The sequence below is a fragment of the Lynx canadensis genome, chromosome C1, assembly GCF_007474595.2.
Source record: "Lynx canadensis isolate LIC74 chromosome C1, mLynCan4.pri.v2, whole genome shotgun sequence".
Taxonomy (NCBI): domain Eukaryota; kingdom Metazoa; phylum Chordata; class Mammalia; order Carnivora; family Felidae; genus Lynx; species Lynx canadensis.
The window spans coordinates 68,453,603-68,741,960 of NC_044310.1; the positions used below are offsets into that span (position 1 = coordinate 68,453,603).

Consider the following 288,358-nt stretch of genomic DNA (forward strand, 5'->3'; position numbering starts at 1 on the left):
AACATTTCTGCGTTTAACCTCCATGCCCATGGTGTCTGTGGGCCAGTCTCGTACCGTAGACTCTGCTGGTTCATTCGGTGCTGTCACTGTGACTGATGCAGACTGCAGGGCTGCAGGCAAACTTTGACCATTAGGAGCCTGGGGCCATTGCTGTTAGAGAGAGTCTTAGTGCCAAAAGAACAAAAACTCAAGATAATGAATATTAAAGGAAAAAGTAAAAGGCTGCTATTGCTGGTAATCTAATTTGTTGAACCCTTGCTCTGACTAAGTTGCTGAGAAGCTTAGAAATTCTTCATCATGTTACAATAAATCATTTTACTTTCTTTTATATATCAGCTACTCTTAGGCCAGATAGCCTGAGCAGACAGACATGATGTGAGTTGTCCAAAGTGAGTCATTCCACCTGCTGTCTATCGTGTTGTTGGATGGTGCTTGTGGGCCCCTGGTCCAGTCAGTATGAGAGATGGCTGTGGCTGTCTTTGTTAACATGAATTCTTTGTACCTGTCCCATTTTTTTCATTCTTTTTTTTACTTCATCTCCAGAAAAAGGAAATGTTAGAATGTTGTTTAAAAAGTTGCTTGCCAGTTATGTGGGTTGATGTTGTACATTTGCCTTCGGTTTTTGTATGTGACTTATTCCTTTTTAATTTAGTGTTGTTTAGGACAAATTCTGTTAATTTTATTTTTACAAACCATAGTCTCGTACTTTAAAATGTAAATGTCACTAATGAATTGCTTTGCATTAACTATGCAAGGTCATGGAGTGAAGTCTTCTTTGTGAGAGTGTCAGAGAGATTTGACCAAAAAATCAATTAATACTTACTGTCTCCCCCAAATTGATAAGTAATATTCCTATGCCGTCTTCCCTCCCTGGAAAAATAGTAGTATTCTTTCACACTTTCTCCTGTTATCTAAGGGGTTGCAACTGTCTACAGTTGGGAACGCGGGAAAGCCTGGCACTTTTCGAGGGTTAGCTTTCAAATACAACTTTGTCCTGAACGACATTAAAAAGTTTTGTGCAAAAGAAGTAAAGGCTCTCTGGGAAGGAACAGAGGCAATAACGGAAACCCCCTCCCTTTTCCGTTTCAGGACATTCACTGAACAATGCCAGGGATACAAGTGCCATGGATACTCTACCGCTAAATGGTAATTTTAACAACAGCTACTCACTGCGCAAGGGGGACTATAACGACAGCGTGCAAGTCGTGGACTGTGGACTAAGTCTGAATGATACTGCTTTTGAGAAGATGATCATTTCAGAATTAGTGCACAACAACCTTCGGGGCGGCGGCAAGACTCACAACCTCGAGCTCGCGCTACCAGTCAAGCCCGTGATTGGAGGCAGCAGCAGCGAAGATGACGCCATCGTGGCCGACGCTTCGTCTTTCATGCACAGCGACAACCCGGGGCTGGAGCTCCATCACAAAGAGCTCGAGGCGCCGCTCATTCCTCAGCGGACTCACTCCCTTCTGTACCAGCCCCAGAAGAAGGTGAAGCCCCAGGGGACTGACAGCTACGTCTCCCAGCTGACGGCCGAGGCGGAGGACCACCTGCAGTCCCCCAACAGAGACTCTCTCTACACAAGCATGCCCAATCTTAGAGACTCTCCCTATCAAGAGAGCAGCCCCGACGTGGAAGAAGACCTCTCTCCCTCCAGGAGGAGTGAGAACGAGGACATTTACTACAAAAGCATGCCAAATCTTGGAGCTGGCCATCAGCTTCAGATGTGTTATCAGATCAGCAGGGGCAACAGCGATGGTTACATCATCCCCATTAACAAGGAAGGGTGTATCCCTGAAGGAGACGTGAGAGAAGGACAAATGCAGCTGGTGACAAGTCTTTAACAGTGCAGCTGCGGAATCCCAGGGGCCACGCGCAAGTATTCGTGAAGACTCCGCTGGCCCAGCGCAGCTCCCTCGGCCTCCGCCTGAAGAGATGGCCCTGTTGACCTGTGGTTCTCCAGTGTAAAAAGAGGACTGAACCTTGAAGTTCTGTGAATTTTATAAAACGTACAAAACTTTGTATATACACAGAGTATACTAAAATGATTATTTGTTACAAAGAAAAGAGATGCCAACCAGGTATTTTAAGATTCTGCTGCTGTTTAGAGAAATTGTGAAGCAAGCAAAGCAAAACTTTCCAGCCATTTTACTGCAGCAGTCTGTGAACTAAATTTGTAAATACAGCTGCACCATTTTGTAGGGCCTGCATTGTATTATATACAAGACGTAGGCTTTAAAATCCTGTGGGACAAATTTACTGTACCTTACTGTTCTGACAAGACTTGGAAAAGCAGGAGAGAGATTCTGCGTCCGTTTGCGGTTCACTGCAAATCTTTTACATTAAGGCAAAGATTGAAAACATGTTTAACACTAGCAATCAAGCCACAGGCCTTATTTCATATGCTTTCCTCAACTGTACAATGAACTATTCTCATGAAAAATGGCTAAAGAAATTATATTTTGTTCTATTGCTAGGGTAAAATAAATACATTTGTGTCCAACTGAAATATAATTGTCATTAAATAATTTTAAAGAGTTTGAAGAAAATATTGTGGAAAGCTCTTGGTTGCACATATGTTATGAAATGTTTTTTCTTACACTTTGTCATGGTAAGTTCTACCCATTTTCACTTATTTTCCACTGTACACAGTGTTCTGCTTTGACAAGTTCGTCTTTATTCTTACATTTAAATTTCTTATTGCCAAAAGAGCGTGTTCTGTGGGGGGAAAAAACTCTTTGAAGCCAGTTACGCCATGCCTTGCACAAATGTGGTGAAATCTAGAAAAGAGTGTGTGTTCCCCCTCTGTTTATTCTTGAACAGAGGGCAATGAGGGCACTGGGCACTTCTCACAAACTTCCTAGTGAACAAAAGGTGCCTATTCTTTTTTAAAAAAGAAAATAAAACCTAAATATTACTCTTCCATATTCCTTCTGCCTATATTTAGTAATTAATTTATTTTATGATAAAGTTCTAATGAAATGTAAATTGTTTCAGCAAAATTCTGCTTTTCTTTTCATCCCTTTGTGTAAACCTGTTAATAATGAGCCCATCACTAATATCCAGTGTAAAGTTTAACACGGTTTGACAGTAAATAAATGTGAATTTTTTTCAAGTAGTTAACGTGCACTTTTATGTATGATACGTGATTGGCTTTAACACACTGGTCCTTTCTTACCCCCCCCCACCCCCACTGCCCCATGGCATACATAGGTCCTCTCATAATAATAACCCATGGGTATGAGAAAGAATACAGTTAAGTTGCCTGATGGTTCTAGGTGCTGTAAAGAATATATTTGTATTCTAATTGCCCATTACCCATGCACAGAATCTGGCAGATGAGTTTCAGAAGACAAACACACGGAACGTACTTTTGCTTGTTGCATTGCATCAGACCTAAAACAAAAATAAAAAAAGAAGGGTTGGAAATTCTACAGTAGAATTTGGGCATCATAAAAAACATTGATTTTTCAGCAGAATTGAGAAGAAATTCTGTAAACATACTTTTACGATTTGAGGATTATAGCTCTCCCTACAGGCAGCTGCGAATGACGATATTTGTTATCATGAAAATGTTCAAAAATCATATAATTGAATCTCAACAAATAGATTTTTCCTGTCTACATCATAAGCATTTATACCAAATTCTTCTAAAGGGTAGTGGTTCTCAAGTGCTTCCACGAAGTTAAAAGTAACTTTTTTTTTTTATGTGGACACACTTTGTCATGCCTATTGAATTTAAAAAGAATAATGAGAAGGAAAAAGTGTATGTTTACAGATCTAAATGCAGGTATAGTAAGGCAGACACTAATAAAGTATTCTTTTAATAATAGGGTAACCACAGAGGAGTATATCCACATTTGGCTAATATTTGAGTTGGAAATTGATTATAAGAAATTATGTTATATTCAAACAGATTTGACAATCCTCTGAGAAGGGTATTTTTATCTCTTTGGCTAAACTTCTTCAGGAGTTTACAAAACTTTATTTAGAAGCATTATCAAATAATCAAAAGTTTTAATTTTCTATTTTGATACACTTTTTCCTATCAAACTATACAGTGTTGCAGGATATATACTTCCCAGTGTACAAGCCAAGAAGGGTCAGGCTGGTTCAGTAATGAATTACCCACCCACCCCCCCCCCCCCAAAAAAAAGTTGCATTCATTATTCAGTTAGTGCTATTTCTTTCTCTTCAAGCAGTTCTTAAAACTGGTATGATGTGAACGAGTACATAAGGACATAGTACCTAAATGGTTACTGTTCTCTTCAGAAAACGTAATCTATTATGGATTGCCTCTATTAGAGAATACAATTTGGGAGCCATCTTTCATCTTTGTCACCAAAAGAAGAATCAACTTTAAAACAGATTTCTTTTTTAAAGTATATAAATGTTACCTTAAATTCCATTCAGGGGGCTCCTGAGTGGTTCAGTTGGTTGAGTGTCTGACTCTTGATTTCAGCTTAGGTCATGAGTTCACGGTCATGGGCTTGAACCCTGCACTGGGCTCCACTCTGAGCATGGAGCCTGCTTAAGATTCTCTCTGTGTCTCTCTTTGTCTCTCTTTGTCTCTCTCTCTCTCTCCCTCTGCCCCTCTCCCCTGCTTGCACACGCACTCTCTCAAAGGAAATTTTTAAAACTTTCAGGAGTTCCCCTGGTACGAATTAACTTTCATGTTTAAAATTATTAATCTATTGACTGACACATTATTTTATTTATTAGCACAATGATTTTTTGGAGACTTCTCGGACTTCATTGGGTATAGAATTTCCACATCCTTGATTGTTTCTTTTTGTGATAGTCACGACTGTGAACTTTTATTCACATTGTTGTACCTATTCCCAGGGACAGACATAACTGGTCTACTAATAATAAGGAGATTTTTTTCCATTTATTACAGTTGCAGCTTGATACAGTCCAGATTGACCTCTTTTATTATTTTAAAATATAGGCTTGGTTTTGTTCTTACATATATATACACACACACACATATACAGACACACATGGATGGCCGATTCCTCTTACAGGCTTTTAAAATCATTTATGTATAAGGAAGAAGATCCATACAAATCTATAAAGTGCTTAAATAGTTGTCAGTTCAAACTCCTACACATTCGAGGGTAGTTACATACGATATTTTAACCAGTAAAACAACAGCTACAGATATTTGACAAAATCACCAACACCATCCTCTCTCCACGAAGAAGCATTACACACAAATTCATTAACAAACCTCAAAAGACAAATTCATATGCACTTGTTAAAGGGATGCCTGCTTTATGTATTTCAGTGAGAAAAAAAAAGAAAATGTATGTTTCCATCAATTCAACTTTGAACTTCAGGTTTAAAATTGACCTTCAAGATGTTCTCATGAGATAGAGTGTTTTGTAAAGACTTTTAACTCATAAAATTTTTATTGCAGTTATAACCTTGTAAGTAGAAACACTTGACTGAATGCATGCAAGTTGAATTTCTGAAATGAAAATAGCTCTTCATATTTGATACTGAAATTTTCTTTAAAGACTGTAATCCCTGCAGTATTTTACGAGTAAAACTTAGTAGCAAGTGTTCACACAATCCTGTGTTCCAAATATTTCTCTTACCATAAAATTGTTGCATTTAATCTCACACATCAGTATGAAGAGTTACTGTCATGTTGAATATAGATGAGGATTGCTTCACAGGGCAATAAAATGCGTATGCTTTTTGGTGAACATGCTATATCACCACTTCCTGCTCGTGAGCATCAAGTTGATTTTGAGTAGTCCTTAAATAGTATGTATTGGCAGACTAGAAGCATTAGCGAGTGAATAGTTGGGGGTTTGCAGATTATTTCCTGACCGTCTTATCATTTGAATGGTGTAGAATGAGGATTTTCTGTTATGTCACTTTGAGTCTTTCTCCAAAGGATCATAGAAACACATGAGCTAAAGGCACCAAACAAAACCTTGAATGTTTAGAAGATCACACGCTTAACCCACATATACTCTGTGCATCTTACTGGCACTTCGTTCCAAAATGTATGGGACTAATGGAAACTCCTGTACATTATCCAGGTTCATTTCAAGGCACTGTGGTCACCGAGTTGTCAAGACCAGGGTAACGTATCTGTCAGAAGGCATTAATAATAAGCTGTAGGTGCACCATATAATAAGGCTTATTAAGTCTACTGTAAATATTTTTCAAATATTGGCAGTGGATCACCCCTCACCTCTTAATAAGGTTTCTCTGGATTCTTCATCCTTTTCCTGACAGCTTTATTGTTTACTGAATGTGCAGTAAACTTTCTTTCTGAGAAAGAAGTCTTCAGATGTCAGTTTGATTTTTAAAGCCTATTGTTGTAACTGGTAACATTTTTTTCTGAATACATGGTAAATTGCTGTTAGGTATGCTAGCATTTAACATTAGAGGTCACTGTACGAAATAAGAAACAAAGCAAATAACCCAATACAACTGAGCTGACCAAAATCCTCACCTGCTTTGGGAAAAAAAATACTGCTCTGTGAATCTTCCACACATTTCTCCTATTGTTTGCTTATTGAAACTCTAAGACAAAAATCCCTTAGAAATGTTTAAAAGGCAAAGTTAGTCTTAAGCAAACCAATGTTGTCTGAGCAAAAGAGACCAGTGATGAATGATGGAGATTGGAGTAGTTTTTGGAATGTTTTTCATAAGATTTTTAAATCATATGTCAGAACTAAGCTTTTTAAAAAGCGTTTTGGCAGTCACAGCAACATGGCTTTTGCTGTTTGATTTTATTAGGCATAAAATGACCGATCTTTTGGTATTCTCTTAGGCTGACAGCTACTGTATAGAACCCCCAGGAATAATAATGATAGGTATCAGAGATATTGATTAGATGAAAGATTCACTTATGTTTTTCTGCTGAAATATCAATCCTGATAGATGGCTTTTAAACCAAAACATTGCATTAGCACACAGTAAATTCTTTCGGCGGTAGAACAAAGGAGCTACAAAACAAGAATTGCTGTGTAATTTTTAAAAGAGATCTCAGACTGAATGATGTCGCGTTTACTAATTTCACATATCGCAACGAAAGTGCTGGCACCTCCTATTTAGTAGATGCTTCATAGGTGCCAGGCTCTGTGCTTTATCGCATTTAATCCTCTCCATAAGCCTCTGAGAACAGTACTCATTATCTACTTTTACAAAAGAAGATAAGTGATTTGCTTAAGGTCTCACAGCTGGTGAGTGGCTAGACCTGCCCTAACATGATGTTTGTTTGACTACAGAGTTTGGGCATTTAAGCCAACATATGTCACCTCTGATTTTACTCGAAGTTCCAAGAATATTCTTTATCCTTCATGCACTCTTCTCTGATTGTAGTCGGAGAGAACAGGTTGATTGGTTTTGAGTTTTTAGAGCTGTAAAGGAAAGTGAAGTAAAAAAGTCAGTTAATTAAGTCAAAGTGTTTCAGAGAAAGATACCCCTGGTAAAAGACCATCTACCTCAAATTTTAGCAGAAGTGGGCCCATTAGATAGATGAGTTGTAGTTGAATGTAAAGTGTGTTGGTTACTAATTTACTATTTCCCTTGGGAAATAAAAGATCATCATGAGGGAATTGTTGGTAGGAATCAAAAACAAAAACAGATTTTGATTCAGGATGTCAAATTTCTAGTCCTCACCTGACCACTAAAATAATATTGGCTTACTCAGTCAACAATCACAAAAAATGATAAACAGTTTATTCGAGTACATGCTTTTTATTTTCCTTCACAGTCAAGTCATAATAACAATGGAAAAGCCATGCAAACAATCAAAATAGTTGAGTTCCCTTAACTCTTTTAAGAGTTAGCATTGTTTTAAATTTAAATGGTGGGTAAGGTGAGGGGTGTGTGCGTGTGTATGTGTGTGTATTTCAGTGTTTAGGGCTTTTCAAGTTTGTAATCTAGCATTGTCTTTAACATTTGGCCAGAGACCTATTCTTTTCCTTTGAAAAATGAAGAGTTTGTTGGAAATGTACTCCACTAAGGCAGGTATTACACTGAGCTTTCTGATTTATTGCATTAATTCCCACAACTGTTGAATGCAAGTATTCTTACAAGGGAGGACACTGAGAACCTAAGCGTCAACTTAGCCAACTACAAAGCAGTGTGCGGGAATTGGAACTCGGCCTCATGCTTGAGCCCAGGCCCTTAAGCACTGTTTAATTCTGCCCCTAGGGACAGTCAGTCTGCCTACAGCCCCCCCGCCCCCCACCCATCTCCATCCTAGCAGTCAGGCAGTTCCAAAAGCCATGTGCACTGACTTTTCTGCTCATTAAGTAGCTGGTCTTGGGGGCAATGGAGGTAAGGGAAGAATACATAAGGGATCTGAGACTTTATACGTGGGCTCCCGTCAAATTGGACACTGTCCCTTCTCCCAGCCACTGCACCTGCGGGTTGTCTGAATGGCCTTGGTGCTACTCACTCCTGTGGCTGGCTCCTGCTTGCCCCCCATCGTTCCTTACTCTCTCTCCATTTTCTCTTCAAGCTTTTTGGTTTTTGGTGGTGGTGGTATTTATTTTATTAAGAAAAACCATTTTAGTTCTTAATCGTATCTACTTTCGTGTATCATCTTTTCACTTCACAGATTTGAGCCTTTATTCTTGCTAGAGTATATATTTTAGTGTGCAGATTTCCTCTTTAATCTCATTGTCTTCTAGCTTCGTAAGCATCTTTAAAAATCTCATCTATTTTATATTATTTTTTAGTATTAACCTTTCATCTTTATTGGGATATAAATTGCTTATTTTAAATTTCTTTTTAATTTTACTTCCTAATTTCCTGATTTTCTTTTTGCCCTTCACGTTCTTTAACAAAACAAAAAAGTTCCTTCTGTTTCTTTTTATTTTTTTTTCTTAACTTTTCTTTTTCAATAGTCAGCCAGAGTTACAGCCGCAAAAAAACGGCAGCCTTGAAAAACAGTCTCCAGCATTTCAATCCTACTTGCAATTCTTATATATTTATCCCAGTTTTAGTGTTTATTGTATATGATAAGGTATTCATATAAATAATTTAATGAAGTAGAGGTATAATGGTTATGGAATCTTCAGACTCACATAGACATAGGTTTAAGTTGGCTCTCTCTTGGGCAAATTGCTTCACCTCTCTCAAATTGTTTCCTCCTCCGTAAAATTGGAATCAGCCTACCTTGCCAAGGGTTGCCGTGCAGATTAGAAGTAATGTATGTAAAGTGCCTTAGCGCAGCATCTGGCACGTGATAGGCACTCAAGAGATAGTAGCTTTTTTCTTCAGGAAGATATTGTGAGTAGCATAAACATCTCCCGACTTTAAGTTTTATGAAAATAATCAGTCATCAGGACTTCAGCTGGATTGTCATTATCTGCCTCAAGCTGTGTGGCCAGGATGGATCGGTAACACTTTAGGAACAATGCACCCACAGCCCGCTGGCTCCCGCCGCCAGAGGTGGGTCACTCTAGGGGATGCTCGGCTGTCTGCGGTGATCTGGGTTAACGAGAGCAAAGGGGAGCAGGCCTCTGAGTCTCCTTCTGGAATATTAACTTAGCTGATTAAAACAACATTTATCTTATGCAGAGAAGTGTGCCCCTCAGTTTTCTACTTCCCTACCTTCTCTTTTCCTTCCTTTTGCTTCTTGTTCTTGCCTACAAAGCAGCAGACAAGTCTCTTGCTGTATTTATTTCCTTTTTCTTTAATCATCTTCTATGTGCTCTATGTATGAAAGTAGGTGGTGGAACACAGAAATGAAGGATGTCTCTGCTCCTGAATTAATAGTGGTAATAACTAACATTGATCACCTATTGTTTGCTAAGTGCTGTATTTAAACCCTTCCTGAATATTATTTCATTTAAAAATGCTAATTTTTGTAACAGTCCTAGGGCATAGATACTATTACCACCTGCATTTTTATAAGTGAGGAAACCAAAGCTTAGCAAGGTGAAGTAACTCGCTGAAGATTAAAAATCTAAGTCACTGGAGAACCTGAGAACCTAAGTTCCTAGGGACCTTGTTATGATACAACAACTGACCTGGCTTGGAACCAAAACATATTTAAGAGAATAATTACAATATGATAAGCTAAAGGCTTAACTATTGTGAGAGCACAAAGGAGAGAGGGGTTGACTGAAAGGAAGAAAGGCTTTATTGAGGAGATCGTGTTGGGCTAGGTTTTGAAGGATAAGTAGGAGTTTGCTAGGTGAACAAAATAGAGAAGGAACGTTCTAGGTAGACGGAAAATTGTGTGAAAAGCCAACACACGTGAAAAGACATGAGATGATTTGAGGGAGATATTCTTTGTGGCTGGAAGAATATAATGTGTCTGATGAGTGTGGTGACCAAAAGTCTGGGGACGTAGTAAGGCCAGAATGAAAGGGTCTTGAAGGCCCCTTGGGTGCTGGAGCTGATGTCTGCTGTTTTCTGCCCACGTTAGAAGATGGGAAGGGAATTAGTGTTTAGTGAGATCTCTATGTGCCTTATTTACATTATTTCATTTAATTTTCACAACCATACAAGGAAGTAGGCAATTATTATTATTATTATTATTATTATTATCAAAGTATACAAATTATAAGAGAAGCTCTCACTAAGTTCTCACAAAATCAGCATGCTAATGTAGCACCCAGAAAGGGAAACAGAATACGGGACTCCCAAAGCCACCGTGTGTCCTCTCCCAGAATTATACCCCCAAGGATAACAGTACCCGGCTTTTAACACCATGGTTTAACCTTGCCTATTTTGAGCTATGTAAAGTGGAATATGGCAATATATCATATGCTGTGGATGCCTTCTTTTCTTCAACATTATACTTGTGGGATCTGTTAATGCAGGCATACACAGCTGTAGTTCATTCCTTTTCATTGCCGCATAATGTTCCATTGATGACTACATCATGAATTATTTCGCTAGCCTCAGAGTAGCTATTATGATCTCTCCTTCACAAATGATAAAACTTGGGTAGGTTATAAATAACTAGCTTTAAATCACAGAGCTAAAAAGCGGCAGAACTAAGACTGATCCAATACTATCCCATTCGAATGCCTGGAGGGCAGTATCAGATGGGGCTTGAATCATTGAATCTCTAATCAACAATACTATATCGAGAGCATTGCACCATGATTTATTGTGTGCCAGGTACCGTTCTCGCTGCCGAGGGCACAGCAAGGAATAAAACAGATTCCCTCCCAATAACATTTAGATGAGAAGATAGCATCAGCCACCATATAGAGCATCATATATGGTACCATCGGCTGCTGTATACAGCAAGGAATTTGTAGCAGGCCCTGTTCTAAGTGCTTTGCCTGTATTACTTTATGTATTTTGAAAACAAATCCCAGGAGATAGGTACAGTAGCTCTTCCCATGATCCCCATGTTACAGATGATGATGTGAAACGTGGAGAGTGCAAGTCCCCCACCTTATGTCCCACAGTTAGCACACAGAAGAACCAGGGTTCGAATCCAGACAGTTTGGCTCCAGAGTCTGTGCACAAAGCCACAGAGCCTTGAGGGGTAAAATGATAAAGAATACCGTGGTAAGAAAGTTGGTCTGGCTGGGATGTGAGAAAGGCCTCCCAAGGAAGGCATGTCTCAGTTGGACACCTGAATAGTGACGAAGAGGTGCTTGTTTGAAGATCTGGAAAGAAAACCTTCCAGGCTCAATGAACATCACGTAAAACGGCTCTGAGTCAGGGATGAGTTTGGCGTGTTTAAGGTCAGAAAGAAAGAGGACAATGGAGAGAAATGAGGTCTTAGCCACAGACAGGTTGGAGCTAGAGAGACATGGGGTGAAATACCACCTTCAACACATACTAGGAGCTATTTTTCTTTCTACATTGTTCTACCTTGTTGGTTTCATAACCAACTTCATTGGTCTCTTCTGTGGTATAACATGTTCTGTAGAAAGGCTTAGAACAATTTCTTTATCCATTCATCCGTTGATGGACATTTAGGCTCTTTCCATAATTTGGCTATTGTTGAGAGTGCTGCTATAAACACTGGGGTACAAGTGCCCCTATGCATCAGCACTCCTGTATCGCTTGGATGAATTCCTAGCAGTGCTATTGCTGGGTCATAGGGTTTATATACACAACGGAATACTACATGGCAATGAGAAAGAATGAAATATGGCCTTTTGTAGCAATGTGGGTGGAACTGGAGAGTGTTATGCTAAGTGAAATAAGTCATAGAGAGAAAGACAGATACCCTATGTTTTCACTCTTATGTGGATCCTGAGAAACTTAACAGAAGACCATGGGGGAGGGGAGGGAAAAAAAAAGAGGTTACAGAGGGAGGAAGCCAAAACATAAGAGACTCTTAAAAACTGAGAACAGAAGGTTGATGGGGGATGGGAGGGAGGGGAGGGTGGGTGATGGGTATTGAGGAGGGCACCTGTTGGGATGAGCACTGGGTGTTGTATGGAAACCAATTTGACAATATGTTTCATATTTAAAATAAAAAAAAAAAGAAAGACTTAGAACACTGATGAGGCAAGTAATCAGCGTTCAAAATTTTGTTTCTCCTTCTTCCTGTTCCCATGCTATCCCTCCCCAAGGGCACTGGTGCAACCAGGAACTGCGAGAGGTCGTCAGTAGCTTGTGAAAGAAGGTGACTATTTTCTCAACGTCTCCCGTCTGCTCTTTTTCATTACTGGTTGTAAATCACCAAGTGGGGTTTGGAGCTGTCATGAAGGGCATCTCAGGTCAGAATCCTTTCCCCATTCACGTAGCAGATGTGGCAAGGGTCGGAGTGAAAAGAGAAGGACGCCCAAAGAGCTGGGGGCTCAGTGAAACTTTACCAGGACACCTCTGAAGTCCAGAACTGCATTTCTCGATGTCTGTCAGGGTGCATTTCAAACGAGAAAACCGCCTCTGTTTGGGATTAGCACTGTTTCAAGGTGAGACAATGTTATGCGCTGCTCGTCGGATGAGTCGGTTCTAATTATATGCCTCCTTGATTATTGTTCTGCAGATTGATTAGAACCATATTCAAGACATTTGTAGATCATAGTTCCTGGACACTTCTATATGTTAGCAAATCAAGTATAATTTATCCCTGGAATTATTGGTTAGGGACGGCTTCTTTTTTTCAATGCATGTTCTCTCTAGCTTATAATTTTAATTAGTGCTTGCTCCCAGTTCACACCGAGAATAGGGATGATTGTCACTTCGGCACTGATGCACAGCCTTAGCTTGTAATGCAACTTTGACTTTTGCATTCAGATTCCTCAATCAGTGCTGGATGTAGGATAAGGGAAACAGCTGAATTAAAGTTACAGTGCCGTAGGAAATTGAATAGCCCTTCAATTTAGGAAGTGAATTTGAATTAGATTACTCGTAGGCGAGACTAGGTCTGCCAATCCAGGTATCCTTATCTACCATGACCAATTTTGAGCAACGATCACCCTTTTCCTGCACCCAGATCCAAATGCAAGTGACTAGACCCACAGGCTGGAGAGGGCTCCGTGTAAGAGGGGAGACCTTGCTGCCTGGCACTCTGTTGCTCATAGCTTCTTGAGGAAGGGAATCGCAGGTATTATTGCGATGCGATTGCAGAAGCTTTCGGTGATTAGATTGCCTCATCGTCTATCCTTCTGCCATAAAGCGACACCAAATTTTCTTCCCCTTTTTCTGTTGCATTGAAGGAGGTAAACAAAGGCTTCCCTGGTGCTTTTTGCTGTAGCAAATGCCTATGTAGGAGGGAAGGACAGTTAACTTCCTGAAAATGCAAAATAGCTGTAAGAAAAAAACCTGCTTTGAATTTCTGATTACCTTCTTTCTACCCAAGATAATATTGTATTGTTTCTTGCAAGATCTAGTATCTTGAACAAGATAATTATATTCCTCCCGAAACTCAAGCAGAATTTTCCCTCTGTGAAATACAAGAAAGCTACCTATTTCAGAAAGATGTAAGGTTAAATTTAATCACTTCTTCTCTGATCTTCAAGTGAAATTTAATTATCAATGTCTTGACATACATTGACTAATGTACAAACAGCGCCAATGAGTGCAGAAGAGTGGGAATGTGTGCAAAAAATAATAATAATAATAATAATAATAATAATAAAGAGTTGAGAGGAGTTTGACAGAAGTTTGGAAGTGTCGGCAATGCAATCTGATTCAGCAAGTTCAAGCTCTTTCCTTCCTAAAAATGCAGCTGGTATTAAAATGCAATATTGCTTGGCAGTGCAAATATGAATATTTAACAGTAACAAGCTGATGCAGTTTAAATGTTCATAGGCCCTGGTTTAACAGAGTTTTGTGAGGGAAGATTTACTTTCCTGAAGTGAAAGGAGGTGTTTGAAATTAAGTAGAATATCCTTGAGGATTTTTATCACCCACTAAAGTTTAAGGAAGGCTGTTTCATTGTAGAGTTGAGTTTGATCATCAGAAAGCCAGTGTAAACTTTGCCCTTAATGAACAGTCTGAGTAAGGAAAGAATGTTCCCAAATAAAATTAAAGCTTGATATTTGTTGTGTTAGTCAAGGTGCTCCAGAGAAACAGAACCAGTAGGATGTGTATATGTATAAAGAAAGGGATTCATTTCAAGGAACTGGTTCACACTGCGAGGGAGGCTGGCAAGTCCAAAATCTGCGGGTGGAGCAGGAAACTGGGGGAGCTGATGCTACAGTTAAGTCCCAAGGCCTGCAGGCTGAAGAATTCCCTCTTGTTCAGGGGAGGTCAACCTTTTGCTCTATTCAGGCTTTCAACTGGTTGACAGAATCTCATCCACAATCTGCTTTGGTCAAAGTCCACTGATTTATTGATTTCTTTATTATTGAAGCATAGTTGACACCCAATATTACATTAGTTTCATGCACTTTTTTGTGGCCAGAGTCAGGAAGAGCTATGGCATTGCTATATCCTAGAGACAGTAGCTTTTCATGATCCCTGTCAAACTGAAACAACACTCTTGGTATCATCTGGTCTTGTGTCAGTCTAGGAGAGCCCCTTACCAAGAATACATAGTCACTGGGATTTGGGTTAGATATTATTTATATCAACCTGCTTACAAGCTAAGGATCTCAAGAGATTGCCCCCAGGAAGGCAAATGACTGGGGCCAATGTCAGTAACACACCCTATTGGGTAAATGAGAAAACCAAAATGGCACCATGATAAAATATTATAGCAGAAGGGGAAAGGAATATCAGCCTTCTTTCAAAAAAAAAAAATTTAATGTTTCTACTTATTTCTGAGACAGACAGAGACAGAGCATGAGTGGGGAGGGGCAGAGAGAGAGGGAGACACAAAATCCGAAGCAGGATCCAGGCTCTGAGCTGTCAGCACAGAGGCCTACACGGGGCTTGAACTCCAAACCATGAGATCATGACCTGAGCTGAAGTCGGTCACTCAACCAACTGAGCCACCCAGGCGCCCCATCAGCCTTCTCTCTTAATGAAAAGTCATCTCAGGGGTGGCACCTGGGTGGCTCAGTTCGTTGAGTGACTGACTCGATTTCAGCTCAGGTCATGATCCCAAGGTCATGGAATTGATCATCAGGCTCTACACTGAGTGTGGAACCTGCTTCAGATTCTCTCTCTCTCTCTCTCTCTCTCCCTCCCTCTTCCTCTACCCCTATTCCCAGCTCATGCACTCTCTCTCTCTCTCAAATAAAATTTAAAAAATAATTTTTAAATAAAATGCTTAAAAAATTTAGTAGTTTTGGTAGTTCAAACAAGTTCTGGAGATGGATGGTGGAGATGGTTGCATAACAATGTGAATCTACTTAATGACACTGAACTGTATACTTAAAAATGGTTAAAATGGTAAATTTTATGTATATTTTATCATAATTTAAAAACTTATCTGGACTATTTTCCCATGTTTAATCTCCTGTTTATTATAAAATATCAATTATTTAGTTAAATATTTATTTAACCTATCTGCAACTGGTATAAAATAGACCCAGAGACTAATTGAAAAGAGTCTATATGTGACCTTAATGTACTAAAAAGGAACATTTCACTGCAGGAAATATTTTTACTTTTGGAGAAAAAAATTTTACTTTTGGAGAAAAAAAAATCGATAATCTTACCTGAGGTGACATGTAAAAACAAACAAACAAAGAAAACCATGAATATTACAGAGTTAAATATAGCAGTTGGAATTTTTAAAGTTAAAAAAATGTAGATAGAGATGTTTAGATATAGAAAGACTTTATAATCAAAAAAAAGAAAGATTTTATAATCATAAGACCAATGAAGGAAAAATTATAAAAATATGAGTAGATCACATGCAACATAAAAGTCTCCATAGAAATAATGAAAACAAATACAAAAATCAATATTTAATAAAAACATTAAAATGTATTCAAGCTTACTAGGATCAAACATATAAATTTTTACAGGGGAGAACGCATCAGTTAGTAATATAAGCAGTTCCAACATCATAACAAAGTGTCTCACTGAAGAACCTGAGTTACTATTTTTACTAAATTTATCAGCAGTGAAACCACAGTTGTTTGCACTGTTTTGGCCTTTACAGATTTATGTAGGAATTTCTGAGCAAACTCAATGAAGAAAGCACAGAGATAATTAGATTGTTAAGACATCTACACAGCAAACTCAAAGAAACTGGTATTTATTAAATCTAAGGAAAAGCATTGTGTAAAACAGTAAAAGTAGAAATATTATGTTATCAAAAGGCACTAATCAGTTTTGTTTCTACAGAAGAAAGAAAAACAAGAAGTGGTTCTTGCAGGATAATTTATATTACAGTCAAGCATTTTGGATATTCCAAGGCACCAATTTTGCAGTAGGTTATGAAAGATGGTTCGAAAAATCTTTCCAGATGATATTTTAAAACAGAGAGAGATTTTATTCTAGCTCAGGTGCTTTTGTTTTAGGTTAGAAGCTCTACGAAAAACCCTCTCAAGTTTTGATTCCAAATCCAGACTTGATGCAAGATAGCTTTATAAATGCATGTTTTAAATAGATCTCAATGCTCAATAAAACCAGCTTTCATGCTCCAGGCTGAAATAGTCCCCTACCTTCACAGAGTCCACTTACACATGGCACTTGGTCTGTTACAATATCAAGCAAACAGAGCAAGTTATCCTCTCAGCCAAAGGAATTCTGGGTTTGTGAAAATTAGGTATTCTCTCAGACTCCATGTAAAGTAGATTAAACGAGGTAACAGTGTGAACAACGTGAAAATGCCTGTCCCAGAACTGGGAGCCACCCCAGCAAATAAGACTTGCACACTAGCAGAACATATAGTTGAGAATTAGAAAAAAAAAAAAAAAAAAAAAATATATATATATATATATATGTACAGGCACATACACACATACATATTCATATATTCAAGGCTGGTTTTACATTAGTGTTATAAATAATTATAATATTAATATGGAGAATGTTTACTATGTGCCAGACACTCACTCCTTCAATAACTCTGTGAAGGAGGTAGTATTATTATCCCTTCCTAAGATGAAGAAGCTAAGGCACAGAATGGTTACAAGAAATGTGGAGATGTGAAAGGACATGGGGGGCAATCGGGTTGGAAAAAGAGCCTGAGGATAAATTGTGGGAGATGTACGATACTGTGATACAAGTTTATACTTTATTCTAGGCAGGCTTTTGTGAATTTCTGAGGACAGAAATGACTATCCATGGTATACTTACAGCATTGGTCACTGTTCTTATGACACTGGTGAATATGTGCCAGGGTAAGAACTGTAGTCTTGAGATATTGAAAGGGCTTAGATATTAGGTAAGGGAGAAAAGAATGGGGATGGGAGGGAGGTCCTAGGTTGAGACATTATGGAGAGAGGATATACAGAAACTTGATTGCTAATTGTATGTCATGAGAGGGAAAGGAAAGTTGAGGATGTTTTCTTTTTATTAATTTCATAAAGAGGGTAGGATTGCATTTCGTGAATAGTATCTGCACGCAGTTGACCATAATTTCCGAAATGCGTTAATTATCCAGGTCATTAACTTTCATAAGTTTCTAATTTGCTTATTCAAAATTTAAATATCCATCCAAAACCCAGGTCTCTTAATACATGAAAAAGTAAGCCAAGGCTATTTTTGAATTTGTGACTAAATAACAAAGAGATTCAAATCAACTCAGGCAGTTAAGGGAATAGATGATGTCAGTAAATGTTTCTCGAATGAATGGGTCAAGCAGGTAAGCTGACCTTTTCTCCCATTACGGTAAATTGTTCTAAAGTTGAAGACCTTTTGGCAATTCTTTTGAGTCTCATCAAGTTCAAACAATGAACCACTAGTGACAGGATTTAGTTGCTCATAACTCCCAAGACAATAGAGGGAGAGAAGAGATTTGAGAACCTGGACCTCCAGTTGTACATGCAAGGAAAGAGGACCATGTATATTGGTAGTATGAGCAGGCAGTGAGACTCCCTCATCCCTTCTTCTGCTCATTCTAGTCATTCTTGGCATCTCTTACCCATTCTTCTCTCTCCTCCCATACTAGTCTCCTTACCACTCAATTCGATTTTCCACCCTTCATTCAGTTTCTGCTCTCCTTCGTTCTGGAGACACCTCAATTTTCTTCTCGTTGCAGACCTTTATGCTTTCCAGTCTCTGTGTCTACAGTGTTTCCCCTGCTTGGGTTTGCCAAAAGCCTTCCCTTACAGTCTTCAAAGATCTCTTTCATTTCCCTTCCCCCCTGCAGCCCATCACGACCGAGAGTGTGATATCGAATCTCTCCTTTATTCTAAGGTGCTGCTTGTTCACTCCTCGAAAACCATCACTGCTGAACGCAAAACATAATGTAATACTTATTTAGAATAGGCCTGCTTTTGCACTAATATCACCCAGGTTGGATAATTCTATTTGACTACATTAATATCGTGTGGCTGAAGTGTAGGCATGTAGACAGCAGGTGATTTTATTTAGCTCTCTTAGAAAAGCACAATGAGACTCACTGCACTATTAATAAGTACTGCAGCGGGTACCATTTTGTAACACTACTCTGAGGAATCAGACTAAGGCTGTGCGCAGAATGGCCAGATTCTGGCTGTGTGTATTTGTGCTTCATGCTGCAAGGTTTGAACCTTGAGGTCAGAGACCTGAGAAAAGGAAAAGGAAAAAGAAGGTGAAAACCACACGTGTCTTTGGGAATCTCCACCTAACAAGCCTGCCCTCTCTTCCCGTTGGGAATGTGTTCATCCTCCCTGCATCCTGGTTTAGGCTGGCTGTTATTATTTCTTCTCGTACACTCTCCCCTCTGCTTCATTAGCTAATCATAGAGCAGGAGCCGTTCTACCAGCATGCACTGTTTCTTCGAACTCTGCAAGTAAAGCTAACACTCACTGCTTAATCACTTTTCTCTCAACAGGTAAGGATAATAAAACAGTGGGGAAAATGACAAAATTTAGTGCACCATTTTCTGTGTTAGGAGTCATGAACTAACTTTTTCTCTGACGTTCAATCACTTATTGTAGCACAGCAAGGAACTCAAGCAGGTGCGACCTCAGCATCTTCATTCCTGAGATCGGAATGAGCGGTCTCCTCCAGTTCAAATCCCGGGCGGATGGTGCCTGCAGGACTGACTGCGAGATGGCAGCAGAGGATCGAGCAAAAAGGCCTTGGGCTGTCTTTGTGTAGGGTATCTGCAGGGCCCGGTGCACCTGAGATAAAACTTATAAAGTGAAGTTCCAGAAGGGACAGTTATAGATGTCATCTACTCCAATGTCCGACTTGTAGATTAAGAAACCAAAGCCCATGAGGCTGAGGTGACTTTCCCAGGTGACTCTGGGTATTGAGTAATAATGGGCATTGAATAACCTGACTCCTATGACAGATTACTGAATTAAGTAGCTTCAGTGAACTCTGATAAATATTTCAGATTTTGATTTATTATATTTTTATTTACTATGGCCTTGGTAAACACGTTTCTTTTCCTCCTTCCAAAGCAAGTTCGTTATTGTCCAACCCGACAATGTCCAATTGTCGCTAAACAATTGTTTAATGAGGCCTAGCACTGTACTAGGTACACTGTCCTAAGCATAAATACAAAGTATAATACACAGTCCCTGCCAATTTGAGGCGTACAACCTAAATATCTCTCAGGAATTACTCCATGCTTAAAAATCGAATCTGGACTTGGATGCCAGTATTGCAATGAACATTCTTTAAAGTCAACAATTTAAAGCAAAACATCACACCCCACATTTATCGTGGCTTTCAGTTTATTCCTAGTAGTATTAACTTCATGATTTCTTCCTAGTAGAATCAACTTCATTATTCCACGGGGAATGGATCATTTTGGGGGACGGTTTGTTACTATGACATAAGTATATCCCATTCTAACTAATAGAGAGATATTGGTGTTCTTCTGAGCTTGTTTGCTGTTATTCTTACTCTTTAGCATTGTGTTGTAGATAGGGTATATTATTATTTATGTCAGATAAACAGTGATCTGAAGGAAATTTTTCTTGATACATGGTTTATCTTTTTGTGTTGCTCTACCAAATAGATTTTTTGCCTATGATTCTGTGATTCTCCATCAGGTCTCTTAGTGATGGCTTTCTCTCTTAGGATGGGTTTTCTATAAGACAAAATTTGAAGTGAGAGCTTAAGTGCCACTAGTTTATGGAAGTAGAAACCCAGGGAAGTAGAAGTGAAGTAAAAGGAGAGCAAGGCCAGGAAAGAACAAATATTAAGGGGGGTAAATCACAGAGCTGACCGTAACTTGTGATAAACTGTTTTGTTTCTCAAAATGTCTTCAGCAAAGCTGAATGAAGTTAATGTGCCTCCAAGCAGCGGGGAGGATAGATGGGAAGAGCTCACATGGATCAACATCTGCCCCATGGGATTTGAGCTCCCAGACATTTCTGACGGGCATATGCATGGATGTGGCAGAATCTCAAGCCTCAGTGGTGACAGGGAAGTCCAGGAGCAAGCAAGAGCTGAGGCTGCTGTGCTGTGAGAGACATGGGCATGCTGGGAACACCTGCCACAGCAGACAGCAGAGACTAGCTCCACGATGGGGGAGTAGCGCTCCGCCTTCCCTTCAGTCCCTCTGACCAGACAGCATAGCAAACGAGCAGACCTTGGGGGATGCATAAACTGAATTGGTTAGAGTTGTATAACTCCAAAAAGACAGTAATACTATAGTTTATTTAAGGATTAAAAGATATGACGTATACGAAGTACTTAGCACAGAGCCTGTCACAAACTAACTGGTAACCGGAGGCCATCAAAAAACAATCTGGTAATAATTTAGCTGGTTAAGTATACGTGTTTTGCATATTTATTATTTATTGTCCTCTTATCATATCCCTGAACAGTAGGAGGGCAGTTCTCATTCCTATTTTACTTAGGGGAGGGAGCCCAGTGAAGAATAAAGGCAACAGAGGCATTGAATTACTTCCCAAGGCCGGTCAAGCCTGGAAGATCTAAGAACAGAAGGCCAACTTATCAACACAATATGTCCAGTTCTCTTTCTTTTAGACTACTTTGATTCTTAAGTCACCATAATGTTTCTAGTAATTTAATTGAGAACCAAAAGAGCCAGACAAGCAACAAAAAACCAAACGTAACTTTTATGCTACCATTTCACCTTGTACTTGATACCTGGATTTTTGGTAGCCATGAAGACCTCAATGTTCCTAACTAGAAAGAGGAATATTCTTTTTATAACTTGAGAAAAGTTGAGCTGTCAATTCTCATCTGATATATAAGGCGGAAATATTGTGGAAAGGTAAAATTCAGATTTATTTTCTAATCATTTCTTCATGAATATGTAAAGAAAATCTTTTCAAAAGTATGTAAAGAAATCAATAACTATTGTTTTGAACAAGTAAATGGAAATCTTGGGTATCTGGCAAAAATGGATGATGAGCCATTTCTCTGTGGACTGTGGACATTTCTAATTTTTTCATAAAATATAATTTTTGGCACTGTAGACATTTCTAAATCATTCTTTCATAAATGTAATTTTTTGCTTATAAGACATAAGTTATTATACAAGAAAATAAGCAGAGATAAGCAAGAAGAAAAGAAATTGGTATATAGGGGCGCCTGGGTGGCGCAGTCGGTTAAGTGTCCGACTTCAGCCAGGTCACGATCTCGCGGTCCGTGAGTTCGAGCCCCGCGTCAGGCTCTGGGCTGCTGGCTCGGAGCCTGGAGCCTGTTTCCGATTCTGTGTCTCCCTCTCTCTCTGCCCCTCCCCTGTTCATGCTCTGTCTCTCTCTGTCCCAAAAATAAAAAAAAAAAAAATAAACGTTGAAGAAAAAAAAAAAAAAAAAAAAAGAAATTGGTATATAGTCTCAATAGCCAGAATTAACCTTATTAAACATCTTTTTTCCTTCTCAGTCTCCCTTCCTTTCTCCCTCTGTTCCTTTCCATCCTCTTCTTCTTTCTCTCCCTCGTTCCTATTTCTTTCTCTTTTTCTTTTTTTCATAAAGCTACTGTTTTAGCTGGATTTTTATATTCAACATTATAGACTCTAATAATATTTTGAATTCAAAAAGAAATTTCTACACGTTTGTACTGCCTTAGCAATTTTATCTAGTAATTCTCAGAAAATTTCTAACTAGAGGCTCCACTTGACAGTTGTATAACCTACATTCAGAGCTTGTTTTGCTGAAGGTCACGTAGACTGATATCCTAAGAACTTGGTTGTATTGGCTCAGACAGTGAGAATCATCAGTTTAATTGACTCCCCTCATCTGCACTGGGGAGTGAATGACACAGAGGTATTGGACCTAGTCACTCACCATTAGGAACCACCCTAGCAATTTATATTCTTCATCATGAAATATTGAATTGCCCAATCACAGAATTATAAAATTGCAGGTGTATTATTGTCAGAATTTCAGAGATCTTGAGGATACTAAAATTGATTGAGTATGCTAATAAAAACATCACACCCTAGGCAATTTGGTGAGTAAGAGTCAACAGCCCTGCAGAATGGAAATCATTCAGGGAAAATACCCAAATTACAAAAAAAAAATTCCTAAAATAAATTTGGAATAACACATTGTCTTCACTATTTTTGTAGCCTGTGCCATTCTGTCTGTGGTCTGTGCAGACAAGGAGCATCAGGAGAGAACAGCTCTTGCATTGAAAAGGTGCAGAAGTATAATTTATGACACCTTGCAAACACACTGGGGACTGGGACATCATTTCACTTTCAGCTACTGGCGTGCAGGAAAAGCAAAGGAAAAGTATTAATGTGATACATCATTGCCTTTGGAAATTGGGAGAATAATTAAGTTCCTTCCTGACTCCTATTAACACAGTTTGCCATTTGCTATAACCATCCAGCCCCTACATACACCTTGGAGTGATACTTTATGAAAGAAACAATGAGAAATCCCAAAACTTGAGGCAAACATTCTATAAAATGCAACTTGGGAATGCCATGAGTAGCCCATCAACATTTTTGGGGGCCCCCACTGCATATCACTTAATGGGTGCAAACTGCAAATGTGAATTGCAATGGGATTTTGTGGAGTCAGTTCAGTATATCAATCACCCATACTGTTGAAAAAAAGTGATTTAATTAAACAAGGTCAATTTAGTCAAAGTGATCAAACTAGTTGTAAATATAACCACAATCATGGTCATGTTTCCTAAGGTTCTTGCACACTGTGTGTTTCTTGGAGCAAGTGAAGACCAGTTCCAGAAGCATTTATCAAATGCCTGCTATGTGTTCGGGCTACGTATAGGCATACCTCAGAGATACCGTGGGTATCTCTGACCACCACGATAAAGCAGGCATCGCAAGAAAGCAAATCAAGTATTGGTTTTGGTTTTCCAGTGCATATAAAATTAGTTTACACTAACTGTAGTTTATTAAATGTGCAATAATATCATGTATAAAAATATACATATTTTAAATAAAAAATACTTTATTGCTAAAAAATGCTATCACCCGAGCTTTCAGCCACTTGTAATCACTGATGACCATAACAAATATAGTAATAACTAAAAAGTTTGAAATGCTGGGAGAATCAGCAAAATGAGACACAGAGACATGAAATAAGCAAATGCTGTTGGAAAAATGGTGCTGATAGACTTGCTCAAATGCAAGGTTGTCGCAAACCTTCAATTTGTAAAAAACTCAGTATTTGTGAAAGTACAACAAAGTGAAGTGCACTAAGGTGAATTACATCCATACAAATTGTCCTTGAGGGACTTTCAACTGATACTTAACAGAGGTAAAAGGGGGATGAAAAACACGGTGCACGATGTAAGTCCCAGATAGCGGGAATGTTGGAGGAATTTAGAAGTGGGTGAGAACTAGTACTGTGAAGTGGTCAGAGAAACCTAGCAAATGGGTGTGGCTTGGGTAGTAGTTGGGCTGGTCCTTAAATGATGACTGTAGGTCAGAGGTGGAAAATAACAGCGAGAGTGCAAGACAGAACAAAAGTCACACAAAAAAAAACAAGAAGGAACCAGGCGTTTGTTCGTTTCCCCAGTTAATTTAGCAAATATTTATGGAGTGAGGTTTATGGGCCCCACATCCTGCCAGGTGCTGGAGAGACAGACTAACAGGGCAGACATTGTTTCTTTTCTTATGGAGATTTCAGGTAACCTGGCAGAAGTGATGCTGGCTGCACAGTAGCATGACATGAAGTTGGAAGAGTACAGTAAGTACGAGTCACGGAGAGATCCATCCCCTCACGTCATATTTCTTTTCCCATCCACAACCAGATAATGCATGCTGCAATGGGTTAAAAAGCAAAGCAACATTGGGGCTCTGGTTGGCTCAGTTGGTTAAGCATTTGACTTCTGATTTTGGCTCTGGTCGTGATCTTATGGTTCATGAGATTGAGCCCTGCGTTGGGCTCTGAGTTGACAGCACGGAGCCTGCTTGGGATTCTCTCTCTCCTCTCCCTCTGCCCCTCCCCCGCTCATACTGGTGCACTCTCTCTCTCTCTCTCTAAATAAATAAATACATAAACTTTAAAGAAAAAAAAAAGCAGGCTAAAAGAAAAGCAAATCAACATTGACATTGGGAATAGACCCACCTTGCCAACGCTCAGTGATGTGTGTATGTAGAAGATATGGCTTAAGATGGGCACGTAGTGTCATAATCTCACATGAATTGGTTCCCTTAAGAGCAGGTATGCCCCACTTCAGGTCTGCAATGGTTGGTGAAGGTGAAGGAAAGAAGGGGATATTTTTGACCTACTACGTGCAAGACACTGCACTGGATCTCTCATCTTCACAGCAATTTAATTAACATGATTACAACAAAACTACTATTGCCATTATAAAGATGAAGAAACTGAACTTTAGAGAGATTTAGTGGCTTCTCTGAGAACAGACAACTAGTTAAATGGGGGAGCCAAACTTATAACTCAGATACAATTAATTCCTCTGCTCGTTGTCTTATCCGCAATTACTATTTTGCTATACAGCTATTGAGAAAAATGAGGGTGTTAGGATCAGAAGCCATTTTAAGAAGGACTATAATGAACTCTAGCAATAGAATTTAGAATCCTATTCTCCATTTTCAGATATAAACTTCTGGTATAAGGGATCTGGGTTAACAGTAATAGGTATGTAAGAGGAAATAAAAAGAAAAGTAAAGACAACCCTAAGGGTAGTAATAATTAAATTTTAACAAGAAAAGCCTATGTAGACAGAAACCAATTACATTTAGCAAAATATACTTGTGCCTTTTGAAATGATTTCAAAGTATGGTTTTGGCTTTGAACAAAAACCTAGGGAAGGCTCCTCCTTTTGAGTCTTCTCCCATTGGCAAAAGCCATAGATAGGGTAGGCAGACTAATGGCTCCCAAAACATGTCCCTGACCTAATCCCCAAAACCTGTAAATATGTTAACTTATATGCAAAAGACACTTTGCAGATATGATTAAAGTAAGAATCTTGAGTTGGGAGGTTCTCCTGGATTAAGCGGATAGGTCAAGCACAATTATAGGGATCCTTACAATAGGGAGGCGGAAAGATTAAAGTCAGAGAAGGTGATGTGACAATAGAAGCAGAGTGTTGGAGGAGGTCGTGGGGAGGATGTGACTACCAGTTGACCTGTGAGCTGGACCTGGGCACTCACCCCTTCTTCTGTTCTTGGAATGTGCATTCTGTTTTCCTTCCCTGCATGAGAAGCCACAGCAAGGACACAGCTTTAGGTGGTGGTGTTTTGTTGAGACCGTCTAGACCATATTCATGGCTGAACACAGTTAAGGCCTCTATATAAATTTTCCAGATTATGGTGGGTGGGTGCAGACACCTACTAGTCTTGTGACCACCCAAGACAGGCCTCGTTAAGTTCTCTTGTTTATTAAACCTGCCATCTACCAATCTGGACTGGTGTGCCTCTTTTTTCTATCTCTCTTTGCCTTCCTTCCTCTTGCAAGTGGGCCAGTTTGCAAACCAACATAGAGATGGTGAAGGAGATGCGATGACGTTATGCGGTGTCCTGAGCCAAGGAATGCAGGCCTCCTCTAGATGCTGGAAGAGACAAGAAAACAGATTTAACACTAGAGCCTCCAGAAGGAATGAAGCACTTGACAACTCATTTCAGACTTCCAAGTGCTAAAACTGTTTACAAAATCACTGTATTGTTTTTAGCCATTTAGTTTATGATTGTGACGGCAGCAATAGAAAACTAATACACTGTATGAACCACCTGGTCAGCAGTGAATTTGAGGCTGCAATGATTTTTGACACCAACTCCCTGGACTTGGATCAAACTTCATAGCACAAGGGCATGGTCCTCTCTAAGACTGCCCTCACTTTAGTCATAAGCTTGGGGTCCACAGGCCACTCTCACTTCTGACCAACTAACTCCACATGCAGGGTTTCACACTAACCCCTCAGTTTTGATCATTTTCTCGAACAACTTATAAGGAACTCAAGGAAGCATTATACTTATGATGACACTTTTATTATAGCAAGAAGATATAAATTAGAATCAGCTAAAGGGAAAGATGCTCAGGATGACGTCTAGAAGGATTCCAAATGTGAAGCTTCTGCTGTCTTCTCCCCATAGAACAAGGATGCATTATTATCCCTCCACCACATGGATATGTGACAACAGCAGAGTATTGATAATCAAGGAAGCTCACCCAAGCTTCAGTGTCCAGAGTTTCTGTTGGAACCTCATTATATCGGCAACTGATTGAATTTCTGGCTATGTAGCCCCAGTAGCCTTCCTATCCCCAGAAGTTGGACATAGCTCAGTGGCCCAATGTTCTAATCATGTGGGTGGTCTTTCTAATATGACCAGCCCCCATTCTGAGTCATCTTGTTAGCACAAACTAAGGCCTACAATGAATCGTTTCATTCGCATAAACTCAGGTTTGGTGAGGCCCACCATGAATAATATTCCCACAACTCAGAAAATTCCAAAATTTAGGGGTTACCTCTCAGGAACCAGGAACTAAGTCCAGTCACATTCTTTATTATGCAGGAAGCTCTGTATAAAATGTTTTCTGAAACGAAGCCTATGTTGGTCTGGTGATGAGATAGGTGCTATACCATAAAGTTTGGAACCATGTGGCATGTAAGTGATATGGTACCTATCTCAGGCATACTGAAGATTGGCTTTTAGCAGCAAGATTAATTCTTGAGTTGGGGAACTCACAGTACACTTTGGCTAGGATTGGCCTAAGGACTCACTAGGAAAGAGATGAAAAATAAAATCTTTGGTAGCTATGATGTGGGCAGATAGGACTATCTTACCTGCTCTCCATCTTACATATCAGTCCCTGAAGATGAATGCCTTCTTGAAGGTGTCCTGAGATTTAAAATAAAATGCAGTAAAATCATTCAGTGGTAAACCACACAAGTGAAAAATGTTGAATACTCTTTATTTTTTCCTGTTTTGGGCTCATGAAAAATCTTTCAGTTTGAACAAATGCTACACATTTTTCCCAACATGAGTTCTTTATTTGAAGAAGAAACGGTAGCCCTTCTAAAGGACTTGTCAACATGGGGAAAATGTCCCAGAAGAGTGGGGCTTTCTTATATCTGACTGAAGCCCAGACTTATGAAACAAAAAAATTAATAAAAAGAGAAAGAAAAATCTCTGAAACCTACCTAACAGCAAAAAGTTGTTTTCAAGACAGATGGGAGGAACAAGAGAGAGGGGACATGATTTCAATAGGTTCTCCAGTAGGATCCCATAACAAGAGACACATGTGCTTGGTAAACTGCTAGGTTAAATTTGTGCCAAAAAAATAAGCCAGTAGTAATTGATGCCCCTTGACATCAGCAATCTGATGCTGGTTTTCTTCAACAAGACTGTCACAAACATAAAGCAAAGGTTGTACTTCTCAGAGCTCTTTCTTTCCAGTCACATGGTCAGTGATTCAGTAGCTACTATCCCTCCAGTAACAGTATAAAATAAACATTTAGTGAGGATGAATGTATGAATGAATGAATGAATGACAGGTGACTGTAGCAGGTTGAGTGGTGGACCCCCAAAAGATAAGCCTATGTTCTAACTCCTGGAAACTGTGAGTGTAATCTTATTTGGAAAAGGGTTCTTTGCAGATGTAATTAAGTTAAAGATCTCAAAATGAGGCTATCCAGAATTATCTTTCGGGGTGGCAAATCCAATGACAAGCATCTTTATAAGAGACACACAAAGGAGAGATGCACAGAGATGAAGGCCATGTGAAGACAGGGACAAAAATTGAAGTGATCCAACTATAAGCCAAGGAATGACTGGAGGCACCAAAAGCTGAAAGAGGCAAGGAAGGATTCTCTTCTAGAGATTTTCAAGGGAGCATGGCCCTGGTGATGCCTTGATGTCAGACTCCTGCGCTTTGGAACTGTGAAAAAATAAATTTCTATTGTTTTAAGCCACTAAGTGTGTGCTAATTTGTTATGGCAGCCCTAGAATTAAACCCAACAAATACAGCAACCGTATACATACATGAATGCAATAGATTTTAATATATATTTTTTAACTTTTATTTATTATTATTGAGAGACAGAGAGAGAGACAGAGCATGAGCATGGGAGGGGCAGAGAGAGGAGGAGGAGACACCAAATCTGAAGCAGGTTCCAGGTTCTGAGCTATTAGTACAGACGCGGGGCTTGAACTCATGAACTGCGAGATCATAACCTGAGCTGAAGTTGGGTGCTTAACCAAATGAGCCACCCAGGCACCCCAAATGCAATAGATTTTTAAAAATATATTCCTCTTGTGGTGCCTGGGGGGCTCAGTGGGTTAAGCGTCCAACTCTTGGTTTCTGCTCATGTCATGATCTCACGATTCAAGAGTTTGAGCCCTGGGTCGGGCTCTGTGCTAACAGCGCTGACTGCTTGGGATTCTCTCTCTCTTCCTCTGTCTCTCTGCCCCTCCCCCACCTCTCTCTCTCTCTTTCTCTCTCTCTCTCTTTCCCTAAAAAAACCACTTAAAGAATATATTCCTCTTATACTATAAAATGTATTAATGAGTTTGCTTTCACAGATTTCTGGTGGCAGTTACCCTTTCAGCTCTAGCAACTCTTTAGATTATAGTCATTACAAACAGCACAAAGAACACAATGTGCTATCAAAAATGAAAAGCTAAAACAGTAAGACAAGAAGAATAAACCTATTGTTTAGTTAGCACTGCACAAGATTGTACCTTTATAATATTTTAAAGGAACTAAAAGAGAATCTTCAGTGGCTTTGAATTTCCTTCTTAAACATGTTGTTTAAGTGTGGTATAAAGGACCAAGGTTTATTTACATATTAATAATGTATTTACTTTTCAACATTGGAACTGGAAGTAATATTTAAAGCTTGTTAAAAATGAAGCTTTAAAATTCACAATTAATATCAACCATAAATATATGAATCAGAATAAGTATGATTTTGACAATTATTCAACAAACTCAAAGTGAAACATGAATCTGAATAATTAATGCTGCCCGGAATATTTGGGTTATTTTGGTAGCCCAAATTATTCAGATTCATTATCTACTTGAGCTATGCTTCTTTTCTGGCTTCTAATTTCATATGGCAATTAATTATTTTTTCCATTTTAACAGAAGCAGTCATTTCCTTCCATCTTGTAAATCTTTGTTAAATGTCACAGATAAGAGTTTACCAGTTTTCTTCTAGGGCAGCCTCAGAACATTGCCGTGTTCTAAAATGTGTTGTCAATTTCAGGTCATTCCATGCTATGTGGGTGACTAAATCAAATCCTATACGCAGAAGAGGAGAAGGGGATTAAATTAGTGAATAATCTTCATTTTCACTTAGTATGAAAAAAAAAACCCTCATTCCTTAGTTTAATATTATATTTAAAATTTAGAATTTGGAAAAGCTTATTATAAGTTTTGGATCATGGGTGTATCTTTGAACAGAGGCTCAAATTTTAGGAATATGGACACTTTGACAATTTTGACATTGATATTCCACGTTGCTTTGGGTAACTCATCAAACCTTTTTGTATTGTAAAATGACAATAATAATACCATCTTCCTGGCTCCCATGACTTTGTTTTAAGGCTCTAAGGGTAGAATGAATGTGACAACGATATTGAATATTAGAGATTATTATCATTTGATAGTTAATCTGATTGTGTAATTATTTTTTACTTAAAATTTTTTATTGTTTTTATTTTGTTTTTGAGAGAGAGACAGAGACAGAGAGAGATGAAGACACACACAGAATCCCAAGCAGGCTCCAGGGTCTGAGCTGTCAGTGCAGAGCCTGACATGGGGCTCAAAATCACCAGCCATGAGATCCTGACCTGAGCCAAAGTCAGATGCTTAACTGACTGAGCCACCCTGGCGCCCCTGATTATGTAATTAAAATGTAGTGTATTTATCTTCAGAACACTCTCCGTTCAGTAGATTTATTTCATTCTCAGGTTTGATGATCTTTTGTATGTAACAAGTCATTTGTAGTTCATTTAAAAACTAACCATAAACACCAAGTTCATTTTCCTTTAAGCTATTGTTGATGTCAATACTGTTGATGAGTGACCAAAATTCTAATAGGGCAAATTAGACCTTGGATGAAAAGGTTTTTTTGTACAAAATGTGTGGCATTTCTGGTTCCTCAGTGCCTTTCATAGTCACTCTCAAGTTAGAGTCAGTGGGTTTTTCAGAGAAAATCTTGGCTCCCAGAAAAAGTCTGGGCCTTCTCAGTGTCCTAGTCCTGCTCAGATATATGAACCAGAGGAGGCCAACCCAACTGTCCTTGCAATTGCCTTTTACAATCACAGTCATAGGAAGGGATTTACTATGTGATTTGCGTGTCTTCTTCATGGGGTACTATTTCCCCCCTCTTCATCTTTTGAATTGTCAGTCCGTCACGGCTCAGCTGTGACACCACATTCCTTGGCCAGATTTTGCTTATGGAATTAGGCACTCTTGCCTCTTAGTTCACATCTCTTCCTCTGGTACCCTGGTAGATCACTTATCCACTCAGATGGAAATTACAGTTCACCCTCGAACAACACATAAACTGCATGGGTCCACTTAAACATGGATTTTTTTCAATACATACAATACAGTACTATAAATATGGTTTCTGTTATGATTTTCTTAGTAACATTTTCTTTAGCTTACTTTATTGAAAAAATACAGCACACAATACATATAGGTGTTAATCGACTGTTTACACTGTCGAAAGGCTCTGGTCAACAGTAGGCCATCAGTAGTTAAATTTGGGGGCAGTCAAAAGTTACATGAAGATTTTCCACTGTGTGGGGGTTGGCACCCCTCACCCCCCTGTTGTTGAAGGGTCAGCTGCATTTGTTCCCGTGCTGCTTCTCCCTTTATTCTTGAGCTCAGGGGTTGTGTCCTTGGTTGATGTTTCCCCAATAATGACTCTCCAGGGATGAGCACAGTCAAAAACTCAGTGCTGAATGCATGAATGAATTTTTTATAGTAGCAATGTGTTAGGGTGAATTTTTGACTTAGGTTTTGTTCAAATTTGTTTATTAAATAGCTAAATGAAAACAGTTTGCTGATTTATGGTATTTTTTAATTAAACTATAACAATGGAGGTAATTTTCCTAAAAATCGATGTAGTATAATGCCCCAAAGTAACAGCTTTGATTTTCTGATATTTTAGATTATAGCTGCAGAAACAGCTAATGCAACTCCTTAATTTCTTCAGCCAGGAAGGAAGGTAATTTTTATCCCTGATAAAATAAAAAAAGACACACAAACAAAAAAATACCATCTTATGCTCCCTCAAAGCAAGATAGACTTTTATTCCAGGAATGGAAAAATTGTTTGGAAGCTGAGAGTTTTGGAAGTTTTCAGAGCATGTACAGAGTGGAATAATCCTTTTAAACCTGTTGGCAGCTTTGCCACTGACTTGAGATCCTGGTAGGCCCCTCTCTGTCTCCCTCTCCCAGTGGTCCTGCCATGCCCTGTGGTTGCCACTGCTGTTCTGGGATCTGGAAGGTTTCTTTTCTTTCCTCCTTCGTCAGTCATATCCTGGGTCCCTGTCACCATCCATCTATCTTCTCCATTATTCACTCTACCCTATCCTTTCCAGCACCTACATTCAGGTGCTGGTGCATAGACACAGAGCTCTCAGCTTTAGGATTGTACTACCTGGAGGGACTTACATCAAGTCCCCGCTACACTAAGCAGGAGGCTCTGGATGAATCAATAGATTGACCCGGGAGCCAGGGTTCTAAATGAGCTGCCTGTTTGCTCTTTGAAATACAAAACCCCAATCCACAGAAGGTACGAATGTCCTAAAAATTTAAGAAATTTCTCAAAACAGTGGGCACATTTTCCTAAATTTCTGCTGAGCTTACTGGAAATGTATATAAGCCTTAAACCACTTGGAACATGCCATTCTTGTCTCCTAATAGGTTTTTAACTCAATTTTCACATTAGAATGTATAATATTCTATAGGAAAAAGGCAGCCTTACCAATATAATTTCAAGGTGACTGCATCTTTTATGTAACATATGTCTAATGCCCTGGGTATAATAACTACCACTGTGTAACATCCCTTAAATTTCCATGGGTAATTAATTGATAACTGTTCTGTGGATGTTATATAAACCCTTTATTAAAACACATAATTCAATAAAGAGAGATGTAAGTCCAAAGCAAGTGAAGGACAGCCTTTGGTTTTCTTTGCTTCCATGTGCAGCTAAACTGGGGCTGCCAGGTGGAGACCATTGCCCTCTTCAAGGATGGGGTGATCATTCTTGGGGAAAGAGAGAAACAACCAGCCACCAGCCCTTTCATGCAACAACCTCAAATTAAAATGTGAAAAGCACAACCAATCTGGAGGCCTCTCCTCTGGCTGGGGTTAGCCTCTGTGGTCGGCACTCGGAACTTCCTGTAATGAAAGACAAATTAGCACACCGCACTTATAAACAGGGGAATCAATGAAACCAAAAGAAACGGCCACAGGAAAATAAAAATTAAACGGGAGATAAAGAATGATGTCCTCAAATATTGGAAATACTCCTCACCCAACAAAGGTTCCTTTGTATTGTTTTGCTAAAGCTGACTGTAATTTCGATGTTTCATAAAAATTTAAGTGGAGATTTTCTTTCCGTGGTAGACATAAATCTCCTGGAGGAAAGATTTTATATGTAATTCCAATTTTGTGGTGCTAAGAAAACAAAGAACAGGTGAAGATTTTACTGCAGGTAATTTTGTAAATTATTAAAGAAAAAAACCTCCCAGAGCCATGCCATAAACACACTCTCTATCAAAAACTAAAATAGCAAATCAACAATACCTTTTTTTAGGTACGATACTCAAACCCTAAACTAGAAATAAAACTGCCTATAAATATTTACTGGTGAGATGACTCTGTGATAATAAATAGCTCTTTCAAACCAATGCAGAAAATATCAAAATACTGAAATACACCTGTGACTAAATATGTAAAAGAAGCGCAATCTAATATATGCAGCTCATATCAATGTGCATGCTAAGGCTTTGTTGAAAATTGCATCTTTGAGATTTTAAATTATTTAAGGGGCATAAAATAATTCATTACAAATCTGCTTTTAAGAAGTACAGAATTAGACGTATAATGGGTTCATTCATAAAGTTTAGGAGGCAAGTTTAGGAACATCTTTATTAATTTTTTTAATATGGCATATGCACAGCTCAGGGAAGTTCTTTTCCATGTGTGGGAAACAATATCTACACTTGGCAGTTTGCTGGCTTCCACCAAAGAAAGAACACTTGGCAAAAAGAAATATGGCTTGAAAGAAATGGAAAGGCTCTGTGACTGGTTGATCAACATTTTTATCTTTTGACACAAAAATTTATTGCAGTAGATTGTTTATTCCCTCAAGTCTTAGAGAACCATAAAAGGAAATTATACTTGAGCTTCATTTTATTGCTAGGAATAGTTTAATGCTGAGAGTATGTGTCCTACTTTGGTCAAGAACCTACTGGCACTTTTCTATCAAATGGAACTGTTATTCCAATGACCTAAACCTAAAACATCTTATAGGACTGTGGCAGAATTCTGGAGAAATTGGACATCCACTGAGTGTGAGAAAGAGAGTCAAAGGAAGGCAGTGTAACAGAAAAGACAAACACAGAGAGGCAGAGAGGGAGACCGGGAGCGGAGGCAGAGAAGGGCAAGGGGGAAGAGATAGAGACAGAGAGACACAGGGGTAGAAAAATCTTCCTCGTGAGCTACCAAGGGTCTAATTGTTGCTTTCAAAGTTAATTTAACAATCTTTGCCAAGGTAGCATGAATTTAATGTGATTGGTGGCCTGATTCCCATTTTTGGTTATCATACGATTATGAATATAAGTTTAGGAATTATGTCAGTCTCTTGCTCACCATTTTTATCTTTGGATTTCTCTGCACAGCAGAAGAGCTTAAAAGACAATGGAAATTTCAAAAGAAGCTCACTCTGCACCTCCCTGCTATCCCTCCCCAGAATGAAGCACGTTACTCAGTGGTTTACCTAAAAACCCGGCGGCCAAACCTTATTAATGTGAAATCAATCTAGTGCCTGGCTCACTCATGCCTCTGGGAATCTCATCAGATGTTGGCAGTCATGGTATTTGAAGAGAGTACTACAGCTGCTCTGGTAAGGATCCCACGCAGCCTGGTGCCAACGTGAGTTAATCTGTCTGTGGTTTCCTCCAATCTAGGGTTACCTTTAGAGCATCCTAATTGGGGTACTTCACCTCATTCTTCCTTCCTATTACCTGCCAATGCATAGGTTAGCCAAAAGACCAAGGGGAAGTCCCACACGCTACTCCAGACAATCTATGTGAAGCTGGCTCTCGTGCACGTCACAGAGTAGCTAGTGTTACACTGAAATGGAATTGCTCTTTGCGTGCTTTAGAGGAAGTGGTTTAGAGTCTAGAAATAGGAACTGCTACACTCTATACTGTCCTTACGGATATTCCCTGGTTCCAGTAATATGTTCATAAATTCCAAGTGACACCCCTAAAACCAACTTGGTCCTGCTAAAATCTCAGGGTACACTGATGCTATGAGTAGGGTACAAACAATAAGCACAGTGAGGAGATTCATTTTCACTATGAGAAGGTCAATCCTGTTCCATGCTTTTCATATAGACAATGCCTTTTAACTTTATTCTCTGACCAGTTGTATTGGAGGATTGACTTTCTTTGGTTTTGCTTTTTCTCACACAGATTTCACTGGTTTATGAAGTCTCCTTTATGTGGGAAAGGTATTGGGAAATTTTCTCATGTTCCCATTTAAAAAATGGCACCCAAATTCCACACTCGTCTTTGAAACTTATATTCTAGAAATTTCTCCTGTAGTTAAAATTTCAGGCTAATCTGTCTTTGCCCACACTGCTCTGTCTACAAATCCTTCTTTTCTTGGCATGTCTGGCCACACCTACTCATGTTTGTAGACTTGGTTTTGGTTTCACCTTTTCCTAACATCTGTTCTGACTAGCCTCCTCTCTCTACTTCTTACCTGCTAGCATAGATACTTCTACCTCCTATACATTTCCCAGGATGGAGCTCTTTTTTTTTTTTTTTTAATTTTATTACTTTCTAAATTTACCTCCCAATTAGTTAGCATATAGTGCAACAATGATCTCAGGAGTAGATTCCTTAATGCCCCTTACCCATTTAGCCCATCCCCTCTCCCACACCCCCTCCAGCCACCCTCTGTTTGTTCTCCATATTTATGAGTCTCTTATGCTTTGTCCCCCTCCCTGTTTTTATATTATTTTTGCTTCCCTTCCCTTATGTTCATCTGTTCTATGTCTTAAAGTCCTCATACGAGTGAAGTCATATGATATTTGTGTTTCTCTGACTAATTTCACTTAGCATAATACCCTCTAGTTCATCCATGTAGTTGCAAATGGCAAGATTTCATTCTTTTTGAAAGCCGAGTAATACTCCATTGTGTGTATATATATATATATATACACTGTATATATATATATATATATATATACAGTGTATATATATATATATATACACAATATATATATACACATATATATATATACACCACATCTTCTTTGTGTGTATATATATATATACACTATATATATATGTATATATATATATATATACACACAATATATATATACACACACACACACACACACATATATATATATACATATATATATATATATACCACATCTTCTTTATCTGTTCATCCATTGATGGACATTGGGCTCTTCCATACTTTGGCTATTGTTGATGGTGCTGCTATAAACACTGGGGTGCGTGTGTCCCTTCAAAACAGCAAGCTGTATCCCTTGGATAAATACCTAGTAGTGCAATTGCTGGGTCATAGGGTAGTTCTATTTTTAATTTTTTGAGGAACCTCCATACTGTTTTCCATAGTGGCTACACCAGCTTGCATTCCCATGGAGCTCTTGATTCCTCAAGGCACAGGCTGTTATCTTATAAGTATTTGCATTTCCATTATATGACCAGGAACATAATAGGTGTTCAACAAAATGAATGGATGAATGAAAAAATGGAAAGAGTTTAGGCTTGGTGTCAATCAGATCAGTGTGTGAAAACCTAACTTTTTCTCTTATTAGCTATGTGACTTTGGGCAAATTACTGTATGTTTCTTAGTTTCACTCAAAGCATTTTTGAAATGGGATTAATAATAATACCTGCTTCCTAGAGTTCTTCTAAAGATTAAATAAGATAAATATATCAAGCTTCTAGCACCTAACAAGCACAAAAATAAAGTCCTTCTTCTCCTGTGAATACATAAATGTGTGAATTTGTGTTTGTGGGACAGATATTGAAATAACCACGGTCAGTGGAAGGAAGCATCTATAAACCTGGCATTTTGGTCTTTTTAGGAAATCTCTGCTCCTATCTTCCTCTCACTGTGGGGGTCCTTTTCTCACGATTATGTGCAATGTCTGTGTAGTTGAATAAACTTTTGGATTTAGTGACTTATCATTAATGCTTGAAAGGGCTCTGATTGGCTTTCCCATTCCTAAAATGGTGAGTTAAAAATTAATGTACTTAACTGTCTTTAGTCATTTATTGCAAAGATGGTATTTGACTATTATGTTTTTAATTTCACAAATGTCACGATCAATTTTCTTGTCATCTCCAAAACTTATTCTTTCATGGGTGACTTCTGGAAATGTTTATTATTTGACTGACGGTATTTGGAAGGTAATAATAATAAGAAATAATCAGTAATACTCAAAATGAAGCTAGAGAGGGAATGTTTTAAAAGTAAAAATAAAAAAAAATAATGTGAATTTTAAAAATGTTTTATTCAACAATGAAGGCATCCAAACTATCTGCGAGATTTAATGGCTCATCTTATAGCTACTGAGAAGAAAGAAATAATCTATTCAAATGTGGCCCTGAATACAGAATAGGAAAGATACAAAGCTTTATAATATTTCAAGCATCTTTAGTTTGTGTTCTGGAAAGCAGAGATGGGGCTTTAAATTGTTTGTTGAAAATGGGTTTTTTTCTTTTTCTTTTGTATTAAAAGAATTTTATTTAATTTATTTGAATTAAAAAATCCCAATTCACTTCCTACCAACCTCTACTCCTATCCCTGCCTCTTGCAACCACCAGTCTGTTTTCTGTATCTAAGAGCTTACATGTTTTGTTGTTGTTGTTTTAGATTCCATGTATAAGAGAGATAAAACAGTATCTGTCTTTCTCTGTGTGAGTTATTTCACTTAACATAATGCTCTTGACGCTCTTGACGTTCATGCATGTTGTTGCAAATGGTAAGATGTTATTCTTTTTTATGGTTGAATAATATTCCTGTGTGTGTGTGTGTGTGTGTGTGTGCGTGCATGTGACTGTAAGATACATATATCTCACAGTTTCTTTATCCATCCATCCTTGGATGGACACTTAGGCTGTTTCTATACTGTATTGTTTGCTCTGTGACTTTTATTTTTAAGTTTATTTATTTTGAGAGAGAGAGAGAGAGTGAAAATGGGGAAGAGTCAGAGAGAGAGAGAGGGAGAGAGAGAATCCCAAGCAGGATCCACACCACCAGTGCAGAGCCAGATGTGGGGCATGAACCTAGGAACCTGGAGATCACGACCTGAGCCAAAGTTCAGTGCTTAACCAACTGAGCCACCCAGGCGCCTCTGCTCTGTGACTTCTATTTGGTACTTTCTTATATTCCCCACCTCTGCTGAAGTTCTCACTGCCTTTATACATTGTTCTCCCCCGTTCAGTGAGCACCAATCAGGGCTCCGGACCAGGGTGTAGAAGCTCCTTTCCGGGACATACCGGTGAGCTGCAGCAGAGCAGACTGCCAAGATGGCATCCACAGCCTACATCCCTTTATAGCAGCTCCAAATGCCACTAGACGTGTGCCATACCTGAAGCATTCTTCTTAGTCGGATGCTCCAGGACAAATCAAGTGGCCTCTTTCACAGAAAGACTGGAGTGTGCCTCAGTCCGCTGTCTGTGCAGTGAGTGCCCTGCCGATGGCAGCCTGCCGAAGACCAGTCCTCTGATTGCCACAGTCCGGTGGCACCCAGGAATGCAAGCCCCTTCAGCCGCCAGAGCCAGGAGATCCAAGGTGCCCCCTGGGGCTCAACCTTTGGGGAAAGCTGCCCTCCAGGAGAGGCTGTCATTGTGGCAGGGCAGAGGGTGAGCGGAAGATAGTGCTTGCCCTTTGAGCACTCTGGAACGGATTACAGTCAGCCTGGAGATGTTTAATAAGAAGCCTACCCCTCCGGCCACCGCCAGGGTAATTAGTTCACAGGTCTCCTTCACAGAAAGACCCACCTCCTGGGTCTGTTGCCTCTTGCTGTGCCTCACTGAGACCATCTGTTAAATCTCTCTCTCTCTGTTGGGTACAATCTTATGAGACCCAGGAGTCTAAAAATCTTGCTGGCCGCTAGAGCCAGGCAACGGAGAAGTGTCCTCTGGCAGCAGTCACAAGAAATGGGCACAACACCCAGGGGTATGGGTTCCTTTCCCAGTGGCACCGATTATTCCAGGATTGTTACCAGGAACGCAAGCTCCCCGGGCCTCCAGGAGATTAAAAAAAAAGAAAAGCGACCCCTAGCGGGCAGGCGCTGTAAAGCCTCCTTCCGCGGGAGGCGCGAGTTCTGGCGCAGGCTCGGGAGCGCGAGCGAAGATGGCGCCTGCTAGCGTCCGCGTGGAGAGTGTTCAGTCCAGCCGCCGCCCGGAAGTGGAAGTATGTGTTGAATTACAGGCCTGCGCCCTCGGACCATGGATTTCATAGAAGCAGGTGAGGCTCCTTCGCTTTAAGTCTGGGTGTGAAATCGATCAGCTGCCTCTGAGTTGGGCCCTGCGGTGGGTGCGTTCCAGCATGGGATGTGGAAACCCTTTAAGAGCCCTTACTCAGATTGCTACGCTTCTGTGGGACTTGGGGCAGGAGACAAAGGCCTTCACAGTTAGATGTTTTGGGGAACTTATCTCTCAAGTGCATGTCTTAAATTTTGGGGCACTCCATGTGGTGTTCAAACCCTTTGCTCCTCAGGGAGGAGCTTGGGGTTTTGAGTTTCCACCGGGTGGGGGTCACTGCTCCAGGGGTGGTGTTTATGGTGAGATTTTGTTCCAGCCTCTCCTACCTCCTCTGAAGTAGTTTTCTTCTCATGTGTTCCATGCGTATTCATCATTCAGCCAGAATTTAGGTTTTTAAATTTAATTTTTTTTTTTTTTTTTTTGAGAGAGGATGAGCGGGAGAAAGAATCCCAAGCAGGAAGGCGGGGGGGGGGGGGGGTGGAGAGAGAGAGAAAGAGAATCCCAAGCAGGCTCCAGGGTCTGAGCTGTGGGTACAGAGCCTGACACGGGGCTCGAACTGACGGACCAGGATCATGGCCTGCGCGGATGTTGGGTGCTCAACCGACCGAGCCACCCAGGCGCCCGTGGCGTTTAGGTTTTAAAGAGGACATTGTTCCATTTGTAGCTGTAGACTCAGCACATCTGTGGGGGAAGTGAGTTGAGGATCTTCCTACATCGCTTCTTGAACTTTGCATCTACAGTGGAAAATATTGGAAAACAAGTCTGAATAATAAGAACTAATAATAAATTCTTGCAATTACAGAGCATCTTTCATCCCAACATCTTAAGGAGTTTAGTATTTTTCCCAAAGGCACTGTTTAATGCTCCTTTCATGCAGTTGACTTACAGCACACTGACGTGGTGAATCAGAGGCAAAATAGCACCTAACATTGAAAAGATTGAGCCACTGTCTCAGGCGCCTGGGTGGCTTAGTGGGTTAAGGGTTTGTGGGTTGGAGTCAGGCATGGGGCCCTGTGCTGACAGCTTAGAGCCTGGAACCTGCTTCAGATTGTGTCTTTCTTCTCTCTCTGCCCCTCCCTTTCTCGCTCTCTGTCCCTCAAAAATAAATAAAGGTTAAAAAAATTAAAAAGAAAAAAAAAATGAGCCACTTTAGCAAGACCAAACAAAGCTCATTCTAGTAAACTCTGCTTTTTTTTTTTTTTCTTTAGGAAATACTGTTTTTTAAGAAGCTAATAAAGCCAGCCAAAACCTTTAGCCTCTTCCTACAGTCAATGCTTTGCAACTTGGACTAGTACTTTTTGTTCCCATGTTAAGTCAGATTCTTCATTTTTATGCACAATCATGGCCCTTCTCTTTGGTGGCCCACTGGGACATATATTAATCATTTTTTAATAGCCCATTAGGTGTAGTCATATCCTGTGGCAACCAGGTCTCTATTAATTTCAAAGTCTTTAGCTTTATGCAGCATATCTAATACATCTGCTTAGGTAAAGAATGAGCTTGGAAATAAAGGTGAAAACAGTGTTTTTTAAGTTTTCACTAGATCATACGACTTTTCGGGAGTGAAAGGCAACACCTTAAACTGTGTGTTAAATATATAGACTATAATAGGATCATTATTACAAGTAAATGCCAGGAGACTATTGAAATCATAGTGGCTAGTTTACCATCTATGTAATAGATACAAAGTATGAATAAATATACATACATTATGGTTCCTATTTAGACCTCAGTAAACCTGTTTCTAATAAATAACAGTTTTGCTACATCAAGATGGCTCCCTTTTTTCTGAAACCTGATTCCTAGACTGCATAATGCTTAATATTTATAAATGGGATATGGTATATATTAAATTTGGGCATGGTAGTAACAATTGGGTTCTAAAGAGAATTGGCATTTATTGGACATCGCCGTGCCTGGCACATCATTTCAGATAATTGTCACAATGAGACATTGGAATTATTTTCAAGATTTGAGATAAGGAACTTGAGTTTCAGAGCAGCAAATGATCTAATTGACTGTATGATGTGTCCAAGATTATTCAGTTACTACATTAAGACTAGCTGAAATTTTTCTTTGTGATCAAGGAATTTTCTAAATGTAATACAATCTAAAAGAAATAAAATTTAAACTGTTTAAAGTAATCAAAATTTAAATTACTTTAGCATTTTGCTCTACAACTAGTCTGGAAACTTAAAGTGGCAAGGACTATGTCTGCCTTATTTATCATTGAATCCAAATGCCTACCCAGTACCTGGCACAGATTAGGTGAATAAATATATGTAGAATAAATTAATGCCATCATTTATGGTCATGCCTGTCACCTTATAAATGACCACACATGCAGATATTTGCTAAGTTGAGTTATGCCTTGATTTTATCCTCTAGGGAGAAATAAAGCTCGTATATTATGTTAGAAATATCAGAACAAATCAATCTTCATAAATTAAATGAAACATTGTTGCTCCTTTTGAGAAGGCTCACCATGTTTCTGATGGATTGCACACTAGTACAATTTCAATTTCATGAAATCAGCAGATACTGCTTTGTTGCTATGCCGGATGGTAGTTACATAAAGATGAATAAAATAGTGGTCCTATCCACAGTAACTGGCATGACATAAAGGAAAACAATTGGATACAGGGATCAGAGAAAAAAAAAAAGGTACTATGAACCTGTGACCTAGGACATATTATTTAGCTTATTCCAGACTTAATTTTCTTATTTTTCTTATTAACTGTTTACTTTCATTATGTTAGAAGTGTCTCTTATAAGTTGCATATCTCAGAATTTTGTTTTAATCTGTATGGTATTTTAATTTTATTTGGAGAGCTTAGGCAGTTTACTTTGGTATAGTTGAATTGTTTCTGTTTTTTATTTTGTGCTTTCCATTTGTCCTTTTTTTCTGTTACTTTTTTTATTATGACTTTTTTTAGAGAAAAAATTCAAGGAAAGCACATTTTTTTAGAGAAAAATTCAAGGAAAGATGCAAAGATTTTTTTTAGAGAAAAAATTCAAGGAAAGCACATTTTTTAGAGAAAAATTCAAGGAAAGATGCAAAGATTTCCCATATACCTCTTGTCTCCACACGGACATAGCTTCCTCTGTTATCACCATCCTCCACCAGAGTGGTACATTTGTTATAATTGGTGAACTTAAGTTGACACATCATAATTACCCAAAGTCCATAGTTTACATTATGATTCATTCTTTCTGTTGTGAATTCTATGAGTTTGGATAAATGGACAGTGACATGTATCCCTCTCTTACTTTTTTCTTGCTCCTTTTTTGCCTTAATTAATTTATTTTTTGTACTGGATGAGTTTCCATCTGACGCTGCCCTCCCTCTTCAACACCAGTCTCTCTCCCCAAATCTTTCTTTCTTCCTTCGTTAGAAATTGTACAGTTTATATTTATTCCCTTAGTGGTTTCATAACTATTTTAAAATGCATACTTAACTGACTCTAAAGTTATTTAATATTTTACCCGTTGCTCAAGCAATAAAAAGATTTTAGAAGGCATTAACTCTTATCAGCTCCTTCCCAACTTAACATGCCTTTGTTTGAAGTATTTTCCACTTAGCTTGATTCTTGATGCCTCCACATTCAGCAAATTAGTCATTATCATTTTTTTTAATATAGTATTTTATTAGCCTGGGTTCCCCAGGAAACAGAGCCTAAGACAAAAGTTTACAAGCAAGTAGTTTATCTGAGATGGTGGAGTGAAATAAGGAAGGAAGGAGGGACAGTATAAATACAGGTTATTGAATTAACCACTCTTAGAGGCGAGTGGGTGTGCAATCTCTTAGTACCATAGGATGAACCTCACTGAATGAGTGTCAGATTGTCCATTTTGGGGAACAAGTGGGGGAAATTATTCATGGGTTACTAGTCCCCATTGGTCAGAAGTTCTGTTTATCCTTTGAGGCATTAATTACTTGCTAGCCCTGGGTTAAGCATGGGTAAGAATTCCCAGGGCAGGAAGTGAAACGTGCAGTGTTGTCAGGCTACAGCTGTGTGAAGTTGATTAAAATCTGCATACATTTGGCTGGTGCAGCTCTGGCTGGAATAAAAGGTTTGCCCGAGAACATTTGAAGAGGCACACAAGAAATGTCCAACTCAACATTTCTTCTTCCTTCTTGATCATTTCCTTCTGTTTGAAGAAGATCCTTTGCAGTTTCCCTTAGTGAAGGTCTTTTTGTGGTAAAAATATCAGGTTTTATTTTTCTAAGAATGTCTATTTCTTCTCCCCTTCCCAGTTCTTGAAAGATTGCTTCCATATTTCTTTTTTTTTCAACGTTTTTTTTTTATTTTTATTTTTGGGACAGAGAGAGACAGAGCATGAACGGGGGAGGGGCAGAGAGAGAGGGAGACACAGAATCGGAAACAGGCTCCAGGCTCCAAGCCATCAGCCCAGAGCCTGACGCGGGGCTCGAACTCACGGACCGCGAGATCGTGACCTGGCTGAAGTCAGACGCCTAACCCACTGCGCCACACAGGCGCCCCGATTGCTTCCATATTTCAACATAGATAAAACTCTATGCTGAAAGTTAGTTTCTCCCCAAACTTCGAAGATACTATTTTACCGTCTCTAGATTCTATTGGTAATATAGAAAAGTCAGCCATCAGTTTAATTGCCTTGTTTGTTTGTAGTTGAGCTGCCATTTTTCTCTGGTTGCATTTAGATCCTCTTATTCATTTTGTACCCTACAGTTTCATTCTGATTTATCTAGGTGTGATGTCCTTATAATTTCGTGTATGGGGTTTTCCTGCATCTGACTGCTAATATTGTTTTTTTTTTTTTTTAATTTTTTTTTTAAGGTTTATGTATTTTTGAGAGACAGAGAGACAGAGCACAAGTGGGGGAGGGGCAGAGAGAGGGAGACACAGAATCTGAAGCACAGATTCTGTCAGCACAGAGCCCGATGTGGGACTTGAACTCAGGAACAGCGAGATCATGACTTCAGCCGAAGTCGGATGCTCAACCAGCTGAGCCACCCAGGTGCCCCATGACTGCTAATATTGTTTCATCAATTCTGAAAATTCCTCTGCCATTATGTCTTTGAATATTGTCTGTTTCCATTTTTTTCCATTAATTCTATCTGGAACTTTGATTAGATTGTCTCATTTTTATTTTTGTGAATCTGTTTCCATATTTTCTATTTCTTTGTTTCTCTAGAGCGTGTTCTGGATACTTTATAAAAAAACGATCTCCAGTTCACTAATTCTCCCTGCAGTGCTATCTATTCTTCTGTTTAATGCATCCATTAGTTCCTTTAACTTAAGTAATATATTTTTAATTTATAGAAGTTCTATTTTGATTCTTTTTCAAATATGTTTGGTCATTCTTTTTAATCACTCATTTCACTGATCAATTTTCATGATTTTCTTCCTTTTTAAAAAAAAAATTAGGGGCACGACTTCAGCTCAGGTCTGATCTCACTGTGAGTTCAACCCCCACATCGGGCTCTGTGCTAACAGCTCAGAGCCTGGAGTCCACTTCAGATTCTGTGTCTCCCTCTCTCTCTGACCACCCCCCACTCACACTCTGTCTCTGTCTCTCTCTCTCAAAAATAAATAAACATTAAAAAAAATTTAAACAGCAGTGTTATTCACTTTCTATGTTGTATATAATTGTCAATTCCTGAAGTCCTTATGGGCCTATATCTTATTTCTGCTATTTCTCCTGATTCTTGTTAATGGTGTCTTCTCTTCAGGTATGTTTTGTGATTTCATTTTTTAATTTTTACTGTGTGTAGTCTATTTTCCTTATATATTCAGTGCTATTTTCCAAACACCTGGTTGACATCTTTTAGAGAGGAGATATATTTGCTTCTGGCAGTTATTTGTTGGCACTAGCAACTCTGGATCATTTTATATTAAATTACCCACTTTTGATATGTTATGATCATATAGGTAAACAAAAAGTTGGATCACCAGCCTGTATGTGGGACAGTTGCATTTACAAATGGATAGGAGAAATCTATTTCCTCCACCCAGAGACAAGTTGATGGCAAGAAAGTCTCTTTGCTAACTACCACCATACAGCATATTCATTGCAAGTTTACTCTTGCGTTGAGGATAGAGACCTTTGGGATTCCATTCAATGCAGGCATCTTCTACTAGATCATTTGCCTTGAACCACCCCCAATTTTACTTCCTATCTGCATCTATGAAAGATGAAGCCCAAGATTTCCAAGGCTTGGCAAAAACTCTTGGGGCAAAAGTGAACTTTGGGATCTACTTTACTCCAGGGTTCTTTTACTTTGTTTTTATGGATTTCTTATGGATTTTTTTTAATATTATGCCTGCTTAATAATACGTTAAAACAATAGGATTTTATATTTTCTCTAACATCTTAGTTGTTTCAATCAGGAAAATTTAGAGATAGGAATATATTCTTTTTTTTTTTTAATTTTTTTTTTTTTAACGTTTATTTATTTTTGAGACAGAGAGAGACAGAGCATGAACGGGGGAGGGGCAGAGAGAGGGAGACACAGAATCGGAAGCAGGCTCCAGACTCTGAGCCATCAGCCCAGAGCCTGACGCGGGGCTCGAACCCACGGACCATGAGATCGTGACCTGAGCTGAAGTTGGACGCTTAGCCAACTGAGCCACCCAGGCGCCCCAGGAATATATTCTTTATATTGTTATAAATAATTGCTGCCTTCCATTTTTCCCCCTAAATGTACATTTTAATCATTGAAACTCAATTTAATCACCCCCATTCTCTTCTTTCTGGTACACTTTCTTCTCCAGGTTGTTCTTCCTTTCTTTCCCTTATTCTGTTTCCCTGCTTTAACTATCCTTTCTGTTTCCTAGTAAAATAAAAATTGGAAAGAATCTAGTATCAACGATTTACACTTGGTGATAGATTGATTTATTACATTTTAATGTAGTTTTAATCTTTCAGTCACTTACCTTTTACATATCCCTTTCTGTTATATAAAAAGAGGACTTTCTCTTGTTTGCTGACATTTAAAATTCTCTTAATAGGGGACAAATTGCTTTTGGACATGAATACTACTGAATCTCATTTTCCACAAGTCTGTGCTGATGGTAAATGTAATTTAATATTTTTTTACTATAATAATAACTCCCTTTTGTTGAACCCTTGGTATTTGCTGGATACCATGCTACATGCTTTACCTACCTAATCTCAGATTTTTCAAACCACCTGGTAAATTAAATACTATTGCCTTTATTTTTTTGACGAGGAAGACTAAGGCTCCAGTGGGTGAGGTCATTTAGCTAAGTTTTTTTTTTTTTTTTTTTTTGCCAGGCTTACACAGTTAGTGAGATCCCCCCTCTGGCTAGTCTGGTCCCCAAACCTGTTTTCTCTTTTCACTGTCCCCCACTGTGTCTGTTGAGTAGCTGTACTTATAAAAACTGTCTCATGATCTCTCTCCCCTTGGATGACTGCTAATGTTTATGGGAAAAATGAGAGGGCTTAGTTTTAGTTGTTTCTGGGTGACTTACTTCTAGGTTCTGAGTAGAGCCTAGAAGTTTTGAGATGAGGATATTGGGCCATATATATCTTGGCTATACATGTTTCTTCCAATGACTGGAAGCCTGTGTGATAAGTTTTCTGCTTTTAGACTCCCTCAAACCCAAATTTTATCCTCCTTTTGCCATAAGATCTTTGAATCATAATTTTTTTTCTAGAACATGTAATATTATTTCGGTTAGTGTTGTTGATATGATCAGACCATAATTGGCTCCTTTACTGGCATACCAGAATATATCCCTAATGTCTCATATATTTTGGGCTCTGGTAATAAAGTTTCTGACGATAAGGTGTGCTGTTTGAGCCTAACTTCTTATGCTTCTTAATAGAGGTATTACTCTGCTTCCCTAACAAAATCCCTTTTGGATGAAAGCCAAGATGGACCAGCCCTGTGCTGAAATCTGCTGTATTCACTCCAGAGTGGTTCCAGAGCATTGCTTTTTAAATTCAGTCATTGACTCATGCTGTCTTATCCCCTCAGGCAAATGAGGGCAGTGCCTAGCTTCTCAGGGTAGATGGGAAAGCCAATTAAATGCTTTGTATTTCTAAGACAAACTATTGTAAGTCAAGCTACCTTGATTATAAAGAAGTTTATTACATTTTTCAAAGAACACACTTAAATAAAGAGTAGAAATTATATTTAGCACGCACAGTTTATATAAATGCAATATTAAACTATGTGTATATAAACATCTGTATAATGGAAAATACCGTATGGTTTCAACTCCCATCTTTTGGAGTAACATCTTCTAAGCTGGTTACCTACTTAGCTATTTTCTGTCTTCTAAGGAATGTGAGACAGACAGAAAAATCAAAGGTGGGAAAACTTGAGATTAGACAATGGAGAGCATTCTCTGAGGGGTGACACATGTGCCCCGTTGTGTTTTCAGTGATCACGTGCAAGAGTACTGGGACAACTCTCAGAAAAGGCAGTGATTAGCCAAAATGGCAAATTTGGCTCTGCAGTATTTTGGCTGTTCAAAATGGATGTTATTCATTTAATTTATGTTATTCATTTAATGAATGGTGTACATATTCTGTCTTGGCAACTGGGGATTCAAAGATGATTAAGATGCAGTTGTTACCAAGGGAGAGATATGGCACTAAGTTACAGTAAAGTGGGGTAAGCTCTTCACTAAACTACAGACTGAAGAGTGGGATGAAGGGAAAATTCTATCTAGGGATATTAGGGAAGGTGAAAGCAGATTACTAGGAGTAAACGTTTACTGTAATACTAAAATAAAATCCACTGCTGTTTGACTGTTGTATGATTGGGTGCTGTGCCTAGGAATAAACCCACATTTAATTCCCTTGGTTTCAATTCAGGGAAAACAAAGGAAACAAAACCGTTAAAATTCAAACCCTAATGTGTGTGTGGAAGGAGGAAGAAAACTCCATTTTGTGTTCCACCCTTTTCTCCTCTGGCCCTCAAACCTCTCAAGTGGGAGTTCAACCTGCGATGTGGCATGCTTGACACTGATTCTAACCAAGCTGTAAAACAGAGCATCACAGGCATTTGATTCATTATTGGCATGCTTTCTGTCCTGTTTGCACAAGGCAGTTCCTCTCATTAGGGTGACATCCACCCACATCAAAGGAAAAAAGAAAGCCCATGACTCTTTACACACCTTCCTGAAGGGCATCTCCTCCTTTCTATTCCCTTTCTCAGTTCTGTTGAGCTAGGGCACTTTGAAGCCTTGCCTCACTGACCAGAATTCCTCAATTTGGTGGATCATAGGAACTTTTTTCCATTCAAATGTCTGGCAGGAAATGCATTAAGACTTTATGGGAAGTCTGCCAAAAATACTTTTTTTAGTGTGGGGTATTTCAAAGAGGAATTGAAGCTGCTAATTTTAGCCCATTCCCAAGCGAACATGTTTGCATGGTCCCAGGTGATGGCCTTAGATGTCTGTTGATAAAACAAAGGACAGAGGCTGTTAGTGGTCTGAGTGTCAGGGTTTTGCTGCACTTGTGCTGTGGCCCATGCTGGGTGGCCGTCTTCCCTTAGATGAGACTGATGTAGCATCTTGTATCTCTGACTGGAGGAGACCTGGAACAGGAAAGGACATTATAGGATGTAAATAAAGGTCCACTTATCAGATATTTATTTTCAGAGGGATACTTGAGACAGTTCATTGCTTGTCTCCAGAGTCTCAATGTCTTCTTCTAACAAAAGCTGGGTGTTTGGATGAACTTTAAAGCTTCCTGAGTTTTGATGTGGTGCTGAAACAGAAGCTTTGATGCTTCAAGCTGCTGACTGCAGAGGAAATGTAGGGTTTAAAGCTTATCAGCAGATGTACAGAACATATGATATCCAGAAAATTTTCTCTCCATAGTAGAAACACTGGGGATTCCTTAGGTTCTGTGGAAGCAAAGGGCAGACTCAGTATGTTACACTGAGTACTTAAGGGCTGGTGTCTGACCCCCCATTGTGCCTCAGCTCCCAGCATCCCCTCCCCTACTCCCAGGTTTTCACCAGCGATGGGGAACATTCTGTACCAAGGCATTTGCCCGTTTGATTTTCCTTTGTTCAAATGTTCGTTTGTTTGCTTTGGTTTTTGGTTTTTATTTTTTTGTTTTTGTCCTGGCATATTAGTTTTGTAGGGCTGCTATAACAAAGTACTGCAAACTATATGGCTTTAAACAACAGAATTCTATTTTCTCACAGTTTTAGAGACTAGAAGTCTGAAATCAAGGGGTTGGTAGGGCCCTGAGCCCTCTGAAACCTGTAGGGGAATTTTTTGCCTTTTCCTAGCTTCTCCTGGTTTGCTGGCAAGTTTGGTGTTCCTTGGTCTATAGATGCATCACTCCAATCCTCCATGTTTCCATGGTGTTCTCTTTGAGTGTCTTCATGTCTTCTCTGTGTGCCCATCTGTCTCTATGTCCAGTTTCCCCAGTCACACTAGATACGGGTCTACCTTAATGACCTCCTTTTAACTTGATTATCTCTATAAAGACTCTATTACTAAATAACTCCAAACTCTGAGGTAGTGGGTGTTAGGACTTCAAAATATCTTTTTTTAAGGGGATACAGTTTAACCCATAATACCTGGCTGGTATCTCCTGTGACTACTCAGCTTCTAAGCAATCTTTATGATCCCTCAAGCCGAGGTTAAATATCTTTTCTGTGAACTTCTTTAGTGCTTTATATGTTCCCTATAATGGGATTTAGTATACTGTATTGCCTGCTTAATTGTCTGTCTTCTCCAATAAGTGGTCAGCGTCTTGAAGCTGAGGACTGTATTCTGTATCCCTAAGAGTTAGCACTGTGCCTGGCACGTAGGGAGCACTCACTGAACTCACACCAACATGATAGGAAGCGAGAAAAAAAATTCTACATTTGTGAGTTGGCAAAATATTTAGCATTTACAGTGATATTTGTATTAAATAAGAAAAGAGCCTGACAATTTCCTAAATAAGTTATTTGATCTGAAAATGACCCAGTGACTATAATTGGGAAGGTGACGGTGCAATGAGTCAGAATCAAATTGGAGAAGTGAGAGGGGTGGATTGAGCATTTCCATAGCCCCTGTTATAGAAGATGAATTGGACAGGGCTCTGGGACAAGTGTCTCTGTAATAATGGGGTGTGTGGGAATGAATGCTGTTGGGGTGATTAGAGCATGGAGCAGCTAGTCCAAGCAGCTGGCTTCTATTCCCGACTCACCCTGGATTCACTGTGACCTCCGGCAAGTCACTTACCTTCTGACGCTCTTTTAAGTGAGCTTTAAAATTAGGATGGCAGTTGTGACCATGTAAACATATGGGATGTGATGAGAACTGATTTTTAGGATAGGCTTTAAAGAGATTTTCCTGAAAGCTATTATATACTCTAAATGTGATGAACAGTGTGAACTGGTAAACTGGTAATGTGAGCTAAAATTTAAAAAGGTAAACTAATTTGAATGAGTAGATTCAACTTCAGTGAGTTTAGAAGCAAATGTCTCCCCCACCCTCTGGTTAATAAAGCCAAAGGTTTAGAAGGCAAAGTACTTTATAGGAAAAAAAAAAAAAAGATTCATCCCAAACTTCCTTTTTTCCCCTTGATCTGTTTGGTTTCTTTCTATAACAAGTTAACTGGAAAGTTGATCCTTGAAGAGAGGCTGGATGGAGACCAAAATAGCAGAAGTGGGGAGTGTAAGGGAAGCACAGTTGACTTCCCCATTCCCTGGAGGATTTTGGCCATGAAAATAGAAGTAGACACTACACTCTTCTCTGCATGAATTTCAGAGGAAAGTAGCAGAAGCAGTTCCCCAGCTTCTGTTTGTGAGTTTCTGTGGCGGTACTGTTGTCGGAAAGGGTGCTGGCAGCCAGGGTGTTCAACGTTGTGCTTGTAGGGAAGTTTATGTTAAATTATTAAATTAAACCTAGACATTTGAGAAGATGGTGGGATGGAATTGGTAGAAATTGTAGAAGTGTTCCTAAAGCCTCCGGTTTCTCTCTCCTTAGACCTCCTCTAAGCTGCCAGTGGGTTCTAAGGAGGATAAGAGGAATATATGCAACAGAAACGTACATGTAGATGCATCCCAACTGAGAATTGATGCTCGCTCGTTCTTTTGGAGCATTTGGAAGGAAATAACCAATACCCTTGAATTCCTGCAACAAGGTTGCTGGTTTCCTCTTGAACTAGAAGTCTAGTCATTTGATCCATAAATCTAAATGCAGCCATTGACTAACCACTGTATTCTCTGCAGTGTGTTAAGTGGTGTGGGACTAGTCCAAAAGAGAAGAGTAAGAAAGTATGAGATGTTATACCTGCTGTCAAATTGTTTATAATTGGTTTATTGTGACTAGCTGTAATAGAAAGAAACAATTGTAGGATAATCCAGGAAATATAAATTCTGTGATAAATTATGAGATGGTAGTAAGTTTGTAGCTGGTTAGGAAAGGAGAGACGTATGGAGAGACCTTTATGGATTTAAGAAGAGTATGGAAAATGTGAAACTTCAGCTGGACCTTGAGGGAGATTTGAGTAGGCAGAGGGGAGGGCTAGGCCAAGGATGGCAAACACAGGTCTTTGCACACTTATTGTCTCCTCCTCCGTCAATGGCAGACATTGTTAATCAGTCACCCCATAACAGATGCGACTTTCCTTGGAGAACTATTCACATGCTGCTGTCTTAGATTAATTTAACAAATTGATTAATTTTCCTGCCATACTATAGTCTACTATAAAGGTTAAGCCTTGTTTATCTCTGGATCTGAAGGACAGGGAAGTGGGTCATTGTGGCAACCTAGACGTGCACTGCTAGGTCGCACCTCAAGAAAGAACTACCCCATCAACTGTGAGGAGTAGTTAGCTGATAATTTCCAGTTGTAATGCTTTAGGGATCTGCCTGCACATATCATTTTACCCAAGGTCAAGCTCTTCTGTGCAGTCCCCAGCCAGGGACTGAGCATGGTGGGGACTCTTGGGCTTGCCCATATCTGCTGTATTCCAGGCATCTATAAAGGGCAGTGTTTGCCCTGGAGCTCTCCATCAGGTTAGGTTGGCTCAGGGTCAGGTCTGCAGTGCAGTCTGAGACTCTCTGCCCAATCCTGCTTCCTCCTCCTCCATCTTTCACTGGCAATATCTGCCAGTTAACCTCTTGCATTCCCAATGCAGTTTCAGTGTCTGCTGGCAGAAGGATTTGCATTGACTCTGCAAAAGTCTATGGGATTGAATCGAGTTGGTAATAATAGGTCAACCATTTTGTTCCATCTAGTTCCCAGTTAAGACTTCATTCTTTCATTTAGCAAACATTCTGAGCCCAGTGTTTTGGAATCTGAGATACATGTTGGAAATCCAAAGATGACTAAGGCTTTGGATAAGAGAGACTCACATATGTAGAAACTGGGACATAAGAGATGAGCAATTTGTTCAAGACCAGTCTCCTAACTGGCCAGCTGCGTTTTTAATCCTAAAAGGGGTTTTGGTTCCAGAGTATCTATCTGTAACAGACACAGTGGAACTGGTGAAGTTAAATGCCTAGTGTTTTGTATTACTTTGTTCTAGTTCAGAACTCCCATAGGGAATTCTTTGGAAGACTAATCCCTCAGGTGTGCTTCATGGAATGAACATGTTAAATATATTAAAATAGGTTTCTTGATTGTGAGAGTCATTTATATTCTAAGATACCCTATGCATTTGTTAGAGCAGGTCAAGTAGCCAAGGTTTCGAAACTTACTCGGTTCAGCAATTGTTTTACAGTATACCTTTGAGGAATGCTGTCCTGCCCAGTTAAATCAATTGATGGTCTATTACTACCAGCAAGAGCTAACATTTTCTATCTGCTAGCCACTGCAATCCTGTGAAGGAGGCATTAGTATTGATCCCATTTTTTAGATGAGGAACTGGGGCACAGAGGATTAAGTAACTTGCTGAAGCTACACATAGATGGGCAGTAGAGCCATGCCCTGCCCCACTACCCTGCACTTTCCTGCCTCCCAGTGTCTTTGATGTGCGGAGACCAGTGAGTTGGCCTCTTTCGGAGAGGAGGGGACATATGACTGAAATTCACCAAGGACACAGAAGAGTGCACGTGAAAGAATTACAACTGTTTTGCTCATTCAGAGGGACTGTGGGTTTTGGGCAATTAAGTGAGACATATGCACAAAAGGTCTGAAAAGAAGGTTGGTTTGGATGATGTTTAGTGGGAGGGCTGAGCAGGCAAGCATTAATGCTTCCATCTGGCAGTCTGGCAAAGATGGGTTCTCTCTTCTGAGGGCATGACTAGGGCTGATTCTCTTTTCTCCATTGCCCCTCCCTGACCTGTTTCCGTCCTCTCTTCTGTTTTACAATGCCCCGACCCTCTGTTCCTTGTACCCCAGCACATACAGTAAGATAGAAGCTGACAGATATAGTAAGAGCAAGGGCTTTACAGTTAGACACCTGGATTTATATCTTCACTGTATCACTTGCCAATTGTTCAAGTTACTTAATCTTTTTAAGCCTCAGTTTTCACAAGTAACAAGGTGCTATAAAAAATGTCTACATCATAAGATTATTGTAACGATTCAGGAAAATAATATATGTAAAGTACTTAGTACATAGTGGCACTTAGTAAATGGTATTTGGCTGTAAAGTCTTATCGCTCTAGCTGTTTCTGAAATTAAATAGTGACCTCTTAAACTGAATATCCTTCCAAATGTAAGAGGGAAAAATATCTAATTTCAGGCACCATGCAGGTAGTAGGGAAAGGAGGGAATATTTTGCAAGGGGGTGGATGGCTTTTAGACCCTTGCCAAATAAACTCCTTACATGCATGATTACTGTATATAACTCTCCCCTGTAAAGGGGTGGGGCAGCTTTGGTTTATTTTGTGGTGACTTGAGGCACCACAGGACCAGGTAATATGCATATGCTTAGTGGGCTTGCTGGTCCTTGGCTTGTGTTTTCTTAAGACTCTCTACTGTCACCTCAATACCTTGCTGGTAATTTGAGTCTTTGAAGAGGCAGACAATGAGGGTTTTAGTTAGCTCTAATGTCTATTCTGTGGCTTTATTTGCCTCTTTCCCAGAGGTTGAGCATTTGTGTCTACAGGCATAAGATCGATTGCTGCATTGTGTGGCGGAAATGAAAAGGAAACATTCTTTCTTTCCTCTGGAGCTTGTGCTGAGCATTGGCTGTAGTCAGTGGCCTTGTCTGAGCGGGCACATGCCACGAGCCCGTGAACATGGCAACTGTAATTGCACACTTATCTCAGAGACAAAAAAATAAATGAAGTTTCTATCAAATTTATTCAGATGGCTCTCAAAATGCCGCATTTCATGTACCAATTTGATGTGTAGAAACTAAAAAGTAACTCTGAATGCTTTGTTAGGAAAATTGCTTCAGCACAAAATGAGTCCTCTTTTTTTTTTTTTTTTTTTTTAAATCCAGCCACAGTAACTAATAGCTTAAGATATAAGATAAAAATAACGTATTTTGTAATTAATATTTTAATTTACTAAGAAGGGAACTAAATGGTGACTAGACTTCTCTTCCCCTTGATAATAATGAACCCAGGCAATTTCAAACGAAGGAGAGCAGCCAGGAGTTTAATACCTTTGATTAAGAACATGTTTCCACAGTGGCTATTATGTTCCTATTTAAAAGAGCAAAACAAAACTCAGGCTTATTTTATTTTGGAACTACAGGGGGTCTTATGGCATCAAAAGAAGAGGAGAAAATGTTTAAAGATAATTAAAGGCAATTTGCCTCATCAGGCCTTTTTCCTCCTCCTTTTTCCTCTTCTCCCCACAATACTTGCTAATTGCTGCTTCAGTGACCTGAGGATTTTTTTTTTTCCTTCAAGTAACTTGCCTATTTGGCTGTTGCCCACACTTATAATTGACTGCATAAATCAATGAATCTCCATTAGTTCATTTAAAAAAAAAAAAAAAAAAACAACAGAAAAACAGAACATGAGTTACTCCCTGTCTTATCATGTTGGCTAGTTAGACATCAGGAAAGCCAGAGGCAAGAAATGAATTACACGTGTTAATTCATTTCATGTTCGGAAGAACGCCATGAAGTCCCTGAGATAGAATGGGAAACCAGAGCAGCTTGCTTAGGGTCCCACTGCTTAGGGTGAGATGGGAACCCTAAGCTTTGTTTTCACTTTATTACCTCCGCAAGTTAGGCTGTCTGTTTCCATATTCATTTAAAAACTTTCCACTTAGAATTTTCATTGGTTCCTTCAATTTGAATGCCCCTGGCATGCATTTAAGCGTATAGCACTTAGGTTGCAAAAAGTGAACTTGGCGACTCCTAGAAAAGGCGAAAAGGCATTGTGGAAAGTCATTCACAGCAGCTCCCCAGGGGACTGAGAAAAGTCAGTCACCTCTGGGAAATTTTTAGCTAAAGTTTTAAAATAACAGGACCCAGGGTAGGAACTGAGTTCCAAAGTGTTTTAATTTGAGATTATGTTTTCGACTCTGAAAATGGTTAGAAAATGGCGTCACACTCCCAAATAAAGTGACCTCCTGGGAAAAAATGATCTGCAAACTTTTGACCTCAAAGTTTGCACAGGTTTCCTTTGAACTCAGGTGAATTGAACAGTGTGGACCAAAGTGTCATATGCTAAGTAAGTGCCAGAAAAATGCTAAATTAAGTTAAGGATTAAGTTGTATGTTATGATAGGAAAACCCACAATGGCCACGGGCAATGGTAGTTGTACTGCTGGTTTGCGGAAGGGGCAGCATAGGAGATGAAGGGGCAAAGAATAATGATTGCATATTAATTCTTCAACTAGATAGAATATGGAAGAAAAAGGGGGCAGGGTGAATCTCAGTCTCACCAAATATGTGAGCCTCAGAGAAGAAGTAGTATCATCCTTCTTCCAGATTTATTTTCTGCCAGCAACTCCCTGCCATCCCCAAACACACAACCACACAAACTTCTGACCAATGGGATGCACAGTTTGAAGTTTCAAGTTTTTCTATTTTTGTTTTTACTGCTTTGATTTTCAGCTCCATTTTATACATAGAAATGCCAACTATTTGCATATAAAGCTCATTTATTCCAAATTCTGATTTTGAAAGAACTTAGAATATTAAAGATAAAGGAAGGTTTTGGAGAGTAAAACAGACAAGAGGCTTGGGGGAATTCCTAGAATGCCCTGGGGTCAGACTCTCCTCCTTAGATTCTAGGGATAAGGAGGTAGGGCATGTTAGTTGTGGCATCCTCAGAGAGAGAGAAAGCAGAGTGAACCAGAATCTCTGTTCTTCCACTGTCCTTTATTCTATGCCCCAGGAGATGTTTTCAACCCCTACAATCCTGTAAAACATTTTATATCTACTGAGTTTCTGACTGCTTGGATCAAAGTTAACCCAGCTGTATTTTGAGGAAACAGTCAAGACGCTAAAATGAGTCAGAATTGTAGGTAAACTTGTGGATTGAGAAGTTAAGATACTGTTTGAATGATAAACTGGAAATGAAATAGAAAATTGTAAGACTGAATTAATTTTGAAGTCCCATGCTTCCTAAGTTTCTTATGGTGTTGGAGAAAAGTATCTTTGCGCAGAGTGGTGGATCCATTCCTGCAGACTGACTGTTTTCTGCCCCGCCAGCCCCATTGCCTAGGATTCTCCTTTTTGCTCATCCAGTTACATTGGCCATCTTTCTGCTCCTCCGACATGGCAGCCTCCTGCACATCCAGCCCTGGCATGCACTGTGTCCTTAGCCTAGGACATTTCCTCTGGATCCTTGCAATTCTCTTTTGGGATCAATTTCTGCTCATCTGTCAGGTGACTAATTAAAATGTTTCTTGTTTTATTCTTGGACCTTTTAATATTTTTCTTTATAGAACATATAAACATAATTGAAAATCACTTGTGAAATTCCTACTTTAATATCAGTCTCTCTTTACAGATTATAGGAGTTGTGAGTATAGAGGCTGTAATTATCTTGTTTACCATCATATAGTAGTTCTAGGCCAGAGCCAGTTCTTGGTAAATCATTACTGTATGAATTAATGTATGACTGGTATTAGGCTTCAAAAATAGGATGAAAACTGCCGGAGGCAACTGACATGGAAGCCACATACCGGTATTGAGGATGAACTAGACTATAGGATTCTAAATACTATAAATGGAGGAATATGAGTGTTGAACATATACTGAATAGTGAAGAGTACTGGGAGAAAGAATACGAGCCATGCTGACCCTCTGATATTTTTGGCAGAGAACAAAGACTAAGGTTTACCTAGGATCATTATGTGGAAGGTAATGGGAAGGGGACTGGTGGGTTGAATCAGTTTAATGCTACCTTATTAAAAGTCTGTGCTATCAAACATGCTATTCATGGTGACCTAAGTTCTTCAATTTCTTGACCTTCTAACAAGACTGGGAGCTATGGATTCAGAGTTATCTGTCCACACACATAGAATGCAATACTTCTCATCCTTCTGGATTTCTCTGGTACCTAAGATTCCATAACCTTCTCCAGGAAATTTTCTGAGTCATGTACCCTTTCTCTGGAACCCCATATATCTGTAATTGCATGTATGTATTTGTTTGTTTCCTCTACTAGACTGCAAGCTTCTTAATGGTAGTGATCTTTTTATTTACCTATATGTTTTCATGACTAGCTTAGTGCCTAGCATTAGATACCTGAGTAATGTTTGGCAAACTCAATGGAATTAAACTCACTTTATTAATTAAATATTCATTTCCTTTTGCTAAGTACATAAGTTGGTTGGGAAATGGTTAAATATATATCCATAGAAGGGTACCTAGCAGAGCACGTCATGTGGTCAAACTTCATAAAGTTTGTTGTTTGGCTAGTTTTAGCCACAGATACTTTGGTGAAAAAAAATCACCTCATCATTTCAGTGTGTTTGTGTAGCATCTTACATTGAGTCTCTTTACCCAATCCTTGAATCTTGGCTGGTTTTGGAATTTGCTTTGGCTAATAGAATATGGCAAAGATGATGGTGTGTCAGTTCCAAGTCTATATCTTCCCTCTGCTCTCTTGAACCACTGCACACTTACTTTGTGAACAAGTCTAGGCAGCCATTCCAGCTGAGGTCATCCTAGACCAACTGGATCCCAGCTGACCTGGCAGCTGAGCACAGATGCATTGATTGAATCCAGCTAAGACCAGAACTGCCCACCTGTGCACAGCCCAAATCGCTGACCTACAGAATTGTGAACTAAATAAATGGTTGTTTTTAAAAAACCATTAAATTTTGGGGTTACCATGCAGTAGAAGTTAATTATCATAGATGTTACTTTTAATTTGTGAAATTACAATAACTGATGCTATATTTTGCTAAGATGATGGGTAGTGAGATCTGACTGATGCATCGGGCATTTTTTAGAAAGCAGAGTCCCAGATGGAATGACCTGGGCAGTGGAAGACATGAGACATTAGATACCATGAGTGGGAGTTGGAAATTGGGGAATGACCAGTGACTAATAAATAGGCAGAACTCATGAGGCATCTCATAAAGAGTGCAAGCTTCCTCAAAATTAGAGGTGATTCCAGGGGACAGCTAAACCATACAGGTAAAATGATTGATGACTTGACACTAAGTTTAGGCAAGCCATGCCATGCACAGTGCTGGACGAAACCTATGTGACTTAGTGATAATTGTAGCCTGGTAGTATTTGGAAAGAATAAACACGGTAAGCATATCATTAAAAGCATGGGATAAAAACTAGGAGTGATTTTAAGAAAAGAGAATTTAGGAGCAATGTTTATAAGGATGAAGAATGTCAATAGCCCTTTCAGTGTGGAGTGTGGAGGTCTGAACTTTCTGTCACTAGCACTGCCTGGCTTTGAGAAAGTCAGTGAGCCTCGGATTCTTCAAATGGAGATTTGGTTCCTGAAACTATTTCATAGAGAGAGTCAAATAAAACAACAGACAGGAACACAGTTACTTGTAGAGAGCTAGAACAATGGTTCTTCATGTCTAAAGTTGATACTGGAAATTATAACTAGGTAACTTTGAATGATCAGCTCATGGAAGGTCATAAAGGAATTTTTTTTTTTTAAATCCACGACTTCCATCATTTATGTCAGCCTCCCCCATTGTCCTTCCCTCACCTCTTTCCAGAACAATCTTGCTTACTACAGAGAGTGGCAAAGCCTTCGTTTTGCTGAAGTTGAAATGTTCAGTCACCCTGTGAGTCAGCGTGATGATGTACCTTCACCTGTTTTTGAATGTTTTTGGTTTTATATTCCTGTGACATGCTCAAGGCCACAGGATTGCAAAGGTATGTTAGAGAATAGAAGTGTTCAATGCGGTTTTATTACCTGATTTTTTGGGGTTAATTTCTTTTTAAAATTTTGGGGCAAAGAAGGCATGATTTAGAAGATTTCTCCTCTGTATTTTTAATTCCCATTAGTTCATTGGCTTCATGGTTCTTCTGCCCTTGAGTCATGATATCCATTGCTTCAGGGGGAGGGCAGGACCCTAAGAACAAAGGAGACAATGTTCAGTTTTTTGAATTCCAAAACATGCTCTTGAAGCTAATTTCAGAGACAACAGTTGTGAAAAACCAAGGCATTCGCTTGCAATACCTAGATTTGTTGAAAGAGAAATCAGAAGCTTTGCTTTAAATATTAACTATTCCTTTAAAATATTAAGAAGTTATAGGACTGAAGGGAAAAGATTTACTATACGCCACAGAATACAGAATATGCAGAGTGTAACACAAAGTTAATTTTCCAGTATACTGGAAAGAAAAAAAAAACAAAACTGGTGGGGGGGAGAAGTGTGGAGGGAAAGAGTGAGAGGAAAGCAAGAATCCTGAGCCCTGAATTCTGGCTGGTTCCTGGGCCTGCGTGGGCTGGAGACCCCAGATGACTTTAACATCATTGACAAAAGGGAGCTTGGTTCTCAACATCTTGCCTAGAACTCTGAATGGAGATGATTGCCTTAAAGGGGGCATCCTCAGTAGAGGAGAAATTATGGTGTTATGTGTGTTTAAGATGACCAGGCCTGAGTTAGCCCATTCTCAAGTGTCCCTTGAACACAGGACATACAGGAAAGTTCCTAAAATTCTTAAAATTTGAAGCAAAGGACAGTATTAAGAATTAGAAAAGAGCACGTCTGCCAGGAGGCTGCCACAGCTTAAATTGGAAACTATAGATTGGATAGGCCCCAAAGCAGGGGCCACATGTGGATGGATGTAGCTAAATCTTAGAATGTCAGTTGTGTATGTTAGTGCTAACTAAGGTGAGTGATTGAAGCTATTTGCTACGTGAAAGCTTTCACCTCTATGCTAAGGAATCAGACCACAGATATTGGCATCACACAGTTTGGTGCAGTGATGGATATGGTTGGTTCTTAGACATTAAGCAAGAGCAGGATATCCTTTCTCTAATTACAGGACAATTAATAAGCCCCTTAGAGGTAGGAGAATGATGTTGGAGGAAAACCTTGAATTTGACTATCCAGAAGATATTAAGCTTAAAAAAGAAGGGTCTAAGTTACTTTGCAATAGGAAGATCTAGTTTTTGCTGCTGTCATCAGTGGAAATGAAGCCTCATAAGTATGATGAGTCAAGTTTTATATCATATATAAGTTTTGATCCCACAATGCCACTACTCAGAGGCATTTGGGTGCGTGGATCAATTTGGCTCCCTGATGTGGGTTAACCCTTTCTTTCTTTGTACTCCTTCTAAAACCACTCTCTGCATTGCATTATGTGTGAATATGTCTGTCTCCACCACTTGACTCTAATCTTTATGATGGCAGGGATCACATCTCCTTCTTTTTATATTCTTAGCTGCTGGCACAGAGTCTAGCATGTAGTTATCTCTCAAGAAATATCTGTTGAATAAGTCCATAAAATCCATGAAGAGAAACCAGTTGGGTAAATTGTGAATATTTTTACAAACAAACTATCTAGGATTCTAGAAGTTCTGATGATTCTTGCTTTAATTTATCAGACTCAACTGACTATTTTGTCTGTGCTGTGAAAACATACCCTGTTTATTAATTATGGAATGCCTACTATGTGCATCCCTCTAAGCACCTTTCATGTAGAAACTGTTTAATACTCCCAAGGATCGTATGATGTTGGTCTTCCTGTCCTCATTTTATTGATGAGGAGACTGAAATCTGAAGAGGTTAAGAACTTGACCTAAGATTCCAGAGCCACTAAGTGCACCAGCCAGGATATGAGTCTGGCTCTAGCCTGTGTTCTCAGCTACTACATAGATATGTCTCTGAATGTATATGAATGTCCTCATATGGAAGTAGTTAGAAAATTTGTACAGATGGTCCTCAACTTACAATGGTTTGACTTAGGATTTTTTGACTTTGTGATGATGAAAAAGCTATATGCAGTCAGCAGAAACTGTATTTCAAACTTTGAATTGTAACCTTTTCCTAGGATAGTAATACACAGTATGACACTCTCATGATGCTGACCAGCATATGTCATACTGTCACACTTTCATACTAGGACACATTGCACCAGATGGACCTAATAGATATATTCAGAACATTCCATCCCCAAACAGTATAATATACATTCTTTTGAAGTGCACATGGAACATACTCCAGAATAGATCATATATTAGGCCAAAAAAACAAGTCTCAATAAATTAAAAAAAGTTTGAAATGATATCATGCATGTGTCCAACTACAATGATAGGAAATTAGAAATCAATCACAAAAAAATATGGAAAGACACAAATACATGAAGATTAAACAGTGAATGAGTCAACCAAGAAATCAAGGAGAAGATAAAAAAATACATGGAGACAAATGAAAATGAAAACACAGTAGTCCAAAATCTTTGGGATGCAGTAAAAGCTGTTCTCAGAAGGAATATTATAGCAATACAGGCCTACATCAAGAAATAAGACAAATCTAAAATAAAAAGCCTAGCCTTATAACTGAAGGGGCTAGCAAAAGAAGAACAAAGCCCAAAGCCAGTAGAAGAAAGGAAAATCATAAATATTAGAGCAGAAATAAATTAACTAGAGACTAAACAGAAACAATGGAACAGATCAGTGAAACCAGGAGGTGGTTATTTGAAAAGATAAACAAAATTGATAAACCTTTAACCAGACTCAACAAGAAAAAGAGAGAAGACTCAAATAAAATCAGAAATGAAAGATAAATAACAACCAATACCACAGAACAAAGGGTTATAAGAGAACACTATCAAAAATTATATGCTAAAAAAATGGACAACCCAGAAGAAATGGATGAATTCCTAGAAACATATAACCTTCCAAAACTGAATCAAGAAGAAATAGAAAATTTGGACAGACTGATTACTAGCAGTGAAATTGAATCAGTAATAAACAACCTCCCAACAAACAAAAGTCCAGGACCAGATGGTATCACAAGTGAATTCTATAAAACCCTTAAAGAAGACTTAATACTTATTCTTCTCAAACTTTTCCAAAAATTAGGCGGAAGGAGAGCTCCCAAATTCATTCTACAAGGCAAGCGTTATCCTGATACCAAAACCAGGTAAAGACATAACAAATAAAGGCCAGTATGTCTGATGAGGATAGATGCAAAAATCCTCAACAAAATATTAGCACACTGAATCCACCAATACATTAAAAATTTCATTCATTACAATCAAGTGGGGTTTACAGGGGTGGTTCAGTATTTGCAAATTAGTCATCGTGATATGTTACATTAACAAGAAAAAGGATAAAACCCATATAATCATCTCAATAAATGCAGCAAAAGCATTTGACAAAGTACACCATCCATTCATGATAAAAACTGTCAACAAAGGTTTGGAGGCAATGTACCTCAACATAATAAAGGCCGTATATGAAAACCTCACAGCTAACATCATGCTCAATGGTGAAAAACTTGAGAGCCTTTCCTCTGAGATCAGGTACGAGACAAAGATGTCCACTCATATCTCTTTTATTCAACATAATGCTAGAAGACCTCATCATAGCAATCAGAAAGGAAAAAAAAAAAAAAAACAACATCCAGATTGGTAAAACTTCCACTCTTTGCAGATGACATGATACTATCTATATCTATATCTATATCTATATCTATATCTATATCTATATCATCTATAAAACCCTAAAGACCCCACCAAAAACCTATGAGAATTGAATAAATAATTTTAGTAAAAGTCTCAGGATACAAAGTTTTTGTTCTTTTTTAACCTGATTTATAATTGATTTTTTAAAAAATATAATTTATTGTCAAATTGGCTTACATACAACACCCTTTGCTCATCCCATAAGTGCCTTCCTCAATGCCCATCGCCCACTTTCCCCTCTCCCCCACCCCTCCATCCACCCTCAGTTTGTTCTCTGTATTTAAAGGTCTCTTGTGGTTTGCCTCCCTTCCTCTCTGTTTGTAACTATTTTTTTTCCCTCTTCCCTTCCTCCATGGTCTTCTGTTAAGTTTCTTAAGATCCACATATGAGTGAAAACATATGATATCTGTCCTTCTTTATCTGACTTACTTCACTCAACATAATACCTTCAGTTCCATCCACGTTGCTGCGAATGGCATGATTTCATTCTTTTTCGTTGCCAAGTAGTATTCCATTATATATATAAACCACATCTTCTTTATCCATTCATTAGTTGATGGACATTTAGGTTCTTTCCATAATTTGGCTATTGTTGAAAGTGCTGCTGTAAACATTGGGGTACATGTACCCCTATGCATCAGCACTACTGGCAGTATACAAAGATAATAGGCAGAAATCTGTGCTATTTTTATACACTAATAATGAAGCAGCATAAAGAGAAATTAAGAAAACAATCCCATTTACTGTTGCACCAAAAATAATAAAATACTTAGGAATAAACGTAACCTAGGAAATGAAAGACCAATACTCCAAAAACTAGAAAACATTGATCTGATGAACTGAACATGACACAGACACATGGAAAGATATTCCATGCTCATGGCCTGGAAGAACCAATATTGTTTATGTGTCTATATGACCCAAAGCAATCTACAGATTTAATGCAATCCCTATCAAAATACCAACAACATTTTTTTTTTACAGATGTAGAAAAATAATACTAAAATTTGTATGGAAGAACAAAAGACTCCAAATAGCCAAAGCAGTCTTGAGAAATAAGAATAAAACTGGAGGTATCACAATCCCAGATTTCAAGATATACTACAAAGCTGTAGTACTCAAAACAGTATGGTACTGACACAAAAATAGACACGTAGATCAATGGAACAGAATAGAGAGTCCAGAAAGAAAACCACTATTATATGGTCCATTAATCTATGAGAAAGGAGGCAATAGTATACAGTGGGGAAAAGAAACTCTTTTCAATAAGTGGTACTAGGAAAACTAGACAGTTACATGTAAAAAAAAAAAAAAGAAACTGGACCACTTTCTAATACCACCTATGAAAATAAACTCAAAATGGATTAAAGACCTAAATGTGAGACTTGAAACCGTAAAACACCCGGAAGAAAACATAGTAATTTCTTTGACATCAACCATACAAGCATTTTTCGAGATATGTTTTTTCAAACAAGTAAAACAAAAGCAAAATTGAATTATTGGGACTATACCAAAATAAAAAGTTTTTGAAAGTGAAGGAAACCATTAACAAAACAAAACAAAAACCAACCTATTGAATGGGAGAAGATATTTGCAAATGATGTATCCAATAAGGAGTTAATGTCCAAAATATATAAAGAACTCAACACCCAAAACAAATTACCCAATTAAAAATGGGCACAGGACCTGAATGGACATTTTTTTCTAAAGAAGATATACAGATGGCTAATAGAGACATAAAAAGATGCTCAACATCACTAATCATCAGGGAAATGCAAATTAAAACCACAGTAAGATATCACCTTATACCTGTCAGAATGGCTAGAATCAAAATCACAAGAAATAACAAGTGTTGGCAAGAATATGGGGAAAAAGGAACCCATATGCAGTTGGTGGGAATATAAATTGGTGCAGCCACTGTGGAAAAAGTATAGAAGTTACCCCCAAAATTAAAGATAGAATTATTACATGATTCAGTAATTCCGTTATGGGATATTTACTCAAAGAAAACAAAGATACTAATTTTAAAAGATAGAGGCACCCCTATGTTTATTGCAGCATTGTTTACAATAGCTAAGATATGAAAACAACCCAAGTGCTCATCCATAGATGAATGGATAAAGACAAAGATACACACACACACACACACACACACACACACATACACACACATATATATATACATATATATATGTATTTGGAATATTACTCACCCATAAGAAAGAATGAAATCTTGCCATTTGCAACAACCTGGATGGACCCTCTAGGTCCACTTATTTTTGGTGAAATAAGTCAATCAGAGAAAGACAGATACCATATGTTTTTATTCATATGTGGAATTTAATAAACAAAACAAAGAAAAAAAAGAGGAAAACAAAAACCAGACTCTTAAATATAGAGAACAAACTGGTGGTTGCCAAGAGTGGAAGTGGGTTGGGGAGGGGTGAAATGGATAAAGGAGGTCAAGAATGCACTGAGTAATGTTGAATTGTTGAATCATTCTAATATAACACTGTGTATTAATTATAATTAAAAAAAGGAGTGGGAGGTATTAAAGTAAAAAAGTACTACTGGGATTAATGTCAAGGTTGGCTTATTCTTTTTAAACATTTTTTTTAAATTTATTTTTGGAGAGAGAGAATGTGCATGAGTGGGGGAGAGGGGCAGAGGGAGTGAGAGAGAATCCTAAGCAGGCTCCGTGCTCAGTGCAGAGTCAGATGTGGGGCTTGATCCTGCAACCCTGGGATCATGACCTGAGCCCAAATCAGGAGTCAGATGCTCAACCAACTGAGCCACCCAGGCACCCTGCCTTGTTTGTTCTTTCAAATGTCTTTATGAGGTCTGACAGGGGCACTGAGCCCTGTTCTGTAGTCCCTTCTGTGTGTTTCCTCTTGCCTAAAAAGTGGCTGTGGTCTCCTACACCACCACATTCTGGGAAGAGCCCTGGTTCTGTTCATTTAGTAGGGCCCTTTAGGGGAGAAAGAAGGAGTAGGGAACCCATGAAGGTGGCACTACAGACTCGGGTAGCCTGCCCCTGCTCCAGTACCTTTTGGGAATGCACCTATCAGTGGAGACAGGCTCAGGATGGGGCTGGGCACTTGGATCATCTGACTTCTTTCCTCCTTAGCAGAGTGTGGAGTAGAGTGAATATCTGTCTGTCTGCATAAGTCCAGGGGTAGCCTGTCATTCTGAGGGACTGTTCTGATTTGTGTGTGTTGAGTCTGACTGAGACAATGAATGGTTGGCAGAGGATTGGGAATGTATATGTATTAAGGGACTATAGGGATCTACAGCAAATTTTTGAGATGATTCTGGAAAACACAACTAGCTCTTTGGATTTACTCCAGTACAAAGTAGAAAACTGGTCTTTAGTATTTGGGGGTTACCTCAGTATGGCTGTGGGCCGTGCTATGCCAATAGGCACCAGTGTGAGTGTAGTTGATTGTTATGTGGTTTGCTTGGTCTGTGTGAGTGCCATATTGCCTGTTTCATGTGTTGAAGGTCACCCCTGGCCTTAGGAAAAGAATGAATGTTGTCAAAACTGAACTAGTTCTATGAGAATATATTGAGAGACAGTCTTTGTTTTGCTTCTATTTTTTTTTTCATAATTTTTCTAGTTTCACTGTAGGAAGGTAATAAACATCAAAGCTGGCACAGTCAATGATCCCTTTCCAGAGATATGACCAGACAAGCCTCCTTTCATTGGGCTCTTGGGGAAAGTACATTCCCAGGAGGGGGAGAGGAACATTAAACCATGTGTCACTCATTCTACAGGAATGGAAATGTTGGTACCTTTGGTTATAATAATTTAGAGATTAAATGTTGGACATGTGACTGCAGGAAGGCTATGATTTGTTTCTTTTTTTTTTTTAATTTTTTTTTCAACGTTTATTTATTTTTGGGACAGAGAGAGACAGAGCATGAACGGGGGAGGGGCAGAGAGAGAGGGAGACACAGAATCGGAAACAGGCTCCAGGCTCTGAGCCATCAGCCCAGAGCCCGACGCGGGGCTCGAACTCACGGACCGCGAGATCGTGACCTGGCTGAAGTCGGACGCTTAACCGACTGCGCCACCCAGGCGCCCCTATGATTTGTTTCTTAAATCATAAAATCTTGTTTCTATTTCTCATCCTATATGCATGTCCTTTGGAAAGCCTTCTAACTTGTCCAGTGTGCTGTTGTATGGAATTGTCAGTGAGTTTGTGGGTTTCTCCATAAATCATGTCACATAGAGACTGCTTTCATAAGCCAATCTCCCCACCTGGCCACAATGCCCAGAAAAAAGAATGTGCTTTGTTACCTGTGATTGGAAGCTTCCAAATCGGTCTTGGCTATTTTCTATTACTTAGGTCCTTCTAACTTTCCCTTAGCTATTATAAAAAAGTTGCCTTTACTAGGCTCACCAGCATCTGGTGCCCTGCAACTTTATCAGATGGAATACTCACTAATCATTTTCAATTGTGTAAAGGTTTGGGACCTGACTTCTGATAACCTGTAATACTCAGGGCCACAACTGCCTTTTATTTTCCTGCCTACTTGTCACATCCTACTTGTTGGAACATAATATTTGTGGCTTGCAGAATCCCAAACCTAACCAAGTGATGGATGTACTTCCGATGATTAATCCACATCTCTATGTAGTTTTAGGTCTATTGCTTTTCGATTGATTTGTGCTGAGGTTTAAGCAACTAACTGAATGGCTCCTAAGGCTTGATTCCTAACTGTAATACTTTTCCTGGGTGTTTGGGTCTAAATTCTCTTGAACTCTCTGCTGTCACCACAGAGCCTGATGTGGGGCTAGAACTCAGGAACCATGAGATCATAACGTGGGCTGAAACCAAGAGTTGGATGCTTAACTGACTGAGCCACCCAGGAGCCCCTGTTCCTTTTTTTTTTTTTTTTTAAGGATCTATGCACGTTGCTTTGATCAAATCTCTTCTGTTGTTTCTTTTTTTTTTTTTTTAATTTTTTTTTTCAATGTTTATTTATTTTTGGGACAGAGAGAGACAGAGCATGAATGGGGGAGGGGCAGAGAGAGAGGGAGACACAGAATCGGAAACAGGCTCCAGGCTCCGAGCCATCAGCCCAGAGCCTGACTCGGGGCTTGAACTCACGGACCGCGAGATCGTGACCTGGCTGAAGTCGGATGCTTAACCGACTGCGCCACCCAGGTGCCCCTCTTCTGTTGTTTCTAATTGCCACACGATGCTCCATATTGTGCATTCAACATGTTGACTCATTCATTTCCCCAGTGATGGACACAGGTTGCTTCCAGTATCTCCTTCCCCATTCACACCTATCAATGCAATGAAATGTCCAAGGTAAATATGTTTACCAATTGAGTGATAGGTTTTCTTTTTTAACATGTCTTTTGTATGCTTATGAAAAACTGAATTTATGAGATAAATTTTAGTTTTTGTTTCAATTCCTTTTTACCCTTTAAAAAATCGTTTAATATTTTACATAATGCTCCAGGGTTTAAAGGTTACTTATAGATTAGTTGTGCCCTTTGCTCAAAATTGATCTGTTTTCTCTTCTTGCTTAAATTCACAATTATCATAGTTTTCTGTTGTGTTCACTGGATGACCTGTATGTTTGAGAGAATAATTCAGTTTGCATTTTTGTCATGGTAACAGTACCATTTCTGTAATAATTCAAAATGTAAATTAACAAAATCAAATACTACAATAAACAGTCAGTGAAAATCTGTAGAAGGTTATAGATACCATTAAAAAATTCTATGAAAAAAATTCTTTGCATGACAGAGAGAATGGCTAGAAGATGTGTTTTTTTTCACATATTTTTGTCCTAAATTTTTTGTCTTAAAAAACCTATCTGTTAGCTATGCCATGGGTGGCTAACCCTGTGGTTCAATATTTTCCTGCTCTCTAGAATACCAAGCCCACAGTAAACTGAAAATAATGAATGTAGCCCTATTCATGAAAAAAATTTTTTTACAATTCTATTTTGGAGAGGAATCCATGGAACTGTGAGATTTTTGCCTCGTGCAAAGCTGTCTTCTGAGCTAAGCTGCCAGAGGTGAGTTATGGAGCACACGGTGTCTTATGACCTTCAGCAGCTCTGGTTTTGGCAGGTTGTATTAGGATTATGTGCCTGACCAACCCAACTGTGTACAGACTGAGTTGTGATTTGCAAAGGAACCCCAAAGACGTGCTTCGTTTGGTTCCAGAGAGGTGCTACCGTAAATGGTTAGCTGGACTAATTAGATCATCTGTATGGGGGTTCTTAAAACACAGAGAAAGACTCTCATAATGGAATAAAAAGAAGCAGCTGATAAAGAAATAAAGTTGTTTAAAAAAGAGAATAATAGGTTCATTTAATTTCTGTGGCATCCTAAAGAAGATTCCATCTTTCTTTAGACGTATTAAAATATTGAGATAGTTTTCTGCGTGTGATTCTATTCTTAGAACATGCATTTAACAAAAAACCAAACACAATTGTAGATAATATCATATAAGAAGCCAAAAACCAAAGTTAAAGTGGTAATGAGAACAAAGTAGATTCTAATTTTAGTTATTTATATTGTTAAGTATAAGTAAATAAAGAGGTTATTGAACTAATGAAAACATATTGGAACTCTGAGTGGCTATAAAGGAAATGACATATTCAGCTCTGATTATGTCCATGTGTTTAAAATGGAAGGAACTGGGGCGCCTGGGTGGCGCAGTCGGTTAAGCGTCCGACTTCAGCCAGGTCACGATCTCGCGGTCCGTGAGTTCGAGCCCCGCGTCGGGCTCTGGGCTGATGGCTCAGAGCCTGGAGCCTGTTTCTGATTCTGTGTCTCCCTCTCTCTCTGCCCCTCCCCCGTTCATGCTCTGTCTCTCTCTGTCCCAAAAATAAATAAAAAACGTTGAAAAAAAAATAAAATGGAAGGAACTGACTTTTTGAATACAACAGCTATTGAACTCTGCACTTGGGACACTATAATATGCTGATGGAAAGTAAGGATATTGCCTGAGGTAGAAAAGCTTGAAAGTGGTGGAGGTATGTATCACAGACAGTAATAATAACCAAATATCTCTGTATTCAACTATATTTTACAGCCTGCTTGTGGTTACATTACGTGGTGAGTTCTGGTCAATGGCCTGGATGTGCATCGATGTGACATGTGTCATCTCCAGACTCTGATAGTCATGATCAGTTGTGAATTCTTTCTGCTCTTTCTTTGTCTATCTTGGAGATCCTGGAAGCCATATAGTGAGATATGGAACCACAAAATAGAACTTGGGAAGTGAACTTCCCTGGAGAGTATCTAGACTGGCAGAGAGTTTGTGAGAATGGATAATAAACTTTTATATAGCGAGTGACTGAGATTCTTGAGGTTGCTTATTACTGCCAGGCTCATACTGGGTAGGATTTGAATCCTAGGAAATCTATTTTACTAGAAATGTTATGCTCTTACACTGCATTATATTGGTTTAAACAAAGTGGAGGGCTCTGAGATAGATGAGTTTCAGCTTTGTCATCTCAAGAAATGGGGAAAATGAACTAAACCCAATAGGAGTGTTGTTAAAGCTAAATGAAGTAACTTTTAAAATGTAGGTTTTATGGGGTGCCTGGGCGGCTCAGGTCATGATCTCATGGCTCATGAGTTTGAACCCCATGATGGGCTCTGTGCTGACAGCTCGGAGCCTGGAGCCTGCATTAGATTCTGTGTCTCCCTCTGTCTCTGCTCCTCCCCTGCTTGTGAGTGCACTCTCTCTCTCAAAAATAAATAAACAATAAAACATTTTTTTAAATGTAGGTTTTTATTTTTACTCATTTGCCGTGGGGCCAATGGATCAGGATCTGCCACTGAAAAGATAGTTTGTTACTTGCAGTTCCCAAGAGGAGCAGGTGCCCACCATGCATGGCCACATGGGGAAGTGCCAGGGCTGGTCAGACAGTGGAGGGGGTGAGGGGCAAGAGACTTTATTTATGGGGTGTACTATCAATCTAATCTATCTCTGTATTGTGAAGAGATTCTTCAAAAATATGTTGTTGATTATACTTGCTTCTTCTTTTTACAGTCCTAAATTTTGGGGTGCCTGGGTGGCTCAGGGGGCGCCTGGGTGGGTCGGTCAGTTAAATGTCTGACTTTGGCTCAGATCATAATGTTGTGGTTCCTGAGTTCGAGCCCTGCATCAGGCTTTGTGCTGACAGCATAGAGCCTGGAACCTGCTTCAGATTCTGTGTCTGCCTTCCCCGCTCATGCCCTCCCCCCCTCCAAAAAAAAAAAACAACATTAAAAAAATTCAAAAATAAAAAAGAATAAAGCCCTAAATGTACTCATGCTTTTCATGCTGTTTGTGTCACTCTAACCTCCACGTTTATGAGAATTTATACTATTTATTTTGTAGGTCTCTGTGAATGATATTTCTTCTGGAAGATGCTTCCTTAGTCCCATGCATCTCATCCCCATCCTGCACTCCTTTTCCTATCGGGCTGGCATGAAGGGCCTCCTACGCATCCACACATATTCCTGCTTTCCACTTCTGTTGAAGTTACAAGCATATATGATAGGAAACTTAAGCTTCTCTGTTGACATCACTCCTACCTGGTGTTGGAATTTCATATTTGTCTGTACACACTCATTAGCCAGGAAGCCACATGATGGTGGAGAGATTTTGAGAACTCTCTCTAGTCAACATTCATTCCCCTACTATAAGCACTCATAGCTCCTATACTTTTCCATTATAACTCTGACTGTTTTTCATGATAATTTTCATCCTGTCTTCAACTGTTGGCTCCAAAAGAGCCCCCAAAAATCTTTTTTATGGCTACAATTCTATCACTGGTGCATATGGTCCATGATTAGTGCATGTTTGAGGAATGCCTGACTAGCAGGACTTGAATCTTATTCTTCATACTTAAAAACAATGCCTGGACCACTAGTGATGCATAGTACAAGTTGTTTGAATAAAAGCAAGTATAAATCTTCATAAAAATCCTCTAAGGCACATACCTTATAAGGACTTTTTAGGGTGAGCAAATAGATGCTCAGGAAATGAAGACTTACTTGCCCAAGATGCTCAACAAGATGGAAGCATAGTTGGCTCCAATGCTTCTTTTCCCTCTGATGATGCTAAGTGTTAATGAGCAGGCCGATTTGACAGCAGTGGAGCATTTCAGTGCTTGTCAGATTTTAGTGTGCATACAAGTCATCTGAGAATCTTGATCAAATGCAAATTCTGAGTTAGTAGGTCTGAAATGGGGTCTGAGATCCTGCATTTCTAACAAGCTCCCAGGTGATGGCCATGGTGCTGGTACGGTGACCACGCTGTGAGTAGCAAAGATAAAGATCACCCACAGATTAATTTTCCTATCATATATGCTTATAACTCAACAGAGAAAATAAAGTAGAAATAAAAAACATAATCAGTGTAAAGACTTCTTGTTATTAAGGGAAGCAGTATTTAAGCAAGATTAGTTGTCTAAATGGATAAAATTCAATAGACAATTGTTCAACTCTATGTAATTTTGCTGCTGGGAAGAGAGGGTATATAATTCTGAAGGCTGGTCCTTGTTTTTGTTCCATCTTCAGTAAGAAGTTGAAAACAACACAATTTCAGTCTAGATGAACTCTAAGTTTTATAATGGGCTTCTTCTGTGATGGTACAGTCTCATTGTCTTAGGGTAGCTGCCCTGGAAAACAGATTTTGAGACAGAGATTTGTCTGTAGGAGGTTTACTGGGAAGCAAGGGAAGCAGGATGGCTATAGGGAGAATTGCAGCATAATGCATTTGCAGCAGAGTGCTGGCTAATCTTTTGGGCAGCTTTGGAGCTGCAGTGGCCCTCATAGCTGTCCCAAATCATGGCAAGAGGGCTGGGTCTTCATACTCCTAGTGAAAAAGTCTTTGGGTGCAGACTGCCACCCCAGGAGAGGTATCACTTTGACCAAGTGTGATTCACGGAAAGGTACTCAGAGTGGGCGATCAGCAGCCTCACATCCAGAAACAGGGAGTGGGAGCTTTGGCACAGAGGGGGGTCCCACAGCATCACACATTGTTTCTAGTACTTAGGTAGGTATAATAAATATCTTCAGTCCCATCTCTGGGTTTTATAAACATTGCTCTGTAGATTCTCCAGAGAAATAGGCATTTTTGATGCAAAGAACTGGAGGTCACTAGAAAAGAGTAAGAACAGGGAGACTGAGTTAGACAGCAGTATTCTACTACTTAGCTCTACTGTTAGCCATATTCAGAGCTCTCTGAAATAATTACAACTACAAAAATTTCATTAAACTCACACCATGTCTATTGGATCCACCCACATGTCTGCCTCTTATATTTTTCTAACTTTTCCCTTCTCAGTTTCTCCATTATAAAATGTGGACTTTCAAACAGATGATCTATAAAATCCCAGACAGTTTTAATAAAATTCTGATTATATAACTTTTTTCATTCTAAATCCCTGCCCTTATCAACTGGCTCAGAGAACAGAAACTTGGCTTAATCCAAAAATGTTTTTTTGCCCACAAATGTCTATTCCAAGAAGCAAGAAATACCTAAAAAGAAGAAAAAGAACGATTGGAATAAATGTGGATCCTTTTATATCACACATGTCTTTTAAATTAAAAAATCAAATTAAAATTTATTTTAACTCCATAAACAATTTGGAATATAGAGAAAACAAAACAATTTTAAATTTACACTTAATTATATTTCCTCTTTCTACTTTCTATATACTTTAACTATATAGATGCAAATTTGCATCCTGTTTTCTTTTTTTATTTAATGTTGAATGTCCAAAGAATTCCCTTATGTACTGAATGGGGTTTTTTTTGTAATTAAATTTAAATATCTTTATATTATTTTACACAAAATAAATTAGAATTTATTTAACACTTCCAGCTTGGGAGATTTCTCTTTTTTAAAAATTTTTGCTTAATGGATATGGTTTTGTCCACAACTTTTTCCTAAAATTTAGATGATGTCTTAAGATAGAATCCCAGAAGTTTAAGGTTTTAAACTTAAGGGAAAACAATGAAGATGCTCAGAGCACAGAAGAGGTGAAGCCCTAAAAGATACTGTTTTATCAATAGGGTCTGCCTTCTTCTCTATGTCAGTTTGAGGATGACATTTATTAATGACCGGACCACAATCTGATTGTTTTACATGGTCCAAGAATGGCAGTAAATATAAAACTATTTTAATAGAGAAGAAAAGGAAAGAAAGAAGGAAGGGAGGAAGAAGGTACAAAAGAATGAACAAATCTGGGTTATCCTTACACATTTATGGGTTTTGTAAATTGATCTTCCAGTTTCCCCTTAACTAAATGACACTTACCTCATTTTGGGGGAACATAGTCAAACAATATTGCTTTGTACTCTATTTTTGCAAAAGTCTTTGTGTGGTGAACAAGGAGGTGGATTATGGGAGTCATTCTATACCTCAGGCAGAATATTATTCTAATATGTGGTTTGGAACTGGGGTGTGAAATTCTCCTTCATTGGAGAGTTACAGGAGAATGGAATGTTATTTCTCATTTGGGAACACAATTTTGGAAGAAGAATGATCCACTTCTCAAAACAAAGCCTCTTCCACTTCTAAAAATTAAAAAAACTAAAGCAAAAGGGCAAACTCTTAGATTTCATCTTCTATTTTTCTTTTTCTCTTATCAAAACTGCCTTGTGTTCTACTGTTCTTTTTTTTCAGGATATCTGTGTCCCTATTTCTCAGTTCCCTTGTTTTTCTCCCTCTTTTATTTCTGTTTGTCAAAGGTGACCAGCAATAGCAGCTAACCTTTGAAAAATAGCCTGGGAAAATTTCCAAGATGCCTAGCCATAGGTAATTTCATGGGTTCCCTCTGCCTACCTGGTAGAAATAACAAGTTAAACCCAGGGCCACTGGGTGATGTCTAATTACTTTTTGGCATAGCTCAACCAAAGCATGAACACTCTTAGCAGAATTTGGACTTGGTATTTGTGGATGTACAATTTACTGTTTGTAAATGTTCTTAGGTCAATGCAAGTCAGCCCAGAAGAGTAAAATTAGCATCAGAAAAGATATATATAATAGTAAGCTAGTGTTCATCCTACCATTGGCTGTCATTCTGTGGCTTTTAGAGGGAGAGTAGGCTTAGGAGAGCTAAGAAAAGCAGGCACCATGATTGTGAATTTTTTTTTCAGCAGCTGCAGATAACTTCCTTTGAGCAGAGCATGTAAGCCCTTAGAGTTTCAGTTTATGGCTCTGTAAAAATGAGTCCAACAATACTAACTGACCTCTCAAGTGATCTAGTGGAGTACTAATAAAAAATTATGGAAAGCAAATATCAAGTACTAGACAAACATTTAGGGGATAATTTTCTTCTGTTTAATGGTTTTGAGTTCCTGGACTTTTCTTTTTTCTGACTAATTTTTTCCTTCTCTGCATCCACTTTTGTATGCCAAGGGCAGTGCCTCAACACTGACTGAACCTTTTGTAATGGAGGTATCTGCTCTTCTTCTGTAATGTTTCTAGCATGCAGCCTGTAACATGCCCACAAGTGACCTAATTCACTATTATGAAACTCAGGAGTGTGCATTTTCAATAGAGCAAGTAGTACAGGTACCAGTGTCCACACACCTTGCTACTTATATGAATCAATCCAGAAGAAATACTTGAAACTGGTCATATCACATTTGAAATCATTTGGATTCTAGGAAATGCTTATTTCTGAAGTTTTCATTGATTTATTCATTCAACTATTATATATTAAGCTTCCGATTGTATTCTTTGCTTTTCAGTTATAGGAATTTAGGATGTAGCAGTAAAGAAGAGAAGTAAGGTCTATGCTCTCTTAGTTGAGAAATGTATACATTAACAAGTAAATTCTACAACAATTAAAAGAAAGCTATAAGTGCTATCAAGTTAGTAAAATGGGGTTGTATGAGACCCTATGAAAGGGGAGAGCTCCTTGGATTAGGTGTCAAGGAAGATTCCTTGAGGAGTGGTGACAGCTGCTCTGAGACCTGAGCGATAAGGAAACAAACCATCAGATGAGATATTTCCATCTGCTGCCACCACCGCATCTATCCACCTAGTGAACTCTGTCCTCCTTCCTGGTGCTGTGGATGAGCTCCCCCTGCTTCTCTCCCTCACTTGTCAACTGGATTATATCCTCTTTCCTACTCAAGGGAATCATACAGCAATCATTTCTTTGATGTGCTGCAAAACCAGATTTTTACTTTCTCGTGGTTCATTCCCATTGATAACATAGGCATATTGTAATTTTTTGTTTTCTATCCTAAGAAATGCTCTGACTCTGCATCCCTCACCAGTTACCACCTCAATATCCATTCCCTTTTACTGGAGATTTCTTAAAATCTTTCCTCTTTGTCTTTGCCACTCTACTTTTGGAGCCATTCCAATACTGTTTTCACCTCCAACACTCATTGAAGCAGTTCTTATCAGGTTCACTGATAATTACAACCTTGATAAAGCCTGTGATTATCTAAACTTGACCTATCAGTAGAATTGACAGAGTCCATCACTCTCCTTTTCAAAGTACCTTCAGTGGACATACAGGATACTGCACCTACTAGAATTCCTGTTCCACACACTGCCTGCTCCATTCCACATCCTTTGATAGCTTCCTCTTTTCTTCTCTAGATTTTTGAGTTCTCTGTTTGCTCAGCTCTCACATTTTTCCTCTTCTCCATCTATACTTACCATTTAGGTAATTTCATAGATTTAAATTCTATCTCTGTGTTGGTGACTCCAAATATATCCCTCCAGGATGGAGGTCCAAACTCGTATATTCAAATGGTTGCCTGATATGTCCAAATGCAAGCCTAATGGTATTTTAGCTTAGCATGTCCTCCCCCGCCCCCCAGAAAAAAAAAATCCCTGTAGCCTTAGAAACTGATTTGTCCCTTTGACCAACAGGGGAAAGATGGGAGAAGAAACAGTTTTGTGATAGACACCAAAGCATTCAGTTTTGGACTACTGTATCTGGAGTCATTAGTCATGTTGGGCAAAATTTCAAATGATTGCCAGGGCCAAGTTAAAGAATTGGGAGAATGTGTCTGTAACATTCACGCAGTATAGCTGTCAAAGATAGGATTTTTGTCCTCCTCTGGCAAGTATGATCTTGGGAATCTAGAAAAGAAAAAAAGATTTGTTGTTCTTATAGTTGTTGTTTTTGGTGTATTTATATACTATTTTTGAAATAGCCTGTGTCATTTGGTGCAAGCAATATATGATAAATAGATTTGCGTATCTTATTTACAGTATAAGCATCTATATCATTCATATCATTTTAAGTATTTGTTGAATCCAAATAATCATTAACATTTTGATAGATACTGAAATATCAAATACTATGATGTTGTATCTGATAGCAAAAAACTTACAATCTCTTAAGAACTATAAAGCAAGTACCATTATAAACAGAAATAGTAGTAGGTATTTCGGCCACTTTGACATGAATAAGTTTTAGCCCTAGATACTGATAAATATCAGGAGGCAATACTCTTATGTTACTCGAAGGGTATGAAATTTGCTATTGTAAGTCAGTTTAACTAAAACATCTCCTAAAATAATTCAACAGAGACAAAAACTGTCTAATATGCCAAATTTAGATAGTCTCTTGGTTCATTATAAAAATTAAATTGGTTTATATTGGTTAGATTGATATTGAATATGATAGTCAATTTGAAAATGTCAGGGGGAAATTCAGAAAATCAAACTTGTAAGGCATATATCCCATGCATTTCTAATTAGAGAATTATTGTGTATCCTATTTCTATTTAACACAAAACAAAACAACATTAACAGTTTCCTGCATGAAAAGATTTAAGGTAAATAAAGAAATGAGAAATTTCTATATAGGTGAGCTTGCTCCTTTTAATTATAATTTTTAAAGGAAAAAGCCAATTAGAGTGCATTGAGCTTAGAAAAACCAAAACATTTGGATACCACACTTGTGTGTGTGTTTTAAATGTGTCAAGTTGCCCAAGTTTATGAGCCCAGAACAAACACAATTAAAACCACTGGGGAAAAACTCTTAAGGAGCTATTTTGAGATACATACAACTTTTAATAAGTCAACAGTTGATATATTCAGGACACTTTGCTTATAGGGACATATGGTTTCAAGGGGATGAAATGGGGACTGAGGAAATGTGGGGACAGAAAAGTTTATAACCATTGACCAGCATGTGTGTCACTTCTGTCATTCTTGATACTGGGGCCGTGGCTTATATTTACAGAGTTTTGGCCACTTGGCTAAATAAACTGAGAATCACTAGCTGCTAAATCATGTACACTGTCTCATTGATTTTCTGGTGGAATCCTCATTAGGTTTTTTTTGGGGGAGCAATGTGCCTTCCCCTTCTCCCTTTCTGCATCTCGTGGGTATGCAAACAACACTGAATTCTCCTGGAAATGATTCCTTAGCTCTGAGCCAGCAACGAGAACTCTCAACTTTCTCTTGTGATAAATATCTCCCTCAGTCCTCCTTAGTGACTTTTCATCTCTGGTGCTGTCCTCGCAGCCCTCTTGACATCTGCTTCAACACACTGCTTCCTGTCTCAGGAGGGAAGCTGGGAGTTTTGATTTGTAAAGGGGTGCTTTTCACTGAAGCCAGAGTTCCTTTGTGACTTTCCTGTATACTCTTATCTGTCTCTGGAAATGTGATCTGCATGATAGATGTGAACAAATGAGTGGAGTGATGTGCAGTTTCTTCTCTCTGGATCATCAGTTTTTCCCTATTTGACTGGCAGATTTGCAGGTTTCTCCAGAGCTGACACTTTCAGTGGGAAAGGAAGAAGTGAGTCCCAGGCTGTAGCTGGCTGGAAGCCTGTAGTGGGCCAAATGTTACTATACATGTTGGAAATGCATCATGTAAAAGAAGAACATTCTCCTTTCCAGGTTGTGCTTTTATCAAACTGCCATTTGCCTCTCCCACTGTCCCTGTCCCACTTCTGTTGGAAGCTCTATTTTTGTCCTTCCTCTCATTCGTCCCAGAGAGACCTAGTCAAACATCATGAAAAAGCTTTGGGAAATGAAAATGCCTTCAACTGAGAGGGCTAATCAGCAGGGATCCAAGATTTCAAATCTCTGCCAGGAAGTGGCTTCAGATGCTTGGAGCCTGAAGATGGAAAATCCTAACCCTTGGTGTTGCTTCAGGGTCCAGCAAGCAGGGAGGGAATTCCCATAAAACAGCTGCGGTCACTGCAGAGTGCACAGGGTTAACCGGGACCTGACTGCGATTGGCCAGCATGCTTCCACCTACCAAACTGGGTGATTGCGGGTTCTGACCTGAGTCTCTCCTCCATCCTTGTGACTTCCTGTGCTTAATTGTAAATTATCTTTCCTTCTCTCATTTTCCATTTTCCTTGTGTCAGTGAAGCGATTCAAAGAAAAGTGCTGGGACTGAGCTCTCATCGGAAAAACAAAAACAAAACAGTGCTCAGTGCCTATGAGTGCTTGTTCATGCCGCATGCTGGCGGGCACTGGGGCTGGTGACATTAGGGAGCTTGTTAACTTCAAATCTTCTTCGTTTTATATTTTTTTGGTGATACATTTTATAGAAACCCACCCTGGGGAGAGAAGGGCCAGTTGCCTCTTTATTACACTGTACAAGAGCCACATTAGCGTTCCAGTCTATATATTATGAAATTAAGTGGATACCCTTGGGGTTAATTCCTTGTTGTAATTGTAATGAAAAGAAACAATTTCTAACCCTCCATTTAAGATCTATAACTATTAAAATCCACTAGTCTTGGTGACTCCTGGGGCCAGTGGAGTGCTTCAGTGTGTATGAAAAAGGGCACTCCTACAGTGTCCAATATCAGTAATTTAAAAAGTAACAACCTCCAAGTGGGAAAACTAACAAATGAGTTTTCCATTTAGCCCCTCCCCGCTGTTTACCCATGGTGTGTTATATTCATCAACTGTGTGAAATTATATGCATATTAAAATTATGGGCCTGGGTTTTAGGATTTCGGTTGGACCAGGGGAGGGAAAGGGTACAGTGTAATTTTCTTCAGGATAAAATTTAGAGGGAATCATCATAAAGAATGGAATTGAAAGAATTGGGAAAAAGGACCATGTTCCTCCAAGGAAACCAGTACCTTCTTTGCTCTTCTGCCTCCTCCAGAGCCTCTTCTGCTTATCTTTGAGTAGTTTCAACACATGCTTTCAATTGCAAATGGATACATGTGTTCCTTTATCGTATTTAGCCTGCTAGAATTCAGTGTATTGTTAGTGGCAAAAAAATGTACATTCTGCATATGACATCTGATTTAATTTCTTTATTAGAGCTATTACAGCCATTAAAACACCAAATTTACTAGTGTATTATCATCTGACACAGCGTAAATCACTGGTTGGTACATGCACAGGGGACGATGACAATAATTTAAAATAAAAGAAAGGGACGTTTCCGTTCATAATAGAGTTAGTGTATGAAAAAGAATGAGACTTTGTGAGGCTTCTAAGATTTCTGGTGGGAGTTCTTTTTAATAAATGTATTTGTTCAGTTGTGGTTGACACGATCATAGCTCTTTTTATTTCTCTCCTTTCACTCATCATAATATGAACTGCTTCAGAAGAAAGGAAAAGCAGTTGCATGCTTGACAGAAAAGGAGCAAACTAAGAAATAATTGTATTAAAAATTTTTATTCTGTTGCCTCAAGAAATGTGATGAAAAGTTCCAGTTAGAGATTTTTCTTTTTGATAATGCATTGCATTGCATGTCACAACTTATTGGTGACAAATTTTATTTTGGGCGAATAGTCCCTGTTAATTCATGCAGCATAGCTCCTGGTGACTTTATGTATGTATGTGTGTGTGAGGTGTCTCAGAATGCTCATGAAAAGTCATTACTCCTCTATTGTTCTCATTCCATTTGCAAATCTCGTTGTTCCCAAATTTGTCTCCTATGTAGTCATTTCAGAATGCCAGCAGAGGGCTGGTAATGGCCCATCATGTCTAGGTCACTGGCTTGTATCCGAACCAGGCAGGTGGTCTGAGTGAAATTAGCAGGCCTGTCTCACAATTCAGTTCCCAGCTTTCCCAGGTCCATTCGATCAAAACATTTACTAGTTTTTGTTTTTTTTTTTGTAAGTTTATTTATTTATTTTCAGAGTGAGAGAGTGAGAGAGATTGAGAGCCTGAGCAGGGGAGGAGCAGAGAGGGAGGGAGGGAGAGAATCCCAAACAGGCTCTGAGCTCACAGTGCAGGGCTCAATGAGGGCTTGATCCCACAACTCTGGGATCATAACTGAAACTGAATTCAAGAGTCGGGTGCTTAACTGACTGAGCCACCCAGGAGCCCCACATTTTTCCAGTCTTCTCACTGAACATCCCACTTGTCCTTAATTGGCCACATTGGAAAGAAGCTTTTAAGATGCTCAAACATGAATATGGCACTGTAAAGGAGAACTGCCTTGCCTTGAGGCTACTGGGAGTGCCTAACTCCTGATATAATAGATATTTTTTTTATTTTTAATTATTTTGAAACAATTTTAGACTTACACGAATTTGCAAAAAACTGTGCAGAAAGTTCTCATACACCCTTCACCCAGCTTCCCCTGATATTAAAACTTACTTAACCATGGCACAATTGTTAAAACTGCTAGCATACTATTAAATTATTTATAGTTTTTTTTTCCAAATTCAAGATTATTCAAATGTCATTGGTTTTCCCCATAGTGTATTTTTTTTTTTCTGTTCCAGGATCCAATCCAGGATATCTACATTGCAGTTAATCATGATTTCTTCTTAGTCTCCTCCAATCTGTGACAGATCTTCAGTCTTTCCTTATCTTTCATAACCTTGATATTTTTTCAGAGTACTGCTCAGTATTTTGTGGAATGTTGCTTGAATTTGATTTGTCTGCTTTGAACTTAGTTTTTACATCATTAGATTAAGGTTATGCATTTTGGGCAAACATACCATAGACATGACATGTATGTTATATGCAGAATACATGATGTGGCTAAGTCTTGTTATTGGTGATATTGATCATGATCACTTGGTTAAGGTAATGTCTGCTGGGTTTCTCTACTGTAAAGTCACTATTTTTCCTGATATAGTAATTTCAGTATTCAAAATTTTAAAGTGTTTGCAAGGAGGTATGTGTTTGTATGTGTATTTCAAGGAGGAAAAGGAAGAGCTGCCCTTCTCTCTAAGTCTTATCTTTAAGTAATCCTAATATGTTTTTTTTTCACAAGCTGCATTTTGCAATCCAGTTAGTATTGAAGAAACTCAAATAATTGATGTAAAATCATCCTTGGACTGTGGCCCTACAATAAGAACTGTAATAATCACAGAGCATGTGAACAATGCAAGCTTGTGGCTTGCACTTGGAGGCAAGGACTCTGTGAACCTGGTCAGTGGCAGATGTTGGCATTAATTTCTGGGGTATGCAGATGAGTGAAATATAGAGTGATTTCAGCTGTGTTTCTGAGATCACTTTCATTTCACTGATTTGTGTTTTGTTTTGTTTTTGTTTTTGTTTTTGTTTTCCCATATGTTTCTCTTTCTCGTTCTGTGTTGTGAGCTGTAGGAGGTTGGGGATTGTAAACCAATATGGTCCCTAACCTTGATTGGGTCTGCAAGGTTCCTTTAACCTTGTCACATAACATATTCACAGGTCCCAGAAAATAGAATGTGGACATCTTGGAGCCCTCTCACATTTGCTGGGATACTGAGTGAGACTAACATTGTTAGTAGGAAACTAACAATATGAGTAATAAAAATAACAGCAGGAGGCAGTGACCTCTTTCTACTGTTTTTTGAGGGCCTGTAACATGCTAGTTGCTTGTGCTTGGTATTTTATATGTTATATATATGATGAGTTCTAGTCTCTGTTTTTCAGACATGGAAACTAAGGATTGGAGGGCTTCTGTAATTTACATAGCTGATAGATGGCGGTTAGAATTTTATTCTTTGATTTTCCTACCTAACCTCTTCTCCCCACTTTTCAAAATTTTGATCTAATACTTACGGAAAAGAAAACAAATAGGATGGTAAGTTTTCCCTCTAGCTCAATCCCCATTCTGCTTCTCTGTTATCCATCATCTATTTCTATTATCTGCCTATCTATTAAACAATAGACTTGGAAGCCTTGGAATGGCAAATCAGAACCCAAAGGTAAAAATAGTCATGGATAGGTCAAATGAACTATAAATTGAGAAAATAAAAATAAATAATGTTAATATTTTAAGTGACAAGATACATATGAGAGAAATAGAAACATTGAACTTCCCTTTCAGGGGTTGTAAGTCTTCAACAGTCATGTTTGCGTCTTCAAATTACATAGGTCACCTTGGAGCTGGAATAGATCTGGAACTGAATTACTAAAGGAGGTTAATTATAAAGTTAATGTTATTGCAATTGATTATTATTGGGCCATGGAAAGAAAAAATTCTGAGAGATCATAAATCCAGAGAAAGTTATAACCACATTAAAAATTTGCATCAAGTTGTTATGGAAACTCATAGAAATGCTCCCAAAGGAGGTTAGAACCATAGGTTCATGTAATTATTACAACTAAAGTTATATTTATCAGAATGAGCAAAATGTTCTTCCTTTTGGACCAGAGCACTGAAACATCAGGACTTCCCCTCTTAGTTTTTCCTGTTTTTGCTGGGCTATGCCTTCTATGTCTACCTGGCACTATTGACATCCTCAGGGGCTGGCAATGGGTAAAATCTATCCAACCACTGAACAAAGATCCTTCAGAGAGCAGCTAACAGATTATGTGTCAGATCATTCCTGCCTCTGATATTCTGCCAGATCAACTAGATAGGGAACTTTAGATATCTAAAGGCTGCCTTTCATTCGTGGTCCCTTTATTCAGGGCATAATATTTCTGACATATATTTCAGCTATTGGAAATTGTCTCAGTTTCCAAATACTAGGGCTGCAAAGTTCTCTTGCAGTTTTCCTAAGTGCTTCTTACTCCCCAGTGTGTGTGTGTGTGTGTGTGTGTGTGTGTGTGTGTGTGTGTGTTTAATCTTCAGATCTTCTTCAATGAAACTTTTGATAAATGACCTTTTTTTAATATTGAAGTTTAAACACTGCTTATGCATAATTTAGATTAATTCCCTCTTCCCTTTTCACATGTATATGTACAGCTTGTTTGATCTTTAAACTGGCCACTCCATTCAACAAAATCAAGTGGTTGATTATGTTTTTCTAAATTGACTAGCCAACTCAGTCAAACAAGATTATGTTTACTGTACATGCAGACATCGCTCAACAAATCTATAAAATTAAGAGAGCCAAACCCTTCTCCTATGCAAGGGTGACTATATTAATCAAATTTCTCTGGAAAAAACAGAACTAATAAGATGTAAAATGTAAAGAAAGAGATTTATTATGAGGAATTGGCTCATGTGATTATGGAGGCTGGCAAGTTCTAAGATCTGCCGGGTGAGCTGGCAAGTTGGAGATGCAGGAGAGCCAATGATGTAGTTTCAGTCTGAGTCCAAAGGTCTGAGAACCGCGATAGTGGAGGTTGTATTTCCTGTCCAAAGGGTGGTAGACTTAAGACCCAGGAAATGCTGATGTTTCAGTTTGAGCGCAAAGTCAAAAAAGAAGCCAGCATTCTAGTTTAAAGGTCATTAGGTGGGAAGAATTTTGTCATTGAGGGGAGGGTCAGCTTTTGTGTTCTGTTCAGGCCTATGATTGAACAAGGCCCACCCACATTCTGTGGGGCAATGTACTTTACCACCCAGTCTGCTGATCCAGATGTTAATCTCACCCCAAAACACCCTCACAGACACACACAGAATTATGTTTGACCAAATATCTGGACACCCATGGCCCAGGCAAATTGACACATAAAATTAACCGTCACAGTGTCTAGAAGCTATTTTAAAGTGTTTAAAAACATTATGTTTTGCTAGTTATGAACTCAATCCCAGTACACTGTCCAGGGAACCCCTTTTTTTCCTGTAAACATTAGAATATGTGACAGAGTTCAGGTAACCACCAGTAATGGAGGGGACAATGAATGGCAAGATATTTTCTTCCTCATTCCACATGAATCTCAAGGACTAACACAGAATTTGCTCTGCTCTATTAAAACCCCAGAGGCAGAGTATCTGGTACCTATAGGCAGTGATATTTCCTAGTTTATAATTCCTTCTCAGGGTAACCCTGTATTCTTGATGAGCCACATTTGCATGGTGGCTCTATCTGGTGCCTGGAAATCCTTTTGTGTATGCCTCTGCCTGTGACTCCACTGGCTCATACTGCTGGCTCTTTGTCATTCTGTTGACATCTGAGGAGAGGGCACCATGGGTCCTGTACCTAAATGCTGCAGAAATGATGATTAGAGGGAGAAACATCAGTGAGTCATTGTGGAAAATGATCTTCCTGTAAGTAATAAGGAGAAATGTGTTGTTGCAGCTTATAAGCCCAACCATAGCATCAAGACCCCAACTATTTAAAGTACACCTGATAGTTTTCAAAAGAAGAGATGAACTCAGTGGGATTCCTGGGTGTTACGCATTTGATTTTAAATGGGTTTTGTGGGAAAAAATACCTTTTGGTTATTTTAAAGAGTTTAAGGTGCTAAGGAAATTACATCTTATTTGTAAATATTAAGCTTTTGAATATTCTGCCTACATTTTCAACATTTTAATTCATTTATGTTTGTCAATCAACTTATCTTCTTCCTTAGAGTACTTTATTAGTGATTATTTTAGAGCATTAAAACCCATATTCCCACAGTTCTACCACCTAAACACAACTTCTCTTTATGATCCTATCAAAAATTTTATTTGTATTCTGTATGATTCTGTATAACTGTAGTAAAAATTCATATCTTTTTAAGGCTTTTTTTTTTTTTTTTTAGTCTGGCCCTATTGAAAGTCTTTATTTTACCTTTGGAACAATTTTCTATTCCATCTCCAATTTTATTCAGTGTCAGCCATGATGATACGGTAAAACTGGTGTGTGTGATAAGCAGGGAGTCTCTGTTACTTCCACTATTTGATATAACTATTAGGTGAAGACTCTACCATTATAGAGGCAAACAAAATACTTTGAAGGACTCATTCAGTCAAATAAGTTTATTGAGCTAAGTAGAGCAATAGTCTTATAAAATATTATATTTATGCATATATACAATATAAAATATTTTAAAAATATACTTTTATGGAAAATATGTCATGCTGAAATACCTTCTGGTTTAGCCTTTGGGATGGGCTATTTTAATAAAAAAAATAAGCTTTAAAAAATAGTCTTTTCGAAAGGAATATGGTAGACCCTGTATTCTATTTTTAAGGCAGTTTTAAGCTGTTCTCATGACCGTTATTAAAGTGCCCAGGTCCAGTGATGTCAGTGTACCTAGTTAAGAAAGACAAGTGTGTTAATGCCTCTAAATTGGTAAATATATTTTAATAAAACATATTTAGATTTTGTAACTTGGTGCCAGAGGATGTCATTGAAGATGGAAACATATGGCCATCACTGGCATCTGGATAAGGGCCCCAAAGTTTTAAAATCCTCATGCTTCCTGCATAAACTGAGCTCTGAGAAGGGAAATGAAGGAATTATCCTTCCTTGATACCCCAGAGTATGGCACTATCAAGTGCATTATGGTGATTTTATACCTCCTCAAGAGGATCATTAGTCTATTTCTCTAAAAAATTTTTATGTTTTTTAATGTACATCAGTGTGGAAGGAATATCTAACTAACCTATTTATAAGGATCATAAAAATTGTTTTTCCTCTTAAAATTACATTATAAAAATGAATCTTCCCAGTGCTTTCTTGCTGGATGTTTTCAAGATTTTTCCCTTTTGTGAAACATTTATTTTCTCTTAAAAAAATATTTGCCACTTTACTTGTCCTTTCTCATTAAGGGAAAAAGAACAATTTTAAGAGTGGTTTGAAAAGAGAGCAAGCTCCCAAATTATCTCCAGACACGGTGATTTAACCCTCATCTACCTGGAAAATCTTGTACAAACTACAATAGGAACAGTTTTCCTATTCAGAACTAAAGATAAATCTCCATAGTTACAGTGTAAAAGAATCACTAAAAAGGTTTAAAAGTTCTAAATTGGCAGTAAGCTAATCACGTAAAAGACTCAGTCTTATTCCTTTTCCAAGCCTGCCTAAAATGCTTGATTTACTCCCATATTATAAGTACATTGTAATAAATACACATCCCCTAAGGAATTAACTTTCTGCTGTGACTTTTTGAGAGTTGCTGTGTTATTAAGTGATAGATAATGTGTATACATGTGTATATGCTAGGATGCTCAAGTTATGCTGTAGTAACAAACTATCTCGAATTCTCATTGGCTAAATGCATCAAAATTTATTTCTCTCCCAGTGCAGGGCAATAGGGAGCACTGCTCATTGCGGTCTCTCAGCAACTCAGGCAGTGGAGCTTTCCAGTGCCACCAGTGCAGGATTTAATTTTTACAGCCATGCCAGAAAGCAAGGAAATGCTAAGTGAAACAGAACAAAACAAAAAAACACAAAAAATGGTGAGATATCCTAAGGGTACACACAAGAGTTCCCAGTGGATAAAGGTGGAAAAATTTGAGCAAAAAAAGTGTTTGTTTAATTAAAAAAAGAGAATCCAAAGAGAATCTCACTGTCAGCACAGAGCCCGATGTGGGGCTTAACTCATGAATCATGAGATCATTACCTGAGCCGAAATCAAGAGTCGGTAGCTCAACCTACTAAGCCACCCAGGCACCTCCCAGTTTTTTTTTTTTTTTTTTTTTTTTTTTTTTGTTAGCGTATTTCATTACTTTCTGGAGTATTGCAGAGATTAATCCTCTAGAAGATTGAGTTACCAGTCCAAACTTTCCATCTGCTGAAAGAACTTGAATTACTTCTTTTTTTTAATTTTTTAATTTTTATTTATTTTTGGGAGGGAAAGAGAAGGAGAGAGAGCTAGGCAAGGCAGAGAGAAAGAGAGAGAGAGAGAGAGAGAGAGGGAGAGAGAGAGAGAATCCCAAGGAGGCTCCCCACTGTCAGCACGGAGCCTGACGTGGTGCTCGAACTCAGGAACGGTGAGATCATGACCTGAGTTGAAACCAAGAGTCTGATGCTTAATTGACAGAATCACCCAGGAACCCCTGGATTATTTCAATTATGTTTCTCTTTCTGTTTTGCTGGTTGGTCTTTAGTTTCTGAGAAAGATTGGAAGGTGTGAAAGTGCCTGTCAGATCTAAGTTGATCATTTAAAACTGCCACTGACTTGAAGTGTAGTGAACAACAAAAGTCCTTTTCCTAGAAGAGACTACAGATACCAAAAGGGGAAATATTCTAGGAGAGACTACCGAGGGGCCCCTGGGTGGCTCAGTCTGTTGAGTGCCTGACTTCGGCTCAGGTCATGATCTCACAGTTTGTGAGTTCAAGCCTTGCGTCGGGCTCCATGCTGACAGCTCAGAGCCTGGAGCCTGCTTTGGATTCTGTGTCTCCCTCTCTCTGCCCCTCCCCTGCTCATGCTTTGTCTCTCTCTCTCTCTCAAAAATAAGTAAAAACATTAAAAAAAATAAAATAGAAGAGACTACCGATGCCAGAAGGGAAAAGTGCTGTGAAAGACCTAGTTTGGCTAAGATAGTTGTTTCCTCCCTGTAAAGACTACCTTCTAGCAGTGGCATTTATAGGAATAACAATCTCTTAATCTCTTCCACTGTCTAGAATGTTTCCAGGCAAAGGAAACCTAACCTATATTAAGATATTAAGTGCATTGATTGCTGTTTTTCTGATATGGCATGTTATTCTATTAATTTAGCTTCTATGTAGGATGTATCAGTACTGCAATTCAATATATTATGAATAATAATGATAATTTTTATATTTGCTCTGGAGGGCTAAGTTTTTTTTTTTTAAATCATTTCTCCATTTTTGTGGGAACACCAATAGAACGCAATCTCTTGCTGTCTCTGTAACAAAGAAACTAATTGCTAAAGCTGTTCATATAAATGAAAGGCTCTTTATCAAGTACGTACTTCGATTTACGTACTTCGATTGTGATTTGGTTTTGTTGCCATAGCATGGACTGTCACTGTCAGCTTGGGTCATAAAGCCTTTGGATAACTGGTAGACAGTCATCACCACCAATCTGGGCTATGTTTTAATTGTCAGTTCAGGCCTAGAGAGCACTGACTTGCTCTCCATCTGCCAGCAGATCTCCTTAGGCATGAAACTATCACTGCTATTGGAATACATAATTTCTCATGCAAAAATATTAGAAGTATACCAAAGAGGCATGAAATAAAGTGACTTTTATTTTAAGTGAGATAAGGGACATTGAATGGAAACAGTGAGGAAAGGTAAAAAACAGTAGGGTTTCTTGTTTACAGGCAAAACAGTTCAGAGCTACTTCACACTGGAGAGTGCTCTTGGAATTGGATGAGAAGAGACAAGAGCTAGGAATAGACTCTCAGGCCTGCAAACAAACATTTTCTGGAGAGATTTATTCTTCCATTTGTGCCGTAGAAAAGTGAAGGGAACGTGGCAGAATGTGTACTATCAGTTGGTTTCCTCCATAGCTGAATCCCACATCATTAAGGGCCTTGGAAATACAACAGCATTTTATATTGGCTGCTAAGTTGTACTCATAGCCAGCACAGGGAACAAAGGTTTTGGGTAAATGTGTTCTTGGCGGCATATGCTGCCTTGTAAGAAGGTTGATGTTTTCCACACCAGATAAAAATTCTCTGTGGCCACCTGTGCCATATGCCATTACCAATCCCCTCAGCTCTAGGACCCCTTTAGCCAGTACAAAAGACCTCTTTACTATCATTGGAATTCAAAAGACTTGAAAGGCCTCCAGGAGGCACTATAGAGAAACTGCAGTTAGAATTAAATACCTTTTAGTTGAGGAGAACCAGTTTCACACTGGTCTCTGAACTTGGAAATCTTAGCATTTTTCCCCCCGGGAGATAGGGTATTGAAATCAGATTGCTGAAGCTGTGTTACATGAATGAGAGCTTAAAAAAAGATTAAAGAAGTTTAAGGCAAAGTTCAGATATATCTTTACTATCTTCCTCAGCACATTGACACAAAGGATTAAATACAGTTTAACAGAAAAGTGGAAAGATGATTTTAATAGAATATGGTCAGAATTTGGGAACTCAAGGATTGTTATCTGTATTCCTGAAAGTAGAATATTTTCACATAAAATTGAGAAGTCATTGAAGTTGTATTCTTCTGTAATGACATACAGAAAAATCCCTATTTATTTTGACCTGAGAAGAGTTAGGAAAAAAAAAAAAATCTCTCCTAGGAACCAATATCTTATTTCATTTTCTTCTTGAGTCACAATCACACCTGATTTACTGTTAACATCTACTGGTGGCCGAGGTTGTTGCACAGCCCTGAGCTGTGCTTAAAGTATCTTTTATAATAACCGCAGACTTAATAAAATAAATATTCCTAACTGATATTAGTATAACTGGGTTGAAAAAAAAATCCAAACTGTTGAAGATAAAACCCTTAATATCTAATGCATGTGTGATTGAGAATTTAAATGACTTGCTTTCCTGGTACTTACTATTAAGAATTAAATTAAGACCAAGATGACACTTTAAGACATTGTACTTTGACGGTACTTGGTAGAGGGAAAAAAGGTCCCCCGAGTGCCTAACTTGAAGAGCCCCATGAGATTCTGAGAAATATACTTTTTGAATACTTCAACTTATAGTGTCTTTTCAGTACTCAATTAGCATAATTTGACACAATTATAGGTATAAACATTTTATAGGCACTTGGTAGGAGTGTCAAAAAAGTGTTGATTTCCATCCACTTATATTGGCAACACTCACCTAGTTCTAGCATGACACTTGAATGAGCAGTGAAATATGCTCCCTACTATTAATAAAATTCAAAGCATATTTCATCTTGACACCACATCACAAGTTTGACACTGCGGTTCCTCTCTGTGGAATTTTGAGTCATGGAGACATCCCCTTGCTACATCCCCATCTCAACTAGATGATAATTTGATTCAGACGATTTCAATACATGCCAATATGTATATCTCCCATGCAAAATGGAGGCATGCCCACAGAGAAGAGAAGGTATAACTGACAGGTCAACATCATTTTTGTGAAGTTGTACCTTAGTGGTTTAAAAAAAATATTTAAGTATGACTTTTACCAATTCTCCTTTTCTCACGCTTTATCAACAGGACTTTCCAGAATATGAAGTTGCATGAAACAAATAAATTATTCTTAAATGTCTTAATAAAATTCTATTTTTTAATGGATTGCTTTTTAAAACTTCAATCATGGAAGAGATAAGATAAGCAACTGTAAAGCATTTCCAAATCCAGCAGCATGAGGATTTATTGACATTGGCAACTTTGTACAAGTGTTTGGTTTGAGTTGCCGTTTTCTAAACAGTCAGACCTTTGTGTGTATGTGTGTTACCAAAATGCTGGAAGAGGAAAAAAAAAATGAATGTTAAGTATAAGAAATATGGGAGAGAAACTCAATTATTAGGAAAAAGAGGGTAAAAATGATGAGTTATGCACTCTTTCAGTTCTGTTTTCCTTCATGGTTAATCATTTCAGGTTTCCCAGGATTGAGATGAAGTCCATTTGTTTTGGCACCATTTTCCTTGTGATTTAGCAGCTCTGATTAAAATTTGTGGCTAATAAAAATAATCTGATTCATCTTAATACTATTGAAAATAGAAAAGAAGCTCCATCTCAGTTAATAGTATTTTTGGTCAACATAATTTAACTATAATAGTCACTCTAATTTTTCAATGGTTTTTAATATTTGTAATTATTTTTAGAAATTGGGTTTTAGAGACACATTCTCTCATTTCTTCCATAAAATCAAATTTTGCCAGAATGAGGGAATTTTTTTTCTTTAATTCAAATTTACATTTCTGAGTCTGATATTAAGAATGAAAACATCTTACGGATTGTTTTTATTTAGTCCTTTATTTTTATTTTATTAAAAAAATTTTTTAATGTTTTATTTATTTTTGAGACAGAGAGAGACAGAGCATGAGCAGGGGAGGGGCAGAGAGAGAGGGAGACACAGAATCCAAAGCAGGCTCCAGGCTCCGAGCTGTTAGCACAGAGCCCGACGCGGGGCTCAAACTCACAAACCGCGAGATCATGACCTGAGCCAAAGTTGGACACTCAACCGACTGAGCCACCCAGGCGCCCCTCTTTTTATTTTATTTTTTAAAATGTTTATTTATTTTTGAGAGAGACAGAGCGTGAGCGGGGGAGGGGCAGAGAGAGAGGGAGACACAGAATCTGAAGAAGGCTCCAGGCTCTGAGCTTGTCAGCACAGAGCCCAATGTGGGGCTTGAACTCATGAACTATGAGATCATGACCTGAGCTGAAGTCGGATGCTTAACTGACCAAGCCACCCATGTGCCCCATGGTCCTTTAAAAGTAAGAAAAGTGGGGCACCTGGGTGGCTTGGTTGGTTAAGCGTTCGACTTCGGCTCAGGTCATGATCTCACGGTCCGTGAGTTCGAGCCCCGCGTTGGGCTCTGGGCTGATGGCTCAGAGCCTGGAGCCTGTTTCCGATTCTGTGTCTCCCTCTCTCTGCCCCTCCCCTGTTCATGCTCTCTCTCTGTCTCAAAAATAAATAAACGTTAAAAAAATAAATAAATAAAGTAAGAAAAGTGAAATACTGTGACTGTTTCCTCATATCTATACAGTAATATATAGTTTTTGAAGTACTTTGATCTGTTATCTCAGTCGATATTCACAGTAATACATGTAAGGAGGGTAGTTCTCAGAGTATGTGAAATTATTTTTCAGTAATTGGAAATTGAAATGTACTCTTGGAATTCTGACCATATTATTGAGTTATATCACATATTTTATGTACCTCTTAAGGTCAGAACAATTATTATCCCTACTTGAAAGATGAAAAAACTGAGGCCTGGGTTAGTTAAAGTAAGTTGATCAAGGTCAGGAGGTAGTGAGTGTCAGAGTTTGAATTTGAATTGATTCCAGAGTTCAAGATTTCAACCTCCACTGCAAACTGTTTCTGAGAGAAGCTTACCCAATTCTTTCCTTAAAAACAAACAAACAAACAAACAAACAAACAAAAAACCCGGATTTTTTTAGAGAAGTTTTAGGTTTACAATAAAATTGAGAGAAAGGTACAGTAATTTCCCATGTATCTCCTGCCCCTACACATGCGTGACCACCCCCGTTGTCAACATACTCACTAGAATTTTTTACCAAGGATGCACCTGCATTGACATATCATAATCACCCAAAGTCCACAATTTGCCTTAGGGTTCACTCTTGTACACTTTATGGGTTTGGGCTAATGTATAACGACATGTGTATCTCATTATAGCATCATACAGAGTATTTTCACTTCCCTAAAAAACCTCTGTACTCTTCCACCCTCCCACTGACCTCCAGGAACCACTGACCTTCTTATTGTCTTCATAGTTTTGTCTTTTTTAGAATGTCATACAGTTAGAATTATATAGTATGTATCCTTCTCAGAATGGCGGCTTTTACATAGTAAAATGCATTTAAGTTTCCTCTATGTCTTTTCATGGCTTGAGAGCTTTTTTCTTTTTTAGTGCTGATTATTATCTGGATGAACCACAGTTTATTCTTTACTCCACTGAAGGACATCTTGGTTGCTTCCAGGTTTTGGCAATTATCAATAAAATTGCTATAAACATATGTGTGCAGGTGTGTGTGTGTGTGTGTATGTATGTGTGTGTGTGTACATACGTTTTAAACTCCTTTGGGTAAATACTGAGGAGAATGATTGCTGGATTGTAAGAGTATGATTTGATTTTTTTTTTTTAACGTTTATTTTTGAGACAGAGATAGACAGAGCATGAACGGGGGAGGAGCAGAGAGAGAGGGAGACACAGAATCCGAGGCACAGGCCCTGAGCTGTCAGCACAGAGCCCGACGCGGGGCTCGAACTCACGGACCACGAGATCATGACCTGAGCTGAAGTCGGACGCTTAACTGACTGAGCCACCCAGGCGCCCTTGATTTGTTTTTTTAAGAAACCGCCAAACTGTCTTACAAAGTGACTACTGTTTTGCATTCCCACCAGCAACAAATGAGAGTTCCTGCTATTCCACATCTTCACCAGTATTTGCTGTTGTCGGTGTTCTAGATTTTGGTCACTCTAATAGGTATGTAACTCTATATTTATTATTATTTTTTTTTTTTAAGATAAACTGAGTCCTAGACAGGCAGTTTTTGACACCAAAATTCTCAGCCATTTAGTAGAAAAATTAGAGTTCAGGCCTTGATGTTAGATATCTGATGGTACTGAATTTCTGTGGTTATACTGTCTCTCAGTTGTACAGCTTTATACATGGATCACTGCCTGGGTGAAGTAGTTACTTAACTCAAATATGTTTGATAATTAATGGCAACTAGAGGTGATTTCTTACCTGTGCTTCATGAATGAGATATTTCTGAGCTGACAGTAGTATAGATTTATTCTCCAGCTCAGATGAGATTGGAACTTGCCGTGATCACTCAGCTGTATGGATCAAATCATACTTTCTAAATGCCATTCCCCCTTAATGTGCTATCCTTTACCGACACTGATCAATGGACTTCTGGTTATAAGAATAGGATTGGAAGTGGTTTCTTTGATTTCTCTTCATGATTTCAAAAGCATTAAAGGATACTACTCCTTTTGTGGGCCCCTGGGCTAAGGGTGAGGAGATGGTACATGTTATAATAGCCAGCCAAGGCCAATCCTGACCTTTTCTTTGCTCTTCCTTGAATGAGATTTTGAAATAGAGATAAAGTGGGAAGGACAAACCGTAGAACAATATAGCTTTTAACATCTATGACACACTTTGGGAAGATCACAGGGGAGCTAATGCTGAGGGAGGAATAGCAACATTTTTTTTTTTTTTTTTTTTTTTTTTAGAATCAAAGATGGTAAATGTAGAGAATGAAGGAAAGGAGGATGGTACAATGGGAAGAGATGCCAGCATGATCACATAATTCACTGAGGGACTTCTTATAATTAAATGAGATGATCTTTTCCCATTTCCAAGTCTTTTTGTTTTTGTTCTTCTCTGGAAAAAGGTATGTGAGTACAAAACTGGTGTTGGAGTATTAGTCACCTCATAATGAGCCCCATTCCCAAATGGAATAAGATGACTTCTGCAACTGAAAAAGTTTGTATCAATGACTTTAAAACAGATGGTGGACAAGAATTACAGAGTGCTAGTGTTTCTTAACTATTGATTGACTGATTGGATCCCTTTTGAAATTGTGATAAAAGCATGGGATTTTTCCCTATGAAAATCAACATATGCTCATGCCCCAACTTAACATATCATCTTAGGTTTATAGGCTCCTTAAAGGTGATCTCTGAACTCCTGTTAAAGAACCCTTGGTTTTGATAGTCATACCAGACTTCATGAGGAGAGCAAGAGAAAGTGTGAGAGGATGAGTAAATTTTAGATAGGTAACAGATTAAATGTGAGGTATGTAGAAAGTGCTCAATAATATTGGTGGAATAGAATGGATGCTTGGGCTGAGAGCATTTTCCCTCTGGCTCTTAGCCTCTCTACCTCTTTACTGTTCCACTACTTAAAGATTCAGTCACCTTGGTAAAGATTTGTGCTCTTCCCCAACCCTTTCTTCCTTTTCTTTCCTTATTCACCTCTAAAGATTGAAACTCTGCTAGGAACTAGCAGTCAGACTGGAAATGCCTTGGAGCCTAATAGCTACTTATGTCAGCTGTGGCAGTAAAATGGTTATAGCAGCCCAAGTTTCTGGGAAACGTGTATGCAGCTTTAACTGAACAGCCCATCTTTTAGGCCAGTGCTTCTCCACCTTTAACGTGCACGTGTCTCCCTAGGGCTCTTGGTAAAGTGAAGGTTCTGGTTCTGTAGGTTTGGGGTGAGTTGGGGTCTGCATTTCTAACAAGCTCCCAGATGATGCTGTTGCTGTTGCTGTTGCTGCTCCATGGACCACACTGTGAACAACAGAGCTGTGGTCTTTCTAGGAAGCTAGCAGAACTATTCTTGTCATTGTGGCTTGTGTGTGTGTGCGTGTGTCATATAATCTAAGTTTACTCCCCCAGAAAATGCTAATTGCCTACTGTGGCCCAATAAAAGGAGATTTTGAGCCAAGAAAGGAAGTAGAGAATTATTTAATTTTTGAAAAATCTAAATTTTTCAGATCATTGAAAATCTATTATTTGACCTAATTAAATGAAGCTGATATTTGTGTAACAACATCTCCTGTGACACAGTCTGGGGATTAAGTACAGTAGAAACACCTGTCCACTCTCCCCAGGAACATCAGCTAGAAAAACCAGAAGATGCTTACTCTACTCGCATAATGATACATCATTTGCAGATACATAGTTGTGCATAAAGGCTTAGTAAATTTTATAATGAAATGGAATCTGTTTCCTCATATTCATTTTAAGGGGTAAGATACAAAAAAATTACTATATTTGTTTGGTTCCAATGCACTTTTTTTGTTTTTGTTTGTTTGTTTGTTTTTGCATTTTAACATAGTTTGAATTAGGATGTGTGTTATACTTAATGGAGTTTTACAATTGCTGTTGACCAAGTGGCACTTGTAAGGAAGGTGTCACTGGGTATGCATGTGCAAGCTTAATTGTTATTCTCTGTGCCACGGCTGGACACTGGCAACCTCTTGACATTTTAGTCAAAAACCATCAGGCCTATTAGAGGAAGGAATATGAGCGCAGAATGGGAGTTAGCAGCTTGAAAGAAGAGGCTGGGGACAATTTAGGAAATGCTGCATCACCAATGCTCCTGACAGCATACAGGTTGATATCATGTAACATGATATCTATGGCTCTGAGATGAACTATACCTCAGGAAAGTTGGATTCTACATGTACAGAAGTTTTTAAGCTACTGTTAAAATATATTTTGCTTGTATTTTTATTTTAATCTATGAACAAGATAATACATGATAAAAATCCATATGTAAATGAGTCTGAAAGAATTCCTTCACAAAGTATGAAATAAAAACCGTAAGTAGTAAGAAAGCATTGTGTCCTAATTTGGTTGCCAACATTTGTTTGATTTCCTAGTGGTACATCTTACAGTTAATGGCAACTTGATATGGTGAATGCTGCAGTTTAAAAATTACATATTGGAGAAATAAAGTTATCCCAAGTCATAAAATTATAGAGTCAAAGGTAAATTCAAGAAATTAACTAGTGAGTGTCTAAATCAACCAGGACACATGAGGTTCAAGGACAGAGTGCAGAATAGTGGATGTTCTTATGAATTAGAAAATCTAAGCAGTAGATATGGCTTTGATACTGAGCAGCTGTGACCATGGGCAAATCACTTCAATCAATTCTCTGGATCTCTGTTTCCTAACATATAAAATGAAGAGTTTGTCTTAAATAATCTCCAGTGTACCTTTAAGATCTTGGATTCTGCATATTCAAAACAAAAATGTGGTGGATAAAAGATTAGGTTTACCCATTATTATCTCTTGTGTTATCCCCTTTATCACAATGGAATTTTGCCTGATGATCTTCCTTATATTTTAGTTGAAATTGAATCAGGGTTCATTTTAGCAGAACTCTGTTCAGCTTTTATGAGGTAGGGGGAATAACTAACTGGTCAGCCTCTTCTTGACAATTCTATGCATACTTGAAAAACTGTTATGAATAGGTACCATGGATTTATCTTTCACAAAGAAAGTAATCTTAAGTTCTTTTCAAAAAGAATAAACTTCTTAAATAGTTAATAAATTGTTAAATTCTATTAACAATTTTTCTTGTATCCGCTTACCATTTGTTTTTGTTTGTTTGCTATCCTGCAACCAGTTCTTTCTGAATAGTGCCCTAATTTCTTTCAGAAGAATGACCTCTCTCTAGTCTGCAAGGGCTGTGATTAAGGGTCTCTGCACATATGTATATGTATATTCTGCATATATATATATATATATATATATATATTCTGCATATATATATGTTGTTGTTGTTGTTGTTGTTGTTGTTGGAGCGGGGGTACTCTGAATCTAGAGCTGAGTGTTACAAAAATGTAAAAGACAGTCGTAGTTCACTGTCAAGCTGTCGTGCAGCCTCCATGCCCAAAGCTGACTGGTTGCTGATTGGATGTGAGGCTGACTCTAGACCTGGACTCAAAGTCTCTTTGCTCTTTTGAGCTCCCCAAGATTGCTCCAAGCAATTCCCTTTCTAGATTAACCAGAATGGGTTTCTGATGCTTGCAATGAAGGAAGCCTAACAAATAGAGACAGAATTTGTGCGGGGCGCTCCAGGACGCCAGTGATCACCAGCTTCCCAGTGTCTTGGTGAATAAACTGGAGAGGATGGAGGGACAGGATTCTGGTGTCTCACACACTCTACATGGAAAGGATTCAAACTTCTTGACTGGTGTCAAATATATATATAGTGTAAAATACCTCTACATACTGTTTTTACTTTTCCTTTAGATTGCCCAAAGCCTTTCAGTCTTTATGGTGGGCCTTAGTTTTGACACAAATTATATCTCCAAATAGAATTTTGAAATGCACTTTTTACACCTATCCTTCTGTCCGTAATTAAAGGTAATCGTGTCCCTTTCTTTATTGGTCGCCGAAAGTAGTATACAAAATATTCAAGAAGGAAGGCCGTTAAAAGTCTGTATTATTCTATTTGAATATATTTTCACAGAAGAAGAGAAAACAAACTGTGAATTGCTAAATTCTACACCTGAAACTAATATTACACTGTATGTTAACTAACTGAAATTTAAATAAAGATTTGGGGAAAGAGAAAAGAAGAAGAGAAAACAAATTGATTTGTTTTTCTTTTTGTGCCATGGTGGTTCCATTTATTAGTTATAACATTTGTAAAATCTTTCACAGTCCAAACTGCTGTTCTTTTCTTTTGGAAATCCATCAACCTGCCTCTACCCCTCCAGATACTGGAAACATTGACTATTTAACTGAAAGGAAATACAGAGGGAAAAGACAAAACACTTATAAAGAAAGCAACTCATGGGGAGCCTGGGTGGCTCAGTCAGTTGAGCGTCCGACTTCAGATCAGGTCATGATCTCACAGTTTTTGGGTTTGAGTCCCATGTCAGGCTCTGTGCTGACGGCTTAGAGCCTAGAGCCTGCTTCAGATTCTGTGTCTCCCTCTCTCTCTGCTCCTCCCCCACTCATAACTCTCTCTGTCTCAAAAATAAACATTAAAAAAAAATAATAAAGTAACTCATGACTCTCTGAGTTACTTCTTTTGGAAATATAAACTCTGGAGGATTGAAAATGCCTTTCATGTTTCCCTCCCTTCATACCCTGCCATTTCCAAATAGTTTTCTCTTCTGCCATCTGAGATTCACTGGAAACATTCCTGTGTATGTTTAGGGTACCAGTTAATAGTTTGAGCTCTAGAATTGCATTTCTTGAGTGTTAATACTAGATACACTTATGATGTGACCTTGGGAAAATTAATCAATGTCTCAAAACTTAAATTTCTCTATCTGTAAAATAGGGTTAACCAGAATACACCCCCCCCCATTATTGTAAAGCTCATATGAGGTAACTGATACAACACACTTGGCAGAGGGCCTGGTACCATTTTAGACCCTTGATGCTTGTTATTTGTTATGATTATATGTGTGTGTGTGTGTATATATATATATATATATATATATATATGGCAATTATATGTGTATATACACATATATATATATATATATATATATATATGGCAATGGGCAGATGCAAATACATAATGAAGGCAGGGTTTTGAATGGATCTGATGGTATGGTGTGTGGTAGATTGCAGAGGGAGAGAGAGAGGCAACAAGACTAGTGGGCTACTTTTACAGTAAATCTGATGTGATGTTCAAAGGGCCAGCTATGGTGGGTGGGAAGTAATGATACAAAAAGAGGGACAAATGAAATGAAGAAAGGAAGAGGTTTATTGATGATCAGCTGAGGATATCGAAGGGAAAAAGCATTTCTGGGTGATTGACTCAGGAAGGTATGGGGAAGTCAAGAAGGGGAATAGGTTTAGGAAGAAAGGGAAACATTTTGTTGAGTGAAGGAAAGGCATCCATATACAAGTATTCAGCCAAGACGAGGGAAGTCAGGTTGAAGCTTGTGAAGGGCTGAGCTGAAATCCTTGGTAAGTCTTTTGTATGAATAAACAGGATATATTATCTTTTTCTTTCCTGTGGGATATATCAGAAAGTTGTAGCAGAGCAGTGGCTTTTGAAAAGCACACAGTGTTACGGAACCTCAGTTTCCTCTTCTATAAACCTGATGTTGAATGATCCCTATGGGACACCTCGCAATGGAAATTGATATGCAAAGAGTGAATTTATGGATCAGCTGTGTGAGAATTATAACATAAAAGTATATGTCATATTACACTTCACCCAACTTGTTTTTGAATTTTAAGTTTGAATGTTCTAGATGTTTAAGATGTTTAAGGTACTATTGAAAAAGTAGCACGTTCAAAAGGCAGAGAACCTATCTTCTCCCTAATTTTACAGTGCTCCCAGATCCGAACACAGGGCACATAGATATAAAAAGAAGTTGACAAACAATAAATGCATAGTCCAACAGCCTAATGGTTTTATATGACATATATAATAATACAGAAAACAGGATTAACTTCAAAGGAAATATATACAAGGGGATTATTGTCTGTACCAGAAATAGAAGCCATAAGTGTAAAAATATATATGCATGAAAATTTTACAATTTATATATGTGTGTGTAAACCACCCTCAGTGAAATACAGTGTGATGATTAAGCATGTAAATTTGGATTGCAAACACAGACTCCAATTGTGCTCACCTAATCATCCATTATGTGCACAACTTACTGATTTGCACGCTCAACTAGACAGGATCAAATATTATCTGTATGTCACTTAAATGTCCATGGTTTGTAAATTTAGAGTTGTTCAAAATAAAAAGGTTCACTTCTTTTACTAGCACACCACTTTACCCTGTGTACATTTTTTTTAAAGTTTATTCATTTATTTTGAGAGAAAGGGGCAGAGAGGCAGAAGATAGAGGGAGAGAGAGAGAGAATCCCAAGAAGGTTCTACACTGCTAGCACAGAGCCCAGTGCAGAGCTCGAATCATGAACCATGAGATCATGACTTGAGCCAAAACCAAGAGCTGGATGCTTAACTGATTGAGCCACCCAGATGGTCCTACCCTGCATACATTTTAATGCAACAAAGTGTCTACAGATTATTTCTTTCAAGCTTGTTTTGCCTTTAATTCTGTAGAACTAAATTTGTTACTTTTGTGACTTACTAAAAAGAAAATTTATTTCAATCATGGGTATGCTGATCATATTAAACTACTGTATCTCTCTTTGTTTCACAGGCTATGGAGTTTGGAGTAGCCTTTGAACTCAGCTATATTTTAGTGGTATCCTTCATTTTGTGATAGCTTACTTTGTGGAATTTTATCTCTCTGTAGTGGGGCATTTGAATAGTTGTATGTTAAAGATTATATTTGAAATTTATACTTCTTGTCCGATTTTCATCATCAAATATTTACTTTGGTATTTATATTATTGGTTATGAGGTCCCATAGAGCTGAGTGCATGGTTCTTGGCAGAAAATTTTGGTTGAAGAGATGTGTGCCGGAATGGATTTATGATTACTTATAAAGATAAATAGAAAAAATCTGGAAACGGATATAAATTACAGTGTTCTCTTTAGACATTAATACAAGAACTCTCCTTTTTCTTTTGTTGTACCCACCTGATGTATTTCTTTGGCGTTAATTATTCCTTACCCCAAGTAGATGTTGGCAACATAGTGGTCAAGAGCTCAGTCCTTTGGGTTCAGATATGCTAATCACTAGCTAGATTTCATAATCTGTGTAAGCTGCAGATTTTTAATAAAAAAAAAAACTTTTAATACCTTGCTGAGTGTCTAGAGTTGATGATATAATGCATATGAAGCACTTGGACATAGCAAACATGTACTTGTTATTTTAGGGGTTGCCATTGTATATGTCAGTGCTTCATCAGAATTTTCATGGCTCAGCCAAATGGTACCTTTAAAAAATTTTTTTTAATGTTTATTTATATTTTTTTTTCAACGTTTTTTATTTATTTTTGGGACAGAGAGAGACAGAGCATGAACAGGGGAGGGGCAGAGAGAGAGGGAGACATAGAATCCGAAGCAGGCTCTAGGATCTGAGCTGTCAGCACAGAGCCTGATGCAGGCCTTGAACGCACAAACCGTGAGATCATGACCTGAGCCAAAGTCAGATGCTTAACTGACTGAGCCACTCAACTGCCCCCAAATGGTACCTTTTTAATTAAAGGCACACCTCTTAATGGTTCTCTTTTCATAGTTCCTAAAATGTTTCCAAAAATCTTAGAAATATTATTTTCAGAATACTCATGCACACACATATGAAAAAAATTAATACTACTGGGGAGCCTTGATGTGGCACTACTGGTCCATTCTCTTAGAAATATCTGTCAGGTGCTTTTCATGAAATACATATTTTAAATCTTACAATAATCTGCAAGGTAGATGTTATTAGTATTCCCATTTTATTGATGAGAAAAGGAAGACTTATTGAGGTCAAATATCTTTCCCAATGTCAGAGAGGTAAAAATTGTGCATTCTGGCATGTATCCATTGTACAAAGTCTGGGATTTCTGTGTGTGTGTGTGTGTGTGTGTGCGCGCTTTTTTAGTTGCATTAAGGAAAAAATCACAGCCAGTTTTGAATTAAAAAATACCAGGAGTGACAACTATGCACTCCTAACTTCTGACAACTCTATGTTAAGCATGTTTATTGATCCAAAATATTTGAATGCAAGTCAGATGACGTACATGTGAAAACAATCCTTCATCAATTTTGAGAATATAAACATTCCTCTGAAGAGGGGGAGGGGAAACTACATTTTCAAAATTTAACTACTTCCTTTAAGGCATACTGGAATTTTCTTCCTTGGTTTCTTTTGCTCACTCACTAAAATGTTACTAGGTTGAATATCACTCAAATAAATAAACAAACCTATTTCTTTCCATTAACTTGCCAACATGTAAAAAGGCTAGGAGGCTTATTTACTTTCAGGAATCAATTTAGGGGCAATTCTTCTTGATCTACTGCAACTTTTGCTTCTTCTAGTTTCTCTAACTGTAAAGCCAATAATGTCTGTTTTGTTTTCCTGGCCTTCAAATTCCTTTGCAGTCACCTTCAGTGACATGAACTGGAGATATTTCTACTATTTGTTTGTTTTAGCAAAAATATTATTCATGAAAAGGAAAAGTAGAAGATATAATAACAAGAAATCATTCAATTTTCATTAGATTCTGCTCTGTACGACATGTGGAAAAATGGAGAAAATATAGAAAAGTCAATAGTAAAGGCTTTCAAGGTAAGTTTGATTATTCAAAGACAAGTAGTGAATATATATAAAATCAGAGAATTATATGGGAAGAGCAAGCAAGAGAGAGCAAGAGATTAAGATTGAGAGAGAGAAAAGGAAGGAGAAAAAAGATAAAATAAAGAACTATGTCCTAGAAACTGAACTTTATTTGTAGAAGAGCCCCTACCTTTATTACTCATTTATATGCTGGAACACTGTGGCAAAAAACTCTGAATGCGCTTGCAAATGGACTGCTTGAGCAATATAATATCATATAGCTATTTCATTTGATGTGTGAGTTAAAAAAATCTTATGCATTTGAATGATCTTTTTGCAGCCATACCACAGATGTTATAAGACTCACTCAAAAGATGGCATCTTTTAAAATTTGAAAACATCAACTCTGCCAATTTACTCATTACTATTAACAAGATAAAATCATAGCAATATCTAACTCAGCAGGCATTTATTTATTGTTGCTATTAAAAATGTCTGGCACTGCAGAATAAAATAAGGCTTGTGAAAATAATAATACAAAAGACAACAACTAAATGGGAACCTACTATGTGCCAGGATTTTACAAATGTTGTCCGTCTTAAATACAACAACCTGGCAATGAAGAAGTTATTTTACAAAGAAATGGAAGCTTAGAGAATTTAACCTTTTTTTTTTCTTTCTCTTTCTTTCTTTTTTTTTTTTCCCACAATTATATAGAGAGTAAGCTCCTAAGTAAGGGCGTGAGGTCTTACCTATTTGGCTTAACAGACTTTGCTTCCTTGCTTTCTATACGGAGCTGTTGTACCTAAAACGAAGTTGTGGATATATGTAAAACTATATATAAAAAAAAATCATGCATGTACAAAAATCATATATATATAACCATATTCATATCTGTATCTAAACAGACACCCACCTATACCTGCCTACCTCTATCAATTTCTGTATCTTCATATCTATATTTCTCTATCTGGGAACTAATGATATATTAGCATAGAAAATAGCTAAAAAATAGAGTATGATGTGAATGAGTAAAGTACACTCTGAACTCTGAGTAGAATGTGAAAACTAGTCAAGAAGGAAAATGATAGGACCCATTGTTTGCATTTACGAGGAAAAAAATGTTACTTTGGACTTAGTCTTATTGGAAAAGTAGGGCCATTTGTGAACAGGAGAGAGAAAGAAAGGAATAGAACATGTATTTATTGAACACTTAGTATGTTCTAAGCACTGGAAAGACAGCCTGTTTTTTATATTGCATGTAATCACCTTATTATGGCCATTTTACACCTAAGGACAGTTATACTCCAAAGGGATGAAGCAACTAATCAATCCATAACCTGGAGGAGGATTTGAACCAAGGTCTGCAGGACAAACAAATACTATGTGCTTTTCATATCACCAGGAGATAAACAAAACAATACTAAGTAAAAGTTGGCCTGGGACCAATATTCAGATAAATTGGAGGGGGAAAGTGACAGGGAATGAGAGGAATTAAAAAAAATTTTTTTTAAGTTTATTTATTTTTGAGAGATAGAGCGAGTGGGGGAGGGGCTGAGAGAGAGAGAATCCCAAGCAGTCTCCACACTGTCAGCACAAAGCCCTGTATGGGGCTTGAACTCACAAACCGTGAGATCATGACCTGAGCCGAAACCAAGAGTCAGACGCTTAACCGACTGAGCCACCCAGGCGCCCTGGGAATGAGAGGAATTTTTGAGAATTTAGTAAAGTAAATCCAGAGCCAAAAAGAAGAAGCCTTAACTAAGGATATGACACTATGGTTAGACAAAAGAATAACATGATGTTATTTCTTCTGAGCATAAGTGGTGCTTTCTCTGTTAAGTGCTTATAGTTTCCAGAAGTTCAAAAGTCACCTGAGGTCTTTCATTCATTTGATAAGAGAATGTTCATCTAAATTAATCTTTGGAAGTACTTACAAGTGTGTGTAGACTGTTAGATCATTTGGGAGTTCAGAAATGAGCAAAGTTGGTGTGTGAATTTGCTGGATGTGTAATAGAGCAGGCTGACAAAATAGAATGGAACTCAGTGAGATTAGGTTAAGCATTTCTCACCGCGCTGAATTATGTTGCCGGTGGAGAGTGGAAGATCCCAGTATTTTTAAATGAGTTCACATGTACTGATTCAGTGGAATTGTGCTGAGTGATCTTGGGAATGCTCAAAAATGAGATTGCTGAGCAATTTTCAGTGATTTAATTGTTAAGGAATTCTGGAGACTAGGAATCAGCAAACTGGAGATAAGCAAATATCACTCAGAGTTTTGAAAAAAGGGAAGAAATATTTTGCAAACTAGAGAGCAGCCAACTTCATTGATCTCTGGCAGGAATAGAATGATTTGGAGGAAGGTCGTTTCACACTTTTATGAGAGGAAGTGGTGGTTGTTAGGACCCAGCATAAACTCACTAAGATCAAAGCACGTGAGAAGCGTGCATTCCATTTTTGAAGGACATTGATTTTCTGCAACAACAGCCCAATCGGGTGATGTTTCTCTAGCCCTATGATCCATCTGGTTGCATGATTATTTTACATCTGTCCTTAGATCTGCAACATTGCACCTGCATTTCTCACTCTAACTTGATGACCTTACATCTTTGTTCACTGAGAAAATGAAAGATACCAGAGGAAATGTCTATGAGCTTCCTCTGCCAGAATGCTGCCTCTTCCTGCATTTGTGCACACGCAGTCTGCCTTTCCCCAGCTCCTAGGGATGTACTGTCCTGCTCCAATGTAAATTTACCTCCTCCCTTGTGTTCTGCATCCCATTCTTCTCTTGCTTGTTCAGGGCCAGCACACCAGCAATTGCCCCTTCCTTCTCTGATGATATAAGCTTCTTTTCTGTTGACTCATACCCACTAACATATGGGTGTGTTATTCTATTTCCCATCTTAAAAGGCAAATGAAACCAAACACTAACCAAAGAAAACCTTTTGTCTGTGAATCTACTTCCAATGATTATTTCATTTATTCCCTTTAGGCTGGACCTCCTGGAAAGTGTGGCTTGTATTTTGTTTCTTATTCTCCTCTTCCTGTTTTCTGTTCAACCCACTTCTTTTCAAGTTGTGGTAGCTACACTCCAGTGGCACTGCTTTTGTGAGTATTATCAATACTAACAGAGGCTTTGACTTAATTAGTTTGGGATGGGGCATGGACTGGTTATGTTTTTGTAAGCTGTCCAGTTGGTTATAGATTCTGGCTGGGACTGAAAACTGGCCCACACCTTCTGAGCAGGGACTAAATCCCTTAGCATGCTCACTCTGTCATAGTGCTGGCTGCCTCTGAGGGCTTGCCTCAGACATCTAGTCGGTTTCTCTCTTTGGCAGTTCTGTAGATAAAATAGGGTGATTATTTTGAATTATTCTTTGTAAGAGTTATTGCAGAGTCCCTTTAAATAGAAAGCTTGCCATGCATTTTAAAATAAGATTATGATTTACAAAAACATTGATTCATTCATGAATTGTATGAAACATAGCTGTTGCATTAGACCAGGTATGTATTTATTTCCCAGTCTTTTGCAGGTGCTTGTAAGCCTTTATAAACTAATAATCAGAAAAAAATATGGGACATAAGCAAATCATTATAATAACTTTATTTTGTCTTATGTGAAACACCCTCTTTCGAGCAATTTAAAGTATTTTACATCTTTGTAGGACAATACTTGACATGTTCTATTTCTGAATTGAAATATTTGTGCAGACTACTAAAAATTCATAGATGCCCTTAAGCTGAGGGTTCTTTTGTTTGTGTGCACAAAAACCTTTGAGGAGTTAAGTGTTATGTATTGAAAATGTAATAGTGGGCAAATTTTCTATCTATCAATCTTTGGGTCTGTCATCTACTTGTACAGTGCTTATCACCCTATCATCTGTTTGCTACATATTTTCTCAAGATATATGGTTTGTAGTTTTCTCTATATTTACGGGAAATAATGATTTTTGATGTTTATTTATTCTTATTTCCCTTTTGAGAAAGATCAAGATAACAGTGCACAATAATGGAAGGAATGAGACAAATAGTTGACTTTTCAACATTCCATAAAAACTTTGAAGATCAAATCAGCAGTTCAATAGCCTGAGAAGTTACAGGCAATCACAGGAGTAAGTTGAGATCAGAACTGGTACTAGGCTGGGTTTCTAGGCTCAGGGTGGCCACAAATTAGCCTTGTGACCTTGGAGGAGTCTCTTAACTGTTCCAGACTTCAGTTTCTTCAGCTCTAAAAGGAGTTTAACTTTTAGATTACTTGAGAATACTTGGGATTGTATAAAGCTTTTTATAGCAATACCTGGGAAAACAATAATCTATTCTTTAATAAGGATTTTATTGTTTAATAAAAGAATGGGAGTAAGGTTATATGAGCTGTGAATAAACCCCATTTTAGTGAGTGCTAAAATAAATGAATTTGGCCATTTTTCTTTATGAAAATTGTCAGAGAAATTAGCTCTGTCTTTGAGCACAAACATGAGAGTCAAAAGAACAGTAAATGTAATTTCAATTTCATTCATCTTTTTTCAGAGACGAGAGACAAACTTGGAACTCTTCCAAAAGACCCAAGTAAACAGAGAGGAAGTTTTGGAAGATTGAATCAGAGCCAGAATAAACTAGGATTTCTGTTTAAGATGGATATTACAAAAGGAACTGAAAAATGATTCAGGGAGATATATTTAGATCTGGAGTCAGGCAAAGTTGTTTTAATTAAACTTTTTAGAATTAAGATATTGACTTGCATCAGTATTAATTTACATGAGAGACTATTAAGGATATACAGAAAAGGTATTTGACTAATAACACCTTTTTTTCCTCCTTGGTATCAATGCCTATGGTCAATTAGTGGGAAAAAAATCAAACTAATTTCATGTAGTTGCTAATATAGTAAAATAAAATTTGTGTTTTATAAAATTATAGTTGTTTTGGTTTTGCCCTTAAGAATAAATGAAATAGAAACAATTCTACTTTTTTTAAGTTTTCTTTCTTTAAAAAATATTTACTTATTTTGAGAGAGAGAGAGAGAGAGCACACACACATGCACCATTAGCAATGAAAAAGAACGGGGCAGGGGCAGAGAGAGAGATTGAGAGAGAGAGAGAGAGAGACAGAGAGAGAGAGAGAGAGAATTTCAAGCAGTCTCCATGAACCATGAGATCATGACCTGAGCCAAAATCAAGAGATGGACGCTTAACCAACTGAGCCAACAAGGTGCCCCAATTCTACTTCTTAGTATAATTTTAGAAAATGCAGTACAAGTGCCCCTCTGCATCAGCACTCCTGTATCCCTTGGGTAAATTCCTAGCAGTGCTATTTCTGGGTCATAGGGTAGATCTTTTTTTAAGTTTTTGAGGAACCTCCACACTGTTTTCCAGAGTGGCTGCAGCAGTTTGCATTCCCACCAACAGGAAGACCATGAAGGAGGGGAAGGAAAAAAAAAAAAAGGTTGGAGAGGGAGAGAGCCAAAGCATAAGAGACTCTTAAAACTGAGAACAAACTGAGGGTTGATGGAGGGTGGGAGGGAGGGGAGGTTGGGTGATGGGTATTGAGGAGGGCACCTTTTGGGATGAACACTGGGTGTTGTATGGAAACCAATCTGACAATAAATTCCATATTTAAAAAAAATGCGTAGGTTGTGGCAAAGGCACTGAGGATAATTTTTTTTTTAATTTTTTTAAACGTTTATTCATTTTGAGAGAGACAGAGCATGAGCAGGGAAGGGGCAGAGAGAGAGAGAGAGGGAGACACAGAATCTGAAGAAGGCTCCAGGCTCTGAGCTGTCAGCACAGAGCCTGACGTGGGGCTCGAACTCACAAACTGCGAGATCCTGACCTGAGCTGAAGTCGGACGCTCAACTGACTGAGCCACCCAGGGGCCCCGGCACTGAAGATAATTTAAAGGAAAAAGTGGTCAATAGGGCCAAAATACTGTTGAATTAAGTCTTGATGTCTGATGTTTAATTGGCACAGCAACAGCAACAACAACAACAAAAATAGATTGGTGAGATTATCCAAGCCATGGCGGAGTTCTGAAAGAGCCATCCTTTACTGTTGTAGTGAAAAGTCATGCTAATTATCTAGGTTGACTTTATTACTTGTTTCTGATTAGATTTGCTTAGAAGTCATTTCATATTAAGAATATGTTTTTTAGGGGCACTTGGGTGGCTCAGTCAGTTAAGCGTCTGACTTCGGCTCTGGTCATGATCTCACGGTCTGTGAGTTCAAGCCCCACGTCAGGCTCTGTGCTGACAGCTCAGAGCCTGGAGCCTGCTTCAGATTCTGGGTCTCCCTCTCTCTCTGCCCCTTCCCTGCTCATGCTCTCTCTCTGTCTCAAAAATAAGTAAAAACTTAAAAAGAAAAGAAGAATATGTTTTTTATCTTGTCTGGTCAGTGGAATAGTAATCTCAATTTTATATGAAGAATTGAGTTGTTACCAATTTTAAGAATTGTGGATGGGTGGAATACTATACTTGAATGAGATCTCAGCTGGTATGTAATCTGATTTAAAAAGAATAAAAAAATTCTTTTGATTGTTAGGAAAATGATAGAAAATATTGAATAAACAAGATCCTAAACAACAACAGGAAACATCGCTCTCTCTCTCTCTCTCTCTCTCTCTCTCTCTCTCTCTCTTTTAATACCTCAGTATGTTAGGGATTATTCTGTAAGAACTGTAGTACTAATGAATAGCACAATATGATTTGAATTCTGGAGTCACTGGAAAGTAACACAACTACTTTCAAATCTGTCAACTATTCTAGGTAGGGAGGCACTAATCAGATACATTGAAGTAGATGAAAATTATTTTAAGATATTAGAATTGTCACTTTTTAAACGTTTATTTAAATTTTTAAGATTTTAGCTAGATTTTATAGTTATTTATAATAATTTTGATAATGTATGTCACAAAAGTTACCTTTAGTGAAATGTAGCCTATTTTATAGAAGCAAATGTGAACCTCATTCATTTATTCAGTAAATATTTACTGAGTGCCTGCTATGGTGAAGTGCTTTATTAATTGTTGAGTATTTTCCTACTCTCTCCAGTCTTACCTTTGCTAAGTGTGAAACTTATATTTTATTCTCTATTACTCTCCCTCCATTAAATGTGTTTTGGTTTTATGCTAGTACCAAAAGTAAATGCTTTAGGAACTTTTTTTTCAAGATACGTTCTCATTTTTTAACTTGTACTTTGAGCAATATATTGGATCATCAGTTTTGTTTGGGCTTCTCTAGAACTCTGCTTTTTCCATTGACCTCAGCATTGCTCATATGGAAACAGAAATGTGAGGCTCTGCAAGGGTCACCTGGAAGCTTGATTAACCCCTAACTTCTTCCATAATAATGTTAAGAGTTCAGTATCCTGTCCTTTGTGTGTGTACCCATTAGCAATGAAAAAGAAATAAGATGGAAGTAAGAAATAGTTGGAGAAAACAATGTACACAAATTTGTTTGCCTCATACATATAATATCTGTATATTTGGTATTGTTGTTTTATAATTGTGCACCTAGAAATTAAGGACTAATAAAATCACAAAATTTCCCAGGCTGGACAGGATTGTGGTAAACCCAACCCAATATTGGGTCTCTTTTAGTGCTAAGACTGTAGGTTGAAGGTGCTTAAAACCACAACAGCATTGATATTTGTAGTAACACAGATACGGGTTTGAATCCTGGCTTTACCATTTGCCAGCTCTGTGACCTTAGGCAAGTTACTTAATTTCTGTAATACACAGAAAAGATTGGTATAATGGATATACTTTCTAACCCATATAATTATTGAGGATTCAATGGAATACTTAAAACAAAATTTTTATCACATTGCTCAATCTGTAGCTGTATAATTTATTCATCAAATTCTGTCTTTGTTGGTATTTATTCATAAATGTCATTATTAAAACTTTTTGGGCACCTTTTATATACCAGAGTCTCTACCATGTGTCAGAGGTATAAGGTCAAACACTGTTGTGGGGCAACAAGAGATAGATTGGTAGTTATGATTGTAAGTACATACACAGGAATCATACTGAATTTGTTGCATGCATATAATTCCATGATTATATGCATGCAATATTTATGCAATATTATATGCATGGAAGGAAAGCATTTCACCTGTGTTTTTAAATTTTTTTAAAAATACCTTTCTTGTTAAACCCATGCAAAACTTTGTTTTATACTATGATACTTACAAAAACAAGATAGCAAAGAGATTAAAAGCAGAGCTCTGAAATTAGACTGCCTTGATTTCTGTTCTGGATTTATCACTCACTAGCTGTATGACCTCAGGCTATTTATTTTTCTTTGTGTCATTTGCCTCAGCTGAAAAGGGGGGGCAATAATATTAACTGTTTCTTGGGATTCTTATAAGATCTAAATGTTATAAAGTACATAAAATTCTCAGAGTAGTTCTTGGCTCATAGTGAGCACTCAGTAAGTGTTGGTTATTCTTAACATTATGCATCACATACTATTTAAATATAGTTAAAGATTGTGTGTGTGTGTGTGTGTGTGTGTGTGTGTGTGTTAGGGCTTAGAACTATGAAGTGTTGTATCAGGCAAAATAATATCTGTATTCTGTATTCCACACATTTGTCTTTACCAGTTTTAATAATATATCCAATAACTATGTTCAGTAATATTACGTTTAGTCATAGGGATAATATTGTCAGGTATAAATGGCGCAATTAAAAACACTACAGGAGCTAAGTTGCTCAGGAAGTTGCAATGCAAATGTTCTTTCCTAAAGCCTTGCAAATGCACGATGAGAAAAAAATGGGGTATCTTATTTTATTCCCTAGTGAGAATCTATCCACATCAAATACACTATATAACACTGCACATGGGCAATCTCTGCTGAGATTCCCTGCCTCATCACACAGGCCTTCTAGAGAAGGAAATTGATAGGTATTGATTTCATTTTGAAAAGAGTCAATCCATTACAAGTCTAAGTTAAAAGTAGAAGCATGTCATGTGACCTAGAGATATTATGAATATATCTAGTTTAAAAGGTACTAATATTGAAGCATACTTGGAGTTGTTTATAAATCACTGTAAAATGAAATTACTCTTACATCCAAAAAATGTTTCAAAATGACATTTATTCAGTTTATTCTAGGACTATGAAATTCATTCATTCATTCATTCACTCATTCATTCATTGAATGAGTATTTAGTAGGTACTCATGATAAATTAAGCAGTCTACTGGGCACCGAGATACAAAGATTGGTTACATTTCCCTGACCTCACAGGCTGACTATCTAGTAGTGGAGGAAAGGAAATGAAAGAACTTTTTCTTTTAATTTTTTTTTTAATGTTTATTTATTTTTGAGAGAGAGACACAGACAGACAGAATGCGAGCAAGGGAAGGGCGGAAAGAGAGGGAGATACAGAATCCGAAGCAGGGTCCAGGTTCAGAGCTGTCAGCACAGAGCCTGATGCAGGGCTTGAACTCAGGAACCTTGAGATAATGACCTGAGCTGAAGTCGGACGCTTACTCAACTGAGCCACCCAGGTGCCCCAAGAACTTTTTAATAGTAAGCAGTATATTAGATTTATATAGAAGAATTCAGAGGATGGATGAGAGGTTTCTAATTAAGAACAGAGCAGGTGTCACCAAAGGCTTCCGAGAGTTGAATCTTGAATGCTGGCCTGAATGAACTGGTGGATGTATGTGTTAGGCAGTGTTGTATATGTGAGTGGTAGGGGAAGACTGGTGTATTCCAGGCAAAGGGAACAGCTTGTGTAAATGGACAAAGGTATGAAAAAGCATGAACTGTTTGGGGAACACAAGTGTTCCTGTGGGTGGAGCACAAGGATTGATGAGTTTATGGGGACATTTCCGTGTCCTCTTGCAGGCAGGTAGAAACTGGATGCTGGGTGAGGCTGGGAGCAGAGTTAGGAGAGCCCAGATGAGTAATAGTGGCTGGAATGTCCCTTGCTCATGGGCCACAGTGTGCAACAGAGCACCAGGAGTGGTTAAAGAGACATACTTCGGAGAGAATGAGAAATTGAGAGCCAGTAGATCTGACGTCTAAGGAGGCAACCAGGCAGCGTTTAGGTTGGAGGCAGAGACGAAGGAAGACAGGGACTTGAGACGAGAGCAGAGGCTCAAAGCTGCGACCTGGGTGCGATGTGGAGCTTGGAGAAATTTCCTGAGCAGCCGGAACATAGCTGCAGCAGATTTTTATAGGGCACTTGCAGCCTCCTGAATTGGTGAGGAGGGAGCTATTAAGGGCACTGATCTGGCTCAGGCAGAGGGCCTCCAACTAAACTGACGAGTTTGAACTGTATCCTGAAAGCTTTGGGGAATCATTGCGGGGGTTTAAGCAGGGCAATGGCATGATCGGATATGCGTTTTAAAAAGATCTTGTTGGCTGCTGTGTGGGGATAGATTGAAAGTTTGTGAGCCTGAAGGCATGGAGATCAGGTAAGAGGGTTTCCACACGTGAGAGATGGTGGAAGCCTGGTGTAAAGTGCGACAATGGAAACAGACTAGAGAGGAGTCATTCTGGGGAGATCTGGAAGGTGGAGAAAAAGACAGATTTAAAGGACGAGGAGAAGAGGAAGAGCAGAGTCTAAGAATCTAATGTTTCTGAATGGGATACCTGGGATAGAATTGGGTGGGTATTTGCTATTCCTTGCAGCAGGGAGCCCCAGACGGGTTGCAAAGCCGATTTCATGGATGGAGGTGTTGAGTTTGAGGGTCTTGCTGAAAAATCTAGATGGGGCACAATCTGAAAGGAGTCATGTGTAGGTCTAAAACTCAGAAAAAAAGACCTGGGTTCAGGATAAGGGTTTCGAGTTCCTTAGGATTTAAGGGGTGACTCAAACTGATGGATTTGAATGAAGAGCTTACAGTGAAAAAGGAGAGAGTTCTGGTACACACATTTAGGAGAGACTGAAAGAAAAGGATTCATGAAATTGAGAAATAATGGCTAGAAAGGGAGAAGGGAAAGGAGACAGTGGTGATCTGAAAACTACAGGAGAAAATAATTTCAAGACCAAGAAGAGCTGCAGAAGAGTCAGCATGATGAGTAAATTTATTGTGAATATAAAGGGTAAGGCATCAGTTGTATTCACTTTGTTAGGTACTTTACATGTGGTAGCTCATTTAATCCTCATAACAAGCGTATGCTGTTATTATCCCCATGTTACAGATGAGACTGTTGACACACAGGTTAAGTCCTCTGCCCTACATGATACAACAAAAATTCATACCCGCACAGTTTGAGTCCCTAGTTCAGATACATAACAACCAGCTTTGTCAGTGCTAAAGAACTAAAAAAACCAAAAAAGTAAAGCTGAATTGCAGTGAAATGAGGAAGGATAGGAGAAATTAGGAAGTGGAAACAATGAGTGAATCCTTTTCTCAAGGAATTTTCATCAAGTAAACTGGAAAGGTTGTGGTTAGAGGGGAGGTCGGGTTTAAGGGAGATTTTTTTTTTAACTGGAAATATGTGAAATTATTTATGTATTCAGTCACTAGAGCAGGTAAAGGTGTGGATAAGTGTGGAAAACAATGAAGTGGGTCCTTGAGGACATTAGAAGGGGTTAGGATCAGATATTAATAGTGAACAAATATTTATGGAACACATAGTACATACTTGTCCCTAATAGGTGATGGGCTTATAAATTTTTTTTTCAACGTTTTTAATTTATTTTTGGGACAGAGCGAGACAGAGCATGAACGGGGGAGGGGCAGAGAGAGAGGGAGACACAGAATCGGAAACAGGCTCCAGGCTCTGGGCCATCAGCCCAGAGCCCGACGCGGGGCTCGAACCCACGGACCGTGAGATCGTGACCTGGCTGAAGTCGGACGCTTAACCGACTGCGCCACCCAGGTGCCCCGGTGATGGGCTTATAAAGATGTGTAATATATATATACATATATATATTAAACACATACACACACACACAGCAATTTGCCCTTAAAGAGCTCAAAGTTGACTTGTAGGCAGGTAATTAAAATAGTGCATCATGACATCATGTGCGGTAATGAAGGGGGCTGCTGATGGACTGACTTCAGGAGGATGGACTCCAGAAGTTTAGGAGTGAAAGCTCATGTCCCATCACCTTAGCCCATGGTTTTATGCTCCAATTCACACTGGCCTCCTTTTAACTCCTGAACAGGAGCAGGCTGAGGTCATTTTGGTTCCAGGGCTTCACACACCTTGTCCCTTCTTTTCAGGAATGTCACTTCTATTGAGACTCCTTCCCTTACCACATATCTACAATCATACTTGCCCACACTTTATTCTCTCTCACATCACTCCATTTACTTTATGGCCATTTTCACATTTTATAACAGATAAATCATTCCCAATTTACAGGTTCAACTTTCAACACTTCGATTTAATGATGGTGTGAGAGCAATACACATTAGTAGGAACCGCATGTTGCAATGCGAATTTTGATCTTTTCCTGGGCCAGCAATATGTGTGTGATCCTCTCTCATGATGCTGGCAGTGGCAGCAAGCCTTAGCTTGCAGTCAGCCTTGGGATCTCAAGGGTAAACAATTAATGCACTGACAACCATTCTTTACCCAAATAGTCATCCTATTTTTCACTTTCAGTACAGTATTCAGTAAATTACATGACATATTCAACACTTTATTAAAAACAGGCCTTGTGTTTGTTGCTTTTGCCCAATTGTAGGCTAATGTAAATGTTCTGACCATGTTGAAGGTAGGCCCTATAGGCTAAGCTATGATGGTCAGTAAGTTAGTTTATTAAGTGTATTTTCAACTTAAGGTATTTTCAACCTACGGTGGGTTTATTGAGAAGTGACCCCATTGTAAGTTGAGGAAGATCTGTAATTATCTTGTTTATTTTTGTGTTTGTTTATTTGTTTCTTCTTCTGGACGTGAGCTCCCTGAGAGCAGGGACTATCTTGTTCACCATTGTCTCTCCAGTGCCTAAACAATAGCTGGCATATAGGAGATGGTCAATATACTTTTGAATAAATGAATGAATAGAAGAAATAATGTTGGGCAGAGTCTGTAAGGGTAGCCTTAGTGTAGATGAGGTAGAGTGGGTAATTTTAAGTAAGTGGGAAAGCATGTGCAATGTCATAGAAGTATGAGCCAGGATGATATATTTAAATACCAATCAGTGATTCGGTATGTTTATAGCATCCAATGAAATGGGTTAGTGGCAGCAGTAGTGAGGGTGGAGGGGATAAGGAGAATGATTAGTAACAGAATGGTACATTTTGGCCATATAAGGAACGGCTTTATATGCCAAGTCAAATATTCTGTTGATATGGACAATCCATTGAAGAACTGAATACTATGGAAATCAGATCTTAAAAATCAATTCCAATATGTCATTTGCAAATATCTTTTCCCATTCCGTTGGTTGCCTTTTAGTTTTGTTGGTTGTTTCCTTTGCTGTGCAGAAGCTTTTTATCTTCATAAGGTCCCAGTAATTCACTTTTGCTTTTAATTCCCTTGCCTTTGGGGATGTGTCGAGGAAGAGATTGCTACGGCTGAGGTCAGAGTATCTAAAATCTATAAAGAGCTCACCAAACTCCACACCCGAAAAACAAATAACCCAGTGAAGAAATGGGCAGAAAACATGAATAGACACTTCTCTAAAGAAGACATCCAGATGGCCAACAGGCACATGAAAAGATGTTCAGCGTCGCTCCTTATCAGGGAAATACAAATCAAAACCATACTCAGGTATCACCTCACGCCAGTCAGAGTGGCCAAAATGAACAAATCAGGAGACTATAGATGCTGGAGAGGATGTGGAGAAACGGGAACCCTCTTGCACTGTTGGTGGGAATGCAAATTGGTGCAGCCGCTCTGGAAAGCAGTGTGGAGGTTCCTCAGAAAATTGAAAATAGACCTACCCTATGACCCAGCAATAGCACTGCTAGGAATTTACCCAAGGGATACAGGAGTACTGATGCATAGGAGCACTTGTACCCCAATGTTCATAGCAGCACTCTCAACAATAGCCAAATTATGGAAAGAGCCTAAATGTCCATCAACTGATGAATGGATAAAGAAATTGTGGTTTATATACACAATGGAATATTACGTGGCAATGAGAAAAAATGAAATATGGCCTTTTGTAGCAACGTGGATGGAACTGGAGAGTGTGATGCTAAGTGAAATAAGCCATACAGAGAAAGACAGATACCATATGGTTTCACTCTTATGTGGATCCTGAGAAACTTAACAGGAACCCATGGGGGAGGGGAAGGAAAAAAAAAAAAACAAAAAAAAAAAACCTTAGAGTGGGAGAGAGCCAAAGCATAAGAGACTGTTAAAAACTGAGAACAAACTGAGGGTTGATGGGGGGTGGGAGGGAGGGGAGGGTGGGTGATGGGTATTGAGTAGGGCACCTTTTGGGATGAGCACTGGGTGTTGAATGGAAACCAATTTGTCAATAAATTTCATATATAAAAAAAAAATCAATTCCATATGAACTTAACTATTAGCGTTTATGGCTGAACTCTGAATAATTAGAAAATATTCTGTTTATTAAGTTCTATATTAATATAATTATGATCACCCAATACACACTATTGACCTAAATATGTCATTAGAAGTTATATTTCTGTGAAAAATTAAGGATTTGTGTTTCGTGTGTATCACATATTTTCTTGTGATCATTGCGTAGTAATTCTGCAGCCAGAGAATCAAGGGCTTTGTCATTATATGAATACGTCCATATTCATTAAAAGCATTGGGCTGATCTTTGTAGGTATGGTAATGGAAATCTGCAAACTTGTTTAGCCAAAGATCAAACAACCTAATTAAATGTTAGTCATTAATAATAATAACCTCATTTTTTACTTTTACTTTTTTTTTTTTTGGTAAGAAATGGCAAATGGTAGAAATATAGCACAAAAAGAAAGCAAGCAACATTCACTGAGAAAACTGTTCTTTGTTTTTTATTAATTACTAGATTAGGGAAATGACATTTACTGAAGAAAATAACACATCATTTAATGGAATTGCCAAAGGTCTTTTGAACCTCCAGAGAATTGAAGAAATGAGCTAAATGATCAAAACTAACGCTGGGGGCCAGGACTCTAATACTTGCTGACGTTTTTGCTAATTTGATAAGTTATGTGAACTTCTAAACAATAGGATGAGAGCAAAGAAGGAGCTGTAATGGGGAAAAACACCCCGTTTTACATTTGTTGTCCTAGTCACCTGAGGTTATTTCCATGAGATGATAGTATTGTCTTGATGGGAACTTTGGTAGAATAGACACTACTCAGTATACATAAGGAGATAATTTCTATTTATCCCTTATTTTTAAAAATATATTTTATTTTATTTTAGAGAGAGAAAGAGAGTGCACGTGAGCAAGAGAGAGAGGGGTGGAGGGGGAGAGAGAGAAGGAGACAGAGAGAGAGAGAGAGAAAGAGAAAGACATAGAGGGAATCTTAAGCAGGCTCCACATCAGCATGGGGCCTGATGTGGGGCTTAATCCCACAACCCTGGGATCAGGACTTGAGCTGAAATCAAGAGTCGGACATTCAACCAACTGAGCCACCCAGGCACCCCTATCTCTTATTTTTAGTCACTTCCCTAGAATACTATATCAATTTATGAAAATATAACTTTGCAATTTGCGTAATTACTAACGAAAATAAAGCTAAGTGCACAAGTAGTATCTTTTCAATTTTCTAGTGCATCTATTTCTCTTTTTGAGGTGTACGTTAAGCTTAGAAGCATGTAGCTGTTTAAAATTGGTACAATTATTCTAGTCATCTACTGAACTGAAGGCATCTACTTATTTTGAGCTGAAGGCTGTAGATACCTGAGCACTTGGGATGTCTTCTTTATTTAGCATAGTTGATAAAACTAGACCATCACTGCTGGCATATATCTTTTCATGTCACAGCAAAGTTTAAGGAAACTCCTCATGACCATTGCTCCCTGAATACAAACCCTAATAGATAAAGATGGTGAATTGTCAGCTTCTGTTCCTGGGAGAATGATCTATGGCCCACTGACTAAATCTGGTCTGCTGTGTTTTTGGAAATAAAATTTATTGGATCATAACCTTGGTATCACACCAGACTAAGTTGTTTATGTCCAAATGGGCTCCCCTAATAAAACTTCATGTTTACTCCTACTGTATTACTTATACTGTTGCTATTCATGCCTGTTCCCCACCATTCACCTAGTAGACTGCAAATTTGTTTACTGTCATATCTGTAACACCCATTGAATGTTGAGAGGACTGTGGATACTCAGTAACTACGTGTTGTTGTCTTTGAGACATAATTAAGGAATGCACTGATGTTTTGATCTAGGTTGTAATTGTTTAATTTACTTCACTACAACTCCACTTACTTGTGGTCTCAAATTATTTTCTAAGTTGACCAATTCTTGGGTGGGTCCAGTCTGATTTACTTGCCTTCTGTGCAGCCAGCATTTGATTCTTCTGTGTCATCATTTTTTCCTATTTTCTTTATACCTGTATGACCATTCATATTATTTATTTTCAAGGAAAACTCTTCCCTCACGTATTGCATAACTGTAACTGTTCTACACAGTTCTTTTTTAAAAAAAATTTTAATGTTTATTTTTGAGAGAGAGAGAGAGAGAAGGAGCGCAAATGGGGAAGGGGCAGAGAGAGAGGGAGACAGAGACTCTGAAGCAGACTCTAGGCTCTGAGCTGTCAGCAAAGACCCCGATGCAAGCCTCAAACTCACACAGACTGTGAGATCATGATCTGAGCTGAAGTCAGGCACTTAACCAACTGAACCACCCAGGCACCCCTCTACACAGTTCTATCCCCAAATTTTGTCTTTCTCTTCTTTGCATTCATTCCTGAATTATTTACAAAAATCCATGATATTACCACCTGTGTTTTTGGGAACCATATTAATCTGTTCAGACTCATCCCTGGAGCCACATGTCCATCTGTCTACTAACCATCTCTTCCTACAGGGCCACAGAACCTCAGACTCTTTACAGCTTGCACACCTCAATCATCAATCATATTCCCCTCCAAATCTACACACACAATTCTGTACACCTTCCTGCACTTCCCTGTCTGGATTAATGATGTTGAGACCCATTCTTGTCCCACTTCTGTTGTCATAGTTCAGGTTTTTAGCATTTATTTTTATTGTTTTAGATAGAACTATGACATTGGTAACTTATCCTGGAGTCTATCTTTCCCTTGTCTTCAGAGTAATCATTCTAAAACATGTTCATTCTTTTCAAACCACAGAGGACTTTAGTGGCTCACCAGTATTACAGACAAAGTCCAGTATCTTTGCCATGTTATGCAAAGTTCTTTGTGATCAATGAATGGTGTTTCCAAGAGTTGTGCAGAGCATTATCTGTGTGGCTGTGGGCAGTGGTCTTGACATAAATGTGTAAATCCTGGAAAGAGATTTCTTGAGTTTAAATTGTGGGTCCATTACCTATTAGCTGTTTGACCTTTTTTTGGCTTTTTTTTTTCCACACATGAGAGAGAGAGACAGGAGTAGAGGGAGAGGGAGAGAGAGAATCTTAAGCAGGCTCTGTGTTCAGTGCAGAGGCTGATGCGGGGCTTGATCTCATGACTGTGAGATCATGACTTGAGCTGAAATCAAGAGTCCGACTCTTAACCAGTTGAGCCAGGTACCCCAACTGTTTGGCATTTGATAAGTTACTTTGTTTTCATCTTTCTTAATTTCCTTGTATATGAAATGGGGAATAATACTTGCCTCATAGAGATTTAGTAGAGATTATATCTTAAAATTAGTAGAAAGTGTTTAAAAAGTGTTTGGCACAGCATAATTGTTCAAGCAAATGTTACATACTATTAATATTATTAATTAATTATTATTAGCTTTATGCTTTCATGAAACTTTATATCTTTTATTATTTATTGTATACTTACCTGTAGTAAGCACCTGTAGGGCAGTATCGGCTAGTGGAACAGAGCACGTGTTTGGGCATTAGGAAGATATGGATTGACATCTTTATCTTTACCTCTGGTACTTAATCTCTCATCTTTGAAATCATGAGAATATTATCTGTTTCCTAGAGCTGTGTGAGAATTAAATATGAGAATATATATCAAGCAATTATTACAGTATTTAATGAATATAGTGAATATCCCCAAATAGTACTTATTATTATTTCTGTATCAATAGTGCTTTGCATGTATAAAGTATTTAATGACTGCTAAGTAATTTTCTATGTTCTAATTTGAAGAAAACTAGTCTGGTTTGAGAATTCTTAGAGGGTCGTTCGTGTCTTTGTGTCTTAATAGAAGTAATCTTTATGATCCATGGGATCTAATATGAGACCATTATGAAACTCAGTCAAAATAAGGTCAAGATGTTAAAGTAAGAGCAATCCCATACATCTTTTCATCTGCTAGTTCTGGCTCCATCTTTACCTTTCGGCTACTAGTCTAAAATTTTCTTCAATTTGCTCAACTTCCCCATATCATTAGAACATTTTGATCGAAGGGGCACCTGCTTCAGTCGGTTAAGCATTTGACTCTTGATTTCAGCCCAGGCCGTGATGTCAGGGTTCATGGGATAGAGCCCCGTGTCAGGCTCTGTGCTGACAGCACGGAGCCTGCTTGGTATTCTCTCTCTTTCTCTCTCTTTGTCCCTGCTCTGGTCATGCTTGTGTTCTCTCTCTCTCTCTCTCAAATAATAAATTAAAAAAATAACATTTTATTTGAAAATTTATAATTTTTAGGGGCACCTGGGTGGCTCAGTCAGTTGAGCATCTGAATTTGGCTCAGGTCATGATCTCATGGTTGGTGGGTTTGAGCTCCGTGTCGGGCTCTGTGCTGAATGCTTGCTCAGAGCCTGGAGCCTGCTTCAGATTCTGTGTCTCCTTCTCTCTCTGCCCCTCCTTCACTCATGCTCTGTTTTACTCTGTCTCTCAAAAATAAATAAATATGAAAAAAAATTTAAAAAAAGAAAATTTATAATTTTCATTTTATAATTAAATGAAATAAATTGGTGTTGAAAACCAGTTTTATTTAATTTTTGAATTAAACTGGATATCGTAGTTGATTACAGTTTATTTGCACTAGTTATTTATTCATGTCTGTTTCACAAACTGGACTAAAATTCCCATGAGGCAGAGACTTGCTTTATTTGTATTATGTGCTTGGTTCCCAGTAGGATCTCACTAATATTTGTTGAATGAATGAGTTTCAATTACCTCTTGTAAAACCCTTTTAACTGACCTAAATAAGGGAGAGATTTAAAATTCATCCTCCATAGGTAAATGTTTCTGTATATATTGATTTGATTTTGTGATCATTTTATATCAGGGATTGGCAAACTATGGCCAGCAGGCAAAATCTGGTCTGTTGCCTGTTTTGTAAGGCTTGTGAGTTTCAAATTGCTGTTATCTTTTTAAATGTTTAGAAAAATCAAAAGAGGAGTAATATTTCATGATATGTGGAAATTGTAGGAAATTAAAATTTTAGTGTTCATGAACAGTTTTATTGGAACACAGACATGTTCATTCATTTCTATATTATCTATGGCTGATTTTGCTCTAACTGGCAGTTATATAGTTGCTATGCAGACTTTAAGGCCCACAAAGCCTAAAATATTGACTATTAGACCCTTTACAAAAATCTGCCAACATCTGTTCTAAAGAAAATAAAGAGACATTACGTTGATCTTACTTTTGATTTTCAAAGAATCAAGAGATAACCACATGCATATTTTAGTCTTCTATTTATATATTTGGATAATTTACTATCAATCTTGATTGTAAAATGATAAACTATACATTTTTTCAAACGAAATCATCCTGTAAGAATGTGAACCAGTATTGATGAAATATATGCATTGCTTAATATCAAATTTAGTAATTCTTATTTCAGAGTTTTGTGTTTCCACTTGACTTTCATTTATATACCCTTAACAATGACTCATATTTGTGTATAACTTTGAGTCATTTTGAGGGTTAAAGCATTTAGAACCTAAATTCTAAATTTAGACTTTGTTGAGGTATACTTATTCTATGAATTTCAGATACATTCTTTCTTTTTATATATCTATTTCCCCTCTCTATCTTAATTCTCAAACATTAGACCAGTAGCTACTACAATTTGAGAAAAAATCTCTAGATAATAATAATGATAATAATAATAACCCTTTTCATTTTGATAGTATCATTTTTTTTTTCAAAAGCTTTCACATACATAAAGGAAATCTACTGAGTTTGGTCTAAAACCCTACAAGTGAAGGCATGGTATGTTTCACTCTTGGAATTGGTGTGGGGCTCAGCTCTAACAGAGGTAAAGAAGTCTTTAATAAAGAGAATCCAAAGCAGTGGTTTAAAATGATAGAACTGTCTGTTCTCTTACAACAATCCAGAGTTTTGAGATGCAAGGCTGGTAAAAAGAAGCTGCCACCCTTGCCCCATAGCTACCTTCTCTGGGTCCACGGTGGCTGCTACAGTTGCTATCATGTCCCAACCAGAGAGAACAAAGAGCCTGGGAGCACATGCACATTTTTTTTTCAGGGAGAAAGCCTCAAACCGGCATATATATCACTTCTGCTTTCATCTTATTACCTAGCACCTAGGCAAATGGCCATTCTAACTGTAGATTATGTCATCTATAACTGAGAGGACCTTTGTTACAAAAATCATGCTACCACGAAGATATTTCTTCCTTTTACTAAGAGAAAAGCTGTGTAGATATAAATTTGCTCAGATTGAGTTGGTTTTCTGATGCCAATATTTCTACGGTATTGTGCACAAACCACTGAATATCCTTACCTTAAACACTCTTTCTATAAACTATTAAGTGAACATTTCATAACTTTGAACCATTACTCATGAAACTGATTTGAATAGAGAACACATCAGACTAGAACGTATCCATGACTCTAGGCCAGTTACTTGTGGGACCACGGATATGTGAGAGGAAACCTGTAGATTCTACTTTATTAGGGAAAATGAGAGTTAGAAATTCTCAAAGTTAAAAAAAAAATCTAAAGAAAATTCTGTTAAAAACCCCTGACTAGTAATATATTGCTAAGTGAAACATAACACTTCAGTACAGTTATTTCATATAGTAAACAACCTGTTTTAAAATTTATTTGATAGAGGGTTGAATATTCTGTAAAGAGTTAGTGACTGTGAATTCTATTTGGTTTACTTTCAAATGTTATTTAAAAACTGGCTTGCAGTATTTAAGAAACTTAAGATACTGTATGTCTAATTAATACACATTTTAGGTAGCATTTTAATAATTTTCAAGGATAAACTCGGTAGAACTCATTAATTTCTAAATTGTAAGTGATTTGCACTGGCTATGCTTCTTTCTTGGATGAGTAGTTCCTCTAGTAAGTACCCTAATATTAGACTGTCTCTTGAATTTTTAAACCGACTTATTAAAAGAGAAGGCTTGAGTGAGAAAAATCATACAATTAGAAAGCCATCCTTTCCACTTACTATTAAGCTAACAATGTAAGCCTAATATTTAATGTTATTAACAATGCCCACAGTCAAAGGTTTATGATTAAATGAAGGATACAAAAGGACTGCCATTTTTAAAACATCACTTATTTTTTTTTTAGAAGAATGTAAATCAAAGACTAGAATTAAAGCCCCAGAGAAAATTTCATTTAAGCAAATTTGAATTTCTTTTCAGTTCCATTTCATCCTCAGTTTTTTTCTCCCCTTCTGATAAACTTTTGCCCTCTAGCCTGCCGTGAAAGGAACAATGAAGCAGCCACCAATGTTCCCTAAACTCTGTAAGTGACTCTTCCTGAGTTATTATCCTTCAGCTTCTATAAGGAGCATGAAAAATCTCCTTTCTACCTCTCCCACCAGGAATCCAGTGCAAAGCATTGCACTTGATGTCTTGTAGAGCGGAAATCAAGAAACATAGGGCCCATCTGTGTACATCTTGCATGCTGAATGGAAAAACATTATCACCCTTATAAATTAACGAGAAGCCTTTATCTGGCCAAGGCTCTTTCCCCACACAATGTAAGTAATGTGGCAGAGATCTGAGACTTCCATGAAATGCCTGCCCCAGTCTGGCCTCTTCTAGTGTTAAAGAAGAATGGGAACCTGGACAATTTTCAGGGATTTATTTAGGCCATGAATCTGCTTGCTGGGCTGGTGAAACCTTTGTGCTTTAAGTTTTCAGCTTTTCATCAAAAGAAGAAGAAAGGAAAAAAAAAGAAAAAAGAAAAAATCTAAAGCAGCAGATTTAATTTCAGGATTGAAGATTTGATACTGATTTTCTCTCTCTCCCTCTCCTTTTTTGTCAAGAAGCCGAACTTATTTTCATATATAATTTCTCTGCTTTGTCAACTCATTAGCTTGTGAATCCAGAATAGATTTTTATCTAAGGAATCAGGCTTCAAGTCTTAAAGACATCAGTGATTCTATAAGGTGATAAAACCCTTATCCAAACCATGCATACTGCCTTCTAATTAGCTGGCACTGTCCTTAGGAAATCCAGAGTTTTGCCATGCACCATTGGTGTGAGATTCCTAGTGTAGTATTCACTAGCGTATGAAGTTATTCATTACTTGGTCAGAAGCAGATTCTAATGCACAGACTGGAGGAGGAATATGTGTTTAACCTGCTTACTAGCAAAGGTGTATGCTTTACAGATGACATACCTGGATATCTTCTGTGAAAAATACTTTCCCATTTCATCTGGTCTTCTACCCACATGCCTGCCTTTTCCTTTTAATTAGCCAAATTCCCATTCCTGACCTTTTCTCTTTTTGCTTTGTTTACCTACTCTAGATGCATCTTTTCTCTTGTGCTGCAATAAATCCTTGAAACTGCCTCCTAATTAACACATGGTAAATCTCCTTTATAAAAATATGTATTTACTAAATTATACACAGGCGTTTTGTTCTGTAAATCTCCAAGGTGGTAAAGGGTCTCTATTATCTGTCACTTATATATGACAGTACAGTTAATTACAATTGCCCTATCACCTGTGGCATTGTTCTGTCTATCATTATTCGTTATTCATTTACACCCATGCTATAAATTTCTGTGGATAAGCCCATGTTGCTTTTCTTTCTGGAAAGGAAGGTGCCAGTACTCTGTTATTTCTCTTCCTGCTCCATCTTTCACCAATGTCTAATTGAGATAGAAATGAAAAGATAAAAAAAAGTTCTTTGAATAAATCTATTAATTTAAAAGCATTTCTCCCAGTGGTTTTTTTTTTTCTTTCCTTCAGCAGTGGGTCATGCTAAACATTGATTTACAGAAAAACAGCTGTAACTGCATCTGTAACTGTTTTGCGCCATCATTTTGGCTCTGAAATTATAGCTTCCATATAAGTTAATTATTAATATGGCAGAAATTGAGATGATGTTGCTTAATTAGTGAATGTGGTACAAACTAGCTTAGTTTTCAGATACCAATACTTCTACGACATAGCAATGCATAGGCCAGTGAATATCCCCAACCAGTCTTTATATAAGCTTATTGCGGCAGCAATGTAAACGAATATAGCATAATTGGAATTTCACATCATATCTTCATGATCCATAATTCCATGGTTGCAGAAGCTTGGTTTCAGCATTATTCTTCTGTGTTGTTTTCTCTAACTTCCAAGGCATGAGTAACCCAAAATTAAATGGCAAGTGCCCAAGAACAGTGCAACCAAAATGAAAGAGGAAGGTGATTTCCATGTAGCAAACTCCGTAAGTGTGAAATTATATTATACATCTAGCTAGATATTTCTGTTGCCGAATTTATTCCCTCAAAGCTAAGCTCTTCACTCAATGACAGACTTACTTGCAGATATTACCCTACCTTGGAAAGTTCAGTTAAGGGTGTTAGGGCCTAAAACGAATACCTTGTGAAACTCAGAGCATGTTCCTTTTCTGGTTGGAAAACTTGTAGTGATTTATCCCATTCCTTATCTTTAATATAAAATATTGCAGTCCAGGCGCCTGGGTGGCTCAGTCGGTTAAGTGTCCAACTTCGGCTCAGGTCATGATCTCACAGTTGATGAGTTCAAGCCCCGCGCCAGGCTCTGTGCTGACAGTCAGAGCCTGGCACCTACTTTGGATTCTGTGTCTCTCTACCCTCCCCTGCTCATGTACTCTCTCTCTCTCTCGCTCTCAAAAATAAATCTTAAGAAAAAAATTCGAAAAAAATTGCCATCGAGTTTTAAATTTGGTTTAAAACATACATTTTTAGGACAAAAGATACATTTTAGCATGAAATAAATAACATTTGATAGGCATAAACATCCCATTTAAATTTTTAAAATTATTATTAAAATTACAGTATTTTTATTAAATAAAAAGTGGCAGAGGAAGCAATAGTGTGATGATAGCATATTAGCCAAAAAACAGCTTAGAAGTTTCTCCTTTGTGTGTAGTAATATAACAAATTCTAAATTTATATTCATTTTCTCATGGAATTACTTCCAAGTTACTTCTAATTAAGAAAAAAACTAAACCTACAAAACAATTCAGAATAGGAATGTGAAATTATGTTGCAAAATTAAATGAATCTCTTGTAGGCCAATAAGTTTGCCATATAATTAGATTAAAAAATGAATACCAAATATACGATGTCTATTTTCAAGCAAAAATCCCAAGATAAATCATACAAACATAATTAAAATATGCATTGCCCAGAGTATACTGGAGGAAATTAAAATCTATTAGTTGTTAAGGATTTAAAGTGTTGTATAGCCCTGGAAAGGAAATTCCATAGTTTTGAATCTTTTAACACAATGATAAAAAGGACGTATGCATTGATAAAAGTTACTTGATACCAGAAACTTTCCCCAAAGAAGAATTTTATTAAATCAAGTGGATAATAAAGAGAGAGTCTTTGAAAATCCTGTGTGCCTCCTAACTCAGACAGCCAATAAAACTTACACAATCATGGGATAAGCAAGGTTTGGTCTAATGTAATTACTGTTACTTTCATTTGGGTGGAAGGTTAGTGGACAATAATGGTATTATCATTGGCAAAAACATATCTGAAAAGTTCCAAATTAATAAACTTGTTTTCTATAAAAAAATAAGTCATATATGGGGCACCTGGGTAGCTCAGTAAGTTGAGTGTCTGACTCATGGTTTCATTTCAGGTCACGATCTCGCAGTTTCGTGGGTTTGAGTCCCGCGTTGGGCTTTGAGCTGGCAGGACAGAGCCTGCTTGAGATTCTCTCCCTGTCACTCTGCCCTTCCCCCACTCACTCTGTCTCTGTCTCTCTCAAAATAAATAAATAAATTAAAAAAAATAAGCCATATATATATATTTATAGCTATAGGTATATATGAAATTAATTTGTTTGCCCTGGATGTTTGAATTAAATAGTGTGTTTTCAAAATCTAATAAAATCCATTTTAACTTCTCCTTAACAAGTTTTTCTGAAAAGATGAAAAAAAAACCCTCTTAAATACCTAAACTGTAAAAAAAAAAGATTTATATGTTAGAAAAGTTTGCTGTCTTTTATCAAGGCTGATTGATATTTGGATGTATGGGGTTTTCTTTTTATGAGCATGTGACTGAGTTTTGGAAAGCTCTGAAAAACTCCACAAATAATTACATAAGAATAATGAATAACGATGTGTTGCTCAGGTGCACATTTACCAAGCATCTACTCTGTACCAAACACGTTACCCCCTTCCAAGAATACAGGCAGTCACACACTTGTTGAACCATGTTCAGGACCAATATCTTTTGAAATCATTGTATGAAGATCAGTCTTCGGACACTGAAGTTATATTTAAGCACCCTCCTTTAATAATAGGAGATAGTTTTCAAATCAGATATTTTTATTGATATAGTTCATACGACATCTTTTTACTTAAAAAAAAATTCAACATTTATTTGCTTTTTGAGACACAAAGAGTGAGTGTGAGTGACGGAGTGGCAGGGAGAGAGAGGGAGACACAGAATTCAAAGCAGGCTCCAGGCTCCGAGCCACCAGTGCAGAGCCTGATGCAGGGCTTGAACCCATGAACCGTGAGATCATGACCTGAGCCAAAGTCAGATGCTCAACTGATTGAGCCACCGACATACCCTTTAAAAAAAAAAAAGAACATTTATTTATTTTTCAGATATAGAGACAGAGCATGATACGGGGAGGGGCAGAAAGAGAGAGAGGGAGACACAGAATCCAAAGCAGACTCCAGTCTCTGAGCTGTTAGCACAGAGCCCAACGCGGGGCTCAAACTCACAAACCCGTGAGACTGTGACCTGAGCTGAAGTCGGAGGCTCAACCGACTGGGCCACCCAGGCGCCCCAACATCTTTTTACTTTTAAGAATTACTTATTTCTGTTAAGATTCTTAGGCAGCAGATCTAAAACCAAAGAAAGAAATCGTTCCCCTCTATGGACTGCAAAAGCATTAGATTTGGACTTAAGTGCTCTGAGTTAGTGATATACAACTGCCACCTACTCCTAAGCAATCTTAGGCAAACCACTTAAACTCTACTCCGGGTTCCTTGTCCTTCAAATGAAGATGTGTCATTTACCTCCCAGGGTTGTTGTGAAGAGTTAATGAGAACACATATATTAGAGCCTTTTTGCAAGCTGTAAAGAGGCTATTTGAATGTGAAATATTTTAAGTGTCTTGGTTGTAAAAATGTGAAAGATTCCCAACATTTGTGGAGAAAAGTGTTGACTTTTCTGAGATAAGGGTGTGTTGAGAAAGGAGTATGTGGCTTTGCCAGTTCTGTAACTGGAAACATGGATTGTGAGCCAAGACTTCTGCGTAAGGGGGATGACAAATGTGAATGCAGCAACTGGCAAGAAAAAGACAAAATATAGTGATGAGATTTTATTTTATTGTTGATAGAATATTATTTACTTGGGTATTAGGTTCATATTCTCTCCATGAATGCCATACTCTCATAGAGCAGGTATTTATACAAATTGATTAAATTACAAAGACCTCATTCTGGACCATGAAAACTTAAACATGAGAAAGTTGGACAGATTTCTAAGGAGACACGTAAATACAATTAAAGGGCTTGGGCATGGGACCTGTGGGGAAAAGGTTCTGGGATTATTCAGTTTGCTTGGGACAAGGCTAAATGTAGAAATGTGGGAATGTGTAATATACTAAGGATAAAAGAACATCTGTTTTTTATGTCTAAGAAAGATCTAAAAGGAACTGGGCTTAAGCTATAGGATAACAAATTTAAATTAGCAACAAGAAAGAATTTCCTGACAGGGTTTTGGGCATACAAGGACTTGCTGGAATCTCCTTTGCACATCTTTGAAAAAGTGTTTCCATTAAAATAGAATGGTATAGGTGTTCACCTTCCTGAATGTAGAACAATGAATCAGATAATTTTTTTTTTTTTTTTTAAAGTAGGCTTCATGCCCAGTGCAGAGCCCAATGCTGGGCTTGAACTCAAGACCCTGAGATCAAGACCTGAGCTGAGATCATGAGTCAGATGCTTAACCAACTGAGCCATCCAGGTGCCTGGATCAGATAATTTTAAAATAACATTTCTAATTCCCTGATTCTTAAGTATTGTTACTCTGGTAAAACAAAAGAGAACTCTGGCAAAAATTGCCCAAGATAAAATGTTTTTATTTGCATAGAACAAAGAGAAAATGTATTTTGATCACAGTTATCCTATATTATATCATTGTAAAATGACTAAATTATTTCTTGGAATATTCTAGAATGTTTAAAAACATGTAATAGAACACTCTTTAGAAATTCTGTGCATCTGGGGGTACCTGGGTGGCTCAGTTAGTTGAGCGTCCAACTTCGGCTCAGGTCATGATCTCATGGTTTGTGAGTTCAAGCTCTGCCTTGGGGCTGTCAGCTGTGTTGACAGCTTGGAGCCTGGAGCCCACTTTGGATTCTGTGCCTCCCTCTCTCTCTGCTCCTCTCCTGCTCATGCTCTGTCTTTCTCTCTCTCAACCATAAGTAAACATTAAAAAAAAAAAAAGAAATTCTCTGCATCTGAATTCTTTCAACTCTGGAGTCACATGGAATAGGACATACAAAGTGTGGGAAAGATCTATTCATAAAATACTTATTTCTTATTTTTCCTGTGCTAGACTAAATTGCCCTCTTTTGATCTGATGTGTTACAGTATGTTCGAGTTCCAGCTAATGGAATGTGAATGGGATAGATGTTATGTGTGCCATTTTGGGGCCTTTTAAGGAAGGGTATGGCCACTTTCACTCTGTTTCCCTTTCTTCCAGCTGCAAGCAGACCATGATGAGCTACTAAGGGATTGCTGAGCCACAAGTTGGCAGGGGCCTGGGTCTCTGAGTTACCACATGGAGGCACCTGCTAACCTGGAACATCTGTCTCAGTCTGTTATGCAAATGAGAAAGAAACTTCTGTTTGAATCATTCTGCTTGTTTTAGATTTGTTTCTTCTGCAGACTTGAATGAGACATTGAGTACCCAGGCCCATCTTATTGTAGTTATTTCTTCTCTGATCTTGGACAAAGACTTTTCTTCCCTGGTTTTGGGTTCTCTTCCATAAAACAGTGAGAACAGTGAACTCATTCTGTGTGTGTGTGTGTGTGTGTGTGTGTGTGTGTGTGTGTGTCTTGGAATAATGAATGATGTTTCATCTTGAATTGTAGTTTTGTTATTTAACCTAAAGTATGAAAAGATTTTTCTAGTAGATGAATAATATCAGAATGCATTTGTTATAATATGGTGATTTATAATTCACTTTGCTCTATCTTCAAAGAAAAACAAAGGAAAAAGCTTTAAAATTTAGGAAGAGGGCCAAAGATTTACTGCAAAGAATTGTTTGCAAATGAATTCTTCAAACTCTGTTAAAAATATGTTGTCTTTTTTACTGAAAAGATTTTCTTCAGTATTCAGGGACAATTTCAATTAATACCTTTACAGAGAAAAAACCATTTTAAGCATGATACTTAACTATTTTTCTGTGAAATTGAAATATAAACTACAGGAGATTTAGTGAATTTTCTAATTATTCTTCCTGTCTATGGACACTGGAGGTCACAACTATGTAGAAATATTTGTATGCTAATTAGTGGAATAAAATACTCTTCCGTGTCTTATTCTTCAGGATTTTGAAAACTGGTAACAGAAATTTAATAAATGTGGGTCTATATATCTAGTTCTAGATAATGATATAGGAACTTGTTTTAAGATTAAAGTATATAATAAATCATCTCTTAATCTCTTCTGGCTGCCTAGCTCTGTTTGAAATCAAATCATTCATTCATTTGGAGGTAATATTGTGTGTCATTTGGAGCTTGGGCTGTGGAGCTAGAATACCTGAGTTTAAATTCTGACTCTACTGTTTCCTGACTATTGGATCTACAGAAGCATTTCACTTCACCTGTCTGTTCTCAGGTCTTTATCTTTCAAATGAGGGCTATAATGGTACCTACTTTATGCAGTGTTGGGTGAAATAACACCTTAGGGCCTGGTACACAGTAAATAATCAGGAAATTATAACTATTATTCAATAAATATGTATTGATTACCTGCTATAGTAAAAACTACAATATATTAAATCTCATTGGTCAGACAATGTACTTGACACTTTAAAAGTTGACTCAATAAATTCTAACAACTCCGCTGTGAGGTAGATTACTATGTTAATTATACCCGTGGAATAACTAAGACTCTGAGAGGTTAAGTAACTTGCCCAGAATCACACAGTTAGCAAATGGCAAAGCCAGAATTTAAAATCAAGTATGCTAAACTCCAAAGTACTGTACATTGAATAACAGGAGTAGGTGCAAAGATAGAAATGATGTAGCCCAGAAGAAATTAGTTTAGTCATGGCAGAGATATTAAAAAGTATATATCTTGCTAAGTGTTAAAAATATCAATGATGTGCTATGGGAAGAAACCTGTTTTTCCATTGCAATTATTACAAAGTGGTATATTCTCCTGACATTGGTTGGTTAGAGATTGTTGCTAATAAGATAATCGTTGGGGCTTAAATCATTGACTGGACTACTTTGTGTTCCTTGCGACCGTTTTCTATGCTTGCCCTAGCCCTTCCAATTGTTTCATGAGTATGTCTTGAATCCAAGAAGACCAGTGTAGGTATCTATGGGTGGAAATGAGCAAGGGCATCACTGCTATTGGAAAAGCCATTCGATATGGACAAGTATGTCAAGAGTTGAATACTCATGCATATAGACTTGTCACTTGTGACCCAAACCTGACATAGCTTTGGCTGGACTTTACACTGGGACTAACGTGGATTCTAGATCAAGATGACAGTTACAGGTCTCTGCTTACACACTCCTGGTGTGTACAAAAATTTCCTGCCACTTAATTTGATCCCTCTGCATGCATATGAGCTAAGATAAATTTAGTCATTTCTTTAGCTTAATTATTCAGGGAGGTGAAAGTGCTGGTGGCATTAGTTAATCATAAAATTATGAAGTCAGAAGAGACCTCAGGAATTGTCTGATCCAGTGTCCTCACAGTGAGGGTCCTGAGACCTAGTGAGAGTCGATAGATTAATTTGGGTCACACAGTCAGTTGTGTACAGAGCTGGATACAAAAGCTAGATCTTCTCATCATTTTGCTCATGTGCCATATCAAATTAGGCAACACGTCCAATTATTGATTCTATTTATTATTTCTGATATCCAAAACCTCTTCTACATTTTCATAGTCTCTGCCCTTGCTTTATCTGCAACAGAAAAGCCAGTTGGGTGTGCGCTAGAGAGAACAGAAATGGCTAAAATTAGCAAGACTGTTTTTGTTTATAAAGTAACTCCAGTACTGGCTTCATCTTCAGCTGGCCTTAGTAAAGCAACTCCCTCTCCTATAGCAGTAAGACGTTTCTCCTTTGGATTGGAGCTGGGGCTTGGTTGTAGCTCCAGTCAGGTTCTGTGCTGGATCTGTTACCTCTATAAAAATTTAATGAGAGAAAGTGCTTTTGAGACAAGAGAAGGAAGATGGTGAGGAGAAGTTGAAACGAAATTTCAGAATTTAAAGCTATCAGGAACCCTAGCGATCAACTCATCTAGCTGTCTTATTTTACAGAGGATAAAATCAAGTCCTGGATAAGTTAAGTGACTTCTGAGGCTTTACAGAATATGGGCTAGAATTGGGTTCCTTATTCCTAGTGATTCCTTCAGTATAATAGAGCCATAGTTGGTAAATTTTTTGAGCACGTATTTTGTGCCTGACATTATGCTAATGCATGTGTTATACATTATGTAAGATGATATATATTACACCATATAGCAAGCACTAAACTCTTAAGGATGGTCCCACTGACAGTGGAGTATATTGAGGCTCAGAGAGTTTAAAAATTTTTTTTTTTCAACGTTTATTTATTTTTGGGACAGAGAGAGACAGAGCATGAACGGGGGAGGGGCAGAGAGAGAGGGAGACACAGAATCAGAAACAGGCTCCAGGCTCTGAGCCATCAGCCCAGAGCCCGACGCGGGGCTCGAACTCACGGACCGCAAGATCGTGACCTGGCTGAAGTCGGACGCTTAACCGACTGCGCCACCCAGGCGCCCCAGAGGCTCAGAGAGTTTAAATAACCTTCTTAACATCACATAATTAGTAAAGAAAAGAACTAGGATTCCAATATGGGCCTTGTCAAGAGCTATGGAATCTGAGACTAACTTCCTTGCAAGCTAAACAAGTTAGCCTCTGTCATGGATGCTGACAGAAGACTTGAAACACTTGGATCAGAGACAGAGGCCTTTATTATTCATACTAATAATAGTACTCATAGTATCAGCATTTCCTTGAGCCCCAGTTCCTACAGAATGGTGAGAAGAGGGCCAGGTGTCACTTGCACATGCAATGAGCTGCATTATAGGACAGGAACCCTGAGCCGAGGAAACTGATCTTTTATAATAGACAGTAAAGAGGGCTAGCTTTTATTCTGGAGAGAAATGCTATCTCAGTCTCCCAAGGATGTTTGCTATTTAATCATGCTTGCAAAGATAGCTCAGAACAAAGTCAGTCAGTACCATTGCTTGAAAGACGTGCAGAAATATGAGAGACCCAGAGAGAATTGTCTCCCAATATACTTTGACTGTAAGACTCGTGTTATCAACCACTGTACCATGCTGACTCCGTCAGCAGGGAAATATATTGAAATGGTTTGCTGTTGAAATGGAAGCATTTCAGCAATATAAATTTCCCCCATTGAAGTGACATTGGTAATCAGGCCATTAAACCTTGAGATAAATCACACCGAGTGAGGTAAATGTAGAGCCACAGATGTATAATTGGGGCTGGGTTTTTAAAACTTCTCCTGTGTTTAGGCATCTTTCCCCCTTACTTAGCAGCCTACTTGAAGGAAGGAAGAAAGAGAGAAGACAGACTCTAAGCTCGGTTTGAAAAGAATAGCATCTCTAGGCTTTGCATTGTGCGCAGGTATCATTGCATGTCAGTCTTCATAGCTTGTTGCTGAGGCCACTTGAGTCTGTTCATAACATCAAAAGGGATGTAGCTACCAAGGTGGAAAGGGCAGTTGGGTCTCCTGAGTTTAAATAAATTCTGCTTACTCGCTGGTGTCCTTGGATAAGTTTCACCCCTGTCTCCGGGAGTTTCATTAGCTCTAAGATGAGGGTGACCCTTGTCAAACTCATAGGACACTACCTGGCCAGTCGTAAGCAATCAGTCAGCATTCGTTGTTATTATTAAAAGTAGCAGAAGTTTGACATGGCTAAAAGAAGTACTGAAAGATGCTTTTAATACCTGGAAACCCCACAAGAAATATCACTTTGAGCTAAAATCAGTACAAGGAGGAATTTTAAATTGACAAGGTGAATTTTTATATTTAAAAATGTAGAAATAATATTTGTGATGATGATGTTAATGCTGCTGCCTTTAAATCCCAGAATGAAACTCAACTACCTTCATTTATGCATTCCCCCAAAAAGGAACTCTTTTGTTAAGCCTCACTTAGTCCGTCTTAAAGCACCTTTCAGTCAAAGAACAGCTTCTCATTAAGGGAAAAATGATTATTAACATCCTCATTTTGCTTCCTCTCGTGAATTATTTGCATTCAGAAATGGCATGGCATTAGTTTCAGGGTAAATGCAAATATTACAGCGGAGATTTCTCACCAAGCTCTTTTTATTATTAGCTCTTTTTATGTACTCCATTTATTATTCCCTCATCATTTTTCACATTGTATTAAAATGTTAGATTTCTTAAAATAATAATATTTGTTTCATTTGGTAATTGTCTCGGCCCTGTCTACAACAGTCTACATCACAGAGTGCCCATCTATAATTTGGAGTGGCTTATACTGACTGTTCGTCTTCGCTTCGGGGAGGTCCCAGAATTAGCTATCACGGTAACTGAATCCCCTCTCTCCCACTGAGAATGTGATTACTCCAGGTGAGGTTCATGGGCTTGGGAAAGAGGGCGGTGGTGTGAGAAAGGCTTCTGCTGTGAGTGCTGGCAGTATATTTAGTCTGGGGCTTGAAGATAAATTAAGATTTCTTTCTCCTCAGCTTTGAGCAGTGTCCATCTCCAATGCTTTTTAAATACAATAGCTCACACTTCAGTTTTCTCTTGATGTCCTGAAGTTGTTCTATGAGAAACCTTTGTTTGCTGCTTCCAATGGCCTCCCTATGAGGAGCAAATGAATTAGGAGACTAAGTATTCTTAATCCAGGGGCAGTGGTTATAGTTTGGCTGGAGTGGAATCAGGGAATCGAGTATACTTTTCCACCAGGGTATGCCTTGATAAACTGATTATAATTATTCTGTTTTTCTCTGATCATAAAAAAAAGGTAATAGATCTGACTAATAAAACAAAACTAATAAAATCATTTGATCATTTTGATTCACTGCACTTCACTGTACAAAGCTTCCCTGTTGACTCACAAATTGTTGCTGTCAAATCATTTTATATTTGTTTCTTTTGGATATGACTTAACGTCTCCTTTTCTCTCCCCTTGTTACTGTCCATCATTTCCCTTCTTCCTTCCAGGGAGCAGGGTGATGATCAATGATGAAGTCTTAAAGCAGGCTATTCAGTAGATCATACAAACGTGTCAGTTTTTCAGATGGCTTGCGATGTAGCATGTAGCTATTTCTAAGGCTCTTACCATAGGATCTGCTTCTTGGTGCATCACAAACTAGAGAATATAGTGATTAGCTTCTCCACTTTTGTTGTGTGATATGCAAATTTTTACTTTGTAAAGGATGAGATGAAACAGTATTACCTTCCCCGTGACCTAGAAGTCGGTAACAGAAGCAAGCGTCCAACTCAGAATTCTGCTGGAACAGGCCTGCAGTTAGACTAGTTCTTCTACATATTTAATAATGCCAACCTGGCACCAATTTTATTAAAAATCCTCTAGCGAGTAGTGGGTTAGCATATACCAGTTGCATTTGGCGGAGGAAAAATGCGGACAGTGTTTCTCACAACTGCTAATGGGCTATTATTGGGCAGCATATATCATTCAGCCTAAAGCAGGTAATGTCAGTTTTGAGTGGTTATGATGTGCCCAGCACTTTGCTAAGTACCCTATGGACATTATTTTATTGGTTGAGAATCAAAGACGTTAATCAAAGTTGCCCAACTTTTTCATGTCATGGAACACCTAGAATGTTCTAGCAGTGTGGTGCACTGAGGAAGGTGGTTGAGGATGCTTGCTATTGGAGCCAATCAACCAAAGGTTCCAGGCAGGCCTAGTTCTGGGCAAACCTGGAACCCATTCACAGCACAGCAAGGTGCATATGATGGGAATTTGCAGATCACCATTATTGATGAGATTTTTTTCTTTTTGGGGGGGGTTGGCGGGGGCTATTTGTATTCTTTCTGAAATCATCAATTCATATGCTGGCCTTTTTTCTCCCTAAAGAGATGTTCATTTTTTTGTTCCCTAATTAATTCCGAAAACCAATTTTAGGGTTTAAAAAGACAAGATGACAGATTTTGGATTCAAACTTCCTGGGTTCATGTACTGGGACTGTTCATGCACTCCTCTCATGTTCATGTTCTGTTTCTTGTTAACTGTGACTACTGGCAAGTTACTTACCCATTTTTCCTTTAAGTGATCATTGGAATAGAACTACCCCTTGGGTTTGTTATGAAATAGTAACCTGTAAACCACTGAGAACAGTGACTGTTACACAGGAAACACTCATAAATGTAAACTATTTATTGTATTATGAATCTTAGCATTTTGTTACAGATTTACAGATTTTTTTCCAATTTATTCTCTCCTTGTCAACTTTATTTGTGAGGTTTTTCATATATATAACTTTTGGTGATGAATGACTTTGAAACAAATCCACAAAAATTAAAAGTAACATTATCTATATTTTAAAGTTTATTCATTTATTTTGAGAGAGAGTGTGTGCAAGCAGGGGAGAAGCAGAGAGAATCCCAAACAGGCTTAGTGCTGTCATGGGGCGGGGATTGATCCCATGGCTGTGAGACCATGGACCTGAGGCCAGTATCAAGAGTCGGATGCTTACTGACTGAACTCCCAGGGTGCCCCAAAAGTAACTCTAAAATGCTTGTTTAAAACAGGTATGCAGTTAACAGCAGGGATAAAAGTACGTTTGTAAAAGACACAACTATTTTGATGACATTTCATTTTAGGTCTTGTATCTATATATCCCAGTGATTCTCTACAATGAAGAAGCAAATAATCCGTGTACATTTACCAGTTAATTTCTTCAGGCTTCCCGCCCTATCTATGTTCATCTTTGACAGTCTGAAATGGAAAAAGCATTTTTATCTCAGAGGAACTGCAGGGCTCGGGAAATGTTTTGACTTAGATGTTCTTACCGTAAAGGGACCAACTTCACTAAGAGGGACTCAGTGTCATCACTTAAGACCTTGGCCATTGTATTAGGAACCCTGGAGCACAGGGATTACAGCAACTATTTAACTGCCACCAGCCAACAACTCAGGGGGACTGGGTCACGAGATTGAGAGATGGAACTGCTGTTGAAGGATGGCCCCTCTATCAGTGTTGCTATATGTATTATATGAATGACAGGCTAATACAATTCCTCATCCACAGAGAGTTGGTGAGAACAATGTAGTGCAAATGGAACCAGTAAGAACCATCATTTGGTCAGAAGATAAATTACCATCATTTTTTTAACCTGAAGTCATGGTCTGTTTCTGATTTTTTAATATATATGTATATATTTTTGGAAGAATAATGCCTCAATTAAAAAGGCAGGCTTGACAGAATGGTCCTGTTGTTTTATAAGCCATACTATAGATGATAATTTTCCTATTTGGATTATCTGGTGTTTGACCACTGAGGAGAGGTCCAGGTCCCTTCTCCCTACTCCCCCAAAAGAAGGAACTCAGCAATGAAAAGCATAGATACCTCAGATCTCTGCAAGTGGTGATCATGTTGGCTTGAATTTTAGTAAAATAGTTTATTCTTTAGGGACCCCAGGGAACTTAAAAAGGCTCATATCACCACAGTGTCCAGTAAGGTACACATGATTTGTATTAACAACTATACATGACAATAAAGAAAGCTGTACATGCCCAAGTTTTACATGCCAATAAAGAAAATTACCACATTGGGACGATTTTAAAATATGCCCATAATAATTAAATGTAGCTAATCAACAAATACAGTTAATCAACGTTTGGAAGCCCAGGAAGTTATCCGTATGTTCTCAGTTCCCTAGGTGATTCTGGCATTATTGATCAAACTCTGGGCCAAAGATTCCTTCAAGTCACATGCATCTGCCAGACAGGAACTGGCAAGGATCTCCTCACTTTGTCATAGCCTGGCTGAGGACCAGTGTGAAAAGCTATATGGATTAACATATGAATAAATCTACTGTTTATATCAAAAAAGGGTAGCTACCATCAGTATAATTTTGGGCTCTAGGCAGTGCCTTAATAGTATGGCTGGTGTTCAGAAGAATATTTGGCTGGTTGTGTGCTAAAATATAGTCATTTATATATTAAGAATGTAAAGGATATTATAATTATTGAAATAACTCAATAAACATTCATCTGGATTGATATTAAATGCTTACTGGTTTGTGCACATCTAAGTTAAATATAAACAGATCCCGAAACCTCTGAAAGCTTAATATGAACATGTGCATCAACAGATTAGAAGATACACGGACAAATGCCAACACCAACCAAAAAAGTAAATTGAACCAAATACTTATGCGATATACAATTGCTTGCACATTGCTTGGCAAGTGAAATTTGAGACACAAAATGTGCCTATCAGAACTGCTATTGAGGTGGAAATCATTTCATGAATTCCAGTTACTCAGAGAATTTTCTAAGGCAATAATGTCACTCTTCCCTTTTCTAAAAATAAATGTTTCTATTTTGAGGGGCTAAAATGGCATCGAGGCTGTAGTAGACGCTCAGTAAAACTTTTGTAGAAGGAATGAAAGAAAGATAAGTTTGAAAAGAGAGAGCGTTTCAGGTATGTGTAGTGAGAAGATTTAGGACGTAGGAAAAAGGGACAATTTGAAAGTCCTGAGAAAATATCTTGGTTAAACAAAACAAGCAAAAAGCCATGCAAATAAGAAGAACCATAGAGAGATGAGAGGTGGAGTGGGAAAAGAAAATTCAATGTTAGTTAGATGCTTCTCAGACTTTGTAGCATACTTTTCAGGTTGATTGTATAAAAACTTGTATTTGACAAACATAATAATGATTAGTTGATTAATTATAATGGAAAACATGGAGTACTAATCTTTTTATTTTTAATTTTTTTAAGGTCATTTATTTATTTTGGGAGAGAGAGAGAGTATGCAGGAGTAGGGGAGGGGCAGAGAGAGAGGTAGAGAGAGAGAATCCCAAGCTGGCTTCATGCCATCAGCACAGAGCCTAATGTGGGCCTTGAACTCACAAACTGAGACCTGAGCCAAAACCAAGAGTATTCCTAACCAACTGAGCCACCCAAGTGCCCCTAATTTAAAATTAAAGTGAATTCTCACTGGTTTGGAAAGCAAGAACCTTTTTGCTTAGGGTGATATAGGAGTGATCTCAGGACCTTTACATCCCCCTGTCTGATGTCATGCCTTTAGGAGAACCCATCAGCAGGAGTCAAAGAGAGTGCGAACCATTAATTTTCTCAGTTTTTACCTTTGTTGTGATGTGTAAGAGCTTTGTTCCACACCGCTGGAATCATGCACCATCGGGTCAGGGAAGTTTGAATTCCAGCAGGATTGTGCTCAAAAGGAAGTGTGGCTAATCATAATGCCGGGGTTGTCTTGAGTGTGATGTTGACACATTCAATCTGGCCAGACAATAGGGACAGTGAAAGCTCTGAACTGTTTGGTAGGCTCCTTTCAAAGCACTGAAGGGACATAGTAAAAAAAAAAAAAAAAAGGTGGAGGAAACCACCATAACCACTTAGAAGAAAGGAATCACAGAAACCACCCCATGACCCCAAACAAACAACAAAATCCCACTCCTCAAAGTAGTTATTTTGAAAACCATGTGTTTTATGATCTAATTTCTCACTTTCTGCTGCCTCTTAGATTAGGTTTTCAGTATTTTGTAAAGGAACTGACCATATAAGCTTTTCCCAACCCAAAAGAGCTTGTGACCTGCTCTAATTAAGAGAACATGGTCTTTGGATTCATATCTAAGTTTAAATTCTGGTTTTGTTTGTTACCAGCAATGTGACTTTAGGCAAAGCTACTTAAGAGTCTCACTTTCCTTTTATTTTTATTTTTTATGGATATGATAGGATCTATCAAACAGGATTATTGTGAGGATTACAAAATCACCTACACTAGCACCTGCAAAATGTTAGGTTCCCCTCCAGTAAAGTGGGGAATAAAGAAGAGTCTATATTTGAGAGAAAGAACAGATTAAAGTTTCTATGCATTTTTATAGTTTCAGAAATACAGTGAAGCTGAATCATCTACCAAATCTGAAAATGCAGCCAAATGATACAATCATGATATTGTACAAATATATGTTGTTTGTAGTTTTGTTCATAATGGAGAAAATTAGAAATGATCTACATAGTCAACATGGGATTGCTTAAACAGAATATGGTAGACCCATTTGATGTAATAATAAGCAACCATTAAAAATATCTCATATCGGGGCGCCTGGGTGGCGCAGTCGGTTAAGCGTCCGACTTCAGCCAGGTCACGATCTCGCGGTCCGTGAGTTCGAGCCCCGCGTCAGGCTCTGGGCTGATGGCTCAGAGCCTGGAGCCTGTTTCCGATTCTGTGTCTCCCTCTCTCTCTGCCCCTCCCCCGTTCATGCTCTGTCTCTCTCTGTCCCAAAAATAAATAAACGTTGAAAAAAAAAAAATGGGGCGCCTGGGTGGCGCAGTCGGTTAAGCGTCCGACTTCAGCCAGGTCACGATCTCGCGGTCCGTGAGTTCGAGCCCCGCGTCGGGCTCTGGGCTGACTGCTCAGAGCCTGGAGCCTGTTTCCAATTCTGTGTCTCCCTCTCTCTCTGCCCCTCCCCCGTTCATGCTCTGTCTCTCTCTGTCCCAAAAATAAATAAACGTTGAAAAAAAAAATTTTTAAAAAATATCTCATATCTGGATAAAGTTCTTAGATTATTTACAGCATTTCACAAAACAAAACAAAACAAAACAAAAACCTAATTTCATCACTAGAGGAGTCCAGTTCTAAAACTGAAGATAATATATGCATTAACAAAACAGAAGTAATACATCTACATACCTACGTGTAAAGCTGTTATGTTTTGGGGGTGATATTATGGGTGACTTTATTTCTTAATTTTTAAAAATATTTATTTATTTTTGGGAGTGCACAAATGGGGGAGGGGCAGCGAGGGGGGGAGCAGAGGATCCTAAGTGGCTCTGTGCTAATAGGCTGACAGCAGTGAGCCAGATGTGGGGCTTGAACTCACCAACTGGGAGATCATGACCTGAGCCAAGGTAGGACCCTCAACCGACTGAGCCACCCAGTGCCCTAATTCTTAATTTTGGGGGGGGGGTCATTTTTGATGTTTCCTGATCACCAATACTAAAAATTTAATTTTGTAATGGTAAAAAAATATTTAAAAATAATTAGTCTTTGGCTTATACTTTAAATAATAATACAACTGATTAGTGTCACAGTTCTTTGACACTTGTTGAGTCAAACGATAATAGTGAAATAATTATTTAGTGGATTATATTTCAGCATATGTCTCAAGAAAAGCAGGTGAATCTGTAGAGTTGATGATATAATAATGATATCTGGCTTATTTCTGGTTTATACAGATATTTTTATGTTATACCTTTCAGTAAGCACAAACATTTTCATTTACATTAGAATTAAACTCTTCTAAATGGATCACTATAAAAAGCTTAGGTAAAATACTTCGTTTTCATTTGATCATTTATACAGAGAGATATTTTGTTTTTTTGACCGAGAATGTTAAGAAAATAGGTATTGTTTTTATTTAGAAAATAAATTCATGTGAAATCTCCTAACACAGAGGCTAAATGATTATTAATGCATACTATTGAATATGACTTTAGTAAAAAATAATAGTGGTCTCTAAAATGCATTAATCTATCTACTCATTTACTTATCCTCTCATTAATTATACCTTTCTTCTATTCAAAAGTAGCTGAAGTTTAAAAGTATCTAATAGAACAATTAAAATATAGCTCTAAGTGTAATAAAATAATCTGGGGACAACAATGTTCCTACTATGTTTCAGCCTCATTTTTAGACTAAGTCATACAACTAAAAGAAAAAAAACTAGCTATGCATTTGCTTAAAATTGATTCCATTAATATTTTATACTAGTGGCCTTTGTTGTAGGGAAACTATTCCATTAGTCCTATTAGGATAACTAATAATTTGGAGAATTTAGGGGACCAGATTTCATTATGATACTAAAATTATAAGATCCATCTTTTAATTTGAATCTGGAGTTAGCTGATATACAGCATTATTTGTTAGTATCACTGGGGCAATATGTTACATACTTTGCCAAAAAAACTTGTCTTCACAAGTTGCTGAATTGATTATTTTTAGATACTTCTTTTTCTAGGCAATCTCATGATTCCTTTCTGCAAAATCACTTTTACCGACTGTGAAATGGATCTGATATGTCCACTTGGAAGACTGAAAACAGATGAACATTTTGAAATTCAGTACATTGGTGTAGACCTTAAGAGTAAAGAAAGTGATTAGAAATGCACATGACCTTAAAAAAGAGGCGGGGGCAACTGGGTGGCTCAGTCAGTTAAGTGACTGATTCTTGGTTTCGGCTCAGGTCATGATCGCACAGTTTCATGAGGTCAAGCCCCTTGACAGCTCTGCATACTGACCACGAACGGAGCCTGTGTGGGATTCTCCTTCTCTTTCTCTCTGCCCCTCCCCTGCTCACACTCTCTCTCAAAATGATTAAATAAACTTAAAAAAAAAAATGCACGTGGGCACTTGAGTGGCTCAGTCTGTTGAATTTCCAACTCTGGATTTCTACATCATGATCCCAGGTCGTGGGATCGAGCCCCACATTGGACTCCATGCTTGGAGCCTCTCTCTCTCTCTCTCTCTCTCTCTCTCTCTCTCTCTCTAAAAAAAAAAAAAAAAAAAAAAAAAAGCAAAGCACAGCCAGGTATGTGGACATGGCCCCTAATAAATATCCTATCACATCATCCTTTGATAGTTGAAACAAAAAAAGAAATCATGGGGAACATAACTCTGACTACAGTTGATTTCAATAATCATAGATGTCTTGCTGCTGTCAGATGTTTAGTGGACAATTAAATGCATTCTAAAAATTACTGAATTTTATATATACTCTATGTGTTTATATACAATAATTCATAACATTTATTAAAATTTAAAGTTTACTTTTGAGTTTTAAAACAAAATATTAATATTTGAGGAAAATGGAGAAATACAGTAAAGTATGAAAAAGAGAAAATATTAAAGGGAGAGAGTAATCATACAGAGGTAATCTATTAACATTTTGTGCGTGCCCTCAATCTCTCCCCCTGCAAGTAAATAAATAAACAAATAAACATGCACATGCATGCAGATACACATATACTCATCAAACTCATATACACATTTTAAATAATTCAAGTTGAATAATTCAAGTTAAATAATTCAATATTCTATATAGAATAGTAATTCCTGTTTTTTATCCACATATTGTATCATTTGATCCACTATATAATATCAACCCATGCTATTAAATACTTAAATATGTTATTTTTCACTAATTTTTAATGGCTGCATATTAGTCCATTATGTGGATAAACTAAAATTTACTTAACTATTATAGTTTGATATCAGTTATTATTTGTTTTATTATTACATATAACATATTCTCTTTGACATAAATCTTTTAATATTTCTTTTTTTAAATTTTTTTTTCAACGTTTATTTATTTTTGGGACAGAGAGAGACAGAGCATGAACGGGGGAGGGGCAGAGAGAGAGGGAGACACAGAATCGGAAACAGGCTCCAGGCTCTAAGCCGTCAGCCCAGAGCCTGACGCGGGGCTCGAACTCCCGTACCGCAAGATCGTGACCTGGCTGAAGTCAGACGCTTAACCGACTGCGCCACCCAGGCGCCCCGATCTTTTAATATTTCTAATGATTTTTGCGTCACATTTTTTATGTGTGTATAAATGTGTTCAAATACATTCTCAGGGTCTAAATTAATCTCTCTTTGAGGATGACCAACATGGGATATGTGTGAATCACTTTAAAATAATTTTTTAAAGTCATTTGTGTGTGAATCACTTTTAAATGTACTTTACGTGGAATGATCATGCTCCTTCATTCATTTAGATGTCTGTTGAGTACCTGCTGTGTTAGCACTCTTCTGGATGCTAGAGATCCATCTGTTTTTTCAGGCCCAGTTTATCCTGAGGCTCTTGAGACTGCTTTGTCAAGGTCATTGTTTACCTATATGTTGCAAAGTCCAGTGATCAAATTTCATATTTTTAATGGACTTATCAATAGCATTAGAAACAATTACTTAACCACTTTTTTCGGAACACATTCTTTTCTTTGTATAGGAGACACCATTCACTCTTGGTTCCCCTCCCTTTCATTGGAGATGGCTGCTCTTTCTTTGCTTATCTTCATTTTCCTGATCTATACATATTCAACTGACCTAGGGCTTATTCCTTAAACTCTTCTCTTCTCTAAGACATTCACAACCTAGATGATCTCATCTTCCCCATAGCTTTAAACACCATCTATTCGCTAGTAAAAGACAAATGTATTCCCTATCTCTGATTTCCCTAAGTTCCAGACATATACTACCAACTTGATTGCTCCTCTTGAGTGTCTTGTAGACAATTTAAATTTGCAGTGTCCAGAACTGCACTATCGCTTCACTCTCCCACTAACAAAACAAACAAACAACATACCTCTGCAGTTATTCCTAGTCCCCTTCAATAAATAGTAACTCTAGTTTCTCTGTTCAAAACCTTGGAGGCACTATATTTATTCAACAAACAGTTATTGAAGGACCATTATATTTGCAGTCTCTATGAGAAACGCTGGAGATCAATAAGTTGGACACACACACATCCATATGTATACAACCTCTCAAAGTGGAGTTTATGTTCTAATGAACTTGATTTCTGTCTCTCGTAGCCTCATTATTCCATCAGCAAATTCTCTTGATTCTCTTTTCATAATCTATCCAAATCTGACCACTTTCCACAATCTTTCCACCCAGTCCATGCCATCATCAGCCTTCTAACTGATCTTCTTTACTTCTGTCTTTGCCTCAGCAAAGATTCTTGTCAACACAGCATCCAGAATGATCTTTTAAAGCCAGATCATGTCAGTCTTCGATTTAAAATCCTTCCCATTTCCACCAGTTCAAAAAGCTATATGTGCCCCTAAGTTTATTGCAGCATTATTTACAATAGCCAAATTATGGAAGCAGCCCAAGTGTCCACTGATGAATTGATAAAGAATTTGTGGTATATATATATATATGCACACATATATATATAATATATACACACATATATTATATATATGCTGTATATATGTATACACACACACACACATATATATATATATATACACACACACACACATATATATATATATATATATATATATATATATATATATATATGCAGTGGAATATTACTCAGCCATAAAAAGAATGTAGTCTTGCCATTTGCAATAGCATGGATGGATCTAGAAAGTATAATGCTAAGTGAAATGTCAGAAAAAGAAAATATCATACAATGTCAGTCGTATTAGAATTTAAGAAACAAAACAAACTAACAGAAAAAAAAACAAACCAAAAAACAGACTCTTAACTACAGAGAACAAACTGATGGTTACCAGAGGGGAGGCTGGTGGGGGGATGAGTGAAATAGGTGAAGGGGATTAAGAGTACACTTATGAAGAGCACTGAGTATAATATAATATAATATAATATAATATAATATAATATAATATAATATAGTTATATCACTATATTGTACACCTGAAACTAATGTAACATTATTAGCTATACAGGACTTTTTTTAAAAAAGCATAAAAAAAAATAAAATCCTTCCCATTTCAAACCAAAACCTAGAGTCCTTACCATAAAATCCGTGACCATAGTAGGAACTCAACAAATATCTAAGATGAAAGGCTGGATGTGAGGGTGAAAGGATTTGACCTGCGGGCCCTGTACAGACTGACTCTTCCCCCACCCCCAACTTCAAAAGCCAAGATTAAGCTTGTTAATATGGTTGTCTGTGGTGGAAGAGGTGGACTGCACGGACACAGAGGTCTGAGTATTTGATTGACAAATAGTCAATCTGGTTTTTGACAATTAAGACCAATCTGGTTAGACATGGCTATGGCTGCTCTAGGAAGAAGAAAATTCCAAACTGAATCTTTTCAGTAGGAGGAGGGAGATTGATTTGACCTAAAGGTTTTACTCTTAGTCTTTTACCATCCTCTTTTATGTGGCATTCAAGAACTATGAATTCAGATGCTCAAGTTATGATTCAATCTATTCATATAAAATTCTTGATTTATTTGAATCATATGTATCTATTGCCCAATAGTTATGGGTATCAGTCCCTCTGCACCCACCTCATCTGTTATCGTTAACAGTAATCAGTTGACCAAGCTTGGCAAGCTACCCAGACTTTAATCCATAAGTGGAAACAAGGAAAAAAAATATCAATTCTTTTTGGTTTATATGTGTGAAATTAAAACACTTCTAGTTTAAAACTCTGCCTGGGCTAAAAGAACTAAGTTTGCCTCAGTATCGGTTTTTTAAATAGAACCATTTGTTACAACTTTCCTGTTAATGTGTTGATCAGTAGCAAATTTCTCTTAGTGGTATTCAAAATTAATTTTAGTAGCTAAAATTAGTGGCTTTCCTTACTAAGGGGCTATTTGCTGCTTTCTTTCTTTTAAAAAATGGGAGCAATTATTTGTGCTTATGAGAGCGATGGGAGCAACCAAACACTAGAAATAGAAATTATGAAATTAGCCACAGGCAAATTACAGAGCAGGGACAAGCCATGAATGTTCCCTCCGACTGGCCTGCTGCTGACCTCCCTCGTGAAGTGGACAGGCTATTTACTTGAATGGATGACATGTTGGAGAACCATCATCTCTCACCTGGTTCCATGTCTGTTTAGCTCAAAATGCCAATTGAGGGCTTAGTTTGATGCTGTATTTTGGTTCCAGAGACAAACCTATTAGAACCATAGCTGAGAGTAGAAAATGCATTATGTCAGGGCCACCTGTTAAATTTGAGCCATAACCTTTGGACTGGGTGGCAATTTTTTGGTTTTTAATTCTACTTTCATGTCTTTGAAGTTAAAGCTGTTTCTGTACAGAGTTACTCTCAGTTGATATATTTAATGCAGGAAAATGTTTTGAGGTGGAGAAGTGCTATTTGTTATTACTACCAAAAAATACATATATCCATCCCCCGCTCCCCTGCAAAATAGCCAACAAAAAAGAATCTGATTCATCTTTGGAGAAGAAAAAGAGAAAAAAATAATACATCAGGGGAAAGGCTCTAAGCAAAATCACATTTAGTGATCAGATTCTCTGTTTTCTTGGCTGCTGTTGCCAAGGCATCTGCAATTATTATCTTTTTTGTATCAGGATGAACACATGGAAGCAAATAGAACTTGAACGTAGCGAATGAAATATAAGAATCGTTTGGGTGTAGGTGGAAAGGAACTGATAGGGTTCAGAGGAACAGATGTTCTAAGAGTTATTAAAACTTTTCAAAATGAGATCTCATACCCTGTATCTAATTATTGCATTGCTCTTCTCGTATCCTGATGAGTCAGACCTGTTAAAAATCTTGGGGAGAGTGAAGAGTAATGTCACATGGAGACGAAAGCAACTTGCACCACACAACTAACAACTTTCAGCCCAAGCCGTGTTGACCCTCTCCTCAGCTGATCATCTGCAGTGGCGTAGCACTGCCCACAAAAATGCCAGAAAAGAGCCCTTCTGGCTGCAATGTTTTGCATTCTTCGAGTACATTATTTGAATTCCTTCTCCGAAACCCCCCTGTTACGTTATTGTTCTCAAAATAAGTGCTCTTTGATTTGTTTGACTTTGTGTTTTCAATACCCTAAAACAGATCTCATTTTGTTCTCCAGTTGCAAGTTATCTGAGCATGCATTTTCTTTCCATGCAAAATTAGGCTTTCTGCACCCATAGATTGGAAGCTAAATGCTTCATATTTATTATCTTTAAGGTGCTGTGTTAATGAAAGAATTTTAATCATTGACATTGCTCTGTGAATTATGTATTACAAAAACCCCTGCTGGTGAGTTAGACAAAATTAACCTACTGTAAGGGGCATTAAAAAAAAATCACAGCTAATTAGTAAGCCAACAGGAACAAAGAAAATGTAAAACAAAGATGTTGAGAGTAAGACATTTAGGTAGTAACTGCTGTCTCCCTTTCAGATGTGGCTCTTTCATTCAGGCTGCATTTGTAATACTGCCTGCCATTGCTGGAATCCTCCTCCAATCTGATATGTTCCATTAGACTTGAGCATTTTTATGTTTTGTAATTAGTTTTCTAAGCTACAGTCTCTTCACTCTTTCAAACTGTGGAAATCCAAAGGCTCATAATAGAAAATGGAAGATATTTTTAAATGCTTTTAAATTATTTCCCAGGCGATCTATATTAGAGATGTAAGGCAATTCACGGGGATTATAATGGGAAATGATTTCCATCGCTTTTTTTCCCCTTAAATTACTCTGTATGCTCATCATATATCCCGTATCCATTCCTGTATTCTAAAGTAGCAAAGCTTTGTCCAGGCTCCCTTCCTGATGCAATTCCATGCAGAGCGGACAAAAGCAGGCATGGGTTTAAATCACAGGCCGCTTGCCTCCTCAGTTCCTCCTCATGCTGACATCCAGGGGCCATGCATCACTCTGCTGGTGCGGGGAACTGGGGAGGAGACAGTTGACCCTGAGAGGCTGGCAGAGAGGTGCTCACGCTGGGGCCCATTTGTTTATAATTGCTCTTTCTAAGTTATAGGTGGAGATAAAGCAACCAAAATGGGGCAGGCAGAAGCAAGAGATGACACTAATGTCTATTTCAATGTTTCTCTGCTCAACAGAGGCCCCAAGCATTAAAAGCAGTAGGACGATTCTTTGACCTTTCATTTTCTTCTGGATTATTTCTTTTCATTTTCTCCATGTTAAAATTTCTCTCCTTGCCTGATAATATCCACGACCTTTGTTTTACTGATGAGAATCTGATCTGTTGTTCTTTAGGGAAAGCGTCATTAATCCTTCCTCTTCCACCCTCCTAGCTTACTGTTGGAGTAACCTCTGACTCTTGGAGGTTTTAAAAGAAAAAAACAAATGGAATAAATAATTTTGTAAAAATCTTGGCTTTTTTTTTTTTTTTGGCAAAGGGAAATGGTCTAAGAATGCACAACGAGGAGGGGTTCCTTCTTTAGAAGTGACATAAAGCGTAAAGGATGCAGGATGTCAACCGCAGGATGTGAGAGCTTGATGTGGGGATTTTGGCTCCTGCTACGTTCAACTTGGAGTAGCAGGCGTGTCTTTCATGTTATTCTTCTGGACTTTTCCCCCCTGGATTTAGAGAACTTAAAGGATTGTTCTACCTTCCAATTCAGATGAATTTTCTCTTTTATTATAAGCTCAGTGAAAACAGGTCGGGACACTGTAGTAAATTTGAATGTTCTTGAGAGTCTGAGAGAACCTTCTTCCCACAGTTTTCTATTTCCATATTCATGGCTAAAAAAGGAAGCCCTAGAAACACCTTCCCCACCACAGCCTCTCCATCACTGACTCCCTTGAACCCATCATACTTTTTCCCGATTATGTCAGTCACCTCAAAAGCCACCAGGGTGCAGGTCACCCCATTCTAACCATACTGTAATCCCCACAAGGTTCACCTGTGTCCCACAGCGTTCCTGCAAACACCTGGCCTTCTTCCAGTGGGAATCTGATCTGATATTTGGGAAATACGCTGCGTTCCCAGCCTCATCTCTAAACATTCCCTTCACGGTTGCACTTGAATGAAAATCTGGTTCTGTTCTAAGGACAATGTTCCTTACATCCCTCTCACGGGGGAGCCCCCCCTTTTTTTTTCCTCTCCAAAGCCCCCTCCCCACTGGCCTGCAGGTAGAATAGGTTCTCTTGCTCCTCTTCTGCCTGCCCACATCAGTCTGTCTCTCCTCCCCTCTAAAAATCCCATGTTTGATCTCATTTGTCGCCACTCCCCCATTGTTGCTCACGTCTATTAACCTCTGGGTGATCCCCTTCTTAGCACAATGATTCTCGCCCCTGGCTCATTGCCACTCCTTCCAGTATTACCTCCAACTTCATGACTTCATGATGATTTAAATGTGCACGGAGTTGATCTTCCTAACACCAGGCTCCTCAACACCTTGCCCCACTCTTGTTTTGTTGTATTCACTTGAGAAAAACCACAATTTTGATTCTGTACAACTTTTGGCTTACTTTCTGTCTTTACCCATACAGCTGAATACGTTTAGAGACAAGCAGAACATCACATAGAATGGTTTCACCTCAGACTTCTAATAAAGAACATCAAGTGGGTTTTTAGTGCTTCTGGTAAATAATACCATAATATTATAATACTGTGATACATTTCTAATATATTTACTTTCCCACTCTCTTGGGTGATTCACAGTCTCTTCCTCTGCTGTTTAATCTCATGCATAAGTATTAAATTACATCAGACCCTTGGCCAGTTCATAAACATGTTACGATTTTTTAAGCTTTCCTGAGAGTTCTACCACCTTATAACTATATGATCTTGGACACGTTGCTTGGCTTCTTTGTATCTCAGCTTCCTCATCTATAAGGTAAATAAATATATTATACCTACAATCATTGGATTGTTGTGAGGATTAGTTGAAATAATACCTGTAAAGTTTGTTACTTGACACATCTTTGGGGCTAAAAAACAATTGGATACTATTATTACTACATTTAATATTTCAGGCCAGTAATTTCCTTTTTCCTGCTTGCAGAAACTCCTACTTATCTTTAAAAGCCAGGGCATAATTTTCCCTTCTGATGAATGTGCCATGTCTTGTTCTGTATTACCATAGCACTCTGTGCTGGTCTTTTGCAATAGTTATTATACTGCATTATAATTGTTTCTTACATGTCTGGCTCCTCAGCTAAAGTGATTCTTCCTTGATAACATTTCATATGTCTCATTTAGATTTGCATCTGGATGCTCTTGCCTAGTGACTGGCAAATATATATATATATATATATATATATATATATATATATATATATTTATTTATGTATACACACACACACACACACACACACTAGTTGTGTGAATAAAAGAGGTAGTTAATATTTTAGTATAATATAATACTTCTCCTGAGTCTAGATATATTGCCAAAATTGTTCTTCAATTAAAAAATTCCTTTTAACGAGAGTTATTTGAAAACAAAGACCACAGTGAAATTTGAATCCTGCTCAACATCCACACACAGAAAAATCACATGTAATTATTCAGATAGTTGCATGGGTATTATCAATTAAATATGCAACTGGTGCCCAGCTCTGAGGCAGGACCAAAGACTCTACTTTCTAACTGAAGGCCCGGTCAGACTGGCACAATCTTTTTTTTTGTTTTGTTTTTAAGTCCTTTTAAAATTTATTTTGAGAGAGAGAAAGCATGAACAGGGGAGGGGCAGAGAGAAAGAGAGGGAGAGAGAGAACCTCAGCAGGCTCCGTGCTGTCAGCACAGAGCCGGACCTAGGGCTCCATCTCAACGACTGCAAGATCAAGACCTGAGCCAAAACCAAGAGTTGGATGCTTAACCGATTGAGCCATCTAGGCACTCCAAGACTAGCACAGTCTTGAGCCTGTGGTTGCTGAGATGTGTCAGAGCTTAGCTGTTCCTAAGTTTATTCTGCAACAGACCCGACACACCAAGGCACAAATTCCTTCTCTACGTAAACTCAATGTGGGACGTCAATGTGAGAGGTGTTATCTGTTTTTCTTTTGGGGTTCTGTGATGTTCTTTCCTTGAAAAACACTTTTCCTCCTTCAGAGTCATCCAGGATTATAAGAAGCGAAGTAAATTAAAGGTTTAGTTTAAGTCTGGCTGGGAAAGCAGTGTCCTGCTGCTATTCTTTTTGATGCATTTGTCCTGTAAATTTTTATGTTTGCCTCTTAATGAAGATTAATTAATAAAAGTCATAAGAATCAATGTTATTGTATGCATTTAGCTGATGAAATGTGAAAAAAAGAGGGGTATGTTGTTTGCCTTCACATGGAAGTAAGCCATCCTTAGGTCTGGGGTAGCTGTTCCAGAGCCTTGCCACACTTTGCTTCGGTGTTTTGAATTTTCATCACTTGGGGCTTGACTCATGTAAAAAAGAACTACTATTTCAAATTTATGTTTGGACATATCACTTTTTTAAAGGGAAGGTGGGAGAACAGTGAACAAACTGTCTGTAGATGTTGTCACCACTTATAAACAGTTTTGCTGAGGGCATTACAAGGTGCGAAGAACTGTCAGCTGAAAGAAAATCTATTGGTTCTCTGGCTTTCCAGCATCTGGGAAAGAACTGAGCAGCCAGTTGAAACCTCATACCATGCAAAATTGTATTAGATTTTTCATAGTTAGCTCACTCCCGTTTCCCTTCTGAATAGAGAACCCCTACAGGGCCTTTTCCCACCCCCTCCACATGCAGCCTGATGGATCATCTGAAACTCTCCAGGGCTACTTCCTAAGGAATTACACAAAGAAATATTGTCCGAGTAAAAATGCTAGTAGGGGACCGTGCAAATATCTGCACGCATGTCGGAACTTGAAAAGTTGGGGAAAGCTGCTGCCCAGACTTGAGTCTATTAAGTAAGTTTTAAGAAACTGACTAGTCCTTATGGTTGATCAGTTAATCTGCGTTTCCCAGTGAAAGCAGCCAAGGAGCAAGTAATTCTCTACCATGCAATCCTTTGTTACTTGTAAACTACTGTCTTTCACCTTGAAACTGCAGTCTGTGTACAGTGAACCACAGGGTGACGAAAAGACCGTGACTCCTAACATTGGCCAACAGAAATCCAGGGCGACATGCCAGAGACTTCAGGCCACTCATCTCGACACAATGAGATTAACATTATTATTAGTGATCCCTGTTGTTTACTCACTTAGTTCCAAGTACTGGCCCCTGTGCTAAACAATTAAATGCACATAGTTATCTCATTTAATCTTTCCAAGAACCCTGAAAGGTTGCTCTCTGATTACTACTTTACAGAAGTGGAAATTGAAAACTCACAGAGATCAAGTCACTCGCTAAAGCCATGTAGAGAGTAAGGGTGTGTGATACTGACCCGAAAACTGTATTTGCAGCATTTTTCTCTTCCCATGTTTCAAATCTGTTCCCAAAGCTACAGAGTAGATATGCTCCGTGACCAGGAAATGGATTTGGAGAGCCCAAAGCAGCAGGTACCCTCATGAGACTGTACTTACAAGATGGTAAACTTTAATGTCCACGAACATTGGGACAGAATATATGTACTGGATACTGATCACAAGCCCAGTAATGTGGTAAACTTTGGATAAGATTAAGTGCTTATGGGTGTGGAGAAATTTGGATCACTCTATTACTGTCTTCAGTCCTCTGCCAAACAGCAAAGAATTCAGCTTCCCTCCCATCCCCAACCACCCGATAGTACATTTCCCATCCCCAAAGACCTAAGCATTTGTTTGGTAGGGGGACCACAAATTCCAGTGTTGCCTGGTGACACTGACTTACACCCTTTCTTTTGGCATATTTAATAGCACCTGTTCGCACTCTCAAGAGCGTCCTGATTTGGACAGTAAGTTACATAAGCATCCCAACTTTAGGTGTTTGTCCCTAACGTAGGGAAACAAAAAACTCAAATCAGCCTAGCAGTGTTTACTCTGAGGCAATGAGTTTTTCCCACACGTTGTCTTGACCCTGGCAAACCATGTGGGGATGACGCTGTAGGTGTTTGAGGACTCATGGAGTCCCTGGACAGTCTGCCTTGCTGGGTCCTCTTCTGGCCCTGCACACTGTTCCCCTGGGGTTTACTCCCCCTGGGCTGATACGTAGGAGGGTGTAGGGAATCGCATGCCTTTTAGCTTTCAAAGATCTGTGGGAGACAGCTACTGCCCAGCTAAGGTGGGATATTTTCATTAAATAAAGTTCAAAGTACAGTTTCTGATGAACCATGCAGGACTCCAAATCGACGCTGAGAACTCTTTTGAATTTGAAACTTTGGCAGCATCTGTGCTCTTAGAGACAAGCAAGCTAGTCCACATTCCACCCCTTCCGCAGAGCAGCTGACACCGCAGCTGGGAACACGCATCCTGCCTCGGCCTCCTGTGCCGGGCGGTGGCGGCAGATGGAAACACTTGTGGGGTTTTCGAGATACCTTTCTCCTTCCTTTCCCCGCTCGGCTATCCGCCCCTCGTTCTTCATAAAACTCTGAGGACGCTTGAAAGAGACAACTTCTTCTATTCAGAAGGAACATAGGATTTTGTACATTTAGAAATGACTGTCTGAATTAAAACTTAGTTTGTGAAACTCAAAATCGTCCTGGTTTTGCCAAAATGCCACCTTCCTCGGAGGCTTAGGCTGAAATGTCAGGATTCTGTTTGCAGTCCTGGTGCGTATTTTGAACTGTAACGAAATCACCCCTGTGACTGTTTCTAATGTGTTTTCGTAAAGCCTGGCAAAATTATATAAATAAAATGTCTTCAGATTTTCGTCTTTGCTCAGCTGTGTTGCAAAGGGGTAATCGGACCCCGCTACAAGTGCTATGGAAAAACACAGCTTAGCTGACAAATTAGTGGTATTTGGTGCTAATATTACTAATTCAACATTTGGAAGCGTTGCTCACTGGGGAAAAATAACATGTTCTATAAGTCACAGGAGAAACTAGGGAGATAGTTAATGGGCGTTGGCCCCACTGCACACATTGCTCACAATACTCTTCAAACTGCTGCTGACTTCCTGCCAATAGACGTGGAAGTAATTGTCAACAAGATTTATTGTTCCTTTCACATTTACCCAGTGAGGGAGGAAAGGTTGAAAGAGTTCTGTGAAGTTCAGTACCGACTTCTGCTGAACCATAGCAACGCTCCCTGATTATTGCTAATGTGTGCCACAGAAAGAATTTTGCGTCATTTGAAGCCTTAAAATCATTTCTTGTTGGGACCAAATTCCCCCATTGTCCTCAGTAATTTCTTCGAAGATCAATGAGCTGAGGGTCCGTTTTGTTTGTTTTGTTTTTTTTCCGTGGCAAAACAGTTGTTTTGCACGTGGTGAGGCAGTGTCCTTCAGCTACGGAATTAGGAGTTGGATTTAGAGTGTGACCAACTAACCCCACCCTCTGGAACCAACACAAAACCTAACTCAAGAAAGAGAAGGGGGATATTAATTTTGAAATGGAAGGTTTTGCTTGCCAATTTAGAAGATGTCCGTGAAGGAGTATACGTGGTTAAAGAAGCTGGTGAATATTCAGGAGCTCATGTAGTAACCCCTTCTTTCCATTTCAGTTCTACTGTAGGGACACCTGGTTTGTGTGGACTTATGAAGGAGTTTCTCTTTCTTCAAGTGGCATCTAGCTCTATAAGAGTGAAGATTATGAGATTGCATTTCCTGTTACTTGGGTAGAGTTTTCTAAGAGCAAGAAGCAAGCCTATGAGGGTTAAGAAATGCATCAACTGAGTGTAGACTTCTCAAATCATGCATGCAGTGAAACCCACACACACCACTAACACACACAGAAGATTATCTCTTCCTTGGATTTCAGATGGCATTTCCAGGCACAAGGGGCACCTGTCGGCAAAATTTCTCTCTGTAATGAAGGTCATCTGGATGGGAGACAACAGTAGGATGTGAGGACTCCAGTAAGTGGAGAGAGAGCCTCTAGGACTGATTGAGGCAGCAACTGCTGTGAGGACTGTTAACAACTGTGGGGGGAACAAATACATTGGACAAGGAGTCATCTAAGCAGTATTTACACAGGCAGCAGGCATCCGAAAAGGAATGGATTTGGATTATGAAACCCTTTTTTTTTTCCTGTGCAAAAAATAGGCATGATGCGGGAAATCTGAACCTCCTGGCGTCCTCCTTGCCATTTGGACATTTACCATGGTGCTTGTTTTCATACCATTGAGTGCTTATCCCTTGATTACTTTTTGGAGAGGGAGGAGAACAGATATAAAAGGGACCTATCATTTTTAAGTGCCACCTTTCAAAATGTAGATAAAAACGGGGCAGAAGCAGTGTTATGAATAATGCCAGTAATATTAGATGTCAGAGTAGAACATAGAGCTTGCTGTACTGAATCTATGACACAGCCTATTCAGCTTTGTATTTTGTATCTTAGAGTGGCACAAAGAAGTATTTCCTGGGAGGCCACGGTAGCTTTGCACTACAGGAACCTTGATGTCGAAGTAAAACCCTCTGAGGATTAATTATCCAAGAATTCATGAACACTGTTGTTGTTTGGGTATATATATTTTTTTCTTACAGAGCTCCATACCTTTACTAGAAGATATTCATTAATTTATTTGACAAATATTTATTAAGCACCTGCTCTGTATCAAGAGCATTGTTCCAGGCACTGAGAGACCAGGTAAAACTCTCTTCCCTCCTTGGGCTTATATTCCAAAGGAAAGATCATCATAACAAAAACATTAAAATAAATGGAGGTGAATGAGCTATGGGGCAAGTCAAGCAGGGAAGGTGGCATTTGGGGTATGGGGAGAGAGAGATGATGGTTCTACATTGGGTGGTCAGATTAAGCTTCATTGAAAAGGTGGCATTTGAGTAAAGCCCCAAGGAAGGTGAGGAGTAAGCCATGTATCATCTAGGGGAAGAATGTTCCAAGTTGAGGGAAGAGGAAATGCCAAGGTCCTGGTGATGGGGCAGGCCTGGTATTTTCAAGGAAAAGCAAGGAGGTTACATGTAGTGGGAAGAAGTGGGGGGTAACTGGGGGCCTATATGCAGCGTCATGTTGGCCATTTAAAGGACTTTGGCTTTTGCTTTGTGCTGGAACTCATTTGAAGGTTTTAAGAAAAGAAAAGGCTTGTTTTAAACAATTCACTTGCCATGTTGAGAAAAGTCTGTAAGGAGGCAAGATTGGCAGTAGAATGACAAATTTGGTTACTGAAATAACCCAGGCAAGAGATGATCATGACTTAGACAAGAATATTAACCATGGAGGTGGTAAAAAGTGGTTGGGTGCGGAGAATACTATAAAGGCAATGGGTCAACAAGATTTGCTGATGTATTGAATGTGGAGTGTTTACATAATGAATTGTCCTTAAATCATCCCTGTACAGCATCTACATGTGGACTCGTTTGCCTTTATCTATACTTTTCCTGATTTTGTAAGCTTCGATTGAATTTCCCACCAAGATCTTCACCTTTCTAGGCCAAAGACTTTGAATATTGTCCTCATACAGTGACCTTCTAACCTCACAGGCATTCTGTCTGCCATCCTCTTGACTTCGAGTTTGTTACGATGGTGTTTAGGTGAATGCAGTGTCCCACGTGAGCTATACTGTGTCTTGATGTGCAAACTCATATTACATTTATCTAGAAAAATTATTACTACTTCTCCTTCCTAGTTCTATGTTCCCTCCTCCCTCCAAGGCATAAGCAATGTATCTAAATGTAAAGCTAATCTGTCAGTCTCAGTACTGAATATGCGTTAGTTACTTAATGGATAGTGTGGGCACCTCTGTCAGTCAGGATTCCTTCAGTAATTCTAATAATAGTAATTTTAAATTATATTTAAAAAGCCCTAGTGGTAGCAAGGAACTGTTTGAGTGCATCATCCTTATCTTCTCATTGAATTTTCACAGCCTTTCTCTGAAGGAGGTACTAATGAGGAAACTGGGTTTTAGAGAGAGTAGGTGCTTTGCCTAAGGTCAGGCAGCTAGTAAGTTTTATCTCTGGGATCTGCAACTAATTCTATATCTACTACATTTCTGCCCTCAAGTTTGGTATCCTTGGTGTGATAGTTAATTTTATGTGTCATCTTGGAGGGTGTTTTTGGATCATATTAACATTTGAATCAGTGAACTTTGGGGAGAGCAAATTGCCCTCCATAATATGGCTGGCAGTCATTCAATCAGTTAAAAGCCTAAATAGAACAAGGTACTGGCCTCCCTGAGCAAAAGAAAATTCTCTAGCAGAACTGGAACATTGGCTCCCCTAGGTCTATGCCTATCTGCATTTGGACTGGAACTGCACCATTTTCATAGGTCTCCAGCCTATTGGCCCATACAATAGACTTTAGACTTAACTAGAGTCTCTAATCAAGTGAGCCAATATGTAATTTCCGTGTATATTTTATATGCAAACACACACACACACACACACACATCCTATTGATTCCATTTTTTTTGGAGTTTTCTAATACACTTGGAGTTATTTTTAAATTTTGATTAGTTAAGAGTTACCTTCTAAAGTGCAGTTATCACCAGAGGTTCAATTTAGGACTATTGAAGTCTAATGCACGGCATCAGCAACTTGCTGGGATATAGGATTTCTGCTCACATAAGAACAGTATCTGCCTCCTCTCCATCTTGTCCCTGTGCTAATTTGGGTCCAAATTATCAAGCTCTCACACCAAGTATGACACCATTTCCATCCTTTCTAATGGCGACCACTCTGCATAGCACCACTGTGTTAATTAAAAACAACCCATTTCCTTTTATTCCTTTTTCTGCTTAATGACCTATTATGCATTTCCCTTTTCATCAAGTTGATAGAACATTTTCTAATAGTTTTTTTGAAGAATAATAAAAGTGTGGCTAATTCACCATTCTGGAAGTGTTGTATAATGTTCCAGCTAGAAAACTTAAGCCATGGTTTGTAATTACTATTGGATATGAAATTGTAAAATTTCCCTTTACAAAATTTTTAGATAAAAACCAAATAAAACAAATCTCTACCCCCAGGGGCTATTATCCTTTCCACAGATAGGTATCTAGGTGAAGTTTCCAGGATATTGTTGCATCCCACCCACCATTAAAAAAAAAAAATAGTTCAAGTCTAGATTTTCAAAGCAGATGTCTTTCAAAGGTGACCAACTCTGGGTTTCTCAAGAGAGATCAACAAGTATTGGAATAACAGAAATTAGTTGAGAGAGAAGGAGAAAATGCTAAGGTTCTGTATTGTTTAAAAATTTTTTTAATGTTTATTTTTGAGAGAGACATGTTTATTTATTTTTGAGAGAGAGAGAGACAGAGCGTGAGTGAGGGGGGGTCAGAGAGAGAGGGAGACACAGAATCCGAAGCAGGCTCCACTGTCAGCACAAGCCCAACATGGGGCTCAAGCCCACGGACTGTGAGATCATGACCTGAGCTGAAGTCGGATGCTTAACCAACTGAGCCACCCAAGCAACCCTGTTTGTTTGTTTGTTTGTTTGTTTGTTTGTTTGTTTTAATGTTTATTTATTTTTGAGAGAGAGAGAGCATGTGAATAGGAGAGGGACAGAGAGAGAGGGAGACAGAGGATCTGAAGCAGGCTCTGCACTGACAGTGGATGCCCCGGTTCTGTGTTGCTTTAAAAAAGATTCTGTTGGGGCTCCTGGGTGGCTCAGTCAGTTAAGCATTTGACTTCGGCCCAGGTCATGATCTCGCAGTCCATGGGTTCGAGCCCCACATTGGGCTCTGTGCTTACAGCTCAGAGCCTGGAGCCTGCTTCGGATCCTGTTCTCCCTCTGTCTCTGCCCCTCCCCACCCCCCCGCCCCCGGTCTCTCACTCTCTCAAAAACAAATAAACATTTAAAAAATTAAAAAAAAAAAAAAAAAGATTCTGTCACAGTTACAATTTTTATTTGCACAACTATGCAAGGAGAAAAAGCATTTTTTTGTAGTCATAGTTGATTAAATAATATGTCTATCAATAAATTAAACTTAATATCTATCAACTAATGAATAAACATACTATCAACTATATAATGAGTAAGCATACTTTACTACAACAAACAAATGAAACATACCTCACAGCTTTGAGATTAACAATATATAACATTGCAATTTAAGAAGTCAGAATGTCACAAGAGAATTATCTTTTAAATGTACTAGTTAGAATTTAATTTCATAATATTGAGACACAGATTAAGTATAAAACTGATGGAACAGGACTTTGCACCCAGCCTAGCTATTAATTATATCCTTATTGTTTGGAAGTATCAGACTGGCATGCTTTCTCCCATCTTCTTTTCTGTTCTCACAACACCATGTCAAAGGCCAGCTCAGTGCTCTGTATTATAAGTATATTGGTCAATATTTCAGCCTTCCATTCTCTCAAAGTTACTGTTTCTGAAACCAATTATCTCCAATTATCTCTTACAACCCATTTAAATGAAAAATGTTTGAATCTTTTTTTTTAATTACCATAAGAGCTCTGGCCTTGTGTATCAGGCAGAGTGAGATGCAGAATGAAAGCTCGTAAACAAACCCCTTGGGTCTGATTTTTTGCTAACTTCTCCATAACTTACTACATGTTTAAGTCTTGTCCAATTGGCCTACCCAAGCCCCCCTCCCAGCCCTTTTTTTTCTATCTCTAAGGGTTGCTAGAGAACTAAATAAGAAAATTTATGTTGGGATAAAGTGGCAGGCAAATTGCAATGATTCAAAAACAATTTGGCTTGTAAGATTGTGGACTACTGTAAACCTAAGGATTGGCAAACCATAGCTTGGGATCCAAATCCCATCTGCTGCCTAAGTTTGTAAATAAAGTTTTATTGGAACACAGCCACAGCTAATTCACTTATGTATTGTCTATGGCAGCTTTCACCTCTTAAAAGCCAACTCGAGTAGCTGTAACAGAGACTGTCTGGCCAACAAAACCTAAACTATTTGGTATCTGACCCTGTGTAGAAAAAGTTTTCTGATCTCCGCCAAAGCTGATCTTAAGGTCACCATTAAGTAAATAGCTAGCATTCTCTTTCTAAATCATTTGAAGATTTTGCAAAGTTGGAAATATACATTGATATTTGAGAGAAATTCTGGTCCTGTTTCTATACAAAGGCAGGGAAAGACAGATAAAACAATAACAGCCAGTAATAAACTAAGTGCTCCCGCCCCCAAATTCTATGGCAGACTTGAACGTGGATGTTGCTAGAGGTAAGGGAACACCAAACTCACTAAGGTTGAAGCTGGCTGTTAAATTTGGCATCACTAATTTTCAAGTGGTTCCAAATGCAACAAAATGCTTTCTTCCATAACGATATATATATGTGTCTCTTTGCCTGAAAGGCATAATGCGTACTAATTAAGATACTTTTCTGCACAAACTTGTTTCTCAGGGAGGAAGTGAACACTCCCACAATCACTTCACTATCCTGAGATTTTAAAAGGAAGTGGATGAACATAAGGGTCAATAATCCATTTTATTAGATTTAAATCTGTTTTTTCCTGTACCTCAGACCAAAAAATCCTTCTCCCCCCCCCCACTTTTTTTTTTCTCAATCTACCATAGCTGAAGTACAGAATAGCAGTTCTTACCCAACACTCTGGACACAACTATCCTGCTTCTGTCACTCCTAGCTGTGTGACCTTGGGAAGTCACCTAACATCTCTCATTCCCAGTTTCTCACTCATTAAAATGGGATCATAATGGTACTTTCTTTGTATGATTGTTGAAAGGATTCCATGAGTAAATACATGCAGAGTGCTTTTAACAGCATTTGGCTTGTAGAAAGCATCAAAATGCAATTTGCTGTTATTACCGTCATTGTAGTGCCTAGTTTTCTTCAGGAGACATTTGCTCCAAAGCTCGAGATGCTTCAAGTTGTGTTCTCAGGTAAGATATGGCTCACAATTTTAGTAAGAGAAAAACAATTACACTCCTGTCAGTTGATACAAATTCAATTAAATGAATATCCATACAGCGGATATTATTTACTTAATACTGTACAAGATTGCTGGAGATAAAAAAAAAAGTGACACCATCCCTGCTTTCAAATAATTTACAGTCTAGTAGAAGAGATAAAACACACACACAGGAGACAATTAGAGGCCAACTCAGCAGTAGCATCATCCTCATTATCTCGTCATCCAACTTCTAGTTATTGATCACTTACTCTTGCCAGATTCCATATTTGCTGTTTTACATACATCACCCCTGTAAATTCTTACACACCAATCCTGCAGTGAGATGTTAGTTTTCCTGTTTAACATATGAAGGCATCGTAGTTCAGAGGAATTCTAGGACTTGCCCAAGGTCATACATACAGTGATACTCAGTACATATAGCCATTAAGCAGTATGATTTGAAAAATTCTTCCTCCCCAGGGATCTCAGCAGTGTTTTAAAAAACACTGTTAATTTTGTTTTAAACATGTTTCCTGTTTGTTTGAGTGTTGGTGAGGAGTATTGAAAACTGTCAAGGACGTGTAGCCCATCCTTTTATATATAGACTTAGTATATATAAAACTGAATTTAGTCAGTTTCAAAATAAGTAATATGGGCTAATCCTGTGAATTACATGCTTTGGAAGTTAAAAATAAGAATATGGAAGGTTGGGAAAAATTGGTGAGCAGACTTTGTGAAGGTTTTAGTGATAATTTTTGTGATTATTTTAATTCGGCACCATTGCTTTTTTTGTGTGTTCAAAGACCTGCTCTTGAAGATCAGACATACATTTAAATATACCCGAAAGAGCCTGTAATGTCACTCTGTTATCCCATGTGGATATATTTTGCTTTATACAATAGACATCTTTTTAAAATAAATTGAAACATGATCTCTTGGCATATAGTGGGTGCTTAATAAATACTAGCTAATAAAAAGAATGAATGAATATATTTACATTGAATTTACATTCTAATTTCAGAGCTGCTTTATTTTCCTTTCTGATTGATATTTAATTGGTTGTGGCCTTGCCACTCTAACTTTAATTATGTCTGTCCCAACAGACTCTATAGCAAGTAGTATTAAGTGAATACACACTCACGTGTCTGAGAACTCAGTATTCAAATAACTCCAAAGCATATCGTTCCAAAAAATAAATACTTGTGTAAAAGACAAAACAAAACAAAACATGTCTTGATTGTCTGGTCCCTAACTTCAGTGTTTTCATGAGTTTTATTTTTTTTAATATCTGTTTTCTATAATATTAGAGATAAGATTGAGCAGGCTTGCTATTAAAATGGGGAAAAACAGAAAGGCATATTTGTGCATGTGTGTGTAAGAGCACAATTTTCCCTGCTGTAAAAGATGTATATAAGGAGAAGATGTGAGATTTTAAAGAATCTTCAATCATTTTTGTAATGTTATTGAGAATTTGATATGAAATGGAAACACAGTAGCTGCGATTGTTCCATTAGTCCTGTGCTTCTCCAAATGAGCTTGGAGACTTACCCCCATGGGGATCACCTGGGGCATCTATTAAAATGGGCCCTTCCTGGCCCCATCCTAGATATATCAAATCAAAATTTCTGGGGTCAGGCCAGAAAACATATTTTTCACACGCATGCCAGGATATCTTTATACACATTGTGAGTAAGACCACTTCTTCAGTCCTAAAGAAGGCTGCAAAACAGATTAGCCAGACTCATTAAATTTTCTGAAACTGACATTTAAATAATATGTTTACTAATATGAACTTTTTATTATACAAAAAAATAATATATATATATATATATATATATATATATATATATATATATATCCAGAGCATCAGAAATCCTTCCTAATTAAACAGTTGACACATTAAATAGAATATGGGATAGTCAGTGAAGAATGAAGAACCTAATAGGAATGAGGACATAATGATTAACATTTATCTCAGAAATTAAGATATTGTCAAGTTTTGATTTGTATGTCAGGATTTACATTGTCCTGGGGTAAACGTGAGGGGGTAAGGGATGAGAAATTTAGTTCTGGCAGGTGACAGAATTTGTAATCTCTAACTCCTATGAAAGCTGCTATATTACTTTCTTTTAAAAATCAAACATATTTGACTTCTGCCCAATATATTCATGATTATTATGCAACATTTTAAAGATAAAAATGGTTGTACTGGTACAAGTAAGGTTGCAGGTCAGTGTCAGCATACTGTGTTCTTTCTTATAAGGCCCTACTTTGATGATTTTGTTTTGTTTTTTCCTCACTGACACTTAGAATAATTTTTGGCAACCTCCAAGAATTGAAAAAGACAATGATGCTATGTTTATGATGTTAATGGCATAAATACATATTGGGTACTTAATGTTGCATCAGCTTATCTGCTTTGCATATTTTTCCATTAATGCATATTTTTTTTCAATGACTTCTCAAAATCAGCTTCCAAGTAGCTATGACTACTAGGATAGCTGATGAAGAGATGGCTATTTAGAGAACTTAAATACCTCGTTCGATGTCACACAGTTCCTCAGAGGCAGAGTTGGGAAACAAATTCAGACACATCTGAATCCAGAGTGTGGGAGCTTTAAAATGCATCCTGCCACGTCTGATAACCTATTCATAATTTGGTAATGGGATAGCGGCATGGGACTTTAATGAGCTAAAGTAAAAAACCTATCTCCCCTTGTGCTTAGTCCCTTTGTCTGCTATTTTCACCTCATTAGTCTTCTTTGGCCAACCTGGAAAAGTTGTCATATTTGACTTACATATTTGGAATCTTACATGCCTGGGGTTTGCAGACATGCAGTGTGCATTTTTGTCATCTAGAACTATTTTAAGAAAGAATTGAAGACTAGGGCATTGACATTCATCAGGGCAAGCTGAGTAGACCATAAATGATTTTCAGGTCTGGGGTAGACTTTGGAATCTGTCTCTGCTACAAAAGTGCCTAAATTGTGGAAGGCTGAGCTTCATCAGAAGTGACAGAACGATTGTGGCACTAGGCCTAGTTCCTATGTCGTTCCTGCCTTGGACAGGCTCAGTGTTCTATTTCCTGTCACAGTGTTAAGAGGGAAAAAAAAAAAAATCTCTTTCTCAGGAGTGAAGTTTTCAACTGAGTATCTGAGTAATAATGCTGACATTTTTCCAACTGGAATGAAAAGCTGACTGAACTCCAAGGGAGTCAGAAACCAATTTGAGGGAGGAAGGTTAGAGGAGAGGAGCAGAGAAAAGTCATGATTTCTGGAATGGATAGGGTCAGGACAGGCAAATGTGGTAGCATAGCTCCACATCATGATGAAAACCAGCTGAGTGTGTGACCTGGAATGGGGTTCAGGATATGTACAATTAAAATGAACATAATTGAATAATTAAGACAAAACAATAGGTAAAATAATATCCAGAGTGACCCAATGGAAACAAAGAGCATGTTGCTTGAAAGAAGTTTTAAAACAAAACAAAACACCTCAGAAAAGACTCAAAGGCAGATTTTTCTGAATCATCGCAGTGGGTAAAATGAGGTAGAAACTTTCAGTGGCTTATGATAAAAAGGTTATATACTAACAGAAATTAAGTGTTGGTGGCTTTCCAATGGCGTATAGCTGTTAAGTTGTCATCTCCTAGGACTAATTTCTGTTTACCAGAGAATGTGAATTTCCTTTAATGACACCCAGCAAAGACAAGGTCTGTCCTTTGGAAGACCAAATGAGAGTTTTCATTGCATTAGGGCATTCCAGAGAGGCAGACATGTTTTCTTTTCTTTTCTTTTCTTTTCTTTTCTTTTCTTTTCTTTTCTTTTCTTTTCTTTTTTTCTTTCTTTCTTTCTTTCTTTCTTTCTTTCTTTCTTTCTTTCTAAATATAATCTATTGTCAAATTGGTTTCCATACAATACCCAGTGCTCATCCCAACATGTGCCTTCCTCAATGCCCATCACCCACTTTCCCCTCTCCCCCACCCCCCATCAACCCTCAGTTTGTTCTCAGTATTTAAGAGTCTCTTACGGGTTGCCTCCCTCCCTGTCTGTAACTTCCTCCCCCTTCCCCTCCCCCATGGTTCTCTGTTAAGTTTCTCGGGAACCACATATGAGTGAAAACATATGTTATCTGTCTTTTTCTGCCTGACTTATTTCACTTAGCATAATACTCTCCAATTCCACCCACATTGCAACAAATGGCTAGATTTCATTCTTTCTCATTGCCAAGTAGTATTCCACTTTGTATATAAACCACATCTTCTTTATCCTTTCGTCAGTTGGTGGACATTTAGGCTCTTTCCATAATTTGGCTATTGTTGAAAGTGCTGCTATAAACACTGGGGTACAAGTGCCCCTATGCATCAGCACTCCTGTATCCCTTGGGTAAATTCCTAACAGTGCTATTGCTGGGTCATAGGGTAGAGAGGCAGACATGTTTCTATCAACTTCTCTGATTAGATAGTAACTTTAGGTTCAGGAGGACAGTTTAATGAAAGACCATGTGTGCCTAGCACAAGTAAAGAGATTATAGAAGAAGAAGAAGAAGAAGAAGAAGAAGAAGAAGAAGAAGAAGAAAGAAGGGGAGGAGAAGGGAGGGGGTAGGGGAAGGGAGGGGGAGGGGAAGAAAGGCACACAAACACATGGAAATATAGAAGAGAGGGGAATAGTAGACAATGAATTTGGGGGAGATAGAGGATTGAGGAGACAGAGTCTGATTTAGGTAAGGGGTAGCAGAGGATTCTGCAGAACTCCAGAATGGAGGAGAGACATGAAAGAGGCATGACAATGAACACAGAGGGTCTTCATGTGAAACAGTTAGGCTCTCTGGGTCACCTTGCCATCATAGTCCCATCCACTGACCTTGATTCTGACTCTCCATGCCCCGACCACACCTCTAGGCCAGCCTAAAATTTCTACTCATGACTAGAGGTTCAACCTCTTTCAAAACTGGACTAGAACATGTCTGATTTCAGGTACTCCAGACCCAGTTGAGGATAGGGTGAGAAAAATAGGATGACAGATTGACATCTGCATATTAAAAGGTTGGATAGGGGTGCCTGGGTGGTTCAGTAAGCATCAGACTCTTGATTTTAGCTCAGGTCATGATCTCACGGTTCGTGAAATTGAGCCCCACATCATGCTCTGCGCAGTACAGAGCCTGCTTGGGATTCTCTCTCTCCCTATCTCTCTGTCCCTCCCCCCTTTCTCCCTCTCTCAATAAACATTTAAAAAAATAAAAGGTGGGGTAACTAGCTTGTGAATTTGTTCTGATGCTCTCTCAATCTCTTTCTCCTTCTTTCATCTTCTAGAATGCAGAGAGTCAAAAGGACACCTCCTCTTATTTCCTATCCCCAGGTAAAAATCTGGAGAGAATTTCTCTGAGGAAGCAGAATGGCTCTAAAAGAATAAATGATAATATTTAAATCTTGACATTGGTGGGACCTTCCACAAAAAAATTTAGCTTGTCACTCAAGGTTCAACACTTAACAAGACCTGTCCTAATACATAGAACTTCCATGAGTGTTTTAAGTATCTTACTCTTAAACATATAAAAATAGGGGCACCTGGGGGGGGGGTGTCTCAGTTGGTTAAGCATCAACTCTTGGTTTCGGCTCAGGTCATGATCTCCCAGTTGGTGAGATTGAGCCCTACGTTGGGCTCTGTACTGACAGTGTGGAGTCTGCTTGGGATTCTCTCTCCCCCTCTCTCTCTGCCCTGCTCCCTTTCTCTTTCTCTCTCCACCAAAATAAATAAACATTAAAAAAATGTGCAGATACGGTCAACAGCTAATGGAGGAAAGTCTCTGACGTGAAAGAAAAAAAATAATCTGTAAAGTAGAACTTTTAGGAAGCAAAACAGCAAAGGAAACAGAAAACACCTCAAAAGAGACTCTGCCATAATAATCTCAGAAAAACAACCAAAGATATTCTCTTTGAAGCAAAATAGGATTCTAAAAATAAAACAATAAAAGAAAAGGAAAGAGATTTTAGATATATAACATTTAAAATAAAAGTTCATGGGCCACCGGGGTGGCTCAGTTGGTTAAGCGTCTGACTTTGGCTCAGGTCATGATCTCACGACTTGTGAGTTCAAGCCCCGCGTGGGGCTCTGTGCTGACAGCCCAGAGCCTGGAGCCTGCTTGGGATTCTGTGTCTCCTTCTCTCTCTCTCTGCCCCTCCCCTGATTACACTGTGTCTCTCTCTGTCTCTCAAAAATAAATAAGAACATTAAAATATTTTTTGCATAAAAATTCAATTGTCTGTAAAGATAAAATTGAGTACATTGCTCTGCAATTAGAACAAAAAGATAAAGATGGAAAATCGAGGGGGTGGATAACTAAGAAAATTGTAAGACCTATTAAGGAGATCCAACATCCAGTTCCAGAGAGAGAGAAACAGAAAATAGAAGGGAGGAAACTATAATATATATATATATATATATATATTATATATATATATATATGTATATTATATATATATATATAATATACATATATACATATATATATATACACACACATACACAAAGATAGATTTCACTATTGTTAAAGAAATGTCTCCATGTTGAAAGGGTCTACCAAGTGCTTGTAACAATGACCATGAATAAATTTATGAGGACAGAAATATTACTTAGGATGCTGTTTTTCTTTTCTTTTACTGCAAAGGCTAAAACAATAGTGGCTAAAATAAAATGGAAATTTATTTGTCTCTCATATATTAGTCCAAACACGAGCAGTATGCTGCTTCATGGTATGGAGAACTCAAGCTTCTTTTACCTTTTGCTCTGCCATCCTTAAAATGTGGTTTACTCTCTTGGTTTGATGGCTGCTTGAGCCCTCACCATCACATCTATGTCACAACCAGCAGGAAGAAGAGAAAGGGAAAGTGAGGCCATTCCTGCCTCCCTCCCCCTTTTTAGGGCCCACTCCAGAAACTGTATATAATTTCTGCTCACATCCAGTTGGCCCACAGTTGGTCACAGGATCATCCCGCCTATACAGGAAGCATGGGAATTACAGTCCTCAGTTTGGGCTGCCCTGTGCCTGTTGAATATTTGAGCTCCTGCTACTCAATGAAGAACAGAAGACTGAATTTAATTAAGGAGCAGCTAGAGCCACTGCCACACCCAGAGATAATGAAAAGAGCCTAGAAGCTCACACAGAGAAACAAGTGACATAAAGGATTAGGGAAAATAGTATTTGATTCCTCATTAGCAACACTTGAAGCTGGAAGATAATGGAGAAAAAAATCTTTTGATGTATAGAAGGAAAAGAATTTTTGTCCCACATAAAAAGAAATAAACTAACAATCAGGTGTGAGAGTTGGAATGAAGACATTTTCAGGCCTGCAAATTCTCAGAAACAAATTCTCTAAGAAATATACTAAAAGCTGTTTCAGCTCAGTGATAGAAAAATTAAAAAAAAAAAAGTCACAGGATTTAGAAAACAGGGAAATCCAATACAGGAGAATCACGAAGTGAAATCCTAGCTGAACAGGAGGCCTAGAGAGTAATGAGTCCAGATTGGAGCAGGTCTGAACGTAGGATTTATTTTAAGCCTTAGGTGGCTACAACTCAAGATATGATGTAAGAGGAGTTCCCACAGCCTATGAGAATAGAGAGTTCCTAAGGCTGAGAGTTAGAGCCTTGAGCAAGGGAGAGATTTGGTGGGACTGGAGCTGGAACATGCTTAGGTTCTTCTGGGATCTGGAACTTCATAGGAGGGGATGGGAAGATAACAGCAAGGTAGAAACCTCAGCAGGACTGAGAGAAAAATCTAAAGTGGAAAGGTCTTGTTTGGAATTTTGGAGAGACATACAGGAACATGAGAACAGTAGGAGAGTCAGAATTTCGTTTGTGTAGGCAAAGATAGGACTTGACTACCCCCAAATTTCCCTCCCATGGAGGGTAGAGTGGAAGAACACATAATTTTCATGCAATCCCTTTGAGGGATGCTGCAAATAGAGCTGGAGAGTGAATTTATCTAGAGGGCTTGGCAAGGCAAGGACTGAAGTCCTGTGTGCTTCATGGAGACTTCTCAGGCGGGGTCTTAACCAGAAACCACAGCCGGACCACAAAGTATCTCTTCAGATTGAGTCAGCAGGGAATTTGCTGAATTCCTAGAGTGTGTGGCTGAGTTCCCTGGGAGCAGTTATCAGAATTACCTTTTTAGAGAGAATCGACCTGCAGCTGAGTTTGTGAGAATTGTGTGTGTGTGTTTGTGTATAGGAGAGAGAGTGCATGTATATGGGAGAGAGAAATGACACTGAGAAATGACATGTTGAGAAATGATAGAAGTGGGGAGATGTGCTTTAACTTATTTGCCTTCATATTTCTAGTGCCTGCCATAGTGTCTGGACCATAAATATTTGTTAAGGAATGGGAAGATGCACGGAAGAGAGCCTAAGGAGAAGGACCTAGAAAGAATACTAAAGATGAGAGAAAATAGTTGGCCAACATATCCAGTTTATGATATTTTATGATTTTGTTAGTAAGAATGTATTATGATGTTGCATTTTTACAACATTAGGCATAAGTGGCAGCATTACTATTTGATATTTGACCCACGAACTAGGTAAGTCCAGGATTACCTGGATTCAACTTTCAAGAAGGTAATTTCCCATTCCTGCTGCGTATATGCTAATTAGTTGAGAAAATGTTTCTACTTCAATGTGGATTAGTGGTCTGTGAAAAATTACATAAATTATCTGTCATTGGATTAAAAAAAGACAGTATTAAAAGATGGAAGGAAAAATTTTGTCTCAGGTGTGAAATACAGGCCCTACAAAGCTAGGATATAAGCCAGAAAAATACTAGTCTGTGTGTCAAAACAATAGTATTCTCTTGAAAGTTTAAAGACCACAAAATAGTGTTGTGATTGTTGACTGAAGCACAAATTTCAACAATGAGGGTTTGGAGAGAATAGAATTTAAGCTAATAACTCAGCCTAGGCAGTGATCTTAATCATATATGCCAGAAATAGAAAGAAAAATGTTATTACAGAATTTTTCTATCTGTGGAGACTAAAGAACCCTAAGGATTTTATGAGAAGTCTGAATTTTTTTTTTTTTTTTTGGTCTAAAGAGTTTGCAACTCCAACCCCTTGAGATTTGCTCATCAGTAGTTGTTAAGCCTTCAATATATTTTGACAATAGAACATAATAATAATTATTGTATTATATGTATTTGTAGCAGCCTCAACTCTGATATACAGACAATGGGGAAGAGAAGCAATCATTTTGTGCACTTTATTAACTCATTCATTATATGAGGTGACACTGGTTATATCAAGATTGTATAATAATAGTCTATTCTAAAGCATGGATTTTTTTTCATAAAACAGCATGAGTGTATCATGCCAGAGTAATATGAATGTGAAAGAATATCCATCATAGAATAATAAAGGAAGGATGAAATCATTTTACAAAATGAGACACAGAATTCATTTGCTCAAGTAGCTGCCAGTTGGTTGTCTGATAAAAGAGCTAATGCATAAGAGTCAGGTTATAGACCTATGCATTAATAGTAAAGATGGCATTTCAGTCATTGTGGGTGGTATGCCACAGGCACTACACTGTGTGTGGAGGAGTGGACTGCTGAATATATTAGCTCTGCTTGCAGTACCGGATTCTAATTCCAGCAGCTTCGTTGTGTGATCTTGACTATTCCTAGCGTTTTACCTCTCTCAGCTATAATGAGCCATAGTTTCTTCATCTGTGAAATAAGGGGGCTGGACAGAATCTTCTCCCACTTTGAAAATACTATCCACCTATGATTTCAACTAAAGGAGAGACACAGTTAATAACCACAGCTCTAAGGATTGACTTGTCTGCTGATCAATTTCAGGAGCTCAATCTCTGCCTAACAGGAAATACTGTGGAAAATGCTTACAAATGATTGTGTAAAGGATGTCTGAGAAGGAAAAAAGAAACTCACAGTGTCTCTGACTGCTGGATATATGGAGATAATGGGGAGTATTTGAATCTATTGGTTAACCTTGGCAATGTTCTACTGTGTGGAGGTCACTTAGAAAGCTTTCCCTGGATTAAAGAAGCAGGCGGGAGAGGATCTTGTCGTAGAGAAAGCTGAGTGAGGGAATGAGAACCAGAGTGCAGAGTGTGTGTACATGTATGTGTATGTGTGCATGCACAGGCAGACAACTATCTTCCTGTGTACACATGTGCATTTCCCGCTGAGAGAGAGAGAGAGAGAGAGATCTAGCTAATCTACAGTTCCTTCGCTTTCCCAGTATTGCTTGGCAGAAGTTTTACTTGAATATTCAAACTTGAAAAAAGTTCAGGATTTTTCTGGTGAAGCACAGATGCAGATAAAAGTTTCCTGTTGATTTCAGAGTACTGTTATAATTGCAGGGTTTTAAAATCCTGGGTTTTAAGAATACAGTCTGAAATCTGTCGGTCTTTAAAAAAAAAAAAAAATCATGTCTCTATGTCCTTTCTGCTACATTGGGCAGGTAAAGTATACAGTTAAAATGATAATACAGAAAGCATTTTTGAAAATAAATTATAGCCTGTAATAGTGGACGAAGTCAGATGGAAAATTTAACTCCTGAAAAATTAATTGGTCAGAGATACAGTGAGCTAAAGATTATGCATTTGAAGGAAGAGTTGTGGGTTTTGAGTTATTAACATAGAATTTGTGTCATTTAGATATAGTTTGAAATCTCTTCCTATCCCATTACCAACTGTTTGACTTTAGGCTATTAATGTTTTTAAACCAAAGTTTTCCCATATGAGAAAAGAGGATTATATTTCCTATCTCATGTGTTGTGAAAAGTGAAAAGATTATGTATGGAATGCACTTAACACAGTGCCTGGCACATAGTAAGTGGCTGATAAATGTTGATTGCAATCTTTTTTTAACACTCATTGCCACACAACAGGTGCTCAAGAAGCATTTGTTTAATGAATATTCCTATAGTCCTGGATTCAGGAAACCAAAAATGTCATGCTTAATATTGGCATGGCTAATTGAAACTTCATAAAAATTTAGTCCCACACCAGTCCAACACAGCATACAGCATCATGCTTTCTTCTGTTTGGTCCTCTGGGGGTAAAGACAACTGTTATTCATGAAGTGCCTAAGAGTTATGGGAAGGAAAATTACAGGCATATCTCCAGAATATTGCAGGTTTAGTTCCAGACCACTGCAATAAAGCAAATATTGCAATAAAGTGAGTCAAATGAATTTTTTGGTTTGCCAGTGCATATAGAAATTATGTTTACAGTATATTATAGTCTATTAAATGTGCAATAGCATCATGCCTGAAAAAACAATGTTTATACCTTAACTAAAGAATACTTTATTACTAAAAAATACTAACCATCATTGGAGGCTTGCTTCAGAGAACCATAATCTTTTTGGAGGGAAGGGTCTTGCCTCAGTGTTAATGGCTGCTGACTGATGAAGGCGGTGGTTGCTGAAGGTTGGGGTGGCTGTTACAATTTCTTAAAATAAGAGAATTATTAAGTTTGCTATATTAATTGACTCTTCCTTTCAAAAATATTTTTTGTCTAGCATGTGAGGCTGTTTGATAGCATTTTACCCACAGTGGAACTTCTTTCCAAATTGGAGTCAGTGTTCTCAAACCCTACCACTGCTTTATCACCTACATGTATATAATATTCTGAATCCTCTGTTGTCATTTCAACAGTCTTCACAGCATCTTCAGCAGGAGTACATTCCATCTCAAGAAACCACTTTCTTTGTTCATCCATAAGAAGCAACTTCTTATCCACGTAAGTTTGATCATGAGATTGCAGCCATCCAGTCACATGTTCAGGCTCCACTTCTAGTTCTAGTTCTCTTGCTGTTTCCACCACATCTACACTTACTGTCTCTGCTGAAGTCTTGAACCCCCTCAAAGTCACCCAGGAGGGCTGGAATCAACTTCTTCCCAACTACTGTTAATGTTGATATTTTGACCTCTTTCCATGAATCGCAGATGTTCTTAATGGCATCTATAATGGTGAATCCTTTCCAGATGGGTTGACTTTGCCAAGATCCATCAGAAGAATCACTATCTATGGCAGCTATAGACTTAAGAAATGTATTTCTTGGGTCTCCTGGGTGGCTCAGTCGGTAAGCGTCCGACTTCAGCTCAGGTCATGATCTCACAGTCTGTGAGTTCTAGCCTCTCATCGGGCTCTGTGCTGACAGCTCAGAGCCTGGAGCCTGTGTCAGATTCCGTGTCTCCCTCTCTCTCTACTCCTCCCCCACTCACACTCTGTCTCTCTCTCAAAAATAAACATTAAAAAAAAAGAAATGTATTTCTTAAATAATAAGGCTTAAAAGTTGAAATGGATCCTTAATTCATGGGCTGCAGAATGGATGTTGTGTTAGCAGGCGTGGTGAAAACAACATTGATCTTGTGGTACATCTCCATCAGAGCTCTTGGATGACTAGATTCATTGTCCATGAACAGTAATATTTTGAAAGGAATCTTTTCTTCTGAGCAGTAGTTCTCAACAGTGGGCTTAACATTTTCAGTAAAGCATGTTGTAAACAGATGTGCTGTCATCCAGGCATTGTTGCTTCCTTTATAGAGCATAAGAAGAGAAGATTTAGCATAGCTCTTAAGGATTCTAGGATTTTCAGAATGGTAAATGATCATTGGCTTCAATTTAAAGTCATCAGCTGCATTAGTCCTAACAAGATAGTCAACCTGTCCTTATGAAGCTTTGAAGCCAGGCATTGACTTCTCCTCTCTGGGTATGAAAAGTCCTAGATGGCATCTTATTCCAGCATAAGGCTATTTTGTATACATTGAACATCTGTTGTTTAGTGTAGCCACCTTCATTAATTAGCTAGATCTTCTGGATAACTTACTGCAGCTTTGACATCAGCACTTGCTGCTTCTCTTTGCATTGCTTCACAGAGGAAGCTTCTTTCCTTAAACCTCATGACTCAGCCTCTGCTGGCTTCCAACATTTTTTCTGCAGCTTCCTTACTTCTCTCAGCCTTCATGGAATCGAAGAGAGTTAGGCCCTTGCTCTGGATTAGGATTTGGCTTAAGGGAATGTTGTGGCTGGCTTCATCTATCTAGACCGCTAAAACTCTCTGCATATCAGCAGTAAGGCTGTTTTTCAATTCATGTGTTCGCTGGAGTAGCACTTTTGATTTCCTTCAAGAACTTCTCCTTAGCATTTATAACGACTAACTGGTGCAAGAGGCCGAGCTTTCAGCCTACCTTGGCTTTAGACATGCCTTCCTCACTAAGCTTACTCATATCCAGCTTTTGATTGAAGGTGAAAGACATGCAACTCTTCCTCTCAGTTGAACACTTAGAGGCCATCGTAGAGGTATTAATTGGCTTAATTTCAGTATTATTGTGTCAAAAGGAATAGGAGGGCCTGAAGAGAGGGAGAGAGATAGAGCAACAGCCAGTTAGGAGAATAGTCAAAACATACACAGTATTTATCAGTTAAGTTTGCTGTCTTACATGGGATGGTTGTGGAGCCCGGAAGCAATTACAATAGTAACGTCAAAGATCACTGATCACAGATCAGCATAGCAAATATAATAATAATGAAAACATTAGAAATATCGTGAGAATTACCAATCTGTGACATGAGACACAAAGTGAGCAAATCTGTTGGAAAAGTTGTTGCTAGTGGATTTGTTGGATGCATGGTTGCCACAAACCTTCAATTTGTAAAAAAATGCAGTGTCTGAAAAGCACAATACAGTGGGGTCTGCTCCTACAAGCAGAGGTCAGGGTATGGAGGCTTTGACAAAGAGCAGGCCTCGTGGGAGGTGGACGGTATGAGAGGGAGGCTTCAGAAGCAGTAGAGGCAGACATTGAGGAGAATGTAAAGATGACCAATCACAGAGCACCAGCTCAAGACCCATTCTTTCTTTCTCTTCTTTCTCTCCTTTCTCCTTCCTTGCCTTCCCCTTATCCTCCCTCCTTCCCTCCTTTCCTCCATACCCTCCATCCTTCCCTCTCCCCTCCATACCTTTTTTTCTCTCCCTTCCAGCTTCCTTTTCTTGGCCTTCCATTCTCCTTACTCCTGTTCTCAGCAGGTGATTGTACTTGGAATTTTACTCGGGAAATGTTGACAAACATTTTGACCATGTCTTCTAGTGGGCCAGGCATTTTTGAGATCTCGGTAACTTTCAAACTGCTTTCTGTGAAACCTGCATTTTCTACAAGATGCTTCTATTGAGTTTCACGTTTAATTCATCTAAAACTATACTTCATTATTTTATTTTTTTTAATTTTTTTTTCAACGTTTATTTATTTTTTTTGGGACAGAGAGAGACAGAGCATGAACGGGGGAGGGGCAGAGAGAGAGGGAGACACAGAATCGGAAACAGGCTCCAGGCTCCGAGCCATCAGCCCAGAGCCTGACTCGGGGCTCGAACTCACGGACCGCGAGATCGTGACCTGGCTGAAGTCGGACGCTTAACCGACTGCGCCACCCAGGCGCCCCGATACTTCATTATTTTAAAAGCTGTAGCCAAAACCACAGCCAAAACCCAAAACAAAAACAACAGACTCTACCACGTATTTACCAATTTTTAGCACTTTAGACACTATCAATTTTTAGCATTTTAGAGACTATCAAACCATGTGCACAGGGTTTAACTTGTTTTCATGAAGATTTTGTGCTCTGGTTCCTTTTGTTTATTTACACATATATTGGACCTTCCTCCAAACATGTAATTTACCAGGAAGGCTGGAGCTTTTCTCTGGTCTTACCTTGAATTCAAGCCTGTACATGCCTGCTCATGTAAAATGATACGAGTGAGTTCACTAGTTCAGCACATGTGTGCTGTGCTCCAGTAAATGCCAGGCAAAGCTCAGGCACATCTGCTCCCTCACGCTCTTATCGTGGCTTATTAGACAATTGTGCAGTAACAGGTGAACTCTACACACTGCATCATGACCATATTTTACTAACAAAGTGTCAGATGTTACCTGCCTAAATTAAATATACACACAAGTGTAATTGTTAAAATTGGGGTGGGATAATTGCTGTTCAAACTAGACATCACTAATTAAAAACAGGAAGTTTCAAAAGAAAATAGAATTTCATGGTTAATTCCATGAAAATTATAAGGATCAGATGACACAAGTCAAGTTATACCAGCCCCAAATCTAGTGCCCTCTATACAAAGTCCTCATTGTGTTTGTGAAATTAAATTTTGCAAAGTTCTTTATTCTGTGAATTCTGACATGTTCTGAAGTTCTGGAATAAAGGTTGACTATAAACGTAAGTCTTCCAAAATCTTTTAGTACGATTTGAACCACCATTTAATGTTCTTGAAAAAGTATGCTTGAAAATGTAAATAGGTCAATAAAAAAGTATTTATAGCACCATTTGAAGTTATCACGTAAGTAAGAGGAAAGGCACAAGATATCAGGAAAACACTCATTCAACCCTCTGCTATTGATTTTGCTACAGTCATGGTGAATGAGCAAGCAGTGAATATACACTTATTGCCATTCCTTGAAAAAGATACTAAGAGGCTGCTCATGAAGAATTGTTTATTTCAAAAAGTGAATTATGTGAAACCATTACAATTCAACTGTTTCAAGGTATGAACACTATGCATTATACCAATTTTTTTTTTTTTTTGTCAGTAAGAGAGGACCAAATGAGTAAACACAAATGGTATATATTTACTGAGTAAAATCCTTGAAGGACATACAACAGGGAAAAGTGTTTAAGTTTTATTTTAATTTAAAAAGGCTCTATCAAATCAGTTGTCAAAAATGGATCAGTGTTGCAATTAGCATTGAGAAAGTAAGGGCGGGAAAAACTATAGGATTTGCAGTATAGGAGCAGTTGCCAAAATGAGTTCAAATAATTGTGGTGTATTGAGTAGACAGTCATTTGCTATTAAGCAGATTAATGAGCATCTTTTAAAACAGTCTTTCATTTTCTGATAGAAATTGCCAAATTTTAGAGGTGTACTCTCTGCAATGCAGAATTTTTGGTATTATGTGTGGATATATATATATATATATATATATCCACACATATATATATACATACATACATATACATATATGTGTGTATATATATTTTATATATATTATATATTATATATAATGTATATTATATTATACATTATATATATATAATGTATATATTATACATTATATATATATACATATATATAATGTATATTATATTATTATATTATATATAATGTATATAATATATAATATATATATATATAATTGAAATAACTTGGTTCTGCCAAGGCCAAGTGCTGATACAAATCTTTCAAATGAGACAAGAAGTCTTTTTTTTTCCTCCCTGGTAATAGCACCATTAATAAAGCCTCTCTTAAAATATGGTTTTGCTTGCTGTGTCTCTTGTTGTCGACATTTTTAATAAGCTGAAGAAACCCAAAATGACAATGCTAGCCTGCTATGTTAATCTCATTTACAACTACCTATAAAGTGTGCAATAAAATTGAAACTTAAAATTTGGATTCAACATAAAAAAAAGTAAATTTGCTTCTTATAAAACTCCGAGTAAATATGTGATAGAAATGAGCATTGAAATATATGAAATTAGTAACATTATTGAATGTCTCATATTTCAAGATATGTATATATGTATATATGCACATGTTTTCATATATGTCAATGACATTTTAAACTTGTTGAGAAAACCATTCATCAAATGTTATTCTGAGATTTTACTAGTTATTCAAATTGCAAACACAAATTTCGTACTACTCTTTCAAGATTCTGTATGTATTTAATTGAAGATTTCTGAGTTTACAAAGAGAGATGTTAAAATAATTCATTCGTCATCTGTGTAAATCAGGATTTTCTGTAGCCTGTGCAACCAAAACAAATGCAGAAATAAATTGGATACTCATGCTGAAATCAGATTACAACCATCAATTGTGGTGCCTGGTTTCAGAGGTTCATGTATAGTCCAGTAATCTTATTTTCTTATCGATTGGCTTCCTGAGTTAGTATTATGGATTCAAACTTATAAGATAAATTCATACTGGAACATCATTTGTATATTTTTTATGTTGGAGTGATTTGCCCAATATTTCATTTTGTTTCATCTCACTTTTTTATTTCTTTTCACTTCCATGGCTATGCTGTCTTTCATTTGTATTCATTGAACATCTATTCTATGCCAGACAGTGTTCTAGGTTCTAGAGATTTAAGGGTGAACAAACCAGAAAAGATCCCTCATTATGTGGAGACTACATTTCTTTAGGAAAATAATAAAACTGCTATTCAAATTTTGAAAACTAGGTCCGTAGAGTTTCATTTCTGCAGCAAGGAGGATCCATCCTGAATCTGCAAGTTCTTCTTTTCCTATACATGCTGTATGGAGCAGACTTCCTAGAGCAGTTTGGAACTAAGCAGTGAGCCGACTTTAGAATAAAGGCAGGAAGAGCCCTGGATACATTTGGTTCAGAGTGAGTTGCTCAGAACCTCAGCTTTAAAGTCTGAGGTCTTCTGTGTGGGGCCAGAAGGAAATAACAAAATAAAACTGTATTATTTGCAAGCTCTGTAAGTTCCCAAAGCACACACACAGGTGCTGCCATTTGTAGTCTGTAGTAGCTTAAGAGTTCTGAACATGACCTAGAAGAACCAATCGACAAGTATTTATTAACCATCAGCACATTCCTAGGTATTCAATGAGAAATAAATAAGAAATATTAGATATTTTCTCTATCCTTTAAGAAGTTTGACAACTAACACTAAAAGAAAAATAACCATTCATTATACCAGGCACAAATAGACAAAACTATCTGTGAAGCCACACTTAGAATGGAAAAATAAATCTGATGTTCCTTATCCTAGGGCTGGATGTAGTCAAGATTGCTGTAATACAACCTAGAATATTATACGGCCATAAAATAAAGACTTTCAATCAGTGTGCCATTGACTTTAAAGCCATAGGTATTTCAAAAACAGAAGAAAATGAGGTATAAAGTGTAAGAAAATTCAGGAGAGGTAGAAGGACACCATTTGAGTCAGTGGTATGCTAGAGCTGGCTCATGCAATCTCCCAAAGGTATTTTTTTTTCCCAATTCTGCGTTAAGGATTGACATGTTGATTGCTGAATACTGGTCATGATGGAAAATATTTATACTGTGGAAAATGGCAAATACTACAAATCATGTGTTTCTGTTCTTTCTTGATGTGCGTGTTTGTGTGTATGTGTGTATGTTTCTTTTAGTGGAGAGTTGCCTGATGAACATACCGCTGGTCTGTTTGCTTGCATAGTAGAAGGATAGGTAGTGACTGAGGAGTGGAGTTCCATTTGCTGAATAGGATCATGGATCCGTGTTTGCCACTGTTGCCTAATAAGGTTAGCAAATGTTTGTGCATGGAATGAATAACTTAGAAAAGTAATAGGAAAAGAAAGTCTTAAGGCCAGACCCACTCTGAGGAATTCGGTTTCCCATGGAGATATGCCGTTGTGCTTTTGTGTCCGTATAGTGCCTAAGAATAATCAAGAGCCATCTGCTCACAATCTATGCGTCACTCAGAGGTGCCTTCCCTTCACTCTCCCTCATCAGTTGACCCTTTCTGAGTCTCTTCCCCTAAAACATTTGTTTCATCACATCTTATCAACATGTCAGTAGCTTGTAGGGGCTCAATGTGGAAAGCATTTCCTTGGATTATACTTTAGGATCCAATAGATTTGGGCTCAATCCTGGCTCTCCTCATTTACTCTAGGACTATGGGCAACTCGATAAGGTGACTTGGCTTCAGTTTCCTCATTTGTTAAATAGAGTTAATAATATCTTCTTCATAAGATAAAGAGATATAAATGAAATAATATATGGGTGTAGAGGACCTAATGGTATTCCTGGAGGAATGCAGGAACTCTCATTATTTTATTATATATAAGTATAAACATATAAACACATATTTCTAGCTCTTCTGGCTCCCTAGCTTTTTTCTTTTTTAGAATTGAGATATCATTAACATATAATATCAGTTTCAGGTGTAATGAATCAATATTTGTATATATTTTGAAATGATCACCACGTAAATCTAGTTAAGATTTATTACCACACATACAGTTTTTTTTTTCTTGTACTGAGAACTTTTAAGATTTACCCTCTTAGCAGCTTTCAAATATATATAATGCAATATTATTAGCTATAGTCACTATGCTGAACATGACGTTCCCAGGACTTATTTATTTTATAACTGGAAGTTTGCACCTTTTGACCCCTTCACCCATTTTGCCCACTACCCAACTGTGCCTCAGGCAACTACCAATCTGCTCTCCGTATCTGAGTTTGGTGGTTTTGTTTGCTTGCTTGTTTTAGAGTACACATATAAATGGAATCATGTAGTATTTGTCTTTCTCAGTGTGACATTTCATTGAGCCTAACAGCTTTAAGGTCTATCCATGTTGTTACAAATAGCAAGATTTCCTTCTTTTTTATGGCTAAACAATATATTGTTTTTCACAGTGGGTGCACCAAGTTACATTTCCACCAACAGTGCACAAGTGTTCCCTTTTCTCTGCATTCTTGCCAACACTTATTATCTCTTGCCTTTTTAAAAAAACTATTGTTTTAGAGACAGAGAGAGAGAGAGAGAGAGCACGCATGAGCGGGGGAGAGGGGCAGAGAGAGAGAGAGAGAGAGAGAGGGAGAGAGAGAGAATCTTAAGCAGGCTCCATGCCCAGCATGGAACTCTAAGCAGGGCTCAATCCCATGACCCTGGGATCATGACCTGAGCTGAAATCAAGAGTCAGATGCTCAACGGATTGAGATACCTAGGCACCCTTTTGTCTTTTTGATATTAGCAATTCTACAGGGGACAGGTGATATTTTATTGTGGTTTTGATTTGCAGTGCCCTGATGATTAGTGATACTGAGCATCTTTTCATGTACCCATTGGGCATCTGTATGTCTTCTTTAGAAAAATGTCTATTTAGATTCTCTGCCCATTTTAAAATTGAGTTATCTTTTTTTTTTTGCTATTGTGTTGTATGAGTTCTTCATATATTTTGGGTATTAATCATATATATATATGTAGATATATCTAGATATATCTAGATATATCTAGATATATCTAGATATAGATATCTATATATATCTACATATATATATCTACATATATATAGATATATATACATATATCTATACATAGATATAGATATCTATATCTAGATATAGATATCTATATATATCTACATAGATATAGATATAGATATATATATCTACATATCTATATCTATATCTATATCTATATCTATATCTATATCTATATATCTATATATATATATAGTTTGCAAATATCTCCCACTTGGTAGGTTGGCTAGCTCCCCAACTCTTAAGGAAGTGTTTATGCAAGTTTGTTATCTGGCTAAAGATTTCTTCTGTGTTATAAATATGACACAATGCTCTGTTTACCTCCATAGACTTTTGGAACAGCAGGAACAGTCTCATTTTTATTGAGATATATGTAGAGGGGGAGGCTGGTTGACAAAACATTTGCTTGACCAAAAAAAAAAAAAAAGTAAAGAAGTTTAAAGGATAGTTTTTGAAATAGTTTTTCCAAGTTTGTGAGATAATATCTAGATAATGCCAAAGTTAGATAATATCCAGATTGAATGCGGTACTGATGTAAGAGGGTGCTGTAGTTTCTATTTTTGTATACAGTCAGATTTATATAGATGCTTATACTTTGATGCTAGAGTTTAAGAGTGGTGCATGCACTGTAATCTGGCATCACTCAGAGCAGTAAAACATCATCATGCACATTAATGTAACTGTGATAGTACTTTTGTGATATTAAACCAATGTATTTGTCAGCCTAAATCATGTTTCCTTTTAGCATTCTATTCCTAAGCCTTTAGGGAATGAGAGAGAATGGTTCATTCCTGGAACCCATAAGGTCATTGATGTGCTTTGAATCTCAAGGCTGGCTGTTTTGAGTACAAGGCAGTAATAGTGATATCCAGACAATCTCAAAAGAGAAAAGCATTTTCCAAACTCCTTTGGCCCTTTTATTTACAAGATTCAGACATGGATTAGTAGAGAGTAGAGGGTTTTTTTTTGTTTGTTTCTTTGTTTTGAATATGTCTGGAGTAGATAAAATAACAGGATATAATAAAGAAATAGAAGATCTACCCCTTCCTGTGCTCATGAGTTATGGGAAAAGTAAGACCAAGGTAAAGCAAAGAATTACACTTTGTGTTTTCTTTTCCTTTTTTTTGGAGAGGAAATTCAAAGGAGTATCAAAGAAGGATCTCCATGTTGTTAAGGAGTCCAGGAACATGGCTGTGAGTTTATGTTTGTGTGTGTGTAGTAGCATAACTTTCTTGGGCATACAATTAAATATTACTAACATTTAGAACAGGGATTAGCAAACTTTTCTTGTTAAAACTCAGATAATAAATATATTAGGCCTTGTGCGCCATGTGGGTTTTGTTGCAACTACTCAACTCTGCTGTTGTTGTACAAAAGCTGCCATAGACAATACATAAATGGATGGGTGTGGCTGTGTTTCAGCAAAACTTTATTTATAAAATCAAGTAGTAGGCTGGATTTGGCTTTCAGACCATAGATTACCAATTTCCACTCCAGGAGACACTGCATATGTGGATATTTCCAACATGTCACAGGGTTTCTGTGAGGTTATGTAGGGGTGCTATGAGAACTGGTAGACCACCAGGGGACTGAAATCAAGACAGAGAGGCTACTGTTTTTGAGGGAATGATGACTGGAAATTAGTGGCTGGGACCAGCATGCAACCCTCCAAAATGCCAGAATATGTCTTAGTCATCAGTAGTCAAAAGACAAGCAAAAGTGTCCAGAGGACACCAGGGTATCTGAGGTCTCCTCCATCTACAGAACCTTGAGATCGTATAAACTTCATCACAGCCTTGGCCACCCAAAGTATTCATACATCATCCTGGCAACAGGCAGGGGGAGAGGATGCAATTTGAAAAACTGAACTGTTACTGAACAGACTAAGTGGTCCAAATGGAATCAGACACAATTTGCTGGGTTGCATTATATTTAGTTCTGTACCCTTTGCTACCCAGCAGAGAGAAAGTAATTATGAGAATTTGGTGATTTATGAGAAAGTTGATGTTAATAACAGAGAACTTAGGAGTCTATTCTCTTTGCATGTCTGAGTATAGTGCTAGTAAATTCTTGCCTTGCTTATGGTGTCTTGATGCTGAAAGAGGCCTGCTCCCCTTGATAGACATGGTCATCTTCTTCTTACCCTACTCCCATTCCCAAACCATACTTTAATACCCCCAGAGGAAGAGCATGGACAAGGAAGTACTAAAAATATCTTTCACTTATTCCCACCAATAATACTTTGATGAGGTTTACTTTTTATATTTAATATTGGAAATTTTTTTTCATATTTCAAATATGAACACAGTTTTTTAAAACACTTAGTTTTGATTCTGATACATATCTTTTTATATTTAATATTGGAAATTTTTTTTTCATATTTCAAATATGAACACAGTTTTTTAAAACACTTAGTTTTGATTCTGATACATATCTTTTTATATTTAATATTGGAAATTTTTTTTTCATATTTCAAATATGAACACAGTTTTTTAAAACACACTTAGTTTTGATTCTGATACATATCTTTCTTCCATGATATGTAGTCACTGCTCCCAACCACCTACTCTCCTCAGTGCTCAACTCATGGAGAATCACTGAGCTATCTGTGTATTACTCAGTCAAGGGGAGGTGATGTTGCATAGTGGAAAAAGTAATTTTTCTGGGAAACATACTTCTGTATGAATAGATTCTTAGTGTTTTTGAAAATAGTGTAATCCCTGTTATGGGTTGAACATGTTCCCCACAAAAGATGTTTAAGTCTTAACCCCTAGTATTTCTGAATATGACCTTATTTGGAAATAGGGTCTTTGCCGATGATCAAATTAAGATGAGATTATGAGGGTGGGTTCTAATCCAATATGGTTGGTGTTCATATAAAGTGGGGAAGTTTTGACACAGGCAAATAGCTACAGAAGGAAGACTATGTTGATACAGGGAATGCATCCCCCATAAGCCAAGGAATATATAAGATCATCAAAAGCTAGCAGGGAGGCATGGAGTAGATTCTTCCTCACAGTCCTCAAAGGGACTCAGCCCTTCTGGCAACTTGATTTTGGACTTCTAGACTCCACAACTGTGAGAGAATACATTTCTCTTCTTTAAGCCAACCCGATGTGTGGTACTTTGTTAAGGCAGCCCCAGGAAACTAATATGGTCCCCTTCAATGTTTCCCTTTGGAGAATATTCAAAAGTTAAAGAGCCAATGCTTCCAAATGAGCACACATGGTTAAGATGTCACCCTAACTCACCCTGTAATTTCCAGTTAGTTCTTGCCAAGTATCTTATTGAACACACTGAACTAATTCTATAGATTTCAATCTACCTCTAGATAAAAATACCTTTTTTTAATCGGACTCTTATGCAAGTGTATACAAATCACGATAGAACAGCGTCATCAAATACCTTCTGGTGTTTTTTAAGCCAGGACCCCTGGTCCTCAATCTGGCCTGTTTTTTTTTTTTTTTTTTTTTTTTTTTTTTTTTTTTTTTTTTTTTCTTTTCTGGCTAGATCTGGCTTTTTGATGCTGGCACCCAGGGTAATGCAGGAAGGTCCCAATCCTGATACTTTTTTTTTCCTCTATTAAGTTCTTAGAATTTTTTCCTGGAAGCCATAAAACAAAGACTTTTTGTCTTTAGAGTAAAAGAGAAATACAAAGTAGGTAATTATCCTGTTAATTTTAAGGGCATAATTTTAAACCCCAAGGTGAATACTTTTTATTGGAATTATCCACTTTGGCTGGGTGGAGAAAGCCAAAGAAAACAAGCATGACAGACTTTACTTTGGTTTCAAATCTGTGGCTTCTGCCCTGTCAGAGAATGATTTGAGTTTTGAGGCTGAATTTCTTGTGTTGCCAGGTATCCTGTTGGTGTACAGGATATTTTTGTGCTGTTCTTTAGCTTGTGTGCAATAGTATTATGTAAGCTGTACCATAGGGAGAAAGACATGATTAAAAACATTTGTGGCTCATCGTTAAATATAGAAATCATTATAATTGGATTAATTTAGGAAATACACAATGATGCCTGAGTTTCCCCTTGAGAACAAAATATACATTGAGAGCTACATTTTCAAGAAAGCAATTGACTTTCTTGCATAAAAATTACAGATTCTTAACTCAGACTCCCTTAATCCCAGGCCTCACTTAAAGAAAATGTAACATCTGCATGCCATGTTAGGTGATATTTTTGCTTGAATCAAATCCATTTCTTGAAATGGTGAATCTGGATTTTCGCAGGTGAATGTAGCACTGCTCCATGAAAATTTGGTCCTAGAGGTACAACCGGAATTTAGCAAATGCCATTGGAAGCAGTTACATCAATCCAAGTAGGAGAAAGGAGAGTAGCAGATGCAGAAAATGTAAGTGATGGAATACTCATATAACAAAATACTTCCAGCATATCTTTTGTTATGTAATGTTACCCATGACATGCCTATCAGTAATATTGTCAGAGGCTGTAATTGAAGAGATATATTAATTATTATCAGTCACCTCCAGCACTCTTATGGCTGGTGGAGTGATGTCTTCATAAAATAATGACACTGATATTGTCTGGTGTGCGGGAGGCTGTGGAGAGATTTTTTTTTTTTTCTCTGTAGCTAAAGGTGCCTTGGGCTGGATTTCCTTTTAGCACCATTCCTAAACTCCTGGAGAGAAAAGCTACTGGAGATGCAATGTCCCATTTTCCTCTCTCTTCTCCCTCCTTTTGGTTCTGCTCTGGGAAGAGAAAAATTAAGAGCACAGCATGCTTAACAAGCCTGGTGACATAGGCTGGAAGAACTAGTGTAGGTTCCAGCTCTTGAGCTGGGACCCCCTTCGGTTTATTTGAGGGGTTTAGCTGCCTGCTTGTCAGTCTTCTGCCGCTCTCCAGTTGTGTGTCAGTACAACACCTGGTTGTGAATCGTAAAGGCAGTTCGAAGCCCCTGTTGTTACCATGTTCCCACTGAGAAGCTGCAATTTTGTAGATGAAGGTGGGGGGTTGTTACCAGAAAGCAATAGATTTCTCACAAGTTGGAAAAGGCATATATGTTTACGTCTGTGTCTATGTTTATTAGTATATATGTTAGTCTGTTAGTATATACTACTATCATCAATATCATCTATATAACATTTTTTGTGTTTAAAAAATTTTTAAAAACATTTTTCAGTGTTTATTTATTTTTGAGAGAGGGAGAGAGAGAGAGAGAGCAGGAGGGGGGAGGCACAGAGGGGGGAGACCCAGAATCCGAAGCAGGCTCCAGGTTCTGAGCTGTCGGCACAGAGCCCAATGTGGGGCTCGAACTCACGAACTGAGAGATCATGACCTGAGCAGAAGCCAGACGCTCAACCAACTGAGCCACCCAGATGCCCCTATCTATATCTGTTTTTAATTGGAATTGGCAGAATATGTTCAGAATAAAACCTGATTATTTTCAACTTCATTTTTACCCCAACAATTTGAGAGAGTGCCTGGAGTTATAATAAACTCTCGCATCCCCTGTATGGGTCAGAGTCTATTTGGCCAAAGTGGGAGTCAAAACAATTCTTTCAAACCTGCAGCAACAGTGTGACATGAGCACTGCTGGAACCATTTCCCAAAATTATGTGAAATGATTCTAGCAGGGTGGGATGAAAAACAGAAAAGACCTGCTTCTAGAAGGAGCGATCCCTGGAGCAAGGAATGGGAGGGCAGGTTGATGGGAAAAATCTGTAAGTTTTCTTTAGCAGATCCTTTCTCTTTAAGTAGAAGTGGATTTTTCTGGAACCACATTTATGTCATTTTCTTGGGGTTGCTCCTGAGAATTTTCAGTTACAGAAAAATCAGATAAATAAAATAAATAGATTGGAAGGTAAGTATTCACTTTTATCATATGAAAGGAGACTGGAGCCCCCTTCCCCCGCCCTCCCAAAAAATCAGCTAACAGTTAGCTCATGACTAGTTCTTGATAACAACTTTGTCCTGGTTAGATATTATCTGATTTCCCACTAATGGTACTTTTATTTTATTTGGTTATCACAATTACTAGTCTAAGTTGTTAATCTAATTATAAGATTATTTTATCATTAAAATTTGATCTTCAACATTTCAGGCTATTTTGAACTGTCAGAACTGTATTTCGAAAAACTCCAATTTCATTTATTTTTGAAGGAGTAATCTTTATACTGAAGATTATGTGTAAATGTTGGAGATTCACAGATATTTTAGCAGTCATCTGTGTGTCCGCAGGTGATCTTTGCCTAGAAATGTCATTCCCCTCAGACAGCTTTCTCTTTCCTCTGTCTCTGCTATCTCTCCCACACTCGTATGCAAGAACATATTACCTACAAGGGATTGGCATGTTTTGCTAATTTTGGCCTATAAATTTGGCTTATAGTCTCCCTGGCTGTAAAATGTTTTCATGTTAAAGTTCATCATCAGAGAATGGAAAGTTTGAGCTTTTCCCAAGTATTTAGTATTGAGAAGTGTCTTTTGTATAGTCTTTAAATGTTTTAGTGAGATTTGTTCAGTATCATTAGAAATATTAATCCAGTACTATCTTTCATGTCTTCCAGAGGAATTTGAAAAGTACTTCTGGTCTTCAATACTGCAGAACATTGCATGTTATAACTTTTATTTAAATCTTCACTGTAAAACTCAAGGAATTGAAAAATTAAGTTGCCTACGCTATTTTTTAAAACTTGTTTCCCCACATGAATGCCTCTTCTTTTCCACAGTACTCTTGCCTTTTATGGACTAATTCCTTCCAACACACAATTTGTCTTCACTTTATGTAACATGCCATTTGAAAAATTTTGAGCAATCAGAAATAGATGATTATAGGGATTCCTTCATTCTTCACTCTCAGCTCCCGGTTTCAGAATGTCACTGCCTTTCCACCTTCAAATTACATTATGACAATTCAGGAGGGCCAAGAGGGAGTATAGTGTAATGGTTAAGAAAATGGATTTTGAAGTTTTAAAGACCAATTTAGAAATGCTGCTCAGTTCATCTTAGGCAAATTATTTAATGTCTCTCTCTTTTTTTGTCATCTGTAAAAATGAGGATTCTAATACCCATCTCGTTGCCATGAGGTTTAAGTGAAATATCATGAGTAAAGTGTATCACGCACCAGCTGCACTCACCAATTGTAAAACATTAACAAGAGAATGGTTTATCACTAAAAAGGTGCTAGAGATTCTGTCCAAAACTAGAGATTTCTTTGTTGGACACAGTATTTTACTTTCCTACTATAGTTTACCATTTTATAACTATCATTCTAAATTATTCCACAGTTAATCTTGATTCCCGATACGTAATGGTATTTTCCAACTGTAATGGGGAAATTACAATGTGCCCAAAGGAAACTGAATTACAAGAGACATGAGAGATCTCTGAGGGAATATAAACATGTTTTGTGTGTGTGTGTGTGTGTGTGTGTGTGTGTACGTGTGTGTGTGTGTTTTAAGATTCTAACTTCAAATTCTGCAGTTAGCCTTTCATTCTTGAAGTGGGTGAGCAGAGACTTCTGAGACTGTTGGCACATGAGTCCGCACTAAGCCATCTTGCAGAAATGGGAGAGACCTCTGGAGCAGTGCAAGGCATACTGAGCTTAATTCAAATCCTAACCAGTCACTTACTCCATGTATGGGGACTTTGGGACAAGTTATTTGACCTCTCAGAGTTTCAGTTCCTAAATTTATAGATCAAGTAACAATACGTACCTCATGGTTCTTTTTAGAATTAAATTAAGTAATATGCGAAACTGGTCAGAACCATATTTGGCATCAACAAGAACTTAATTGATAATAGTTAAAAAAAAAAAAGAGTCTACTCCACAGGATCCATTGGTGAATTGCCTTATCTAAGATTTTACTAGTGAGAAGTGAAACTTGTAGCACTTTGTTGTGTGCAAACGCTTTGCAACTCATCTTTTTGGAACTCAGACTTGCCTTGTGTCATTCTGTGGGCACGGGCCTGCTTTGAATAAAGGGTATTCATATTTGGGTAGCTATTCAGAGAGTTCTTGTGTTAGGACTCTCTGCTGCTCACTCTGCCTTTGTCAGAGCCTGCAGATCTGTTTGGAAGATGTGGAGAAAGAATTTGACCCATGTGTGAATTGCAGTGCCAAGCTAAATTGATTAAAATTCATTTAATGGTTTAGTGGTGCCTGGGTGGTGCAGTGTGTTAAGCATCCGACTCTTTTTAAAAAAAAAAAAAATTTTATGGGGCGCCTGGGTGGCTCAGTCGGTTAAGTGTCTGACTTCAGCTAAGGTCACGATCTCACGGTCCAGTGAGTTCGGGCCCCGCGTCGGGCTCTGGGCTGATGGCTCAGAGCCTGGAGCCTGCTTCCGATTCTGTGTCTCCCTCTCTCTCTGCCCCTCCCCTGTTCATGCTCTGTCTCTCTCTGTTTCAAAAATAAATAAACGTTAAAAAAAATAAAAAAATAAATTTTTTTTTTTACATTTGTTTATTTTTGAGAGACAGAGAACAAGCTGGGTAGGGGCAGAGAGAGAGAGAGATGCGGAATCTGAGGCAGGCTTCAGGCTTTGAGCTGTCAGCACAGAGCCCGACATGGGGCTCAAACTCACAAACCCTGAGATCATGACCTGAGCTGAAGTCGGACACTTAACCTACTGAGCCACCCAGGCGCCCCAAGTGTCTGACTCTTGATTTCAGCTCAGTTCATGATCTCACATTTATGGGATCCAGTCCCGCATCGGGCTCTGCACAGAGTGGAGCCTCCTTGGGATTCTCTCTCTCCTACTCTCTCTCTCTCTCTCCTTCTCTCTCTCTGCCTCTCCTCCACTCTTTCTAAAAAATAAATAAATAAACTTAAAAAAATTCATTTAATCATTTGGCACATTTTATCAAATCTAGGATGACTTTCATTTTAAAAGGACACCCTGAGTTCAGAGAATATATATTGTAGACTCCAATATATATATTGGTGCCTTTTCACCACATGAAATATGGTCAGTATCAATTTTCAAGGATTTATTCTCTCTGGGAACTGAATGTGCTTTGTAATTCAAGTTCTTCCTCTCTCCTCATCACTGGCCTAATGGGCTGATTGGCACTTGCAAGGATGGGAGAGCCTAGGAAACAAGCTTTGACAAATATTTGCTGATGCCTCTGTTGGCCGAGCCAAAAAAATTCGCATTATTTTCAAGGCAGCTATTTTAATACTACATTGAGATAATTTTACTTTTTAAAAAAGGACAGTATAGTAACCCCTTCTATTAAATGTAACTGGGTGTAGTAATTTTTGTGTGTGTTAGAGTGTAGAATGACTCAAAATAATTGATAATACACTTAATAAAAATATATTTGATAAAAATGGACACATTGTTTATATACAAAAATTGTTATGAATGTAATAAGCTATTTGTATTATCTTTGGAGTGCTTTATTGCTTTTTATATTACCATTAAAACCTATTATTTATTATAATTTTAATAAAACATATAATGAATTTAATATATATGGTATCTCTTAGCTAGCCTCATAAATGTATGAAAGTACATATATTTTTAACAGCTTAGTTTGATATGGATGAAAAATGCATAGCTTGTATGGAATCTGGGCCTTTGGTTTTCCCACTGCTTATTGGTTCCAGACCTGAATGAAGCTCTTGTCATACAGAGTTCTTTCCAATTCGTGATAGAAATCTGAGCTGTGGATGCTTTGGCCCTCAAATTCTCTATTCAGCTTTCTCTGATCTGCTGCTACATTTATAAGTGAATCTGACAAATTGGCTAAAATCTGAAAAACAAATGCATAATGCATAGGGAATTAAACTTTTTTTGTAGAATTATAAGTTAATTTATTGAAAATTATCAAAAAGGATAATACTTGGCTATATATAACTACATATATAATTATATAACTATAATTATATATATACATATATGTGTTTTCACACATAGCAAAAATATATTTAATATCATACATCAAATATATAACTATTTTCAGAAAAATAAAATATTAAAACAACCTTCATAGAGAGGAATCCTGTCAGATGGGTGTTAAGGCGTAGCATAGAGAACCTTGTGCAGGCTTTAAGTCAGAGAGACCTACTGAAGAATCCTACCTCTTGTTGAGAATTAGCTATGATCTTAGACAAGTCACTTGATCTTTCTGAATATCAGTTTTCTCACATGTAGAAAATTAGTAAATACCCTTCTTACAAATTTGTTAAGAAGTTGATTGAGATGAAGCATGCGAAAACAATTAACAGCACATCTCAGACTACTCAAAACATTGCTTTTGCTTCCTTCCTTTCAGAATCACATTGATGATCGTGTAAAAACATCCACATATGTAAAAATGAAATGTACTTACTAGGATTCTCTCATCAAGAACATCAAACTGTAATTTTATGTACATAATGTGAGCCTTCCGTGCCCCTCCCATGTTTTATGTCTCCAACAACTGTAGTGAAGAGGGGACCACAGACCCCACCCATTCTCCAACTCTCGGTCACTCCAGTCTCACCACCATTACCTGCTCTGAGATCACAGATCAGATCAGGTTATACCTTTCATTTGTGTTAGGTTTGTCTCCATAAAAAGCCCTAGAATCCAAGGCTACCCTTCATCTCCTGTACTTTAACACCCTGTATTAATTAGTTCAGGAAATCCAGCCACAGGGTCCTGGGGAAATCATGGATAACCATCCACAGAATCCCCTGTACATTCAGCACCTTCTTGAATGATCACCTCACCTTCTTCCTCTCCCTGGACACCTGATTCTTGACAGGGCTGCTTCTGCAACTCTAAGTGGATGTTCATTTTTCTCCCACTCCACTTATATATCTGTATGGTAGGTATCCACCCTGTTCCTCAAGACTGTTTCCTTTTCTCCTTCCAGCTTTGAATCCCATGTTATCTGTCATTTACCACCTTCCTTGTTGAAGTCACCTACCAATCTCGCATTCACGCTCCTTCATTACTTAAAGACTTCTGCTTCTGGCTCATTACTTCTCAACCTAATGCCATCCTAAGTCTCAGTGACTTTAGTATTCTTATAGGTGGTCTTTCCCATAACATGGCCTCTCATTTTCTTAACCTCTTCCTTTACTGATTTTGTCTCCCACCTGACTGCAGCTATTCATTCACTCCCAGGGTCACATCCTAAACCTTCTTGTTAGCAAAAGCCTTTCCATAATCCCAACTTCATGTACCCCACACAGTAGGCATCACCTCCTATATTCTCAGCTCAATTCTTCTAGTATCTTTACTCCAACAATCTTTAAGTCCTGATAGAATTTACATCCACTGATTCTCCTGTCTTTACTGTCCATTACAAATCTCATGTTTTCACTTCCCTCCCTAGACAGCTTAAATTTCATGTTCAATTAATAAAATTATCTCCTTTCGTTCACCCTCAGCCTTTTCACTTTATGAAAGATTGAAAAGACTGGTCTGGTAGGCTTGAAGAGATATGTTGCTCAGATCCTCCTTTGAGAAAGAAATTGTCAAACAGTGGGAAATATGGTTGACTGATGGTCTCCAGCTTTTTACACTTTGGGGTCTTCTGTGAGTGAACTCCTTGGAGAGGTCCAGTGACTTCAGCCAATGACTGAGTAAATGGTGCTCTCAAGGTCTAGCCATTTGCATTTAATGCAAGACTCCTCTAATGGGTTTCCTATCCCACTAGTGGAATTTGTCAGTCTGTATCAAGGTCTGCCGGCTGCCTCTTTCCAATCTTGCTTCCTCCTCTTTAATTTCAGAGGCATTATTTCCCAATAAACCTTTGCACTCCAAATTCTGTCTCAACATATGGCACAGCTGGAAAAAGTATAGCCATAGTTAAGCAGGTTTCTCAGCTGATTATACACCTACACCTGGACTTTGCTCTCCGTCTCACTTTCAATTGATGATCAGGTAGATAAGTGAGTGCATTGTGTTGTTAGGCAGTTGTAGTAAATTTCCTTAGTCCATTTACTATTTAACTCTCTTACATCATTTCTTCATATTCTCTATTTTTCTCCCACTATCTATATATTGACACCTCTCAAATTTGTATCTCTATCTCAATTCTCATTCCCAAATTCTGGACTCCTTTATCTAACAGTCCACCTACCATCTCTACTGGAACTTTTAACAAGCACCTCAGTAGACCCAAAGTAGAACTGATTGCTCTTACTATCTGCTCCAAACCTGCTGCTCCTGTAGTATTTCCCAGCTCAGCTAATGGCAACTTGACTATTCCAGTTGATTTACCAAAAATGTTATAGTCGTTCTCAGTGCTTCATTTTTTTCTTATAATTTACATTCAAGCTGTTACTAAATGCTATACGGTTTTAGCTTCAAATAAATCCTGAATCTGTCTACTTCCTACCGTATATTTTGCTGCCACCCTAGCACAAACCACCATACCTCTTTTCTGGATTATTGTTTCAATCCTTCTGCCTCTGCTGTGTACTTTTAGCACAGATGCCATAGTGATGCTCTAGAAGTGGGGGAAAGAATAGGTTAGATTATGACACTTCTCTGCTCAATTCCCTTCAGTGGCTCCCACTCAGAATAAAAGCTCATAAAACCAATGGTCTAGGTGTTTGGCCTGATAGGGGCACCCGTTACCTATCTGACTACTTTCCCCTTGCTTTCTTGACTCTCACACTAGGTCTTTTTGCTGTTCTTTGGGCACCCCTCTAATCTTTCCACTTTACAGTTTTGGCTTCTGCCCAGAATTTTCTTCCCTCAAAAGTTTACAGTGCTCACTCTTGAACTTCCTTCAGATTGTTGTTACAATGTGTAGCTTTGTTGTCCACCATATTTCAAATTAATTGTCCCAGTCTGGCATTTCAAATTCCCCTTTTCTTTTTCACTTTACTTCATATGACTCATCACCCATCTAACATTCTTTCTATTTTATTTATTTATGTTATTACATGTCTTCCCCCTAAACTATCAGCTCAAAAAGAAAAGGAATTTTTGCCTATATTCTTTACTACTCAATTGTCACTGCGCAGAACAGTGATGACATATAACCGGTACTCAAAACATTTGATGAATTTGATGAATAAAAAATAAGTGAATTATATATATATATATATATATACACACACACACATATATATATGTGTATATATATATATATATATATATATATATAATTCATTGCCCATTTTATGTCCATTAGAGGTTCCCATCATCCTATTCATAGTTCTAGGGTTTAAAAAAGAAATGCATATCTAGTTTATGCCTTTGATCTTTTTATTACCTAGCCAGACAATTTTATATTGCCTTTGCACATACAAGTGAATTCATATTTTATTATAGCCCCTATTAACATGGGTTTGGAGGTCATGAGTATGTTAGACTTACAGGCATATTGTCCACTTTTTATACCACAAAGCAACACTTATTCTTTACTGTCATGACTATTAGAACTCAGTAATGTTTAATTCAGCCTTTCAATTTATATGTTTTGTCATGATTATTTAATAGCTTCATGTGGGTAATTCTCAATTCCAAAACGATAGCATAATAGTCTAGTTGAAATCAAAACTGTGTGTCTTAATCTAGACCAAAGGATATTGCAGTTATCCAGATTCTTGAGTATTTGAGTTAATTAAAATGATTTTCTGTAGTAGCAACTCTGATTAAAGCAGAAGGTCTAAATAATTAGCTTTCAGCATGGAAGTTTACACAGAAAACAATTCACGAACTTCCTTATTGAGCTATTGCCATTTATATAATTATGACTTTGTAACCTTTCCTTCTAGCCCAGATCCCTTCTAAATGCCTGACTCAGACTCATATACTCTTCTACCTACTATATATTTTCATCTGAATGTCCTTTAACATCTCAAACACGTAGTCTAGCTCCACATGCCTGTGGCTCCCTTTATTTTAGTTTCACTGAATAGCATCATCATCTACTCAGTAGCCCAGGACAGAAATTGGGTGTCTTCATAGAATCATCTCCATGCATATAGTACTATGCTAGGTGCTGACAGTGCAAAGTTGATTAAGATACAGATCCTGTCCTTGGGTAGGTTATATCTAGTAGGGGAAATTGACATAAAATTATAATTTCACTTTTATTGTGGTCAGTGCTAAGAATGATATAGAAAAAAATCTTTTTAAATTGGGTTAGAAATTTATTGAAAAATTCTTTTTGCTGAGTATTGAAGAATGGATCTGGAAGTTGAAAAGTAGGAAGAATATATCAAGCAGAGAGAGCAATCAAAGCAAAGACACAGATGAATTACAAAGCTTAAAGTTGAAGTGTGGCATAAGCTAATTGTATAATAAGATCGTATCACACAACAAATACAATTTTTTTTCTTTTTTTTTTTTTTCAACGTTTTTATTTTTATTTTTGGGACAGAGAGAGACAGAGCATGAACGGGGGAGGGGCAGAGAGAGAGGGAGACACAGAATCGGAAGCAGGCTCCAGGCTCTGAGCCATCAGCCCAGAGCCTGACGCGGGGCTCGAACTCACGGACCGCGAGATCATGACCTGGCTGAAGTCGGACGCTTAACCGACTGCGCCACCCAGGCGCCCCCACAACAAATACAATTTTTATGGCAGTAAGGGTGGACTGCGAAGTTGTTTGGGTAGATATGGACATACCATGCCAAGAAGCCATGGACATGGGGAACCACTGAAAGAGTTCAAGTAGAGGAATAGATAGTCAGACTTGATTTTAGATCTATCACTTCATTGTTGTGGAGAGAATGCAGCACCAAGTAGGAAAAACCAGAGGGAGATGAATTAGAAGGCTATTACTTTAGTCCAGGAAAACAGGAGGGACCGATCTAGATCAGTGAAAATAAAAATAGAAAGCAGGTAGTATATACAAGAAATAATCAGGAGAAAATTGTAAGTATTAGGTGATTAACCACATGGTGAGTGATGAAGAGAGAGGCAGGTTTCTGCTTTGGAGATTGAAGAAGATTTTATGTTAATATCTAAGAGGAGATTGGAGACTTACTGGAGATTTTATATGTATTATATATATATATATGTATTATATATATGTATTATATATATGTATTATATATATGTATTATATATATTTATATATGTAAAGTTAATATGCAAATCTGAAACAGAGGTAAGGGGAAATAATTGTTGAGATGGAAACCTGAGGAAAAACCTGGATTTGAATAAAATAGAAGCCCATGAAGGATATAAGGAAAGAACAGTCGAACAGATACGGAGAACGAGGAAAGGAACTAGAATGTTTGATTACTCACTGAGAAACTAATAGAGCTAAATTCTAAGAATAGGTTCACTAAGATGTGGGCTAAAATATGTCCATTGAGTCTGGGGTTACAGTTTGACTTGGCCAAGAGTAGTTTTAGTTGTGGGGGTAGAAATGAAACTAGATTTTTCATACGATGGATTGATTATATGAAAGTATAGAAAAAAATGAATGTAGACTATTCATTCAGGAGGCTTGGTTGACTAGAAATTATATGAAATTGAGTTTGGGTTAAGAGGGATTCCAATTCTACAGATGAAGAAACCGCTGCTTATTAAGGTCAAATAATTTGTCCAAGAACACCTGATCGTCTGTGTTACACCCAAAATCATAACTTGGATTCCAAAACCTGTTCTTGTTTTGAGCTGAATAGATGGAGCAGCAGCATAAATGACATAAATAACAAGGTGCTGAATACTGTCATCATCCTAGTATCCTCTCCTTTTCGACCATACCACGTTTTCTTGCAGCTGTATTTGAACCTCATTTTAGAACGATGATTATGGCAACAAAGGAGTGGATGGATCGAAGAGGAGAAATACTGCAGGCAGCAAAATGGAAGCTAGGGAGGAAGAGTTGTCAAAGATGACTTTGGGGTTTGCGTCTTGGTTGGCTGAATTAATAGTGCTACTGTTGAGAGCAAAAGGCAGACCCACCAAATGTTGGGAAAGGAAGGCAGAAGCAGGTGCAGCGGAGAAGTTGTGAGTTTGTACAGTTCCTTGGCACCTGCCAGTCTCGATGTACTGAACATTCACAACAATGCATTTGAGAGCTCTGCAGCAATTGACCAATTTTTCATTAATGAAGTGGATTTCTATATTCAGTGTTGTATCAACTAAAATATGAACAAAAACATTAAGATTTACCAGGAGCTTACTAATTTGAGACCAACTTAGCTGATTGTTGGTCTCACTTGTTAGCTAAAATTTTAAGCGGGAGGTGGTCCCGAAGAGAAAAAAAAAAGTTAAATGAAGTGGTTTTTGTCTGCATTTATCTAAAGTGATATTTGTACAAAGTAACAAATGACTTGGTTGAAATCACTGGGGAAAATTGTATGTTGCCTAGTCATATGAAAACCCTGTTTTTCCCTCTAGAGAGAGAACCTTGATACTTTAATTGTCATGTTTATCAGAGTCCAACTATGACATGAAACTCCTTACCTGGAATTAGTCTAGGTGGCGGTAGGAAATTTGCAAAAAATAATTTAAAAAGAATGACAGAGAACTGAAACCAGGTAATTCAAATTCACTATTCCAACAATACAATTGGAAGACAATTTTAGAGTTTATACCCATTTCTTTTGAATCTTGAACCTTGAAAAATAGTTATACATTCAAACGCTTTAAACTAAAAGGCTAGGGGCGCCTGGGTGGCGCAGTCGGTTAAGCGTCCGACTTCAGCCAGGTCACGATCTCGCGGTCCGGGAGTTCGAGCCCCGCGTCAGGCTCTGGGCTGATGGCTCAGAGCCTGGAGCCTGTTTCCGACTCTGTGTCTCCCTCTCTCTCTCTGCCCCTCCCCCGTTCATGCTCTGTCTCTCTCTGTCCCAAAAATAAATAAACGTTGAAAAAAATAATTTAAACTAAAAGGCTAAGGAGAGGAAGACAAAGAATATACACTGCCATTAAATTTAAAAATAATTTAAAACTTACCATCTCAGACTTCACGTCAACAACTCCGTTAATAGGTGCTTCAGAAATCACAAAGTAACAAACAACCAAAAAATACAACATTAAAATTAAGAATATTTGATGAGTGTACTTTTTGCATTACTAACTTTAATCAAGGAAATGGCATTTGACTACCTAGTTCAAACATCTAATCAATGAGTTTGAATAAGTCTTGATGTTTCCCTTATGTTTGTAAAGTGTTTATATATCCTGATAGCAACATCTGTACTCATGACCTTTATTTCTACTGCCCTAAAGGATCAAGGTCAGAACAGCGGCAGAAATCCTTTGTAAGGCAAAAGCCTGGGTTTTTACAACTTTAAGTATGCATTTGTTCTTCTGATATTCTTTCCTAAAAATTGGTATGAGAGCTACCAGTAAAGGAAGGGTCAGTATTAATTACAGAAGGTTTAGCTTTCCTGAATATTGCATGAGACACGAGGATAATAATAGTCTCCTATCTTCGTACTTTTGCATTATGTTAATGATCGTCAGGAAGGCAATGTGCCAGGAAGACTACCCAGCCTTCTACTTCTGCCCGAGGTATCTGCGTTTTAATCCAAAATATCTATGTTTAAATTCAAATCCCAGAAGAGACTCAAATGAGTCTACTCTGTCTTATGAAACACTTACTTGTGCCAGTGAGTGGATTTTCATGCTGTGGTGCAGTCAGACGTACTTCAGTTTTACAGCAAGTGTTTCTTAAAGAGAGGCTTCTGCTCTTTGCTTCCTCACTGGATATAGCTTTGGCAGTGGTCCAGTGAGACTGAGAAAATACTCTCAAATTAGGCACGGACTGGTGATAATTGCTAATTATTGAATGTCAATGGGTGAGAAAAGAAAAATCCATGAAATGGCAGAGATGGCATGTAAAAGTGCCAAGCACACTGTCATAGTATTCAATCCATCAGTCTTTATTAAAAAAAGGTGGGGGGGGGTAAATTCAATTAGGCTAAATAGATGGTTATTTAACAACAGTCAATAAAATATTTCTTTACCCTATGGTAAATAGGCTTATATTTAACCACAGCTTAGTATATTCCAATGTTAATACCAGGGCAGTTTGTTTTCATAGCTTGATCTAAACAGCACTTTATGTTGACACTTCTATTGCGTATTTAATGAACTCATATCAAATATGCATGGCAAATAAATACTATGTTCCTGGTAAACCTTTATTCCTTCCCCACTCTCTTGATCTTTTCAAGTGAAGTAACGTGCTTTTCACAATATATTTCTTCTCTCATAAAAATGCGTATCACAACAGTGTAACTAAATCTTATTTCAATATTTTTGCAAGGCAGAAAAGAAAAATCTAGATCATGTTAAGTGCAGACTTGCTGCTGTTTTAAAATGCAGCTCAGAACTCTACCTCAGTTGGCCTGTGAGCAACCAGTCTGCTGAGAAGTACCCTTCTGAAAGAAAGGATTAAGGCTTCCTGAAAGTCCTTAATCGGCCGCCTCTATGAAAAAAACACTGTAGCAATGTGTGTGATGCTGCTGATCAGAATCAAGGCTGGCAGTGATGGCTGCCCTTAGCATTGTATGTGTGAGAGCATAGAGAAAATGGAGCTGCAGTGGGGCTCTGCATCGGGCATGGGAGCAAGGTATTGGTAATTTCCCCCAAGAACAAAGTCAGGAATGTTGGAAGCAAGAAATTAGGGTGGTTGGGGGTGCGTCTTCACTGTCATGAGATTGATACAAAATAGTATTGAAGTGACTGGGATTTCAAAGATTTGAAAGTGTCACATAACTGGCAGGTCCTAAGTCTCCTATTTAACCTATGCATAAAACACAGATAAAGGCTGCATGCTGGAAAGAAATAGATGAATACATGCACAACCTTCTGCCTCCTGATTTCTGACCAAGTCATGTTTAGATTGTGATGCTGCCATGAGCATCCCTTTCACTGAGGGAAGAGAGGAGGGCAATTTGCTCCCCCGGTTTTTAGAGATGGCATGTGGTTCAGCTCAACAGAGAGCAAAATAGTGATTTCTTCCTTTTTCTGTAGACACATATGAAGATAGAAACTGCTTTGCAGTGTTTGTCTGGCCCAGAGTGTGCAATCTGTAAAGGGTTTCCTGGTAATTAAATTTTGAAAAGGATATGAATCCCTTTATTTATATTGGGTAACTTTGAGACCAGAAATAACAAATGTTTGATTCTTTAGCTCAATGGACTTTGAAATAAATGCTTATTTTTGTTCATCTCTAGCTTTGGGTATTTTTTGAAACGCAGCTTTAAAGCTAGCCTTCCTTGTAATTCACTATGGGATGTCTTTATACACTGCTGACAGTAATACAACTCATTTTGGGTGATTAACTTAACCCCCAGTATTGCAAGTGTCGTGCTGCATTAGCATATCTTTCAAGGAATAGTTGCAGTGTGAGAAAATTGCCTGTAGGATTATTTGCAACTAGGAACCTGTGAAATGTAAAATAAAATTGAAGACTATAAAGTAAAACATCAAAGCTACCTAAAATATTAATAGCCAGCACTCTAAAAAGTAATTTAGAAGATTGCATGAGGTAGTGAAAATTACTAATTTAAAAACAGAGTTAAAAAAAACCAGGCAGGAGTTTAGAACAAACAACAGACAATAGAAATTCATTTTGTTCATACGATAAAAGGAGTTCAAGAGATACTGAAACCTTATCAGTTGAGAGGGTCTAAAGTTCAATATTTGACCATCCTGAACTTAAAGAAATATGAAAGCAAGGCTGACATTTTCTCCACTTCAAGATTGAAGAGAAAATATACTGTACCCTTAGTAAAATATTGTAGTGTATCGAAAGAGCATTTTCAGTCCCTCTTGGAAATTTTGTTTCACTGAAGCATTTCTTTTTTTAACTTGTTCTGTGATATCTCCCTGTGGTTCAGAGGTCATTTGATTGGCTATTTCTTAGGCATTTTCCAGGTTCGAAGCCAATTCTTCAGTGCTCTGTCATTCACACTAGGTGTTTTGTTTTGAGAGGAAAAATGTCAAGTGACACGGTGAATGTACTTCCTTTTCTTAAAGGGTAGGATTGGGGTTAGGAGCAGAATGCATGGATTGTGGAGTCATATGTGTCTGGGTTCAACTGTGCCTGCCACCTTCCAGCTGTATGACCTTGGGGTAACTTACTTAACATCTCCAAGTCTGTGCAAGTAGGTCATAATATCTATCTGAATGTGTTGTCAAAGATTCTATGAGACAACACTCATAAAACTTTTAGAATATTGCTTGGTGAGTAGCAAACATCCAATAAATGGTAGTTTACTTTTATGATTCATTATTCAAGATGATAGTTTCAGAAGTGGCAGGTAAGGCCCTGTGAAAAGTGGCAAGAAGCTCCACATTACGGTTGTGGCATGGCAGACCTGAGGTGCCTTTTTAAGGTACTTTTCTACACTGGGAACAATTTTCCCCGCTTAGTTCTGTGATGGAGCTACAGGGAGAAAGGGGAATGTGTAAGGGAAGGAGTGCATGGTGGAGGAGAAGAGGGTTGCATCTCCTGCATCTGGAGAATGGGCACTCAGTGCTCATGCTGGGTGCTTATATTTGTTGAGCATCTTTGAAGTAATACTTACCGAATACAGGTAAAAATAAATTAAAACTGGGCATTTAAGTAGAGCCCATCATGTTATCAAATATTTCAAGATGTCTGATGAAGTGAGGAATTGTACTCACAGTAGAAGAATGAAGTTAACACAAGTTTGGGGCAAGTGAGCATATTAAAGAAAAAACAATAGGAGTAATAGAAAAAGGGAAGAAAGGTAGAAAAAAAGGAAAGGAATCACACATGTGAAAGATGTTAAAAAAACTGAAAGAAAGAACATGGAACAAAGATGAAGAGATACTCATAATGATGATAATAACATTTTATGAACATTGGCTATATGTCAGGCTGTGTACTAGCATTTTAGTTTCAGGGTTTTTTTTTTCTTTCTTCTTTTTATTCTTCACTTCTTAATTTTTGAATTTTGAACAAAGATCTTATTGTTTCCATGTATAGCTGGGGGAATGGGTTCAGGAAATTAATTTGCCTAAGATATACAATATTTAGAAAATCAGGAGTTCAGGAAATATGAAAATTATTTTTTAAACCATAGGCATCAAATAAGATTGTGTCATACCTTGAAGAAATTAGAATATCATCATAGGAAAAGTCACTGTTGAAGTCATTGTGAAGTTGAAATTAAACCATGTAAAGTCCATTGAATTATGGCAAGAATACTGTTGTTATAAATTGTATATTTATCATTCTATATTATACATATGTCAAATGTATATGCTATTAGATTTTTTAAATTATTGTAGCACAAAGAAAGCACATTTTTAATTATTAAACAGATAGCCACTTTTTCTAAAATTACTAATTGAGCAATGATTAGAAGCACACCGCTTAAAAAATGCTGAGGAATTAATAAGATGGAGAACACAATACCTTCCTTTACACTTTGGCATCAACAACTATTCTTTGGCGGGTTATAGTCTGTGTTTAGCACTGTACTAGGACTTTGTGTTCATGAAGAAAGACAATTTGTGATCCGTGTTGTCACTGAGCTCATAGTTTAGCCTGGGACCATGACAAACATGAAACACCATAATACAAAAATACTAAGAACACAAATAAGAAATAAGGTGAGTCAATCATTGCTGGAAGAATTCAAAAACAATCCATCATGGCTGGAATAGTTGGGGAAAATTGTTAATAAATTGTAGAAACTAATAAAAGAAAACAGTAAGCATGTAAGAAAACAATAAAGAAAAAAAACAATAAAAGTACTAAAATAAGACATTGGGAAATCCTTCATAGGAATATGAAGTCTAACTATGATGGAAAATGTAGAAGTCAAAAAAGAAAAGGTTTCCTATATAAAAATGAAGATCATCTGCTATAAATAAATAAATAAATAAATAAATAAATAAATGTCTTAACCCAAGGTAAAACTTAATGAGCAAGCAATTAGTCAATGCAACTAGTATATGAGACAAATGGGTTAATCTCTCAACTACAGAGAGTGCTTATAGAAAATGTTAAGAAGTTTGGACCCAGAATATGCACTGACAGTTCATTGAAAGGGAAATACAAATGGTTCTTAAGCAAATGAAGATTTACTTAACCTCATTTTTGTAATACACACACACATAAATGTAAAATACACTGAAATACTATTTTTCAATTATTGAATTATTGAAACTAGGAATGGAGTCCCAAATAAACCACATGGACTAGTCAGAAAGGCAGAATCTCCAAAGAAATTATGATGTAATGTCATAGGAAAAAGGGAATGGATATTGAGTAGAAGAAAAAAAAAAACAACCTCAGCCATCTAGTGTAAATGCTAAAACTACACCATATCACTATTTTACCAGGAGCACTTTATGCCATGGTTGTTTCTAATGAGGAAGTTCTGTATTCTGTAAGAGTTCAGCATATTTTGTGTATTAAAATATGTTTTAAGACTGTTGCTTTCAATCAAGATGGAGTAATAGGACATCAGATTTATTCTCTCCACTTGAAATAGCTGAAAAAGTAGACAAAATATAGAGTTTTCAAGAACTTGAACATTAGAGAATGAAGGGCAGTGATTCCTAAGAATCAGGTTACATATGGGGTGAGTTTTATAATTATCCCAGCTTATTGGTACAAGAGGATTTCCAGGCTGCATTGCCTGGATGGGGACTCTAGGCAATGTATGGTAGACTTCTTGATTTGGGGGTAAAGGAGCTGTTTGGGAGTGTTGGGAGACTGAGGTGCACAAAAACTCACCAACCAACCAAATAAAAAAAAAAAAACCTGTAGGTATCTGTAGGGAGTCTTTCTTGAGTAATTAGGAAGGCACTGTTCAGCAAATATGTGTGAGGAAACTACTGGAGGCCAAGCGAAGAACTAGCTGATAGCATTAAAAGCAACAGTAGTCAGAGCTCACACTAGGCCAATAATATTGCTTATTTCCCAGCCAGACTGGAAAATCATGTAATTCAGAGAATTGGGTAAATACTCAGAAGGGTCTCGCCTCAGCAGAGGGGAAAAATGAGACATCGACTACTGTTTTTACTTCAGCCTAACAAATCTTAGGAGCAAGACCCAGAAGGATCAAACGGTTTCCAAGTTACTTAACTAGATCCCAGAAGAAAGCTCAAGAAGTTTAGAGGAAAATAAAAATATCCAGTGCTTAACAAAGTATGATTTACAATTTCTGGCATGTAATCAACAAATTACCAGTTATGAGAAGGATCAGGGAAATGAAATACATAATGAGGAGAAAAATTAATCAATGAAAAGCAGCCCAACTCTGAAACAGAGGTTAGAATTAGCAGACAAGGACATTAAAACAATTACTATAATCGTACTCCATATATTCAAAAAGCCAGAGGAAAATTGAAAATGTTATATAGAGACATGGAAGATGCAAAAAAGACCCAAATCAAACTTCTGGAGATGAAAACTCTAATGTCTGACATGAAACGATACACTGGATAAGATTAATGATAGATAAGACATTGCAGAAGAAATGATTAGTGAACTTTCAGATCTAGTAGCAGAAGCTATCCAAAATGAAAAACAGAAATGGAGAAGACTCAAAGAAAACAACAAAAAAATCAGATCGTTAGGAAACTGGGGACAGCTTCTCTGGCAACCTCACACATATGTAATTGGAATCCTGAAAGACAGGAGGACAGAAAATGTTTGAAGAAATAATGGCAAAACTTTCCAGAGTTGCTGAAAACTACAAACCCACAGATCCGAGATGCTCAATGAACTCCAAGTAGAAAACTGTACTAAGGAACAAAATAACCTGTTTACTCAAAATGAGTGATAAAATGAAAATCTTAAGGACAGCCAGATGGTTTCTGTGATCTACAGAGGAACAAAAAAATAAATATTGAGGCACATTTCTCTTTAGAAACAATGCAAGTGAGAAGATAGTGGGGTGACATTTTGAAAGAAAAATAACTGCCAAGGAAGAATTTTATAACCAGGTCAGCTTCTATTTCAGCTTAGAGATGGAGAGACTTGGAAATAATAGGGACATGTAACATGCAACAGGAAAATACAAACTGCAAATTAATGATGCTTCTTGAATTTGCCAGAGAATTGAAATGTGAATTATTGGGAGTAGTGAGGCAACTAGAGAGAGAAATAGGATCCAAGCATTTGTTTACCTGGGGCAGACACCACTGGCTGTTTAAAAGGTGGTAAGAGGATATAGCTAAAAATTGTTAACAAATTGCTAAAGATGGAATGAGGGCTGGAATAAGAGTGAAAAAGCTCCTGAGGACTTCAGATAATACAACATTCTCACACTCTTGGAAGAAAAGCCTTAACCCCACAAGGCACTAAGATGGATGATGGGAAGAGGCCTGAGATAGGTTTTCTCATGGTTCTCTTTGGGAGAAAGGAAAGACAGTCACTGCCATAACTCTACCCAGAACTATTTTTCCTATTTCCCTTTCTGATCAAAAGCCTTAATTAACCTTTGAGTGTGGGCGTTGGTGGTCAAGAACAACACAAATGTGTTGCTTTAGGGCACTGGTGGGAACCCACTGCAATTTGGAAAAGGGAGTTTTTTAAAAAACACCACTTGAGGAGGAACAGAATAAGTTCCAGTTTCAACATTACAATAAGAAGAGAGGCAGTGTCCTTTCTTATGAAGGACACTAGCTGGGCTCATAGACACTGTCCACCCAGAATTAAGGCAAACAAGTGTTGAGTAAAAATAACAGTGGAATATAGCTGAGAGAGCTGCAAAGAATAGATTCTATCTGGGGAGAAGTGCAGTGAGAAAACACAGCACTAATACCAAGGGGAGAGCAAACACTTTAAAACCTTCCTTGGCAACCATCCCATCTCTAAACCCAAGGTATCACTCAGGGAATTTGAATCCTGTGGTGAACCGAGACCCATCATAGCAACAACAAATCTCAAACACAGTTCAGCTTCTGACTAGACCATCATAAACCCTTCACTAACTGGCAATAATAATAATAATAATAATAACAAACAAACAAAAACTCTGCTTATTTCCAAGCTTAAAAATATTTATTTCAATATCTCCTGTCCTACACAAGATGTCTGGCTTTCAACAATAACAACAAAAAACTGTGAGGCATCCAAAAAGACATGGGAAAACATTCTGAAGAATCACTAGGACTAGACTCAGTTGTGACAGAGATGTTGAAACTCTTTGACAAGAATTTTTTTTTTTTTTTAATATTCAAGTTAGTTAACATACAGTGTAGTCTTGTCTTCAGGAGTAGAACCCAGTGATTCCTCTCTTACGTGTGACACTCAGTGCTCATCCCAAAAAGTGCCCTCCTTAATGCCCTCATTGACAAGAATTTTAAATATGATTAATATATTAAGAATTTTAATGGAAAAATTAGATTGCAGTGCAAGATCAGATGGGTAATTTCCACAAAGAAATAGGAAGTAGGAAAAATCAAATGGAAGCACAAGAAGTGAGAAACATGGCTAATAGAGATGAAGAATGTGTTTCATGGGCTCATCAGTAGACTTGATACAGCCAAGAAAAGAATTAGTGAACTTGAAGAGAAGGCAACAGATAACACACATTGAAACAGAAAGTACAAAGAGTTGGGGGATTAAAAAGTCAAACACCATCGGGCGCCTGGGTGGCGCAGTCGGTTAAGCGTCCGACTTCAGCCAGGTCACGATCTCGCGGTCCGTGAGTTCGAGCCCCGCGTCGGGCTCTGGGCTGATGGCTCGGAGCCTGGAGCCTGTTTCTGGTTCTGTGTCTCCCTCTCTCTCTGCCCCTCCCCCGTTCATGCTCTGTCTCTCTCTGTCTCAAAAATAAATAAACGTTGAAAAAAAAAAAAAAAAGTCAAACACCATAGAGTGTACAAGAGCTGTGGGACAATATCAAATGGTATAATAGAGGCATAGTTGGAATTCCAGAAGGAAAAGAGAGAGAATGGGGTAAAAAAAAAGTCAAACACCATAGAGTGTACAAGAGCTGTGGGACAATATCAAATGGTATAATAGAGGCATAGTTGGAATTCCAGAAGGAAAAGAGAGAGAATGGGGTAGTAGAAATATTTGAAGAAAGTTTTCTAATATTATTGACAGATATGCAAACCAGTCCAAGAAGATGAGAGAACATGAAGTAGAATAAATATCATAAGACCACACCCAGACATTTTATATTTAAGCCACTGTAAATGAAATACAAAAGAAGATCTTGAAGGCAGCCAGCGGGAAAAAGATACATTACGTATGGTAGAATGAGATACTAAATACACCAGACTTCTCATCAGAAATCATGGACGCAAGAAGACAAGTAATATCTTTAGAATGCTGACAGAAGAAAAACAAAAACCTGTTAAAACGAAGAAACAAACAAACAAACAATAACAACAAAAAACTCTGTTAGCCCAGAATTCTATGCCCAGCAGAGGAATTTTCTATAAGTGGAGGAAAAATACTTTCTCAGACACACAAAAGTGGAGGGCATTCATTTCTAGTAGACCTACTCTACATAGTGTATCAAAGGAGGCAGGTTATTATGTTTTTTTTAGGAGGTTTTTCAGGCAGAAGTATTATGATATCAATCAGAAAAACTGAGGAATATTGAAAAATGAATAAATTAAGGTAAAATGAAATTTCTATTTTTCTTATAGCTTGATGTCTCTAAGAGATCCTGGTTGTTAAGTCAGAAAGAGTAACAATATAATGTGTGCTTAGTGTATATGTTTTAAAAATAACAGTGGTGCAAAAAATATCAGGGAGTGATTTGGGATGTATTTTTATAAATCATAACATTACAACTTAAGTGGTATATTATTTGAAAATAGATTCAGATAGTTTAAAAGTGCATATTGAAAAACCCTATAGCACCGACAAAAATGGTTAAAAGAGACACAAATAATAATTCAATAGAATAGATATAACAGAATCATAAAAACTGATCAACTAACCCAAAAGAAGGCAGACAAAGTAGAAAGAAGAACCAGAGGACAATACGATCCAGGCATTCCAGCTTCAGGTATTTACTCAAGCAAAATGAAAACATTTCCCCATAGGAATATTTGTGTACACATGTTCATAGCTGCTTTATTTGTAATAGCAAAAACCTGGAAAAAATCCAAATATCCACCAACAGGTAAATGGATAGGCAAATCGTGTTATATACATACAGTGGAATATTCAACAATCAAAAGGAAAGAACCATTGATATATACAACAATATGGATAAATCCCAAAAACAATTATGATAGATGAAAGAAGTCGGTCAAAAAAAGAGTTTGTTTTTATTTGTGTAAAATTCTGGAAAAGGCAAACTAATCTAAAGTGACAAAAAATAGATTAGTGGTTGCCTAGAAATGGGGCATGGATGGATAGGGTATGGAAGATAGCAATGTAGCAAGAGAAAACTTTTGGGGGTGTAGGATATGTTTCTCTTGCTGTGATGCTTTTGTGTGTGTGTGTGTGTGTGTGTGTGTGTGTGTGTGTGTGTGAGAAAACTTAAACTGTATCCATTAAACACATGAAGTGTGTTGTATGTCAATTATATCTCAATAAAGCTGTTAAGGAAGTATGTTTTGTTTTGTTTTAAAGCTTATTTTTTTACTTATTTTAAGAGAGAGAGAGAGAACACGCACATGTGTGAGCAGGGGAGGGGCAGAGAGAGAGACTCTGTGCTGTCAGTGTGGGGCCTGACGCGAGGCTTGATCCCAGGATCTCAATGCCTGAGATCATGATGTCAGTCAAAACCAAGAGTCAGATGCTTAACCGACTAAGTCACCCAGGTACCCTGATAAGGTATGTTTTAAGCAGATTTATGATAGCATTTTCCAGTTTGCAGCAACTATATTTTAATTTCCACCTAACTTCACTGTGCTTGCATAAATTTATTCTTATACTTTCCTGGTGCAGGATCAGAATATCATGCCTAACTAACTAATTTATGCAAACAGTATGGCCCCAAACTATCAAAACATTATCCTACGTCACACACTACTACTAAGTGCTGCAAAGTCTAAAATTCTGCCTTTTGATTTCCACCCACTGTTCTTTCTATGAAGTCATTTTGTGGCTAGCTGCTCATCAAATCCTTTCCTTCATCTTCCTGGGCACACAGCTATATTACATTTTCTGTCCTTGTCTTGCAGTGAGATGTGGCCATGTAACCCAATTCTATCTAAGGGCAAGTAAGCAGCAGAAGTGATAGGCACAACTTTCAGACCTGATCCTTAAACTTCTCTTGTACATGATCTTTCTCGCCTTTCCCCGTCATCTGGCTGCCTGAGGACCCTTCCAAGACCCTACAAGAAGGCACAGCTACAATATGAAATGCCTTTGTGTGTAAATGAAAATGTAGAAAGCTGCATGCTCACCAGGGACAGCGGAATTAGACTGTTATGTGAGTCATGAAATAAATTTTATTGGGTTAAGCCATGAAATTTGGCATTTGGTTTGCTACAGCATCCATATTATAATAACTAATATACATTGCTTATTTTTACCAGCATTAGTGGAGATAATAAAGGTGACCCTTAACATAGCTGTGTCTTTCCCTGCACAATTCTTTTTTTAAGGCTGTCTTTGTACGTTTACTCTGGTGCCAGATTCACAGTAGATATTTAATAAATGCTTTTTAACTTTCTTGGACTTATTTTTTCCATTGTCATTTTGGAATATAGAAACAACAAAAAAGAAAATACATTTATTTGTTTCAATTAGCATGTCTTTATGAAAAAAATTTAAAATGTAAGTTTTAGAAGTTTTGTCAAGACAGATATCTCACAACCGTACTGCCACACAGTAGCTTTCTCTATTATCTGTAAGAATATGAATCATAAAACATTGTGATTGAGAGAAATAATTACTGTTGAAATAGAGTGCACGTAAGGGTTTGTAGTTACTTGCAGAAAACTTATTTACACTTTTGATCAAAATTCCATTATACAACTCCAAATTATGTTTTCAAAAACAAGTTAGAAAGCAAAACACTTTTCTTTAGTACAAAATCATCTTGTAAAAGGATTGTGTTCACGAACAGTGATATTTCATTTCAGCTTGTGGGTGTTATTTCTAAAGAAACTAAGTGGCTCTATTTCTCTATAGGATTTACTAAAACAAACTTGACTACATGAGTAGGGAAGGAATATGGCCATTTGTCTCTACTGTTCAACTAACTGGTGATTGTTAAAAAGTGCTACCCACGTCATTCCTTTTCTGAGTAGATTCAGAGGATGTGATCCCACCTGCACAAGGCACTCACTCCACCTCGCTCGTGGCATAACCACTGGCTCTGAAGTGCACATAGCCCAGAGGAGGGAAAAAGGGGGCTCTCTTCTCAAATTGCAAGAAATAACCTTTCTAGAGAAATTACTACAATCATAGAAGAATTGCTGTTTCTTTGAGGAATAAGAAAAGAAATATGTGGGCAGTTGGGCGTCTGAGGGGTTCAGAGTGGGAGATGTGAAATGGCTACTCTACGATGTAGAAAAGCCCTTTCTTGCAGCACATTTTTGAACCAGGCTCTTACTTGACAAGTACAGATGGGCCAGGAAAAAAAATTTGAGCTCACTCGGTTCAGAGGGTAGTGTTACCTGGGGGCTATGTACTTTACACACTGAGATCACAGATGTTCAGTGAACATGGAGGTGTTCTTGATGAAGTTCTGTCCTTACTGCTTTATTTGCTTATTTATTAGAGATACCTGTTAATTAGTGAAGTAGGCACATGTTTAGTAATGGATAGACTTTATCCCATAAATACTGAAAACAAAATCTTCATCCAAAGAGTGGAGAGCTTAAGAAAGAGCTTGAAAAGGTTGGGAATACCCCAAAGAGAGGTTGAAGAGAGAGCCTTGAGGCAGTTCACGGGTCACAGACCTTCAGATGAGTGAGGAGTCACTCAAAACCCTCCTCTCTACCTTATTCAAAATATATCAATGGACTTAATGTGAATAAATCAACTCCATTTCTCTGCCCTGGAAGATCATAAATAGAAAATCAAAGAACTAAAATCAGAGGGCTAAGAAGGACTTAGAGAAGTCACAGAGTTCACCAGTTTGCCTCCCAGCATAGGATGGCATCTAAGTCTAACAAGGCAGGTGATGAATATTCTTAAAGGTGGCTGGTGGTTCACACTGTTCAAATGGATGTCCAACTACCATTTATTAAAGGAAAGAGCTTTTGTTCCCCCGCTGATATCAGTGGCAGAGCTGTTCTAACTAAAATATGTGTTAAATATCAGAAGCCATCAATGCACTTATAGAGGATTATATTTCTTGGACTTCAAAGTAACGTTAGGCAGTGTGATTTGAAATTGTAACTTTGAAATTAAAAAAAATACAAGTTTTCACCACTGATAAAATTGTGATTTTATTTTATTTTATTTTATTTTATTTATTTTATTTTATTTTATTTTACTTTACTTTATTTTATTTTATTTATTAGCTGCTCAGTTTGAGTCTCCTTGGCTCATCTACACTCAGGCAGAGGGTGCACAGGGGGTGGGTCTGTTGCTCCCTCAGTCCTGCCTCCCTGCTCCCTTGGGTCCCTCCTTGGACCCCAGCACCTGTAGTAGCCTAAAATTGTGACTTCTTAATCATTGTTCTGTGCACTTATGGTACAAATTTTTTTTTTTAATGTTTTGCCTTTACTTTTCTCCCTGTCCTCAAGTAGTTGTAGCTGGATTGTTTCTAAAATTTTCCTATTTCCCTTACTTCTCCCTCTATCTTAACCCTAGGGTGTATGATTTGGATTTAGAAAAATCTGGCATAATGGAGAGAACCCTGGACTCCTGAGAGTTGTCTGAGTACAGGATGGGAGCGAAAGCAGTTTTAGGATAGTGTGGTAGAGGCTCTGGTGGAGTCATGGCAGCAAGCAAATCACCACTGGGCCAGTTAACTCTTAACTGGAGAGTCAGGGAAAGCATCTTGGAAGTGATTTGGCCGGGAGGAGGGATGGGGGGCGAAGGGGTGGTGGTGTTCCACAAGGAAACAGCATATACAAAGTTGCAATGTTGCAAAGCTGTTAAGTAGCATAGGCCATTCACTCTGTTTGTAGTAATCAGTTACTCATTACTGAAGTCTAGAATGAATAGCATGGAGAATCACAAGATAGGCATAAATAGGCCAGGTCATAGAGAGGCTAACATCATTAAGGAGAAATTTCTGGATACTACCATTGACATGTTATTAGATTTTCATCTTTATGGATGTTCCTTCTTCCCATGAGAGTAATGAAGTAATTTACTAGCAGGAGCCCCACAATGGCTAAGAACGGCTACTATGGATATAGCTGGAACCAGAGTGGTAAGGCTACTGAGAAAGGAGCCTAAGAAATAAAGACTCTTTTATAACCCAGCCCAGCTGCTTTTTCTCGCAGCGATGCATTCTGATGAACCATCCTGCTGCCCAGAACCACCATTATCTGTAAGGCTTAAATAGCTATGTTTATAATTTATATTTTGGTGGTAAGGCCTACTTTAATTCAAGTCAAAGACTGACCTGAATTTAAGAGGAGGAAGCAAGGTTGTTAGGTAACCAGAAGACAAGCTGGCACAGTTCTGTTGTCATGCAAGGAAATGTCCATTGCTTTAGATCCTCAGCCATTCAAGAGACTGTGTTCTCCTTCTACTGGATTCCAATCCAATGCGGCTTAGTTTTGCACCACTTCCTTAATTTGCTGACAACGGTCCCATAGCCCTGATGTATTGTCTGAACTGCGCTTTTTTAAAGCTGATCTGAGCTACACAGTAAGTTCCAACATTACTGGATCTCATCTCATGTTGCAAACTCAGTCTCCCTTTAATTATGGTGAATTTGGACAGCATTTATTCCATAGATAAGAATAAAGAAAGTTGGAAATGAGTTTCTGAGAGTTCATGTAACAAAGAAGTGGAAACCCAGATGGATTCCTTCATTGTTATTACAGCAGCAAACATGCTGAAAGTACAGGTCACTCTGTGAGTTGGTTTCCACTTTGTATTCATTCATTCATTCCTTCATCTTGTATTCCAGGATGGTGTAAGATGGAGGGCTCTCTTTCAGGCTAAGCAAGAACCTTGAAGAGCAGTGCAATGTCAAGGCTCGTCTGAATCTTCCCAAGATTTGCATTTTTATAAAGGTGTGTCAGGTCAGTCTGGTTTTAAGCATAATAGTAAGAATAAGACTAACTCTTTGTCCTAAAATACAAATAAGTAAATAAATAAATTTTAAAAAGAGGGAAAGAAATAAAGGGGGGAACCAGTCTCCATGCTGGATCCCAGCTTCTCAGAATTGTGCGAGCCCCAGTTTAGGCCTGAGTTTGTGCTTTACCACTCATCCCAAAGCTGCTGTTGTCAGTGCCATCTTCTGCTACATGTTGAGGGAGCACTTTTTCTTCATCTTGTACTGTCCATAAATGTCTAAATCATGACTGAACAGAAATGAACTTTCAGGCCAATGGAGTTGGTGTAGTGTAGCTGGTGTAGTGAAATGTTTATTGCCAACTGACCTATTAACATTATTCTTGCTCAAGTAGTACACAACTGTGGACTCTTCCTCCCTATATATAAAACCCTTTCTGTGAATATCTTCCAAATACCTTTGAGTCTCTAGAAATAACGTGTGCAGCGGTGCATCTGAGAAAGGGAAAGGTCTGGTTTGCATGGGAAGGTGCTCTAGATTAAGAGCCAGGTCAAGAAGGCTCGGTTTTACTTTTGGCCATGTGAACACCAGGTCAATGAATTTTTTTTTTTTTTTTGAAATAAAAATTTATGGTCTGAAATCTATTCCATACAAAATGATTCCATTTGAGATTCTATTTTAGAGTTCATATTATCAACTTAAACTAATAATTTTCTTTAAACTTTAAACTTTTTTTAATCTTTATTTATCTTTCAGAGAGAGAGAGAGAGCTCACATGCAAGCAAGTAGGGGAGGGGCAGAGAGAGGGAGATAGGACCTGAGTAGGCTCTGCGCTGTCAGCACAGAGCCCGATATGGGGCTCAAACTTACGAATCATGAAATCATGACCTCAGCTGAAGTCGGATGTGTAACTGACCGAGTCACCCAGATGCCCCTTAAATTAATAATTTGGAGATGATTTTTTAGCACTGTAGTTTAAGAAACACATCCTCTTAGCTTTTAATGGGTATGTTGTCTTCTATGATATTTGATTTGTAAGAGGTAAGTTATTTCCCATATCATCGTAGTTTTCTTCTTCTGACATAGGATCAAAGTAAGATCCGTTAATTTTTAAGATTGTGGTTGGTGCCATAAAGATTTATTCAGTTAGCTTTCAGGTTTTCATTTTTGTTAATATGAATTCTCACAGACTAAGTGGTATGAAAATAACTAATTATATAGTGTGACAAAGTAGGTTCGTACATTTCTCACCAAAAGTATTGTGCTGAAAACACAATTTTCATTTTGTTTTTCATATGTAAAAATTAAAGGAAGATTTTAGGACAAATAACTGCCTTGACTTCAGATAGCTTTCTTCTGTGTTTGGGACTCTCATTGCCAATGACAGATGAAGCGATTTCAGTGGGACGATTCTATTGTTTAATTTGATATCCTGACATTCTAATGGTTGCATCATGACATCTAGTTGTCCCAGATCTCTTTATGCTGTTTTGTGGGAGTGACAGTGTAAAAAAAAGTATGCATCTTTAAGCTGCCATTCTGCTTAACTCCTCCTCTGCAATAACATTTGCATGCATAGTACATCATAACAAATTAGATGTCGCAAAGACACACAACAGGAATTATGTGAATGTGCGGTAAGAGCTTGGCTGATGTAGCAGGAGAGGAGGAGACTGGAGGGTGAGGGAAAAGAGAAGAAGAAGAAAAAGACTCATGAATGAAAATGCCCATAGAAGATGGCAGCTGAAATTTATCTTCTCATCTTTTTAAGGCCAGTAATCAATTGCGGAAAAGTAAAGGAAAAGGGAAAATTCCAGACCAATCTGGTTACCACCAGTCTGATAGAAGATTGGAATTAAACAATGCTATTTTGTTCTAGAGGGGAACATATTCATTGGTTTGAAGGCAGTTAAAGTAACTATGACACTGAGGAAATCTCTTTATTTCACATGTTAACCTGGAAAAAAAAAAAAAAGAAGATATTGAGGTTGTAATTCAAGCTTATTGGAAGTGTTTTCTAGTAGACTGGAAACAATCTTCTTGACTGAATGAGCCTAGGCTGGAATTACAGCTGTACCCATAAAGACCTCAGCCACTCTGCTTGGCTTCTACCTTATAATGACTGGATTAAAGTGTTTTTCTTATGTGATTGTATGTCTTCTGGCCTCCTGACACACAAAATTGGTCAATTTAGAAGCACTGCTACCTGATGGTCATTGAAAGGCCATTGTCCCTGACGTGCTATTAGTACATGTCATACCTTGGCCAATAAGTGGCACAAGGACCGGGTCCTTTTCTAAAAGGTTGGAATAGCAACTTTCAAAATGATGAGAATCAGTCAATATCTGCTGATGATTTTAAATGTTTTGTTTAGTCTGACAAAAGCACAGGAAAGAGGAATTGGACTCCTGGTTCCCTTTATTTTTGTCTCCCCCCCCCCCACCCCGCCATCTCTTTCCATTTTTCTTACTCATTTTCTGTCTGTTTTCCACAAATACATAAGGGAAATAATAAATTTTCAGTATCATGGAAGTTGGATTAAATTCAGGAGAAGCCCCAGATATTAGTGTGGTTACGATACATGCTGTAAATCTTTGCTTTCTGTCCTGCTCACCTTGGCTTCTATTTCCTTAGTTTGCCCCCTCCCAGCCCTCTTCCTTCTCCTCTGATCTCAGGCCAGGCGTCCCACTCTGCAAGGAGGCACTTAACAGATTGCTTCAGTGAAGCATTTGCCATTCTCCAGGTTTTTTCTCATCATTCTCTTGCAGCCTTTTTCCAATGCTCCTGACAACGTGGAAGAGCTCCCCAGCCAATCATTTTCTGGCATTCCATTGGTTCCATGGCGAGATCCGAGGAAGCCCATCAGCCTCTGCTAGGCTGATAACCATCATTGCTTCTAATGTGTGCTTCGGCATTTCTCATCACAGCATGCATCTGTTGGGCAGATAAAAGGAGAGATTTACAAATATATAATCAGCAGATGTATGAAGGCTGTTGAAGCAAAGTAGACTAAGAAGGAAGCATATCCACATTTTCTTGGGGGCAAGAGTAGATAAATATGCTGGCTTTTGTATGATTAGGTCATTACTAACACCTGGAGGCTGTCTCGGTCCTTGGAGGGAAACCATGGAGAATATTTGGTAACGAACACATTTGGTTCACAGAGGGGGTTATTCTAAGCCAGATTGGAAAACATTTTAAAATGGAATATTGCCTGCATAAAAGAGGCAGATATTTCAGCTTTGCTTCATAACAGGAGTTCTCTAGTGGATCCTTCTGCATAATGGAGCCGTATGGTGGGTCTATGGAATATCACGCTCTGATATCAGAAAAGCACACATATCTTCAGCCAAATGTTTGCATGTGCGTTAGAGCACATATAGTATTATTTAATCACTTTCACCCGGGCCCTTGTGTATTAGCTCCCCAGCACCAATTGTATAAGGAGCCTCACTTAAAACCAGTGGGGTTTTTGAATACCAGTGAAGAGATTTCAAAACTATAGTCCTTGAAATATTATTTCAAGTCTGTCTCTTATTGATCTTTAGTATTCTCTTCCCCTACCCCCTAAATTTCCTACATAAGAAACATGGAAAATATTGGAAACTTAGAATAAATATTAAGATAATTTCATATTTGAGGCTTTCCTTTCACCTTAACTAATATAAAGCTGATAGATACCATCGTCTCGCTTCATAACACACACTTTATTGATGGATTTCTCCAGCACATCTGTTAGAAGCCCTAATTTTTTAAAAAGAGAAAAAGGACACATCGTAAACTTGTGGGAAAGGAAATAAATACCAAGAAATTAATTACTTAGCCTTTGCTTGACAACAAGAAAACCTTGGTGTAGTGATTTCTCACCATGGACCCAGATTTCTAGAAAACTGTACATAACCAAGAGAAGCTCTGTGGGTCACACTAAGTCATCAGGATATTGGGAAGTTGCATTAGGATGACACTGTCCGACAGAGAGGAATTGCTTGCTCTGGTAAGAGATTAAAAATTTAATACTGTAGGATATTATATCATTCTAGGCCTCTCTATTCCTTCTCAGTTTCTTTCTCACACTGTCTAGTTTTTTTTCTCCTTTCTGCTCTATCTATGGTGAATACCTCATGCTTCAAAAAAATTTTTTAAGGGAATCTTTCAACTTTTTCCTCTGTAAACTTTAATTTGTGGGTTACATTTTCTTAAACATGAAGCTTTCCTTTTCTGTGCCGGAATTAGAGGAAAGAAGTAACATGGATGCTGTGTGCTGTGTCTTCAATAAAGATAAATGGTAGTGATTTTTGGATAGAATTAAATGAATAGTTAGAGACTCTAAATTAAGAGAGGCACAGGGGTGCCTGGGTGGCTCAGTCGGTTGAGTGTCCAGCTCTTGGTTTCGGCTCCGGTCATGATCTCATGGTTTGTGGGATCGAACCCTGCCTCGGCTGACAGTAGGGAGCCTGCTTGGGATTCTGTCTCTTCCTCTCTCTCTGCCCCTGACCTGCTTGCATGTGCATGCTCTCTCTCTCCCTCTCAAAATAAATAAATAAACATTAAAAAAAAATGGTACAGAATAATGTCAATGCCAGCCTCACACATGCAGGCTTCCTTGGCTGAACATCACCTAAGCTATTTTAGAACACAGATACATGCCTTTAATGATTACAAATCTTCTTCCATCTCCAAGTGAGATGAAAAAGAAATTGTATCTGTTTTTCTTCATTGTCTAAAAGGTATATGCATAATCTGTATGATAAACATGTGGCAAGCAACTGGTGCATAAATAATTCAGTGATGTTGAACAGGGGATTTATTACAGAATGCCATTCCACATATCCCACCTCACCCTTCCCCCTTTCTGTGCTACTCAGTACCCGCATGACCTCCATCGAGTAGGTATGTTCCGTTAAATCTAGGAACTTCTCAATTTCTGTTATAACTCCAGAAACAAAACAAAATAGAAAGAAACAAAACTTGGTATTTTAAGGTACTGTATTCCTTTTTTAAGAGATAAGTTTACCCCCTCTCCTAGTGAAATGATTTTGAAATCCAGATAAAGCTGAAATTGGAGAGGATTTCTCTCCCCCCACTTACATCCTACTTCATAGAATTTCCATGAGTCATATTGTTTTAAGGGTTCATAAAAGAACGTACTTGGTATTGTACCAATTTAATGTTCCAAAGGAAACATTTGCCCTTGAGATTCTTCTAATATGCTGCATTTGGATTCAATGAAAGAGTTTATGTGCACAACTTTTGCTGTCTAATGGGAATTTTTTGTGTGGTCTGTCTGATGGCAATTTGGGGATGAGAGAGGAAATGAGAATCAATATTATATTATCAATTTCTGTTCATCACCGTCAGCTTTCTGTCCCTCCCCCAACACATTCTCATCCACCTGCACAGTGTTCTCCTTTTATGGTATTAGTATACGATAAAACTTTATTTCACAGCCTTAACATAATATTGTGGAAAAAAAGAAAAAAAGGAAGCCATTTCAGAACAACTATTGGTTTTGTAGCCAAACTTTTCTTCAATCCTTGATGTAAAAATACAAATTGTAACAATTCTAGTTTTCCCATACAGTCAATAGCTAATCACATTACTATTTTATGTGATAGATATGCCTATTCTGTGTGATCAAATGACTTTTCAATTCTTAATTTGGACATATCTTTTGAACACTGAGAATAAAATATTAAAAATATTCAGAAGTTTATAGTATTGTAACATCTTCCATGCATGCAGCTTTCCCTCTGTGTTGGTATTGGTGAGCAGATACTAACAATAACACTTGGAGAACTTTATTATCCAATTTTGTGTGCATTCAATAGGATTATGAGTTTTTGATCATACAAATGCAAAAGAGATTTGGCAGTAGCAGGAAGCAACATAGTTCTAGAAGCAAATTTCCATTTTATTAATCTGAGATAGAACTACTTTTTCCAAATTGCTACACAGCTTGAATTATCCGTTCAGCTTTCTCTGTTTATTCTTTGCACCACTAACCTCAGAATGTTAGTGGTTTACATAAATTCACAATCCTATGAAATCTGGGGGACTAGAAATCTTTGGATGCTATCCACACGACTAAGATGCAGCCAATAAAATTTTTAGCTTTCTTTGTAGGTGGTCTTTGTTAGTCTTGGTTAGTGACCTGTGTAAGTTAGAAGCAATGAAGAAGGCTCTCGAGATTTATTTAAGGTAAATAATTTTAGCAGCTCACAAATTTACTAGAAATTTCTCTAATGTGCCTTTGAAATCTATGCTGAAATCCTCCTTCTATATGAGAAACTCTTAAAGTGTGGTGTCTCAGTTGCTTCAGAAACCCATCCAAAATTTTTTAAATTATTTTATTTTATTTTATTTTATTATTTTTTTAATATATGAAATTTATTGTCAAATTGGTTTCCATACAACACCCAGTGCTCATCCCAAAAGATGCCCTCTTCAATGCCCATCACCCACCCTCCCCTCCCTCCCACCCCCCATCAACCCTCAGTTTGTTCTCAGTTTTTAAGAGTCTCTTATGCTTTGGCTCTCTCCCACTCTAACCTCTTTTTTTTTTTTTTTCCTTCCCCTCCCCCATGGGTTTCTGTTAAGTTTCTCAGGATCCACATAAGAGTGAAAACATATGGTATCTGTCTTTCTCTGTATGGCTTATTTCACTTAGCATCACACTCTCCAGTTCCATCCACGTTGCTACAAAGGGCCATATTTCATTCTTTCTCATTGCCACGTAGTACTCCATTGTGTATATAAACCACAGTTTCTTTATCCATTCATCAGTTGCCCATCCAAATTTTAATCTTTTTACCCCACATTAGTTACGTGGCTGGCTAGGTTCCAGTAGTAGCCGTTACAAAAAGGTGAAGATCCAGAGTTCTTCCACCTTCTCCTGGCTTTCCCATCGCCTCTTTCACACCAAGCCACCTTTCCACGAAATACCCTAAGGCTCATGCTGCCTGGATGAGACTCTGATTGTCATCTTCTGTGTTCCTGTTGCCACATCTTATTGAGGAAGGTGGCATCATCTCACAGTTCCTCTCTACACCCCCACCACCGATAACTTCAGCCTCCATGTGGATAATGCACCTGACAACTAATTTCAATATTTAAAAAAACCAAACACTTTTTTTTGCCTTTTAACAGTCCTCTCCCATGGCCACAACTGGTCTTTATCAGTACCCATGACTCTTCTACTTCATGAACCTACTCGTTGGCTACAACAGAACAACCTGTGAGCCTCCCCAGTTCCTTTGATCCCTAATCTCACTAAATTTTCTCTTCCATCTCATTAATGTCTGCAGTTTTTCAAGAGTCTATCATTAGCTCTTTGGCTGCAACCTCATGGTGCAACAACATACAGGCCTGTTTTGCTAAACCCTCAAGTTTTGCTGATCTTGAGATTTTGCCAGATCCGTTCTATACTTCTTCAACCTGAGGCAGGGGTTGTATCTGTTTGACAGCAACATTGCTGATTGCAGTGTGCTTGCTTAGTTACTCTTTTACTAAGATGAACTGGAATGAAGATACCAGCAGGAGATTTCAATGAATGAAGCTTAATCGTAGGCTTCAAGCCTTGATGACTGGGAAAGCTTCTGGTAAAAATAGAAACTTTGGGAGTGGGGTGGAAGGTTGTGGCGGAGTGGGGTGGAGAATTGTTAATTCAGTTATTAGAATTCAAGGTGAATGTGAAGGTTCTGTTTGAAATGTCCCTTGGAAATTAAGAAGACTGGGCATTGCTGGGCACTGAGGACTGTGGACAGTGATCTGAAGTTGTTTGAATAGTTGTCACTTCACAACAACAGCAATAAAGGAGATTGACTCCACAACTCCTATGGTTTATGTTTTGTCACCGATTCCTTTATAAACACGATCTCATTTCATCTTCATAGCAATTGATTGTCATTCCTATTTTATAGATTAGGAAGCCAAAGCTTAATCTATGGATGGAGCTACAAGATAACTCAATGGGAAGTAGAGAGGGAAGAGAGTCCAAGTGACACAGATAGTTTTAGGGTATTGCTCGACAGATGCTTGTTGTTTAAACTAACAGAGTTACAAATATATAGGGAAATGAGAATTTAAAGAAAAACAGGGTGGTCTTCGTTGCTGAATGCCAAATGTTCCGAGGAGATTAAAAGATGATGACTAAGAAGAAATTATTAGTTTGATATTCCCAGGCCACTTACTGGTCATCCTGAGGAAGCAGGCTCAGAAGAGTGATGAGGACTGAAGTCAGTCACTTGACACAGAATGACAACTTGGAGAAATATGGCAGTGAGTGGATGGAGAGCTTGAAGGGTCAGAAAAGGTTTAAGGGAAGTTTTGCCTTAAATTAGTTTTGTGGATTATTATTATTATCATTATTTTAACGTTTATTCACTTTTGAGAGACAGAGAGGGACAAAGCACGAGTGGGGAAGGGATAGAGAGAGGGAGACACAGAATCCAAAGCAGGCTGTAGGCTGCGAGCTGTCAGTACAGAGCCCGACACAGGGCTCGAGCCCACGAACTGCGAGATCATGACCTGAGTCGAATTCGGTCGCTCAACTGACTGAGCCACCCGGGCGCCCCAGGTGGATTATATTATATTGTGGATTATATTAGTTGGTGCAGAAAAGTAGACTTGGTGAAATCTTACTGGGTATCACAGAAAAGTGACCCTTTCAAGAAGTCATTTCAGATGGTGACACCAGGCCAGGCTTCATCCTTGCAGCCTCTCAGCAGGCCAACCAGCTTCCTGGTTGCTCGGGAAGCAGAACAGAGATTGTGAGGAACTCGTATCTCATCATAAGTGCATCAGACCACAGTATGTCTTCAGCTCCCAGCCTCATGCCCTGAAGAGTCAGTGGCCCTAATGTACATTCAAGGGAGGCTGAAAAATATCGGGGAGCGTGTGCTGTATTTGGTGAGCTTGCCTCTCTTTACCACTTGAGTGAAGGAGGCCATGTTGCCTATTGAGATATTAAAACAACAGCATGCAGGTTAGACTTTACAGCTAGACTGTTTTGTTAGAACCTGGTGATCCTGGTTCGCAAGTTCCATGTGTTAGTTTCTCCAAGTTAGCCATTCATACAACCTTCTCCCCATGCTTTCCTCCTTTAACAGGTTAAAACTAGGAATAGTAATTTTGAAAGAGTTTTCTCCACAAAATATATGGTAGCATTTAGCAGCTTTGTAGATGCATGATTTGGCGTGGGATTTCCAGCTTGCTTACTGTGTAGGGAGAGGTTAAAAGGTTGCATTCCACCAGGAGCAAGAAAGGTAAGTAGAAAATAACAAATGGACAGCAACAGTGGCTCCCTCTGGAGATTCAGGGATAGAATCCTCTGGCAATGAAGGCTTTCCTTTACCCTACTTGATTACCTTGTACAGGCTTGCCGAGCCCTGTATCCATTTTGTATCAAGGTCAGCCTTCATTCAACTAAGCTAAGGGACAGAACATGAGGTCGGTGGGGGAGGGCAAAGCCCTGCCCTTCCCACTTCCGGTGAGCCAGTGGGCAGGCGCTCACACTGTTTTTTGTCTGAAGACGGAGTGCAGTATCCAGAGTTCTCTGGTGCGTACTGTGGTTGCTACTCCTCTCTCCTCAGATTTCGGAACACCATGAACCATCCTGAACAAAGCCCTGGAAGCTGCAATAAATAAAAAGGTTTTAAAACCTCAGAAAGGAGAGCCTGAGGAAGTACCACCACAGTCAAGGTAAATTAGTATCACCCAGTGGAAAAAGAAGACTCTCTCTTCCATAAAAAAGTTCTCATAGCCTGCCTCCTGAGGCATCAAAAATATCCTGAGGCCCTGTGGACTAGTGAGTTAGGCCCCGTTTTAAAACAAATGATCTGATACAATATGATGGTCCGTGTACAAAAAAGTCAGCAGAGAAAACATAGGCTTTCAGAAAACAAAACACAAACTGCTGGCTGGGGGAGAAGAAAATGTGGATGAAGGCCGCATAAAATAACCTTACTGCTCATATAAGATGGTAACTCTTTCTCTTTCTGTCCCCTTGCCTCCCTGCCTTTCTTGACTTTAGAACCCTTCCTACAATGATTCTTGTGTAGAAGCCAATATGTACACCAAGAGTGTGCCTGCTCTGGCTTAGTGGCAGGGTGGTTTGTGGGTGGAGCGATGTGATGCCCTTGGCAGGGACCCTCCTCCCAGCCTTCCTTCCTGTACCTAGCTCACCTCAGGTTCCTGCTCAAGCAGCTCTGGAGAAGTCTAGGCCTCCAGAGAGCATGGTGCAAACATCACTGATGCAGAGCCAAAGAGTCTAATATTAAATAACACATTTTTCATTTTGCTGCAATGACACATTTTTAGTTTAGTACTCAGATAAAAAGAAATCATAAGTTTGTTTACAATCTGGATTGCTTTCTGTCCATGTTAAAGGTTTGTCTCTCTATCCCAAATCCCCGATGTCTCAGTTCCTGTGTGATCCTACCTCTGCCTTCATTTTTAATGTTACTCAGCTCTTTTCTGCTCCTTATATTCTGTGTGTCAGTGTCTCATATGCTCTGCTTTCTTACTGCAGTCCTATGTTTTGCATTTATCTGGATAACTCTTACTTGTCCTTGTCATCGCTTTAGAGAACTTCACCAAACCCCAAAATACAGTTTAGGCCTTGTTTTACACTCTCAAGATGTACTCTTCTCTCGTAACACTTTATCATGACTTCACTTATCTGATTATTCATGAGATTATCTGCTTAATATCCAGCCCCCCCGCCCTGCCACATTAGACTCCAAGCTCCATGTAGGAAAGTTTATATATGACTTATTCATCACTTTGTAACTGGCAACTAACAAAATAATTGAGAAATGATTGAGTGGCCAGTAAAGATTTGTTGAATGAATAAATGTTACAGCCAGAAGAGGCTTCCCATTAACTTCTCTCTCTCTCTCTTCTTAATTTGAGAGAGACAGAGAGAGAGAGAGTGAGCGAGCAAGTAGGGAAGAGGGACAGAGGGAGATAGAGAGAGAGAATCTCAAGCAGGCTCCATGCTCAGCATAGAGCCCGACACGGGGCTTGATCCCATGACCCTGGGATCATGACCTGAGCCAAAATCAAGAATCGGACACTCAACCCACTGAGACACCCAGGTGCCCCATCTGTCTCTCTTTTTTTCATTGAGGTATAGTTGACACACCATGGTACATTAGTTTCAGGGGTACAACAAAGTGATTCTATAAGTTTATGTGTTATGCTATGCTTACCAAAAGTGTAGCTATCATTTGTCACCATACAGTGCCCACCAGCTTCTTGTTAAGGTCAAATACAAAGGCTGCATTTCAAACATGCTAGTATATGTTTCCAGTTCAAACCTCATGAACACTGGGTTGATGGTCTAACAACCAGATTTTTTGGGGGGGGAGGGCGCGGGGTCATATATAATGGTCCTAGGAACTTGGATGGTGCTTTTATTAAAGTAACTTTCCTTGTATGGCAACATTTAATCCTTACACCAACCCTGTGAAGAACGTAAGAATGAATAATGGTATCATTAGTATCTTGCGCATGAGGAAACGAATAAATCGCTGAGAAGCTCTATCTTGCCTTGGCCTCTCAAGCTAACTCGTGACAGAACTAGAACAAGACCCACAATTTCTAGCCCAGTGGTAAGGTTTTTTTGGTTTGTTTTTTGTGTTTTTTTTTTTTTTTTTAAATTACACATATTGGAGTAGCTCAACTGGGAGCTCATTCTATGCACAGTTCCAAGAAACCAAATACATATAATACATTTACATTAAAGTCTGCACCGTTGATTCATATCTCCACTTTAGCTTCTGGCTTATCTGAGTGAAGAAATGCCTAGTCTTCAGGAGGGTCTCTGGATATCCAGTGAAGCTGTCATTGTATAGACATCTTTACGTATATAGAAGTAGATTGTTATCTCTTCACAAATTTCACTGTGGCTATGCCAAACTGGCCTACGTGACAATAACAATTGGGAAATCTCATTAAACAGCTGCATTCCAAACTCTTGGACAGAAATAAGATTGAGGTGCCTCCTGTAAAGCTACTCTGTTAAGTGGAATTTCAGTAACCAAAAGGGTTAAAAGGGAAAATTATTCAGAGGAAACCTCGTTAAAGGAATTAGTAATGGGATATGGGAGCATGTTATCTTTAATTTGCGGGCGTGAATCCAAACTCAGTTATTAGTAACCAAAAATCTATTTCATGTGGGAATTTTAGAAGCTCTGGTGGAATAATTTAGGATGGAATCCGTCTGTTTAATGGATCATTGTGCACTGACATTTTTATTTTAAAAACAACATTTCCATGTGCATGTGTTTTTTTTACTCCTTTTGCTTATTGCTGAACAGGTGCTTCTCATGACTTACTCTTCTGACATTGTTTCATGCTAAAGATCATCTGTTCGCAGTACATTGAAACTCCACTTTAAGACTGTTTGCTTCTGAAAATACTTTCATAATTAAAGCAAATCCTTTTTGGATCCCACCCAAGAGAATTTAATTGCTAAGACAGCAATTACTTATTATTTCACACAGTCTTATTTCAAGAAGATTCCAAAGTCTTGGGACTCCAAACAGAGTTTTGTAAGAAAGTGCCATCAAACTCTCATAATGTTCTGGAAAGGCTGTATCATGTCAAGATAGAGATGACTTTGAGCTCTCTTGTATCACTGGTCCATCCCGCAAAACATTCACTGTGAGGTGGGAAAAGGGTGCATTCCGCCAAAGTGAAGGTCAGAAAGAGCCTGGAGAAAAATAAGGTAAGACCAAGAGAGTGCTGTTGGCATTGGCCTTGCCCTTGCCATCCTCAACAATCTCTGTTTTAGTTGGAGGGCATTGAAGAATCCCTATACTGATGGCTCTGGGCCAAGTACAGAAGGAAATGAGTCAAAATTGTATGAGGTAATACATTAGAAAAATAATATGTTTATTTCCAGGCCTAGCTGATTCTGAAAAATTACCATTGTAATTGGTTGTTTTACGAGTAATGTCAAAGAATAGACCAAGACAGGTTACAGAGGCTCAATGTTATTAATCCTTAAAAAAATAGAGCATCTAGATTAAGCTGAAGGCATACTTGTGGAATTTGGAGCAGTTTGTAATGCCTTAAAAGCCACTCCCTCTGGTGCACCTGTTCACTGGTGAAATAGAGGACTTCACTTAGGAAAACAAGCACCTTCCACCAGCACTCAATATAGTTGGTTGAAAAAGTAATTGGAGAAAAACAAAGAGATTCTTGTTCAATCTGAAATTCAGAAGAAACTCTTGCCAGCTTTATGAATGATGGGAGTTCTACTCTCCATGTCAAAATCACTGGTCCTGTTGCTGATATCCATAAATTAAGCAGCTGGGTTTTTTTTTTTTTCCCTTTCCTTTTTGCAATTAAGCACACAGTGCTCACAATGCACAATAGATCCCTTAGAAGTGCGTCTAATCTGTCTACTCCTATTAAAAAAAAAATACTGGATACAGGATCATAAACAAAGAGTCAGTTACAGTACATCTGTACAAAGCTGGAGAGTTGAGTTCCAAGAGGATTTACATTGGGAAAATCCCCAAAGCAATAAAAAGAGACAAGCAGAAACGTGTCCACACTCCAAATAGTGAGGTAAAGCCTGCTCCCAAGCCAACATGCTCATTCAAAGGATTGGAAAACTTGTGTTTAATAAAACATAATTCAAATAGCCGTGTTCACAATATCAAGGGTTGCTTATAACAACTATGCCAATGAGGAGGCGGGACTACTTAAAACTATTTTCTGAAGCAACTTGCTAATTCAAAATGTTCACCTTCTTGATCTACTTGGCATGATGATCTGAAGACCATGTCAACCAGCTGAATGTTGATTTCCCCCACTCCGCGAAAGTCTCTGAACAGACCTTCAACTAAAGCTGTGAGACTCTGGCTCCTTCGTGATAATGATAGGCCTTAATCACCAAATTATTCCTTTAAATTTTAGAGTAGCAGGCACCATTAATATCCTCATGCAGGTCTAACCACTTATTTAGGAAAGAACTTTACAGCAGTTGGAGTCGTCCGGGCTGGGACTTGTGGCACACTCTGGTTCACCTTCACCTCCGCATGACAGAACAGGCAGCAACCTGGAGCATTCACTGGGGGATGAGGCTTGGCTGTGTTTATAAGTAACACCTGTGTTTATCTGCGCTTAGAGGTGCCAGATACCCCTTTGTCAAAAATAGCAAAGCTTCCACCAACATACTAGTCGTTTCTGAGGAGGGCTTATGGTATCATTTTATTTTCCAAAGAATCTTTCTTTCTCCAGCTTTCTACATTTAGTTGGATCTGAATAGAATTAGAAGTGTTTAGAAATCATTCAGACTAGGGCTGAGTTTCTAAACCTAAGTGATAGAAATAACAATTTAAGAATGATAATCCTCTTAATTTATTATGGAAAGCGATTCCTTTCTTCTTTATCCTCATTTTCTCTCTTTCTTTATTTTTCCCTGAGCAATCATGCACATATTTTTGGAGGGCATTACAGCTCTAACCCATCCAGAAGCAGACACATTGAAATGCTTCACCATTGTGATTGCAGTTCAGGGTTTACTTTGGACCTTGAGCTCATTAGGGAAATATTTGACATCTCAACTCCAATTATTTAGTAGTCACCAAGCTGCAAAGGCCACACATAACTGCCTGCAACTGGTTATAATTGGAGAGGATCAGAAGAATGATAGCATAGGACTGCATTTCTCTTAATCTCCAAAGACAACAATACCTCAGGTCATGGTTCCTTTCCAAAGTATACTGAAAGGCTGGAAAACAATAGAGGCCCTTTCAGATGAGAAGCAACCAAAGTATTTCTTTCTGCATAATAGAAATATAGAATCCTCTCAGAAAAGTTGTATAGATCTACAGTTGTCTTTTTCTTCCTCCCTCCCTCCCTCCCTCTCCTTCCTTCCTTTCTTTCTTTCTTTCTTTCTTTCTTTCTTTCTTTCTTTCTTTCTTTCTTTCTCTTTGTGTAGAAAGCATTCTTATTTTTTTTTTCTGAAACATTCGGTTATTGAATATCTCTCTGGTTCTTCCTCTCCTTTGTTCTCCCCTATCTCTTCCTTGTCCACGTACCAGTCTTGATTCTGAGTCAGTCTGTCAAGGTGGTTCATTGTCAGTGGCAGATATCTGTTGCCCAAGGGTTTTCTTTGTGAAAAGAAACCATTTCTTCACTTATAATATTTCTCTAGAAAATTATTCTTCTAGTGTCCTCAGTTGAACTATTATTATCAATATATCAGCCTTCTTTATCTTCCTGGAGGTTTTATTTGATCAATACCTGCTTTACTTTCATGGAGGAATCCTCATGGTTTCTAAATATTTATTTTTGAGAGTGACAGAGAGAGAGACTGGAAGAGGGGCAGAGAGAGAGGGAGACACAGAATGCAAAGCAGGATCCAGGCTCTGAGCTGTCAGCCCAGAGCCCGACATGGGCCTTGAACTCACAAACCTCAAGATTATGAATTGAGCTGAAATTGACCCTTAACGAACTGAGCCACCCAAGCACCCCCCTTCATGGTTTCTATAGGTCTTGTGCAAAGGGTAATATTTATGTACAAAGAAATAGTTTTTCGTTACAAATATAGATCCTAATGAAAAAAAATTGATGTTTATTATTGAAAGAGAGAGAGAGAGAGCGCGCAGGGGAGAGGCAGAGAGAGACAGAGACACAGAATCCAAGGCAGGCTCTAGGCCCTGAGCTGTCATACAGAGCCCGACGTGTGGCTCCAACTCATGAGCCCTGAAATCATGACCTGAGCCAAAGTCAGACACTCAACTGACTGAGCTACCCGGGCGCCCCTAGATCTTAATTTTTTAAAAAAAATATTCATTCTATATGATTTCAACTATATGGTATTTTGGAAAAGGCAAAAGTATGGATATAATAAAAATATCATGGCTGTCAGAGGTCAGCGGGTTGAAAGATGAATATACAGAGCACAGAGGATATTTAGGGCAGTGAAAATACTCCTCATGTTGTTGTAATGATGGATCTGTGTCATTATACATTTGTCTAAACCCATTGAATATACAACACCAAGAGTGAACTCTTAGGTAAACTCTGGGCTTTGGGGGTGAGTATGATGTGTCAGTGTGGATTTGTCTTTGGTAAAAAAAAAAAAATACAATAGCGAATAGTGTTGATAATGAGGGAGACTGTACAAGTGTGGGGGCAGGAGGTTACTGGAAAATCTCTGTACTTTTCTCATAATTTTATTGTAAACCTAAAACTGCTTTAAAAAATTAAGTCTTTAAGAAATTATTCACTACCAGTGTTTTGCTGTGTTTCTGTACTTTTTTCCTCCCAGCACAAAGATGTGTTTCCTTTCTTTTAAAACTGTAGTTTAAGAATTTCCCTTAAAAAGAATTCTTTTTTTTTTAATTTTTTAATGTTTATTTACGTTTAAGATAGAGCGAGAGACAGAGACAGAGTGTGAGTGGGTGAGGGGCAGAGAGAGAGGGAAACACAGAATCTGAAGCAGGTTTCAGGCTCTGAGCTGTCAGCACAGAGCCTGACGTGGGGCTTGAACTCATGGAGCAGACCACAAGATCATGACCTGAGCCGAAGTCAGACACTTAACCAACTGAGCCACCCAGGTGCCCCTCCCTAATTCTTTTAAAAGAGAGTATATTGAACTCATATATATCACTCTACTTCTACAGTTAACCCCATTTGGCCAATCTATTTTCATCTCCTCATTTTGAAACCTTATAATACAATGTAGTAGCTATAAAGCCATTTATATACCTCTTCCCCTATTGTTGGATGTTAGGTTATTTCTGGTTTTCCAATATTAGGACAAATGCTGTGATAAACCAATTTTTAAACATGTTTTGCCTCTCACATTTAGGTGTATTTCCTTGAGTTCAAAGGCTACTTTCCCTAGCCTTGACACATATTACTAAATTACTTTTCAAAGCTCTGGGAAACTTATGCTATCAACCATGGTTTCATTTTCCATAATTGAAAGTGATTGGTTAAAGGTAGTTTTGCTTTGGTTTACTTGATTTTTTTTTTTTTATTATTATCAGTGGAAATCCCAAACAGTTTTAAACAGCTTTGCTTTGTTTTTCATTCTAGCTGCGCTTCCTCATTTCTGAGATGTTTTTACTGTCTGCTCATCTGTTTCTTGGGCTCTCAGTACTTCTCAGGTTTTTCATATGAGATATTTAGAGGATGATAACTATTTGAGAGGAATGATTTTTTGAAGAACAAAACCACATTTTTTTGAAGTGAAACATTTTTAAACCTGTAGAAACTTGACCTGTCATGGTTTGAGCAGACGTGGGCGAACACAGTGGATGGTTTCATGGCCTCAGCAGTGTTCTTAGAGGGAATAATTCTTAGGACTGTTGATAAATCTCCTATTTCTTGACATTGGAATGCAGATATATGAGAATATGTGGACAAACTTAGAGAAAACTATATAAATTTAACCCTCCGTCTTGAAACTGTTATTAAAATGCATTTTAAAATAATGCATGTTCCAAATAACTATCCTCTATTTTTTTCATACTCTATTTAAATATAGGGTGGTTCAGAAGGAGGTTCCAGAGAAGAGTCTGTGATAGGTGGTTTGTGGTTGCAGGAGCTGTTTCAGGATGAGCTATGCTATTATGCTGGCATCAGTCCTAGACCTGCCTTTGATATTTAGGTGATTGTTTACCCACAGATATACAATTATTGTTTATAAATGAATGATGTACCTTCAGCTGCCATTTCTGCTTCATTTGCTCCCTGTTAGAAGAGTAATGGAGAATGGAACCTGAAGGAAGGAAGGGAGACGTGCTCTGTAAAATCATGTATGGTTGGCACCACGAGAAAGAGCCCCATAGGACAGAAAAGTCTAGTGCTGTTGTGAGAAGGCAGGGCTCTGCTGAGGACAAGCTGTTCCATACATTGCAAAAAGTGAAGATATCTTCTTGATTGCAGTGTTTGTGCATTAATGTGTTCAGTAGCCATTTCCACGAACTCTGAGAAGAACCTGGTAGAATAAATTCAAATGTGTGTTTTAGGAATACTAAACTTAATGAAAGCTCTTAACCTTTCCCTCCTCCATCTTCTAGGATCAGACTAACCTGTTCTTGTTCTGGGTGATCTAGTTCTTCAAGAACCTGCTAGATGATTATAGTTAATTAGTTGAACAGGATTGTAGAATGGTATTAATGACTTATAATGACTGAATGTGATACACCCCCAGTCTCACCCAATAGCATAGTAGGTTTAACAAGAGTCTTTGATGCCTCAACTCAAGAATATGACTCATGGTGAAAAGTTAAGGAACTGTGAAATACTGGTGATGGAGTATAGCGATGGTGGCGGTGTGGTCAGAATTTTGACAGAGGATTTATTCTAGTCTTTGAGAGTTTCTACAGAGGAAGTCACCTACTTATCTATTAAGCAATGATTTGCTTAATGTATACACATTTATATAGAGTTTCTCAGATCCCCTCCCCCTATATATATATGCAAAAACTTATGTAGGCTAAAAATGCCTGTAAGAAAATTTAGTTTTAATTTTTTTATTCCAGTACATATAATTTTTAAAAAAGATTCTATTGTTAATTTACATTAAAATAGAACAATTCATTTATTCTCACTTCCATTCTAAGGCCAATTCTCCATCTCTATGGAAAAATAGATTTTTATTGAAGTGGGAAAAAATTGGTCATTCTGCAAATACCTAGCTGTATAATCTAGGCATGTCCTGTAATGTCTCAGCTTCAGTTGACCTATCTGCAAAAAAAGGATCAGTAGTACCTATCATAGAGGATTGTTTTGAGAATTATCAACATAGTAAATGTTATTACACTATCTACATTTTAATAGGCTGCTGATGACATAATTGATGGTAGAACTGGAATGTGAGAATTGCAATTTAAAACAGAATAATTGGAAAGTTCTCACACATTGAATTCTTTTTTACTATTTGCTCGAAATAGTTACATTGAAGGTGCTAAGAACCATGAGGTTAGATTTGTTAAACATACTTAGTTGATGACCTCTAAAAGGTACATTTACTAAGTTTAAAGGATTGAAGGAATAGTTTTTGAGGGGATTTCATTTCTTTTATTGTGTTCACTGGAATATTATGAGTTTTTTTTCCTACTATCTCCCTGTCAAGAGAACTGACTTGTTAACAAATTTCAGGGGCAGCTGTGAAGACGAAAGCTGTCAGTAACTTCCCATTAAGTTCCAAGCTTCAGTCTAGCATGGAGAATGTGCTAGTCTCTGTGATGGATGATCCTTCCCAAATGCTGCATTTGAAATGGCGTTCTATTGTGAATGGTTAATCTTATTGAGTTTAAATTGAGACTTTCTCAGAATTCGCATATCATTTCAGTTTTGAAAGCTTATCCAACTATAGCTGAGATATTTAGGACTCAATTTTTAAAATCATACTTTTTACACTATTATGGGAAGAGGTGTTTGTATAAGGCAGTATTTTCTCATTTCTCATTTTGCAGAAAAATAAATTATTAATGGGATTTTAGATGAGGGCTCCCTACCAGATCAGTGAATCGACTTTGAGGACAGAATTATTTCATTGTAAACCCTTGAAATAATGCCCCAAATAAGTGGAAATTTAATATTCCACTTTAATTGATTATTGTAGGTGTGGGCCTCCTTAATTGTTTCGGTTAACCATTTGGCATTAAAAACAATCTCTGCAAAGAGCTGGTTTTTTTTCAGGGAATTGGTCCTCATTTGAAATTACATCAGTGGGATATTCCTGACATAAGATTGTGAAGTTTTTCTGTCATAGCTGTGGTTTAAAGAGTGAAACTTTTCATATACTGGATGGTTTGCTGTGGTCTGATTCTGTTCACCAGGTCCATGGAGTTACGGTCTTTTTATTTGAGTGCAACGAGCTCATCATTCGGGTCTTTTGGAACTTAACTGGTAGAAGAGGTGGGTACAGCTCTGGTAGTGAGTGCCCTTTATAGGCAAGTTCTTAATAACCACCTAGAGGTCAGCGATTTCCCTATAGCATACTGTGGAACTCAAGGTTTTCTAGATAATATTTGCTTAAGTGGGTAGATGAAATGATAGAACTTACTGGAGATGATCCCACAACTCTTGAGATTTAATACTGGGTAGAAATACATGATGGTTGAAGTGTGGGGCTTTGCACTCATCAGGCTGTGGTACAACCTTGCCTCCATCACTCAAGTCACTGAATGTCTTTGGGCAAATGGCTTATCATTCTCCATCTTTGTTTTCGTGTTTACAAAACAGAAACGATAATTCCTACCAATGAATATTTTAGAATTAAATAAATTCACATAAAGTGCCTAGTAGAATCCTAAACTATATTGGCATGCAATAAACTGAAGTTTCTTTTTGTATATATTTTCTTAGGTAAACTTTTTTCCTCATTTAATAATTCTCTTCCTTTTCCCCACTATTACGGACTGCTAGAAAGAATGCTATTTGGGGTATAATAGAAAATCTTTCTCAGATTTTCCTCCCACAGAGAACAAAGAATATAGCAAAAGGACCTCTATTCTTGGGCCGTCATTATCCTCAGTGCCTGACTGACGTGGAGCAAATGCATGGCCATATTTGAATGCCCCGCTATTTCCTACAGCAGCAGTCAAGGTCAGAATGATACTATTGGCCATCAAAAAGTATAATCTGTTGGATCTTTAAAGGCTTTAGCTAGAAATTCTTCCCCTTCTCATATGCACCATCCTAAAGGCCAGTCTCAAAGCTTTTTAGTTTCTCTTTAGACTTTTATTTTTGGTCCTGCATGCTGTAAGTGTGCCTTGCCTTGAACTATTTGAGTTTCATTGTTTACTTTCTTCTTCTTTGGAGTGCATTTCAAGCATGTTATTCTTAGTGGTCCTTTGTTAAAGCTCTCAGAGGCCTTCACACTCTAAGACAACAATGAATTAAAAGTTAATGTGTTATTATTTTTTGCTTGCTGTAATTCCATCTTAGTATTTGAAATGGCTTCACCCAGGAGTGCAAGGCTTTCAAATACCTGACTCTAAACCTGCCATAACACTTCAAATGTCTCTCAAAATTTACAAAGATCCCTAAAGGAACCAGCAGAATGATTTCCCCAATGTTACAGAGTTTGAACCCTAAAGCTTTTAACCCCTGAAAAGTTGTACAGGTAAAGCATAGACAGAATGGTAAATGTTGAACTTTCCTGGCACAATAATGTCATTTGACAAATGATGACTTCTCCTAGATTACTTACATACCTCCTTCATTTTAGTTTTAGTAAACTTTAACTTCCTTATCCTTCTTTCTTAAGAAAAAATAAATATTCCTTCTTTAAAATTTGTCTCCAGCTACATGTGACACTAAAGAATGACTAATTTTTAAAAACTTATAAAAAGTAATGATTACCATTTTCCTTCTAGTCTGTATATAGCCAGTGGCCAAATAATTGGTGTTGAAGAGATATCTAAACTCAATGCGATACACTAGGTATAATCAGAGCTGAAACAATATAACTCAGTCTTAAATTATTTATTTTTATATTTTTTAATTTATAAGTTAAATTAATGCCCTTAATAATGCTACCTCTTGATTCAGTTTCTTGGATGATTGCTACTTATTACTGATCAGTTACATTGTCTACTCAATATTTAAAACCTGTGCTTGGGACACCTGGGTGGCTTACTGGGTTGAGTGTCTGACTTCGGCTCGGGTCCTGATCTTGTGTTTCGTGGGTTTGAGCCCTACCTCGGGTTCTCTGCTGTTGGCGTGGAGCCTGCTTCAGGTCCTCTGTTGCCCACTCTCTCTGTCCCTCCCCCACTCACATGTGTGTGCTCTCTCTCTCTCTCTTAAAAAATTAAAACCCGTGCTCAAAATTCTGTTGATGGATTTATCCTGTGTTGTTATGGATTGACAGAAGGGACGATGAGACCCAGGGTATCCAGTTACCACAATGTTCTTGGCAAGGCAGGAACTGTATGCATGGCCATGCGTGAGAGCATGCCTTTTGTGTATCAGTTTCACTGATGGATATTTCGATTTCATTCTCAGGGCTTTCATATTGAAATTTAGATCTTGAGTACCAGAAGGAGTTTCAAAGGTACATTTGTGAAATACTTAGGAATTATTGGATTAAGTTAATTTCTGGATTCAATATTGTGCATTTTGCTAAAAGAATCTATATCCACAGCATTGACTACTTCACAACGAAGGGATTATAAATTATGAATAAATCAATTTCATCTCATAGCATTTTACCTTACAGAAAACTATTCCAGGTTGGACTATTATAGCATGTTTACATTATAGGGCTTTCAATTCTAATGGAAGATGGTTCAGATATTGTGGATAATTAATTCTAGATACTACAAAGTTAGAGATTTTTTTTTGAGAGGGAGAGAGAGAGAGCGCGTGCAGAAGAGGGGCAGAGGGAGAGGGAGAGAGAGAATCTCAAGCAGGCTCCACACCCAGCAAAGAGCCCGAGGAGGGGCTTGATTTCATAAGCATGAGATCATGACCTGAGGTGAAATCAAGAGTCAGTCTCTTAACAGACTCTTAACATCCAGTCACCCCAAGATTTTTTTCAGTGTTAAAAAAAACTCAGAAAAGGGGAAGAAGAGAATTTGTTGTGACTGTGGAGGAGGGTGAAGAGTTGAATTAAATTGTAACTGGTTATAATTGTAACTAATTGTAACTGATCTATTTGTGGTCAGTGCAAGGCAACTGTGATTAATTCTTTGCTCTCTTCTATAATTGGGTGCCTTCCCCTCTCCACTTTATTTCCAGATCTAGACCAAAATGTTCTAATGAATCTTCTTTTTATATTATGAAACTATTAGCATACAACCTTTCAATGGAGTTTTATAAAGGTCTATAAATTGCAACCATCGGTATTGGAGTATTAATTATTCATTCACTTAAGTAGTTACCTTAAATGCATCCCCCTCCTAGTTTTCTTTATTGAAGTGTTCAGGTCTGTCTTGGTATGGAAATTTAAGTGGTAATTTTGCTTAATTTTGTACAATAGAATACGGTATAGGTAGAGTCAGTAGACCAGAGACCAAGAATCTTTGAACAAAGAAATTTGCAAGTAATGTTTCGTTTTGTTTAGGTTGTTTTAGAGAGCAAAGAAAGGGAATAGTGATACTTGAAAACATTACTAAATAATAGTTTTATGCAATCTTATGAAGAGTTAGGAAAACAGTTGTATACTCCAAAGGGTTGTTTACATAAAATTGTTAGTTGGTCTGGTTTTTTTTTCTTTTTTTCCTTCAGTGGTTATATATTGCACTACACTTTATAAATGAAACAAAACACTTAGAGACAGACATAAGGGAAAACGCATTGCTCTCAGCTTTTACAGCACTTTCGAGTTTATTTGAGACTTTTTTCTCTACTCAGACATTGGTCATTTGAGATCTCTGCCAGGTAAGTAAATTAATTGACTGAGTATAAATGTATAAAGCTTTTCTATCACCTCTTGAAAATAATGAAACTCTAGAAGACAATAGAACTTGCAGCAGTAACAGCAAAATGGCTTACTAAAGTGAATTAGAAGGTTGCACCAGATTTCATCTAGCTCTTTAACATATGTTTATCTATCCAGCTATCTATTTATCTATCTAATGTGTGTGTTTACACACAATGCATAAATGTTATGCAAAATGTATATAGAAGCAGATGCCTTACGAAGATTAAATGTTATTTTTTATATGTCTCTAAAGTCTGTGTCTCATATTAATACAATGGATTGTCAGATTTTTCCATTGTTCCACTTCAAAGCATGCAATTATATTGCCTTAATTGGAAGCACTGATGTGTTTTCACCAAGGATGTTTATTTGTATTCTGACTACTGAGATATAAATATGGGACCATTTGCTATTTTTAGTTTTCCGCTAACATTTTTTTTTAACTTTTTATCTTTATAAACAGACACGTTGAGTTTATTGTCAGTTCAAAACTCTGAATTTGTAGTGGATTCACATAAAGAAAATCTTACTGTTTGTCATACTGAAATGAATCTTTATTCAAGGGTTGTGATAATACATAGCAGAAAGTATAACAGACAAATCCAGGGACTTGCTGACTTATGTATTACCATAAATCCAACTGGCATGGATTTTATCCAAGAAGATTTGGTGTCCATTTGACCAGAATATCCTTAAATATGTTGTTATCTCTCATCAGTGTGGTCAGCATGGATTTAAAACACTTTTTGATGTCACATGTTGCTAGTGAAAATAGTTTCCTCCAGAACTTTTTGAGGATATAATCTCTGCAGGGATTTGAGTGGAACAAAATTTTCATTTTGTCAGGTAATATAAGTATTAAATTACACTAATTCTTACTAAATAGAAAGTACAGATTTTCTTTAACCTTGGGTATGACAGCAGGGCTCTGTTGATCAATGCTGCATAGATTCTGCCTTTTCCCATATCTGTGGCCTTATTGAGCCTGAACTTATTAATTAGTTGGCCTGAAATTATCTTTGCCGTAGACTAAAGTATCAAGTCTGGAAATGCCATTTTTAGCGCTGTGTTCCAGATGCCATTTCAAGTACTTTGTAGGTATAAACCTATTTAATCTTCATGATTTACACAACGCACATTTGATTGGTGTCCTTATTTTACAGTCGAGGTAGCTGAGGCAAAGGGAGGTGAAGGTACTATGTGCTCTTACAGTATTGAGGCTACTGTTCTCTAATGAAAATATTACCACAAATTATTAATATATATTGACAACTCATTAAGAGACCATCCCAGTGCTAACATTGCATTTATTTTTTCACAATATTTTTTTCAAAGCTAAGAAAAGAATCAATCCTACCAGTACATCATCTAAATGGGAGTGCAGCCAAAAGAGCTTCTTAAAAACATAGATAATAATGAAATAATAATTTGTTCACATATTTGTTCATTCATTCAACAAATATTCAACAAATATATTTAAAAAAAACAAATATAAATTATTTATTTTGGGGGCGCCTGGGTGGCTCAGTCGGTTAAGCATCCGACTTTGGCTCAGGTCATGATCTCACAGTATATGGGTTCAAGCCCCATGTCAGGCTCTGTGCTGACAGCTCAGAGCCTGGAACCTGCTTCGGATTCTGTGTCTCCCTCTCTCTCTGCCCCTCCCTGCTCACACTCTATCTCTCTCTCTATCTCTCTCTTAAATATAAATAAGCGGTAAAAATTCTTGAAAAAAATATTTATTTTGTATCTACTGTGCACCAGCTACTTTTCTGGATGTATACAAAGGATACAAAGATCTTCAGGTAGACTATATTATAATACCAAATAAATAAGATCATTACATATTGCGGTGTGTGTTCAGAAAAAAAAAACAGAGAGATGCTGGAATAAAAAGTATCAAGGACTTCCTTCAGATAAGGATAGTCAGAAAAAGCTACTCTAAGGGGATAACATTCCAAATGAGACCTAAGGACAAGATAGTCATAAGAAGAGCCAAGAAAACATATCAGCAAACGTTTGGGGAAAGTAAGAACTCAGAATGTTCCACTTAGGGAAGGCCAATATGGCAGGAACACAGCCGTGAGCAAAGGTTGTGCATCTACAAGGAAGCTCAGAGGGTGAAGCAGCTGTATCTTGCAGCAGTAGCGGAGGCAGCTTGATTCAGTACTCCGTCAACTACGTGACTGGATCCATCAGCACAACAAAACCTCAATGGCATTGATTTTGTTCTTGGTTCTTGTCAGTGGCAGGAATGAAGACTTACCAGATACGTCTTCTGTGGTAGTCCCAGTTCTGGATATTTTATGTATTTTTTTTCCTCATTTGATTCTTACAGTCCTATAAATACAGTGCACCTAGTGGTGCCTGGATGATTAAGCGTCCAACTTCGGCTCAGGTCATGATCTCACGGTTTGTGAGTTGGAGCCCCACATTAGGCTCTGTGCTGATAACTGAGAGCCTGGAACCTATTTGGATTCTGTGTCTACCTCTCTCTGCCCCAACCCTGCTCATGCTCTCTCTCTCTCTCTCTCAAAGAATAAATAAAACATTGAAAAAAAATTTTTTTAAATAAATAAAATGCACCTATAGTTACTTAGGTAAACAAACAAACAAAAACCATCCAGCATAGTTGAGTAACTTACCTAAGGTTACATGGCCATGAGAGAGTAATAGAGTCTAGACTGACTCAACCTCAAGCTTGAAGTCCTTCTACTATGCTGAGTTACTTCCCTGTGATAGTGACAAGGCAGAATGGAGAGGATGATCAAATGATCCCCCCAAAAGTATCTGATACAGAGGAGCCAGAAAGTTCCAAGAGGCTGTGTTGGCTCCCTAGCAGAGATTTGTTGGACACTGGAGAGGTGGGGACTGTATTAGACATTTGTGGAAAGGAGACACCGAGACTTAGAAAGCAGGAGTCAGAACTTCTTTGGATGCAACTGGAGGTTTGGAGAGGACAGTCACTTTGCTTATTTCCCTGGGGCATATGTCCCTGGACAGTGTTTGTTAGCAACCATGGGGAGGAGTGACAGGTAGAAATGGGGTATTATCAGTGCAGTTTCAATCAGACCAGTCTAGATCTCAGCCTGAATTTCGTGTGTCTACTTTTGACCATGCAAAGCTATGACTGACATGGATACAGCACAAGGCTCAGAGCATGGTATAAGACTATGACATTGGTCTGTGTGTAATGATATTCCAAATAGATCTAAAGAATTAAATGGGGATTTCTACTTGCTTTGGGACTAAAATGATGGAAGCTTTGTAGTTTCCCCTTGGTATTAACATAATCTCCCCTTTTGTATTCAAGTTACATATTCATTATTATTTTTTTAAAGTAGGACCACTGCTTTCTCTCTCCTGAAATCTGAGCACCGATATCATATTGTACTAGTTGTTTCATGGGAAAAGATGGATTACAAGACTGTGAATTCAAATGGTGGCCGGTTGCCGTTTTTTAAATCACCAGGATCCCAAATATTAATTTCACATGTGCACATCTTAAGCCATAATTAAGTTGAACAGCAATCTGGTGGGAGATTCCATCTTGTAGTGCACAGACCTTATTCTCAGACTCCTCAGGGATGCTATATTTTACTTTTCCTATTCAACATTTTTTATTTGATATATTTCTTTTGGATTATATTTTTCCATGAAGTTATTCTAATTCAGGAGCTTTGTTCTTTATGGAAATAGGTTATACACTTTTGGGCCAGTCTAATAGGAAGAAAAAAGTTGTGTAGAGAAGCAGAGTAAGAGGTACAATGAGACTTTTGTTTGTTTGTTTTTTGTTTTGTTTTGTTTTTGTTTTTTTTTTTTTCAACGTTTATTTATTTTTGGGACAGAGAGAGACAGAGCATGAACGGGGGAGGGGCAGAGAGAGAGGGAGACACAGAATCGGAAACAGGCTCCAGGCTCTGAGCCATCAGCCCAGAGCCTGACGCGGGGCTCGAACTCGCGGACCGCGAGATCGTGACCTGGCTGAAGTCGGACGCTTAACCGACTGCGCCACCCAGGCGCCCCTGTTTTGTTTTTTAAAAAAAGTTCTTGGCTGGTGGAATACTGTGTGGATTTATTTTATTGATTCTTGTTTACTGATGGAGTCCTAATAGAAGAAAAGAGAGAACTAGAAAGAGAAAGAAAATTTGTGTCATATTTCTATATTTTTTTAAAAAACAAGTTTTTGTGGAGCTGTGAAGTGAAAAAGCTCTTCAGGCAACTACAGTTTCCTGGGGCATTGGCAAAGGAAGACATCAGGTGAAGATGGTTTAGGATTTGGGATGAGCATGTCATCAAAACCTTCAAGTAGCCCAGCCACATCTAGTAACATGGTAATCTGAGAGATTTCTAAATACAAAGTCATGAGATCTGCATGCAAAAATCAGATTCAATAGGAATGACAGCTGGTGGGGGGGGGGGCACTCCATTCAATTTTTAAAGCTTTCCTACAGATTCTGAGGCAGAGAAGGTTTATGAATTACTGAGTGGAGGACTACAGAGTCTTTCTCTCATTAGGGAATCCTCTGTTTTTGTCACTCAGCTCTCCCATAAAAGACAGAGACCATGGTCCACCTTGTAGATGAGAGGTTGTTCAGGCACTGAAGAGGGTAAATCCTTTTTTCTACTAGGACTTCTTTGTGGATTTCTCTTTCTGTCTTCTCCTCGTTCATTTTTCTTTTTTGCCTTCCTGACTTCATCCTGATTATTTTTGAAGACCGTAAAAGGGATTTTGTTCTATGGGAGATTATAGAAATATTGTGAAATTTGGGTAGAAAATGTACCATGTAGACCAACCTAAGACTTCTTTTTAAAAATAAAAATGTATTCTTGTGAGGTGATTCTTTTATTCCCTTACCGAATTTATCCCACAAAAGCCTGGTCTGTTCGTATCCTTTTTGGCCTAGGTGGGTAGGGTGAGCCTGTCCCTTGTCTCTAGTTGACAGGTAATATACCACGAGCCAACTCCTGTCACTCTGCTTCTCTTCACTTGAAGCCCAACATTTCTGGACCTTCCAAATCCTAAATACTAATGTCTACTGCTTTCAGAGAGCCACTGCACTGAGGTTGATAATTTTAGCACCAGCCTAATACCTTTGCTCTCTATACCATCTCCTACTGTGGATCTCAGCAATTCTACCATCACTTGTCTTCCTGACACTACCCTTGTGTTTCAGTCCCTTCCAAGAGTCTACTCTTTTCTGTTTAGTCCCTGTGGTTATACTCACATTCTGGACTTCATCATCTCATTGATATGGAAGCTTTTGCCATCTCTAAATATAGCCTATTCAAAGATTGTTTCCCTTTATTTTGATAAATCTACTGATATCTTTTTTTATTAGGGCTCCTGGGCATTAGAGATCTTTCAATAACCTCAATTTAGCAGTCTGCGTGTGATATACTTGAGTATCTATTTAATTTGGGTAACTTAGTTGAATTTATTTAGTTCAACAAACACCAATGAAAGGCTGTTTGTGCAGTGCATTATGCTGGGTGCCGTGAATCAAAGATAAATGCCACACTGTCCTTGTATTTGAGTATTTAAATTCTAGTTGGAGAAACATATAGATGGTTTTAATACAACACAAACTATACCATGACATAATTACACACAGAGAGCTATGGAAACACACACACACACACACACACACACACACACACACACACACATTTAGTCCAGCCTATGCATCTAAGGGAAGGATTCCTAGAGAAGAATGGTGATTAAAATGAGTCCTTAAGGATATGAAAGAATTAGATGAAAAAGAGGTTAGAATGTACTATCGGCAGAATTTAGTGCATCAATATTTGTGTGGAGATGTGGAGGGTAGGTTATGGAGGAAACTATGGGAGGGCTGTGGCAGATGACATTAAGAAATGGGTGGGAGTACCATGAAGAATACCATAAGCACCATACCAAAGTGCTTGGATTTTTCCCTTGAGTTGATAGGATTCTGTTGAGGGGTCTATGCAGGGGAATTGTTTGGTTAGATTTGTGTTTTAGGTCAGTCAATATGGCTGTCTATAGTTAATGGATTTCATAACAGCAGAGCTGGAAGCAGTGAGACCAGTTGGAACCCAATAGTGACAGTCTGGGTCCTTGATTAGAGCAGGAGTTATTAGGGTAGAAAAAGGTCAATTTGAGAAGTGTTTGGGAGGTAAGTTTGTAAAGTTTAGATCGCTCATGCATTAGTTTTTTAAATTAATATTCATGGAGTACCTATGTGCCAGACATCAGTCTGGGTACTTGGATACGGAGGAAACCACACAGGCAAACATCCCTGCCATCATGGAGCTTACATTCTGGTGGGAATGATAGGCAATAAGAAAAAGGTAAATGTGTAGTGTATTACATGATGATAAGTGCTAGGAAGTCGGGGTAAGGGGAGAGAAAGTACGGGGATAGTTACAGATTTAACCATAAAATATATATATATATATATATATAGGACACCTGGTTGCATTTAGATTTCAGATGAACAATGTATATATTTTTTACTATAAGTATACTCCATGCATTTGGGGAGACATATTTATGTAAAAAATTACTCACTGTTCATCTGAAATTTAACCAGGTTTCCTGTATTTTATCTAACTACTCTACATATGGGTGGAGGTGCTCTTTATAGAGGATGGTGAGTGAAGTCTCTCTAATATGTAATCTTTGAGTATTGCCCAGAAGGAAGTGCAGAGGCAGTCCTGTCGCTATGTCTGGAAAGAACATGCTGACAGGGGAACAGCAAGGGCAAAGGCCTGAACAAGGAGCATGATGTCCTCCAAAGACAGAAAGGAGGCCAGTTTTCAGGAAAGGAGAAGTAATCATATCTGGGGAAAATTCCAGGTTTACTAGGGGCTGAAGGGAATACAATTATGAGTATCGTCTTTAAAAAAAAATAACAAAGTTGCAAAAATTAGTTGTGATAAAATAGTCTACAGAAAATCACAGAATTAAAAACACACAAAATACTGCAGACATCACAAAAATCCAGAGAAATAAAACATTACTTATATTAACTAACTGCCTGACACAAACCTCTGTAATACATTTTTCCTACCTTTTTGGCTATGTATTAGGGTATTTTCTTCTTGTGAACATAATATTGTAATATCATTTTCTGTAGAAAGAGGAAAGAAAGATTTTTCAGTCTCTCCTCAAAAATTGGTGCTTTATGGGGCACCTGGGTGGCTCAGTCAATTAAGCATCGGACTTTGCCTCAGGTTGTGATCTTAGTTCGTGAGTTCAAGCCCCACGTTGGGCTCTGTGCTTGACGGGTTAGAACCTGGACCCTGCTTCAGATTCTCTCTCTCTCTCTCTCTCTCTCTCTCTCTCTCTCTCTCTCTTTCTCTCTCTCTGTCCCTGCCCCACTTGTGCTCTCTCTTTATCTTTCAAAATAAATTAATAAACATCAAAAAAATCTTATTCATTAAAAAATATGCTTTATTATTGATAATTGATAAAATCTTTTATTTAAGCAACTTATTAACGATGACGTTAAGTTTAAGATTTTTGTCAAATTTGGGAAGAAATTTGTATCAATCTTTCTTCATATATTAACAGTAATATCTCAGGACATTTCAAATTTTCTGAGGCAGAGACTGGTCTTCAGTACATTGATTCAACAATTCCTAAGCAGTTTGTCAATGATGTCCTTACTGTAGTAGCATATTATAAATTATGTGTTATATTTGTGAACACCAGGATTGTACTGCATTATAGGGTATGTTTCTAAAATTTTTTTTTAACATTTATTTATTTTTGAGACAGAGAGAGACAGAGCATGAACGGGGGAGGGTCAGAGAGAGAGGGAGACACAGAATCTGAAACAGGTTCCAGGCTCTGAGCTGTCAGCACAGAGCCCGACGCGGGGCTCGAACTCACAGACTGTGAGATCATGGCCTGAGCTGAAGTTGGCCGCTTAACCTACTGAGCCACCTAGGTGCCCCTATAGGGTACGTTTCTAAAAGAAGAATAGTATTGGGCTGCCTGGGTGGCTCAGTTAGTTAAATGGTCGATTCTTGATTTAGGCTCAGATCATGATCTCAAGGTTCATGAGATTGAGACCCGCATTGGGCTCTGCGCTGATAGCGTGGAGGCTGCTTGGCATTCTCTCTCTCTCCCACTCTCTGCTCTTCCTCCGCTCATGTTCTCTCTCTCTCAAAAAAAACTTAAAAAAAAGAAGAATAGTATTTTGAGTAGGCTTTAATGAGAACTGAATCCTCCATGTGTGATTTACTAATTTCAGGCTCCATACATTTCAAACTCTCTCCACCATATATTCTCAGTGGTTGGTGCCCTAAAGCCTATTTCTACAGCAATAGGACTTTACCCTGCATTTCAGGTCATGATGCCTGGTGAATTAAGGCAGTAAGCAGCACCAATAACAACTTAACAGGGTGGCTAGCACATGGAAATGGCAGCAAACTACATAAAGATATTCCTCGAAACCCAAACTCAAATTATCTTCATGTCAGTTTCTCCTACAGATATGATTATGTCTAACCGATCACGAGGAGTAATGTAATAGATGATACATGTAAACTCAGAGTGGAAAAGCCCTGTGAACTTAACTGGTTTCATTAAAATACCTTACTTTTGCAATTGTTACAAAAACAAAACAAAACAAAACAACAACAACAAAACACATCATCATGCAAACCCATTTCTGGGTCTCCTCCCCCAGACTTGAGAGTACTCATCCCAGTGAAGGGTCCTTTACTAACTTCACAGTAAATTCACCTATGCAGTGATTAACATCTATATGGATCTAATAAGTAAACATTATATATATATGTATATATATATATATACACATATATATATAATACATACATACGTTTTATATACATTATATATATAATACGTACATACATACATACATATATATGTGTATATATATATATGTGCGTGTGTGTGTGTGTGTGTGTGTATAACCAAATGATAACATTTTAAAATTTATTAATTCAAACCTGTAAATTTTAGCATATCTAAAAATTAGCATTTTACAATAAATGGTGTTTTATAAATGTTATTGGTCAAGGAGTAATTCATAATAAGATTGTCATTACCTCATTTTAACCTAATTAGCTTTTGAAAGACCTTGCCTGTAAATGCAAACTCGTCCTGAGGTACTAGGAGTTCATTATACTCATAACATACCAAACAACTCACCTAAATGATTTAAAATTTCTTTTGACTCAGGAAGAGCATATAGGCTAGCATTGTTTTCTTAACAAATTTTACTTATCATGTAAAACTTTGATAAAAAATAAATACAAAAATAGGCATAGAGGAAGAGAATCCAAAAAACAGAAATTAGAGACAGTGATTAGACTATCCTTTGAGGAAGGATTGTTTTAAAGGGGATAGAGAAACAGCAGTAACTGGAGAGGTATGCAGGGAGAAGCCGCAATTATTTCTTAATAGTAGAGCGTATGTTTATGGGAATAATCTGAGAGAGAAAGAAAATGGATGATGTAGGTGACTGAGCCTCCTCTTAAAAAAGGAATGGAGGCTGGATGGGTACAGAGTGACTGGCTTCAGAAGACACAATGAAGGTGAGTTTGATGCAGAGGGCAGATGTGGAGGCAGATGTAGAACGTGGTTGGAACTGGAGGGTATTATACTAAGTGAAATAAGTCAGTCAGACAAAGAGAGATATCATATGTTTTTACTCATAGTGAAACTTGAGAAACTTAACAGAAGACCATGGAGGAAGGGAAGGGGAAAAAATAGTTTCAAACAGAGAGGGAGGCAAACCATAAGAGACTCTTGAATACAGAGAACAAACTGAGGGTTGAAGGGGGTCAGGGGAGAGGGAAAAATGGGTGATGGGCATTGAGGAGGGCACTTGTTGAGATGAGCTCTGGATGTTGTAAGCAATGAATCACAGGAATCTACCCCCAAAACCAAGAGCACAGTGTATACACTGCATGTTAGCCATCTTGACAATAAATTATATTAAAAAAAAAAGTCTTTTCAATTGCTTCTATTTCTTAGTGACATAATATGCAGTTACCAGCTGAAAATGAAGACCAGAGATGGATATTAGTAGTTTGAGGAGAAGGAGAAATAGTGAAATGGTCATTTAGGAGAGAGAGTGAACTGACTGGCTAGGTGCTGTAGGATTGGTAAGAGCACACTAGAGTTTAGTGGTCATAAATCTAAAATGAAGCCAGTCAGTATGTGGTGATTAATTAATGCAGGGGATGAGAAATGTGGAGTGAGGAAAGGAAAGCACCTAGAATAGCTCCCGAGTCTTGCCTTGAGCAATGGTTATATATTGGTGCATTGAATCAGGGGATGCAGGTGAAACAGGCATAGAGTAGGGAGTAGAGATAGTGTGACTTCAGTTTTTAAGATGTTAACTAAAAAGTGCTTATAGGTTATGTATATGGACTGGTATTCGGCCATAATTTAAATACGTAAGTTCTCAAAAGCAAAGGAAAATTTTAGGGTTGGTGATATCAATTCACATCACCACCACATGTAAACGTGAATTAATTGAATGCCATTGGTTATGTAGGGTTTAGAATGAGCCTCATTGTGATGTTTGTTAGTTGCAGAATGTTTGTGGGGGGCTGAGTTATTAAGGAAGAAGACATGAGGAATGGGGAGGCACAGAGAACTTCACTGTGGAAGATGCAAACATAGAGGTTTGTATACTATCCACTAATGAGCTATGCCCAAATGTTGGACTGAGGGCACCATGCCATTGTTCGGGCCCATTGATCTGACAGCTACTCTGTACTTGTGCTGCTTGACTATTTTTTTTAAAAGAAAACTACTTTCATTTATCTAGAAATTTTTTGTTGGAGTCAGATGTCATTTGAACTGAACTGAATATAACTGAAACATAACTGAATATTCTTCTAGCTTTCAATGCATATAGAAATATTTTATTACAGAGAAGGAACTTTATATACATGCGGTAATTGATTGTTTGAAAGTACAAATAAAAATGTCAACCAAATCTGTTATGTTAAAAGCCTCTGACTTTGTTATTATTTTATTTTAAATTAACTATCTCTTTTGAATATTCTAGTATAGATGTTTAAAACCTGATTCCTAAATATACCATTTTCTTTAAATTTCTCAGATTTTTAAACTTATTTTCATCTCATTTTTTTAAAAACATCTGATTTAGAATAAATTACTTCTTTGGTTTAATTGTAGGGACATTCTAAGATCTCTAAACATAGTCTTACTAGTTGTGTACCACATACTTCTTAAAACTAATATCTTGAAATGTTTCATAGTTAAATAATCCAAAAAACAATTACAGAAATCAATAGTGTCAAGATAATGTTTAGGGAATAAATTAAAGCATTTGGACATATGCCCAACAGCAGAGAAAAAAATGCTTTTAAGGGAACTATGTTAATACATTTTTAATGATATTCTACATCATAATATGTAGTATTATGAAATTGATCAGATTGACTTCATATGGTAATGCATTTTGCATACTTTTATTAAATTGTATTCAAATTCAATGCCTTGTAATCATTTAAAACAGAAGTGTCATTTTAAATTTTATAATACGCTAAATAGTTAAATAATTTAACATGAAAAATTTAATGTACCATTTTGATAATGTATCAGGATTTACAGAGAATTGGTTTCTTTTATCTTTTATTCCTGAATCCCTAAAATAAAGAGTGTCAGCATATGAAATTCAATTTGTATTTTCTCCTATAAAAATTTATCTACACTAGATTTAGAATACAATGCTTTGGGGAGTTAAATAAATTTTTCAAATTTGAAAATTAAAATGTGTGCACCTAATTATGGTTTTCTGATCAATGTATGTATTTATCTTTTTGTGCCATCTTGAGAGAAGGACTTTATTCAACCTCCAGGATGGGTCGTGCATAACAAACACAGTATTGGAATAAACTGAAATTTCTTGCTTACTTGTTATGTGTTTGCTTGCATATAGTTTTTTTTTTTTTTTTTTGGAGATTTTATTTTTAAGTAATCTCTACACCCAGCATGGGCCTCGAACTCACAACTCCCAAGATCAAAAGTTGCATGCTCCACCCACTGAGCCAGCCAGCCACCCCTGCTTGTGTGTTTGTGTGTGCATAAGTATGGTTAATACAGCTTCACATAATCTTATTTACATTTACCCCTTCACTATTATTAGACAGAGATAACCCCCACTGTATTTTGTAGACATCTTTTTCTTCCTCCTCACATGCCACCTTTGTACACACTCAGGGATTAATTACTGGGCAGATTCTGTCCTTTGTGTCTGTGTACTGATAACAGCTAATCGTCTAGTAAATTTTGGCTCACTTTCTATACTCAAATAGCTTTGCTATTAACAAGGCAGGATTTTTAGCAGATCAGAACACAAAACCAACTTTAGAGTTAGACAATTTTGAGTTCATTCTGCATTTTCTAGCTATGTGATTCTGAGTGAATGACTTAAGCTCCCTAAGCCTTAATTTCTCATTTGCGAAATGGGATAATGATACATATAAGGATCCTTACCTCGCAAGATTATCATCAATATGAATTGAATACCATAAGCAAAACATCTAGCCATGATTTGCTTATAGTACTTGGTTATTATATTATCATTATTTTAATTCAGTTCATTTGGACTAGTTTCTGAGACCTAGTCATGTATATCTACCTAGATGTTGTGGTGGATATGATAGAGTGTCTTCTTAACAAAGGGTAATGTTCCCCTTTCTCAGAATGGTCCAGATAGTCAGAAGTGCATCATGATATGGCTTCTTTGATCAGAATCAATCAGAGTATGAATAGGACCTGATTCAAGTCATGCCAAACAAGATCCCAACCTAGACATTTTCAAAGTAAAGCAGGAGAAAGAGCTTTATGGAATCTGTCTCTGAGGGCAGAGCTAAAAGATGTGATGCTCAAAAAGTACCAGCAGTTTGCACAGTACCACGTGATGGGATCAGGTTGTTAATTAGAATACGGTTGAAAGTAGGAAGAAACACTACTTCGTTTTTTATTGTTTGTTGAGCACCTGCTTGCTGGATAGTGATAAGCACTAAGGGCTCACAAAAGTGAGCAGAACCAGTCAAGTCTCCTGCTTCTTGGAGTGTATGAGCTAATGAAATGTCCAGTGTTGAAGACAAGGCACTGAAGGAGTAAATATAACCATGAGTGACTTATTAGACACTAAGTGCTGTGAAGGAAGGAATAGGGTCCAGGGACAGGATGGACTAGAGAGTTAGGAAAATCTTCTGTGAATAAGTCACACTGAAGCCAATACAGTGAATCCTAGAAGTGGCTATCTAGGCAAAGATGGAGAGGAGGGTGGCTCAGGTAGGAGGAAAAAAAGATGTGCAAAGAAAATGAAGAGGAACAGGAAGCATTTAAAAAACTAAATGAAAGCTCAGTTATGAAGTGGTGATTCACAGTGTAGACTATGGACCCATACTGCTTGGTTTTGAACAAAGAGCTACTAGTAACTACCTGTTGCTCTTTGAGCAAATTATTTAACCACGTTCTGTATCAACTTTATCAAATGTTTAAGGGAATCACACAAGTTACATAGTAACCTCAGAGTGGTCTGTGAGGGGACTAAGGGAAATGATATATGCAAAGCACTTGACACAATGTGTTCAGCATGCGCTAAGAATTCAACCTATAAAGGGTAAATCTTAGAGGGTAAAAACTCAAGAAGAGGCTGAGGAGTAGCGAAGAGCATGAGAAATTATCTGGTTTCCATTTTGGAAAGCTCTTCAAGTCTGTAGAGTAGAAAATATATTTGACACGTAGGATTAGATGTGAGGAAGCAATTCCTATACTGCAGAGTTAGGTGATGAGGCTTTGATGCAGCTGGTGGCAGTTGTGGGGACAGATTTTAGCGTGTTTGGGAAATAAGATCTATAGGACTTGGACAAAAATTGAAAATGAATGTAAAGGAGAAAAGGTATCAGGAGTAGCAAGGAACTTCTGAGATCAGAAGCTAGAGGGACGGGAAATACACCTAAGAACAAAAAATACAATGCAAGACATTAAGTCTTATTGTCAAGATAGGAACAAATTGCAAACTGAGCTCAGAGGAGGGGATGTATTTGTAAACAATCTGAGGATCTTTGGGAATTTCCATTTATAGAGTTTGGAAATTTGTTGCTTTATTTATTATTATTATTATTATTATTATTATTATTTTTACACAAGCAAAATAGGGAGACTGAAAATAATGGTGAGATTATTTTTCCTATGCTTCCCTCTGAAAAAAATCAGGTGGTTACTCACCAAAAACACAAATTTTAAATAGCTGTTGAATGATCTTTATGTTTTATTATTTTATCAAAACTCCTGTATACATTGAAATCCATTATTCAGTGCTTATTTCCAAATACAAAAACAGAATTAGAAAAAGTGAACATTTTTGATAGGCACACCATAGATATTGGACCCTCTGATCTCACCATGCAGAGAAAACTTCTCTCTTCTGTGGGGGATGTGTGCTGATGGGGAGAGGGAGAATAGTGTTCACTCCATGCTCTTTGTTTTCTTCTGGGAGAGAAGAATTTCCTCTCTGTCTATGGAAGCTTGAGAAATAGGGATGAGCTTGCTGTGGGGGCACAGCTGAATGATGCAGCAAGTTGAAACTGAATAATTGATTGAAGTTTCTGGAAATTGAACTTATGGGTATGTGGGTGCCATATTTTATTTTGAATAAAACAACAAAGATATCTGGTATAAAAATACTTTCTTCTTTAAGGATTAGAGTCTACTCCTGAAACCAAAACGACACTGTATGTTAACTAACTTGAATTTAAATAAATAAATTAAAAAAAAAAAGAATTAGGGTATGCCAACAAAAATCAATGATCAATGCAAAGTTCTAAAATAATTTTTTTTTTGTAATAATTCCACAGTTTTAGGTAAGGCTAAGAAAACAGATAGAAGTAAAGTTGAAGATCAAAACAGAACAAATTTATGGTAAGTATATTAAAAGACAGAACATTTTAGTTTTATCCAGAAAGAAATTGTCAGATGGATAAAACCCATGCTACTTAACTATCATGGCTCTAATGGCATTAGCCATATATATATATTTTTGTTTGTTTGTTTGTTTTTAATTTTGAGAACCTACTAGGTATTGAGCGAATGCTTATAGACTCCAGTAGGACAAGAAGTTCTTTCTTTGCATGTTATAAGACAAAGAACACACTAGGAAAGATTTTCATTTTTTATTTAATCAAGTTAATAAACACCCCTCAACCTATGTCTCCTCTGTAAAATGGAGTATTAATACCTAACTGTAGAGTATTAAAAGTTATTGAGATAGTATATATTAGATATTATGCTTTTAATACATAGTGGTTATTATTATTATCTGATCTTCATATTTTATTTTCTAGAAGATTGGATTACAGTCATAAAGCCAAATCATATTTTTGGTTCAGAGTAAGCCTAAAATTAATTAAAATTAGAGCATTTTTCACATGAGCTGATTCAAATATTTCTTAACATTTCTTAAAATTTGTTTATAAAACTAAATATAAATGTATTTATTTATAAAATTTTAGGATTTCAAAATTCGAGTTCATATTGATACCATGAGGTTCTGTGAAAGTGAATTCTGATCATTTTAACATCCACTTACTAATAAGTATTTATGTTGTAGATGTAAATGCAACATGGTATCAGTTGCTTATTGATGCCTTAACAGATTATCACATACTTGGTGGCTTAAAACAACACACATTTCTTGTCTCACAGTTTTGTAGGTTAGAAAGCCAGCATGGTGTCATTGGGCTAAAACTATGGTGGCAGTTCAATTGCCTTCTATATAGGCTGCCCCAGGGGGAGAATCTGCTCTTTCCAGGCTCATCTGGGTTCTTGGTAGAATTCAGTTCCAAGCAGTTGTAGGACTGAGATCACCACTGTATTGCTGGCTTTTGGCCAACAGCCCTTCACAGTTTCAGGAAGCCGCCCAAACAACCTTCATCTTGAAAGCCAGCAAAGGTGATTGGGGCCCTTTTGGACTTCCCAATTACCTCCTCTGTGGCTTCATGTCTTTGGCTTATTCTTCTACATCTCTTTGACTTCATCTGGAGGAAGTTTTCTGCTTTTAAAGGCTCATATGATTACATTGGGCACACCTGGATGATCCAGGATTATGAGAATCTTCTTGTTTTAAGGTCCATAACCTCAATTACATCTGTAAAGCCCCTTTTGCAGTGTTCCGTGTTCACAGGTTCTAGGGACTCAGGTGTACAAATTTTGAGTGGAGGCATTATTCTGCCTACCACAAATATGTATTCTCAAATAGTAATCTGTGTGAATTTTTGGTGTGCCCATAGAGTCTTAAATTTTTTACTAGTAAACAATTAAGAAAGATATGTAACATATGTACTGAATTTTCATAAGGAAATTTGTAAATCATACTTATATTAGCTAACATTGTTTTATTTCTTCAATTACCATCAAATTACACATGTTTGGTAACTCCCTTTGAAGTAAATGAGCAACATTTATTCTCAATAAAGCTTCCATTTTAACTAGGCACATTAAATATCATTAGCACAAATTCATTATAAATTACATTCCAGATTTCATACAGGGTTTATTTACCCAGCAATTGTTATATAGGAAAAGTTAACTAAGATAATATTAATATTAGTTTTAGCAGATGCCCTACAGTTAACTAGAATCTATTTAATACAAGAAGAAATTCTTGCTTTCTTTTGTAACGGACAAAAATCAAATCCATGTTTAGATTATGCTTATTAATCTCACCATTCTACTTTTATTTTTATTCTAATGATACATGTAAATTCAGAGGCATATTTACAATAGATGGACTTTAAGTGTAAACTTCACTGTTTTGTATCACTAATTATGTTAAAAGATACATAAATTCTCTATAATTACCCTGAGCTTATTGCTATTTTAATGTAACATCTTTTTTTAAGAATGTAACTTGGATTTTTGACATTAGTCCTTGATTTGTATTTTATCCAAGCACCACAGTCTTGGATATCCCCTGCAGAGATAGATCCATTCCTAACAAGGGTCTTTTTTTTTGGAACTTGGTAATGATTACAATACAGATGACAATCCCTGTCACTCTTTTTAGGCTGTAGCTTTTCAAGGCAGAGTGGTGCTCCCTGATCCTTCTTAAGCCCCTGTTTAAATGTAAATTAGAAGAGACCAGTTTATATTACTTATTCCTGGCATCCATATGCAACACCAGATTGCAAAAAAATATATATGTATATATATATATTTGTAAGAAGCTATCCCTATATTTATCTTATGACACTCATCACTGACACTTTAGTGCTTAAGCCGCCAAACTAGAAGCATTTCAATTATCTACCTAAGGGAAAAACCATCCCAAACAGACAGACCTTTGTCTGTTTTAGAGCTGGATTGAGTAAGTGGAGAGCAAGTGACTTTTTAGTGCTCTTGGTCTAATTAGATAGCAGTTTGGTCAAAGGGGTTATTTGCATCTTTTCCTGAATAAGAGAAATTAAATGCCCTTAACCGGATTTTGAAAGGCAGATGGGACCTTAGACGGCCTAATATCACCTTTTCCACTGAAGGTTTTAATTTAAAAAAAGTTCCATCTTTAGGTACATGAGCGGACAGTATCGTGGACAGAAGGTAATTATTAGCAGCATTCAAGGGCGAAGAAGAAAGAAAAGTAGCAAGACCCTTCCCTTAGCCTTTTAATAGAAGTTGAAAGTTGGGGGGAAAAAGAGCTTTACCTATGAAAGGAGAAACTTCCTTTCTCTGAATTTTCATCGAGTTTTTTACTTAAACTTTGGTGATTTGGTGTCCTGTTAATTTAGCACTTGACTGTGGAAATTTTTTATCAGCAGAAGTACAGTTATCATCACTAAATGTCATTATCATATGAAAACAGGCTAGAGGAACAGAACAGTCTCCTTGTTGGTATTCAATGAATAGATAAAGTCTCATTCATATCACCTACATAAGATGTCACTTAAAATCCTTGGGATCAGGGGCGCCTGGGTGGCTCAGTCAGTTTAACATACGACTTTGGCTCAGGTCATGGTTTCGTGGTTCATGAGTTGGACCCTCACATTGGGCTCCGTGCTGACAGCTCAGAGCCTGGAGTCTGCTTCAGATTCTGTGTCTCCCTCTTGCTCTGCTCTTTCCCAGCTTGGGCTCTGTCTCTGTCTCTTAAAAATGAATAAATGCTTAAAAAAAATAAAATAAAATCCTTGGTATGAAATCTCTCTGCTTCCATTTATAATCTGTAGGATTTTAATTCCTTTGGGCCTAACTATTCTCAACTGCAAAACTGGATCAATATTGCTCATTTCATTGGTTTTTTTTAACGGCTAATTGAGTTAATGCTTGTGAAATCTTTTGCATGTTTATTATCTAAGTGTTCAATAAATAAAGATGCTGTTATTTATTTTATTTCATGCTCATGGCAAACCTGTGAAGCAGGCAAGGAAGGTATTATTATTATCATTTCACAGTTGAAGAAACTGAGACAGGACTAGTTGGAGGCTTTCTTGTCCATAATGGAATGTTGATGATTCTTTCCACTACTCAGTGCTGCTTCTCAGCCCTGCAGTTGCCTCTCTAGATGTGAAGGAGACCTAATTTAGAGTATCTTCTTGATTTGAAGATGTGCAGTAACCTATCATGTGCACAGTACACTGCAACAGATGCTGAAGGAAACAGAGAAGTATGATTGCTGTACACGCTTCCTGTTCAGTAGACAAGAGGTCTATCCTACTTGGTTCTGGTCCTTCTTGGCTCAGAGAGTTGACTCAAAAGCACATAATCATAGAGTTGAGGTCACCATAAATATAATGCTGCCCGTAGCATATAGTATCCCTGTACATGTTAAGGACTTGGTGTTAAAGCTAGCTTCCTTCTCTATTTGATAATCACTTCTCCTTGCCCATTATTTCCCTCCCCTCCTTTCTTTCCTCATCTAATAGACTTTTATTAGAAGACAAGCAGTTAGGGGCACCTGGGTGGCTCGGTCGGTTGAGCGTCCAACTTCAGCTCAGGTCATCATCTCGCAGTCTGTGAGTTCGAGCCCTGCGTCGGGCTCTGTGCTGACAGCTCAGAGCCTGGAGCCTGCTTCTGATTCTGTGTCTCCCTCTCTCTCTCTGCCTCTCCCCCGCTCATGCTCTGTCTCTCTCTCTGTCAAAAATAAATAAACATTAAAAAAAATTTTTAAAAAAGAAGACAAGCAGTTAAGCCTGACCTCTCTAGTAGATAAATGCATTATTTCCTCCATGTGTTTAGTGTCTCTAAAAAACAGATTTTGCTTTAATGATGGATTAAAATAAGGGGATTGTAGATGGCTTTCTGATAAAATTTTCCTTGTATATAGTTTTTACCACACTTAAAAGAAGCCTAGTATGATCTTTTGAGTGACACAGGGAGGTAACTGGAAGTTCCCTGCAACCTGAGTATGTTGTCTTGGATCACATAGCATGCTGCAATGTGATGACTGGTTTCAACAACATAAGGATGTAAGGAGACAACAGGCGGATTGAATTAAATGTTTGTGTGTTGGAGTATTTCGTGTGTGAGTGTATGTGTGAATTAGGTGAATTAGAGCAGAAGGGATTAAGAGGCGGGGAGAGAAGAAAATCAAGATGACATGACTCACACAAAGAGTCCAAATGCTCCCAAACCCTAAGCCCTGATTGCGGTCAGGATCCAAAGGAGCGCACGCTTTTTATGTCTCTTGCTGTGCTTTTTCTTGCCCTGCTTGTCATTCTCCTGCCATTCCATTAGATCTGGTTTAAATCTGTTGGGTAGTAAGACAACTCTACTGAGCTATATTTTTTCCTCCAGTTTTATTTCAATATAAGGTCTATGTAACTGGAAAAATCTGTTTGGAGGCAAATAGCATGACCCATAGCATGAGAATATTTCTGAATGATGGAGAACCAGATTTGTGAGAGCATATTCCAACAGCTGTCTTTTCTGAGTTGATTCCTTATAGCTCAGTCTTAAAACATTTATCTATCTTGCCAAAGGGGCAAGGTCTAGTTGTCTTCTTGTTCTCTCTTTTTTCTAAATTGAAATTATATACGAATGAGACAGGAAATGGCTAGAATGCCCATCCAGCATGTAAAAATGGGACCAGAAAACCAAAACTTTTTGAGATACACCTCTGCAAAGTATTATGAAAGTCACATGAGATTGTCTTTATTCCTAACGCTAGCTGTCTGTTTTACAATCCAAAAAATATGACAGAACACAGTGTGATAGTTTGTCAAGGTATCTCCATGGGATCATGGGGCACATTTTCCTCTCGTGATACACTGTGGCCGTATATCTGTGTTTTAGAGCTGGAGGATGTCTTATAGACCACCTAGTTTAACCTCCATTTAATAGACATAGTAACTAAATCATAGACATGGGAATTTGCCTAATTTTACACAGCAGGTTACTGAAAAGTTCTGAATAAAGACAAATTTAAACTTCCAGGCAATCTCCTACCTATAACTCTAGGTATTTTGAGGGGGAAAAACATGATAAACAATCCTAAAGTCATTGTTGAATGAATGACAACGCAGATGCTCTAATTTGACTCATGTAACAACAGAAGCAATCCAACTACTCTTTTCAGACCTAAGTGATGAGTGGCTTTCTGATAATCCAGTTCTTTCAGCTGTACCTACCCAACATGCCTCTTTATGGTGAATGTCACCTCACAGCTGAAGCAAGTTTATGGGGCACTGCAGTTCCCCGGGCGTTCTTTGTTCAGTGGAGAACCAGAGAACTTCAGTCTCGGGGACTGTGAATCCACCAGCTTTCATCAGTCTGAAATGCATTTTAAATCAGTGTCAGGCTGGCTGCAAAATTTATTTCTCCAACTTTATAGTGAGTCCAGCTGCCCCACACTCCTGTGAGTACCTATGCTAATTACATATGATGAAACATAAGAAATGAGCAAAAACAATGATTTGGAGCTGTGTTTGAAAGGAGAGGTGAAAATGCAGACTCAAAAACAATAATCCTAATCAGTGCCGTAGAGAAAGCAAGCTTCTGGGTACGTTATCATGGCCGTAAGGAAAATGTATACATATAGAAGCTTTATGTTACTATATAGACCAAAATGAGACTATTAATGTTGGTGTCTTCCCTTGAGAATGCTGATAGTCTTTCATTTTCTTTTGTCTGGTATTTCTGAAGCTGTCTTTTCTCACATCTGAGTTTGGTTAGTCACTATTTCAAACATTATTATACTGAAAACGTTATTATACTGAAAATTCAAATAAAATGATTTTGCCTTTAGGTCTCAGATTCCACACAGGATTCTTTAATTATTAGTGAAGCAGGTTTGATTTTTTCCATATTGAAACCAGTCTCCTCAGTGCTTCTAGGACTGAAGTATTTTTGGTTTTAATTTCATGTCACTAATGTAGTCATCAGAATTGGCACATTTGTTTTTCTTCACAATTTCCCTGATTGGTAATTACCTGACCAGAAGTGGTCAAGCACTTCATGAAGTAGTGCTTATCAACAATTTGTCTGAACGTACCATTTTGCAAAATGTAGTTTTGCTATATTGACAAATTTGAACATGACTTGATGGCCTGATAATGTCCGTTGCCTAATTGGCGTTGTTGGGAAAGTTGTAGACAGCTGGGTGTGTTGGGAGATGCTTTAATATTGGGCTAAGTGTAGGGGAAAATAAATGCTGTTTGTAACCAGAAAGGGAATGAGGGGAAAGTGGTAAGTAAATAAATCAAGAGGAAACAGAAAATGTGACTATCTGAGAAAGGGAATAGAAGCCAAGTTTCACAGCCTTCTGTCAGTTGCTTGGGAGACAAAGGGAGGGGAAGTGGGGAATGGAGTTTTGTTTAAAACATCAGGAAGCAAGAGAGGGCACTGATTAAACATGTAGGTTGTGGAGCCAGAATTCCTGGGTTTAAAACTTATTTTTAGCACTTCCTGCTGTGAGAATAATGTCGGACTGCTTAATCTAAGCCTCAGTTACTTAGTTCTGCAATGGGGCTATATAATAACACCTACCTCATAAGTCCATGGGGAAGATTCCATGAGATAAACCATGTCTTGATCCTTAGTCCAGGGCATGACCCACTTTAAATGTTAGCTGTTATTGTTATTAAACCTCAGAAGTTTGTTGTGGTTATGTATGGGGGAATGCTGAGGAAAACTGTAAAGCCAGAGCCAAAGAATATAAAATTCGTTTTGTTGATAAAAGGGATTTGATAAGACATATATGCTACCATAGCTACAATGTAAACTTGCTGGAAATAGCTTTGAAAGAGTGTGGAATTGCGACAGCCGATTTTATGTTGGAAGAAAAGCAGCGTTATTATTTTTAGGTCCAAATAGAATTGCCTAATGGATTCCATACATTAGTAATGTAAGACTATATGCCTGACTTACTTTCCCTGGCTCCATTTGAAGGGAGGGGAATGAGAGATCTAGTAGAAGGTGACTTGGCATACAGAGCAGTACAATCTTATGCTCATTGTCTCCAGAGATCCTGGTGAGACAAGGAGATGCGGAAGTTGTTGGAAAGGAGACAAGTTTTTATTCATTACTCTTAGGCCAGAAGAATCATGAGGGCATGATTCATCACCAGACTAGGCTTAATTTAAAGGCAACTTTGGATCTCTTTGCTTTGGTAGTTAAACTGTTTTGTGGCGACTAAGTGGTAATATACAGGGGCATGTATAATAGAGATACATGGGCAAATTTCCTTATGGGTTATAGTTTCCATTTCTTTACAACTGTTAAGACTTTTTCACTGTCTGTTGTGAGAATTAAAAGATACTACTTATTAAAAAAAAAACTACCTAACAAAATGTTTGAGACACAGTAGTTGTGCTACAATTGTTCATTTCCTTTCCTTTATCTATTTCTTTAGAATTTCTTCTATTATTCCTTTAGATACTTTCTTGCGTATACCCTACTATGACATCCAGTTGAGAGCATGATGACTTCTCATTCATTTTTCTTGCATATTTACTTGGTAACCCTTTGCTTTCCTTTGGGCATTTTACATTTCCTTTGTCTACTTTCTTGACCCTCTGACACATGTCCTTTTCAGTTCTCTTTTGTGCTCAATATCTTCTGTTGGCTCCTGTAGATTCACTTGCCTTCTCCTCTCCTCTGCTCTGCTTTAATAATGGGCTACGTCAATGATCCCCATGTTTTCTGGCTTCTGGATGGGTTTGGCCAGTGGAGAAAGGGTGCTGGGGAAGATCCTTGAGAGCATGTGATGACTGGCTGACCTGTGAACTGGACCCCAGCAATCAGAAGCTCCTTACCCCCTCCTCTACCCTTGGAATGTGTGTTCCATTTGCTTTCCCTTTTCCCGGAAGCTGCCCCAAGGACATAGCCTTTGAGATAATGATGTGGTATTGAGACCACCCAGGTGGTATATGTGACTGAACCTAGGTAAGGGCTGTACGTAAACTTTCAAGAGTTGGTAGGTGGGTGTTAAGATCTACCAGCTGCCCAAGACAAGCATCATAGAGAAGTCCCCTTACTTATTAAACCTGCCACCTACCAGTCTGGTGCGGTCTGCCTCTCATTTTTTCTGGTCTCTCTCACCTTCTGCAAACAGGGGCTGGTTTTAGAGTATATTAGGAAAGCGTCTGAGGAGTTGTGACCAACAAAGGAAAAAGTGAATATGAGGAGTTTATTTCCTCAACTCCCTTCCTATGGGGTCACCAGGACTGGATGCATGAAGCTAGGTGGTTCTCTCCACATGGCTCTATCTCTTCATTCAGGCGAATACTTTCTTTCCACTTCCCATCAGACCAAGGAATAGCTCCTCACTGTTACTAGGCCAAGATCTTTATAAATATCTCCCTTTAAAACTCGTCTTTAATTACCCAATTTCAACGTGCTCTCTCTTTCCAGCTAGGATGCTTGGAAGGATATACTGCCTTTGCTCTTGGATTCTACCACTCTTGATCTTTTTTCCTCTATATTAATAAAAGCACCTATCTTACATCTAGAAAGTTTCAAATTTATAAGAAAATCAAAGCACATTTAAATAATACATATCTCAGTATAGATCACTCAGATTTCTAGGTTTCAATCATCTAATTATTAGGAGTCTGAGTGGGTGAGTAATCTGCAAATACATTTTTCATGTCTTAATATATAAGCTGGAATCTGGCTAATGAAATAATATATATTTTGGAATTTGATACATAATGGTTTTTTTAAGATCTCTTATTTAGAAAGTAGTGGCTGATTGTCAATGGATTTTATAAATAAGATGCTCTCAGTTATGGACCTCCAAGATAGAATTATGGTGAGGTTTCATGTTCGATGTGTATTTGTTTAACTATATAATTATATCACTAACCCAAACATTAGATAAAAGGGTAGGTTATTTTAGTAAATTGTAAATGGAATTTGTTATTGTTTTAATTTTTGCATCACTTAAAATTCCAAAGATCTGAAATCAACACCTGAGCAGAAATATATTCAAGAACATAAAACATACAAAGAAAGGAGGTTTATTAGAAATTAAATGTACTCTTTAATTAGGTCTGGTGTTCACATCTGAGTGAAATCAAATGGCCTTTAGCAAATATTTTACAAGCATGGTTTTTGTATAAGGAAAGGTAGGTGACATAATGATCAATTATGAGACTGACATGCTATTTTCTTTTATCTTTGGCTGCTCTGCTAAAATTCAAAGTACTAGGTTATACTACAGCATATCTTTTAGGAGCCCTATTAGATGTGTATTTTATTTGCTAATTAGTGTTGGTAGTTCCTCAGTTTGCAGCCAAAAGGGCACTAGGCATTGGATCAGAAAGATATCTGATATGCAATGGCATGTAATTTTGTAAAGCAAAAAATTATCATATTTTATATTTTTATAGAGAGTAAAAATTTTTTTTCTTTGATTTCTATGTGTTCTCTGTGAAAGATAAATTTTAAAACAGTCTGACACTCTGGTATACAAAGAACTGTATGTCCTTGCTTGTATGATCTCAAATAACATCGATATAATAAACTTTGGTAACATTGCACAGAGTTTGTCCGAATGCTATCTTTTTTCTGAGTGCACTACTGTGTATGTGATATGATATTTGTGTAAATCAGTTATATATTAAATTAGCATATCCATGATATGTCATACACACATATTTATCCTATTTAATGATTTTCAGCAAATATGTATTGAGAATCTCTGATGTTGTGGACGCTAGAGCTGCAGCAGTGAGCTCAACATGGTCTCTACCCTCATGAACAGTACACACGCTTAAGCATTTGCTGTAGATGTGAACAGTTTTCTCCACAAAGAATGCAACCATTTAGGACAATTTAGACAGAAATGGAAAAATAGAACTCCTGTTAATCAAGGTCTTTTTAAAACAGTGGACTGCCTCTTTAGTTTAGAAAGAAACTAATCTCAAATAAATTTATTTATTTTTTTTTTCCAATGTTTATTTATTTTTGGGACAGAGAGAGACAGAGCATGAACGGGGGAGGGGCAGAGTGAGAGGGAGACACAGAATCGGAAACAGGCTCCAGGCTCCGAGCCATCAGCCCGGAGCCTGACGCGGGGCTCGAACTCACGGACCGCGAGATCGTGACCTGGCTGAAGTTGGACGCTTAACCGACTGCGCCACCCAGGCGCCCCTCAAATAAATTTAAATACCATGTCTGGGCATCTTTTTTTCATTCCTATTTTGAATCAGTATCATTCCCTACTGTTAACAAAAGTTAAACTTCTCCTTTCCTCTGATCCTTAATTTATAATTTTAAAAATAGATCTCAGCTGCACTGTGAATGTTATTACCACCAATGGGTTAGCTGTTATGTGGTTTAACGTTCTTTAGATGTCATTAAGTAATATCTTTGAGGTATCTAGTTTTCACACATATCTTTATTTTTCCTAGAAACAATAGCCTTTTTAGGTTGCCAGGAAAAATGGTTTCACTTTATAAATACCATCACCTGGCTGTTAGATTTATATATTATGTACAATTTACAGATGAAAAAAATAGTAAATTGAGTGAGTAACCCATTGTTCACTGTTAAACATACAGGAGATGCCCACATAAGACCTAAGCAGGGTATGCAAAATGGCAAGCTTGCAGAGGGCAATTCACGGACTACTGACCTCCCAAGACAATGTCAAAGATTTTATTAATCTTACAACCATTATAAAAAGAAATGAGAAAACAATAATGGAAATGTAACAATTATCATAATGTGATGATGAAAATAAAAAAATAAATTTTTAATGGCACAATAAAAGGAAAACATGGTAGAAAAATGTAATAGAACTACATACAATATAACCCATAACCATACATTTAAAAAGGCATTAAATTGCAACTCTTCCCAGCATGGTCACCCAAGTTGAATATCATGAAATGGCTAATGGTTCACTTGATACTTCCCAAAGTTTAGAGAGCAGCAGGGGTAGAAAAATTCATTTGTCATTTGAGCCTTTATGAACGACTAAGAGAATTACGTTCTCCACATTCACCGTACAATGGCAGGAAGAGTGGGAGGCACCGGGTAGGGCCTGTGACATCCAATGCAAGAATTGAAAGATGTACAGCTGTTGGTGAAGGAAGGGAATGTTGTCATTTCGTGTTGGCGGAGAAACACTATCTTCTGGAAGGAAAGACAGGATCCTGGCAGGAAAGAATTTTAGATCACACAATATTGAAATCACTGATGCTGAAAATAGTACCGAAGTAGCCTTGAGTCTGTTCAGCAATAACCAGCCCAACATTGGTTCTCCCCATTCCTCATGTGTATATTTGCAAAACCACAGTACCACAAGTAGGAATTGGTTATCAAACGTGGCTGTGCGTAACCACTCACAACTATGGGAGATTTCCTCTAAAATAATTTTGCTTCACTCACATGAAAGGCTGTTTTGAAAAACTTTACATGCAAAAAAAAGTTACAGGATATGATTGATGAAAACTTTAACAGAATTTTCATAAAGCCCTTAGAGATCAAGTAGTGAAAGAAGATCAGAAATTGAAGGTACTATTAGGGATTTAAAAACCACTTATTGAAGAAAAAACAAGATGCTTTGGGCCACTGTGTATGTGATACAAGGTAAATGGATACTCTGAAGGCTGCGGTGTGAGTAAAGTGGCTCAGGATATTTATGACCTGGGGGCAGGGGGTGGGGGTGGAGAGAGAAGGAGGGAAGAGAGGGAGGGGTGAATTGCAAAATCTGCTAGTGATACAAGACTATTTAGATTGAGTATTGGTAGAAGCCCAGAACCCAATTTCAGATTTGAAATACATATTTTTAAATTCCTAAGATATGTAAGGAGTTTAAAAATTATTGAGAGCGCATACACATAAGAATAATTTTACTGCTTACCTCGTTTAGTAGATATTATATTCAGTCTCAAATAAGCCAGGGTTTTAGTCACTGGCCAAGAAATTTCTGTAAAGTTTGTGAGGTACTGAAATCCTTGGATGTATTTTATCGGGTGCTTTAAATGTAATATATAAAGCATTACTGAGGAGAAATTATAAAAATTATAACCCTATAACCCTTTCAATTTTAAAATGAGTTATCTGTATATTAAGTGCTGATGGTGTAAGTTAAAAGTACATAGAGAGAGTTTAAATATATGAGTAGGGCACAGAATGAGTACCCTTATTTTTCATTTTCTCTGGCCACTTTCAGGCATAATACAGATCAATTAACTTTCTAATCCATTAATAAGGATGGGTTCTCATCTGAATGTGCTCAAATGAAAGTCTAAAAATATCCCAGTTCAAGACTGCAGTGGTTTCTTTTTTTTGCCTATTTGTGTCGACTGACATTTGATTGCTGAAATCAAGTCATACTCTATCTAGGTGTAACCTTTGTGTACTGTATGCGAGGGTGTAAACTTTGTATGTCTTACTGAAAAAAAAAAATGCTGTTTTTGTGATTGTGTACTTTGTGGCATTGGCGAATTTATCCAGAAAATTTATAGTAAAAAAGCTGCTTAGGTTACTGGGTGTCTGATGGAGATGTGACCCGATGTGGAGTGTTAAATGTGCTGGTATATAGAAGAATCTGAAAATAAAGTACTTGTCTCCATTAGAAAAACAAAACAGATGATAATGTGCTAAAATCATGGAATTGTCAAATTAAACAGTGTTAGTAGGAACCAATGATAAAAGGATTCTCTAATATGCAACTACTAGGGCATTTCTGCTAGCTGTTATGGAAGAGATACTTGAAGAAATCATCTGATACTCTTTGAAAATATAAATAAATTTTTTAAAAGGAAAAAAAGAAGAAAGCTAGAAGTTAAAAAAAAAAAAGCTAGGGACTAGTACTTTTTAAGATTTAAGTTTAGGAGCTAAGCCTTGTCAGTTTTTATTGGTTAATAAGATTGAGGAAATAGGTGCCAAGTATAGGTGGTAAGGAGACTATATTCTGGATACAGCCCTAACGGCCTTCAAAGCGTATATCTTTTTCATGATATCCTTTTTCTCCCCCTTACTTGACATTCTCTCAGAGGATTTAGTCCAATGTTTCCAGTTTAACTTGCACCTACGTCCTGATGACATCTAAATAAATATTTCCAGCCTCAGTATCTCTCAGAAACTCCAGCTCTGAATTTGACTGGACATATGTACTTAGATGTTTTAAAGGCATCTCAGACCTAACCTATTTGTTGCATTCCCATTCCCTCTATTTCAAAGCTTCCTGTGTTCATTACCGTAATTAATGCACCTGCCATATACCTAATCGCCCAAGCTAAGAGTATCAAAGTCAAGCTTAACTCTTCTCTTTTCATAGTTTGCTAAATCCAATTTATCAACAAATCTTTTCAATTATATATTTTCATTAAAAATTACCAAGCCAAGCTCTTTCTGGGTTTTTTTTTTTTTTTATGACATTGCTCTAGAGTCCTTTGCCATTTATTTTCTAGACACTTGCCACAGTTTCTTTTTTTCTTTTTTTAAATGTTTACTTATTTTTGAGAGAGACAGAGACAGAATGCGAGTGGGTTAGGGGCAGAGAGAGAGAGAGAGAGACAGAATCCGAAACAGGCTCCAGACTCTGAGCTCAGTATAGAGTCTGACATGGGGCTTGCACTCATGAGCTGTGAAATCATGACCTGAGCTGAAGTCAGATGCTCAACCGACTGAGCCACCCAGGTGTCCTGCCACAGTTTCCAGTATTCCAGTTCCCGTAACTGTATTGAGTCTTTTTCTTTCTTATGTCTGTGTTCCACATTACTCCCAGGAATATTTCCTAAACAGACATACACATCTCTACTCATTCTTTGCAAAAACTTTTCATGGTTCTTACATTATTAAAGAAGTAGTCCAAAATCCTTAGCTTGTACTGCACACTCCAGGAACATTGAAGTTAGTGGTTATTTCATGAGAAAGGCATGATTTTATGCCTCATTTTCTTGCTCTAGAAATTCCCTCCTCTTAGAATTACCTTCTGTCTAATCTCTTCGTATGGAACTGGTAAAATGTATGGTTGTCTTTTAACTCCCAAACCAAATACCATGTCTTCTGTCAGACTTCTCTTCTTCTCCTCTTACAGAGTTCTTTTTTCTTCTACATTGATTTAATTTGCTTAATGCCTTTGTTAAAACATGAACCAGTTTGTATTAGATGTTTTTGTTTATTTGATTCTGTTTATTCTTTTCTCTTCCATTATTTCTCTTTGACTTTTTCTTTTAATCCTGTTCTCTTCCTTTTGATCCTGTAAGATCTTTGAAATCAAGGACCTTTGTATAACTAGTGCCAAGCACCAAATTAAAAATGTAGCAGGGCCTCTGTAAAGGTAAAATGAGTGAACCAAATAATCTTAGAATGAGAGAGAGACATGAAAATGGAAACCTAAGAGATTTGAGCAGTCACTGCAGACTATGGGGGAAAAATGTTGAATAGGAATAAGTTCAACTGAGATTGGTGACCTTTCTTATGGGTATAACCAGTGCTGGAGGTAAGTGTGACCCAATAAAAAGGGGAGAAAAGAGAATTTAAACTTTTGGTAACAATGATTTGGTCAAAGTGATTGTCCAAAGGGTCCCAGAGAGTAGTCAGATAAATGAATCAAGATTGACCAACTGATCAAGGTGAGCCTGAGACCATGAGCATTCTTCACTTGTGTAAATTTCTGGAGAAGAGGCACCATCTTGGGAAAATCAGTCTTCATGCAAAGTAAAGACTAGAGGTAATGTTTTAGGAAAAGATTCTCATGATTTCCAAGTTTGTTAGCAAAAAATGGGAGTGCTTGTAAAATTGGTATGCCAATGCTTTGGCTTTGGACCTTTGATGATTGGACTGAATAAATTAATAGGTAGATAGGAGCAGCAGTAAAAGTGTAGTTCACAGGAATGGGATGGGCTCATTGATTCAATTGGAAGTAAATGTTACTGATCTCTTCCTTTCTTTATTTATTTATTTTTCTGCTGGACCCTTCCCATTAGCAAAAAATTCTTTTGCACAAAAAAATCTAATTTTTCTTTGTTTACCTAACTCTCCATCTACCACCCCATTTCTTTCCTTACTTTTATAACAAACTCCTTGAAAAATTTATGTTCATTCTGTTTAATTTTTCTTTTCTATTGTCCCTTCATCCCAAGATTTTGTTTCCATGACTCCATTGCAAATTCATCTTTTCAAGTTCACCAAAGACCTTTTAGTTATTAATTCTAACTCATAATTCTGGGTCCTCTTTCTAACTAACCTATTTGATGAAGTTGATCACTTGATGATCACTTCCTCTTAAAATGATTTTTTTTTCACTTGACTTCTAGGACACCACATTTCCTTGGTTTTCCTTCAACTTCACTGACTGGTCCTTTCCAGTTTCCTATGTTTGTTGTCATTTCTATTGTAAACCTTTGAGCACTCCAGGGATCAATGCTTGGATATGTTCTTTCTCTATTTCATTAAATTATGCTTACTTCCTAGATTATCTTATCTATTCTTGTGGCTCTAATTGCTATATATCACTGATAACTCCCAAGTATATATTTTCAGTCTAGTTATCCCTTTTAACTCTAGACTCAACTGTGTACTTTACATCTTAACTCAGAGAAACAGTTGGCATCTCACACTTAATATATCGAAAACCACATTCCCAATCTTCCTCCTCAACCTATGCTTCTTATAATGGTTCTCATCTAATTTAATTGCAGTTCTGTTTTCCAGTTGCTTAGGCTAAAGTTCTTATAATCCCTGGTTCATCTCTTTGCCTCACACCTCACATTTATTCTGACAGCAGACTCTACGGACTTTCATTTAAAAATACATCTTACCCCTTGTTACCACTTTGCCATTCCCTGTCTGGTCATACCCATCAATGTCTATCATCTGATTATGTTGCAGTAGGCCTCATAAGTAGTTTGTTGCCTCATTTCAAACTATTTTCAGTATCACAGCCAGAATGAACCTGTGTAATCATCAATCAAAAAGACTAATAGGCCTGTGCCCCACCCCACTCTCATTTCCACTCTGATTTGTCTAATGGGACTCTTACCTTTTCACTGACCTGACCTCTTTAGAGTACCTCAAACATAGTAGGCAAACTCCTGCCTCAGTTCTTTTGTACTTGCAGCTTTCTCTGCCTAGAATGTTTTCCCCTAAGATAGCAAAACAATTTGCTGTCTGACTTCTGTCAACTCTCTGCCCAAATTTCACCTTCCCAGTGAACCATTCCCTGGCTACCTGATCTGCAGTTCTAAAAATTACTGTCTTCCCATCTTCCCTGCTTTATTGTTTCACTTAGCACTTACCTAGATAACAAGTACTTAGACAGGACTTTCCATGAGCAAGGCACTGTTCTAGGCTCTGCAGAAAATATTAGCTTATTTAATGATCATAATAACAACCCTTTGAGCTTGGCAATATCATTAGTCCCATTTTTGATATGAGAAAACTAGAAACTGGATTGGTTAAGTGACCCATACACTGTCAAGATGGCTTTGTAAGTTGTGCTCCTTACCACCCTATTAGGCAGCCTCTCGCCATGTCCACATTCTACATCTGTTACTTATTGATCTTTTACATTCTCTGTCTCACAAAGTATTGGCCAAAATGATGTAGGCTCAATGTGATGGGTAAAACTTCTAGGGTGTGTCCAAAACGAAAACAGAACCAAAACACAAGGAAATATAAAATTCCTACTCAGACTTTATATTCTTTGTCTTTCTCACAGAGGATCTAGTGAAGAACTCTGAGATCTTTATGGATGGAATGGGGCAATTGTGGGAGAAATGACTCAGTGACTGACCAGGAACACCTGCATGGGATCATTGCATGAACAATCCAAAAATTTAGGGGTTGGCCTTCCATGAATAACACAGGAATCGTTCATATAGAGGGGATAGTTGAAGATAGTGATTAAAATCAGTGAAAGATTCAAAAAAAGATTGAAGAATAAAGAACTCAGGGCAGGGTCCTGAGAAACACAACTGAATGTAAGAGATTGAAAAGCCAATCAAAGAGATAAAAGTAGACAATAACTTAAGATTGTTTATTGCCACTGAAATCAAAGCACAAAAAATTTCCATAAAAAGTATGTTAAGATCAGTCAGAAAATGCCATTTAGAATTACTGGAAAGAGGTTATTGCTAAATTAATGGAACATAATTGCTAGAAGTTTATTTAAAACAGCAGTAACCTTTTAAAATTAGATTATTTATGTGGGGTTTTTTTGGTGTTAAGTTGTATGAGTTCTTTATATATTTTGGATATTAATTCCTTATCAGCTGTATCATTTGCAAATATCTTTTCCCATTTCATAGGTTGCCTTTTCATTTTGTTGATGATTTCTTCCATGTGCAAAAGCCTTTTAGTCTGATTTAGTTGCAGTTGTTGATTTTTGCTTTTGTTTCCCTTGCTTGGGGAGACAGATCCAGAAAAATATTGCTAAGGACAACATTCAAGAATTTACTGCCTATGTTTTCTTTTAACAGTTTTATGGCTTCAGGTTTTACATTTAGGTCTTTAATCCAGTTTAGTTTATTTTTTTGTGTTTGATGTAAAAGAATAGTCCAGTTTCATTCTTTTGCATGTAGCTTTCTAGTTTTTCCCGATACTTTTTATTGAAAAGACTGTCATTTCCCCATTGTATATCCTTGCCTTGCCTTGCCTTGCCTTCTTTGTTGTAGATTAATTGAGCATATATGTGTGTGTATTTCTGGCTAGAGGACATCTTTCCAAAGAAGATATATAGACGGCCAACAGATACACAAAATGCTCAAAAATCATTAATCTTAGGGAAATGTGAATAAAACCACAATGAGGTATCACCTCACATAAGTCAGGATGGCTAGTATCAAAAAGAAATAACAAATGTTGGCAAGGCTTTAAAGAAAGGGAACCCTTGTGTACCATTGATGGGAATGTAAATTGTGTAGCCACTATGGAAAATAGTATGGAGGTTCCTTAAAATAATTAAAAATAGAAATATCATATGATCTAGTAATTCCACTTCTGGGTATTTACATGAAGAAAATGAAAGCATTAATTCAAAAAGATGCATGCACTCCTATGTTTATTGCAACATTATTTACAGTAGTCAAGATACGGAAGCAACCTAAGTGTCCATTGATAGATGAATGGAAAAAGATGTGGTATATACAATGGAATATTATTCAGCCATAAAAAAGATCGAAATTTTGCCATTTGTGACTACAGGGATGGACCGAGAGAATATTATACTAACTGAAATAAGCCAGACAAAGACAAATACCATCAGATTTTACTTATATGTGGAATCTAAAAAACAAAACAAAGAGTCATAAATATAGAGAATGAACTGATAGTTCTGGGGCAGGGTGGGAGGTAGGTGAAATAGGTAAAAGAAATTAAAAGGTACAAACATCAAGTTACTGAAATTAAAAAAGAGAATAACCTCAAGAAAAAAAACACAAACTTTTGAGAATGGAAACACAAGAGCCAATATGGAGAGGTTAACTGAAAAACAAGGGAGAGAACTGTGATATTAAATCATCATAAAAAATGCAAAGGAATAATGGTTATACTACAGGTAAACAGTATAAATTAGGAAGAGAGAAACTTTGAAGAGAAAGGTAAGAAAAAAGAGAACCATCTTGATGCAGAACATGTTTTATGTTCCTTTTTTTTTTTTTTTCAAGATAATAAAGAGGCAGTGTTCTGACTGAATTTGGGAATGGAAAATAACACTTACATTGGTCAGCATGGATTAGAGCTCTTCTGTGAAAGGGTCACGAGGGAATTCTAAAACCTTCTTGATGTGAACTGTGACCATTTCCAATTACAAATAGAAATGTAGAATCAAAGAAGAAAATTTATATGTACCATAATGTATTTTGGAGCCATTTAAAATACATCTGTCTCTTCCAGTTCTAATTAGGCAGCTAATTTGACTTGGGTAGCTATATTGTTGTGAAGAATTGTGGACAAATAGCATAAAGACATATTTTCTTTTATCAAGTAAAATGTCCAGTAAATGGCAATGATAAGCAATTCTTAAACATTTCTTTTTTTTTTTCATTTTTTCCCCACATATTTGATGTTTATTTATTTTTGAGAGAGAGAGAGAGAGACAGAGTGCAAGCAGGGGAGGGGCAGAGAGAGAGGGAGACACAGAATCCAAAGCGGGCTCCAGGCTCCGAGCTGTCAGCACAGAGCCCAATACAGGGCTTGAACTCATGAACCATGAGATCATGACTTGAGCTGAAGTCAGATGCTTAACTGACTGAGCCACCCATGCGCCACCACCCCCCCCTTTTTAAAACACTGTTTTTGATTTTTTTTTTTTTTTTTTTTTTTTTTTGAGAGAGAGAGAGAGACAGAGTGCGAGCAGGGGATTCAATTTTTTTTTTTAATGTTTATTTTTGAGAGAGACAGAGCATGCGGGGGGAGGGGCAGAGAGAGAGGGAGACACAGAATTTGAAGCAGGCTCCATGCTCTGAGCTATCAGCATAGAGCCCAATGTGGGGCTTGAACTCATGGCCGCAAGATCATGACCTGAGCCAAAGTTGGATGCTTAATTCACTGAGCCACCCAGGAGCCCTAAGAAAAGCAATTCTCTTAACCTAATGTGTTCTTATTCAGACATAGGAAGTTGGTGAACAATAATTGACCATGTTTATCACTTCTTGTTTTTTTGTTTTGTTGTTGTTGTTGTTTTCTTGGAAAACCTCTTCATTAAGCTGCTAGTGAGATTAGGAAAATCATGTATTTGGTAAAATAAAGGCAGAATCAGACATATTTGCCCTCTGGATCTTAGTTTTCCAATGTAGATTCACTAATCACCAAGGTCCACTCAAGGTATGAAAAGAAATCTCTAATTCCACAGGTATAGCACTTTTCATTTATTTTAAACTTACAGAGAAGATTACTCAATCAGACAAAAACAGGTAAGCAGGTGACCATTCTCTGATGTTAGAGGAAAGAAGCATAATACAGATTTTCTAGACTAAGATAAGCATGAGCATTGGTAAAGTCTTCTTCTCTTCTCTTCCCCCAGACAAGGACTAAAGGCTACTTCCGTCGTATCTTAAAATGTCCAGCAACAACCTAAATGCTAATCCTGATTTTGAAAATGTTATTATTTTGTTTCTCTGGTTAATGCTGAATGACATTTAGGAAAATGCTATCGCGAGGAAAGATACAAGTTCTTTGTTTATAGACAAGGATCAATATGATAAATGATGTCACATTTGTTTTCTAAGTAACCCCTGTAGTGTCTTGAGTGATTATACAATTTGTGTGCAAACTTGGGGAATAATAGTATTGGTATTCATAATACAGCACAGTGTCTTCTTAAAGCCTAATAGAATTTCCAGTAAATTCTGCCTGGCATAAGGACTGTCTCAGAAACTGACTCGTCTTTTACCGTAAACTAGCTATGTCAACTCCAAGACTCTTGAGTATGTTGAGATAGAGGTCAAACCATGTTACTACAAGGTAGAATTTTAATTGTAGTCAGTTAACATAACTGCTGCAACGGGTTTAAGAAAAACATTGTTTAGCTGAAATAAAGGAGCATTTTGTTAAGAAATTTTGTGACAATCAGCAGCAATAACCCTGTGTTTTATTAAACAGAAATCTTCCATGATTAAGCCGGGAAAAACTGCAAAGGGGGTGACTTCAGCCTTGATCACATCATTTTACTCTTTTTTGCGGTTTTGAGGAAATGAAACAAACCTTGGTAGGGAGCAGATCAAAGGTTAGCAAGAGGAGATAGCATCATTTTCTTTCCTGATTAGTCCATGATGGCAATTAAGCAAGAGCCATAAAGTAGAATTATTCTTTTGCTCATTTTTTGGGGGGAAAAATTTGGTATGTTATATAATCACAGTCCTTCTGAATGCTATTTTACATGTTCACATGCCTAAGGTCTCTTACTAATTGGGATACCTTTTGCGTGGGACTCCTGTAGGGATGACATATCTTGCTGAGGGGACCATGTTGGGTATAAGACAGGCGGGAAGATACTTTTTACACTTTAATAATTTCTCTGCGCTTTTTAAGTTTTGCATAGGTCAATTAACTCCTCCATCTATTATTAAGCATTGGCCAGATCTGCTTTTGTTTGTTAATTGTGCTTCATATCTGACATTATAGATCATGTGCAAGGGGGTGGCCGCCTGTCAGATTCCTGAGTCTGTCTTTTGGTCTGGTGCCGTGGGTGAGGGACTCACATGGGCAGGACACAGGAATTTTTTATTCAGCTGAAAATTACTAAATCGAGCCATGGGACAAAACCACCTCTGTTTCAAAAGGTGTTAAAGCCTGGGCTGAGTGATTCCATCTCAATATCATAAGGCAGAAGAACACTGGTTTGTATTCAGGAGACCCTAAATTCAAATCGTGGCTCCATTATGTAAAAGCTAGACAAGTCCCTTAATCTGCCCGTGTCTCGGTTTTCTCATTTGTAGAGTAAGAATCGATTGCTTAGAATTGTTATGAAAGTTAAGGGCTGAAATTTGTAGAAATTTATTTAACACCATACTCATCCAGAAGATGCTCAGTCTGAATCCTGAAGCAGTTCAGACTGAACTTCCACTTTCTAAAGGCTGTATAATCATCTAGTTCTGCTAAGACAAATGCAGAGAGTTAATGTGCCAGCAGAGGACCTGTTTATACTGTTGGAGACACTGGGGTCTGTGGCAAATGGATGGGAAAGGCTGAGGCCAAAGTGGAAGCCATAAACAGATTTTGGTTTAACTTGGTGGGGTTTGTTCAGTAAGTACAAGTTCAAGCCAGGGAGAAGGGTGTAGTTAATAAGAAACAAGAGGATTTTGACTAGGAGCCTGGATACAGATATAACTAGGACTTACCTATTTAGTGGATCTATAAAGATGCAGAGATGTCACTTGGGATGACGATAGGGGCTTTCTAACCTTTGTTCTGGTTATGAACAGCTTTCTTGGTATGAGAGGTTAAAGGCTGTGGGTTTAGGCTGTGCAGAGAGAGATGGGATCCTGCCAGCACCAATAATAACAATAAAGGGCTGTGTATTCTGAGTGGTTTTCCCAGTTGACACAGCTTAGCTAGGTTCTCCTAGCTAAGGGAGATCTTTTTTTGTTTGTTTGTTTTTTTCATGGGATCTTATGTGATAGAGATTTCTGAATTAGGGATACTAATTCTGAATTAGAAGCCAGTGACTTCTAGAGTTGTCTCACTAGAACATCCTTTTATCCCTGGTGTTAAGTGGTTATTGGCCACATCTCAGGAAACAGTCTGACCTAAGGCTTAAACAATAAGCATTAACTTAATGAACTAAAATCAGTAAGTATAAACTAGTACAATTTGGGAAGTGGGGCAGACATTAAGAAAAATGACTATCCATTTAGTATCATCTCTTCCTTTGGATTCTACAGATTATGTCAAGTTAGGACATAGGCATTCCAAGAGATAGAAGATGCTTTCTCACATTGTTCAGTGTTTATTATTTAACGATGCATAATATGTCATCTCAACTGTATTTCCATTTGCCTTCGATAACTCTGTGTACTACATACAAACATACCCATAGAGCTAAATTGTACTTGTCAGTATTGACGTTATTTAAATATTTTTTCAATGCAATTAATATTGTTTATCAATGAAAAAATGGATTGGAAGGGTGAGAATTACTGACATATTTTCTCTCCTCTTTTCCTTTCTTCCCTCAGAAGTTTCGTAAGCATTCCTATCAGCACGAAACAGGTGAGGATCCCACTGGGCACAGGGTAATCCTTGTGGATAAATGGTACATATCGAAAAATCTGTTGACTTATCATTTAGCGACAGCTGCCCAACTACCTTTCTCCCTACTGCGAGAGTCCCTGGCTGAATCATCAGAAGTTGATTAATAATCAAAAAAGTAGAATCTGCTAGGGAGTAGGAAATAGGCGCTCACTTACACAGTACAGCTGAGAACAAAATTGGCACAATTTTTTTCTGGACAAGAGTTGGCCTGTATATTAGCAGCCTTTAAAATATGGTTACTCTTTGACTTTGCAGTTTCACATTTGTGAAATTATTCAGAAGAAATAATCAGATAAATGTGCAAATGTAGAAGTCCAAGGATGTTCACTGCAGCATTGTTTATAATAATGGAAAATTGGAAACCTACCTAAATGGTCAGTAAAAAGGACCTTATTATGATACTTTTCTATGACAGAGTAATATGTACACATTACAAAATTTTATAAAAAATGCATAATCATATAGGAAAATATTCATGAACTAGTATCAAGTGAAAAAAGCAAAATGGAAAACTGTATGTTTAGGTAGCATTCTATTTTTGTAATAAATATGCAGATTTAGATACTTAAAAAAAAAACCCACAGTACCATGTATCAAAAAGCACAAGAGTTACATTAGTGCTATAATAGGTGATTTTTTTTCTTATGCTTTTCTGTCATAAACATGTATTAATTTTGTTATCACTTAAAGGTAATTGTGATATTGAGCGCATCCCTTTTTTCTAGAATTGTAATGCCATCAGCAGTGATTTTTATCTCTTTTGTTCATTGCTGTGTGTTCAACACCTAGAAGAATGTGTAACTATAGTTAGGGGCTTAATAAATATCTGTTTAATGAATGAATTCTCACTCTGTTCTATTATTCTCAAACATTACCATACCAGAGAGCCAGCACCTTCTTGGGACAGTTGTGTTGAAATGAACAGAAGCTCAAAATGATCCAGCCCCCCCCCCCCAATAGTCTTAATTTCTAGAACAGTCCTAGAGATTGAAGGTCATATTTTAATGCTCTAAGATTCCCCAATTTATGCTCTAATACCCCAGTTTAGTTTATATTATTATTATTTTTAACGTCTATTCTATTTTTGAAAGAGGGAGAGCACGTGAGCAGGGGAGGGGCAGAGAGAGAGAGGGAGAGAAAGAATCCCAAGCGGGCTCCATGCTGACAGCAGCGCGCCCAATGTGGGGCTTGAATTCACAAACTGTGAGATCATGACCTGAGCTGAAGTCAGACACTTGACCAACTGAGCCACCCAGGTGCCCCTAGTTTATATTATTTGTATAATTTGGGGTGGGAACCAGGATTTAAAGAAATAACAAATGGCCGTGCATAAAAATGAAGTTCCTCATTTCATTTATCTTTTTTTTATGCAACAAAAATTATCACATGCTTATTTTTATTGTGTGTTGAAAACATTTGGGGGGAGTATAACAGCAAATATGTAAACACTTGTAGTTTAAGTTTGTTGTATTTTTGGTTGCCCACCATCTTCTGGATACCCTTTTTATGCATGAGGAATCTCTCCCTTTATGAGATCTCAATCTCCAAGGCAGACACCAGAAACTTAAATTTTAAACTTCATTTACAGCTATAGCTCGAGAATTTTTTGTAGATTTCTCCCATCAAATGTTCCCAAGCAAGGTTTTGATTAGGAAACATACTACAGGAAGAAAGAAGCACGGTGCAGTATCTATTTTTCTGGTGAAGGTGACTGAGAAGTAGCCAGTGTTATATGTCCCAGTTCTAACAGTTAGGCCTGGGGATTTATAGGCAGGAAAATCTGGGGTTCCCAGCAGCAGCGGAAAACTGTTCTGTGAGCAATTATGTCATTGTAATTTGGATATTGTCCTAGTTAGATCACCTCCAGTGATTCTCTGACCTTCCCCAAAATCCTGTGAATTGCCTACTATTGTTCCATAGTATGTTTCTCCTTCTAAGAGTAACAGAACACCCAATAAAAGGCTTCTTACGATCTTTTCTTCTCTCTCCTCTCTTCTCCTCATCTACAGGATGGCTATATAGTTATGCCACAAAGTCTACTACCCCACTGGCACTGCACTCAAGTATTCTGCATCTCTGTCCACTACAGTAGTTGAACTATATGTCCCTGGCCCACAAAGGCCATCTCGGTTTTTTTTTCATCCTGGATCCCACCGTCTCTCTCCGACTAAAGGACATGGCAATTAGCCCCTCTCAACTCCACATCACCAGCATTCTTTCCCATTGGTGTAATGAATGTTGTAATATATTGTAACGATAATTATCCATTGCCCTCACTGCCCTCTCCAGTGAATTAACCATTTCCCTTCTCTCTGCTAAAACAAACTCCTTCAAGAGTTGCCAGTATTCATAGTTTTCACATCCCTGCCTCTGCAGCCATCCCAGGACAAGCTGCCACCACCAGTTTCCATCTGGACCACCGCAGTAGCCTCTTGTATGTCTCTTTGCTTTCTCACTGACAAATATGTGCTCTACTCAAAGCAGCTGTGGTGAAATTTTAGAAATAAGGTCAAGTCACATCTTGCTCAGAATTTCCCAATGCTTTTATCTTACTAACATACAAGTTGCAAGTCCTTGCCATTTGGCACCAGGCTACTTTTTTGACATTATCTCCCATTTCTCTCACCCTCTTCCATTACCTCTGTTCCTTCTTTTTTCTCTAAACTTCCACGAATGCCTTTACATCCAAGCCTGTGCGTTCACTGCCCCTTCTTCCTCGGATACTCTTCTTCTAGGTAGTCACTTAATTTTGAGATTTGCTCAAATGCTCCGCACTCTTGGAGGATTTTTCTCCTTACCTTACCTGCAACAGTTGTCTTCTGCCCCTAACACCCTTTCTTACCCTGATTTCTTTTTCCTCAGAGAACTTATTACCTCTTCTGTTTATGTGCTTATTTGTATATTATCTATCTACTCCCACTACAATATTATCTCTATGAGAGCAAGAGTGTCGCTTGATCACTGCTGTGTTCCCAGTACTTAGAGGCATTAGGTAAATATTTGTTGAATGAGTGCCTGGGATCTTATGAGAGCAAAGAGCAGGGAGTGCCATATATTCTTCCTAGGAGGTTCTTCTCAACGGAGGTGGTTCTGAAACAAGTACTGAATAATGGGACATATGCCAGGCAACAGGTAAAGAAGAGAGGAGAGGACATTGTAGAAGAGGGAATGGTATGTTCAGATGCACAGAGAAATGGAAGTTTTAATTCTAGGGGGAAGAGTACTTTCTTTATAGCTAGTGCCCAAGTATGGATGGAGTAGGGAGTGTGATGGAGTTTTCAGAGATAAACCTTGAATGGTAGACACCATGATAAATGTGTTAGGTTTATTCTTGCAAAGTTTAGCAGTATAACTGTATGCATACTGTACCATTCCAAGGATTTTTTTCTACATTTTTCATATGCTTATTTTATTGAGAAAGAAATTTTATTGGAAAGAAAATTAAACCACTTTATATTGCTGTGGATGAAATGATGCAGAACCAAAAATCCAATTGCCTAATTTATGTCTTCCTTTCTTAAAAAGCATCGAATGCTTTTAGTAGTATTTTTCAGACTCTACCAAGTGGTATAGCCTCCTATATAATCTATGTATATGAGCTACGCTCATATGAAGTGGCAAATCAGAGATCAAATCCTTCTCTATTTGAATGAATGGTTGTTGGCTTGTGTCAATCTGATTCAAAAATAGTAAAGGAAAAGATTAATTTTCTCATACATAGTGGCTCTTAATCCTTTGAGACTGATAAATGCTATGGACAGTCTACCTAGAGAAATATGTGTAAACGCACATAAACAGTTTTGAATAAAATTTTAAAAAGTGTTGGATGCACCCTGCGGCCATTCATGTCTCTTTTATGTCCATTGGCTCAGTTACACATATATCATGTTTCTCACACATATACCATGTTACTCAAAAGGTAGTAAGTCAAAGTAGTATGAAATGAGTCAACTAAATATTTTCAAAATTACACACTTCGGAGATATTATTAGCATATGAATGCGTTTTATACATTGGATGTCATTATTTATCCAGTGTGTCTCTGAATGATTTATAAAAACATTGGATTCCCTGAATATATAAAAAATCTTGGAAAATAGTCCCTCAATAAATAAACATAATAGGTATAGAATAGTATTTTAGATTAACTGGATTAAAAAAACATAGGCAAAATTAGAATATTCCTAACTTACTGTTAAAGTGGTAAACAAAAATCAGTTAGGTGGAAACTTAAAGTATTTAATCTCAAAAGTTTGCCAAATGGATGGGGACTTTTAGTGATTAGGATGTGTTTGGCTGCAAGTACCAAAAACATATCTCAAAATGCTTAACTCTAGAGAAAGTTTATCACTTCACATGTAAGTCACTGGCATGCAAGATGACTCCCAAGTCAAGTAGTTAAGCAGTTCAACAATGCCAGCAGAGATTAAGGTTCTCTGCATCTTCCCACTCCCACAATTTCAGGGAATTGCCTTGGTTGTCAGGCCAGCTGCTCCTGTGGTCCCAGTATGGATGCTACGGTTCCAGGAGGCATTCAGATATGTGACCATCCAGAGGAATAAAATGACAGTCTCTCCTCTGTGTTTCTTACTCTAAGTCCCTCCCCTTTGATGTAGGAGACCTCTCTTGGCAGCCCATTGTCCAGAATGGGTCATATCCATTTGTAAGCCAATCATTGTTAAGGAGAATTGTATAAACTTGATAGAGTTAAATCGTTCATGATTTGCTCTTGAGCTGAGAACAAAAATATATTTTCTGAGGTATAGGTACATGCATAAAACTGGGGTCTCCTTAGCAAATAAGAATGAGGAAATTATGGGTAGGCAACTATTAATCTATCTTGTAAGAGTTGAACAAAAAAAAATATGAAGGAAAAATATTTTCGTAGCAAAATAGGGTTAGATTATGTGTCTACAATATTGGCTTCTGTGGGTGATGGAGGAAAAATGTCATGAGATCATTAGCTTTGTAGGCGTTGATTAATGTGATTATTGAATACAAATGGAAGCAATTTTTTTTCAGAAATATCTATTAATATTTGAGAAGTGTTAATGTTATGATTACCTAGGTACATTTAACGTCTCTGTGATTGATTTCCTCATTTGTAAAATGTGGATAAAGCAACCTTTCCTAGCTATCTCATAGACTTCCTTTGTGAGCCAAAATGATTACATCTGTGAAGGTTCATTGTAAACAATAAAATGAAATTCAAAAGTTGTTAGTCTATTTCTCTCAGATTTCAAAGTACTTGACATAAGTGGTCTTATTAAATTAATATTAGTGAGGTGGTTTACAAGTGCTATGGTATTTCTTGTTTACAAATAAAGCCATTTGGAAATCTTGATTTTCATGGAACCAACATTGTATAGGTAGCCAAGCTAGAAATAGAATCATACCTCATACCTGGCTCAGTTTTCTTCATAAGATTTGACTACCTTGACATTAAAAATAAATTGTAACATTTAGCTATAATTCCTTTTGTCATGGATAACAGTGGCTTTACAACTTTTTGATTGTGAAAGAAAAAAAAATAATTTTACATTATAAACCAGTACATGTGTGCAGGTGCATGTACACACAGACTACACATACATCTACACAAATAGAAATATAGAAAACAGATAAAAAACTATTAAACATACTTATTCTATGTGGAATTAGTTCTGACATTTTTTTGTTAAATTTGACTAAAACCTTTGTTGCAACTTATTAAATTGATTTTATGAGCAACCAATAGTTTGTGACCCATAGTTTGTAACACACTACTACGTTCTACTAGTGCTACTCCTTCTACTAGTATAAAAGCAGTGAGGGCATCTGGGTGGCTCAGTCAGTTAAGGATCTGACTTCAGCTCAGGTCGTGATCTCATAGCTTGTGAGTTTGAGCCCCACATCGGGCTCTCTGCCTCATGCTGGGTTCTCTGCTGTCATCACGGAACCCACTTTGGATCCTCTGTCTCCCTCGCTCTCTGCTCCTCTCCCACTCTCTCTCATTCTCTCTCTCTCTCTCTCTCTCTCTCTCTCTCTTTCTCTCTCTCTCAAAAATAAACATTAAAAAAAAACACAGTGAAACAGGGATAGCCTAGAGACTTTGGGGCTCTATCCAGTGGAAATCCTACAGATGTGTTTTGTTAGGGCTGGGCAGTGTTTTGTTGCTGTTGTTGTTATTATTATTGGTTTGTTTTTATTAGCCTAAGCTTTACCTCAGAAATACCGAATCATGATATCTAAGAAAAGGCATGGGCATACATATTTTAGAAAATCCTCACAATTGAGAACACAATGTTTTAAATATTTTGTGAGTAATTGCAGTCAATCCTGTGATCTTCCAACCATCAGTATTCTACTGGACTATCCATCAGACTCAACATGTACCAAATTGACCTTAAAATCTCCAAACAAACTCGTCCAGTCCATCTTTTCCTTTCCCTTCAATGTCCCCACCCCCATATATATATGTTTTGTTCTGTAAGAGTTTCTAGGTTCTACATTTATATCAGTAGAGGCTGTCACCATATACTCAGCAATAAGCTGGTTTCTCTTCACTCATTTCCCCTCCACAAATGAATTAATTAACATTACTCATTATTTCTGCTATCAAAGTCCCTGCCTTAATGCAAGGCTTCCTCATTCTTTACCTGGACTATTGCATAATCACTGTTATTCTCATCTCTCCTTATTCTCTTCAAATCAGTTCTTGATGCTACCAGCCAGGAGTCTTTGCTTAAGGTGTTTAATGGCTCCGTTTCCCAATAAAATAACTCTAAACTCTTTTTAGCAGCAAAGAGCAAGGTCTTTCTACCGAAGCTTCCGTTTATTTATTTCTCCCACTGTAATCACTGCAGCTCCCATTCATACCTATGTTTAATTTATCATGTTCCCAATATGTACCAGGCTGCCTCATGCTTCTGCACCACTGTGGCCCACAGACAGAGCTCCCTCATTTGATGCCTAGCTCCGATCTTTTCTTTTAATTGACATTCTGTACACTCTGCCTGATTTAGGGAGACACAACTGCATTCGAATTCTGTCTGTGTCTCCTAATCTTTCTAGTGATCTTAGGCAAGTTACCTTCCTGTACCTTGGTTTGCTGCTTTGACTTGTAGGGCTCTTGCAAGGTTTAGACTTAATATATGTAAATTGAACAGCACAATTTCTGGACATCTACACAGGCATCTTCAAACCCCGATTTCATGTTTGTGAAGTTATGACTAAGTTTTTGTATGGCAAAATGAACACACTTGGAATTATTTGGCTCTGAACAAATAATGGAGTTATCTAAAAATACACATTTAATTTTGTGTGTATTTATTGAATAACTACCTTATGCCAGATCTGGAGGTAAAAAGTGAATGAACTATTGGCATTTAATCTATATTTTTTGCATCATTGAGACACTCTAAAACATTTACTAGAAATTTATATACTTTTGATAAAAATAATGACTTCTGTAAAGTATTTTGTAGCATGGTATCTTCTTTTTTTTCCTTTTTATGAGTGGCCTCAAAGCCAACAACTTGAAAACTGGCTTAGCTTTGTAAACAAAACATCACAATGCTTTAAAATGGCATGAATTGATCAATTTGAAGAGGTAGTTAGTAAACTGTAGCATTAACTTTGCTCGCAGTGAGAAAATCTTTAATGATCTATAAAGGGGAGCAGATAGCATTTTAATGGAATTTGAAGACGATGCCAATATTTGCAAGAAAAGGAGACTCTTAAACATGGACCACACTGCCTTAGAGCAGGAACAGGGCTTACCACTAGGTAAGTTTTAAATGCAAAGTGGGACAAATTCATCAGAAACCTAGATGTGCAACAGGCAGAAATGGCTTCTGGGGAGAAGAGAGTTAGCTGCAGGGGCTCGTGGCCAAATCTCTCCCTAGTTTTGTAAGTGCTGGAGTCAGGGTGGCTGAGAAGAGACATTGCCTTTCACAAAGATCTTCTGGACATTGTCCTAATCTCACCTCCCACCCTTTTGGGAAAACAGTACACACAGATCAGTAGGCATGAAGGGTGATATATACTTGCTATATATAACCAGCCACTGGATTTATCTTGGATAGGTAATAAGAACCAGGGAATAATCCAAGGCATATTAGAAGAGTATAAATACACACAACAGAGAAAATTTTTATACAGATCGCGGGGAATTCGAATGAGAGGGAGAGAAAATTAGGAAAGTCAAAGTTAAGTTCAGGCTTTAAGGGAAAACAACTAGAGTCTAAGAACTCTGCTTTCTCAGAAATAAGCTGCTAGGAAAAGCAGTTGAAAGCTAAGACACAGAGAAGGCACTCATTTCCAGATGACAAAACCTAAGATGTATTATTGCTCTAGACTGATCCTCTGTCGGAGCAAGATTGAATGGATAACCTATTTGGTCTTTCCATTTCTAGCTCTTTTTCATTTCCACTTCCATTATTCTATGAATATACAAGAAAGGGAAATATAATATTGTTAAAGCTCAGGTATGATTTATTGACTCACTGTGTCTTTAAGATAACACATGTACATTGTGTTGTTATACTTGATAGCACGTTTTTTTTTTTTTTTTCATGAATAGTCGTGAATAGAGTAAACAGACTCATAAAGCCTGTTTAAAGTGTCAGCGTGTAAGTTACTGCCGATGGTGTCTTGGGGCTGCGTTAACTTAGACATGTAATTTTTCTTTCTTCCTCTTTCCTCTCGCCTCCCCTTTTTAATTAATAGATCTTCTCATTCATGAGCATTTAGCATCACCTTGTTTGCGTGATGCAATTCCCTTTGGGGGTTTCCTCTGTGGATGTAGTAGAAGGACATGGAAACAGTTTGATGAATCACAATTTGTTGAAGGCAGTAATGGTAGCAGCGATAGAAAAATGGAATATTTGCAAAATGCCAGAGGTGAAGGAATAGGACACACATGATTAAAGTTGCCATAAAATCAAAGCTGTCAAAGCAACAAAAGCCGTAAAAAAGAAATATTCTGGCAACGTCAGTCTCCCCACACATCCAGGGGTGCCATGAAGCATATTACTAAAGAAACTCCGTTAGGAGTAGAGGAAGACATTTTTCCCACTGACTATGAAAACATATGCTGAACTGTAAATGTTCTCTGCCCCAGGAATTTTAGCTTGAGCGTCTTGGGACTGCAACCTTAAAACACCATTCGGAAAGCAAACACTAGCAACACTATTTCAAGGGGCTGAAAAAAGAAGGGAGGAGGGGATGTAGTAGAAAAGGTGATTTGGGGAAGCATATTCAAAGGCTGAGGCTGACTTTGGGGAACCCCGGTAGAGGATGTAGAATCTTGCATTCAATAGTACCTGTGTTGTCTTTTCATAAAGATAGTGTTACTGTGGAGCTGGAAGCATGGAAAATGCCTCCATTTCCTTCCCAGAATTCACAACTAGGGGGCAGGTGGAGTCTGCTGAGTGATATGCAAAGTGTATGTCTAGAACCAAATGGTAATTATTCCCTATCTGATGAGATCCAAGCTACTTTGGCATATGTGATTGGTTAGAAAGGGAAATGATCTGGAAACGTCCTAGAGTAGCCTAAAAACCTAAAGGTATACCAGGAAGGGATTGCACTGCTTGCTTTTGCTGCCCTTGATGGAAAGCTCTGCCTGACTGGAAGGTAGACTCTTAACATTAGAAATAAATTCTAAAGTTATGGCCTGGGTGGCTCAGTCGGTTAAGCATCCAACTTTGGCTCAGGTCATCATCTCACACTTCGTGGGTTTGAGACAGCTCAGAGCCTGGAGCCTGCTTCGGATTCTGTCTCCCTCTCTCTCTGTCCTTCCCCCACTTGCACTCTGTCTGTCTCTCTCAAAAATAAATAAACATTAAAAAATAAAAAAATAAAGTTATGGTCTGGGTTTGAGTGAGACAACAGATTTGGAGTTTGGTTTTAAACAGAAGCAAGTTGTTACATAGCTCCTTGTATGGAAAATATATGCATATTTTTTTTTTAAAAATCACACTATTTCTGCCAGGCTATTAGTGGTATAGTTTAAAATACTTTTGTGAATACATAAAAGTACAGTAGTCCCCATATATCTGTTCCAAGACCTCCTATAGATGCCTGAAACTGCAGATAATACTAAACAGTATATATACTATTTTTTTCTTACATATACATACCTCTGACAAAGTTTAATTTATAAATCAGGCACAGTAAGAGATTAGCAACAAGTACTAATAAAAGAGAATGATCACAATAATACTATAAAAAAGTTAAATGAACATGGTCTCCCTCTCCCCCCGCCCCCCCCCCCCAAGATATTGTACTTCTCACTCTTCTTCTTGTGATAATGTGAGATGCCTCTGTGATGTGAAGTGAGGTGAATGAGGTAGGCATTGTGCTACTATTGACCTTCAGGCCATATGTCAGAAGGATGATCTGCTTCCTGGCTGCAACTGACCACAAGTGACTGAAACCAAGGAAAGTGAAACCATGGATAAGGGGGAACTACTGTATTCCTTGGAGGCTTGCTGAACTTGATTGCATTCAGAAAGCTTTCAGAAACCATGAACCCATGACCATTTTCTTTTTTTTTTTTAATTTTTTTTTTCAACGTTTATTTATTTTTGGGACAGAGAGAGACACAGCATGAACGGGGGAGGGGCAGAGAGAGAGGGAGACACAGAATCGGAAACAGGCTCCAGGCTCTGAGCCATCAGCCCAGAGCCCGACGCGGGGCTCGAACTCACGGACCGCGAGATCGTGACCTGGCTGAAGTCGGACGCTTAACCGACTGCGCCACCCAGGCGCCCCCCATGACCATTTTCTAATGAGGAGCTCATTTTCCTTTCCTACAAACTTTTTTGAAACCTCCAGTAGGAGTGGTAATGAGGGAGTGAGGGTGAAAATGCAAAGCTGGAAGAAATTGAAGAACCCACCTGCAGTTCATGTGCTCTCC

General features: G+C 37.9%; 1 protein-coding gene across 1 annotated transcript in view; it reads left to right on the forward strand.

The window, feature by feature from the left end:
- ADGRL2 (adhesion G protein-coupled receptor L2) overlaps nucleotides 1–3,118 on the forward strand; it is a 160,173-nt gene extending 157,055 nt beyond the window's left edge. The window contains 1 exon segment of the mRNA XM_032594329.1: nucleotides 1,090–3,118. Coding sequence (XP_032450220.1) covers nucleotides 1,090–1,844 — 755 coding nt within the window. The 3' untranslated portion in view covers nucleotides 1,845–3,118.
- Nucleotides 3,119–288,358: the final 285,240 nt, after the last annotated feature.